At 41.7% G+C, this 288,358-nt stretch overlaps 7 protein-coding genes across 8 annotated transcripts; 5 read left to right on the top strand and 2 right to left on the bottom strand.

Moving 5' to 3' along the window:
* Positions 1-35,598: 35,598 nt before the first annotated feature.
* Positions 35,599-48,571, top strand: agtr1b (angiotensin II receptor, type 1b). Its single transcript, XM_080751944.1, has 2 exons — positions 35,599-35,735; positions 46,634-48,571. The coding sequence occupies exon 2, from the start codon at positions 46,740-46,742 to the stop codon at positions 47,823-47,825; it is 1,086 nt and encodes a 361-aa protein (XP_080608070.1). The 5' UTR covers positions 35,599-35,735; positions 46,634-46,739; the 3' UTR covers positions 47,826-48,571.
* A 634-nt stretch (positions 48,572-49,205) lies between these two features.
* cpb1 (carboxypeptidase B1 (tissue)) lies at positions 49,206-58,428 on the top strand (the record flags this gene model as incomplete). Its single annotated transcript, XM_080751520.1, has 11 exons — positions 49,206-49,270; positions 51,369-51,444; positions 52,023-52,147; positions 52,926-53,025; positions 53,123-53,224; positions 53,749-53,853; positions 54,225-54,335; positions 54,471-54,561; positions 55,007-55,209; positions 57,468-57,552; positions 58,056-58,428. The coding sequence occupies 11 exons, from the start codon at positions 49,206-49,208 to the stop codon at positions 58,244-58,246; spliced, it is 1,254 nt and encodes a 417-aa protein (XP_080607646.1). The 3' UTR covers positions 58,247-58,428.
* A 9,444-nt stretch (positions 58,429-67,872) lies between these two features.
* Positions 67,873-90,096, top strand: gyg1b (glycogenin 1b). Its single transcript, XM_080751513.1, has 7 exons — positions 67,873-67,942; positions 69,969-70,104; positions 70,561-70,735; positions 73,431-73,593; positions 83,093-83,219; positions 87,027-87,243; positions 89,138-90,096. Exons 1-7 carry the CDS (start codon positions 67,936-67,938, stop codon positions 89,282-89,284), a joined length of 972 nt encoding a protein of 323 aa, XP_080607639.1. The 5' UTR covers positions 67,873-67,935; the 3' UTR covers positions 89,285-90,096.
* A 2,728-nt stretch (positions 90,097-92,824) lies between these two features.
* Positions 92,825-100,435, top strand: bdh1 (3-hydroxybutyrate dehydrogenase, type 1). Its single transcript, XM_080752137.1, has 5 exons — positions 92,825-93,055; positions 93,902-94,012; positions 94,939-95,080; positions 95,565-95,717; positions 96,532-100,435. Exons 1-5 carry the CDS (start codon positions 92,843-92,845, stop codon positions 96,996-96,998), a joined length of 1,086 nt encoding a protein of 361 aa, XP_080608263.1. The 5' UTR covers positions 92,825-92,842; the 3' UTR covers positions 96,999-100,435.
* A 10,900-nt stretch (positions 100,436-111,335) lies between these two features.
* On the bottom strand, positions 111,336-180,620 carry nck1b (NCK adaptor protein 1b). 2 transcript variants are annotated; one of them, XM_080751883.1, is made up of 5 exons: positions 180,504-180,620; positions 147,669-147,722; positions 146,035-146,275; positions 112,767-113,524; positions 111,336-112,184 (listed from the first exon to the last, which is right to left on the bottom strand). In XM_080751883.1, exons 3-5 carry the CDS (start codon positions 146,258-146,260, stop codon positions 111,984-111,986), a joined length of 1,185 nt encoding a protein of 394 aa, XP_080608009.1. In that variant the 5' UTR covers positions 146,261-146,275; positions 147,669-147,722; positions 180,504-180,620; the 3' UTR covers positions 111,336-111,983. The 2 variants fall into 2 exon arrangements, with proteins under 2 accessions (XP_080608009.1, XP_080608010.1); XM_080751884.1 differs by lacking the exons at positions 146,035-146,275; positions 147,669-147,722; positions 180,504-180,620 and adding an exon at positions 131,609-131,693.
* An 8,706-nt stretch (positions 180,621-189,326) lies between these two features.
* slc35g2b (solute carrier family 35 member G2b) lies at positions 189,327-190,577 on the bottom strand (the record flags this gene model as incomplete). Its single annotated transcript, XM_080751947.1, has 1 exon — positions 189,327-190,577. The coding sequence occupies one exon, from the start codon at positions 190,575-190,577 to the stop codon at positions 189,327-189,329; it is 1,251 nt and encodes a 416-aa protein (XP_080608073.1).
* A 21,740-nt stretch (positions 190,578-212,317) lies between these two features.
* On the top strand, positions 212,318-214,323 carry LOC308306464 (tubulin alpha chain-like; the record flags this gene model as incomplete). Its single annotated transcript, XM_080751476.1, has 3 exons — positions 212,318-212,543; positions 212,982-213,130; positions 213,346-214,323. The coding sequence occupies 3 exons, from the start codon at positions 212,318-212,320 to the stop codon at positions 214,321-214,323; spliced, it is 1,353 nt and encodes a 450-aa protein (XP_080607602.1).
* Between the last annotated feature and the right edge of the window lie 74,035 nt (positions 214,324-288,358).

Genomic DNA, 288,358 nt, shown 5'->3' with positions numbered 1-288,358 from the left:
GTAAAAAACATGATCCTATCATGTGAATAAAAACAATCAGCCATCAAAACAGTCTGACGAGGCGGCCTCAAAGAGCCAAAAGTGCAAGATGCTCGCTGGAGGGGAGGGTCTCAATCTCAAACGGCTTCTGCTCTGCACCAGAGCAGGGAGAGGAGAGCCTAGAAAGGGAGGGGAGGAGCAGAGGATCTTCTTGTCTGTTTGACAAGTAAGGGTGCCTGTGAGGTCAAAACAGCGGGTTTGGTTGGTCTCAGGACGTTGTGTAAACACAATCCAATAAAAAAATACTAACTTTGAAGCTAAAGAAATAACCACACTATAATAAAGACTATCTACTCTGTTAGTTATGAGAGGGCCCGCGAAATCTAGCAACAGGGGCAGCCGAAATCTAGCAACAGGGGCAGCTATGAAAAAAATCGACTAAAGCAGGTATGAAGGGGTATGATAAAAGGCAGATTTAACCCTATATGTGTTTTGGTCTGAACGACTCCTTTAAGCTAGCACCACTCCCCCATTGAACTCAATGGACTTACTCTGTAATGGTGACGTCACCGAGAATGCTGCTTCCTGATTGGCTAAAAGTTTATCCAGAACCTTAAGAGGTAAGCTGGGCTAGAACTATAGTGTGTTGCCTACAGCAACCACACTAAAGAATCAAATAGAAAGATGCAATTGGAAATTGCAAGTGTGGTTGCCGTGACTATATTCTGCAGCAAGCTAACTGTAATGTGAAGCCAGACCAATCCTCGAGCCAGCACCACTCCCCCATTGAATTCCAAAGGGGGAAACATTCTAATAAATCTGGTTTCCAATGGCGGCGGAAAAGTTTATCCAGAATAAAGTTTCCCCAGAACTATAGTGTGTCGTGCAACCACACTAATTATCGATTTTAATGGTACTCTTTGCACACGGACGGACAGACATGCCACTAAAAGGAGGTTCAGTCTTGGCACCAAAACATACATTTATGTCAAATATATCTGTTACTGCATTGCCTAGGATGCTACTAAACAATATCCAGTGGTTGTGGAGATATCTAGTACAGTTTTTATTGCAATTCAGATTTCTTTACCTAGTCTAGCAGCAGAGGCCCTCAGATTTTTAGATACCCTCCCCGAGTTGTTATAGTCTGAGGCCTTAGGGTTTTTTCGTACTAATCAGTCTAAAATCGCCAAATTTTGCACAGCTGTAGCCCAGGGCATGCTCTAATGATTTAGCTTGGGCGCCCGAGTCGGCGACCTTCGGGTTCGCCACAGCGGCCAAATCAAGTTGGGCTCCCATCGACTTTCTATACAGGAGGAAAATACCCAGAAAAGAAATCTGCTTTAAGTAGGATGTGAGGGGGTCTAACTAGGGGTTTGTCATGATGCTGAATCCATTGCAAGCATTTGTTTTGCACAAAAAACATTCCTTGGGCTACAAATGGCCACAGAAAACCCCCACAAAACTGTGAAAAGTGATTACTCATCACTTTTCATCACTAAACCATCGTTTTCTGGGGCCATTTATAGCCCAAGGAATGTTTTTTGTGCAAAGCAAATGCTTGCAATGGATTCAGCATCATGACAAACCCTAAGTTAGACCCCTCAGATCCTATTTAAATACCCAGAAAAAAAAAAGTTTTTCCGGGTATTTTCCTCCTGTATAGAAAGTCGATGGGAGGCCAACTTGATTTAGCCGTTGTGGCGACCCCGAAGGTCGTCGGCTCGGGCACCCTAGCTAAATCGTTAGAGCATGCCCTGGGCTACATTTGTGCAACATTTGGCGCTTTTAGACTGATTAGCACGTAATTACCGTTCTATCTCCTATAAGGCCTCCGACTATTAGAAATCTTCATAACATTTGCTGAGGTATGAACCAGGTGTCTACCCTACATCACCAAAGAGTCAGAATGTAATTTACCTTAAGACATACATGATATGTAGTCCTTAAAGGAGCATGAAACCCCGCCTCTTAATTTGTTTTACTAGCCCTTACCCGTTCAAAGATATGAGCTCCAAAATGATGTGCAGTGTGTGGGTTATGGGATGTGCACTGTGCACACAGTATATGAGGGATGGAAAGTAACTTTAACTGGTGCTTGCATGATGTAGGAGCATCAATGTAAGAAACCCGTTTCGTTTAATGGCTACAGAGATACTGTCCCCCCCAGCCCGCCCGCCCGCCCACCCGCCTGCACACACACCCGCCTGCCTGCACACACACACACACACACACAGAGCTGGTTAAACATTTTGCCTCAAGCTAGATGCAGAATAGATGTGCCTCATGCTAGATGCAGAATAGATAGTAGATACACCATAAAAATGCTAATATACAGCATACGATTTGTGAAAGTGACAAACGGGCTTCACAGTTATGTCAGGTGTGTTCATATGCTGATGGTGATGCGATTTCAGATCAATTGCTCCAGCCACTGAGGAGAAACGCTGAGACAGACAGACAGACAGACACTCACTCACTCACTCACTCACTCAGACATTCGCAAAATTATAGTATAGATGGGATTTCAAAACATGAAAAGAAATCTGAAATGTAGGCGTGGTTATATGCTGCAGTGGGGGGGAGGGGGCGGAGTAATGCGCATATCATTGTGTTCTATCCAGAGTTGTAGAAGAGAGAGTTACGTCACTTACGTCGACTCCCATAGTAAGCGTGGAAAGCCTATTTACTCTATGGTGGGAAGCTAACTTAGCCTAGCTTACTGGAGCCTGTTCTCATTCTTAGCGAGCCTCTGTCCCGTCCGCCCCCATTCATTTTGTCACTCGCTGGTAAGTAGACTAAATTACGTCTTTTTCACTCTTTTAATAATGTTTTCTACCTTAGCGAGGCCCGTGAATGCGTTACAATGGTGAAAAAGACGTGATTTGGTCTACTTCCAGCGATTTTAAATGCCTCGGCTAGAATGGGGGCGGACGGGGCATTGGCTCGCTAGGAATGAGAACGGCTCCATGCGAAGCCACTTCCGGTCTGCGGCGAGTTCAAAGCGTGACGCCACTCTCTTATATATCGCTCTGGTTCTATCTAGAGATGGGATTTATGGTTCTTTGAAGTGAGCCAGATCTCTGGGATCCGTTCCTTTCAAAGAGCCGTTCAAAAGACTGTCTCATTCTAGTTACCATAGTTACTCTGTAGATTTTGATTATAATTACAAATTCACTTCAACCCTATACATGTCAGCCATATTATGTAGGCTACATTTCCGCCATTTGAAAATAGCCGATCTACAAGCTCATAATGTGTCGAGTTGCGACGCATTGTGAGCTTGTAGATCTGCTATTTTCAAATTATTTTTCTACATTTTCTACATTGGAAAAACTGTGAAATGGGGACATTCTGCATAATGACTATTTTCTAATATTGGTATTTTAAGTGCATTTTGATACAGATACTTTTGTACTTTTACTCAAGTAGGCTACATTTTAATTAATTTTAATTAATTTTAAAAGAGTATTTCCACGTTGCAGTATTGATACTTTTACATAAGTAAAGAAACTGAGTAGGTCTACTTGTCCCATAAACACTGTCTGTTCATTAGAAAGGAACGGCTCCCTACTGAGAACCGGATCCCATATCGTTCATTTCAAAGAGCCGTTCAAAAGACTCGATTTGTTCGCGAACGTCCCATCTCTAGTTCTGTCAAAGAGAAGCTGTCCGTCGTCCGCACTTGTTGCACATGCATTTGCATTTCGGAAACAAATTTAAAACCAGCCATTGGAGGTGTAAAAAGTATAAAGATTCGGCAACTCTATGTTCTATAACAAGGAAAAATGTGCTGTTATCCATGGTTTTTTAACGTTTTCCAGTCGTGCTCTGTGTTTGGAGTGGACGTATCCGTGGGGACAGCCGGAGGCTGATGCAACATTTGGATGCTATGCTGTCGGCTATTTTGTGTGTGTGTGTGTGTGTGTGTGTGTGTGTGTGTGTGTTGGGGGGGTGCGTGCGTGTGTGTGTGTGCGTGTGACACGTGTTTGTGTGTGGTGACAGTGCGCGCACGCACACACACTACACGCCATGTCCACATGCACGAAAAATAGCCGCGCCGCTTTCGCAACGCGCTGTGAGCTGTGAACTCGAGTCGAACAGCAACAGCCCTGCCCCACGGACCACGGTCGAGACAGCAGCCGCAGTCCCTGCTCTGCTCTCTGGCTCTAAGCAGCCTACAGTGAAACCACGCCCCCCATTGATACAAATCTATATAAAACAAACATTAATATTAATTAGATAAGCCATGTCACACTGTACTCTGTGGTACACAGTGAAATCATTATTTAATGAGCTGTGCCAAATATTTCTTTTCTACCTTATAACTAGAAGTACACAGAAATAGCTACAGAGACAGCAGAAAGCTCTGAATCCCTAAGCCCATGGGCAAATTGAACCATATCACTGCTCCCTATCACAAGTGACTCATTTATATAACTAGAAGCGTCTAGTCGGCGACCTGGCCAACTCGGAACAATGTAAATAGGGAATGAATGCCCCGCCCTTTAGGACCCGTTTTGACCATCTGTCTGCCTGTGTCCATTTATGCCCATATATGGAGATATCTGTATCTGTCTGTCTGTCTGTCGGCGTCCATTTTATGTCCATATATGGAGATCACTGCAGTTATAGTTCTGGGTCCATTTTATGCCCATGTAATGGGGTGAAAGAGGGTACTCCTATTTTTTTGCTTTTTTATTTTGTATTCTGGTTATACATGCGTGTGTTTATTTCTATTTATTTCCGTTGAGTACACACGCCTTGTATGTTTTGTTTTAATGATTTATTTGTGTTCTCTTTCTCCCATGCGTGTCCCTGTTTTTGTGAATGGACTGGACTGATGTTCCTCGGACATTGTGTGTAATGGTTCTGGGTTGGATAACTAGGAACAGAGACTCGACCAATGGGGGTGGGGTGACGTCACTGCGGGCCAATGGGGAGCCGGCATGGGGAGTGTCGCAGAGTATGAATGAGAGAGCAGACTCAGTTGACAGCAGAACTCCAGAGAGGGCAGACGTGTGTGCAGACGAGCAGCAGCAGAGCATGACAGGGGGCCTAGTGACATTGAAAGAAACGAACTGAGTATACCATATAACTATCCTGAGTGACTTGTGCACCAGTGCAGAACCAGCCTTGGAGAGACGGGTCGTGTCCAAACTACCTCCAGCCTTCCAGAGGGTGACGGACCTGGCCGGGCTGTGTGACGGCGATCACAGTGTGACGAGCCTTTTCAACTCAGGAGGCAAGCGTATGCTTGCCTTTGTGTGTGAGTACCGTCTTATGTCACACTGCCACGAATCCTGTTAGCCTTCACGTATAAAGCGCCTGGTGGTGTAGAACAAGTTATCTGGCACTCTCCCTCCTGTGCTTGCAGGTGTACCGAAGTAGACGAGAGAAGTGATGATGTCCGGCTATCCATATACGCTCCATTGAAGACACTGGGTCCCCTGGGTGGTTGCTCTGCTATAACGAACTGAGTAAAAGCACTGTAGCGCTCTGCGCTCGTATACTGACACGTAACAAACGAAGTAATTGAGTAAAAGCACTGTAGCGCTCTGCGCTTGTACACTGATACGTAACAAACGAAGTAATTGAGTAAAAGTACTGTAGCGCTCTGCGCTTGGCCTGAGTCTTGGCCTATAGTATGATAAGAGAAATAGAGTTAAGTGCTTGATTAAGGGACGTACGGTGCCCGTTGGAGTTTTATTAGTGTCCCCACTTTGGAGGATTTAGTATTTTAAATATTGGTTTTAGTATTCATTGTCCTATTAAAGTTTATACTATTTCGCTATTTTAAATATCCCTTTACAATTCCCGGCTTAGTGGCGCTCCTAGTTAGGGCTTTTTTCTTTCTTTTGTTTGGGTTTCTTTTTTTGTGTTATTGTTCTAATGGCGAAGATGCCCATGTATTAGGGACCAATACATTTGTACTTTTGTATCCCCCTGAGAACTTGTTTGGTCTCCCTCTCTCTCTTTGGGGTTTACATTCCCCAGGTTGCTCTCTCAGTGTATATTACGAACCTGTGTTGGCCTTTATTAACTCTTTCTCAGCCCCCTTAAATCTGGCTCTAAGTCTCTACTGCCGGATTTTTCACTCATTTTGGGGGACGATTACGCATCGTCTGTAGAGTGTATTGCACACCACACCCATATGACTGGAAAGGCCTGCTCGCGCTCTTTCCGATACATCAAACTAGAAAATCTGTATCTTGTTCTATAGTCTAGTAAATGGCAACTTTATAAAGATTGTTTTGCTATCAAAACAGCCTTTTTGCATAGACATTTTGAGATAAACGACTTTTTAGTATAATAAATAGAATATCTATTCATTCTACTGTGAATATACCAACTTCCATATACGTATGGAAAGATCAATTCGCCCTCTTTACAAATCCGCCAAGTAGTAAATTGCTATCATTTTCTATTGTTTAGAAATAGGGCTGTTTGTAGGCGATGTAATCACCAAAACAGCTTTCTGAATACATGTTTTCGAAAGGATGCTATCAAACATAACTCTTTTCAGCCTTCTATTTTTGGCTTCAATGATGCATCAGGCAGTATGTTTTCAAACAAATGGGTAAACAAATACGTGTTTTACAGACTTTTCAAGTATAAAGGCACATTTCAGCTCAATCCCTCAAGTTATGTGGACAATAGACCTATAAGGGCTCTGGTCCATACTGATAGCAGTGGATGCAGGCACGCCTGTCATCCACACGGCGGCGCTGTCTATCTCAGAATGCAGTCTGATGCATGTCTCTTACATCAATAAACACACGAGCACGCAACGTGCATGTGTTTACGTTGTGTCACTGTCTCTCTCTCTCTCTCTCTCTCTCTCTCTCTCTCTCTCTCTCTCTCTCTCTCTCCCCCCCCCCCCCCCTCTGCAACGTGCAACATGCATGTGCACGCGAACATGGGCATGCGCACGCACACGTGCACTCTTACTGTTTTCTTTTTTGTTTTTCTTTACATATCTACTGCATAGTACTGTGTTCTATTTGTCTGTCATTCAATGTTATATGAGATATATGGTTTACTATGGAAATAAGCCTAGTATTTTCATGGATCTCCTTTTAGTAGACCTTGTACCAGTGAATGAAACTGTACCTTTTCCTATGCAAACTTCTAATAAAGTCTTCAATCAATCAATCAATCAATCAATCAATCAATCAATCAATCAATCTCTCTCTCCCCAACTTTCTCAGAGAGAGAGAGAGAGAGAAATTAGAGCAAGAGAGAGAGAGCAGTGTAACAGAGCGAGTGGGTCGAGAGACATAGAGAGTCTGCTACACACTCTCTCTCCCTTTTTTTTCCGCGAGAGGTAGAGAGACATATAGACACGGTGAGAGATTGCCGTCCATCCAGCAAGTCCTCAGTAGTATAGTAAAGCACTAAACTAAACCCCCCCCACCATACACATGGCTGCTGCTACGTGAATGCCGTCCATCCAGCAATCCCAGGCCTGGGGAGGACGGTCATGTACCAAATCACCATGGTAACACAAGGTAACACAAGCTGATTGGCCACACAATGGTAACCATGGTGATTTTAGTCATTCCAGGGCCCAGGACGGCTGAATCCAAGCGTCAGTGATACATATGCTCCTAATCTTGTAAAGACATTCCAGCGTCAACCTTAGCTTTTTCTGAACTGACGCCGCTGAGCTAAACGCCCTGCTCGATCGGCGGTGGTCCGCGGACCACGGCCGATCGAGCAGGGCGTTTAGCTCAGCGAAAAAAAAAGGTATGGCAAAAAAAAGGTATGGCAAAAAAAAAAAAAAAAAAGCTGTCTTTCACGCGCGCGAGGCCCGGCGTGCAAGACACCAGTCATGTTGCCATACCTTTCCAACAGGCACGATTACAGTACATTTTATTATATTCCCCCTGTAGCCAAGGTATGTGAGCTGCCATAGCTTGCCATACCCAATTGACGCCTCTCTTTTAGCTTGGCTTGTGAGACCTGGCTCACACTACCAACAACAACACTGGATCTTACTTTTACTACTGTCTGTTACTACTACAAACTATGGATGGACTATACAAAAGGTAAATATAATTATGATGTGTTTTTCTGTGATCTGAGACAGTTTGTTGTGTTTGGGCTGGTGATTTGAGACTTTACTGTGATGATCACCTCAAACAATGTCAGCTGTTGGGGAAAAAAAAGAGAGAGAGAGAGAGAGAGAGAGAGTGGTCGAGAGACATAGAGACACGGGGAGTGAAAGATTGCTTACTGAGAGAGAGAGAGGGAAATTAGAGCAAGAGAGAGAGAGAGGTGTAGCAGAGCAAGTGGTCGAGAGACATAGAGACACGGGGAGTGAAAGACCGCTTACTAAGAAAGAGAGAGAGGGAAATTAGAGCAAGAGAGAGAGAGAGGTGTGGCAGAGCGAGTGGTCGAGAGACATAGAGAGTCTGCTACACTCTCTCTCTCGTCCTGGGCCCTGGAATGACTAAAATCACCATGGTTACCATTGTGTGGCCAATCAGCTTGTGTTACCTTGTGTTACCATGGTGATTTGGTACATGACCGTCCTCCCCAGGCCTGGGATTGCTGGATGTACGGCATTCACGGCAAGGATCAGCCATGTGTTTGGGGGGGGGGGTTTAGTTTAGTGCTTTAGTATACTACTGAGGACTATACTTCTACAGCCGTTACAAAAAGTTTTACTGGATCGTCATGGTTCTTACTTTTACTACTGTCTGTTACTACTACAAACTATGGATGGACTATACAAAAGGTAAATATAATTATGATGTGTTTTTCTGTGATCTGAGACAGTTTGTTGTGTTTGGGCTGGTGATTTGAGAAAAAAAAAAAATACTAGCTCTTTCTCTTTTTTCCTCTCCTCAAACACACACACACACACACACACACACACACACACACACACACACACACACACACACACACACACACACACACAGTGTCTCTCAGTGTCTCTCTCTCTCTCTCTCTCTCTCTTTTTATCAATCAGCCATCTCAATTGCTCTCACTCGGCTAGAATGCCAAGACGGTTCCCACAGCTCTTGTGTCTGGTGATTGTTGTGGTAATGTGATGTGATTTTCTCTGATCTGAGACAGCTGGTTTGTGTTTGGGCTGGTGATTTGAGGCTTTCCTTTGATGTGGTTCACTCCAAACAATGTCAGAAGTTGGGGAAGGCTTTGAAGTTTCAAAAAAAAAAAAAAAAAAAAAGTGCGTAAAAGTGCGTGTCGGCTGGGAGGCTCTTGCGCAAAATTGCGTAATAGTGCGTTCAGGCTGAGAAAGAGTTAAGAACCCTTTTTATGGGTCGTTGGTTAAACCAACTGGCGTTGTCCGGCAACAAATCTTGAACAATTTGGTATAAATTATTACACAGACAAATAATGGTAATAGAGTCAATTTATTAACATATTGAGAACTTGAACTTGAGAGTGAACTTGACCCAGTTTTGAACGCTGGTTGTTAATGTAAGACTTGGCCAGTTTACATAATTGACGTTGTGTCGGCAGGACGCGAGAGAGCAACACGAGAGAGACCAAACAATTGTAGCTACATTGCTATTCACTGTGACTGCTAACAATGATGATGATGCCTGTGTACCCGGGAGCCCCGTGGCTGCCCAAGTTTGCGGGAACAGAAGGGGAGGAAAAATATAAAGAATGGAGGGATCAAATTAAAGGGTTATTAGGCACACAGGATATGACAGAAGTAAAAAAAGTGGCTATTTTGTTTAAAACTTTAACGGATGAGGCTAAGCGGCAAATCGTTGTACTGGAAGAAGGCGAGCGAGACACGGTGGGAAAAATCTTGAAATATCTTGATAACTTGTATAGAGAAACTGTTCCAGTGTCTAAAGTACGGTCACAGTTCTATGGTTGCACTCAGCGGCCGAGCGAAAGCATTAGTGCATATATTCTAAGACTTAGGGGATTATGCTGTAGGCTGCGGCGACATGATCCAAACACGGCCCCCTCCGATATCGTCTTACGAGATCAATTGCTTATGGGGCTGTCCGAGGGTCCGCTGAGCCAAGCACTACGAGTATACGCCCGGAGAAATCCAGATGATGGTTTTGCTGAACTACGAGCAGAGGCCTTATTATTAGATACTGAGTATGGGGATATGAAAACGCCTGAAGTAATGTGCCATGCTGTTAATCCCACGCCTGCTTCTAACCCCTCACAGACGAGCGACTGGAAACAAACACTGAGACAGGAGATCATGGAAGACGTAAAAGTGCAAATGCAGGGACTGACGAATGAACTGATGAGGGAGCTCCGCCCGGTGCTACAGGCTGCTGCCGCTGCTGTACCACCCCCGCCGCCTGAGCGTTCACAGGAGGCTGCCACAGCCGCACCTCCGCCGTATAATCGCCCGTATGAACCGGCCCCCTATGCCCCGCCGCCAACACAGCGTTACGCACCAACGAGTAACCGGTATGTGCCCAACCGAGGAAATGAGTGGGATGCAGAGGGTAGACCCATATGCCGCCAGTGTAAAACTGCGGGCCATATAGCGCGGTTCTGTAGAGGGAACCAGCCGCCGTTAAACTAAAGAACCCGGTTGCTGGAGTCCGAGCAGCCGGTGTCAAACACCCGTTAAAAGGGGTTAGGGCTAATGAGGCTTTTGTGGGTGAGTGCCCACTTATTAAAGTTACCATGGAGGGAGTTCCATTACAGGGACTACTAGATACTGGGTCACAAGTCACGCTCATGCAACAGAGCCTATTCGATCAATATTTTCCCCCCGCTAACTTGGGACAAAATCCCTTGGTGTTTAAGTTAAGAGCGGCTAATGGCCTTGATATCCCGTACACCAGTTATGCGGTGTTGGACATGGAGTTGGAGGGAGTCACTGTGCCAGGGAGGGGGGTAGTAATCGTAAAAGATGAACATTGCACGCACCCTTTAATTATCGGCATGAATGTCGTTAGTGCATGTTGGGGCGTTCTATTTAAATGGCCAGGCCAAACTGCTTTTTCCCCTAAATATAAGAAAGCGGTGTGGAAAGACGCGTTCGCCGCTTGTAGGCAGATAGAAGCGGTCACTAACGAAGATGGATCCCTGGGCTACGTGTGGCCTGCCGGTCGCCGACAGATTTGGGTGCCTGCCCGCAGCGAGGTACTTGTGTGGGGCCGTGCGCGCCGGGGACCTGCCGGTGGTGACTACGAGGCCCTGCTGGAAAATACTACGAATAACCACCAACTGGGGGTGGCACGAGCCGTAGTGACTGTGAGGGGGGGGCGTGTTCCGGTGCGCCTTTGTAATCCCCATGCATTTAGTGTTCGGGTGGGCCGGTATCAAAAGTTAGGGAAACTGTACCCCGTAGATGCTGTGGATGTCCGTGGACAGCGAGACCTGAGCCTGTCAATGGGAGAAGATGGCGCGGTGGAAGTGGCGCTGGTGAGCGCCGAAGAAGACGAGCTGGAGCGCACCTTACCACGGGAGATGCAGGGTTTGGCGGACCGACCCGACCTACAAGAGGGACAACGAGATGAACTGCGGGAAATGCTGTCCACCTGGGAGAAGGTGTTCGCTACCCATGACGAGGATTTCGGCCGGACCGACACCGTGCAGCACCAGATTCCTACCGGAGACGCGGCGCCCATTCGTGAGCGACACCGGCCACTGCCTCCCTCGATGTATAAAGAGATGAAGACGCTGCTGAGCGGTATGTTGGAACAAGGAGTCATCGCAGAGAGTTGTAGCCCGTGGGCCGCACCAATCGTGCTTGTCAAGAAGAAAGATGGAAGTTGGCGTTTTTGCGTTGACTATCGTAAACTGAATGCTGTCACGCATAAGGACGCTTTCCCGCTGCCGCGCATTGAGGAGACCCTGACGAGCCTGACAAACGCTAAGTGGTTTTCAACATTGGATCTAGCAAGTGGGTATTGGCAAGTGGGCATGGACCCGCGTGACCAAGAGAAGACTGCTTTTACTACGCCTTTAGGGCTATTTGAATTTAAAAGAATGCCGTTTGGGTTATGTAATGCCCCAGCCACTTTCCAGCGGCTTATGCAACAGTGTCTTAGTGGCCTCGTAACGGAGTCCTTACTAGTTTATCTCGATGATATTATCATTTATTCACCTGACTTCTCCTCCCACCTACAGCATCTCGAGACCGTGTTCCAGCGACTGTGGAAACAAGGGCTGAAACTGCGGCTCGATAAATGCAAACTCTTGCAACGGGAGGTGAAATTCCTGGGGCACGTTGTGGATCACGAGGGAGTGCGACCCGATCCAGACAAGTTGGTGGCCGTAAGGGAGTGGGTCACTCCTACCACTGTCCGTGAGGTTCGTGCGTGGTTGGGGTTTGCTGGATATTATCGCCGGTTCGTGCCGTCCTTCGCCGCGGTAGCACGGCCTTTAACCAGCCTCTTAATTGGCATTCCAAATGATGTTAGATCACACCAACATAAAATAATGTGGACTCCTGAATGTCAGAGCGCGTTTGATGCGTTGAAAACAGCGCTAACCCAGGCCCCTATACTGGCGTACGCCGATTTTAACCAGCCATTTGTGGTTTATACGGACGCCAGTAGCCATGGCCTGGGTGCGGTGTTGTCACAGGTCCAAGAGGGTAAAGAGCGGGTTATTTCCTACGCAAGCCGGAGTTTGCATCCGACCGAACAGAATGATGCGAATTATAGTTCTTTTAAATTGGAACTCCTAGCCCTTAAATGGGCTGTGACTGAAAAGTTCAAAGATTATCTTACGGGGGCTCAATTTACCGTGTTTACGGATAATAATCCAGTGGCGCACCTCTCCACGGCACGGTTAGGTGCTGTCGAACAGCGTTGGGCAGCACAGTTAGCCTCCTTCACGTTTGACGTCAAGTATAGGCCGGGGAAGAACAATGCCAATGCGGACGCGCTGTCCAGATTCCCTGTGCGCACCGAGGCTGTGGGGGCGGTGGAGTTAGTACACGGAGAAGACGAGGCGGGCGGGCTGAAGAGGAGCGAATGGAGGGATGCACAGCAAGCGGACGATGATGTTGGGCGGGTGGCTCGGTGGGTGGAGAGAGGAGCCCATCCTGCGTTGAGCGAGAAGAGGAAGTGGACGAGGGGGGTACAACAACTATTACGGCAGTGGACGAAGTTTGAGTTACGAGAAGGCGTGTTATATCGCAGAGTGACTGACCCGTATACTCGTGAAGAGTACTGTCAACTTGTTTGTCCAGGTCCCCGACGGCACGAGGTGTGGAGAGGAATGCACGAAGCAGCTGCGCATGCGGGAACAGATCGGACACTGACGCAGCTACGACGGCGGTTCTATTGGCCAGGCATGGAGGGGGAGGTACGTCGGTTCCAACAGGGATGTGTCACCTGCAGCCTACAGAAGGTTAGAGTAGAACCCAGGGCCCCGTTACAGCCATTTAATGTGTCTTATCCCCTAGAGGTTGTTGCGATTGATTTCCTGACCCTGGGGAGACCAGCCGATCCATGGCAAAATGTTTTGGTAGCGACCGATCTATTTACCAGATATAGCTGGGCTATTCCAACTCGCGACCAGACAGCCCAGACCACTGTCCGTGCCCTGTGGGCTTATGTTATTCAGCCTTATGGGTGTCCTGTCCGTTTTCATTCGGACCGGGGCCAGAACTTCGAGTCGGCCTTGCTCCAAGAATTGTGTAACGTATATGGTATTACTAAGAGCCGTACGACTCCGTACAATCCGGCCGGTAACGGGGGGGTGGAACGGTGGAATCAAACGTTTTTGAATTTATTACGCTCTTTGGATGCCGATAAGCGGGACCGTTGGGCAGAACACCTACCCGAGTTAGTACATGCTTATAATAACACGCCACACAGCGCCACTGGCTACGCCCCGGCCTTCTTAATGTTTGGTCGTCATTTGCGGCGCCCAGTAGACGTAGAGTTGGGGGTGTTGCCATCCCAGCCTAGACAGAGGGTGGGGGACTGGGTACAGAGCCACCAGCGGTGTTTAAACATGGCTTACCGCACTGCAGAACAGAAGATGGGTGGGGTAGCGGACCAGCGGAAGCGTAGTTATGATCGTAGGGCAGGTATCCCTCCGCTGTTGCCAGGGGAACGGGTATGGGTACGTAATAGGAACAGACAGGGACAGGGAAAGCTGGCTCCCTGGTGGGACCCGGAGCCCTTTGTGGTGTTGGGTACGGTGGGCGATGCGGGGCTGGTGTACCGTATTCAACCGGAGAAGGGGGGGAGGGATCGCACTATGCACCGGAATGCTTTAAAAGTGTGCATAGCTCCTCCACGAGAAGCAGTGAGACCTGAACCAGAGCCCGAGGTGAGGAGCCCAGCAATTCCGCAGTGCTATGGGTTCTTTCCTGTGGGGCCCCGGCGTTCTGCTCGGGTTAATTTAGGACAGCCGCCAAATAGGTATAGTCCAACGTAGTGTCTTTCGCAAGGGACTGCTAACGTAAAAGTAGGGGAGAATGTAATGGGGTGAAAGAGGGTACTCCTATTTTTTTGCTTTTTTATTTTGTATTCTGGTTATACATGCGTGTGTTTATTTCTATTTATTTCCGTTGAGTACACACGCCTTGTATGTTTTGTTTTAATGATTTATTTGTGTTCTCTTTCTCCCATGCGTGTCCCTGTTTTTGTGAATGGACTGGACTGATGTTCCTCGGACATTGTGTGTAATGGTTCTGGGTTGGATAACTAGGAACAGAGACTCGACCAATGGGGGTGGGGTGACGTCACTGCGGGCCAATGGGGAGCCGGCATGGGGAGTGTCGCAGAGTATGAATGAGAGAGCAGACTCAGTTGACAGCAGAACTCCAGAGAGGGCAGACGTGTGTGCAGACGAGCAGCAGCAGAGCATGACAGGGGGCCTAGTGACATTGAAAGAAACGAACTGAGTATACCATATAACTATCCTGAGTGACTTGTGCACCAGTGCAGAACCAGCCTTGGAGAGACGGGTCGTGTCCAAACTACCTCCAGCCTTCCAGAGGGTGACGGACCTGGCCGGGCTGTGTGACGGCGATCACAGTGTGACGAGCCTTTTCAACTCAGGAGGCAAGCGTATGCTTGCCTTTGTGTGTGAGTACCGTCTTATGTCACACTGCCACGAATCCTGTTAGCCTTCACGTATAAAGCGCCTGGTGGTGTAGAACAAGTTATCTGGCACTCTCCCTCCTGTGCTTGCAGGTGTACCGAAGTAGACGAGAGAAGTGATGATGTCCGGCTATCCATATACGCTCCATTGAAGACACTGGGTCCCCTGGGTGGTTGCTCTGCTATAACGAACTGAGTAAAAGCACTGTAGCGCTCTGCGCTCGTATACTGACACGTAACAAACGAAGTAATTGAGTAAAAGCACTGTAGCGCTCTGCGCTTGTACACTGATACGTAACAAACGAAGTAATTGAGTAAAAGTACTGTAGCGCTCTGCGCTTGGCCTGAGTCTTGGCCTATAGTATGATAAGAGAAATAGAGTTAAGTGCTTGATTAAGGGACGTACGGTGCCCGTTGGAGTTTTATTAGTGTCCCCACTTTGGAGGATTTAGTATTTTAAATATTGGTTTTAGTATTCATTGTCCTATTAAAGTTTATACTATTTCGCTATTTTAAATATCCCTTTACAATTCCCGGCTTAGTGGCGCTCCTAGTTAGGGCTTTTTTCTTTCTTTTGTTTGGGTTTCTTTTTTTGTGTTATTGTTCTAATGGCGAAGATGCCCATGTATTAGGGACCAATAAATTTGTACTTTTGTATCCCCCTGAGAACTTGTTTGGTCTCCCTCTCTCTCTTTGGGGTTTACATTCCCCAGGTTGCTCTCTCAGTGTATATTACGAACCTGTGTTGGCCTTTATTAAGAACCCTTTTTATGGGTCGTTGGTTAAACCAACTGGCGTTGTCCGGCAACAAATCTTGAACAATTTGGTATAAATTATTACACAGACAAATAATGGTAATAGAGTCAATTTATTAACATATTGAGAACTTGAACTTGAGAGTGAACTTGACCCAGTTTTGAACGCTGGTTGTTAATGTAAGACTTGGCCAGTTTACACCCAGATATGGAGATATCTGTCTATCTGCGTCCATTTTATGCCCATATATGGAGTATCTGTCTGTGCCTCCAACTGTGTTGCAGACACAGTGCCGGTTCCCCCTTTAATGCAAACCTCACACCTGTTGTCATAGGACCCGTTTTGAACATCTGTTTGCCTGTGTCCATTTATGCCCATATATGGAGATATCTGTATCTGTTGCCCATATACTTGCCCATATACTCTGTATATATGTTGATCTCTGTATCAGTCTGTGTCCCTTTTATGCCCATATACGGAGATATCTGTCTATATATGCCCATATAGGGAGATCTCTGTATCTGCCCATATGCCCATATATGGAGATCTGTCTGTGTCCCTTTTATGCCCAGTGCTTGCGATATCTGTCAGGTCGAGGCAAGGCCCGGCACTGCAGTGATGTCACAATGAGTCAGCGCCGATTTCCTCCGGAACAGCCTGATGTCAACAATCAACCCCGCATAAGGAGATTCCGAACGTTTCGCGCCGGTTCGGGAAAACCGCGCGTCGGGTCGGTCGAGATATCTGTCGGGTCGAGGCAAGGCCCGGCACTGCAGTGATGTCAGCTAGATGTCTCCATATATGGAGTTATAGGTTGCCCATATACTTGCCCATATACTCTGTATATATGGAGATCTCTGTATCAGTCTGTGTCCCTTTTATGCCCATATACGGAGATTTCTGTCTATATATGCCCATATAGGGAGATCTCTGTATCTGCCCATATGCCCATATATGGAGATCTGTCTGTGTCCCTTTTATGCCCAGTGCTTGCGATATCTGTCAGGTCGAGGCAAGGCCCGGCACTGCAGTGATGTCACAATGAGTCAGCGCCGATTTCCTCCGGAACAGCCTGATGTCAACAATCAACCCCGCATAAGGAGATTCCGAACGTTTCGCGCCGGTTCGGGAAAACCGCGCGTCGGGTCGGGTCGAGACCCGGCACTGCACTCCGTGCCGCGGCGGGGAACGCGCGTGCCGAATCTGAAGCCGGTGGGACGAACGGTTCTCGAGATACGCGGATTACAGACACACAGACAGACAGACAGACAGACAGACACGCAGAGACTTCTCGCATTTATAGATAGATATATATTTATAGAAAAGGTGATTTTGTATTTCATGGCCATTTAAACATACCTTTAGTTTAGAGGCTATGTACTTTAAGCCTCTAAACAGTGTATATATAGGTCAAAGTTAATTTCCATGGAGAAATAAAACTTAATATATACCAAATAAAAAAGTTTTCTTTATCTCCTTCAACTCTTTCTTACTGTATTTGCCAACACTTAATATGTTTGTCTATGCAACTGACTTTGTTTTATTTGCCAGAATCAGACCAACAAATCCAATCGACAGTTATTCATATTATGATAGTTTGGTTATGTGGTACAGTATAGACACCTGGACTTTCCCTCCCCAAAAACTATGACCATCATTAACTGTACCTCCCATTCAGAATGACCTCATTTATCTTTTTCATGGGAGGGATATGTCAATAGAAATCGCATTTGAAATAAAACTGTACTAGATAGCTCCATAAAATCACTGGATATTGTGTAATAGCAAAACCCTAGGCAAAGAGATTGGGGACGGGGTAGGGGTAATGAATAGCCAAAAATACAGTTCCCCCCAAAATAAAAATTCGCAACAATCGGTTTCAGTAATGGGAGACCCTAAAGATAAGAAAAAACATGGTTGTGTTTAGTTCTAACTCGGGTGGGGTTATCACAAAATCTGAGTGCCTCTGCTGCTAGACTAAGTGTTACTGTAAATGTGCATGCAGCACAGATTTGGCCATAAATGAGTGTCTGTCATAAATCCTCATAAATCCTCATAGAACCTGTTAGTTATCTTAAATCCAGCTGCTGGGACACTGTAAAACGCATAGATCCCTCACAGCTTTGAACTTCTAACAGTTCTCTTTGGCTTGAACCCCCAAATTGCCGCTTTGTGGCTATATTTAGTTCTATTTTGTTTTGTTTGTTTGTCAGATTTCAGATGTCATTGTGCAATATTTTCATAGTCCAGCAACGCTCAGCTAGTCTATTAGTAATTGTTGTGTAACTTGAACTGCAAGAGCTATGTTACTCAGCAACTGATACAATACAATACAAACAATATCATTAATTTTACACAGAGAAAAAAGGGTTTAAACTTTCGACCATCATGATCCAAACAAGGATATAATAGGTAAAATTTCTTTGGTTTCTGGCTTCACCATTGCCTTTTTGACCAATACAGAGAGTAACATACGCCTACGCTGTTATGGCACAGTCAGGACTCAGGAAGACATCTTTTCCCTCATGCGGTGATCATCATAGAGAAAGCTTTCAAAAGAAAAGTTCACCACATTCAAGAGCATCACTGAACTGGAAAGGGATTCCTTGGTCTTCATATTGAAATAGTTACTGTCAGGACACCACTATTAAATCATGTTCTAAAAAAAGGTTAACTTTTGAATAAATGTTTTATATATAGATCCAGACACTGCTTTTCATTTAGTGTCTGTAAGAAACTGGCTTTGCAATTAATACTCCCACTGTTTGCTTATTGTGACGTGGTATATCAAAATGCCTCGAAATCTTATTCTACTCAGCATACAACAGACTCAGATTTGTCCTTGGTTATCCTTTTCTCACGCATCATTGCATAATGTATGACAGACTTCAATGGCCATCTTTAAATATATGAAGACACAATATATGAAGACACATGTACTGGCTTCAACTTCAAATGTATTTGTTTCAATTATCCTTCTTACCTTAAACGCTATTTAGCCCCCATACCTACAACCCATACCAGACATACTCAAGTTTACTTCACTGTTCCTTCGGTTAGTAAGGAAATTGGTAAACATGCCTTTATTTTTAAAGCTCCTTCAGACTGGAATAATTTACCTGTTAACATCAGATCCATTTCAACATTCCCAGTTTTTAAACAGGCACTGTCTCCTTCTTTAAAGTTGTATGTTCTTAACCTGCCATCATACTATATATTATGTCATTATTTAATTATTTCACTCACTGAATTGAACTGAACATAGTTTTACATTTTGTTCTTATACTGGATTTTATGCCATCCGAAGGCTCTGATGTTTTTTTTTTCCTTTTTATTTCAGTATATAATATATCTATATGATTTGTTTTGTCTACTCTATATACTCTTTTGTACTTTAGAGTAGTTTTCAGCAGATGTTATCTTATTTCTACCTCAGTAAAAATCAAGCCACGTAACATTACTTCTACGTGAGTAGCACATTTTAGTACTCCTTCCACCCCTGCGGTGTATGTGTGAGTGTGAGTGCAGACTGCAGAGTTGTGTAATGTGTTGATGTGCAACGAACAATAGTTTCCAACAACAAGTGTCCACTTCCTCCCGGCTTGCCCTCGCTTAACTCCTTCATGATTAATTAGGAGCATGAGTGGAATCAGTCTATCAGCAGCAGAGAGGGAGAAGATGAAAATATTTACAGAGCTCCCAGGAAGGGATTTCATTAGGAGTTACCCCTTGTGATGAGTCCCCTCCCCTTGTCATCGCACAGCCATGTAGGAGGGCACCGAAACTTGACCTTGAATGCCAATCCATGTAGTGACCGTGTTAGAGATACCGTGCGTACCGTTGCAGCTAGGACAATTAATCTGGATATAATGTGACGCAATGCAAAATATGTCTCTGTTCTCGTGGATCAACCAAAATGCCAGACATATGAACTTTAACTTATAAAAGTTAAAACAACATGTTTTTAAAACAACATGAACGTTGGTATGGTGATTTTTTTTTGTCAGATACATGAATGTGTCCTCATATTATCATCACTTTACCCAAGTGGTTTTTGTTAATGTGGAGATTGCTCCACATTTAGAGACGGATTTATATCGGTCGGTTTCGGAGAGTCACAAAATCTGGGCAGCACCAAACAGCTGAATCAATGACAGTACCCCCCCCCCCCCCCCCAATATTGATCCAGAATTGGATCAATATTTGTAAAACTCCACTGATTTATTAAAATATAATTAAAAGGTTGAAAAATGGAGAGTGCTGGTTTCTGCCAGAGAGCGACGATATACCGGTACTACATTCATTGCGGTGTTCATTTCCTAACAGGGCAGTCAAAACACAGTGCAAGTAAAGGACATCAAAGTACCTTTTAACACATCAAGGACCCATCGCAAAGCCCCACTGTGACAACCTGATAATGGATGACACGGCAACCATTCCCCAAGCGTATGAGAAAAGATGCCAGAGACATATCTTGGAGGTCAGTGTCACTTCTTCAGTTAACATCACACACTTCACTGCTTGTTGTTTGGCACAGGTGCCCCATTGTTTTGATATTTCCTCCGGCTCCTTTCCCTTGCTCTCATCGGTTACAGCATTCTCTGCGGGGGCCAACTGACCTCATGAACATACTGAATGAACACCCATGGGGCAGCTGAATCCCTCTCTTATTATGAGTACACTCATTTGAATTTATCTGGCCCCCTATTTTTCTATTCTTTACTTCCCTTTTACAACCCCCCTACCTTTAAAGGTAAGATTTCATTTAATTCAAGTAGCCTAATAACAAAATGGTTCTATGTTCTGATAATACTAGGTACTGTAGAGTAGAGGGTAGCACAGGTCTTCCAGGACCCGATTACCCGAGAACGAACCGAGAACCGAGCCAGTTCGGGTCTAACTGGCTCGGGGTCCTTGGCACGAAAAAAGCGTGAGAACTACTGATTTAGAAGACATTTGTAGAATCGTCCTCAGGTCTTAATGCAGGGGTCTTCAATGTTTTCAGGCCAAGGACCCCTTAGCTGAGAGAGAGATGAAGCAGGGACCCCCACAACCTTCATCATAGATTCCATATATTTTCATCTTATGACAGCACAATCATCAGTGTATTTTGGATTCATGTCAATTTGTGTTATCAGATATGTAACCACTTGAACTGTACCTTTCACTCTGTACTTAGTGAGCTCTTTTTTCCCCTCTACACCAAACCTCTTTGCCGAAAATAGCCGATTTACAAGCTCACAATGCCTCGCAGCGTGAGCCATTGTGAGTTTATAGATCTGCTATTTTTGGCAAAGGTTCTCTGAATATGGAAGTTATGGTTCAATTCAATTCTATTAGATTTTATTAGAGTGTCAAATCATAACAAGTTATCTCAAGACACTTTACAAAGGCTAAAGAGCCGTGAGAGAGAGAGAGAGGGGGGGGAGGCAGAAGGGGGGGAGAGAGGGAGAGACAAGGGAAGGGGGAGAGGGAGGGAGAGACAAGGGAGAGCGTAGGGAGGGGTGGGGGGGCAGGAGGGGGGGTAATAATACATTTTATTTGTAGCACACTTTATATTTGTGACAGATCTCAAAGTGCTACATTCAAAAGGTAAGAGAAACAAAGCTAAACACATTGAAACGGACTAAAGAAACCTGTATAAGGTAACCTTAGAACAGTACAAATCAGAAAAGCATTAAAAGCACATAGTGATCAACCATTATTACACAACTCAGAAAGAGTTAAAATGTAAGGCGTTCAAAGAGTCTCTCTAGGCCTTGGAGGGGGGGTGGAGGGGGAGACACGCACACAGGCGCCGCACATGCGGCGTGCGTGAGGGGTGGAGGGGGAGGACGCACACACACACCCACAATCTGTATGTGTGGTGCGTGCGTGCATGGGGAGGGCAGGGGGGGGGGGGATGCACACGCACACGCATACACACACTCACACGATCTGCATGTGTGGTTCAATCACTAAGCATGTGGCCTTGTTTTTCAATGAATATCTCTCTCTCTCTAGACCAGATGGAGCTCTGGCCTCTCTGGGACAAAATTCAGATTTCAAGACCTTGGTGCCATTCGCTAACTGCCTGCCTGGCACAGTTAAACTCCCCGTTCAGGCCAAGGTCACCAGTAGAGAATGATGGGAATAGGCGTGTGGATTGTTTGAAATAAAGCATCTGACACAAATAAACATCAGTACACTGGGGAGTTCCAAGATTCAGCCCAGAGATGGTGGTGAGTAAGTATACTGACTTACTGAAATTGAAGGACGTTGAAGGTTGGATTTGGCATTGATTTGCACATAATTGTCTTTTGCACATAGTTGTTTTTCTTGTAAATTTGCTATTGTCATATGTTTTGGTTTTATTGTCCTATGGCAGCAACCACTGGCAATGTTTTATGCATAGATTAATAGCCTACATAAATTGTGCATTCTCCTAATTTACAATCACTACACAATACAATCATTTCCTTGTAGACAGTGCATTCTATAATTGATAACCGATGCATTGTTCTTGTAAAGCAGTTTATACGTGGAATTAAAATTTGCAACACAAGGCAGTGGCCAGTTCACTATAGGTTTGCCTCTAAATGGAGTTAGCTAGATTATTATAAATCAGCAATGAGTGCAAAACTACCTCACTGTACTGTACTGTACTGTACTGTACTGTACTGTAGGTGTACCAAAGACGACATCCATTGACCATTCATCATGGTGGTCAGGTTAAACCATCATGATTAATTAATCACTTAACCAGCAGCAGTGCAGTCCAGATGTGATTGGCTCTTGAGGCACAAATGAAAGCATTTAGAACTAGAAATGTGATCCAGATCCTCACCAGGCCAGGTTGCCTATCCAGGTGCCGCAGAATGGAACCATGCATCTTGATCACATGACTGCAGAGATAATTGCACCGGTTTATGTGAGGTTTGGACAGAATTTCTTGGAGTAGTAGCAACAATGTGGGGTTGTGTCATGATCCAAGGGATCTGGGGAAAGAGACATTTTGATTTTACGACCTACAGTTCAAGGGTTATTGGACAAAACGTGAAGTGGCTGTTATTGCGCCACTATCTGTCTGATTTGAAAAGGTTGCGGCTCTTCCTTTAGTAAGGGAAAGTTAGCCTCATGCTGGACCAATCTGGGAACTAATCATTACCAATAGCTTTCTTCACAGATGTGTTCATAAAGTTGTCTACTATCACCTCTGAACTTTTTCAATCACAACTCCTTTGGGAAACTTTGTGGGAGCCAATCAAAGTTGGGGGTATTGGGATACCTGGGCCTGGGATTAAAGGGGATAAAATAAAATAAATGACCATATGAGCATATGAGGTGTGTAATTAGGGTATTGTTGGGCTGCTGAATCCATTCCAACCATTAGTTTTCAGTTAAAATGACTCCTTGGCCATAAAATAGGCCTAATTGGCTAAGGCTTAGCCAATCATGTCATTCGAGTTCACCTGTGTCTTGTTAGTCCCTATGTTTTAAACCCTGTGTTTGAGTGTTCGGTGTTCCTAGTCAGATTGTATCATGTTATCCTGTGTGTCATGATGTGCGCTTACCCGCCTGATCTTGAATTGTTTTCATGAATTGAAACCCTACTCCAACCATTTTTTGTATTGCCAATATTATGTCTCGTGGACACACAAAAGTAGGTGTGGCCTATTTTATGGCCAAGGAGTAATTTTTATTGATAACTAATGGTTGGAATGGATTCAGCAGCCCCAAAATATCCTAATTACACACCTCATACGCTCATATTGGCCATTCTTTTCCCCCTTAAATCCCAGGACCTCGGGATACCCCCAACTTTGATTGGCTCCCATAAAATTTCCCAAGGGAGTTGTGATTGAAAAAGTTTAGAGGTGATAGTAGACACCTTTATGAACACATTTGTGAAGAAAGCTATTGTTAATGATTTAGTTCCCAGATTGGTCCAGCACTCGGCTAACTTTCCCTTACTACTTGGCCTACTGCCAGTTTGTGTGCAAAATGTCATGGCAATCAGATGCTGCGTTCAAGATTTGTGACATTATGTGCAAAACGGGCTTGTCCATTTGATTAATTAAATCAAATGCAGTGTGGGTAATGCTTTAATTAACTTAGCACTTTTAAATCTATTGCACTTTTCACTTTCTGTTTTTCTCCTGTCTCTGTATGGATGGATTGTTCTGTCTATCTGTGACTTTGTGTTGGTGCTTTCCAAACCTGGCCTCAATTAGATTGCTTGTCTAAACAAAGGTTAAATAAATAAAAATGCACTTTCAAAATGAATATAAATTATTTTGCGCTTAACTGAGATCTATCAGTGGGATTACAGAGATTCATCCACATCCATAGAAAACTTTGGCCAATACAATGGCTCTTCTGACATCTGAGTAGGTGGATTCAATTATTCCATAACTCAATTATATATGCTTTATACCCTACAAACAGAACCTGCTGTGTCCAGAGACGACAACAAGGTCCCGCTTTTCACTTGTGTTTTATTTTTTAAAGATGCATAAAAGCTGGTTTCAATTACAAATCTTCTTTTTACATGTTTATTTACTATCCTTACAGGGCCCCCAAAGGAGCGAAACATCCCCTCCAAGCGCGTCTGTCAAAGACATACTAATGTGTTTGTTACTGGAGAGATGAGGACATGGCTAAACATCGCCAGCGTGGCGCGAGGCAAGCGTCTTTCCCCGAGCATCAGTGTGTTTATACGCTCTGGAGGCCCTCGGGGCTGTTGACTCAGCTGAGCACAGAATCCCCTGGTAGAACCCAGAGAGAGAAGGAGCTTGTCCGGAAGTGGAGAGCGGGGGGAAGTGGGTACGAGTTCAGGGACAGATACAGTATGTTCTCGTGGAGTAGTTTCCCAGACAGTTGCAATACGACCAGGATGATTAATTGAGCGGTTCAGAATGCGAGCTATGTTTGATGTATGTTTTTTTTTTACTGGGATGTCTTTATTCTGCAGCGTTTCCCTTTCTGGTCGCCGCACTACACGAAAACTCGCTTGAGGTCTTTAAAGGTAAGCGGGTCATGGGTAGGAAGGAAACGTCAATGTTCCTCTCATGCTGGATTTACGTAAGGAAAATATGGTCAAGGGGTAAAAACATGCTCCAGACCAGACCCCTCGTGCACTCTCTCTGATGTTCTCTCACGCAAGCATGCACGACATGCACGCACGCACGCACGCACGCACGCACACACACACGCGCACAAACACACACACACACACACACACACACACACACACACACACACACACACACACACACACACGTGTAAGTATGCACCAAAATCCACCAGCCGAAGGCTGAGGGGAGAGTATGTTTTCCCCTCCGTCCGTGCGTCCGTGCGTCCGTCCGTCCGTCCCCAAAGTTTGTCCATGACGTCACCATAGACGTCATAGTATGGTTGACGTCACGGACGCACGGACAGGGGCGAAAACATACTCTCCCCTCAGCCTTCGGCTGGTGGAGGCAATAAATTGTTGTCCATACTGTAAATACAACCATGCCCCCACACAAAACTCTCAACTCACAAAACTCTACTGCATGTATACCGATGTAGAGACTACTATCATAGTCTCATACTGTATGGATACACACACACACACACACGCGCACGCACGCACGCACGCGCACACGCACACGCACGCGCACGCACGCACACACAGTTACATAAGGGAAAATAGCTGTGACTTACTGGTCACGTTTATGAGTGAACTGGAAGCTACGTGTTTGTATCACAGAAGCGTATTTATTTTTATGTTTACCTCATCACACACACTTTTGTTTCTGAGAAGTCCGAGGGAGCAGTGGCCCATAATCAGTTTATAACTCCTCGTGAGTAAGCAAACTGCTCACTTCCTGGCTTGAAGGCAACATTACCTCCCCCTCCTCCTCCATTATGTTAGCTCTTACTGTGCTTTTCTGCACACAGAGTATAAGGCAAGCCGATAAAACAATGTCTGCATGGCAGCTTATTCTATGATCTAATAATCCAGACCAAAGCCTATAGCAGATTCAAGGACCCGCAGATGAATATGTATTATTTGGCCGCAAACCCCCAAAGTACTTTGTGCCAGGGACCCCATTTAGACTAAATATTCCAAATTGTTTCACATTTCTTCAAGATTAAAACAAAAACATAATTATCTACAATATCACATTGGCAAATTTTCAAATAGCCGATGCATATAAATGGTTATGGTTAAACTGATATGGATTTGTGCCTGGGTAGCTCAGTCGGTAGAGCTCTCGCGTTTGTACCGCAAGGTCATGGGTTCGATTCCGGGCACCGCCAACTCGGCGTATGAGTAGCATGGCTTGGCAAGTCGTGCGGCAAGTACTGGGAGCTGATGGTAGGTGTGGCGCTCGACCTCAGCAGTCCATCTCCCAGGGGTCTAGCTCATTGTAACGGGGACAGACTCCCGCGTGTTACCGGCTGATACCGACAATAAGCCACTCCCGACCTACTTGATATGGATGCTATATTAAATCATATTTCTGTGGGCCCCATGGAAACCGCTCAAACACCCCCCACTTTGAGAAACACTGGCCTACAGTATATAGAACCTCACTCTCACACCTCACAAAATATGAACTAAAGCTTTCAAATTGTAGTGGAGTGAAAAAAGTATTAAAAATATTTGTCTCTGAGATGTAGTGGAGTATATAAGTATAGAAAATTGGAAATACTCCAGGAAAGTAAAAATATATAGTACAGCAGTGTTGAATTAGTCCAGCATCGCGCGCCCCCGCTGCCCCATATCTTTTCTGAGCAGGGGTCACGCCTCTCACGCAAACGGACATGCATTGATGCCAAAACCCCCCAAGTTCACACCTCGCCAACGCTTTAGTGTCACAACAGGCTGTTTTAACAAAGAAACGAGTCTGTATGCATATCAATAGACCTGTATAGTAGGTGTTGAGCGATGTGCGCGTGACGTCTCTAGATAAGCGACCCCCCAAACATTGAATCACCAATGCACCACTGAGTACTTGAGTAAATAAACGTAGTTACTCTGCTGTGTGTCTGCCGCCATGCCCAGGAAGTTCACATTGTTTCCATCTTCCCGCCGATCTTATTTCCATAGCACAAATATGAAGATCTGGGGGGGGGGGGGGAATACAAAGAATCCCTGGAGGATGAATAGTAAACCTCCCTCCTCTGACACCCTTTCTGTTTTCCCATCCTTTCCTGCTCTCTCTCTGTGGAAGCAAAAGGCCAACCTTGGGGAGTGCAGAACTAAACAATGCGGCCGTCGGTGGCCTTCCCACCACTTTTCCACAATCTCTTGGACACTTCCTGTTTGTGCAATACATCTGTTGGTCTTTGACATATCTGCGTTATGTTACGATTAGCGCTACATGGATTTTGCGACCCTGCAGGGTCAACGATTTCCGTGATGCTGAGTAGGAATGCAAAACCGTAGGGGGAAAAGGTCATTCCAAAGTTACTGTGCTTTCAGGTTTGGGTTGTATGCGTCCTACTCCAATACGTGTTGCAGTTACAGTCATTCGCTGTAAACCCGAGTCTTATTCACACAAACACGCATTTTATGACTTTATGGTAACCTGAGTCCATTCTCGCATGCCTGTGACTCCCTGTCTCTCACACACACACACAAAAACATATCCACCCACGGGCGAACACAAATCACGCCTTTTGCCCTGACAGAGATGTCAGTGAAAGTCTGTCCCAGGCAACAGCAGCAAAGCTAACAAGGCATGTCCATTCGGCACGAGAGATGCAGTAAATATTTTTAGAGCCTTGACTACACCAGAGGGATGGTGCGGGAGCTGTCCTTGACACCTATGCTGCACACAGGGAAAATAAAAGCCTTGTTAAAGTCACTGTGGAAGGGTCCCTCATGGGCCATCAGGAGGTGATATATGGAGTGGTCGGTGTTTAAGACTGTCAAGAGTTAGGAAGTTTGCTAAAGATATGACTATATGGAACAATGGGTGTCCGCATGCTCTGGCTATATCCTTCACGCACTATTTCCATTCATGCAAGTTCCATTAAGACTGTGTTATTTATGAGATGATGTAGTGGATGACATGTATGTTGTGCTGGGTCGTCTCATCGGCTTAGTGGGATGCTTGCGTAGTAATGTTGTGTGCTGGGAAGCAAGTGCATTCGAGTCCGGCCCATATTCTCCTGTTGTGCGTGTCAGCCCTTATCTCTCCTCCATCCTTTCTGTAGTATTCCAGTGTGTGTTATTGAGCAGAGCAGGAACGTCATGTAAACATGGCTCATGGAATGATGGTCACGGCCGTTCATTCACTACTAAGTGTGTGTGTGTGTGTGTGTGTGTGTGTGTGTGTGTGTGTGTGTGTGCGCGTGTGCGTGTGCGTGTGTGTGCGTGTGTGTGTGTGTGCGCGCGCGCAAGAGATTTCACCCACACAATAACCCAGACAATGCCGGTAGTGGGTACCAAATGTGAACATTCAGATCAACGCATAATGTCACGGCACATTATCAGTGCAATAACCCCAGCAAGCTGAAGCACATGAAGCATATTTAGTGAGGTTTATTAAATCTTTTTTCACCTTGTCACACAGCTCAGTTTACAGTAAATGCAGAGGTCAACAGCGTATTGTCCTTCTTCACCAGGCAGCTCTGAGACGGTCTGGCATTTTAGGAATACAATATTTTCAAAAACCCAAACCGGGACCTGTAATCACTTAAACCCGATTTGATAAATAGAGAAAATAACACATAATGCTTGTTCTTGTGAGCATACATTACATACATTACATACACGGTCTGATTTTACGGATGTTGTAGTTTCACACTCTACAACATCCGTAAAATCAGACCGTTCCTCACCCAGGAGGCAGCGCAGCTCCTCATTCAGACATCTGTCATATCAAAACTTGACTATTGTAACTCTCTCCTCACTGGTCTCCCGGCATGTGCACTTAAACCTCTCCAACTGATCCAAAATGCCGCGGCACGACTGGTCTTCAACCAGCCTAAGTTCTCACATGTCTCTCCCCTTCTCCGCAGCCTCCACTGGCTCCCGGTTGCGGCCCGCATGGAATACAAAACACTGATGCTGACCTTCAAAGCAGCCAAAGGTATGGCTCCTCCATACCTCCAAAACCTGATCAACCCCTACACCCCCACTCGTTCACTTAGATCAGCCAACACAGGGATGCTGACCGAACCCTCGCTAAAAACTCCAGGGCAAAAATCCACTCGTCCGAGACGGTTTGCCCTCTTGGCTCCCAAGTTGTGGAATAAACTCCCTGTCGCACTTAGAACAACGGACTCACTCGCTACCTTTCGCCGTGGACTGAAGACTCACGTTTTCAGACTCCACCTAAACTCTTAGCACTACAGTAAAATCAATGGCCATACATGAAGCTAGTCAGCATTTGTTTTTGTTTTTTAGGTTTCTTTAGAACTTTGATTATATTGTGTTTTCTCTAGATAGATATCCATTTACATTGTTATATTGCTGTTAATGTACTGACCTATTATCTTGTTTATTATTGTGATGTTGTATCTGCTTATTGTAAGTCGCTTTGGATTAAAAGCGTCTGCTAAATGCCTAAACTGTAAACTGTAAACTGTACATACTACTATTTTCACTATACTATACTGAAAATTTATTTTGCCTCTTTTTTCCCACCCATCTGGCATTTTCATCAAGATGGAGGACAATTATTTCATCACTTTATAGCTAGTGACTGCACCTTTCAACAGAACATAAACACCTGTAAGCACTCAAAACTAGTGTTCATATTTTAACTGTGGTGACAACAGGGACAATGAGGTAGTGTAGGCAATACGGTGTGTGCGTTGCTGCTCGCTAGCAAGCCTGGCTCTTTAGTTGAGTGGTAGCGTACGTACACGCCATCGGATACATACCGGTAGGTGCAGGTTCGCCTCCTGGCTGAGGCTACATTGGTGGCAGGCTGGCAGCGGTACAAATAGGTACTGTCGGAGTACTCTATCAATTCCTCGAACGTTGTAGACCTAAAGCCTGGTAGTCGACAGCGCGTTACTTGCCTGGTTTGTGAAGGTCCCCCCACTCAGTCGAGCCCAGCTCCTGACTGGCGCGTGCGGATGCACTTCCAGGCGACTGTAGGCTATACGGTGTGTGTGTTGCTGCTCGCTAGCGAGCCTGGCTCTTTAGTCGAGTGGTAACGTACGCCACCGGATACATAGGTCCCGGGTTCACCTCCCGGCCGAGGCTACATTAGTGGATGTTGAAAACCGGGACATTTTAATTTAGTGTTATAGAGTATATTTGTCGGTAGGCCTACTCGAGACGCCCAGCTTGCTCAATCCTTGGCCAGCTAATTGGGATGGAGTTGTTGATTAGAAAGGGCTTTTGTCTATGATGCCTCCAAGGACTGTGTATAGCCAGTTGAAGCGATATCTAACCAGCTGTGTTGACTTAAAAAGTTGAGAAATACCCTACTATTCTTTGGAGATTTTATAGCTGTCAGGATCCAAAACATTGTGAAATGAGAATCTGTGATTAATGTGGGATGTTTTATGAGCCTCCACACAATTTCGTATAATCTAAGTCTTTCCAAAACATGGAATGTTATTTCGCAAAGTGAAACAAACACCACACAAATTGCTTTAAATGTCTAAAAGGTTTGTCCTTCAAAAAACTTTCCTTTTCTCATTTTTGGTTGTTTTCTGCTAGAGGCTCTCCAGCAAAATCCCTGTTTAGAATTAACCAATATGTTTCTGCTTGCTCTTCAAGAATGTCATTAAGTGTGCTAATATGGGATATTGTTGCAATAACATCCTGTCCCAGTTGTGAATTATTAGTTTTGAGGGGGAAAACAGTTTTGAGATTCAGAGCTCGATACACCTTGCCCCCGTCTTCGCTTCCTGTGGCTCAGATAGCCTATAGATCAGGGGTCTTCAATGTCTTCAGGCCAAGGACCCCTTAGTTGAGAGACAGATGAAGCAGGGACCCCCGCACAACCTTTTCACAGATTCCATATATTTTCATTGTTTGGCAGCACAATCATCAGTGTATTTTGGATTCATGTCAATTTCTGTTTTCAGATATTTAACCACATGAACCGTCAATACTTAATAAACTTGACCTTTCACTCTATACTTAGGCTACTCTTTTTCCCCATATCTACACTGAATCTCTTTGCCGAAAATAGCCGATATACAAGCTCAGCGAGGCGTTGTGAGCTTGTAGATCTGCTTTTTTTGGCCAAAGTTCTCAGAATATGGACACAAGGGTTCAAGTGGTTAATATAAAAAAGGAGACAAAGATTTGGAGGACCCCTGTAGTAACTCTGTGGACCCCCTAGGGGTCCCGGACCCCCTGTTGAAGACCCCTGCTATAGATTATGGATAATTCCTATTAGAGTGAACAGACAGACGGACGGACACCATAGTGATCATCTGAAACCATATGCCTCTTACAGTGACAGGATACACAGCTCACCAAAATGATAAGGCTTCCTAATGGATGACAATCCTTATCTGTCACCGTAATTGAAGACTTACTGTAATGGACCCTGACCTCACGCCCCTCCAGAGGTGTAAATGACGTTTATGTCGTGTGTCAGAGGTAACCAGTTTGGACAGTAACTATAAGTACATTTATTTGAGTACTGTACTTTACTTGAGTATTAGCATTTTTTTGATACTTTGGATAGTTTCACTACGCTACATTTAAGACAAATATTGTAATTGTTTGGGAAGGAAAAAAGTACATTAATTATTCAAATGTAGCGAACACATACTGTATCTACAAGCTCACAATGTGTTGCATCGCGATGCGTTGTGAGCTTGTGGATCTGCTATTTTCTCCATTATTGTACATTTTTCTTTCTAATGTCTAAATTTCAATGCAGCAATGCATTGATATAAAATAAAAAAAAATAAAAAAATAAGAAGAATGCTTACAGTTCAGGTCGGGCTTTTTTGGTCATTTTATTTTGTCTGAAACGGCGTCTCAACCAATCATAAGGTCCCGTTCCCTCAGGCTATGGGAACCTAAAACCTAAAATGTTTTCAGTTACATTATTTTAGTGGGACTCAAAACAGAGTAGTTCTGTAATTAAAAATCAGCTACTGTGTGGGAATCATGCCAACCCATTCTCACCCCCTCTGCTTCACCCTCCCGACGCGTTCCCGACTCGCTGTCTGCTTCACCCGTGCGACGCTTTGGGAACACCTACTGCGTCTACGGTCGGACGCGAACGGAGAGTTTTAGGACAAGAACGGAGAGTCTTAGTACGCATGCGCCGACATGTGTTTACTGGAATATATTGCGATGACGGCCGTTGCGGGGAATCAAACCCCGGGCTCTGGATATGCGTCACCATGCTCTACCGACTGAGCTAACCGGACGACTGGGAAATTCTCTCTTTTTTTGTGCTTTTATCTTTGACAACGTGGATGATAACGTAGTCCCTTCTTTGAGCCGTATTCGGACGCGGAAGCAGTCCCCTGGTCAAAATGTACTATTCTGTCCATAACGGCACATAATTCGGTAACGCCGCTGAGTCGGCTCATGCGCCGTTCACACCGTTCGCCGCGGCGACTCGTTCGCTACCGCTCCCTCTGCGGCGTCTCTCGGGGTTCATCGGCGCCTGAGACGGCATGGCTCCGTCGTTTATAGTGGCGTGAGCGGTAGCGACGGGTGGCTGGTAAACCAGTAAGCCCTTCAAAGCGGTATCGAATCCCGCTTCGGGAACTACTTTTTTTTTCTTTCTTCTTAGACCACCCAATGCGTCCAACCCGTGAAACAGTAGGCAATCCCAAAGCGTCTATCGTCCGACGCAGTACAGTACTTCACAACGCGTCGGTTGTATGATGCTTTAGGGGTGAGAATGTGTTGGAATCACACAGGTGAGTGAAATCAATTCCTTTGTGAAATTCCTACAGGCTGGGGTGGTGGAGGATTAGGACGAAGGCCCTACATCCTCCCGGTGGGGGCTCCTCACTGACGGGTGAGTCAGTAGGATACAACAGCAATGACAACCCACTAATGCATGTGGAGAGTAATCAATTTACATAATGAGGGCTTGCTTACATCATCACTCAGTACATTTTTGTTGACTGAGGAAGTAATTCAGATTGGCCTTTTTGGGACTTTTTATATACTGTAAGAATACACCAGGGGTCATCAATACAGTATGTCCATACACGGCCACTTGTGTCTGTGGCAACCACTTGGCCTTGTCTGTGGCAGATTATAGATGGTTTGCATAATATTATAATGTTATATTTTGATCATAACACCCAATTACTGCATGTCAAGTCTCTCAGAGTTGTATAACTATATTGTCCATTTGGACCACCTCCAAGGAACCCCGAAGGTCCCTCAACCCACTTTGAGGAAATTGAGGAACACAGCACTTAGTAGCTTATAATATACATTTAGGGCTATAGCTCTGTTTCCAGTAATAATTGTATGTCTGTGGCAAAAATAGAATTTTGACTAAAATGTCCACCACAAGCCGCCATGGCTGTTCTCGGCCAAAAAGATCTGACTAAAACGTGTGCCAAATACCTCCAAATCAGTGGTGGTGGTGGTGGAGGTGGAGGTGGAGGTGGAGAAGTGAAAAGGATTGTTAACTCCAAAGTACCTGTACCCGTTGACACTTTAAACTCTGGTGACCCTGGGAGTTCTTCTCAGCCCTTATAGACAGGACTTTGTGCATGCATGACCAGAAGAAAGTCACCAAACTGGAATCGCCCGCTTTAGCCCAGAGTGTTTGTTTTTCCTTTCTACCCTCGTTTGTCTTTGGGGTGTCAAGAGCCCAGGCGATGGGTTTCTACATCGTGGACACTGAAACTGTGTGCGTGTGTGCGTGTGTGCGTGTGTGCGTGTGTGCGTGTGTGTGTGTGTGCGTGCGTGCGTGCGTGCGTGCGTGCGTGCGTGCGTGCGCGTAGTGTGTGTAGGAGATGACAGCCCTGCTGCCTCATCTATCATTCTCCATCTCTGTGACAGCATCCATAGAGGTGACATGGGACTGCGGTGGCCAGGTGAGGATGTGACCTACTTATCGGCACCTGTCAGGCCGTGTGACAAAGAAGGGCTTAGCGAAAGACAAATGTCTTTTTTAGAATTCGCTATTTTGCTTTTTTTAGAAACTGCCCGAGACTGCCGTTGCTAATTATAGAAAAGGCCTTCTTATAATAACTTGATTCTGCTTCAACTTCAAGTTTGCATATTTTCACTTACACTATATATCTTTGACCAGATGCGAAATATTAAAAAGCATGCCGTTCTTTCAATTTTTTTTATCATTTTTTTTGTCATAATGCCAATGAATTTCTCCCCACACACATTTTGGGAGGTCTCACTGCTGTTGTATCCTACTGACTCATAACTGCAAGCGAGGAGCCCCACCGGGAGGATATAGCGCCTTCATCCTACTCCTCCTGCCCAACACTCCCTGCTGACAGGTGCCGCCTCAGCCCGTAGGAGTCTGTGAAGTGACAAATATCAGTCTCCCCGCCTGGCTTCCCTCTTCTGAACATGGGCCAATTGTGCTCAAATAGACACACAACAAAGCTGGATGCACCACAGTGGATTTGCACCCACAACCTCCACTGTGGTGGGCAGGCAATGCAATGTGTGGTGACCTTATCAGTATTGACGTACAACAAAGTACAAAGGGTTTAAGGCAGGGGTCTTCAACATTTTCAGGCCAAGGACCCCTTAGTTGAGAGAGAGATGAAGCAGGGACCCCCCACAACCTTCATAGATTCCATATAGTTTCATTGTTTGACAGCACAATCATCAGTGTATTTTGGATTCATGTCAATTTGTGTTTTCAGATATTTAACCACTTGAGCCGCTCACAACGCCTTGCAGCGCGAGGTCAGAATCATCTTATTGTCACATCACAGCTTTACAGGTGTAAAACAGTGGGTGAAATTAGTTTTTGCATGAGCTGAACTAAAACTAAAAGCTAACAAATCAGTGACAGCTTGAAATACAGGGGAAAAGTCCAATTCTGTCTGAAAGCCCAGCTGAAGGAACAGTAGTAACCCAACCCAACTCCCCTCTCCTGGCCCCTCAATACACGCTGATCCAAGCCAAGGCTATGCGTGTGGTAGCTATTAATACAGTGTGTGGACAGGTCCAATCATGATCAGAGACTATCCATTCCTCTCACACTATTGCAAGAAGGACAGGGAATTGACATGGGAGATGAAGGAGAGATGGACTAAGAGACAGACAATGATATGTTGTTGATATGCAATGAATGTTTCTGACAAAATCCAATAAACAAACGTTTTCAAAAAGTGGAAAAAAAGAAAGAAAAGAGACAGAGGGGTGGGGGTTTGTAGTAGTTTGGGAAGTATTAAATGAGGTTGTATTGTTTGGCTAATGTGTTTTTATCCGTGGTCGAGTTTATTAGTGGTTCATTTCACTGAAATGCTGAAATCGATACACACTAGAGCTTTGTATAGCATGCATAGAATAAACTGCTGGTTCTCAAAGTGGGTTCCAGGGAGCAGGCAACGGAACGCCACCAAAAATATGACATAAAATGAAAATGAATGAAGTTCATAACTGACAAAGTGAGAGAATACAAGGAGAGAGAAAGAGGAGACATGGGTGCAGAGGAGAAGAGGAGGAGAGACGGAACAGAGCTGATCTTGTGCAAGACTTGTTTGTATTTGTCTGTGCGTGTGTGCGTGCTTGAGTGCTGTGTGCATGTATGTGTGTGCGGACAACATGCAGCTCCCTGGCTCCAGTACCATTCATTCATCATTGGAGAGTGAGTGTACGTGCGTGCGTGCATGCGTGTGTGTGAGGGTGACTTAGTGAGGTTTGTGTGTCAGCCAGTGTTCCTGCTCATCTCGCTTGTCCAGTTAAGTTGAATCAGAAGCACTGAGTGGCACACACACTATGGTGGTCTCTCTCTCCCTCTCCCCCCCTCTCTCTCTGTCTCTGTCTCTCTCGCTCTCTCTCGCTCCCTCCAGCTCTGAAAGCATCAGCAGCCCTCTGGTTCAACACCACAGGTAAGAGCTTCTTCTCACTGCTTCATTCTCAAAAGAGCCTTTTATTTTTACAAACCTATTCCTTTTTAATGCTGAGAGGGGAAACTACATCCTCTCTCTTATTTTACTTGTTTTGTTTTGCATAATACCGCACTGAATCTCCCATTGTATACTATAAGATGGCAAAGGGGTTTTCAGCAAGGTAGCTTTTTCATGTTCTATGTTTTAATTTAGCCGTTTTTATCTTTGATTAAATGTTTTGCTTTGGAAAAAGCTGATATCTAATAATGAAACAAAAGCAAAGTGGGGGGCATTTTCCCCCTGTTTGACAGTGAAAGTTTCTTACACTTTTTGTCTTTTCATGCCAAATTTATTGTTTTAACTTGTTGGTATAGAGACAGGAATCCTGCTTACTGACTTATGGGGACCCCCAGGGGTCTGTAATTGGTCCATTTCCTTTTCCTTCTACCCTGACTTTCGTCTGTCTTTTACAACATGCCCAAAATAGAGAGGTGATTCGCGTGGTTAAGAACAACAACAACAACACTGTCCCGCTGTGTACGTGATGTACAGGGATGGGAAACATCCTACACAGTGTGGAATGCCAAACCTACGACTGGGAAAGAGGATGTTTTTAGCATACTGTGGTTGACACGCAGAGACCCCATGGCTCCCTATAGGCCAAGAGCGCCCACTTCCTTCCATAAATATTTGCTCTCCATTCTCTTAAATAATCCTGCACTTATGAAGGATTCGGTCTCTCTGGACGAACTGGGGAAGGAGGTAGGGAGAAATGAGATAATAGGCGAAGGGTTATTGAAGAAAGAGGAGAGAGAGGCAATCCATGAAGGGAAATGAATGTAATGAGACAGGAAGACCAATAACCAGTAAGAATCCCTAATCGGGAGATAAGCGACTGTCAGGTCGCATACACAAACTTTAGAAGGCAATCGTAGCCAATCAGGAGGGAATACGGGAAATGGGACACATCCATGTTGATGACATGACTTTAGAGATACTGTGTACCACTTTGCGTGATTTTAGGGCAAAATCTGTAGGAGCAGTGTTCAAAATTAACCCGTGAAGACATGAGGCCGATTCTACAAATGCCTTCTAAATCCAGTTTTTCAGTTTTATGAAAGATGTATGTTGCTATATCCAGTAGGACCCCCCAAATTGATATGTATTTGGTCGCGGACGCCTATCTGTAAAAATATTTTATTCCAGGGAGATGTAGATATATATATACAGTATATAAATCAAAGATTTGCACAAATGTTCACGAAAACAGCAGATCACGAAGTGACTTAATATAATATATGAGTGTGTATATCTGCTATCTTTGAATAGCCAAAGTATGAAATGCAATCAAACGATTGTGATGTAAAATGACACAAATAGAGGCTTTTTGATGAGTCACAAAGCAAGGACTCAATAGCGGTGCAGAGAGATACCGATGAAAGAGACGGCGAAAGAGCTGAAGCAACATAAGCAGGGGTGTCGCACCAAATTCTGGGCCCTGGGTACTACTTTAACTATTGAAAAATAGCAGATATACAAGCTCACAGCAAGGCACCGAGTGCCGCGCTGCGAGCTTGTAGATCTGCAATTTCTGAAAATCTTTGAAAATTTGTGCAAGTCATTGAATATTTCAAATCCTTCTAAGGTTTTTTTTAAAACCTATGTTTCTATGTCAGTGGTGCTCAAAACCCCCAAAATGATATGTATTTGGCCACGGACCCCCATCTCAAAATATTTAGTTCCAGGGACCCCCCAGGAGCAAAATTTGATATTATATTCAAAGATTTGCACATATTTTCATGACTTTTCAAAAATAGCAGATCTACAAGCTCACAGCACGGCACGAGTGCTGCGCTGTCAGCTTGTACATCTACTATTTTTCAATAGCTAAAGTACAAAATAGTAGTAACTCAGTCCCACTACCCCCCCCCCCCCCCCCCCCCCCCCCCCTTGTGACACCCCTGAACATCAGAATGGGATGAGAGGGGCTGCATGTCCCGCCTGAGGAGGAAGAGATTAAAGGAGGTGTAACTTGACAATGAGCGGTTGCTGACATAGAGAACGCGTGGCGTCCCTCCCTCTAGCTCAGGGATGGGCAACTTTGATGATGGCGAGGGCCGCTATATTTCCACCTTCACTCCAGAGGGCCACATTACATAATGCTATGTCCAACTTTGTCATTCTAGTATCTCATACAAAAGAAGCAAAAATAGCAGATCTACAGGCTCAAAACGCATCGCGCTGCGATACGTTTTGAGCTTGTAGATCATCTATTTTTGCTCCTTTTGAATTGGAATCCTAAATTATTTTTTGTTATTTTTTTTTATTGGAATCCTGAAATGTAACATTTTGATTTAATTTCAAACTCATTTAGTTATATACTCATGTTAACTTTATGAACTTAAATACAAATACATTGGACATTAAAAAAATACATTTTAATACTACTACAGTAGTCATTAAGCTACTAATATAGACTGACGGAATTAAAGCAGGTCATGTTTGGAATTGTAAGAGCTGAAATCAATAATATATCAATATTCCCGTATTAACCTGTGGGCCGCATTAAAGGTGATACACCATGAAATTTCACTTTTCCTATTTTAAAACCTTTTTTTGGGGTCCCACTAGCACCTTCTATCCTCACCAAGTCCCATTTCTGACCGTTGTGTCTTTCTCTGGTTTTGGGAAGGCGGAAGTTAAAAGCATCCCACAGGTTCTCAAAACAGACTGTCCAGATTTGCTGCCGTCGCTGATGTCATCGACGGCCGTTTTTGAAGATTTTTTATATTTCAAAAACTTTTTTTTTTTCAAAAACGTTTTTTTTTTTTTTCAAAAGGATTTTGGGGGGGTGGCGCAGTTCCGGCCAAAGGTGGTACTGCAGCTGAAAATGCTCTGAGAGCCATTCAAAATGAGAGAGGCTCTCTATTCAGGAGTGGTAATTTAGCCTCAAACCTTTTGAAAAACGTTTTTGAGACATAAACAATATGACATTAATACTTTTTAAATGCATGGTGTATCACCTTTAAATGAAGGTGGGGGCCGCATGTGGCCCCCGGGCCGCCAGTTGCCCAGCTCCTCTCTGTTTTTAGACAGAAGGCCATACGTACAGTTCTGTAAACCAAAGCTCACTTTTCATAGCTGTCCAGTTCTGGCTGCAACTGTTTGCAGGGTGAAAGCGAGCGTAAAGCGGTGGTTCCCAAACTTTGTAGCTCAAGACCCAATCTAGTGAAAATAACAGATCTACAACTGCGCTGTGCATTGCGTTGTTGTGAGCTTGTATTTTCTTTTCCATCTGTAGATCCACTATTTTCTCTATTTGTTTGGGGACGAAAAGAGAAAATGTTTGAAGAATTTTGCCTGTAATGACATTCCAAAAATTGGGATGCCAACTTGAAAGTGGTTAATAAATGAGTTGGGGACTAGATGCATAAAATAACTGAATTTGAGGTTAAATGTGAACACTAGGGGGTGGCAATTGCCTCAAATGATGTATTGTCCAAAACTGTTCATGCTACAGGAAATGGAAAAGAGAACCTGTGTTCCATTGGAACTAATAGTAGTTAATAGTAGTTATTTAGTCACAGGCTCTTGTTAATACCATTCATTAGTTAAATATTCATATTCATATATATATATATATATATATATATATATATATATATATGTTACAGGGTAAATGGGTAACTCAGGGAGACCTCGGTAAGAGCGCTCGTTTTGTAGTTCACCACACACTAATCACCACCAGATGGCGACGTCAGCCACTGGATAAGAGAGTTACGTCACGCTTTGAACTCGCCGCAGACCGGAAGTGTTTACTCTTTATTTACTAGCCTAGCCTAGCCTAGCCTAGCCTAGCCTAGCCTAGCCTAGCCTAGCCATTAGCTCCATTGTAGTCACTTGGACAGGGCGTTTAACGTGCGCTTGCCCAGGCCTTACGGCCTGGGCATAAATATAACGATTGCATTCACCACGGCTTCGTAACTCGCGCGGCGCTCCGCCGGCCGCGCGGCCCTGGACCAAGGTCCGCTGGCCTTCGCGCCGCTTGGGGCTTCGTGGACCCAGGGGGGCCTCGTAACTCGTTTGGGCTTCGTGGATACAGGGGGGCTTCGGTAGCCGCTCGCAGTGTCGTGGACAATAGAGCGGCGCACCGCCTGGAGTACGTTGTATTGGCGACCGCTTGCTCCGCCCCGTGCCGCACCACGAGTGCTCCGCGTCTCGAATGCCCTGGTTCTCTTTAAAACCGTGACATATATATATATATATATTCAATATTTATCTTTAGTTTTTGCATGTTGTAGACATAACAAAATATGTTCCGACATTTTCAAACATTTTAGAAATTCCTAACACTGATCTCCAATCTCACAATGGGTCACATCGCTGTGCGTTGTGAGCTTGTACATAAGTTATTTGTGCTACTTTTGTGATTTATTTTACTACTCGTATATGTGACAAAGTTTGAAATAAGGCAAGGTTTCCCAAACCTTTCAGACCGCGACTACCCCAATTATTTTTTGAGGCATTTTTGCCTCATTCTTATGTAGTATTTGACAATTTGGCCAATTTGGTATTAAAAAGGTCCTAACTGAAATGTGAAGAATGATACCCTGTATACACTTATACTGTTGGTTTGTTTACCGTTGAGTGAGTAGACAATGTTGCACGTTAAGCTAATCATTTGAGGGCCCCCTTTGGACCCGACTCCAAGTTTGGGAACCACTGAAATGGTGCATTCATAAAAAAACGTTGTCCTGTCAGGGACAAAATTATAGTCCTTACAAAACTCCACTGATGAGCTCAGTGTTGTCGCAGTGAGAGTGCATGCGTCGTGTTTCACAATAAACCCTCATAGCTCAGGAAATGATGGAGGAGAGTTGGTTGGTAGAAGGTACACAGCCAGAGGTTTGCTCTGCTTTTATTGTGACAAGTCACTTAGAAAGAACGGCTTTGGAAATAGAAGTTTGCAGACATGGCTTTCTAAGCCAATGTTTCCATTAGCTCCAATCCCCTAACCAGTCTCAATTTAACTCATGGATTTCTCTCTCTCTCTCTCTCTCTCTCTCTCTCTCTCTCTCTCTCTCTCTCTCCCCCTCCCTCCCTCCCATCTACTGTATACTATGTGCCATTTCAGAACTTCGCAGGCCCTGCCATTGGCAATTTATGGGCAAATCATTCGGAAATCCACTCCTTTTCTTGGAGAAAGTGGGACATTTGCAATGATGGCAGAGGTGAAATACTGTAGTGTAAATTCAAACAAAGGCAGGGGGGAACTGGCTTTTTAGGGGACTTTCGGGGAAAGATCAGGGAAGTGTGACGTTCTGAAATGGCGCATCTGTAGCAGGTTGTATGTATATTCAGCTAAATGTTGTGGCATTGGCCACTCATTTACAGTAAATTATAGTGGCCATAAATGTACACAGATCTGTGCATTTCTCATTAAGGACGACATAGGCTGCAGTAGCTATTTATGCTGCAGTAGCTATTTATAATATTTAACAAACGGTTCCTTTCAGAATGAGAAACGACTTGTTTGAACATGCCTTTGAGACACTGAAAAGTGCCCATCAGTGTTGCCAGACGTACGATAATTATCGTATTTGTACGATAATTTGACCCTCTGTACGATGTACGATCAATAATTCCAAAAATGCCCAAATGTACGATAATTTCGGCATATCACCAAAAAGAGCGTGAATTCACTATTTTCCCTGGCTGCTGAACTGGGATCTGGTTTGGCTTCTCAAAATAAGCCAGGAAATCAGTCAATCTGACCCTAGATCTGTACTTAGAGGCATTAAAATCACCGGTTGCATCTTTCCAGACCAGTTTCAGGCTTTTATTTGTGTAAGCTCCAGGAAGTTGCCTGCCTCCACGCAGCATATCTGATGCGTTTTTGTCACGCAGGAGTCTCAAACAAGGTTGTTTCTTACACTAAAGACGCATTTTTGGGTGAAATTATGTTTTTACGCGAGTGATTTCTCTTTTTTGGCTGTGTACGATAGTTTCATGTCAAATACGATAATTCTGAGCCTCCGGTACGATAATTCAACATTTCCCATCTGGTAACACTGGTGCCCATGTGCCTCAGTAAAATGTAGGTGGTAAGTGAGCTGTGGTACACAAACTGTTGACCTAAACAGTTAGTGTATGTGTACAGTAGTCGTCCATTTCGTACAGTACAGTTCAAATTAAAAAGGAATGATAAGAATCTATAGGAGAATATCTTATATGCCCAGCAAAATTAGAAAATATAGCGTCACAATCATTTTAACCACTTTAACCATGTTTGCTATTCAAAAATAGCAGATCTACAAGCTCCGTGGTCAAATACACATTGATTTTGGGGTCCATGACATGAAAATGTTTGAGAACCACTGGCTACTGTACTGGACTCTGTACGGATGGAAATACACTAAAATGATCTGGTGATCATTGTTTAATAGTCAGGGATACTGCTGACGTAGTGTGTGTTCCCAGTGTAAGAAAACATAGCTCATAAAAAAGTGATATAAATCATAAACTACATCAAGAAGATATTTTTTGTGTATGGGCGAGCAGATGGCGATACTCCAGTCAGTCAGAGTGGCCTGGTGTTCAAGGCCAAGGCGAGCCTCAGATAGCTCTGTTGATGGGAACCATGCTATTCACGGCAAATCCCCTCACAAACAAAGAGATGTTCAACCGCTTTGTGTTTAGCTTTAAGTAAATAATTCCCATGAGCCCCATGAATGAAGGGACTGGAGGCAAACCTTCTGGAATATGACATTTAACCACTTAATCCCTTGGCTTTATACTTATAGTTCAACTGGTGTCTCACAGTCTAGTGTCCCCCCCCCCCGACCCTAATTTGCTGAAATTATACGATCTTGCTGGCTCTTAGTGCGTCTGAGCTTGTATATATTTTCACAGAATGTTCGCCCCCAGAATAGGAATGCTAGAGAGATTAATGGAATGTTGCCACAGTAAAACATTGATTGATTGATTGATTTGATGGTGTAGGGCAGCTTCCGGCGCCGCAGCCGAAAGTGTGATCTACAAGCTCACAACAGTTGCATCTGCGACGCGACGCTTGTATGTCTGCTGTTCTCCGGAAGTGTCCCGCAGATAATGCTACAGTAAATTCTCGCGGAAACAGGTCGATACAGTTTGCAAAGATAAGTACAGGGAAGTATAGTACAAAATACCAGTAAGACTCCCTAATCGGGAGATAAGCGACCGTTGGTCGCTTATCTCCACAAATAGGCCAAAAGTTTGTTTTACCAATTATCAAGACATACGGGCAGTTGACAGTTTGCCATGGTTACTCATTGAAGTTGAATCTCCATATATGGAGATAACCTACGCATCACACTAAGTCTGACCTCACCAGCCCATATTTGGGCATGAGCAACTTATGTCTCCATATATGGAGATATGATGACATCACACAGTCCTCAGCCGATGATGTGGCGTGATGTCATACAATACACAAACGAGCCCTACAGTATAAAGGGGCAATTCTTGCCAGGAAAGAAGCATTTCTTCGACTCAGACCTTATCGCCAGGGTTGGCTTATAGCAGCTGTCGGTAGGACCATATATGGATTCTGTTAGTGTGGATCTCCTAACAGGGCATCATCTGGGATACAATCCCTTTTATGCCCATATATGGAGATCCCTAACAGAATCCCTTTCATGCCCATATATGGAGATCCCTAACAGAATCCCTTTTATGCCCATATATGGAGATCCCTAACAGCATCCCTTTTATGCCCATATATGGAGATCACTAACAGCTAACAGAATCCCTTTTATGCTCATATATGGAGATCCCTAACAGAATCCCTTTTATGCCCATATATGGAGATCCCTAACAGAATCCCTTTTATGCCCATATATGGAGATCCCTAACAGAATCCCTTTTATGCCCATATATGGAGATCCCTAACAGAATCCCTTTTATGCCCATATACGGAGATCCCTAACAGAATCCCTTGTATGCCCATATATGGAGATCCCTAACAGAATCCCTTTTATGCCCATATATGGAGATCCCTAACAGAATCCCTTTTATGCCCATATATTATGGAGAAATCCCTGCTCTGAGTATCTGACATCAGTGTGATGTCACCTGTTTATGCCCATATATGGAGATCCCTGCTCTGCGTATCTGGTTGCTATGGTAAACAGTTGGTTGCTAGGGTAAAAAAACATGGTTGCTATGGTAAACAGTTGGTTGCTAGGGTAAACAGTTGGTTGCTAGGGTAAAACTATGGTTGCTAAGGTGGTTGCTAACGTACACTAACAGACCAGCAACAACAGACTGTTGCCACAGCAACGTACACAAAGGTTTGTGTACACATGTGGTGTGATGTCATACTGATGCGGAGATATGAGCAGGGCAAAGGTGTGACGTGTGACGTGTGACCGACGGACGGACGGACGGACGGACGGACGGACGGACGGACGGCCGGTGGAGGTTTTCATAGTAAACTGCTCCCTGACGGTCGCAACAAGGTCTGCCAAAGGATTATTTCCAAGAAAGCCTATGGCTTGTTTCCATTGGGGTCCTGTGTAATCAGTTCATCAAAACATTTAATGACAGACAAATATAGCCTACAATACAACGCTAAAACATAAGCCATTGAGACTAAAAATTTCCCTTTATATGTGTCTCCCAGTCATCGGATTTGTCATCAAGCATTCCTTTTGTCTTTGTCCAAAGTGGAATGGGATGTCAATTTCCCGGATCCTGTGAAGTGATTGTTTACCTTCCTGTCTGTGGTCACCCTAGGCTTTATGGCTATGCATCTGCAATGTGCCATCCCTGCTTATACAGCCTGTGCTCACCGGGCCACAGCAACCCTTGTAAATCACCTGCCTCCTAGTTACCTTCTGTCAGCGCTACCTGACCTTTATTATGGGGCTCACTTACATAGGATAGCTGCTATATAGGCAGCAATAACTCTCTAAGCCATATGATCAGCCTTGTTTGGAGTCCACCTCCCCTCCCCAACCACCCCTTACATCTGACTTTGTGCATTTCCCCCATGGAAAAATACTGCGGGTTAAAATGCCACCCCTTCTAATAATGGCCATACGGTATGTGTGGTGTAGGATTTCTTTCGATATTTCCACGCCCGGGCCCGCTGCAGGAGAAGGAATTCAGAGATCTTCTCTTCTAAACAGTTTAAAAATCTCTGAAATGGAAAAGCGATACGTGTTTAGTCACTCGCAAGCCTTCTTAGGGCTTATAATTTACAGCCACCCACTGCTATACTCATTAATGAAAGAAAACACGTCTAAATCTCTAGCTATGACATCTGTGTTGGTGCTTGAGTCCACAACACCAGGTCTTTGGGGGAAAAGAGATATTTCATTATCCATGTTGCCCTTGGCATGCAGACATCTTCCATTCTGGACATTCTCCACATCTGCAATTGATATGGATGTCAGTTTAAACGCAATAAGGTTTTTTTTTCTCTTTTTGAAGAATGCATCCACCTGAAGAGGTCAAAAAATGTCTGGCTGGAAGATAAAGTATAGCTCTACTGTAGCTCGGTCCTCTCAGTGTTCATATGAATACCAAGCAGAGAGAATGTTCAGAATGTGGATGGTAAAAAACTTTGAAACAGTGCATTCAATGTAGAGTGCACCCAACAACCACTGCAACACATTTATCTCAACACGTTTTTCATACTGATATCACTGTGTATGTGATATCATCATTTGTGATCTGGAAATAGGGTTGGGGAAATGTTTTAAGCTAGAATGCCATCTTGTGGCTAGACACTTGCCAATTCCTTTCCTGGTCCCATCACCAATGTAGGTAATGATTAGCCTGTATGGAAAAGCATAATGCACTTCACATTCAGCTGTTCATAAGATCTTTGTTTCAAATTAGTGTTATTGTTGTTGTTCTTTCTCCAATATAATTTTTACAGCATTTCCCCCCCCATTATTATTATTATTTATTTTTATATTTACTGTAACCTCATTCAGGCTGTCATTTAAAATAATTAGTACAGTAAAAGAAACAGTGTGTTGTGTAGTAATAGCATTCCTGGGGCCCATGTTAATATTACTATATCAGCACTGGGCTAATGACGTACATTAAGCTATTCTATTAAACATTAAGACTCTCTCAAGCACATGGAGAGGACTATGTTTTTCCTTCCCATTTCACATTCTGCTCTTACAAATGAAGCAAAACCATAGCCCGAGGCGAAATGCTCTGCAGCATACAGGTTCGGTGTTCTCACAGAGCGAAGTTTCCACAGAGCCGATTCCCCGCTGTCCTGTTTGTTTAGGTGTGCGCTGATTAGAAGTTCCCATGCTGTGTATCTCGGCTCGCTGAGAGCTTGAAACGTGACATGTCTTTTACAGTGACTGGAGCCTTAGCTGCCCCCCCACCCCCCCCCCCCCCCCTACCCCCCCACCACCCCCAGTACCTAAGCGCTTAATGGCGTTGTTATCCAAGCACGCACATTGGCATGCAGTCTTCATTAACACAGGTCATAACACACAGCATAAATGTTCTCTTTCCGGGTGCTGACAGTCCACCCAGATGGACACAGCATTTGATAAACACTGTACAGTTTTACTGTTGCTATTCATTAGCACAGTGACGTTTTTAAAAGGAAGAGGCAGAATCTGGGCCGTCGGTTCAACAATGTTTCAAAGGGGCATTTTGGGGAATATTGAATAACATACAACATCTGTTTTTGATAGCCTCTTATTTTACAGAAATAACATAAAGCGTCAGGACGGTTTTAATGTGCAGGTCTTTAATGAGCTAGTGTAGGGTGAGCACTTTCATGGGCGCTCGTGTGGATTAGCGTTTATGGTCCGTGCCCGCGGTAATGATGGCTCTTCCCCTAGACTGTCTGTGACATTTTTGCTGTGTTTCTTTTATAGGACTCGCTGAGCCCCTCGCCCAAGGCCTGTATCAGTCACCACAGACGCACCCTGCCGACAGGGCCCCCGGTTTTAAAGTCCCAGGACCTGGCACTAAAAGGGGAAAATGAAGAATATGACGGAGGGAGCGACAGACGGGATAGATCTGAGTTGTGGCATGTCTGGGAGCCATGAATTCATCTTCACCATGGTTCCCGTGGTCTATGGTTTGAACTTTGTGATTGGCATTGTGGGCAACAGCATGGTGGTGGCGGTCATTTATCGCTACATGAAGCTGAAGACCGTGGCCAACATTTTCGTGCTCAATCTGGCCATTTCTGATATCACCTTCCTCATCACCTTGCCCATGTGGGCCATCTTCACTGCCACGGGCTACGAGTGGCCTTTCGGGAGCTTCCTGTGCAAGGCCAGCGCGGGGCTGGTCATTTTCAACCTCTACACCAGCGTCTTCTTCCTAATGGCACTCAGCATCGACCGCTACCTGGCCATCGTGCACCCGATGCGCTCGCGCCGGTCCCGCACGGTGGTGTACGCGCGCATCACCTGCGTGCTGGTGTGGATCTTCGCCTTCCTGCTCAGCCTGCCCACGGCGCTGACCCGGGACGTGCACAAGATCGCCAACTCCAACACCACGGTGTGCGGCATCTGGCACAAGAACGGCACCGGCGGCGACATGGGGGACATCCTGCTGGCCATCAACCTGATGAAGAGCCTCCTGGGCTTCCTGGTGCCCTTCCTCGTCATCATCACCTGCTACTGCCTCATCGGGCGGACTCTGCTGGTCGCGCAGCACATCAAGAAGAGCACCCGCTCGCGGGAGGACGAGGTGCTGCGCATGCTGGCGGCGGCCGTGCTGGCCTTCTTCCTGTGCTGGGGGCCCCACCAGGTCTTCCACTTCATGCAGGTCCTGCACCAGATGGACATTCTAAAGGAGTGCCACATCCTGGAGGTCATAGACACCGCCATGCCCTTCACCATCTGCATCGCCTGGTTCAACAGCTGCGTCAACCCCATCCTCTACGGCTTCGTGGGACACAACTTCCGCAAGAACCTGTTCCGCCTCCTGCGCTGCTCCCCGGGAGGAGTGATGGGGCCTCACCCCAGCATCAGCACCAAGATGAGTTCGCTCTCCTACCACGCCTCCGAGACGTTCGGCCTCACGAACAAAAACAAGTCCTCTGTTAATAAATGACAAAGGATTGGACAGTGAAAGCTCAGTCTCCATCGCTCCTTTAAGTTCTTGGGGCTTGGGTTGGAGACATTCCGTGATTTTAGAACCCCAACTGTATTACCAAGCACTGAACCATGCTGACATGGCTGTCCTGTTGAATGTTATATTTCCCATCCTGCTACGAGTTAGTCTGAGAGACGTTCGGTACCTTGCACAACACTGTTCATTCAGCAGCTGATGAGTACATGTCACAGCGCACACGCGATGCTTTCACTCTCAAAGTACCGTAGCATGAACAGTATACTGTCGCCAAAACAGCAATTGTTGTGCTCAGTAATCAACTATACCTTTCATAAGAACAGATCAGCATATGGACTGCCATGTTGATCGAAAATCTAGCTAGCTACAGTAGACATACACAACTTACACGTATACCAACTTGTGCTCCATCGCTAACCAATAACTCCAGATAAATGTCCAGAAATTGTGGAACAATGGCTGGACATGTCTAGCAAATGCTTGATGTAAAGTGTTTGTCAGCAGATATTCCTTAGCACTACAATAGATGGTGTCAGTATGCTATACTGTATATGATATTGTCGAATGATGTTCTATGTATATAGTATGTGTATTATAATAAGACAGATATGCAGTAATATGGTGCAAAGATGTGGGAGAAACATGTATGAATAAAAATAACTCCAGGTATAGGGTGATACTTGTCCGTAAACTGTGGTATTTGTCTTTGTGGTATTTAAACATGACGATGTTGAATTATGTGGATATCGTTTCTTTTTTTTTTCTTTTCTTTTCTATTCTTTAAGTGTATAGTTTGTGAATTTATGAAATGATATGAATAAAAGTTTTAAATAAAGCACACTACTGATCAGTTAGGCTAAGTTTTTGTTTGCAGCAAGCAGTTTTTACCACATAAAGATGTCCTTTTTACCACATAGGATGCCGTTTTTACCACATAATGATGTCATAATAACGACATACGGAAGCAGAAAAACAAATCTCACATGGCAGCAATGAGCCAACATTACTCAGGAAAATGTAACAGAATCCTAAACAATTGTGCATGCAGGAGTTTTTGAGAAACGTTTCAGCAACCTTGGCTCAAGGTTTCACCCAGAAGATTTTACATTTTGTATCCGTTAGTTATTGAGAGCATGCAGCCTGGAAGGACTCTTAATTCCACGTAACACACAAAAAAGGGGGGGGGGGGGGGGGGGGGGGGGGGGGGAGAAAAAAGAAACAGGTGCACACAGCCATCAGTACAGGTTGTGCTAGAGGGAAACATGGCAGGATTGCTACATCGCTGATTGGGATTGGTGGACACACGGAGGGTCACAGGGTATAAGTACTGCCCTGCGGTCAGCTCAGTCCTCACTGGCAATCATGAAGGTCCTTCTGCTCCTCGGATTGGTGGCAATCGCCCTGGCTGACCTCACCCGCTTCGAGGGGTAAAATCTTATTTTGAATCTTATTGTTTTATGAAGCAAAAAAGGTTTTGTGTGTGCTTTGTGTGTGTGTGTGTGTGTGTGTGTGTGTGTGTGTGTGTGTGTGTGTGTGTGTGTGTGTGTGTGTGTGTGTGTGTGTGTGTTCAGAAGGTGATTATGCATTCTTTTTTTAATTAATGAAAGTGAATGACACAACAATGCCAGGGAATTTCCTTTACATGAAATTGGCGGTGCAGGAGCCACTAGTCAGTGCATTAATGGTACTGGCTTGATGGCTTTAGCCCTCATACACGGAAAAAGAAAAACAGGAGAAGCAAATTATTCATCAGATGTTTCACAATGCATCATGTGTGAACATTTGTCCTTAGACCAAGATAAAAAGCACATTCACATGAAAGTTAAATTGCCTTACTCAGGGGCCTTTCTGAGGTATTGTGCAATGTTGCACAACTTGAATAGAGCAAAGATTATATTAAATATCAGGGGTATTATGCAATGTTGCATAATACTTGAATCGAGCAAAGATTAAATGAAATATGTGCAGACTTATAAAAGTATTATTACAACTGATACAAAAGTATATCAGCGTCATCAATCATTCCACGTGGCTTTATATGCCATGATTCTGTTCATCTGTTTCACATAGCTAAGATACATTGTTTAAGAAGAGGTGACTACAGACCCCAAGTTCACATTAACTACTGTCCAACAAAGTAATTATACCAAGATTAACATCCTGGGTTAACAGCAGAGATACATTTCTGCAACCTTATGTCACGTGTACCATGTGTTCAAGTATACATACAAGCCTTGAATTTGGTCTTGTCCGTTTTTAGGGTACAAATGCAAGGCCATAAATTGTACTTGAGGGTAAAAGGATGATTTTATTTGTGGTTTGAAATAAATAAATAAAAGCTGTGCACCCGCTGTGGGATAAACATTTCACAAAAAAATGCCAAACTGTGGGAGCACGATGGCCATGGAATTCCTGCCCTGGTACATGCTATCTCTATTTTTCACATATTGAAACAATGTACTGTTCACAGACCTGTCTCTGTCTGTACAAACCTCTAGGTTGCTTGTGTTCTTTCCAAACTGTTTTGTAATCATCCAGACAAACAAGAAAGGCTTGACTATTGTAGCTAAATCTTTGAGATTTATGGCATTGTTGGCACATAAGGATATTAAACCCCAGTATCCATTTTCAATGGGTAACATTAGCAGATCTACAAGCTTGTAGATCGGCCATTTTTGGTGGAGAGGTTTGGTATAGGCGGAAGAAAGGGGTCCAAGTACAGAGCACTTGTGGAAAAGGTACTCGCATACCTGAATGTAGAAATAGGGTACGGTCACACCAAAGTATGGTTGCAAGTGGATTCTGCCAATGCATTTCAATGAGAATGGAGCATTTTTTTGAGAAATCCACAAATGGCAGATTTCTCAGAAAATCTGCTCCATTCTCATTGAAATGCATTGGGGGAATCCGCTTATCAGCTGGCAACCATACTTACGTGTGACCGTAGGCCTACCCATACTCTGTTTCAAGTAGAAGTCCGGAATAAAAGAAATTACTTGAGTAAAATTACAAAAGTATTGGTATATCAAAATGTACTTAAAGTACCAAAAGTAGAAAGTACTCATTATGCAGAATGTCCCATTTCACAAGTTTTCAAATGTATAAAATATATAGGCCTATATAAAAATCTTTTGAAAATAGAGTAAATGTACTCAGTTAATTTATTCCACTACTCGTGTCCAGTTTAGGGTTTAGTGACAATTTAGTGACAGTCACAATGCGCCGATGCGGCTCATGGTGAGCTTATAGATCTGCTATTTTGTGAATTGGGACATTCTGCAATGACATTGACTACTTTCTACTTTTGGTAAGCTACTTAGTAGCTCACATTTTGATGCCAATACTTTTGTACTTTACTTTTGGAATTCTGTACTTTTACTTGTAACAGAGACAGAGTAGGCCTATTTAATACATAGTATACTTTTACTTAGCCTAAGTAAGAAATGTGAGAACTTTTTTCCCTGGGTATTTAATGTGAGGGCCAAATGTGTATGATTTGGTGTTCTTGGCTTTTCTGAACAACAGTGAGAAAGTCTTCCGTCTGAAGCCTACTCTGGACGACCATGTGACCCTCATTAAGGAGCTGAGTGACAGCATGGAGGTACAGTTCCGCACGCACGCACACTCGCACGCACGCACGCACGCACGCACGCACACACACACACACACACACACACACACACACACACACACACACACTCTACAGGGGTTACATTGGTTTGTTAAAGGTGATAGGCCTAGCAAAATTGGAAATTGGGGCTATTCCAGTCAGTTCAGTGTAGATTGTGCAGATTTAATTATTTGTATTCTTCTTTATTCTAAAAAAAAAATACTTTTTTATTATTTTGATTATTTTAAGAAATTAGGCAATAACCCATAATAAGCTGACAAAGAATTACATTCTGAATTCCCACTTGCCAATTGAGTGATTGAGAAACTCATTAATATTGTGCACACACTTGAGTGTGTGTGTGTGTGTGTGTGTGTGTGTGTGTGTGTGTGTGTGTGTGTGTGTGTGTGTGTGTGTGTGTGTGTGTGTGTGTGTGTGTGTGTGTGTGAGCGTGCGTGCGTGCGTGCCCATGCGTTTTTTTTTTAGAGAGAGCTCTGAAGAAAACCAACTAGGCCTATTGTACAGTGTATGTTCTGCACTGAAGTGTTTGTCTGTGGCGCCATCTGCAGGTTGACTTCTGGAGGCCCGACAGTGCTGAGCTGGTGACCATCGACATTGACGTGGACATCCATGTCGACTCCACCCACGCTGACATGGTGTTCACCATGCTGCAGCAGAGTGGCATGGAGCATGAGTAGGTCACACACAACACACAGCTGTTTTATCATTTCCTTTCACAATGAAAATTAATGTAATGCTTCTCTAACCATATTGTGCGTAGAGTAGACTGTATAGGCCTATTCTCAAGCTACATACAGTAGCAGTAGCATATATATATATATATATATATATATATATACATACATATATATATATATATATACATATATATATATATATATATATATATAGGCCTACATGTATATATATATATATACATGTATATATATATATATATATATATATATACATGTATATATATATATATATATACATATATATATATATATATATATATATATATATATATATATATATATATATATATATATATATATATAGACCTATAGCCTATAGCCTTTGTGTGTGTGTGTGTGTGTGTGTGTGTGTGTGTGTGTGTGTGTGTGTGTGTGTGTGTGTGTGTGTGTGTGTGTGTGTGTTATGTTATGTTATTTTTTATATAAAAACACATGAACCACATTCACCCCTGAGTAGTACGCCTGGCTACGTGAGGTTACATTCACCCTAGCATCCCTATTTTGGGCATGTGTTGCTGATAATCTTGCAGAGTGCATTATTGTTGCCGCAGCACAGGGGAATGCAAAACTCTTTGGCCAAAAGTGCTACAGTAGTACTGTGCCAGAGTTCTTTAATGAGGCTAATTTATACTTAATTGTATAAGACATACTTTTGATGAATACATCGAATTATGATCTAGGCTTTGCAGTTGACTGATGGACTCTGTTCCCCAGGGTCCTCATTGAGGATCTGCAGGCCTCCATTGAGTCTCAGATGGACATGAAGCCAGAGCCTAGATCTCACAGCTACACCAAGTACAACAGCTTGGACAAGGTCGGTCTCTTTAACAAATGGTTATCTCTATTTCTCTATGTCTCGTCCTCTGGTCTCACTCACTGATCTGATCTCCGGCTCTTTCTTTTGATTTCAGATCCAGAGCTGGATCGCCTCCATCTCCTCTTCCAACGATGAACTGGTCAGCAAGCAGGTGATTGGAAACAGCTACGAGGGACGCCCCATGACTGTCCTCAAGGTATTATACTTTTTACTTAAAGAAATAAGGTTTTAAATGAAATGTATTACCTATTTTAAATAGTTATGACTGGTCTGTTTATACTTTATATATGTCTCTTGATTTAAGATGGATTATAAATTAGGTTTAACTCATTAAAACTGGGAAAGCATCAGTAATTTTAGATTTTAGTGTTTGCGAGCTTGTACATCTGCTATTTTTGAAGATTTTTGAATATTTTTGAATTGCGAAAAAGAGAGCATGATCTATAAGGCATTTGTAGAATTGTCCTCAAGTCTTAATCAAACCTACCTACAGTATGTAGGTTTATAGCTGGTAGCAGGTAGCTATGTATGAAAACATACATGCTTATACACTTTTATGTATATATTATGTAAATATATACAATTCAGTACATCTCAGTTGAAGAAACATTGGATTTCATTTTTTGTTTTTTAAGTGTACAGTTCCTCATGGGATTTGTGATACTTGGTAGAGTAACAGAAGCCATAGCCCTTCTAATGCCTAAACTTTGACACCCTTAGATCGGCAAGCAGTCTGGTGCCACCAAGCCCGCTATCTTCCTGGACTGTGGCATCCACGCCAGAGAGTGGATCTCTACCGCTTACTGTCAGTGGTTTGTGAAGGAGGTAAGGAAGACACTCTTAACCACATGGCGATAACCACAATTTTACAATTTACAATTTAGGCATTTAGCAGACGCTCTTAATCCAGAGCGATTTACTGTAAGCAGGGAAAACTGAAACACAAGGTAATACAAATGCATATAACAGTAATCCAGGATCATAGGTAATCCAAGAACCTATCATCTGTCAAAACAGTGTGATTTAACAAAATCAATAATCTGTACATTGAAACTATACACACTATAGGATGCCAGGTCTACAAATGAACCTGACATCGTTCTACTTAACGTGATATCTAAATTTCAACCAGCCAGTTGGTGAGGTGGAGTTTTCCCAGGCTAAACTCACTTCACTTTCTGCCTCTACCTCCTCAGGCCCTGTCCACCTATGGTAGCGATGCTCAGATGACCAGCCTGCTCAACGAGATGGATGTCTTTGTCCTGCCTGTCTTCAACATTGACGGCTACGACTATACCCACAAGAGCGTATGACGGACATTCACTTCTACATCTATTCTTTCACACTGTAACCTAATGGAAGCCAGGCTGTATTAGCTGTGGTAAAATTATATAATATGTTGCATTTCAGTGTGTATGCTGTTTTGTCTTTTGGAAATGTAGAACAGAATGTGGAGGAAAACTCGTTCCAGGAAGTCTGGATCCGGCTGCATCGGTGCTGACCCCAACAGGAACTGGAATGCTGGCTGGTGCAGTAAGTATCACATACTGAAAAAGCTATTAGGCTACTGCATCAAAAGTAATCAACAAACTATACTATAAAAACTGGTCCAAAATGTTTAAAGAGGCAATTATTGTGGGGGGGAGGGGAGGGACATTTTCACAATATGTATCTGTGAAACAAATTGTAATGCCTCAACTCCTGCCATGTGGTTGTCATGGTGGGGGTCCCCAGTTCAAAAATCATTTTTGGGGGGGTTGCAGCCTGAAAAGGTTCAGAAACACTGACATAGATAGAGACTGCTACATCTTGAGGCGCTTACTTACAGTACAACTCACGAGAACAAACTGATGTCTCTCATCAAAGCTTTCATTGTTTCACACATTGTGAAGACTGGGATGAAATCCCATTGTTGTAATTTCTTCCGTCTGTTTGCCTAAAAAAAAAACTCTCCTCCATCATTGTGATTTCATCGCAGCTACCGGAGCCTCCAGCAACCCCTGCAGCGATACCTTCTGCGGCTACAAGCCCGAGTCTGAGATCGAGGTCAAGAATGTTGCCGACTTCATCCGCAGGAACAAGTCCATCATCAAGGGCTACATCACCATCCACTCCTACTCCCAGCTGCTGCTGTTCCCTTACTCCTACACCTTCGACCTGGCAGCCGACCACAGCGAGCTGGTTAGTATTATACACTAGTTCAGGGGCCTTCAACATTTTCAGGCCAAGGACCCCTTAGTTGAGAGAGAGATGAAGCAGGGACCCCCACAACCTGTTCATAGATTCCATATAGTTTCATCTTTTGACAGCACAATCATCAGTGTATTTTGGATTCGTGTCAATTTGTGTTTTCAGATATTTAACCACTTGAACCATCAATACTTATAAAACTTGACCTTTCCCTCTGTACTTAGTCTGCTCTTTTTCCCCTCTACACCAGAGCTCTTTGCCGAAAATAGCCGTTCTACAAGCTCACAACGCATTGCAGTGCGAGGCGTTGTGAGCTTGTAGATATGCTATCTTTGGCTAAAGTTCTCAGAATATTGACGCTCAAGTGGTTAATACAAAAAAGGAGAAAATAAAGTTTCTATCACACAAAGATTTGGAGGACCCCCTGTAGTAACTCTGAAGACCCCCCAGGGGTCCCGGACCCCCTGTTGAAGACCCCTGCACTAGTTATTTGACTGGTATATGAGATCATATATTACTCTCACAAAACATGGATAGACCACATGTGTTGGGGAAGTTACTTTAACATTTCCAAGTAGTGCATTACAACTCTCTGTGCCAAGTAACACATTATATTACTTTTGTGTTCAAGTGCTAAAGTTGTATTTCTTTGTTCCTCATGAGAGTAATATTATTACATTAACATTACATAACGTGTTACTTATGTAATGTGAACTGACATACAATATATTGTAGTTCATACAGTTAAGTGTTGACCGTAGCATCTTGGAGCACAATGCTCTTGATTCAAAGAACACAAACCAGAACAGCACAATCCACTTATAGTGGGCCTTCTGTTCTTTGAGAGGAATATCTTAGATCAGGAATAAATGTCTTCAGCAATAACTTTGATTGATTGGATACTTTATTTGAAGTTTGCATAGGAAAGGGTACAGGACAGTACAGTTCAATTCACTGATACAAGGTCAACTAAAAGGATAAAGACCACAAGAAAGCTGTTAGGCTTGTTTGCATTGGAGTCCCTTTGTACTCAATTCATACCCAGAATGATCCACCCATGCGCCATGCTTGTCAACTCCAGACAAAGTGGAATTAATTTATTCAATCATTGATTAATATATTGACAAACTGAAAGGGTGAAATTACTGAAATTAATTGCAAACATACTTCCTAATATTTTTCAAGGCTTCATCAAATGGAACATGGTGCCAAGCAGAGAACAGAAGAAAAAACGAAATACTGAGTGTATTGTCAAAAGGCTTGTGCCATAACACTTGTGCCATCAGGAAAGAAAATTATATAAATACAAATGATAGGGTCGGTCCAGGTACAGTGTGTACAGTAATGAACATTGTAAACCATCTACGGTATAAACATGTGAATCTTCCAGCATCAGTCAGTATCAGTGGATATCTTTCACGTTATATCTAAGTACATTTCTCAATTGCCATTAGCCATAAATTATAAATATATTCTGTGTAGAGCACACACGTCACAGGTGTTCCTTTGTCCCTAGTTATTTCCCTAATTATTTTCACGTCGTGTCCCTCGTGCAAGAGTGAGACCCAACCCACAGAACCATTATTATCACACTTATCTGACTCCATATTTAGCAAATCATCACGTCCCTGATCACCTCGTGGCTCATGTGGTTCTTTCTCAAAGGAAGCTCTTTTACCTGTAATCGACATCTCGCCGGGGCTTAACACTCACACCCTACAGCTCCATCTCTCACCCTGACTGCAGTGGATCACACATTTCTGTCTCTCCATTTACTCACTCCTACTCACTTCTCCTCCCTCCCTCTCCTCCCCTCCCAATGTTTTATAGAACAAAAGAGCTCCGGGAGTCCATCCTATCTGATCTCTCTGCACTACATCCTCAAATGTGCTCCCCTGCTTGTGCATTTCTCTCATTTCCTGTATGCCGCACTATTGATTTCAATACAGTATATCCAGCATCTTGGATGTTGCAATGCAATCCCAATTCCATACATGCACTGATAACATTTTCCAACTTACATTCATATAGTACACTCTATCTACAGCACACAACAGAGTAGGGTTAGGTTATGGTACAGGGTTCAGGGTGTTTGTATTGTATTGTACTGCTGTGTTTTTCATTTATACACTTTATTTTGTGTGTGTGTGTGTGTGTGTGTGTGTGTGTGTGTGTGTGTGTGTGTGTGTGTGTGTGTGTGTGTGTGTGTGTGTGTGTGTGTGTGTGTGTTTTCTATCTCTGAATTATAGATGAAGGTTGCTGTGGAGGCTTCTGAAGAGCTGCGCAGCCTGTACGGTACCAGATACACTAGTGGACCTGGTGCTGCTACCATCTGTAAGTATTACAATAAATGTCGCAGCCAAACTATTTTCCGTGCTAAAGAAGGGACATACTGTACTGTACTGTACTGTACTGTACTGTACTGTACTGCACTGTACTGTACGGTCGGAGGGTGTTGACAAGATGCTTGCTATAGGGCTCTTTTTACGTGATGACCTGCGTCTCGTGATGTTTTCACAATGTCTAAGCTCACGCAAAATTGTCAATGTTCATTTAACCCGCGACAGTGCAAAAACTGACCTCCATTTGGTTCCATTTTGACACTGCATAGACGTAGTGAACGACAAGTGTGTCAAACCTAGAATTAGTTTCAAAGCAAACTGTCCTTGGCTGTCCTGATTAATTATCACAATGCTATCTCTCTCCCTCTTTCTCCCTCTGTTACCCCCTCTCTTTATCTCTCCCCCTCTCTCCCTCTATCACTGCCCCCCCCCCTCTTCTTCTCTCTCTCTCTCTCTCTCCCTCCTTCTCTCTGTCTCTCTCTGCCTCCCCGCCAGACCCCGCCGCTGGAGGTTCAGACGACTGGGCCTACGACCTGGGAGTGAAATACTCCTACACCTTTGAGCTGCGCGACACCGGCCGCTACGGCTTCCTGCTGCCCGAGTCCCAGATCAAGCCCACGTGCGAGGAGACCATGCTGGCCGTCAAGTACATCATGACGTACGTGCAGAAGAACCGCGACTATTAGAGAGGAGGGGGGGCCGCCTGCCAAAAGAAGACCCCTGCCAACTCTACCCAACCCCCCAACCATCCCCCCTTCACCCTTCCAAACCTCTCAGCCGTCCTCATCCGGTAGCCATGGATACGGGGCAACCACCCGCCACGTCCTCTCACTGTGCTTGACAGAATGTCAAGATGAGTGCAAACAATAAAATCAATGATCCATCCCCACTACTCGCTGAATCGATTCGAGTCCAAGCGTGCGTGTGTGTGTGTGTGTGTGTGTGTGTGTGTGTGTGTGTGTGTGTGTGTGTGTGTGTGTGTGTGTGTGTGTGTGTGTGTGTGTGTGAGAGAGAGAGAGAGAACAATGCAATGTGTGCTGGACTAAACTTTTGTCATTTTGCTATCAAAATACATATGAAATGCTATGTACGGTATTTGTTTTAAAAATAATAATCATCATATCATTATACAGACGTGCATACTTAAAAAATCAATATCTACGGCAGAAAATGATTGGAACTTATTTGAACAATTACTAAGCCATGTTAGGGGGGAAAACACACACACACACACACACACACACACACACACACACACACACACACACACACACACACACACACACACACACACACACACACACACGAAGTCAGACGAAATCCTCATGAACCCATTCAGGGTTGAGCACTTTAACACCTACGTTATGCAATCCTTTTGAATCATGAATGAGGACAAGAAACAAAGAGACCCACAGACACTTTGTAGACTCCTCGCTGTAGCCTACAGTAAAATCCTGAGTGTTCCAAAGAGTGTAATAAATGTACCTGTATATAGGCCTTTGAGGCTGGGCAGTGGTGTAAAGTAACTAAGTACATTTACTCATGTAAGTATTTACGTTCCTGGAGTATTTTCAGTACTTTTCTTCTACTTCATTACATCTCAGAGGCAAATATTGTACTTTTACTCCACTACAATTACTTTAAAACGTTAGTTACTAGTTACTTTGTCGATTTTGATTATTATTACAAAACATACATTACATTTACCCACTTCAGCCCTATATAGGCTACTATACATTTCAGCCATTTGAAAATAGCCGATCTACAAGCTCACAATGCATTGTATATCTGCAATTTTCAAAATATTTTTTTACATTTTATACATTCTACAGTCTGCATAGTGAGTACTTTCTACATTTGGTAAGAACATTTTTATACCAATACTTTTGTATTTATCTCCACATTGTAGTACTATACTTTTAATTAAGTAACAAATGCGAGTACTCTTTCCACCACTGAGGCTGGGAGATCCCTCCTGTGAACTGGCACTGTTCCAGGGGTGGTTGTGGGGGGACCAGGGACGTGCTGGCCATTGGGAAAAGCGGGACAACTCCCGAACGGCCTGTTCATTCCCAGCCGGTCCAGGCCGACCATTAGGACAAAAAATAAAAAATAAAATGTCGGCCTTCGTTCCATTTTGGGGGCTGGGCGGCCAACAAAGTAAATCGTCACTGTCGGGCAGAAACCTCGTATCTCCAAGTTTCAAATTTGTAAATTTTTTCGCAAAGCAAAGCCCTGCTTCACCATACAAGGCCGCCGCACAAAAGTAGTGAAAACAGCAGATCTACAAGCACACAACGCCTCGCACCGCGAGGCGTTGTGTGCTTGTAGATCGGCTGTTTTCACTAGTTTAAATCGTTTTTAAAATGATAAATACAAAACAAACGGTTTTGGACATACAAGGTTTCCACCCGACAACAACGAAATATAACTCATGTAATTGGCCCACTGGCTTGTCACTTGTCATGATCTGAAATGGCAAATCTTTGAGTAGCGCGCAATGAGAGCCTCTCTTTTTCCCGGGCTGAATCAGGGGCCCAGCTCGTCCCTGGCTGGGAGATCCCTCCTGTGAACTGGCACTGTTCCAGGGGTGGTTGTGGGGGGACTGTGGTCTGTCTGGCTGTGCAATACGTGACAACCATACAGTATTGACTCCATGGCAGCGTCTGTGCTCTGCCAACCATGTGCCTGACTAGAGAATATAAATGGCCCAAAGAGCTGAATAATTGAATCTAACCCAAACCTTAAAAGCATAAGAGACAAATATTTATGACATAGGCTATTCGTGTGATTTATGTGATTTGTTATATCGTGCAAAGGGTTCATGTTTGTAGTTTGTGACTGGTGATGTGCTGTTTTCTCATATTTTGGAAAACCTTTTTGTTGTTGTTATTATTACATTAGATTGGTGTATTAAACAGAACATGGCTGGATTTCACTCTTACATAAACATTAAAAGCATGCCAGTCAAATTTTAAAGCTTTCAAGAAATACAAACTATGGCGACACAGTAGGCCTACACCTCTGCTCTCCCCTGGATGCTAATCCTACCCTCAAGTCTGCCCAGACAATAAATCATTGTTATGTAATGTGAATGAACAGAATGACCTCTAGCAGTAGTGGCCATTCTGCATGTGCTGCTGTTTGTTCTCCATTCCACTAGATGGTGACAACAGCAAATATAAAGCGTGGAACATTTTGTCCCTTTATAGTAGGCTACTTTTATATAACAACAACAACAACAACAACAACAATAATAGTTATTATACTAATATTTATTTATTTTAATTATAAATAAAATAAAAACTAAAACATTACGAGATAGACTGTAAAGTGAAGTTGAAAAAGTTGACACCATGGCACAGGATTAGGCCTACAGCAAGTGATGTAGACATACTAGGCCTACTAGGCTATTATTACAAATATAAACTAGAAGCAGTGCTCTTCCGAGCACAGGTCTCCACCAGGCTGTGCATCCTGGTGGTGCTACTGTATAATAGGCCAATGTATAAAGGGTGGCATATGTTCTTCACCTTATCTCTTTCATGGCAATCGGACGCTGCATGCATGATTTGAAGCATTGTGTTCCAAAAATGTGTTTTGCTAAAGTCTACCTGCTGGTGGCGCTATAACAGGCCAATGTGAAAAAGGTAGCATTTGTTCCTTGACCTAGTGGGAATATGTGTGGCAAATCTCACGGTAATCGCAAGCTGCGTTGATGATTTGAGGCATTTTGTTCAAAAACTGAGCAATCCTGCAAACTTTGGAAGCCAATATTAGCCAATCAGGATGGAATATGAAATATCAGACGGATCGTACTTGATCACATGACTATAGAGATACTGTGTACCGATTTGCATGATTTTTGGATAAAATCTCAAGGAATAATAGGAAAAATTGTGTTTTACATAAGTCGGCCTCCTGGTGGCGCTATAAAAGGCTGATGTGAAAAATGCAGGGAAAGGGTTTTTCCTTGGCCTCTAGGGAATGCGCTTACAAAGTTTGAAACTGATCCATGGAGTTATAGGTAAAACCTCAAATCGGCCTGTTATAGCGCCACCATGAGGCTGCTTTCAAAAATTTTAAGTGGCATTTCTTCTTCGACCTAGTGGGAACGTGTGTGCGCGATTTCATGATAATTGCACTTTGCGTTTGGGATTTGAGGCATTTTGTTCCAAACGGCTCAATCCTACAAACTTTGGAAGCCAAGCTTAGCCAATCAGGATGGAATATGAAAAATCGGACAGATCCGTGTCGATCACATGACTGTCGAGATACTGCCTACCGATTTGTAGGATTTTTGGACAAAATCTGTAAGAGTAGTGCACAGAAATGTGTCTTGCGAACATCGGCCACTAGGTGACGCTAGAAAAAGCCCATTTGAAAAATTTAGGGCAGAGGTTCTAGATTGGCATCCAGGGAATATGTGTGCTCACTTTGGCAGCGACCGGGCCAACGGCGACTGAGATTAGCTGCACACAAACTGCGAGGACACACGGACGGACACACGGACGGACGCACGGACACACGGACGGACGGAGGGGAAAACATACTCTCCCTCAGCCTTCGGCTGGTGGAGACAAATATGTTGTTGACACGTAACAGTCCACGTGTGTGTATAGTTACTAAAAGGAGTTTGAATACATGTTGCTCCTAGAATTGCACAAGTGGCAGAGGGAGAGAGAGAGAGAGAGAGAGAGAGAGAGAGAGAGAGCGAGAGAGAGAGAGAGAGAGAGAGAGAGAGAGAGAGAGAGAGAGAATTGGAATTATCCAGAAGAAAATAGGATTAGCCTATATGAGTGTTGTGCTATTTAATATAAGGACACTGGTGCTTTTCCATGCTTTTGAGCAATTGCATTTGACATGTATTTGTGTTAAACTCTGTTGAATAAAGGATAGGGCAGGCAGTAGACTACAAAGCTTCTACATTGGCATTTGGCAAGGGAGGAGTGGACCTGTCCTGTTCCAAACTAAGCTAGTTGTTGATAGTAGAGTCTTTCAGTGGTGTAAAGTAACACAAGTAGCCTACAATTTTGAGGTGTTTGTACTTTACTTAAGTATTTCCGCCAATTTCCAATACTTTTACTTCTACTCCACTATACATCTCAGAACCATAAATATTGTAATTTTACTTTATTTGTAGATTTAGATTATTACTAGAAGCTCGGCCGGCCGAGCGTCTAGTCGGCAACCTGCATTATGCAAACCCCATTATACCTGTTGTCATAGGACCCATATTTTGACCATCTGTTTGCCTGTCTCCATTTATGCCCATATATGGAGATATGTCTGTCTGCGTCCATTTTATACCCATATATGGAGATCTCTGTATCTGCCTGACGGGCGGCCGAGCGTCTAGTCGGCGACCTGGCCAACTCGGGAACGATGTAAATAGGGAATGAATGCCCCGCCCTTTAATGCAAATCCCATTATACCTGTTGTCATAGGACCCGTTTTGATGATCTGTTTGCCTGTGTCCATTTATGCCCATATATGGAGATACTGTATCTGTCTGTCTGCGTCTATTTTATGCCCATATATGGAGATCTCTGTATCTGCCTGACGGGCGGCCGATCGTCTAGTCGAGGACCGGCCTGCTCGGGAACGATGTAAATAGGGCATGCCCCACTCTTTAATGCAAACTCCATTATACCTGTTGTCATAGGACCTGTTTTGACCATCTGTTTGCCTGTGTCCATTTATGCCCATATATGGAGATATCTGTCTGTCTGCGTCCATATTATGCCCATATACGGAGATCTCTGTATCTGCCTGACGGGCGGCTGAGCGGGCGGCTGAGAGTCGAGGACCGCATATCGCGCCGGGTTGAGGCCGGGCACTGCACTCCCTGCTGCTGCGGTGGGGAACGCACGTGCCGAAGTCTGTGTAATGCAAACCCCATTATACCTGTTGTCATAGGCAGGGACGTGCTGGGCCCCTGATTCAGCCCGGGAAAAAGAGTTGTAGAGGCCCTCATTGCGCGAGAGAGATCTCTCTCTATAGCGCTGCTGCTACTCAAAGATTTGCCATTTTCAGGTCATGACAAGTGACAAGCCACTGGGCCAATTACATGAGTTATATTTCGTCATTGTCGGTGGAAACCTTGTATGTCTTTTAAAAATGATTTAAACTAGTGAAAACAGACGATCTGTGCTTGTAGATCTTTCACTAGTAGAAACAATTTACACATTTGAAACTTGGAGATACAAGGTTTCTTCCCGACAGTGACCATTTACTTTGTTGGCCGCCCTGCCCCCAAAATGGAACGAAGGCCGACATTTTATTTTTATTTTTTTCCTAATGACTGGCCTGGACCGGCCGGGAATGAACTGGCCGTTAGGGAGTTGTCCCGCTTTTCCCAATGGCCAGCACGTCCCTGGTCATAGGACCCGTTTTGACCATCAGTTTGCCTGTGTCCATTTATGCCCATATATGGAGATATCTGTATCTGTCTGTCTGCGTCCATTTTATGCCCATATATGGAGATCTCTGCAGACACAGTGCCGGTTACGGAAAACCCTGATGTCATACATCAGCTCCGCATACAGAGAATCCGAACCTTTTGCGCCGGTTCCAGAAAATCGCGTATCGGTTCGAGGCCGGGCACTGCACTACCTGCTGCGGCGGGGAACGTGCGTGCCGAATTTGAAGCCGGTGGGACGAACGGTTCTCGAGATACGTGGATTACAAACATATGTCCCCCACAGTTAGTACCAGCCATGAACCAGCGACAACAGCCCTGCTAATCGTAGCACGACTGGTTGTGCGTTGGTCAGGCGAGTGGGAGTCCCAGGCTCAATCCACGCTTCCGCGCATCACTACAATCTGGCGTAGTCGGCAGGACGAGGAGCGTGATATCCTCGCGTGAGGGACAGGTCCACGTCATGTGCGGCGGTGAAGTGTAAAGTGCGAGGGTGCGCTCCAAAGATCGGGGGGGGGGGGGGGAGGGGGGTGATTGTAGCCCCCACAGTTAGTACCAGCGATGAACCAGCAACAACAGCCCTGCTAATCGGGCTCATTCCTATTAGCACAACTGGTTGTGCGTTGGTCTGGCGAGCGGGAGTCCCAGGTTCAATCTCCGCCTACGCGCATCACTACACATCCATACATGCATACACACTAAGCATACACACTAACACAGTTAGTACCAGCGATGAACCAGCGACAACAGCCCTGCTAATCAGGCTCATTCCTATTAGCACAACTGGTTGTGCGTTGGTCTGGCGAGCGGGAGTCCCAGGTTCAATCTCCGCTTCCGCGCATCACTACACATACATACATACATAAACATACACACTAACAGAGATTTTTTGTTGACTCATGTGGCGTACGTGACGTCAGAGCCTTTTATTAACTCATTCCCTGCTAGGCCCGATAGTCCCGAGAATATTTTAATGTCTCTACCCAGCGCCGGCGGGCCATATGCAGACTACGCAGACTGCGTAGGGCCCCGCCGACCAAAAAGGCCTCCCACCGCGGCCGCCCCCTCCTCAGCAGAAAAGAACTAGTGCTGCATGGTTAATCGTTTTCAAACCGAAATCGCGATGTGACTTCCCAAGCAATATGGAGACGTTTTAATTTTTAAAATCCCTTCATAATTGACTAAGCAATGATCAAATCAAACTGTGGTGACTTTCTTTGCTTCTGTGCATCTCCACACCGCTGAAAGAGAAAGTGAATGTGATGTTTTGGCACAGTGGCACTGGCCACTGTGCAGGAGCGTTGGAACAGCATGGGAACTAGGGCTGCAGGTGTTCCAGCACCCCTATGGGGAAGATTTCATTTTTTATTTAAATATAAGAACAAATCAAACATAGCAAAAATACGTTGCCTGTTGTTGTCGTTTTTTATTTATTCATTTATATATTTTTTTAATATATATTTCCATTATAAAATGGATTAAAAAAACGATAAAAAATATTAGGCCCGATAGCAGAATCATGCTTAGGGCCCCCATGGGCCCAGAAATGGCTCTGTCTCTACCTGCCAGGCCCGATAGTCCCGAGAATTTCCCGTTTTTGAAAAAAAAAAAGAAAAATACCCCAAAAAATGTAGTAGGCATGATAGCAATCCCGAAATTGCATGTTTAACCCCCATAGCAACACCCCATCTTTCAAACATGGCAGCCATCTTTGTTTACATTTTAGGAAAACATAATGGCTGCTAGTTCATGAACGCCTGAACGGATTTCCATTCTGATTTTTTTGTTTGAAAGCTGTGAGCAATGTACACACACGGGGTGCATTATCTAGGCATGGACATGACATTATCAGTGCACTATGAATTACATGGAAGTCTATGGAGACAGAGGCATATGAGAGTACGAAGGTATTTAAAAATGGCGGGGAAGTGATGTCACAATGAGACAGGCGGGGAAGTGATGTCACAATGAGACAGCGCTTGCGCTGGTTTCCTCCGAAACAGCCTGATGTCAACAATCAGCTCCGCATCCGGTTCGGGAAAACCGTGCATCGTGTCGGGTCGAGGCCGGGCACAGCACTCCGCGCCGTGGCTGGGAACGCGTGTGCCGCACGCACGCAGAGACTTCTCGCATTTATTGTAAGATTACAAAACATACCAAATTAACCAATTTCGGCCATTTGAAAATAATTATTAAAGGAGTAGTTCACCCCCAAAATGACTTTTTTTTTTCTATTGATTAGTCATGACATGGAGAGTAGAGTTCAATAATATTTTTAGGTTTTTGTCACATTCCTAAGACAAAAATGTGATAACAATAAATTTACCCCCATTCGTTCCGGATGGGGACCCGTTTCGAAACGGGTCCCCATCCGGAATCAATGAGGGTAAATTTACTCGAATCAAATTTTTGTCTAAGGAATGTGACAAAAACCAAAAAATATTATTGAACTCTACTCTCCATGGCATCATGACTAATCAATAGAAAAAAAGTCATTTTGGGGGTGAACTACTCCTTTAACTTATAGCCAAGCTGACAATGTGTCACATTCAAAAGACAGGTACAGTTTCATGACAGTACAGTTCACTGGTACAAGGTTAACTAAAAGGAGATCCTAGCAAGTTTTTCGGCTTATTTACGCAGGAAACCTTTGAAAGCTTGGAAGTTGGACATGGTGGACATTCTACATCTTACTTTTACTTTTGGTTGTACATTTTGAATTACGGACTTTTACTTAATGGAGTAGGCTACTTCTACATTGCAGTAATTGATACTTTAGTCAAGTTCTCAAGTAAAAAACGTGCTCTCTCAACAAGCGTGGTTGTCAGCTTCTTTTACGACAAGCTCGACACCGTCGTACTGCCGAGTATAAAGTTGGGCAGGGACGTGCAGAGATGTTAGAGGCAGGGCCAGGGGTAGCTCTGGTCCATCGCGTCTCCTCCCGGAGACGCTCTGACAGACCCGTCGGGAAATGGCTAGACTCGAGATTGTCGGCCCCTCCGAGCGCTCAACATCAGTCAAAATAAACTAAACTACTTCACTACTCACCAAACCAAAGGTAGTTTTGCGTTGTTAAAAGTCTATTCTCCGCGGTGGTAAACCTCTCAGCACCCCACCTACTCTGTAAAATACATTATTTTTGTCATGAAATAAAACGCACACACCTCAGGCCACCTAGCGGCCACCGCAGATACAATGGTTCACAACCCGGAAATAAGCGGCGGTCGAGTTGGACGCACTTTATTTCATGCCAAAAATAATGTATTTTACAGAGTAGGTGGGGTGCTGAGGGGTTCACCACCGCGGAGAATAGACTTTCAACAACGCAAAACTACCTTTGGTTTGGTGAGTAGTGAAACAGTTTTGTTTATTTTGACTGATGTTGAGCGCTCGGAGGGGCCGACAATCTCGAGTCTAGCCATTTCCCGATGGGTCTGTCAGAGCGTCTCCGGGAGGAGACGCGATGGACCAGAGCTAGGCCAGGGGCTGAAATTTCTAAAAGGGACTTTTGGTGAAAAATTGAAAATAGCAGACCTCCAAGCTCACAACACGTCGCATCGCGACGCTGTGAGCTTGCCTTGGAGGTTGGCTATTTTCAATAATTCTTTCAACATAAGAAGCTGCATTCAAGTTCAGGAGAGTTTGCATTTCTTGAATGCTGCCTATATGGCATGGAAAGAGGGCATTTGCAATTCTTTCACCATAGTAAAAACTGCATGGTCTGGTGAGGGCACTTTTTACAGAAGGATAAAAGGACATGGGCTCAAGCCCCCTTTGATGACAATGTGTGCACGTGCCTGAAGGTGGGTGTGTCTAGACGGTCACGTGACGGCACATCTCGTACTGAATGTCATGCTGGTATAAATCCACCTCTATTCTGTTTAGCTTGTCCCTTCCTCCTCAGGTTGTTTGCCCTGTCCTGCTTTAAGTTCAGGACTATTAAACTCTGAAGTCATGGCAGGTACGTAGAAATGCACTTTATACATGATTAGCCTACTCTTCGATAAACGTAGGGTTTTAGCTTTGTTTGACACAAATTGGGGGAATGTGCTGTCTTGCATGCGCAAACTTTTTGATTTATTGTCGTCAGTCACCCACGATTGATTGATTACTTTATTAGAGGTTTGCAGTTACAAGATCGAGGCAGAAGTAATCGTAAAATTGCACTTACGTTGCCTGCCAGCCATCTTAATAGTCCTCCTGTCTTTTGTTTTAGTTGTAAAGCGTTCTATAGTGATGTATATTTAGCTTGGCAGTACACTTACTGAAAGTTAGTGGGTGCCATCATTCGTCCGACATCCCATTAGTAAGACACTGGTGAATGCTAACCTTGCGAACCATAACCCTAACCTAACCATAACTAATGTAGGACTAATGAGATGTCGGACTTATGGGCAGTCCCCAGGTAAGGCTGCATGAAAATGTGGCGTCGCTGCGACACAGAAAGTAGCCTAGCTTCTAGAACATAGTTCTTGAAGCTATGCTACTTTCTGTGTCGCTGTGTGTCAGTCAAGTCAGAGTTCAGTTAAAGTTTGTAATGCATCCTCCTCTCAGTCCTCTCTGCCTCTGGAGAAAACAGATTTTAGCACGTAGGCCTGTCCGTCCGTCTGTCTGTCTGTCTGCAATGGATGTGTGGGCCAAGCACTGTGTGTGACTGTGGAGTGGAGTGGACAGTCTGTTCCAAAACCTGCAATTATTGAAGCAAAGCAATCCTTGATGGCATGACACTGTCACAAGCACGACGCACGAGCCAAACGACTTAGATCTTTCGTTAAGACACTGTATTACTTTAACTTTACTAATAACTTGGCATTGTACACAGTACAGTATGTCCATCAGTCTAAAAACACCCGGTAGTTGAGAAGGAAGGGGGCGTGTGTGTGCATACAGCATGGTTCTTATGTAACTGGAAACAACTGGAGGAGTAGTTATAATCCAGTGATCCTCCTACAGAGATGTGACTGAAATTATTGCCTTCTGTTTGTTGCTATGTATATTTTATGATGTATAAATATCACCCATTGGCTGGTTTCCCAGCTATTTAGTGATACACATGAGCCAAGCATCAGCTCTAGCAACCAATCCAAATGGGGGGCGTTGAGGAGGAAATAAAGTGGGGTATTGTACACAGAATGGGGAGTAACTTGGCAACTGTCTGAGACACGCAGTCAGTGCCTCTGGGTTGTTCCTTTCTGAGTGGTGCACATCTACTATACAATTTAACATTATTTGGACAGCAGTTGCATGTTCTTGTACCCTCAAAGTTGCACAAGATTACCAGAACATGGTGCAACCCATCTAGACTGACAGTACAATATGTCCTAGCCCTAGAATGTCTGTGATCTTACATACTGTACATTTCATGTATTCCAAATACACAGCCATAGGTCGGTCCTATCCCTGCCCGGTTAGCAGACTAATCTGGGCGCTAGTGGGCTGTGTGTACTGTGGGTGGGTGGTCACCCAATAATGAATTCCTAAGACTTGGAGTCATGTATTGTCAATCTAGTTTCATTTTGTATCCATTTGAAAGTTCTGACAGAAATATCTCTACTTTTCCACGAGCTGCACACTGACGACTTTCCTTTCAGATGCACAAATGTATAGGGCACACAATTGGCAGGTGATGTGATTATACCATACCAATCGCAACGCACCTGTCAATTGTGTACCCCATATACGTTTGTGCTTCCCAAACATGGACTGTTCCCAAATAAAAGGACATTTTGATATGTTCAGTCTGGTACTCTTTTCTGGCCCCAAGATGGGGTACCGTACCGGTTAGGCTAACTAAAAGAGACAGAAAGGGGAGGGTATATGTCATGAGTATATGTACTTGGTGTGGTAATATGGTTGGTTAATGGTAAAGTGCAAGAGATACATGTCATGAGTATATGTACTTGGTGTGGTAATATGGTTGGTTAATGGTAAAGTGCAAGAGATGAATACATTGCAAGCCTAATGCTACATGTTTGCTCCCTACACAGCCCAAGCCTTTGTAACGTTGGCCACCAATGACAACTATGCCAAAGGAGCCATGGTCTTGGGCAAGTCCCTGCGCAACCACAAAACGTCAAAGAAGCTGGTGGCACTCATCGGACCACATGTGTCAGATCCTTGCCAGTAAGAAACCCTTCAATCAGGGTCAATTTGACAATGAATTTAGCCTCTTATTTTTTATTTTTTATTCAGCTATTAAAACTCATTACTGCCATTAAAAATAGCGACTCACAGGGTTCACTGCCACCATTTAGTTTTAATGTGCATGAAAATCTGCTTGGAAATCCGTTCTGGCATTCATAAGATGGCATCCACCATGTTTTCTTATGTAAACAAACATTGCTGCCATGTTTAAAAGATGGGGTTGGTCTGAGGGTCAAACATGCATTTTCGCAAACAAGATCATGCCTAGTAGATGGCAGAAAGTAAAAAAAATAAAAAATATATATTTTTTGGAATGCAAATTCGGCCCCAACTTGGGAAACTCGGGCCGTGGCGGCCTCTAACAACAGGAATAACTCAGGGAAACTCGGGATAGGGCAGTCAATGAGTTTATTCCTGAGCTGTGTGGTCCATTAGGTCTGTGCTGAAAAAGATCTTTGATGAGGTGAGGATCGTGGACGTGCTGGACAGTGGGGACACCGCCCACCTGGCCATGATGAAGAGACCTGATTTGGGCGTCACCTTCACCAAACTGCACTGCTGGACCCTCACAAAGTACTCAAAATGCGTCTTCATGGACGCAGACACACTGGTGAGAAATTGGGATGTTTTTGTCAGACCCTTTTTTCTTCCTTTCTTTTTTTTTTCTTTTTTTTGGATCAGGTGTGACCACCTGGATTTGAACCCAGGTGTCTCGTGGGGGGAAACCCAAACATCAACTGTTCATCCGAAGGGGTAGTTTTATGGGCTTCAGGCAGGGCTACTCAGTAGCTACATTCATCCCTGTATGACCCTGCCCCAGTGCCCTGCCCACCCTCCAAAAGTCCCATCCTGGACAAGCCCACAGTGTAACCACCTAGATTTGAACCCGGATCTCCCACATGGAGGGAATCCCCCCATGACCAAAGGAGATATTAAGTATTTTGGCCGGCTACATGAGCGTGCTGGGTTGTTCTTACAATAGCTGACTGAAAATGCTGTAAGCTCATTGCACAACAATGACTTCAAATGCATGCTTTACATAATAATCACCTAGGCTTCATGCGATGCGTATCGTTTGACTGTTTGGGGGTCTGTCTGTTTTTGGAGCTGTGTGAAGCACAGGCTCCCTATACGTGGCCATGTGGGTCTGTCTGTGTGTCTGTCTGTGTGTCTGTCTGTCTGTGTGTCTGTATGTAGCCTGAACTTCCTAAACTTCGGCACGCTACTAGTCCCACAGTTTTGCCACCACACACTCGCGCCATATGTCAAATCGACCGGCTTACTCGGGAATCGTGGGCTAGTAACTTGCTAAGAGAAAGGTTCAATAGTTTAATTGATATTAATTTATTAGTGAATTAATTTTCCCCATTGACTTATAATGGGAATCGCAAAAACTCACATTCAATTATTTGTCTCTCGCAAACCATAGGGGCTAGAGTTTCAAGACTTGGAGAGGAGGTTCATAATGATTTCAAGGATTAAATAAAAAATAATTGTGTCATTTGGCCGCATGGTGGCGCCATAACACCCCACTTTACGTTTTGGCCTGTAACTCTTGAACCGTAGGTCGGAAAATTAAAAATATTTTTTCCCTGGATTCCTTGGGTCATGACGCATCTCCCCATATAGGCCACGCCCATTTGCGCCATGATAGATTTTCCGCCATCTTGAATTTTCTCCAAAACACACTTTTTGCTCCTTTTCCTACATATTTTCTTCAAATGTCACAAAAATCGGTACACATGATCCACACACACACACACACACACACACACACACACACACACACACACACACACACACACACACACACACACACACACACACAGCTCCACTTCACACGGGTGTGATTTTTGGAGCTGTGTGAAGCACAGGCTCCCTATACGTGGCCGTGTGGGTCTGTGTGTCTGTCTGTCTGTGTGTGTGTGTGTCTGTATGTAGCCTGAACTTCCTAAACTTCGGCACGCTACTAGTCCCACAGTTTTGCCACCACACACTCGCGCCATATGTCAAATCGACCGGCTTACTCGGGAATGGTGGGCTAGTAACTTGCTAAGAGAAAGGTTCAATAGTTTAATTGATATTAATTTATTAGTGAATTAATTTTTCCCATTGACTTATAATGGGAATCGCAAAAACTCACATTCAATTATTTGTCTCTCGCAAACCATAGGGGCTACAGTTTCAAGACTTGGAGAGGAGGTTCATAATGATTTCAAGGATTAAATAAAAAATAATTGTGTCATTTGGCCACATGGTGGCGCCATAACACCCCACTTTACGTTTTGGCCTGTAACTCTTGAACCGTAGGTCGGAAAATTAAAAATATTTTTTCCCTGGATTCCTTGGGTCATGACGCATCTCCCCATATAGGCCACGCCCATTTGCGCCATGATAGATTTTCCGCCATCTTGAATTTTCTCCAAAACACACTTTTTGCTCCTTTTCCTACATATTTTCTTCAAATGTCACAAAAATCGGTACACATGATCCACACACACACACACACACACACACACACACACACACACACACAGCTCCACTTCACACGGGTGTGATTTTTGGAGCTGTGTGAAGCACAGGCTCCCTATACGTGGCCGTGTGGGTCTGTGTGTCTGTCTGTCTGTGTGTGTGTGTGTCTGTATGTAGCCTGAACTTCCTAAACTTCGGCACGCTACTAGTCCCACAGTTTTGCCACCACACACTCGCGCCATATGTCAAATCGACCGGCTTACTCGGGAATGGTGGGCTAGTAACTTGCTAAGAGAAAGGTTCAATAGTTTAATTGATATTAATTTATTAGTGAATTAATTTTTCCCATTGACTTATAATGGGAATCGCAAAAACTCACATTCAATTATTTGTCTCTCGCAAACCATAGGGGCTACAGTTTCAAGACTTGGAGAGGAGGTTCATAATGATTTCAAGGATTAAATACATTTGGCCACATGGTGGCGCCATAACACCCCACTTTACGTTTTGGCCTGTAACTCTTGAACCGTAGGTCGGAAAATTTAAAATATTTTTTCCCTGGATTCCTTGGGTCATGACGCATCTCCCCATATAGGCCACGCCCATTTGCGCCATGATAGATTTTCCGCCATCTTGAATTTTCTCCAAAACACACTTTTTGCTCCTTTTCCTACATATTTTCTTCAAATGTCACAAAAATCGGTACACATGATCCACACACACACACACACACACACACACACACACACACACACACACACACACACACACACACACGCACACAGCTCCACTTCACACGGGTGTGATTTTTGTTGTCTGTGTGGTCATCCCAGGTGGTCTCAAATATAGATGAGCTGTTTGACAGAGAAGAGTTGTCAGCTGCCCCTGATCCCGGCTGGCCCGACTGCTTCAATTCCGGTGTGTTTGTTTTCCGACCTTCTATGGAGACCTATGGCAAGCTTCTTCAGTACTGTACAGAACACGGCAGCTTTGACGGTAAGCCAGGAAGCGTCTCTTCTATTCTTATGTCCTTGCAGTTATGTTTGTTTAGTTGTTGTTCAATATAGTTTGTTCACACAACCTATATGGAACACCATTTTCTTTTCACGTTTGCCTAACGAGTGTGGCTTTAAGAACTAACAAGCTTCCAAAAATATTTGTGGTGTTTACCAGTTGGTAGCGTTTGGATGCTAGCAGCCCTTTTCAGTCCCTTTCAAACATTTGGGGTTTGACCAGGCTTTGAGGTCTTGGTAATATGATGTAAAACCATCTATGTTTATCATTCCTCTAAGTAAGCCCTTTATCAAGCCCAGTGACTGTACACAAGGCTCTCTCCTGTCACAGACAGACAGCCGAGTTATTCTTGGGGGATCTCAGGGGTGCGGTGGAGGTTAAATTTGAGAGGCCCCATTTTGCAGTGGGCTCTGGTTGACATTCAACAAACCCCGCCCCCTGAGACACCAGTGAATTGTGGTTGTCATTTCGCCTCTATATCACATTTAAGGGAACATCTCCCACTGAAAATGTGGGGTCATGAGTGGACCTTTTTTATTACATTTAGAACGTGTATCTGTCTGTCTGTCTGTCTGTCTGTCTGTCTGTCTGTCTGTGAGCTTAAAGTATATGTGTCACTTCAGTTGGATGTCAAACAGCTTTTGGAATAACAAGCTCACTGTTGAACAGTGTTGGGATTTGTACTAGGATGCAGTTGGCAGGGCGCAACTGGCAGCAAAGCAATAGAAATGAGATTAGCTCTGTAACAAATGCTGTTTATAATGTATCAAAAGCTATTCTATAATATGAAATGTCTGCATTGTTTACTGTCTATTTCTTACCATTTCTACACTGCCGGCATACATGTTTTGGGCTTGTTCTACTATGAAATTGCTTGTTTCTAAAGTGTAGTTGCTTATTTGGACTTGTTTCCTAATGTTGTTAAACCAGTGGTTCTTAAACATTTTCATGATGCCTGGCCGGGTTATTTTGATAGTCTTACGTCCCATTAGTCCGATGTGCGGTTAGGGTTAAGCACAGAGGGACTAATGACACGTCGGAACAATGCTACGCACCCTTTCATGGCAAGGACCCCCAAATTAATTTGACTTCGGCAGACCCTTATCTGAACATATTTTGTGCCAGGGAGTGGGACCCCTGTACCAGATTTGTGTTGTTAAAATGTTTGTTTCAAAAAGCATTTTTGAGCGGTGCCAGCCACTCCAACAACTGCGTGTATATGTCTGTCTGTCTTTAGTCTCGGGTGGCCAGACTGTTCTCTCCCACAATTTGCAAATGCTCCCGTCTGGGAGACGGAAGATCTAATCATGAGTATCCGGCATGAGAAGCAATAAAGCGGTTATGAAGCCTCCTCCCCATACCGTTTCGTTTTTACAGTTCCGCACATTTATCCTAATATAAATAAAAATCATCCAAGCTTACTCGTACATCGCTGCTTATCAGAATTATATTTTGAAATATATTGTCGTGAAGGGAAATGCCAGCTTCCGTTACTCGGATTTCAGGAGGTACAGTATAGTTCCAGATAGGGGTGTGCGATATGGCGATAATTATCGTCTCGACGATACAGCTTTGCCACGATAGGCCATTTCAGAATATCGTTTTGCTTGTGATACAAACAGTCATGTAGAAAAGGCTCTGGATATACAGCGAGTGCACGTTCCATGAGTCGCAGCTCGATTGCTTAATTTATACTTCTATAGTATGGTGGTGTAATTCGCCAAAAAGAACAGATCTACAAGCTAACAACGTGTCGCGGCTCAACATGTCAATAGCTTGAGGATCTGTCCCCTTGCGGCCCCTCCTCCCCTGGGTAGCACGCATGCACTACACACACACAAGAACAAGAAGCTGCACCGCTGGCCTGCGATTTTAGTTTCACTTTCACAGGACTTTGTAAAGCACAAAAGCAGTGATGCAGCTTGCCCTGCTTAGGCTGCTTCCAGTGAAGCATATTTTTAATAATGGATGCATTGAACTAACAGGACGCAAACAAACTACTTTATCCGTCATGTTATCAGTCATTTCAATCACTGCAAAGCTGAGCTGCTCAGCTGTGTGATGTGCTCACTGTGCTGGTGGTCGTCTCCACTCCACAGAGGTGATTTATATCGCCTTGTAAATCCATGCTTCTGTTTTTTATTAACTACAAACAAGTAGCTATTTGCCGCTATTTGTAAAGTCCTTTGTTTGTTGATGCATGCGTGTGTCGTCGCGAATCGCAGTGAAATCGTCGCGTCTATTTCATAATTGGCTTAATTATAAAACCATGATATTTTTGTTAAGCTAAAATATCGAATAGGATGATATCTGCATTGTAAAATACAGAGTATACTTCTGTAAAAAGAAAGCTTAAACTTGTATCATAACAAACTCCCTGACTGCTGTGGTCTTAAGGTAATTTGTTTTCCCCCAGTTTCTGTTGGTAAGGCATCACAAGATTTCTTTTCATATCTGATAAATAAAATAAATAGAGGTGAGGTGTCCTGAACCTTGTATAAGGACTTCTTGAAGACCTTTTTAATAGCCTACCTCAAGAAAGAAGAAAAAGCCCATTACTGCATCAAAATAATCATCAAACATTAGCCAAATTGTTTTGAAAATAGCCGATCTACAAGCTCACAACACTCAAAAACATTTTATGGGAACCCGTAAAACATTTCTGGGACCCATTTGAATGACCCGACCCATCACACCAACTAGTAAATATTTTGAGGTAAAAAAATGTAATTGTTTGATCAAAATATGCTATGAAAATCCTAGATTAGGCTATATCTATATTTCTATCTGCAGCATAAAAATTAATAGATTATCAATAGAATATCTGTGTGTGTTTGTATAATTGTTATTAATAATCATAATAAACCTAAAAACTAGCATAAAACAGTATCATGATAATATCGTGTATCGTGATACTGCATGAAGCGTATCGTGATAATGATTTTTTCCAGTATCGCCCACCCCTAGTTCCAGACTATATAGCATCCGGAGATTGTGAAATAGTTCTGGCTACACGAGACTAGTCTGTCCGTATCTGTAAGGCCTCAACAGCTGCAGTACCGCTGACTGACCAACTTCAAGTGTTGCCGTTGAGCAGCCTTGGAACAAGTGGTGGGTGCAGACCCATTTTTATGGTTCCCTTAATTTTTGGTTTGCTTTCACTATTATTTCAAAACATTTTCCAAAAAGCTAAGATTTTCATGGATAAGAGAAAAAGAATGCAAAGAGTTTTCTAATTAATTTCATTTATAAATAAAAAATCTAATATTCCATAAATTGGACAACAAATGTTTAAGAAGTAGTGAAATGGCCGATCGACAAGCTCACAGCGCGTGTAGATCTGCTGTTTTCACTAGTTTGGGTCCAGGTATATGGTATGGTATACGCTAAAGCACCGCTCACTCCCACTGGGAGGGCTTATCGCTTTTTTGTGTGAAAATGGCAGATCTGCAAGCTCAATGCGTTGTGAGCTTGTAGATTGTCTATTTTCAAATAGTCGGATATATGTTCTCTAAATCTGGCAACACCGTCAAAGTAGGGCTGTCACAATTATTACATAATCGTCTAATTGCAAATATTTGACGTAATCGCAATTATTTTGTGATAATCGTCATAATCGTTTACATGTTGAAAATGTTTATATATGTTCAAACATTTAAAAAATAGTGGAAATAGCAGATCTACAAGCTCACTAAATGCGACGCGTTGTGAGCTTGTAGATCGGATATTTCCGCTATCAATGTTCTTTTTAAATTGTTAATTTGCCAAATATATGTCCTTAATTTATTTTTATATTTAGGTATGTGTCATATCTGCCATGTGCAAATTCAAAGCCTACAGTACAAGCCAAACAGAAATGTAATTGTCAAACGACAAAAACACAATTAATCGTTAATCAGAAGTATTTGAGTGACAATTAATCGTCATGCAAAATGTCATAATCATGACAGCCCTGTCAAAAGCAGTCTTACTTTTACTCATGTTGCAGCCTAAAAACAACCTGACTCCCCAAATCTGTGGCTGAACCTTGTTGATACTGTTGAAACTACAATAGAATTGTTCTTCATTCTGATGGGGGCCGCTCTCCATTCTGATATGGCAAAATAGATTATGGCATGAGTTCATTGGAAAAACCAATTAGTTCGCATAATGGTGGCCCGTGCTTAGAAGTGTAAGCATTTTAATAACTAGTCTAGACCCCTGACAAAAGACGGTATTGTTTTTAAATATCTGTTTGTTTATATTAAGTCTTTGTAGAACGGAAAAGCACTTTTGGATTCTTGTTGCTCATTTACTCCTCAGCCCCATCAATTAAAGAGGTATGGTATGGTGTGAGGTATACCATTATATTATGCTTAGGTCACTTTGAAATTATATTTTTTACAGACGGTATTTCAGTGCGAGTCTAGCTTCCAAATCTCTCTAGAACCTGTGTAGTTGAATGACATATTGATGGTTCTGTGGTATGCTAATAGGTCTTAGCGGTCATATTTATAGCCGGGGCTGGTCTTTTCACACGCTGTAGACTGTGTGAGGTGACGCTCCTTTGACCTTTAGCATTTAGGCTCTGCTCCACTACAAGCAATACATGATGTACCCATCTCAACCATTATACTGTACACCTTGCTTACCCTGCAGATCACTTAGGATGATGATGATGATGATGACGACGACGACAGAATCGTTATTCACAGGCTGGTCATCACCAGCAGCATCTCGGTTCAATTTCCTTGCAATGGATTGACCCAGAGAGGCAGTATCTCAATAGCCTGGTTAATAAACCAGACTGCACAACACCACCCCCTGTTGGTAGTGGTGAAGTGTGTGATAGAGTCTGACGCTTGCAGTCAGGCTAGTATCTCAAAGCTTGTCGTTCCACTTATCAGTACTGCCAAAAGAAACTGGCAGGGAGAAGTGCATTCTTGCCGAGGCCTGCTCATCCCCTCGAAATGAAGATGCTTATTGAGTTTTGAAAGCCCCAGAGGAATGTTTGGTTTGGTTCGGAAAACAATGTCAGCTATGTGTTTATTATAAAAGGCAGCGGTCTGTGTCTTTACAACCAAAGTATATTATGTACGTCTGAAAGAAGTTCTTGAATAGATGACATTTATATTATCAAACTCATTCAAGTATTTTTGTACCGGTTTTGTACTTTCAACATTCTACAGCATAACTTTAACATTAGTTATGGACTAGCATGAACAGTGATTTGAACTGTGAGGAAGATGCAATGCATATCTCTCATATCTCAATTATTTTAGAGGGCGATTGGTATTTTATTTTATATATTTTTTATTGTAGATTAGGTATCACACAAGGTATAACTTGTAACGATTGTGGAATGAGCAACACAGCCAAACGTTTAGGTAGCGCCCCCAAAATATTTGTCTATATTAATCATAGCTATAGTAGAGTATTAGTTCAGTAACACAGCTCTCTGCTATCTTTCCAGCTATTAAAGGACCACTTCATCTTCAGATAATTGGTCCTCTAATGATCAAGCCTCATTATAAGATGGTACCATTTTTGTCTACTTGGTCAGGGCTGTGATTTGAACTGTGAGGAATTTATATAAACAAAGTATTTGAAGTCGGGTTGAAAATCGGTGAAGTGGTCCTTTAAGTGAACAGGGAAAACATTTTCAGGTAGGGATACCAATAGGCCCTATGCACAGCAGCCATTTTGGAGAGAAGTTGGATGGTCTTCTCACTTCCTTCAAAGGTGTTACCAATGATACTAATGAAGGCTCTGTTCCATTTCATGTTGCACAGTGGTTCTCAAACCTTTTACGGCTGCATTTGGTTCCATTTGAACACTCAGAGTAACACCTTTTAAGGGGTCATTTGAAACCCCCAAGGAAGCACGAGGGTCCCTGGGCCACACTTTGAGACCCCCTGGTGTAGCAGAGTGTTTCTAGTGAGCCAACATGCACAACATCAGCACCCTGACTCTGTTTGAGCAGAATGGAACAGAGCCTTCATTAGTATTATTGGTAACACCTCTGAAGGAAGTGAGAAGACCATCCAACTTTAGCCAAAATGGCTTCTGTGCATAGAGCCTATTTCATCCAATCAGGAGAGGGAAGTCATATCAAGGGAAATTGGAAATGATGAAACTGCAAAATGAGCTGGCTTGGAATTGAAACACTGACCCTGATAGGGCTCCATTTCATGATTAGTTTAATTTGTTATGTAAACTTGTTAATTTCTACGAAAAACATTTTAGACTATTTGCAGCACATTTTTCTCTAACCTAAATAGAATTAGAATTTTTTCAAATCAACCTCATGGTGGCGCTATAACAGGCCAATTTGTGTTTTTGACCTATAACTCCACCGATCAGTGTAAAACATATGCGCACTCCCTAGAGGCGAAGTTAAATCTGACTTTTAGAGTGCCACCAGGAGGCCGACTTATGTAGAACACATTTTGGGATATTACTCTTCCAGATTGTATCCAAAAATCATGCAAATCGGTACACAGTATCTCTATAATAGTCATCTGATAAAGACGGATCTGTCTGATATTTCATATTCCATCCTAATTGGCTAACATTGGCTTCCAAATTTAGCAGGATTGGTCCATTTTGAATAAAATGCCTCAAATCATGAACGCAGGGTGCAATTTCTGTGAACAATAATAAAACGGACTGAAAAGTTCATAATGTTGCAGTGCAGACTGTGCAAACCACTCCACGTCGGTGTAGCGGATCAATCTTTGTCTCCTTTTGAACACCCTAATGGATTAGCCACTAGTACAGACCTACTATTTATAACCCAAGGCCTTGTTAGAACAATACCCATCATTGATGTACTACTACAACCAGCTTATAATGAAAACTGTCTAGGCATGTTCAGTACATTGTGTCACCTTCACACTGCTCTGGCACTGAGTGCCAGAATGTTTTGCTACACTCCTTGGCTTGCATGCATGCTCTACATGCATGACCCCTGCTATATGTTGGAGCAAAGTTCACAGGGTAGTAAATCTGACCATGGATATCTCCAAGGGAAAGCTTCCTGTGCTTTGGGTCTCCATAAAGCCAATGGGTTAGCTTTGTTCTACGTATATATTGTGTCACCCTCAAGGCCTCAAACCAATCTGGGAACCCATTCTGTTGAAGTTGTAGTTCACACATCCAGTGGGGTTTAATTCTCATAAAAACAAATCTCTCATCAAGAAAACTAAATGCTAATAATTTCCCCCACCCCCAAAATATTCCTAAATGAACTTTATGAGATCGCAAACTTTGCCCTATCTGTACCCTCATTTAGAAATCGAGGATCTATTAATATGCCACACCTGTCGATTACGCCCTGATTAATATGCCAATATATGGCATAACCCCTACTCAATATGTCAAAATCTCCTCGCCTCTGTGTTTTCTTCTCCCTTTGTTTTTGTCTCGGCGAGCACCACCTCCTTGTTTTGGGTGTAAAACAGAAACTCAGTTGTAGGAAATAACTTCTGAAAGCCATAATTTTCAAGCTGGTGTCCGAGATAGCTGCTGGGAGCTTAAAATAGCTATATCTCATTCATTACTCAACCTAGAGTGTTTTTTTGTGTACAACCCTAGGATTTAGGGCTCAATGAATGTAACTGAATCACTAAAACTACCATCAGTTAATTATGTATCGTCAAATTCATGATGGGAGCTCCATAGGAAATATGTAAAAAATCCTAAAGATTGTGCACTTGGACACCATGATTTTTGGCATATTCCCTCACAGCTTAATCCCATTTTAAGTTCCCGGCAGCCATCGCAGCTGCCATCATGCAAATTATGCCTTTCCACAACTTGCAATTTCCAGTTGATCTTTCTAGTATTGGAGTTATAAACCAACCACTAGCGGGTGAGCCCAACTCCTTTGCAATGGTTTTTGAAAACCTTATGCCCATACCTAACACAATGCCAAAAAACAAAAACCTTCACATTTTATTTGACATATTTCCTCCCAGCTATAACAACATTACATGCACCAGTGGTTACGGTACATGCACGCTCTGAACTTTGCTCCAGGTGAACCTTCTGTTAGAGATGATGCTCCGATTGCGATTTTTGGGGCAGATACCGATCACCGATCAACTGGAACCAGTATCTGCCGATACCGATATTCCCGATCGATCGTCACATCCATAAATTCTTCTATTTATTGTGTTACTGTAGCAGCATTTTTATATTTAATGATTCTTCTTACAAAACATTGACATTGTATATTAAGTATAAACATTAGGAGATTGCAGACTGAGGTCCTTTAGTATCTAATTCAACTTGTAGGAGTTGAAGCTGAGGTTACATTCAGTCCCACAGATAAATATTGTGAAAATAGCTGATCTAGCTTGTAGATCGGCAAGGCCGATAGAGGCAAAGCCAATGGCGTGCCTGGTTTATTAAGAAAATAGAAACGACACTGTTCACAATCTGTATTGGCTTGTCTGGACAGGTTTTGCTGTTTTGGTTGTTGAATGCTCAACAGCGCATCAAGTACCAGTCATTGTTGGCATTGGCAATGAAATGCTTCAGCAGACTGATTTAATGTGGGAGAGTGTCAGCAGAGATAACCACTAATCTGGCTTCCACAGGTGTAGTGTGCTGACTCACTCAGTGAAGGTGCCCATCCATTCACTAAACCTGACAGAATTTATTATGAGCCAAGTGCTGTTTGCTGCATGGTGTTCCTTATTACTAAAGGCTTTGTCAGACAAAAACTCTCACATCTGATTTACTGTAACTAACGTAGACTTTCATCAGTACACTGGGTTTGGCAGGGAGTATGGTCCTCCCTATAGTTTGAAAAGAAAAATCTTCCATATAAATAAAATGGGGCTGTCAAGGTTAACGTGTTGTTGTGACTCGTGTTAACGCATTAATGCACAGCTTTGTTAATCGTAATAATTTTATCTACATTAATCGCTAAAAACAGAATATGTGAGCGTGCACAGTGGTATATTAACAGATTCAATAACTTGTGTAGATTTGTCCAAAAAAAGATGATTTTGACTTCAGATGCTCCTGCACCCCTAGATGCCCCGACTCTCCGAACTAGTTCAGAAAGCCTGTCCTCCTTTTTTTTTTTTGCCAACTTTTGAACACTCAAGCCACCACTGCATTAATTTGGTGCCAATGCTAATTATGTTTGTTATGATTGTACACATGCATGGATTAATATGGATAACAATGTAACATCCTACAAGTTAATTGTGGATGGATAATTTCATATGATTATCTGATTGTGGATCGATGGATAATTTCATATGATTATCTAATCTATGTAATGAAGTACCTGCAGCTGAACAAACAATAATGTATTATGGTTTTGAAACTACTTGATTTGCACATACAGTACTGTACACAAACTGTATATTTACAAAATTATATTAATTATTTTTTTATAAAGTCTGTAAATGAAATTCTCTCATTTGCAGGAGTGAGAAACCTTAGTCAAGCTGTGTGGATTGAATGTGTTTTTTCTCCTCTACAGGAGGGGACCAGGGCGTTTTGAATGGCTTCTTCAATGATTGGGCAACAGCTGACATATCGAAACACCTCCCTTTCATTTACAACCTCAGCAGCATTGCCATCTACACTTACCTTCCAGCATTTAAACAGTAAGTCAGTCCATACCATCTACACGTACCTTCCATTTTTCAAATAAGTCCATCCATACCATTTACTGTATATGTCATTAGAACTTTGCTTTTCAGAACCTTTTTTGATTTGGCTGATTTTTTTTTTATCCAGACAAACACAATTCTAATCTGTACATTGTATGTGATTTGGTCACAAGTATAAGGTGGGTGTGAGTTTTTTCCCCCCAAATGTTATTTGTCCGAAAACACTGTTCCAGTTGTCTCTGTTCAAGTTGTCTCTGAGGGTATCAGTCGCTCTCGCTCGTTTCATGGGAGTTTAGTGGTGTTGCGGGAACAGCGTGAAGGTTCTGAGCTTGTTTAGTGTTTAGCAACCTGAGCTTCATCTTTCTCTGCTGCTTAATGATATGAAGGGCAAAACTGCACTTCATCTTTTATAAACTACCGTTGAAAGATTTATGCACCTTTTAGTAGGTGCTTTTTTTTTCCTAGGTGCTTTTTTCCTTTCACCTACTCTCTTTGGTTAGAAATAATCCTTCTCGAATGCATCACTAGTGCTGAAAGATTAACGCTGAATCTAAACCATTGAGCCTGCATTACAACAAGCCAGTATTGCTGCAATGCCATATTGTTGAAAGGTAGTACATGTTGCGACTGTAGGTCGCAGTTAGTATGAAAAGATGCAGATTGTGTGCGTCACGCCTCAGCCCCATATTTGGACAATCATATTGTGTCAGTCTCATGTGGTCTATAACGTCAGACATCTTTGATGTCAACCGCGACGTGAGTCACACTTGAAAATAAATTCGGTCCTTGTCCCTTTTATGCTCATACAGTATATGGAGATCCCTGATGTCATCGATATTAAGCCCATATCTGGGAATGCCCATATATGGACATATTGTGTCAGTCTGTTGTTTCAGCCCGACCTCGCTTCTCGCCCTTAGGGCTAGGTGGCTTCTCGCCCTTAGGGTGTCTTACTGGTTTCATGAAAGATAAAGCGCTTCATTTTGTTGGTAGAATATAGAAATGAATCATTGTTCTTCGCATAATTTTGGACAATCCTATTCCCACCAACCACATTCCTTCAGGTGGTCCGCGGTGATGGGCTGAGTTTGAAGTTGACTGGTCAAACCGGTTCTCAGGATACGCAAAGGGCTTATATATATGTCACCGTTTTTTTGAGTTCCAGTGAAATTGAGAACGGGAGCGCTCGTCGTGAGGCGCGGGGCGGAACAAACGAGTGACGTCAGCGACTACACAAGTGAATGGCTGTTGTCGCCATGTCATGGTGAATACGCAGAATTACACAGGTGCGCTGATAAGAGACTATCAAAGTAAATTGATCCAGGTGGTGTTAGGGGTGTGTGGTGAACGACAAAACGAGCGCTCTTACCACGATCTAACTGAGTTACCCAATCTGACTGTAACATATACACATACTCGTATATGCAGAGATGAGCGTAATTTAGAAACTAGTGCCTGTCAGAACACTTGCCCCTTCAGTTATTACCCGATGACAAAGTACTTGGTGCAGTACCCATTATTGTAGTACTTGGGAGGTCAGTCTATCGGGGATCTCCACATTTGGGGATTTCTATAGATATTTTTGCAGATCCGTTGATATGAACAACTTAATGTGGGCACAGAACCCCCTCCGGTCCTCTGCACTGCAGCACAAGTGAGGGACTGATAAGAGACTCACAGATTTACTGTGTATACAGTGTAACATAGAAGACTTTTTGGTGATATCTCAGTTGCCATTACAGTCTGTCTATGGTCTAGAACGATTCCCAGAATTCAATTCCTGTGGCACCCAGGGGGCCCTAGGGGCGGCGATTGAGCAGTGTTTGTGCCAAGTTTGGTGCGGATGGATGATGGGAGCAACAGTGCACCTCGCAATTCCGGATGTTATGTTTGTGACGTCCACTGTCCGACCACTGACCCTCTAGGCAATTTCAATATAAGACAGACAAAGGTACGGTATGTACTCTGTACTGTACATCCTGAAAGATATTGGGTTTGTCTGGAAACCACAGTAGTCCCATGATGTTCATTTGCACGTACTTGCTGGTGGTGTTTGCGCTTTAAACAGTACAAATATGGATGAGGAGAATGATTTGCAAAAGTACCGTTCTATATGACAGCAAACTCTGCAAATATAAAGAGAGACACTTTGGCCACGTTTGGTACATCACCACACTGCGTTGCTCCTTATGGCATTCACACTGCCTCGCATGTCCCATATCTCCCGTTTCCATAACACAATGGTAACCCCCCTACCGCCCCCTTATCTTTAACGTCTTGCCCGGTACTTTGTAAATACTAGATGGCAGACATGAAGAGAAGTCTGCACTAGAGCTCCCAGCCGGTATTTATTTTTTATTGAGTGGCCAAAATAACTAATAATAACCGACTGATCCGATTTGTCTGCCATTTTCGATGCAAATAAACAAAAATAAATGTAAATGTAACATTTAATTAAATTACCAATTTCACCGGCTATAATCCTTTGTTTTAGACTTTCATCATTGACTTGTCACTGTAGTAATGGTGGTCATACTGTCACTGTTGCTCAGAACAGGCAGACAGGGGATGCACATCTGAGGAGTAAGCGGATACATCTGTCACATGAAAGTTTACTCATGCCATGACATGATATCAGGTTACCACTGAAGAGAGCCGTAAAGGCGACCAGTAGCTCAAACAGAGCCCTACCAGTCCCCACACTGCGTTCCTAACTGCTGATGCCAAATGCCTAAAATAGAGCACTTTATTTTAAGACCTTTTTTTTCCCTGTATGCTTGTCACCAAGGCCTTTTGACTCGGGGTCATTATTCTGTGCCTTTCTAGCAAAACCTCCTCCCCACACGCCTACAAAAGTACACCTCTCACCAACAAGCTTGTGGCTTGGAGGGGTAGAATGGGTTGATGGCATTTCCTGGCCATCATTTCATGAAACTTGTACCAAGTTTGGTTGTTGTCAGCATGGGTAGAAGTCTTGCGTTCTGGTGCAACACAGCCCCAGAGTGCCAGCAGCCAGACACAGGCTTTTTGGCTGGTAATGTGCCGGTGCTAAGAAATGCCTTTCCTCAGCGAGGCTGAGTGACCTAACGGTGTAATTCTAAGTCTAATGACTGCAATGTAAAGCATTGTGTTAAAATCTGTTTTGATGTCATCAACCCCATTGCTGTCCAATATCATAGTTGTAACCTGTGATAAATTTACATGAATAAGGTGCCAAGTCCTTAAAAAGCATTTCTGAGTGGAGGGTCGCTTTGGATATCATGATAGAATTACATGAATAAGGTATATCATGTCCAGAGAACTTAAGTGTTTGTCGCCTGCAATGCTCGGACATACCGACCGTTGCTGTGCAACATCTGTGTTGTTGGGACAAATGGCATCACAAATATAACAGCAAATATGTCTGTAGTGGCGATTCAATGTTGGGTTGTAAATGACCGGGTTGTCAGACACAGCCAGTAGGCTCAAATGTGACATTGATGAGCAACGCTCCCCTCCAAAAGTTGAACTATTTTCTGCTTATAATGCTGAACGCCAAGAGCGGTAAACCAAACGTGATGCTTGACACTGGGAGGAGGAGCTCTCCAGGGAGTCTTTACCTTAGAATAACATGACAGAAAGGCTCTGGCAGCTCAAAAAGAATGTATTTATGTACATGCCCCCTAATGCATATACTATGTGATTTATTATGTGAAAAACTGACAATTACACAATCACCTTACATTATTCACATCCATCTTGTTCCTCACATACAGTAACATTGCTTGAATACTGCCTTAATGTTCCTCTTGCTCATTACAGGTACGGTAAAGATGCCAAGGTGGTGCATTTCTTGGGGAAGACGAAGCCGTGGAGCTACACATATGACCCCAAAGCCAAACAGATCAAGGGAGATGTGCAGGAGGCAGCCACGCATCCCACCTACCTCCTGGACTGGTGGAACCTGTACTCAAGCGCTGTGGTGCCCATGCTCCATGAGCATTATGGAGAGCAGCCTTTCCATTCTGGATGTGTGGAGGTAAATATATTACATTACATTAATAACATACATTAAATTAACTTTGATGGTATGAAAATTGACCCATAAGGGTGTTTTATTTTTGTAATTTTTGTTTAGCTTTTTAGTTCAAAGCTCTATATACCAATTCAAATTTTTGGAGCGGTGAAAGCGCTCCCAATAGACAGGTATGTCTGTGGGTGGCTGGCTATGTGGCTGGCTGGCTGGCTATGTGGCTGGCTGGCTGGCTATGTCTGTAGCCTGGCAATACCTTGAGTGGCCACACACAACACACAAGTTAAAGGAGGGGCGCTGTTGTGCAGGCACACACACACACACACACACACACACACACACACACACACACACGGTATAGCTGCTCAGATTCACCGCTCCACTTCGAACCGAGGTTTGATTTTTTATACAATTCAATAGTTATCATTTCTTTAAAAAAAAAATCACGTTTATGCTCTGTGGTGTGACGGCTCAGCTAACAAAGCTGTAGAGCCCAAGACCATGATGCTAGATAGGAGAGTGTGGAGGGCAACGAAATAAGGGGTGGGGGGGGGCGTGTGGCAGGGCAGCGTTATCTCGTCCACAGACGAGTTAACTGTATTTTCTGTCTACCAAATGACTTTCTTTCTTTTCATTTTCCTTTATTTATTCAGGGGAGCCCATTGAGAGCAAGCTCTTTTTCAAGGGCACCCTGATCACCGCATAAAGACAATACAGCAATGAAAAAAACAACAAATAATTGAGTCATAATACAACATCATACAACATCAGAGATGCAAATAAACAGTTTTTACATAAAGCAGGTACACTCACTATGTAGAGTGTCCTCAAGCAGCACTTTAAATGCCTCTATTGAGACCAATCGAGATAGTTTGAGTGAGTCCTGAAGTTTTTCCTATTTGTGTGGAGCATAATGAATAAAGGCAGTCTTTCCTTGCTCACTGTTCATACGAGGACTATTTCTATCGTTTATTTACCCTTTGATGTCTTCAATACAAGTAAACTTTTCGTTTGTATAACATTACTGTACGGTGAATAAAGAAAACAACAAAATGAGAAAATACTTGATGAATTGAACTAAAACCGAGGCCAAGATTAACAGCAAAACTATATCAAATAGGATTATATAACTCTAAAATTGCTCTCTTAATCTAAGCTCGCAGTATTTACTTTTCCAAAATGTTGCCATAGAAGATGATAAACTTTTGAAACTCCTTCTATTCCGTCTCATGCACAAACGCTGCACATGCATCTGGTCGTCGACGCTCAAATGTGTTTGAATGAGCGCCGGTTGAACCACACAGGCACGCCCATGTGCGTTCTTCGCTTTCATGAGGATATTGGAGTTTATAACCGTACTATTTGGATAATTAACCCCTATCAGTTGAATCCCTTTTAAATGAACACAAAAATGTACTGTGCATCTTGAGTTGAATACGTACTGGATTTGTTTTGTTTGATGCGGTAGGAATAGGATACTTTGTGTTCTTTTGTCACTCCCTTTGTCCCTAACGTATCAAAATGTGAGAGATTTTCTTTTCCATAAGGTTTGGTCTTATTCTTTTGAATGTCGATGTCTCATCTGTTTTCTCATTCATCCGATAGTTGAGTTCTTTGCCGTTCTTTGACCCGTTGAATGACACGATCATTGTTGAGAATGGACAAATCATTGTTAAAACTGGACAGGTACTGTATGGAGACTAGGTTGTCATGGCTTAACTGTAATAACATTTTGTCCGCGTGCTATTGCTGCTCTAGAGGTCATTTCATAAACGGCTTCTATCTATAGTTCTGTTTTTGCTCGTGATGAGTAGCTTGCAATGTCTGTGTCTTCTTTGTGTTCATTGAATTGTGTGTTTTTGCCGTTCTTTGACTGTTGTGCATCATCTGTTCTGTCCAGGCAAGCGGCCAGCCCCTGGCATCAGCTGAATCCCAAAAGTCTTCGGCGGAAAGGAAGCAGCAATGGGAGCAGGGACAGGCGGACTACATGGGAATGGACTCATTTGACCACATCCAGAAAAAGCTTGATGCTTTCCTCAACATGTAATAATAAAGTGGGGACATTCACAAAAAGGGCACTTGTGTTTTAACAAAATAGGTGTTTATTTTGTTTTTTTAAATCCTGCTGTAATGCAACCTTAGGCTTTACCCTTCACCCATTTCTCCTGTTGGTTTATTCAATCCTCTAAATGAGCACTCCCTATTAACTCGAAAGACAATCCAATGCAGAAATGTACTAGAAATGTAGCTATGGAATGATGAGCAGCTTGAATCGTATCCGCCATCATGCACTTTTGTTGAGCCTGTCATAATGCACACTTGAGTGAACAAGATCAGGCCAAACGGCAATTATATTTTATTATCTAATTGCAATTAGATTTTCTATGTTGCCACCTCCCTCACAAAATGTGAATTATAAATGAGTGCAATCAGATGAGCTCTGACTCTGTATATAAAGGGAGTTTTTACATGAAGTCAAGACACTTTGCTAAACGTATTATTTCTTTGCACTTCAATCGGAATGGCTATATCAAGTTCTCCAGACATAATGGTGCGAGTAGCTTTGCAAAACATTTACATGTATATTCTTTTTTTTTATACTATTCATTCAGTAAAGTACTGTAAGCACCTTTAGCAAGCCTCTGAACACCTGTAACTGTAACACCTGCCTTGTTTTTTATAATGTAGAAAGCCTCATCTACAGCACTCTGTTAAAACTGAAGGCCTCAGGATAGGTTTTCAGATGGCCTTATCGTACTCTAAAGACTCAAGTGCCTGTTACACTCCAGCCTCTTGTTCTGTTCTTCAACACGGTGTTAAGTTGGGTTTGTATTTTGTAGCTCACCACTGTTTTACTTCACCTGGATATTGGCTGTATCACAGACCCTTTCACCTGCAGAATTAAAATAGTTCTAAGTATTGCCTGAGTTGTTTTTCTTTAGAGCACTGGTGAATTGCTAGAGGTAACGCCATAGGGTAGCCGTAAGCAACTCTTCCAAACAGGTGTTAAAGTTTGGAAGCACTCGCTTTCAATAACCCAGCGTCCTGCTGCCTCCTGCTTTATGTGCAATTTCGAAACTGGTGGTACCCAGGATCGTTGAGTAATTTCCAACTAGCGCTTCCAAACTCTCCGCGTAGAAGAAAAATCACCTGCACAGAATGTATTGACAGAAAGTAGCTGATAACATGTCTAAGGTGGATCTTTATGAAACAAAAACGTAATGGATACTTGATGGATGTAGCTTTCTGTACAGTTGCAATGTTGGTGAGTTCAACATATCTGATTGTATTGTTAAATACAATCTGGAGTTTTTTGTGTGGATTAATGGGCTGTCAATGGTTTGTATTGCAACTCTAAATACCAGATGGCATTATTATGGCATCTTCGAGTTGTTTGCGGCTAGCTATAGGGGTCGTTATGTGGGACATAAGATGTGAAATGGCATCAAAGTGATACAAAGGAAGCCTACTGTCTGTACATGTTAGACTGTGGCAGTGTGCTGTCTGTCACTGCCATCCAGTGGCCATGGCTCTTTTAGTCACCTGGCTTTAATGGTTGTGGGCTAAAAACTGCATCCTAGTTCCTGCATATTGGGTGACGGGTCACAAGCAGAACAACCTTTTCCTTCATTGCATAATAACCATAAGGTTACTTCATTCCAGTTCATTGCATAATAAGCATAGGGTGACTTCATTCCAGTATTGTAATTCACTTCTATTTCACTGCAATCTTTTACATGAAGGTTTTTTTTTTTATTGATCATTTCTTTACAGCAGTGGTACTCAAAGTGCGGTCCGGGGACACCTAAGGGTCCTTGAAGGTGTTGGTCTCAAGCAAACCTACTGTAGTTTATCTATTCTAACCACACTAACCCTATATACTGTACATCGGCTATTTGAAAATTTACAGAGCTTGTATATCTTGTAGGCTATATCTTCTGTTTTCAAATCCGTTGTGGTATTTCTGGAATATGTTTGAAATTACACCCCTGACACCACATATTTTCAAATGGGTGTCCAAAGTGAGAACCACAGAGTAGACATACAGGATGGGTATGTGAGTGAAATGCATAGACATGCTACAAAGGCGGTGGGTTGAGTTTAACAGGAAGGAAATGCAGTGATAAATTGTAATATACAGTAATCTGTCTTTAATAATTGTAATTCTATGGGAAGATGGGTTGCTTGTGTTGTGATATTTGGTGTTGGATATTTGACAAAGAAATGTCAGACTCGACTGCCATCCAGGGGCCATGGCTTTTTCCTGCTTTAATGGTTGTAGGCTAAACCTGCATTCTGATCTCTGCACGTTGGCTCACAGGGCCATGTTAGTAATAATACTCATTCCAATAATCTAATTCACTGCAATATAATAATTATATAATTTAATTGTTTCCATTACACACCGGCATACATAGTGTTGGCGACTGCAGAGAACTAAACTAATAAGGGGTTTTATTAAAGAAACAAAGGGAACTTAAATGGTACTTAAAGCAAAATAACTAAAGCAAATAAGGGAAATAAAGTGGTCAACAAAAAGTGGCTTCCCATTTTCTCTCTCTCTCTCTGAATAGGTGGTACTTTTGAGGTAACCAGGTCCGCCCCTATGCCCATCACTCAATCTCACACACACACACACACACACACACACACACACACACACACACACACACACACACACACCCTAGTGCATTCATTGAATGATCAACCAAACATACAATAAACATAAATGAATTCATTAAACCAATGTATGGCTCCTGCACATAGCACATGACATATCCTACTTTTAAGTTTTACTGAAAGTGTTGATGGTAAAAGCTGACAAACCTTTTACCTTCTCAACGAGTCAGAATATTCACAAAATAGTAGTCTAACTCTCATCCTGGAATGCAAGTCAAAACTGCTGGATAAATGATCTACAGTAGGCTCCCAAACTGAGAAAAACCCAAAAGAGAAATTTGATGTAGGCCTATCACCAGGTCCCAAACGGTGTAGTGGTCTCATCAGGGACGGGCGAGGACCCCTGTCCTGGCCGATAATTTTTTAGGGCCCCCCCACCCCCCGCCATAACTCCGCCTCCCTCCCAAGTCCCGACACTCACTGCACTACCCAACTCGGATTTTAAGCCATGATGATCATCTGTGCCAAGAAAGCACCTGTAGACAACAGAGGAGGGGGCCCACACATTTGATATTTGATTAACGTATAGGCCTACATTTAATTTTGGTAAATTGTCAATGACCATGCAGCCCAGTTCCCCCAAGGGCCCCTGAGAGCCAAGGGCCCCTAGCAACAGCCCCAATGGTCAATCCAGCCATGGGTCTAATGATCATCCAGTCACTGCCACCTTTTTCAAGAGAAAATATAGATATAGATATAGATACTCAAAGAAGACGAAAATCTATGTAATATAAGTTAACTAAGTAGCGCAGCAGAATATTTTACTTTAATACCATAAAAATCGGTCTGCGACCTGTCGGCGACCCACAAGTGGGTCCCGGCCGACAGTTTGAGAAGCTGTTCAGAAACACGCCTCCTTCTCCAGCGCAACAGCATGCAGGCAAGGCATGCAGGCAGGAAAGGAAAGTAAACACAACGCTCCAAGATGGCTCCACTTCCACCCCTCCGAGTTGCTGTTCTAGTGTCATTTTCAATCGTTATGACGGTTCTCCTGGGGTTCGGCTTGCCAGGGATGCTGAATATAGTGTCGAGACTCTGTGGTTTCCCCGAGACAAACGTAACGGAGTGCATAGTCAGTGTATATTTGGTTTTTGTGGTGTATGTTGCAATGCCTCGAATTCCCAGAGGATTGGTCGAGGTAGGTTCAAGTTGTAACGGACCATTGATATCTGTCTATATGCAGGGCTGTCTTGCTAATGATCTACATATTAATCTATTTCAAATGAGAACGTATGCGTTTTACAGTGGTGGAGAAAGTACTCAAATGTTTTGTAAAAGTATCAATACTGCAATCTAGAAAACTAGAAAAGTCATGTATTCAAAATGTACTTGAATAAAATTACAAAAGTATTGGTATCAAAATGTACTTAAAGTAGCCTACTACCAAAAGTAGAAAGTAAACCTACTCATCATGCAGAAGGTCCCATTTCACATGTATAAAATAATGTATTAAAATCATTTGAAAATAGAAGATCTATAAGCTCACAATGTTGTGAGCTTGTAGATCAGCTATTTTGAAATGGCTGAAATATATATAGGTCTGAAGTGAGTAATGTATGTTTTTAGCCTAATAATGGGCCTAATCAAAATCTACAAAGTAACAATAGTTTATTGTAACTATATTTGGCACTTGGCAAATAATTGTAAAGGAGTATAAAGTACAATATTTTTCTCTGAGATGTAGTGGAGCAAAAGTAAAAGTAGCCTACTGAAAATTGAAAATACAAATTCCTCAAAATTGTACTTAAGTAAAGTACTATTGTACTAAGTAAATGTATTTAGTTACTTTAAACCACTGCATATGTGTTTTATGATATGTATAGTATAGCCATCTAAGCCATCCTTCTGCTACATATATATGTCGTGTTGCCCTAAAAGTTATAAATTCTACAAAACCTGTATAACTTTTATTCTAAAAAGATGTAATTGTAGGATTGTGACCGTCTGTATTCTCTCTCTCTCACTCACACACTCTCTTTCAAAGGTTAAGGGAAAAGCTGTATTTATTACAGGTTGTGACAGCGGCTTTGGACATGCACTTGCCAAACACTTGCATAAGCTGGGTTTCACAGTTTTTGCTGGATGTCTTTTTAAGGTAGGCTATGGGGTATATATCTATTCATTGAAGTTACAGAATGTAATAAAGATTAGGGCTGCACGATATGGAACAAATTTAATTTCTCTATATTTATGCCAAATATTTTGATATCGATACAATATACTAAATTACCGTACACATTTCATATTCAACATTTCAAGTGAAAACTAAACATTATTTAAAAAACAGCATAATATTAAGTCAATATCACTCTTGATTTTAAGTGTTATTGGGTTCCCACACTTGTTATTTTGATATTCTAAGTGTAGCAAAAGGCAACGATATAGGCCATATGGCTGATATGGGCAATAATATAGACGATATATTGCCCAGTGCGATATATCACAATATAGTTGCCTTTCGCGATACTGATATTGTGCATGGTAATACCTCGATAACGATACGATATATTTGTGCAGCCCTAATGAAGATACATTTTTATAGTTGATAGATTGGGTCAAGGAATGCTGTGATACTTCCATAATCCTATTTAGTCTATTGTGCAACTGTGATCATCGGTTCCAAATCGAAGTTCCATTCATTAACTACTCAAGAATGTTGAATTGCTTTCTCATTTTATTTCTTGAAATGCAAGCTTAAAGTCAAAAAGACAAAGCAATTACATCTCATGTCTGGCTGGATAACCACACACACACACACACACACACACACACACACACACACACACACACACACACACACACACACACAGACACACACACATATACCGGTACATCTCTCTCTCTCTCTCTCTCTCTCTCTCTCTCTCTCTCTTTCTCTCAACTTTCTATGGTTTGGCCTGCCTTTGAATGATCTTCAAAGTATGCCCAACAAACCATAGAAAGAGCTACAGTATATGGGTGTAACCGATACAGCACACTACATACAGTTTCACTGCAAAGCTGATATTGTCATCCTTGCAGGATAAGGGTGGAGAGGGTGCTAAGGAGTTGGAGGAGCTTCACTCGGACCGTATGAATGTTGTCCAGCTAGATGTCTGCAGTGAGGAGCAAGTAAACCAGGCTGTACAATATGTCCACAACAACCTGGAGGACACAGAGAAAGGTACAAAAATAAATAATAATAAAATAAATACTGTCAACCCCACCTTTGTTCATTAAAATGGCAAAAAAACAAACGTTTGATTAATAATGTCTCAATTACAATTAAAAGTATTTAATTCTAGGCTAAACGTCTTATGTGAACACAATCTTTGGGTACCTCATTTTTTACATTAATCTGACAATCACTTTGATTTAAGTAATTTGTGGGGATCAAACTTTTACGGATTACTCTGCTACACGCGCTATAGATACAAATGATACAATGAAGAGTGTCAGGAAACAGGGCGAGATAGATAGGGAGTGACACCCAGCAAAGTCTGTCGTGCTCGGGAATCGATCCCGCAGCTCGCTGCAGGGCTGCATTAGAGCCTATCTGTGGCATATGTGGCATGCGCCCTAACCACTAGGCCTTCAGCAGCCCTATAGACACCAATTTAATGAGAGACACCATTGCTTCCTGCATGACATCCTTGCTGTTCTCCCAGGTCTGTGGGCTGTTGTGAACAATGCTGGCGTATCAACGTTTGGAGAAGTAGAGTTCACTACCATGGACACCTACAAGCAGGTGTCAGAGGTCAATCTTTGGGGCACCATCCGGGTCACTAAAGCACTCCTGCCCCTCATCCGCAGGGCAAAAGGTCAGCGTCAACTGAAAGTGACAACTGAAACAATCATGAAATAAAACATGAATATTTATTTACATTTAAAATGTTATTGCACCACCCTTTTTTGTTGTTCCAAATTGAACAAAAATGTTCTCATTCTTTAGTGCTTTATGTGCTTTCATTATTTGTGTCATGAGACTCATGAACAAAAATCCTGCACACTTCTGGTGGACCAACAACTTACCAAGTTCATGTTGGTTTTTCCTTTAATTTGATATTTTCCAATGCAGAGAAGAGAACACATGCTTAGCTGTTTCAACCGTGCACAAATCATTAGTAAGATATGCATATATTCAAGGATGGCTCCTCTGAGTGTAGAGGTCAGTGCTTTTTGGCTGTCGAGGATAAAGCTGCAGGTCAATAATTGTCAAATGCATTCAAGTTCAAGTTACCTTTATTGCCACACAACCAGGTTGGTGGTATTTAGTTTCAGTACAGAAATGTTTTTCAGCCCTGACAAAAACAAGGAACAAGACATCAATACATGAAGACATTTACACCATATGCTTCTCATATGGGTGTTTTTTCTTGAAAAATGTCCCATTCAGTGGTGCATATGATGCATGAATGCTGAAAGATTATAGAAAGAAAGAAAAAAGATTATAAAAGAATGATAACAACAATGGAGCTAATCATTTCTACAGCTTAGTAAAGCGCCTGGCAATGGATTGAAGAATGCCTCAAGTCAGTTAAACTATGGACCTGACTGGCATTTCAAAATTGTAATCAGGGACAGCCCTCTATGAAGTCGTTTACCCTTTCCTGATGAAACATGTCTGAATTGCAGGCCGTGTGGTGAACCTGGCCAGCATGTACGGAAGGATGGGAAACGCCTTGCGTTCGCCTTACTGCGTCTCTAAATACGGCGTGGAAGCTTTCTCCGACTGCCTCCGCTACGAGATGAAGGCCTGGGGAGTCAAAGTGTCCATCATCGAGCCGGGGAACTTCATCGTGGCCACGGGCATTCTGACGCGGGACATTGTGGAAAACACGGCCACCAAGCTGTGGAACGAGGCGCCCCTTACCGTGAAGGAGGACTACGGGAAGACCCACTTTGACCAGCACATGGCCCTGATGCGGTCCTACTGCAACAGCGGAGAGAAGGACATGATGCCCGTCTTGGAGGACATCACTGACGCCATCGTGTCCAAGCGCCCGTACACGCGCTACGCTCCCCAAGAGCCCCACTGGTGGATTAGAGTGCAGGCAATGACTCACCTTCCAGCCGCCATATCCGACCGCCTCTACTTCTGAACATCGTTGTTGGCGGCGTCCCCAGCCATTCGCAACCCGTTGAATGAGAGGGATCCCATGGAGTGTAGTAGAATTAAATACATTTTTGATCAAAGGCGAAAGGTCCTTTCTGTGTGGAGTTTGTACTCCCTGTGTCCCCTAGTGTAGGTACCGTCACAAAAACATGCAGTAATCCTGGTCTCTACACTGCCTCCCCCTGGCCAGCTGGGGCGCCTGATGGAGGGGAAAGGAACTGCTTGGAATAAGTGTTCCTTCCATGTGCTATGTCCAACAGGGGAAACTCCCCCCTGTCAGGTGAAAAAAAGTGTCTTGGACTCCTTTCGGAACCTCTCCCTCCACTATGCAGCTCCGAGATGAAGTTCCTCACTGTCGTCAACCAGAATCATCCGACTGGGTGGAAGCTTCGCCGTTCGCGAACACTTCTTACCTTTTGTGAACATTTTATCCAAAAAGTGAAGGTCCTATGCCGGTCTCTCATCGTTTTACTTCTCAAGCGTGGAAGAAAATCGAAGCAACGTGTTGAAATAAAGAGTTTATATCGCTCATTTTCTCAGCCGGTCCCATGTTTTTAAGACATTCCGGAAGTTGCAGCCGAATAGGAAACATTACTACCTCCCCTGGTCACGTGGTATATACACAACGAATAAGAGTGGGGAAAACAGAACCGGCTGACAAAATGAGCGACATAAACTCTTTATTTCAACACGTTGCTTCGATTTTCTTCCACGAGTGAGAAGTAAAACGATGAGAGACCGGCATAGGACCTTCAGTTTTTGGATAGAATGTTCACAAAATAAGTGTTCGCGAACGGCGAAGCTTCCACCCTGTCGGACGATTCTGGTTGACGACAGTGAGGAACCTCATCTCGGAGCTGCATAGCGGAGGGAGAGGTTTCCGTAAGGAGATACTTGGACTCATGCATAGAAGAAAACATGAGGTCAGTCCGTTGCTCTCCCCAGTTTGGCAGAGGGAGTGTAGCACCCAGGATTACATTAGACAATTGATCAAATGACCAATGCGGACCAATGTGCTCTGTACATAACTGTACTTCCAGTTTTCCAGACGGTGGTATATGTGTTTCCTGTTCCAGTTAATTTCCTCATAGCTTTGTTTGATTGGCTCAGCAGCAAATATGAACCAGAAACACATGTCCTTCACTGCTGAGCCTTTCAAATGAAGCTATGGGAAAATGTACTGGACTAGGAAATGGGTATGCATCGCCACCTTCTGGAAACCTGTGACTACAGTGTTGCACAGAGCCTATATTATTACAATTTTACCACTACAAGTCCTCAATACTTGAAATTATTCACTGATTAGAGCCTTAAATTGTTTTTCTTTTAAACAAAGTATGGAAATAATTGCACTTCTGCCACTTATATTTGATAAGCATCTTTGTGTTGTATGTCAGTGGTTCTCAACCTTTTCAGGCAGTATTGTGAAAATAGTAGATCTACAAGGCGTTGTGAGCTTGTAGATCAGCTATTTTCAGCATTTTCCCCCCATCCTTATTATATTATTTAACAAATGACAGTTTGGCCAATGTTTGACCAGTTCTTATGATATAGTTTGTTGATTACTTTAGATGCAGTAGGCTTCACTGTCATCTGGGGACCCCCACCCCCGTCGCGAGCTTATGAGAAACAACTAAAATAAGACCTTAAAACCTGGTGAAAACACTTGTGTGCATTAGCGCAAGATGAGGATAAACAAAATCATTAAATGGAAAACATTCAATTAACTTCTGAAAAGCCTACTAGTTCTTAAAACCTGGCGAATTAGCGCAAGATTAGATGAGGATAAAGGAAATGGAAAACATTAAATTAACTTCTGAAAAGGCTTCTAAGCCTACACTAACCTACTAGTAAAACTAGAACCGCGATCTTGCCACACGTGAATAATTGTGGTTGTAAACAATAACACAGACAATATAAATCCTTAGTCTAGTAGTGGGAAGACGAGGTTATCATCATGGCCACAAATTACTTTTAAATATCTTGCAACTGGCGATGAGTCTCTTACGAAATCAGCAAGAGTGCATCTCAATACATAAAGCATATTTAACATATAACCTCTCCATCATCGCTGTGTTCCCCACACTCCCGCGCCCCCACCGTTGCCTTAAGCCCGTATCAGAGTCTGCGGTGGAGACCTATCCACCGCAAATTTGAGGTGGAAAGCTTTCCACCTCAAGTCAGAAAATAAGTGCAGGCCATCATAGTACGCCACGGTGGAGTCCTATTCACCGTGACTGACTAGTCTAGATTGACCAATCAGTGAACGGGGTGTAGAGCCTGTCTGTCTGATAGTAAAAACAGAGAGATGTGTTGGGACTCGCGGTGGAAAGCTCTCCACCGTGAGGAATGATGTAACGTTGTGGTTTCATGACTCAAAAAGACTCGAAAAGACTACACCGCGGTGGAAGGCCCGACTATGATACGGGCTTAAGGTTCACCGGGAAAACTGCGGTTGCGGGGTTCCAACCCACAGGTTGAGAACCACTGTTGTATGTTATCAGGCCTTCAATATGCTCACTGATACAAACAATACAAATGGAGCAACTAATGTGCAATGTGAGAAAAATAATGACGTCCCTGAACCTTCTAGCATTTTGATGAGAGCTTTCCCCTCATGATGACAGCTTTCCCCTCATGAGAGCTTTCCCTGCCTTCTGTATGTTATATATTCAACTGTGGAACAGGGACCAAAGCAGAGAGAAGCCCCCTGCTGTTCTGCTGTCTCTCATACCGGAACAAACCAAGGACAAACCCGAGGAACAGCTACTGTAAGAACATGGTGAGCCTTGGCAAGATGCTCTCCAGGGTTACGTAATGAAAAACACTAGCCTGCTTTGTCTTATACATGCACCATGAGATCTTAAGAACTACTTTTGTTGATTTGTGGTTTCACTATGATTCATGGGGCATGCTTGAACACATGCCCTTGATATAAATACTCTTTTATTGAATCAAGAGTCATTCCGATGCCGATTACCAGCACCAGAAATGCCTTTGATAATGCCTAAAACCATGGATGTGGTTGGTATGGTGAAGAGTATTGGTGAAGAGTCTGTGTGATATCAATCTGGCTAGCCGTCGTCAAAGATAAGGTCAATCCTTTTCACTTAACTGGAGCTCAGTTGTAACTCGAGCTCAGTTAGTCTGTTCTTGAGAGACTAGTGTGATATTTGTCAGAGCTAGCAAAATGTCATTGTCAAAATGACATTCATTATCTTATGTATTTCTTCATGTTTTACTAAGGGTTTAACCGATAGCAATCATATCAATCCCCCACTCCCCCTCCTCTCTACTGTATATAGAGGGAGAGAAGGATAAAAAAAAATTGTGCACTGGTAATCAGTAACAGAAAGGCCAAGTGGTAATCAATGGCCTGTTGCTTTTTGGGAGTTTTTGTTGATACATTTCAAATAAAGTGGAATAATTGTGATTATTGTGATTTGTGAGTGTACAAGGGCTTATTTGAGCAAGACTCTCTTCCTTTTGCACTACTACAGCCAGCCACCAGATGGTGTAAAAGAATCATCAAATATTCTTCAGAGGTCACTCATTAGCAAAGTAATTGTGTGCAGTTTACCAGTTAGTTGACTGTCCCTATTTAAGCAACATTAACCCCACGTGTTCCAGGAAAAGAATTTCAGTAGTTGGGAAATTGCTTACTGCAAACACTGTTATCTATTCCAGCAGATCTACAAGCTCAATATGCGTCTCGTTTTGAACTTGTAGATCAGCTATTTACACTATTAACGATAAAAACACAATTAAGACGTTAATCGCAAATATTTGAGCGATAATTAGTAAAATGTCACAATATTGACAGCCCTAGGGAAAAAGAGGAAAACCATGGAAAATTCAAACATTGTTCAGAAATAGGAATGTGTTTTATGTTCCCTCTGACAGTAGACAAACAGCAGTGTTATTTATTCATGTGGTTCATTTGGTCCTTTGAACGAACCAACATACTGTAATCACATGAACCTCATTCCCCATCCATAAAACTGTATTAAGAGCATTACATTAATTTGATGCATTAATTTGCACAGCAGCCGCTATAGGCCCGCTATCAACCCGCTGCATGCATCCGCTCTCTCTCTCTCTCTCATGAAAGCTGTAAGCCTCCACTGTCATGAAATTATAAAAAAGGTGCTAGTTTACAATAATATGGCCAATGTCAGTCAAATGCATGCCATGCAAATGGAAATGTCTTGTGTACTACTGGCCTACTGTATATGGGCCAAAAACATTTCCTTCCCCGTGAAGCAATACAATTTCTGTCACATTCACATAATCACATTATAGCCAGTGTTGTAAAGTAAACATTTACTCAAGCACTGTAATGTACTGTACAATTTTGAGGTATCTTTTACTTTCCAGGAGTATTTCACATTTTCGGTACTTTTACTTCTACTCCACTACATCTCAGAGGCAAATATTGTACTTTTACTCCGCTACAATTATTTGAAAACTTTAGCTACTAGTTACTTAACCACTTCAGGCCTATTTCGTCCATTTGAAAATAGCCGATCTACAAGCCCACTATCCGTCACATTGTGAGCTATAAATCTGCTATTTTCAAAAGATTTTTATACATTAGAAAACGTTCTACTTTTGGTACTTTAAATACATTTCTTTAAATACATTTTGATGCCAATACTATACTTGTATATGTATTGCAGCGGCGGCTCCAGAGAATTGGGACTGGGGGGATATGGGGGGGGGCTGACTTTTAGAGCAGGGGCCAATGAAATTTGTCAATAAACAATGATAAATAATACTAATACGACAAACGCTTAGGGTATGCATAACTGAACATACCAGATCATTGCCAGATGCCAGGTCCAAATCTGTGGACTGTAGGTGATCGGATAGGGTTTTTGTGAGGCTGAAGATACTTTCCATCATAAAAAGTATGATTTTATAGTATGGTTTACATAGAAGGCAGTCAATTGTCTTTCACATATTCATATATATTTGAAGTATTTATTCCTTAAATATTTTTCATCACAATTGGGTTTGTGGGGAGGAGGAGCTTAAACTTGCAAGGTAACCAGACAGCAACCAGACTACAGTCTACAGTCTAGGGAGGTAGGGGCTTGAAAGTGAGTGACAGAGGCAGAAGTGCATCAGTGGTTGCCTGGCAACGTCAAGACAAGGTGATGCGGGATACGGGGAGGGTCCTGTGTGAGTGACAGGTGAGTCACTGTTTGTTGGGACAGAATGCGCTACTGCGTTTTTGGAGCGGTGTGAAGCACAGCTCCGCTATGAGCAGCAATGTGTGTCCAGTGTCCCACAAGTGTGTCCAGTGTCCCACAACTATCTGGTTGAGTTTGAACTGTTTTCGCCACCTAGTGGCGGAAGAAATTACCTCTGGGAACTCAGATTGAGTTGACTTTTTTCAAATTGATTACTCATGCCATGGACACTTGAGTTCAATTATATATATATATATATTTACCTGGAACTGCTCAAATTCACCGCTCCACTTCGAACCGAGGTTTGATTTTTAGAATCCGCTGGCTGCAAAAAAACAGTCACAGCTCACAACCTGAGTTTATCAGTCAGCAGCCATAGTTTGGTGTGACCGTGTCCTAACAGAGTGTTTCTACATTGTGGTATTGATACCTTCACTTGAGTAAAACAAATCTTTGAGTACTTCTTCCAACACTGGCCCTGTCACACTTGAACATCTAATGAGCATTTTAAGACTTTCACAACAATTTTACAACAACATTTACAAAGACGCAATAAATCAATAGGCCCACTTGATAAGGGGATTAAATAATATGAGGATGTTTTTAGAACCTGAGGTGTGAGGACAATACATCACCCTCTAATCACACTCAGGTGAGCTCAGGTGACGCACATGCAAAGCATGAACCAGATAACAAAGTGCAGTGACAACATTAGTACAGGATCACACAAAGGAGAATGAATAACTTTGGTTGGCAGCAGTGGTGGAAAAGGTATGCATTTTTTACTCAATTAAAAATATCAATACTGTAGATATACTCTGTTCCAAGTAAAATAATTCGAAACTGACTTGAGTAAAACTACTATTATTTTAGTAACTAAAGTTTTCAAATAATTATAGCAGCGTAAAACATACAATATTTGCCACAGATGTAGTGGAGTAGATGTATAAAGAACAGAACATTGGACATACTTCAGTAAAGTAAAAGTATGCCTCAAAAATTGTACTTGTATAGGCTACGCTACAGTACTTAAGTAAATGTACTTAGGTACGTTCGACCACTGGTGACAACACTAGTACAGGTATGAGGATCCCACAAGGCAGAATGGAATCTTTGGTTGGCAGTATACGCAGTTCAATGGTGTCACTTGGTGAAAGGTTTCCGTTCCGTTGGAGTATACATTTACGTTTACATTTGGAAGATGTGATTTTTCACATTATAAATGATCCTGGTTTTGATTGATTGATTGATTGATTGATTGCATACTTTATTAACCGTTTATAAACAGTATAGTTGTACGATTTTACAATGACTGTTAAAAGGATAACACAAAAATTCCTTTTGGTAAAATCCTTTAATACAGTGGTGCTGATAGTGCTGCTGCAATATACAGTATAACAGTGGTTCTCAGTTTGGTTTGGATTAGGTCATGGACACCATAACTCCAGTGAGTTACACACCTGTTACAGTCCATTTGGTCCCCAGACCCCACTTTGAGATCCACTGCTATAGACCTATAATAATTGCTATAGTCGAAGAAGATAATCAGTTGATTTATAACTGTGTAGTAAACTGCTGTTGATCCATCCGATTTCCCTCACAGACAGGTATTGCCAAAACGTTTGACTTAGTTAAAAGACAAGCGTTTATACAAAAGTAACAGCCATGTTGACTTGAACCACAATTATACGCCATTCCTGTTTATATCCTAACTGGCAATTAAAATATCAGGTATCTTATGATTATAATGTCAGGCATGGTTACATATTTATGAAATAGCAAAAGCCGAGAAACATGACCCATATTGAATTGCACAAGACAGGACTGCTTGGTTCCGTTTAGGCAATTAGAATGGAATTTGTAATAATTTATTTACAAGATTGCCGGAACTGAGTGTAGCCTACTACACATGGAATGTGGATTATTCAAGTATTCAGGAACGTTTGAAGGGAAAGGGCATTTTGTCATTTCGAAATTAGAATTGGGATTAACCAAGTTGTGAGAACTAAATCATTACAATGTAATTACTTTTATACAGTGGGCAGTGCAGTGCACTGTAGTGTCATGCTCTAGATCTTTTTTTTGGGGCTTGTATGTCTTTATTGATAGGACCATAGACTGACAGGAAATGGGGAGAGAGATGGGGAGTGACACGCAGCAAAGGTCGTCGGGATCGGGACTCAAACCCATGAGACGCTGTCAGGCATCAGAGCCGTGACACACGCGCGCACACACACGCACGCACACGCACACACACACACACACACACACACACACACACACACACACACACACACGCACACACACACAGGGCTGGATTAACCATTGTGCCAGGGGGGCCTTTGCCAGGGGCCCTTGGCTCTCAGGGGCCCTTGGGGGAACTGGGACGCGTGGTCATTGACTATTAAATGTATACGTTAATTAAAAATCATCTGTTGTCTACAATCTTGGCCCACAGATGATCATCATGGCTTAAAATCCAAGCTTGGTAGCGTGCGTCGGGAGGGGTCAAGAGCTTTCCCAATAGAGCTACCATAACTCAGGGTGTATGTGTGCCCAATGCATTTATAAAGACATGTGTAGTCACCCATGTATGTTTGCATAGAAAATCCCAAAGTAGTGCATCATTGAACAATGGGAAGAACAAATCATTAGACCACTATGCCACCTCTCAGGCTCTCTTGGCACATGTCTCTTATTTAACACTTACTTTAAAAACTAAAAGATTATCGGCCAGGGGCTGATGGGTCATGACATACAAAAAGTCATGACATAGACTACAAGACAATACAAAACAGACAATACAGTACAGAACAACACAAAAGACAAGTTATCAATACATCAATACAGAAAAAAGTCCATCCATTCCTCCTCTGTGGAAATTCCACCAAGGAGGAATGGAGGAAAGGAAGCGGCCAATCAGCGTTGATGTTAGGGCCTACTGACAGCACGTTCTTTCTTCTCATCTACTTGGATACAAGCTAAAACAAGGCTTTAAAATGTGTTTTATGCTAGTTGCTAGCTGTCAATACATCACCCTTGAGTCCCTATACTTCATCATTTGATTTTGGGACTCACTTTTTTCCAGGTGTTGCGCCTACGGCGTCCGTCCGTTGGCATGGCAACGGTTGTTTTTTGTGTGTGAAAAGGTGATAGAGGTCTGACTTCGACCTCATTTGCATGACGAATGGATGGCGTCGGTCGCCACCTGGTGGGCAGAGGACAGAGGTATGTGTAGGTCTATATGTCTGTAAGATGTCATATTAACAACGTCTTTATATTGAAATTATGGATAGGCTAATTCATGAAAACCTTTCATGTATTCTCTATGTGATACAAAAAAATAGTAATCAATAACCATGACACCTGGGATTTGATCATGGAATCTCTGCTCTGAGAGTCTGATGAATTATGATAATGAATTTTATTTGTATAGCACATTTCAACATTTCATTTAGACTAAGCCCCCATGCCCCCCCCCCCTTTTTTTTGCCTTTGTATTTGATGTTATGCTTTTGAAACTGATATTATCCTAGATAAAGTACTATGTTCTATCCGTCTGTCTTGTTATGTTATATGAGATACTTAAAGTGTGGTTCCTGTGGAAATAAGCCTTGGCTTTCTAGGATCTCCTTTTAGTTGACCTTGTACCAGTGATTTGTACTGTCATGAAACTGTACTTTTTTCTATTGCAAACTTCTAATAAATTCTTCAATCAATCAATCAAAACAAAGTGTGCTAGAACAAAACAAAACAAATATGTTTAGTTTGAAGTTTAATAGTTCAAATAAACTATGATACAAATAGTTAGTTCAAATGAGATTTGAACCAGGCGGTGGTGACTGAATTGGAAACAGCACACTCCTTCACAATATTTTATGAATATCATGTAGCCTAATCTATCCATGGTCCCAATTTACCAGGACGATTCTCTCTGCTTTCTGTTATTTTTTTAAAGAAGTTATTCTGAACAGTTAGAAGGATTATACCTGTTCAGACTTGGATTCTGACAGTCCAATGTTGGCAACCCTGGAGCCTATGTGGTATGCGCCTGGACCAGTAGGCCAGTGAGCGCCCATGCTCTATACTAGATGTGGGATGTGTTAAATGGAAACACTAACTATAAGATTTGCTTTTGGCTTTTCTGGCTTAACAATAGATTTTTAAGTGAAGACTGACAGGAAAGAGGGAGAGAGAGAGATGGCAAGAGACGCAGCAAAGGTCATCAGGACCGGGATTCGAACCCGTGACACGCTGCTAGGCTACACTGTGCCTAGGTGCCTGGACCGCAACACCAGCTATCCGGACTATATACAGGTAAATGTATCTGTATTACTCAGAAATCCAATTGGTTTCTTTTTATTTAGTTCACTCAGGTAATAATATGAGACAAATTACATGCTTTAAGTAGCATTTCCAACCCTGGTTACAACTTGACCAAACTCTACTTTCAAATCCCAAATCTCTCCCTTTCCTCGTACCACATTTTGTGGTATATAGCCTACTGTACATATATTCAGAGTTTCCCTGAAAGCTCTGTTTTATTCTTTACAATGGATCAGCACGTTGGCCACCATCATGTCCTCCACCCTGATGATTAGGATTGGTATTCCAGATACAGCTGCCAGCAGGAGACATTGTCCAAGGCCCCTCCTTGGATCCCAATTCTCAGGCTTTTGTTTTTTAGGGTCATTTTTCCATTCCTCCTCTCCGAAAATCCCTCTCTCTCTCTCCCTCATTCTGAGCTTGGGGTCCAACTCGGCACAGCTGTAGAACTCATCATGCATCACAGCATTGTGATCCACCTCCTAAAGCCCACTGGATCAGCTCGCTGCCTGCCACTGCCGCGGGAAGCTTTCCTGTAGGGTCGTGGGTAAATATCCTCCTTTTTTTCCGTTTCCTACATTTCAAAATATATATATATATTATATTTCAAAAGATTGAAAAAGATCACACCCAGTATGAAGTGAGGGGTGCTATTATGAGTTAATTTCATTAAGCAAGCTTGGGCAATGTGGGCTGGGCCGGGACATACTGTACATACAGTACAGAGGCGGAACATACGTATAAGATCTACAATCTGCTGCTCACTGCTGCTGCATGTGTGTTTGCTACACCCTCTCTCTGAAGACCTTTGGAAAGACGGCCCCCAAAATGCCTCAATCATAGTCTATGAATAATAGACTGACATAATATACACTGGTACCAACATGTGTCCAACAAACAACATAAACTTTCTACATAATGAGGACAGGCAGAAATAGACAACGATCATAGGCACAAACAATCACACACACCTCTCTGTCCCTGGCACTAGTCAGTAACATCTGTAGTAGTGCAGTGGTTCCCAAACTGTGGGTCGAGACCAGGGGGTCCCCAGATGATTCGCTTAAAATGCAACATCACAAACGCGTCACAAACCAACATAGAGTTGGTAAGTATAAAAGTTTACAGGGAATCTATATCGCAGGGTGATGCGTTGTGAGCTTGCAGTTCAGCTTTTCCCCACAATATTTATCTGTGGAGCCGAGTCAAACAAAATGTCAGGGTTGACATACCCTAGGGTGCTGTGACACAGGTCCAGGGATGCCACAGAAAAGCTTGTTGATCAGGTATTTTTGGTGAATTCCCCCCCCCCCCCCCCCCTAGAAGAGTGATGATGGGTTTCAAGTTGGTTAAACGTGAAGTATAAAGTTATTTTCAATCTGTTCTATTACATGGAAACTGATATTCTCTCAAGCTTTCCTCGTTGACATACTGGATCATACATGAATGTATCAATGTAATTCAGGGGTGCCGTGGTGAAAAAGTTATTCACAGGGGTGACCCGAGCCATAAAGGTTTGAAAACCTCTGCTTTATTTGCCTGCGAGAGGAAGCAGGCCGTTCATACAAACAACCCTGGGGCTATCCTGACTTTTCCCCCAAGACTCCCCCTACTCCTCCCGGCCCTCCTATCATGATGACTACTTGAGCAGCAGTGACATCATCTTTGGATTGTCTGGGCAGGCCCTTTTTCTTTCTTACTTCTATGGCTTAGTTGTGGAGCTGTAATATTGGTGTGTGTTCCTCTTCTCATCCCAGTGTGTTGTCCTTTTAACAATTAAAGCAGAACAACAAAACAAATGTCACACTAAATCATAGTCACCACCACCTTTCTGTCCCCGGCAATAGTCGGAAACATCTGTAGTACTGCAGTGGTACTTATGATGACTATGGTACTAACTATGGATGACTATAGATGATTATGGTACTTACTATAGATGACTTTGGTACATTACTGACTATAGATGACTGCATGGCATGACCTTTTGTTGTTGGACAATGTTTAATTTTTTTTATTTTAGGACATCTTTTAACATTTTGCATGATACGTTTTTGACATGTTTTATTTTTTCTAGCATTTCCGTTTATTTCTTTGACGATAGTAGTCTAATAGTATGGCTTTTATTAGCCATTGTATTTATTTGACATAGTTTAGAATGAAGCAGTATATTTCCGAAGACACAGCACATGCAAAATAATAAAGTCAGACAAGTACTAGTCTGCCACTACACTAACTAAACTACAGTATTGTACTGTATGTATGTCAGTAAAACAAAACGTAATTGTTGTGTCGGAAATATGCTGAGAATCAGCTCCGATTGTTGATGTCAGCGTGCTCTGATACCAGTAAATTTATGAAGTCAGAGTAGATATTCATTAACTAATCTTGACAGGTTCATCTTTCAATTGAACATTAATTCATCCCATGCATAAAACATTATAAACCGTTACCCAGATGTGTGCAGAATACTGTAGTACAGCAAGGGTTCACAAACGTTTCAGTCCGCAACCCCCCAAAATAATCATATTTTAACGAACCCCCCGAAGAGGGGTGTAAGCCAGTCGTTTTCAACCTTCAGTCAGCGTCCCCCCAAAATAATGTGTGAACTGGGTCCCCCACCTTACCCTACCCTAACAGCACTTGAAATTGTAGTTGAGGCATTACATTTAGTTTGACTCGTTTCCACAGATATTGTGAAAATAGCAGATCTACAAGCTCATGCCTCACACAGAGAGGTTGTGAGCTTGTAGATCTGCTATTTTTTTTTTTTTTTTATATATTTTTATTGCTTTTTTTCCCATTTTAAAATACAGGACATACAGGGGTACTGTACTGTACATAAAATCACAAAACAAACCAAGAGACAAAATAAAACATATAACAAAGTACAAAAGGACAAAACAAAATACAGGAAGACAAAACAAACCCTAACGTATACCCACCCACCCTATGGCCCTGGGGGGAGACGATTGAAAATGTAATGAATAAGATAATAATAGTAAAACAGTAAAAAAAAAGGCGAAAATAAGCATGTATACACCTATACGGACACACAGACAGATACATACACATGCGCATACGTACATACCCACATACGTACACATACACATACACACACACACACATACCCATATATGTATATATATATATATATATATATATATATATATATATATATATATATATATATACACATACATACATACATACTCATATATATATATATATATATATATACACATACATACATACACATACGCATACATGCCCATACACGCATACATACATATACAGCATATACATACACACACACATACATATGCATGCATACATACATACGCATATACACACATGCATATACACATACATACACATATACTGTACATATACACATGCATTGCCTAATGTTTGTGTAAGTGGTTTTAGTGCATTCCAAGGCAAGGAGAGAAAATAATGAGAAAATAATAGAGGGGAGATTGTTAAATTTCAGTTAGTGAATTGATATGTAGTAGGAAAGGGTCCCAGGTTCTAAAGAAGTTGTTTAGGCAGTCTCTAGTTGTGAATTTAATTTTTTCTAGATGAATGAAAGTTGACAGGTCTTTTAGCCAGGAGGTTGTGGACGGGGGGGGTAGGACTGAAGCAGAATACGGCGCCTCGCTATGAGAGAGGAGAATTCAGTTACATGTGCCTGGTATCGACTGAGTCTGCCCACCTCAGGAGGCACACCAAAGATAGCAACTAGGGGACACAGAGACACCACAAAGCCAAAAACTGCAGAGAGGGTATCAAAGAAATGTTTCCAAAAGGAGTCAAGTTTAGGGCAGGAGTAGAAAGTGTGTGTATGGTCTGCAGGCGAGTGGAGACACCTGTAGCAGGAGTCGTTAGTGTCTGGGAACATTCCCTGAACGGCATGAACAGTGTATGGCATGAACAGTGTATGGAACTCTAGCCTCCCCCGCCAAATCAAACTTAGCTTCTTCTTTGCAACAGTGGAGTCTGTTCTCCTCTATGGCAGTGAATGCTGGACCCTGAAGCCAACCCTGCAGAAGTCTCTAGATGGGTGCTACACTAGAATGTTGCGTGCAGTACTCAACATCAACAGGAGTGCACGTTACCAACAGGAGCCTGTATGAGGGAATACCAAGGGTAAGCGAGAAAATTGCCACCAGAAGAATGAGACTAGCAGGACACTGCCAAAGACACCAGGAGCTTCCAGCCAGCAAATTGGTACTGTGGGAGCCAACACATGGGCACCGGTCGCGAGGACGTCCCACAAAAACATACGTGGACGTACTCAAGGAAGACGTAGGGACACCAGACACAGAACACCAATGAGCTGGCCAGATGTATGGAGAACCGAGATGACTGGAAACAACGATGGAGGGCTCGTCTGAGGACGACCTAGAGAGACATTCTACTCAACTTGGCCTTGGTGTAGTGTGTCCTATGGACCACTTTGAATTGGATGAGACACATGCGGGCGCATACACAAGAAAAGTTTATCCTGGTTAGCGCTGTATTCCACCAGTCCTCATCTAGCTCTGTGCCGAGTTCCCTCTCCCATGTATGTCTCAGCTCGGGGAGTGTGGATATTTTTGTAGATCTGCTATTTTCAGCTAAATGGAAAAACAAGAAATGCTTTCAACGTATAGGTTTTATCATAACACATATATTCCTCACCTGTAATCACTGGATCCTCGTCAAAAGCAAACCCTCCAACGTCCGTAAAACCACAATCTGACAAAAGAAATCCTTCCAATAAATATACTTTGGTCACTTATTTTTATTCATGATTAGCAGTTAGCAAAAGCTGTGGATTATTGTGTCCACATCCATAGCATTTTTATGAAGAATGAGTTAAGACAGACAAACACAAAAATGAGTTGAAATGTAAAGAACTTCAGGCTAAACTCTGGATTTCGCAAACGTCCGTCATCTGAAGACGCATCATTCTGTTGTTGTTGGGAGTACGGGATAGAGTTAAAAATCATCACATTTTTTAAAAAGAAACTGTTAAAAAGAATATATATATTATCAACAACAACAACAAAAAAAAAAGAAAACTAAATGTAGATCTAATAGGTGTCAAGGTGGAAATACATGGCATTGCCTATGACCTAAACACATCTGGATATTTTAGAACGGTCGACCAAGAGGTCTGTACGTAGTCCACACTCTCGGGAGTCCAAAGTCTTTTATCTCTCTCCCGTCCGTCCGTTTCTTTCTCGCTCGCTTTACTTTCTCCCCAGTCTCCTCTTGGAATGCTCACAATTTCCAGCACATACGTCCTGATATTTAAGTCTTCAGGTTTTTTTTTTTGAGTTTTGAATGTTAGTGTGTCCTTGTGTACATGTAGTTGTGTGTGCACAAGTTAATGTGTGTGCGCGCGTGTGTGTGTGTGTGTGTGTGTGTGTGTGTGTGTATGTCTTTATGTCTGTAAGTGAGAGAGATCAGGAGGAGGCCAGTGCCTTGATCAGGTACAGTTTGTCCCCCTGCTCGCTGGTGAAGATGGGGGCCTTTTTGTAGTGTTCCACCAGCTCCTCCATAGAGTTGAACTTGCGCTGTCCGATGCAGTAGAGGCTTTCCTTCAGCTGCACCTTGAAATGCTTGTTCTTGCCCTGCGCCTTCAGGGAGATGGAGAAGTCGTTTGGCTACAAGACAGCGAGGGAAAGAGACGGGAAGAAGTTGATTATTAGCCTTTATCAATTCATTAATCAATTAGTTAATAATTAAAGCAATTGTTAGAGGAATAAAATAACGCAGATGGAACATATTGTACGCAGCATGAGTGTTGATTTTACTCCAATCTTGAATCAATAAATCAATGACCAGGTGTGACATTGCGTTGGCTACTGGTTAGTAGTAGTTAGTAGTAGTTCCACTACCTTTTTTCACTGACGAAAACTAAATAAAAACTAAACTAAAACTAAACTATGATGACTAACAAATAAAAACTAGGCTAAATTGTTAGGGAGGGACGAAGTGGAGAAAAGATCCAGTAGCACTAAAAGACAAGTCGTTTTATGTTTGGTTGTGCTCAGGTATTGTGCTCTGAAAATAGTAGATTTTCAGCATGCAACCAAATGTAAAATCTGCCATTAAAATACAAATTAGTCAACAAAACCAACTGTAGATTTAGTCTTATGATGTTTAGTCGACTAAAACTGGACTAAAACATTTCAGATGACTAAAATGTAATTTTATTCAAAATCCCCACTGCTACCGGTACTGACCGATGACTCGCTGTCGCGGATGAGGAAGTCTCCCTCGGAGCCCCGCTGGTTGAGCGCCACCTCCGCCTGGTGGCGCGTCACCTTGCCGTAGTACCACTCCTTCCCGGCGAAGCGCCCCACGCCCGAGGGTGAGATGTAGTCGCAGTCGGGCGTGGGCGGCCCCGCGGGCGCCGCCAGCGGGTTGTTGGCCGTGGAGGTGGAGTCCATCACCGTGACGTAGTTCTTGGGCACCAGGCCCAGCTGCCCGTCCGCCTTGCGGCACTTCCACCACTCGGGGTCGTTCTCGGGCTTCTCCACCACGTCCATCACCTCGCCCTTCTCAAAGTTCAGCTCCTCGTCGTTGCCCGAGTTGAACGGGTAGAGCGCCTGCACCGTGTGCAGCACGCGGTTGCCGTTGGCGGCGCTGTTGGCCACCGTGAACAGCTTCTCCGTCAGCGACCCGGCGGGGTCTCCCATGCCGCCCACGCCGCCACCCGCCGTGCCGTCCATGTCCTCCGTGACGTAGTTGGAGGGGAACCAGCCGCAGCGGCCGCTGTAGCTGCCGCGCCACCAGCCGTCGCTGCACTTCTCCATCACCACCACGCGCGTTCCCTTCACCAGCGACAGCTCGTCCTCGCGCTCCGCTGTGTAGCTGAACTTGACCAGCGCCGGCAGGTTGAGGTCGTAGAGCCGCTCGCCGTTGTCCGCATACATGTCCGCATCGGCGTTGGAGGCCGTCTCCCGCATCCCCGCCTTCCTGCTCTTCACCTTTCCGATTCCTGGATAGAGAGAGAACAAACCGGGACACATACAGTGCGTTGGTCATGGTGCTTTTTACAGGCAAGAGAATGAAATGAACCACAGTGAATTAGGTCAGGAGCTTTAGCAAAGGAAATTTAATTTAAGGCTGTGACCCGACTGACCCCCCAAAATAACCATATTTGAACTGACAAGCACTTGGAACGTAGGAGTTGAGGCAGTACATTATTGTTTGATAAATATGGAGAAAATAGCCGATCTACAAGCTCCCAACACCTTGCAACGCAAGCGTCGTGAGCTTGTAGATCGACTATTTTCAAAATGTTTGATGCAGTAATGGTCTTTTTTCTTTTTAGGTATTAAAAAGGTCTTAAAGGAGTAGTTCACCCCCAAAATGACTTTTTTTCTATTGATTAGTCATGCCATGGAGACTAGAGTTCAATAATTTTTTTTGTTTTTTGTCGCATTCCTAAGACAAAAATGTGATAACAATAAATGTACCCCCATTCATTCCGGATGGTGACCCGTTTCGAAACGGGTCACCATCCGGAATCAATGGGGGTAAATTTACTCGAATCAAATTTTTGTCTTAGGAATGTGACAAAAACCAAAAAATATTATTGAACTCTACTCTCCATGGCATGACTAATCAATAGAAAAAAGTCACCTGGGGATCCAGGTGACAGTAAAGAAATCCACCTGGGGTCCGGGTGACGAAAGAAAAAAAATGATGTGAGGACGGGGCCCTGAACCAGGTTGAGAACCACTGCACTAGACCCCTAGGAGATGGTTTGAGGAGGTGGAGCACATCTTACACTACCCAAGCCGTGCTGCTCATAAGCAGAGTGCCCAGCATTGAACCCAGGTCATTGTGGTCCAAAGACCAATGCTCTAACAACTGAGCTACCCCCAGACGCTAGAAAGGGTTAGCTAAATTCTCTGTAAGTTGAATTCTCTGCTCATTGAGGCATGAACGTTTATGTAATCAAGGGGATCTACACTGCAAGTAGGTCCATCTGATGAGTTTGTTATAAAAAGAAGAAACAAGCCCCAATGGTGCTGTACGCAAAGGTTTTGTACCTGCACTATGGACACGTTTATGGCAAGAATCATACATACAGCATAGTAAGGATGGACGGATATCAGTTACAGTAGCACAAAGTCACAGTAGGACAAATGTAAAAATGCCTGACACTGAACGTTGTATTGAGTATGTACGTGCCAACAACACTAGCACACTGTTGGAAAAGATGGCTGCCGATTCTTATTCAGGGAATACGAACACTTTGAAACGGTAGGTACAAATAATGTTTTCTGACATCTGCAACACTAATCGATATCAAAGTTACAGTAAAGTTGTAGGTACACATGGTGATATTTATCTGAGGAAAGTGTGAAGAAAATCTCAGCCAATACCATTTCTAATCACACATTTCAGCATTTGCTGCTCGACTTGTGTCATCTGTTCACTGTTGTGAAACAACAAGTCTCATCATCACACTGTACCACACACACAAAGAAGACCTTTGAAAATAGCAGGCCGGCAGCGATAATAAGCATTAGAGGTTGTGTTGAAATACAGGGAGGGTTGAGTAGGCGAGTAGAGTCCACCTTACAGTATGTATTATCACTCCCTCGCCACATTACAGTACCCAGAGGCCTTAGCCCCCACGCCTTCCCAAAGCATTCCTGAGGATTAGGACCAGCGTCTAAAGAAATGAGATGGCAATAGGCCATATTCACACACGTTGGCCATTTGGCTCTTACATCATGCATCAGTATAGGGGTGGGCGATAAGGAAAAATACAATCTCACAATATTTTCCCAAGCTGTTTCACGATATACGATTTTATCACGATTCTTTTTCACGTTGGTTTTTATGGTTATTTTTCAAGTTACTTGACAAAAACTAGACTCTCTGGGTTCCTTTTGGGAGGTCGAAATTGAACTTTACAAGTATGTAACTCTTACAGTATACAAATGAAACCAAATGGACCCGTAAGGGTCCATTTGGTTTCATTTGTATACTGTCAGAGTTAAGTGGAGACCTTGACATTTTAAAGTTTGAGAGCTACTGATTTAGACCAAAATGCAGGTTTAAATTGAATTCTGTGTGAATCTCTGTATTAATGATTAAACAGGATTTTTTTTTGTATCACGATACGTACGATATCTCTGAAAAGGCATATCGTGGACCCATCGTATCGTCTCAACGATAATTATCACGATATCGCCCACCCCTACATCAGTACCTGTTACACTGTGTGACAGCCGAAGGAACGATTTACCTAAAAAACGTAATAAAAAAAAAACTAAAAGGAGGACAATTTGGAATGCTCTTGACTTGGCAGGAGAGGACATCATAGGTAGATTTATGTTGTCTGTTATGTTTCACAAAACTGATTCTGTGACTGAAAGTGACTGATTCACTGATTCGACGCATGAAATGGGTAAAGTCTCAATAATTGGTATGGTAATTTGCAGTTGACAACAAAATTCCCCACATATTTTAAAACGTTGGTAGCAGTTTATATAATAGTCTCACGTTGTCAATCGTATCAACAGCCTAACATGGCCCAAAATGTCTGACATACATACTGTATCTGTGTCTTACATAGCCTAGTCATAGCAGCCTACAACAGCAAGGATCGGCTGGATCAACTGCTATCCTTTACCCTTTGTGTTATACAGTTCGATCCAAGACTTTTACAACAAAAAGATTTCGCCTCATTTATGCGCCAAATCATGTGGCAATTTCGTCTGGGATGGCACCGAGGTGGCCAGCATCACACAGTGTGTGGTCACCTTTAGGGAAATAATTAATGAAAACAGGAATCAGCAGCAAAGATGGAGAAGTAACATTTTCACAAAAACACAGATTCATATCAATTCTTTGCCGACATAACTTCTGTTTAGGTAGGCTCAGTGAACTATTACGCCAAATGGTGCGAGTTGTTTTCGCAGAAAGGGGGGAAAAAGTGTGTTTAGAAATATTACTAAAGTACTGGAACATTCACTCAACCGTATCGCAAAAAAGACCAAAAAGAACCTACTGACAGAGAGCTCGTACTGTAATTACATATCCCTTCTTCTTGTTGTTTGCTAACATTCTAGCAAGCTCCTCTGCACTCCAGACCTGCGGTGAGTACAACTAGCTGCCTCACCTCTGACTAGGCAGGCAAAAAAGGGGCCAGTCACATTTCTGCGGCACTAATCACATTGTGTTAATCACCTCGGTTGCCCTGACATCTCCAGCCTGAGCCGGTCTGGCCCGCACCGCAGCTCTCCTCTCTCGTTCTGCCAACACTCTCCCCTTGCCCTCTCCTTCCTTTGCTCTGTCCTCCCGTCTCACTTTCTCCTGTCCCTTAATCTCGCTCCTTTTTCGTTCCCTCTTTATTTCTCACATGTTTTACTTAAGTGTGAGTGTCAATACTGCAATGTAGATATACTCTGTTACAAGTCCTCTATTCAAAATGTACTTGGGTAAGAGTAAAAAACTATCTGCATCAAAATATATTTAAAGTAACAAAAGTAGGGCGCCCGCTGGCCTACGTGCATACCACATAGGCATTGCCACATAATGCATTGATGCCAGGCGGCGGCGCCGGTTCGATTCTCGATCCGGATGACCTTTGGCGCATGTCACTCCCTATCTCTCCCCACATTTCCTGTCAGTCTACTGTCCTATCCAATAAAGGCATAAAAGCCCAAAAACAATCTTAAAAGTAAAGTAAAAGTAGTCATGTTCAAAATGAATAAAATAAAAAATAGGCGATCGACAAGCTCACATTGCGACGCATTGTGTGCTTGCAGATCGTCTATTTTCAAATGGCCAAAATATATAGAGAGCTGAAGTGGTTAGTGTGTTTTGTAATAAAAATCTACAAAGTAACTAGTAACAAACGTTTTCAAATAATTGTAAAGGAGTAAAATAAAATATTTTCCTTATTTCTTTCTGAGGTGTAGTGGGGTTAGGTAGAAGTAAAAGTATTGAAAACTGTCAGAATTGTACTTAAGTACAGTACTTGAGTACTGTTACCTTACACCAGTGCTCTTTACCCTCCTAGCTCCTCGTTAATGACAACGAGTTGATAAGTTGTCCACGATGTGGTGATTATGCAAAGGGCATATTTATCAACACTGCATCAACAGCGGTTTAGCAAAAGGACTAGTTTGTCTTTGTGCCCTTTGTCCAAATGTCAGCCAACGAAAGAGGTGAAATAAACATAAATGTCGGCTGGTTTTCTTGAGCAGGGCCAGCTTGCTATAGGCCCAGCTTACACAACACACAAACACAACACACGTAAGCTATATCCTTGCCTGCACCACAAAGAAAAAGACACTTCAGTGACAGTGACCAAAGGTTTGTGATTTAGCATGGGTCCTGTTGCAACAGCCCTACACTACGCAAGATTGTGCCTAGTCACACTCGCTCTGTGACCAGCCTAGATAGAAAGGGGATTACCGAGGCCCGCTGGCCTCTCCTTGAGCTACAGAGCCCTGAAGCCTAGCTTTTTAGCATGCTTGTGGTCATACTCTTTACTGGACAGGAATTTCCCTCTTGGCAGCCTGGCAGCAGATTAACCAGCATGTGAAACACATGCATACTGCAGATAGGACAGTGACAACACCAGTGCTGCCACTTTCCAAGAGGAGACTCAGCAAAACCCAGAGGGCCCATTTTTGAAACACTTTCCAAGTTGAATTAACTACATGAACTAGAGAGGTGTACCGATACCGATACCCATGACTTGCGTATCAGTCGATACAAAGTACCTATCCAATACCAGGGTGTAATTTAAACAAATCTAAGACAGTGGTTCTCAAAAGTGGGGTCCAGGGACTCTGAGTTCCTTGAGGGAGTTCCATATGGACCCTTACAGGCCTGTTAACTCTGAGAGTTATGGTGTTCCTTGAAATGAAAAGTTTTGAGAACCTTTGAGTTCTAGGAATAAATCAGAATTCCATTAATAATTGTTAATGTGCAGCTACAAGTTAGTAAAATTATGATAGCACAGTAAGAGTATAAAACAGTCGTGCAACATCAACTGAAGCATTACAAATAAAAGACTGTAAATGAAATATCATCATGTGATACATTACGTGGTATCGGAATGGCATACAAGACTGGCAGTCTCACCGATACCAGCATATTAAGCAGTATCAGCAGCTTTTCAGACACTGGTATCGGTATCAGAACAACTCTAACATGAACCCTAGCATCACTACACTGGGGTGGTGACACGTTGTTTAACATCAGGTATTTTCAGCACAGAGATTTGGTGTAGAGGATCTAGTATAGAACCCCTGAGGCCAGGGAACTCCAGTCAACTGTGTATAAAGGGTTTTAAGTGGTTTAACGCTCTGGGTTGTGCTGTGCAGTGACCAGCTCTAGCAACCACAGTCACAGGCCGTCACAAAACATACCATCATAAGGCTACTTTCGGATAATTTGTCCAGTAAAACAATAAAAGCAATGGACCAATCCCCAATCACATACACACCCATTGTAACAGTTACAATGGGTGTGTATGTGATTGGGGATTGGTCCATTAAAGGATTACTTCACCACTTTTCAACCTATCTTCATATAATAGGTTGTCACTAATGTTCATAATAAAATTGCAAAATAAAAGAAATCGACTCTGTCCAAGTCTCTTAGGAGAGCTGTGGGAAGTTCAGAAATCCACAGTCTTGTGACATCATCAATGGGGAATCCAAGAAGAAAATGCAGGCTTTATATTCCTGAAAAGTTGCAATGTTAAAGTGGAAGCTATTGTTCTTGCGATAATAAAAATCAAAAATATTATTTAAAAAATATTGTTAAAAGAATTATCTGTCAAACGATGATGTCACAAGACTATGGATTTCTGAACTTCCCACAGCTCTCCTAAGAGAGCTGTTTTGCAATTTTATTATGAACATTAGTGAGGACCTATTATATGAAGATAGGTTAGTGGCAAAGTCCTCCTTTAAGAGTTGTTCCGATAACAGTATCGGAAAAACTGCTGCCGATACTGCCTAAAATGCTGTATCGGCGAGTATGCCAGGGTATGCCATTCCAATACCACCAAAAGAGTCCATTTGAATCCATTTGTACACTCTCAGAGTTACAGACCTGTAAGGGTCAATTTGGAACCCCCTCAACTGTTACACGCTGAGGAAGGCCTATTGGGACGAAACGTTCATTTGTTTGCTGCTGATGGGGGAGGAAACCTTCAATAAAAAAGGACAAAAATCCACTCGTCAGTCGTCCTAGACAATTTGCCCTCCTGGCCCCCAAACTGTGGAATAAACTCCCTGTCGCACTTAGAACTACAGACTCGCTTCCTGGCTTCCGCCGTGGACTGAAGACTCACCTCTTCAGACTCCACCTAAACCCATAGCACTACTGTAACACTCCCCTTCCCTCAATGACCATACATGAAGCTAGATAGAATTTTTTAGGTTTTTAGGTTTTAGAAGTTTTTTACTGATTAGGTACGTGGTCTATGTTATTGTTTTTTCTAGATTGATATTCCTATGCATTGGTTATATTGTTGTTAATGTACTGACATATTATCTTGCTTATTATAGTGATGTGTATTATCTGCTTATTGTAAGTCGCTTTGGATTAAAAGGATCAGCTAAATGCCTAAACAGTAAACTGTAATAAACATGAAGAATTTGTTCTAAAGTGAGAGCTGGTGTCCTTGTTCTAAACCCCCTCAAGGAACCCACAGTCCCTGAACCCCACTTTGAGAGCCACTGTCCTGGATTCTTTTTTAAATTAAACACTGGTCTCGGCCGATATGCGAGCTTGGTACTGACCGGCACCCAATTTAGGGGAAACTAAATCGGTATTGTGAAGGAAAGAAAATCTCTAAAAGTGATACCTTGCACTTCTCATTATGCATCGATCACATTTCTGTCAGCACGAGCCTGTGGGGCTGCCTGTCACCAAACAACTATTTGACGTAACATAGGCCAACAGCAGCAGACCAGACACAGTTAAGACTAGAGGCAGACTTCGATTGCAGACACAGAGAGCAGATGAAAAGCGGTGACTCTTTATTTCTGATTACGTTCGCAGGGCTGCTGCTTGCATAATCAAAAATCAACTCGGTGAAATTATACAGGAAGGCAGGGTGTAGTCCCCAGGGACAGTCCTGAGAGAATGATGTGTGCATATACAGTGTGTGCGCGCGCGTGTGTGTGTTTGTTTTCTGAGCAGCAAGAAACATGACTAATGTAATGACGCCACACAACTAAACCTTCTTCACCGCAGATAAATTGTCGCCGAAAGGTTGCCTCCTGTGACTCAACAAGAGTCGAGGGGGTAAATTTCATGGTAGAGCTGCAAGTTCAGAGTCAAAGTGCTTCCAGGTAGACCCTATCATTAGTCACTCACAGCTCCACATAACTACAGCCTGCAGACACACAGTTAGGTCTGCTGTCTATGGCTACGTCTAGTTATGCCATCATCCCTGCTTAGCAGAAGGCCAACGTCAAATCAGACAAAGAAACAAAAAACTAGACGAAACAACAGGTATGAAAAAAACAGGGTGATAGGACTGTCACGATGATGACATTTTACTTGACGACTAAATGTCACTCGTTAACGATGTAATTGTGTTTCTGTCGTTGATCATTGGAACATTATGAATAGAAATACAATTTCTGTTTGGCTTTTAGGCTTCGTAAAAAATAGTTGCAAAGTTACAAAGGGCAAATAATATAACAAATATTTAATAACATTATGCTTTAATAGTGGATCTATAGGATATTTTTAACATGGAAATGATTATGGCGATTATAACAAATTATTGTGCAAAGAATTATTGTGATTATGTGTTTAATTGTAATAATTGTGACAGGCCTCGGGGGAGAAATCAATCCACACAGCTTCAAATGAAACAGTGTGATTGATAGGAGGAAAGCTACAAAAGTCATTTCTTTGGTAAAAGCTGATGTCTGCCAACACAACTCGCCATCATTTCAGCCATCCTTCAATGTCAGATGAGGATAAGAAAGGATAACAATTCCAAAATGAGTTTGATAGAACGACCTGAAGTATAACAAATGCAAGTGGGGAAGGGAAAAAAAGGAAAGTAAGAAGGTGCAGGTGCAAGCTCCAGGATACGGAGCACAGTTGGAAATTGAATGACCTAGTTACTGTAGCTCCAAACAAAAGGCCAGAGAGGTGAGCTCCACATGAAAACAGCCTCTTTTTAGCTTAAATCGAGTACATCTAAACTTGGGCTTCCTGGCCAGGTGACATCTCGTTATCGCACGTGTTATCACTGGAATTGTCTTGGCGGATGCTTCCTGATGTAGTCAAATGAACGCTTTGCATTAAGCAAGCATGGAACTACAAAACTAGCTACGTTGGCTCGGCTGCTAAGCCGAAGCCAATGTTACAGAAGGGAAGGAAGGAGGATTTGCATTGCCTATCTCGGTGGTTCCCAAAGGTTTTTTTTTGCTTGTGACCCAAAACGGAAATGAGACGTTTGCCTGTACATCGGCTATTTTCACCATTTCATCAAGATTTGTTTTCTAATTTATGGAATTTCTTACATTTTTATTTTATTTATTCATGAAATGTCATAGAAAGAAACGTAGGAAACAAAACATAAAGAGACCCATAAGAATTTGTCTGCGACCCACAAATGGGTCCTGATCAACTGTTAGGGAAACAGAGCACTATCTTATGTATATCGGCCATAAAGCTCTTACTTAATATTTGGACAGGGTGGGGAACCTCTACCCCGTTGGGATAGGGTTACACCAGGGTTGTTAGGGTTACTTTTAAAAAGGAATCCCCTACAGTTACAAGTTACTTGCAAAGATAATGTAGTCAGTAACGTAATCTGATTATCACAATTTAAAAAGTAACTACTAGTTACTTTCAGTTACTTTTGGATTACTGTTTTAGCAAAACTCTTTAATTAAATAAAACAAGTTTTACCATTGATAACTAGACAAGAATATTGAGCCAATGAAATTAGGAAAAGGACAACAGAATTTTACTTAAGCGAAGTGGCAGTACTTTACGCTGATTCGACTTGATTATTTTATTGCTTGGCGTTATAACTTATTTGTAAAATTGATGAGGGCAAGGGGAGAATGTAATCCAGCATGTAACCCCCATCATTCAGATCCGTTACTGTAATCCAGATTACACATTTTAAAATGTAACCTGAGACTTTACAAGTTACCTGTTTTTTGTAATCTGATTACGTAATCCCGTTACATGTAATCCGTTACTTAACAACCCTAACTTACACACTAAGAAGTACAGTATGAAGAAAGAGCACAAGTTTCTCTGGGGGTCCCCCAGTCAACAGATGTTTTGGATCCAGTGTCACAACTCATAAGTGACAACTTTAAGCAATCTTAGATAGGCCTATGTGTTATGTTAATTTAATGCATATTCTCTGTGCACGAGAATGCTACGCAGTACGCACACCAACGTCCTTATAGTGGTGCCGGCCCACGAGAGAATAAAGTGAATAGTGAATAGAGACAAGGACTTGGCCGCACACACTGGTAGCCACAGTGCCAATATTTTATCATAGGGAGCAGAGTAAATAAACCAACGTTTCAGCAGGTAAGTGTCTTCATACCCTGAAGAATAAACGTACTGTAACTGCCAAACCGTTGGTTTATTTACTTTGCGTCCTATAATAGAATATTGGTACTTTGGCTATGAATGTGTGTGGCCACCTTCTTGTCTCTTGAAGACCACTATTAAATGTATATTCTATTAAATGTATATACTATTAAATGTATATTCTCCCCATTGACTTAAACTGCATTGTGACACCGGTCTCACTACTGACTTAAGGCCTGTCCATACTGTGACCGAAACCAAAGATTTCGGTCAAAAGGTTTTTGACCATAAAATTATGTCCCTCGCGACTTCTGAAAAGCATTAGACCGAATTAGAGTTTGGAAATTTGCACGTCGGAAAGTCCAACTCACCGAACATTTCGGTGATACTATGGACAGGCCTTTAGGGCACTGCCAAGAACATTACATATCATAGGGTTAGTAAAAAAAAAAGTAAAACAACACCCAAGGCCAAACAGTCACAGCATCTGTCAAACTGCTAAATCTGTGCAATTCACTCCCTCCAAATGACTACATTTCCACAGTACAAGAGTGGATGCAAAGTAAAAGTCAGCGCCGAGTTAGCAGTTTGTAAATACAAATATGACGATGGCAGGAATACTCAACCTGTAGCTTCAGAGTGACAAGTGTCTGGGTTCCGCTAACTGTAGTAGAGGCAGAGGAAGGACAATTCTGTCTTTCTCTGTCGCCACACTTCCCTCCACCTACGGCCTAAACACCACCTACAACATCGTGTGTATGAGTGTTTCTGTGTGTGTGCGTCTGTGTGTGTGTGTGTGTGTGTGTGTGTGTGTGTGTGTGTGTGTGTGTGTGTGTGTGTGTGTGTGTGTGTGTGTGTGTGCATTTGCGCACGCCATGTGCAAGCCATAAGCTACTTGGAGAAGCCTTTCAAAATGGGGAAGGAAAATGAACTCATTGTGCACTGGAAATTCTTCTCTCTCTCCACGTCAAACGCTCTTTCCTGCGAGGTTCCTGCGAAGAGGATGCTGAGACGGGAAGCGCTGTCACATCAAATGCCAGTAAATCAGAGAAAGAAGAGAAAAGAAAACAACCAAACAAAACAAAACAACTACCAAGACCAAGACCACCAACAAGTTCACTTTTTCTTTAAAAAAAGATGAGGTAAGCTGGCGGGGAGCAGACGAAAGTACTGGGGGGAGTTTATTCGACTAACAGCGAGAGACAGGAACTGGGGTTCTCGTTTTCAACGCTGGCCTCCCTGTCCTGGCTGGCTGTCCATTGTCTGCCAGGGCCCTCTCTCGACCCCTCCGCTTCCCTCCTTTCCAAAGCTCTTCCTCTGTGGGCGACAACACCCCGCGTCAGCCTGTCTGACAGTGCCTGAACATCCCCCTCATCTAACGGACCACTTGGACCAGCTTCAAAATGGGAACGCTTTAGTATTTTTGAGGGGAAATGTTATATATTTTTTCTGGTTTTAACCTTGATTCTAATTATGAAATCTAGATTGTCCCACTTAACAGTTGACTGACAATGTGTAATATCCTGAAACTAGTCAACTTGGTCATATTCTAGCATTACCTGAGCCAATTGTTACTTAGCAACAGTCAGCAAAAATTGATTATCTACAAGCACACTGCTATTTTCGCATAATGTTCGCCTATTATGAAATGCCTCAGATGGGGACTCAATAGAGAGTCCATGGGGTTAATGTATGCCTCTAAAAGTGCCTTCAGGCCACTGAGAACTCAGTGTCACATGTTCCTCACATACTACAACCAGATGGCAGTCAATATGGCAACGCGCGTTGGGTTGAGCGCAGAGCATATGCACAGAATGCCACTAACCACATGGGAAAGACAAAGGACGTGAACAGAATGTGTGCAGGGTTTGGAGTGTTCCACAAATCGTTGTTGTCAGGAGGAAACCTTGTATGTCCAAAACTGTTTGTTTTGTATTTATCATTTTAAAAATGATTTAAAATTGTGAAAATAGCCGATCTACAAGCACACACCGCCTCGCACCGCGAGGCGTTGTGTGCTTCTAGATCTGCTATTTTCACTATTTGTATGAAGAAGTAGGGCTTTAATTTACAAAAAAAAACATTTTTCAGGTTTCTGTCCGACCTTTTTTCACCGATCCAGTAGAAATAAAAGACAAGCCATTTTATGCCCAGGCTACACCAGGCTTTTCAAAGCGCGCGTATGTTGCATGCGTACAGTGCGTTTGGAAAGATACAAATATGATATCAATGATACCATATACCAGGCGCGCAGACTACACGAGCCCCGCATGCGCAGGCAATAAAAGTAGGATTGGCGGGAATGCACTGAAAATAGCAGATCTACAAGCTTGTTTCTGTCAACAAAATTTGCTGTCAAAATTAACAGCAGTGGAGGTTGCCCTCTTCTAAAACAGTGGTTCTAAACCTGTGGGTCGGGGTGGGGTCCCCAAATTATTAGCTTAATGTGCAACATTGTTTTCTCACTCAACAGTAAACAAACCAACTTAAAGTTTAAGTGTATAGTATAGAGCAGGGGTGGGCAATTATTGTTTTCCATGGGGCCACATGAACAACATAAAATATTGTGGAGGGCCAGGCCAAAAGGCAGTGAATAAACAGTCCAAATGTTGTTGAAAACCCGGCATTCGGCATCGACTTCTCTTTTTTTAGCCACTTTAGCAATATTTTTGATGGGTAAGGTAAGGCAGGTCGTCTTGACTTGTGACCAGTCTGACCACCTGCTTGTTATTGAGACAACATCCAATGATCACACACACGTGCTGATGTACGCATTGCGTCCATATGTATGTACGTGAATACAAAAATAAAACAAATGCGGCTTTAGTCCATGCATGAGGTACAATTTGAAAATTAGTTTATTTTGTAATTTGCCATTAACCCTACAAGGGCCGGTCAGAGTGAACCAAAGGGCCGCCTACGGCCCCCGGGCCGCACAATGCCCAGGTCTGGTATAGAGGGTATCTGCACATTTCTAAAGTGTCAATTTAAGGACTTTTTAATACCTGTAAAATGACAAATCTAACATTGGCCAAATTGTCAAATATTAGAGGCAGAAATTGTGAAAATAGCCGATCTACACGCTCACAACTAGGGTTGGAGGCGGTAACCGCCGTACCGCCGTACCGCGGTATACCGAGGTCTACCGCGGTGTCATTGTGCTTACCGCGGTAAAAAGACAAAAAAAAAGGTCTATTTTTTATTGGAAAACAAGCGAGTTTTAAAACGGGGGAGAAGCGAGGACCGCATGCGCTCCATGCCGCTCTGCTCTGGGCCGTGTACCACACGTTGGAAGCCACATACGTCACTCAGACACAGACCTGCACACGCGTGATTCCTAAACCCACCAGGCTTGAGTTAAGACCCGCCTCGTGGAAACGCGAGGTCTTCCAGGAGTGAGGCGGGTCTTAACTCAATCCTGGTGGGTTTAGGAATCACGCCCTGCACACAGTGCACAGAGCAGGGTACGGAGCACAACTCTATGACGGAGCAGCATACACTTTCTCTGTAATCCACTCGACACAAGGATGTTAATACATACCTTGTGTTGTGGCATATCTTTTTTTATTCATACGGATTACTGGCGGAGCGCGGGCCGCGTGGAGTAAAACCGAAAATGAAACTATTTTACTTTCTCCACCGCGTCCCACGTTGTGCCCCGTACGGCGCGTCGGCGATTTTATAACCTTTTCTGTCAAGTCTTGTAACTAAAACCTGTATATAGCAGCACTCAATCACTGCGATTTGAGAGTTGAGACGTGACGTGAGTTTACAGAATCACTGTACATGATCTGACTACCCTTCCTCTTCTGGTTTGTTCACACAGCTGTTTGTGTCTGAAAAGCCCAAGTAGCTAGCCTACGTTACTATGGTAACCCGACAGTGCAGATCTAAAAGCTCAGAACGCGTCGCGGATGCGATGTGTTGTGAGCTTGTAGATCTGCTCCTTTGAAAGCCAGACCCGCTGTGCTGTACAGAGAAGTATAACTCGGGCAGTCAGGCTGTCTCCTCTCCACTGTGGAGAGGCGACTTTTGGGAAGATGATTGCAATATTTTGGCTTATCGCCGAACCTTAATTAATAGATACGGGGGTGCGGTAATTACCGCAGTACCGGCGGTAAATGGGAAGACGGTAATCGCGGTAACAAAATGTCCATACCGCCCCAGGCCTACTCACAACGCCTCGCGTTGGGGTCGTTGTGAGCGTGTAGATCTGCTATTTTCACAATAGAACCGTGTCATACAAAATGTAATGCCTCAACACTTAGTGCTCGTCAGGGTGGAGGGGTCCCCAGTTAAAATATGATTATTTTGGGGGTCACGGCCTGAAAAGGTTGAGAACCACTGCTCTAAAACCCTGCAGGTTCAATCAAGGCCTGTTGTGCCAACATGGCTGACTGATGGCCACGCAGGAAATGCACAGGCCTCTTTCAACTTCAGCCGTCTGAGACATCAAAAGCACTCAAACATCAGTCTCTCTGTGATGAAGGCAAGGCAGAGGGGAGAGGGGAGAGGCGCAGCACACTGCAGATGTTTTCACTGCTCTGGACTCTGCTTTGTTGATGTACTTATAGCTTCAGATGCTGTGCTTAGCACAATCCTCTTGAAGGAGCAAAACAAAGAAATGGTCTTATTATTAATTGGCTGCTTGCGCAGTGCATGGTGGGTAATATCATGTTAACCGATCCATTCATAATTCATAATCAAAAAGGGAAAAGGAATATCTTTCAAATTGAGGTTATTGTAGCTTGGAAATCACATACAGGGAATTGTATCTGACAAGTAAATGACAAAATATTTGTTTTAAATTGCAGCTGCACACTTTTGTGAAACATCTGCTGGAGAATATTGACTGCACTTTAGTCTATTCACAGTAATAAGCAAATAGGCTTATACTGTAAGTGACTTTAGCCAAATGCTGGCTTTGATAATGCTACATGTATTACTTTTAGCCGGGGACCCAGTCACCAAAATGGGAGAGGACCTATGATGTTCTGCCGTACTTTTTGTTTCCGTTTTATCTATTAGTTTGGTAATTAAGGTCCACAGAATTAGCCCTATTCACGGCCCGCCCACTCAGCATCCCCCGGGTGCTGAAGTCACGTTTTGAAGGGGGAAATCCTACTATAGCCTATTAGTTAACACAGAAATCGCAGATTTAATGCAATTTCCGAATAGTAAAGTATAAAATACGGCTAGCATGATCAAGAACACAAGATAGTGAAAGGCACAAAGCATTATAATTTACTTTACCGTTCAAAATAATGATTTGTTGGCTTTAAGTCCAGCTATTTCTGTTATAGTTTCCCCTTCTAAATTGATGTCAGCACCTGGGGGATACTGAGAAATTTGCTGAGTGGGCGGGTCGTGAATAGGGCTAATGAGAGGCCTGCTCTGCCAGAGACATCGCGCAAAAAGTTATGGCCACTTGTATATTCCCTGTCCCATCGACTCCAAAAAAAGAAAAAAAATCACACTCGTGTGAACTGAGCAGTGGAGGCTGCGCGCGTGTGTGTGTGTGTGTGTGTGTGTGTGTGTGTGTGTGTGTGTGTGTGTGTGTGTGTGTGTGTGCGTGCGTGCGAACAACAGCGCCCCTCCCTTAACATGTGTGGTCAGAAAAGGTACTGCAGGCTACATACAGACACGGCCGGACACATACATACACACACACACACACACACATACCCACATACACGGCCACGTATAGGAGCGTTGTGACCACCGCTCAGAAATCTGCTTTAAGTAGCATGTGAGGGGTCAAACTAGGGGTTCTTTATGATTCTGAATCCATTGCAATTTGTTTTGCATGAAAAACATTCCTTGGGCTAAATTTTGGCCCCCCAAAACTGTGAAAAGTGATGACTTTTCACACAGTTTTGAAATGACCAAACTAATTGATAAAACAGAAATAAAAAGTGCGGCCGAAAATCACAGGTTCAACCCTATTCCTTGAGCTTTTGGGCTTGTGGGTCCCCGACTATTTGTATCTAGTGCAAACCCGCTCAACTCAAACTATTCTCACTGGTCACAACTGAGGAGCGAAGACAAAATGATCACGTCAATGGCAGGCTATCCACGTCCCATCAGACAAATGGAGCAGTCCTGTCGATGTTTTCCATACTTTGTCCCCATCTCTGAGCACATTTATGATGTTGGCTACTCTTCAACGAGGCCTGCCATATGCATCACTTCCTCTTATGCAATGCTTAATGGCAGAAGACACAGGAAAACAAAGAAGGGCGGTTGGCTTTATGGGGGGAAAACACCCTAGTACAGGGGTCTTCAACAGGGGGTCTGGGACCCCTAGGAGGTCCCCAGAGTTACTACAGGGGGTCCTCCAAATCTTTGAGTGATAGAAACCTTTTTTCTCCTTTTTTATATTAACCACTTGAACCCTAGCGTCCATGTTCTGAGAACTTTAGCCCAAAATAGCAGATCTACAAGCTCACAACGCCTCGAGGCGATGTGAGCTTGTAGATCGGCTATGTTCGGCAAAGAGCTTTGGTGTAGAGGGGGAAAAGAACAGACTAAGTACAGTGTGAAAGGTCAAGTATATTAAGTAATGATGGTTCAAGTGGTTAAATATTTGAAAACACAAATTGACATGAATCCAAAATACATTGATTGTGCTGTCAAACAATGAAATGGATATGGAATCTATGAAAAGGTTGTGTGGGCTTCATCTCTCTCTCAACTAAGGGGTCCTTGGACTGAAAACGTTGAAGACCCCTGCCCTACTACATTTGATATTACTCTTTGGCCAAATTGTCATGCCAATTGTCAGCATGACAGCATCGTATCTCCTTGCTCAGGAAAACTTTGAAGAAACAGAGAGGAGAGGCATGACAGACCAAGTGTCAGAAAGCCAAACAACAACAGACAGACGATCAGCAATGATTCAACATCCTTTCAGCGTCTCCACTTCCTCTCCGCTCCGCACTCCTCCACAGCACACTGGGAGAAATGTGGCTCAAATTAGTGCTTCCGCTCGCTGGGGAGGCCAAGAGACAGGAAAACGCAGGGAGGAGGGCGGGAGGGAGAACGCTAGCTAGCTCTGAAGTTTACACAAGCTGAACAGGGTTGTTAGCTCATCGCTATGGTTTTTACTGGCATGTTTTAATTCATCGTCCTATCACTCTCGATGACTAGTACAGACAGCACTCAGGCCAGTCAGAGTATGGAGACACACGCACGCACGCACACACGCACGCGCACACACACACACACACACACACAGGTGGTGAGGGCAGAGAGACAGATACACACAGACGGACAGAAGAGACCACTCAACAGTTACAAGGTACGATTACAACCCAGAACGCACACGGCCCTTTGAAAAAGTGTGTCAGCGTGGCTGTAAAGTATCCACGGCCTCCTTGGAGCTGCCTGTGTAATGACATTCCTCTGATAACTGAGTGAGGTGCGGGAGATGGGAGCCCCGGCCCCCCCCCTCAATCAGCACAGACCCCCCCCCACCCAACCCCGGCCCTCGTCCTTCACAACACAATGACTACAGTGTTCTACACACGAACACCCCGCGTCCCCGTCTACTGTAGCTCATTACTGGGGTGAGGGAAGGGAGGCGAGCCAGAGGGAGCCTCCCTGAGTTGAACTAGCCTGGCCCCCCGAGTGTTAGCATAACAGAAAACAGGCTTTGGCTATGTGTCTTGAGATATCTCTTCTAAAACGGGTGGGTGGGGTGGGCTCTCTCCTCCTAGCATGATAATGTAATCCAAATGAAAAAAAAAAGCAAAAACCCACTCACTAAACAAGACAAAACGGGAGGGGAATCGTCGTTGTCGGGTGGAAACCTTGTATGTCCAAAACCGTCCCTTTTTTTAAAGTGAAAGTGAACATAGCCGATCTACAAGTGCACAACGCCTCATGGTGTAGATCTGCTATTTTCTCTACTTTTGTGCAACACTCTTGTATGATGAAGCAGTGCTTTAAGTTACGAAAGAACATACTATTTTGAAACTTGGAGATACAAGGTTTCTGCCTGACAGTGACGACATGTATGTCTAGATTTTTAAAGACAGCAAGAGAAGAAGAGAGAGAGAGAAGGAGCGTGCTGGAGCAATTACAGGCTTCGACTCAGCAGAAGGTTTTTCAAAAGCATATCCGCCCCGTCTGTGTAGCGGCTCAGACAGGCAGACAGGGGCTCAGCACCCCTCACGCCGTCGGCAGCACAAAAACACTAGCACCAAGAATCACTGTTCACATAAACTACATATGACATTAGCATGCTGCCAACCCCAAATTGTCTCAAGAATCACAGAGAAAGTCATGAGGAGGAGGCAGGGTAAAAGAAAGAAAAAGAAAAGCGTCAGGCCTTCCTACAAAGCCGGAGAGAGAGAGAACATAAAAGAAAAGACAGCTCAAACTTGAGAAAACAAAGGAACTTCACAGACGCCCCCCCCCCCCCACCAGAAACAACAGCCTATTCACAAAAAGGCTTTCAAGACGAGCCCATGGAGATAGGAAAAGAACTAGGAAAAGTTGAAAAACTCACGAAAGAAATGTTTGAATAGGTTAGCCATGTCCATTTTGGGCTCGCTCCCTCTCCCTCTCTCTCTCTCCTTCCCGGCCCCTGCTCTCTTCCCACTGCAGCTGTAGAGCTATTCCATGTGAACACGCAGAGAGAGCAGGCAGGGCGGATAGCGGAGCAGGACGGCCCACTCCACCAGCGGCCATGTGACCTGACCGGAGCCAATGGGAGCATGCTAGGGAAGAGAGAGAGAGGCCAACAACTCTGGAAGGCTGGAGCACACAGAGGCCTCATGGAGAGACGAGGGGAAAGGGTAGGGTGTGTGTGTGTGTGTGTGTGGGGGGGGGGGGGGGGGGGGGGGGGGGGCAGGCCGGGAAAGACAGAGGAGAAATAGAGAAAGAAAGATATGCCAAGACTAGAGCACTGGGGAGGTAAACAAGCGGCCAAGAAAGAAGCATTTCATCACTATTCAGAGCCAAAAATGAGAAGTGAAAGAGAGTGCCGTCCACAACATACACATACATCCTATGGAATGGGACAGGACTGCAGCAGACGGCTGAGTCAACGGTTATTGCGTGTCACATGATTCCAGTTGCCTATAGAGACACGCTCATAACATATAACAAACCCAGGAAACATGAATCCTCATGCACACGCGTGCTTACACACGCACGCCCGCGCGCACGCACCGGACATACTTCATACTCTGCCACATTCCCTAAAAGGATGACACTATTCCACACCCAGCTATGAGCTAATGATTTGAACTAATACAATGTAAAATAATATGAATACGTGGTCAATAATCCACTTCTCACCATGATCTTATTCCACACGCTTTGTAAAAGGAAAACAAAATAAATCATTGTTCTTCTATTTATTAGTCGCAAATGTAACTATAGCTACAGTATGCAAAAAATAAAAGAGTATTTACTAATAGGTACTTTTTGGTGTATTAGAACTTGTTATGGGCTGGGTTTCATTATAGTGGAGCGGCGTAGCTCTTGAAACATGACAAATCGTTCAATTTTGCGATAAAAGTGCCAAACTTGGTAGATATGTTCATTGATATATTAGAAACAAATCTGGATATCGGGCCATCAAAAATTTTGATTTTTCAAAATGGCCACTAGCGGTTTGTTAAACCTTCCTAAATCACCCTCTAGAAGCGACAGTTTTAGTGATAGGAAGCTGACATGTTGCATGCTGTGTGTGCATGTTCATGTCAATTGGTTAAAAGGGGGTGTGGCAATGGGAGTGGCCTATCATAAAAAGGTGCATAACTTTGATATAGATGCACAGATTTGCACAAAATGTTGTGGAAAGGTTGGTCACGACCCAAATAACAGCTGAGTAACTGTTCACACCATCTTCCAAAAAAGGGGTTTGTCATTAGGACCAGTGTAATACCAGTGTAGTACCAGTACAAAACCAGAAGCTCCCTGCAGTCCAAACACCCAGAGGTCGTAGCGGCACGGGGCAGGGTGGAGGAAGCATGGCTTGGCTTTGCATGTGAGATTACGGTGGAGAGACGTGGGATACTGAACGAGGCCAAACAGCTTCTCTTCAAATATGATAACATCAAGGGGGAGGAACTGATGGAGAGGGTGCAGAGAGTCCAGGCAGCGCATGGTGAGAGGCAGTATGGAGAAGCCTGGACGAGGACGAGGACCAAGGAAGAGGACCAAGGAGGGACAGGTAGAGGGACACACCAGTGAGGAGAGGGTAGCGACCTGGTTCAACCACTTCCGAGGGCTGCTGGGCACAACATCAGATGGAGAGGAGGAAGATATACCATCATTCCTCCAGGACCTCAACATCAAGGATGATCCCTTCACGGTCACTGAGTTTGCCATGGTGAAAAACACTCTGAGAGAGGGTAAGAGTGCTGTGCCGGACGGCATACCCCCAGAGGTCGTAAAGAACTGATGTCTTGACCACATCATCCTACAGTTCTGTAACCTTGCCCTGCTAGGCAACTACCGAGGCATCAGCCTGACCTGTATTGCAGCAAAGGTCTAAACGGATGATACTAAACCGGATTCGGCATGCCATCGACCCTCACCCGAGGAAAACCAAAATGCCTTTCGAGAGGAGAGAACGAAAGTTACGTATGTAACTACGGTTCTATGAATCCCGAATGACCGCCAGAGGCGGTGCTTTAAGCACTGAATGATTCCCTTCGCGCATGCGCAGTCGAGCATTTATATCAACAACGTCACAACGTGACCCCGGGATGAACCGGAAGAAGTTATATCTTCCGTCGGTCACCGCGGGTTCAGTCCCTACAGAACTTTCTCGCGAGAACGCGAGGATTCCGAGTGACTGAGCGCTCTGGCGGTCATTCGGGATTCATAGAACCGTAGTTACATACGTAACTTTCGTTCTATTTCATCCCTCCTGACCGCCAGAGGCGGTGCTTTAAGCACTGAATGACTTGTACCAACAAAGTCACGAGGAATCCTGATTACAAACCTTAAACGGTCGAATCAGAGGTTTCCGGGAGGAGGACCACACCCAATGGGTGGGGAGTGGCAACATTCACTCTGTAGAACCTCGAGAAGGTGCCTGCTGAGGTCCAAGAGGCGGCGGCACATATCTCCTCGAGGGGCACACCCCTCAGGGCAGCCCAGGAGGTGGAGACACTCCTGGTCTCGTGACAGTGCACACCTGGTGGTCTGGGGCGATTGCTTATGTGATAGGCATGGGTGATGGTGTCGACTACCCAGTGCGACAGGCGCTGTTTGGAGAGGGCATGGCCCTTATTAGCGCCACCATGGCAGAGGAACAACTGCTCCGATTGCCGGATGCGTGTGGTAGCCCCTAAATAGGACCTCAGGGCCCGCACAGGACACAGCTTCAGCTGGTCCGTCTGCTCACCTGGAGGAGGGTTAAACTGGGCCAGCCTAATAGGCTGGTTGAGGTGGGCTGTTGCCAACACCTTGGGAAGGAAGGCTGTGTTGGGCCACAGGGTGACACCTGACCCGTCCGGATTCCACCTGAGACATGTGTCGCTGGTTGATAGTGCGTGCAGCTCGCTGACACGCTTGGCAGATGTAATAGCCAGCAGGAAGGCTGTCTTGTATGACAGCCACTTGAGCTCTGCTTGTGCCAAGGGCTCAAACGGAGGCCCGCAAAGGGCACTCAGCACTACATTAAGGTCCCATGACGGGGATCTAGGAGCTCTCTGAGGACGGTCCCTCTGAGCTCCCTTTAGGAACTGGGACACCAGGTAATGGCTCCCCACTGTGCTGTTGTCCACCCTGACGTGATGACAGGAAATAGCTGCCATGTATACCTTTAGGGTAGATGGGGTCAGGCCTTTGTCCAGGAGGTATTCGAGGAAGTCCAGGATTATGGGCACCGAACAGTGCACCGGATCCTCCCTCTTCCCCCTGCACCACCTGGAGAACAGTGTCCACCTGTTCTTGTACTGCAACCTGGTGGATGGTGCTCTTGCGTTCAAGATTGTGTTTTGAACCGCTTGTGAACAGCTGCTCAGCAGCGGGTCGGGCCCGCCAACGGCCAGACGCACAGTTGGAGGCGTTGCGGGTCGGGGTGCCAAATCCTGCCCCCTAACTGCGAGAGCAGGTCTTTCCTGCCGGGGAGGCGCCATGGCGACCCGTGGCAGAGCTGGTGAAGGAGAGGAAACCATACTCTCCCCGGCCAGAAGGGAGCCACCAGTAGAACTGTGTGACTCCCCTGAGCTACTCTGTGAAGGACTTGCTGAATCAGAGGTAGAGGAGGAAAAGCATACAGAAGGGCCCCCGGCCAGGGGTGGGCCAGTGCGTCCTGGCCTAGAGGACTGTCCTTCTCTGTCAAGGAGAACCAGAGGGGGCAGTGGGTTGACGCTCCTGAGGCGAACAGGTCCACCTCCGCCCTGCCGAAGCGCCCCCAGATGGCTTGCACCACGTCTGGGTGAAGGCGCCACTCTCCTGGTGGAGGACTCTGGCGGGAGAGGAAGTCCGCTACCTGGTTCCTCTCCCCCGGGATGAAGGTAGCCCGTATGCTGGCTAGAAGGGGGGCTGCCCACTGCAGGAGGTCCGTGGAGACCTGCAGCAATTGAGCGGACTTGGTCCCACCCTGGTGGTTCACGTGGTATACGGTCGATGTATTGTCCGACCGAATGAGGACGTGCTTGCCCCTGAGGTACGGCATAAAGTACCTCAGGGCAAGGTGCACCGCTTTCAACTCCAGCACGTTGATGTGCTTTGTGCAGTCGGCCTCGGACCATTGTCCACGAGCCGTCCTGCCCTGCCACACTGCGCCCCAGCCCAACAGGCAGGCGTCGGTGGTAACGATCTCCCTGCGAGACGGGATGGAACCCATAGGGACACCCCCTGAGATGTAGGCCCTGTCTCTCCATAAAGATAGGGCGAGGAGGCACTGTCTTGCCACCGTGATTTCTACACGTCGGTCTCGCACTGGGTCGAGACGGAAGCTGTTGAGCCACCTCTGCAGGGGCCGCAGGGAGAGCAGGCCTAGCGGCACAACAGCCGCAGCAGAAGTTAGCCTGCCCAAGAGGCGGAGATAAGCCAGAAACGGCAGTCGCCTGCCTCTTTTGAAGCGTGTAAGTGTCCTTATGATGTCGTTCACCCGACGGGGGGACACACAGGCCGTCATGCTCATTGTATCCAGGGACAGACCGATAAAAACTGTACGTTGGCATGGAGTAAGGCAACTTTTTTCTAAATTTACCTTCAGTCCTAGGCAGGCTGCGTGGGACAGGAGGCGTGCTGTATCCTCTGCCACTTGTGCCCGGGATGCCGCACAAATCAACCAGTCGTCCAGGTAGGGAAGAACTTTCATGCCTCGGGACTGCAGGGGCTGAAGAGCTGCTGCCACCACCCTGGTGAATACCCTCGGGGAGAGGGAGAGCCCGAAGGGGAGCACCCTGAACTGCCAGTGGCGACCTCTGTACGCGAAACGCAGGAACTGCCGATGTTGCCTGGCGATGGGGACATGAAAATACGCGTCTTTCAAGTCTACTGAAGTAAACCATTCGTCGCGTACGACGGTCCGCACTACGTCTGCCGCAGTCAACATGTGGAAAGGCAAGACCTTCAAGTACCTGTTCAGTCCCCTCAGGTCTAGGACGGGACGGAATCCGCCGGTCTTTTTCGTCACGAGAAAGTAGGTTGAGTAGAACCCGTTGGGGTCCTGCAGAGGGTCTACTTCCTCGATGGCGCCCTTGGCCAGGAGGGCGGATAGCTCCTGGTCGAGTGCGAGCGCCTTTGCCGGGTCGCCTATGATGGTCATTTTGACCCGGCTGGCTGTGGGGGGCCGGCGTCGGAACTGAAGCTTGTACCCGTGGGTTAAGGTGGCAATCACCCACGGGTCCGAAGCTTGAGCAGCCCATAGACTGAGCTGCTGATGGGAGAAGTATCCGACGGCCGGCCCCCCGGTCTCAGTGCTTGCCCCCCCGGCCCCCCCGGCCCCTAGGGGCCCTGGGAGGGGGTCTACCAGGGTCCGGGGCACGAAATTGCCTAGGGGGCAAGTAGCTGGTCTCCCGAGAGCCATGGTTCTGCCTGTGCTGAGGCCCCTGGTCCCTATAGTAGTTTGGTGGCAGGCGGGTTCCTGGAGAAGCCGAGGAGTTCCTGCCCCTACCGGATGAAGACCTGTTGGAAGGCCTATAGCTTTGCTGCAGACTCTGCAGCTGCTGTCTGGTCTGCCCTGCCTGGATGGTCTGGTCTATCGCCTGTTGCGCACCCGGGCCGAAGACGGTTCCCGGTTCTACTGGGAGACCACGGAGAGTTCTTCTGGACCTCTCCCCCAGCCTAGCCTGGGAGAGCCAGACCTGGCGACGGGCTTGGACGATGGTGGACATCATCCTCCCAAGCTCCCGTGTTAGTAAACCAAAAGCCTCCAGGGACGCATCACAGAACGTAATGGGGTCTGTGGTAGTGCCCGCCTCAGTGGCTGTGGCTGTGGCTGTATTGGCCTCCTGCAGCGAGGTAGAGAGGGCAATTAGTAGGTGCGACAGGGAGTTGCCGATCCTGGCGGCACGGGCTCCTGAATTGTAGCCCCTGATAAGCAAGTCATCCGTCTGTCTGCACTGTGGCCGGGGACATCTCATGTCCCTACGCACCACCTCGTCAGGGGGAATGACAAGGGCTGCAATATTTGGTTCGATCCCCGGCATGCGATCCAGGCCAAGACGCTCTGTGTCATGCATGGCTTCCAGAGCACGGCCGTCGGCAGAAAGGCGGGAGCAGGCCTTGGTGTCTCTCCAGCAGGCCTGCAGTTCCCTAATATAATCTCCTGCATGCGGCACAGCAAATGCTGTGGAGGTTGGCCTCCGTGGGAAAAACCGGCTTGCAGGGGCTGACTCCGCCTGCTGCGGTATGGCCAGGTTTTGACGCTCCAGAGCCAAGCGTAAAATGGCTCGCATGGAACTATCCTCTGTCTCCAACAGTGAAGACTGGGCAGAGGAGCGGGAGTCCAGATCCGAGGTCTGGGAGGCGCTGTCCCCGCCCTGATCATCATCGTACCCCCGAAAGTCATTGGCAGATGCAGCTATTGACAGCGTATCCTCCTCTGGGAGCAGGTGTGGCATCTGCTGCGCAGGCACCCGGGCCTGCTCTGAGGAGGACTCCGACTGGCGTGTGAGCATTTCTCTCATGCGCTCCAACTCAGAGGAGAGTTCATCGACCTTTGATGCCAGTCGGCGGTCTGATTTATTTTTCTTTTTTTTTGTGGGAGGGCCAGCAGTGGCAGTAGCGGCTGCATTGGCCCGGCGCTTTGAGCGTTCAGCTCTAGAAGAGGCCCCTTGGCCCAAAGGGAGGGGATGTTCCACCTCTGCCAGCCTGGCCTCCCTGACTGACCTTGGCATGTAGCTGCAGTTCATGCAAGGGTTTCCCTCAAGTGCCTCCCTCAGGTGGTCGGGGCCGAGGCACGTTGGGCAAAGATCATGGCCATCCTCCGGGTGGAGGGAGGCCTGACACTCGGTACAGTTGTGGGAATTATGCATGCTGGAGGATGCTACCACACAAACTAGCAGTACAGCTCAGGGCGCGGACGCAGCTGGCTGATGAACGGGTGCCGTGGGCTGGGGGGAGGGGGCGCGAACGCCGCCTGTACCAGCAAACACAAGCACAAACACAAAGCCCCGCTAACAAACAAAAAAGTTCAGCAGTACAAAATAAACAGGCAGCGCTAACGCTTGCCGTCGCTATAAATCCAGCTATAAACACAAGCAGCGCTAACGCTTACCACCGTCAATAGTATAGCTTTAGCTACTTTAGCTTACCAAACAAACGTAAACGAAAAAACAGGCAGCAAAAACGCCTGCCGTTATTAGCACTATGGCTACTTAGCCTTACGAAGCTATTATAAACAAAAAACAGGCAGCGCTGACGCCTGCCGCTTCCAATTAATAGCGTTAGCTCACAAAAACAGTAAAGTAAACAAATCGCCAAATGAAAAAAACTCTAGCTTGTCGGAACGTCACGCCAGAGGCTACGTTCGCGGCATCAACATCAACCGTATGCCCGAGGGAAGCGGCGCGAACGCGGCTTTTGCAGACACAGGTTGTCACACTGGGGCTTACCTTGGCTTCGATAGAAGGAAAAACATAGCGTAACAAGTCGCAGCTCCTGGAGGGCGAATCCGCTGCTCCGACCTTAGCGGTCGCGGAACTACCGGCAACTTGTAGAAGAATAATAATATATGGCTCGTCGCAGATTCACAACCTGCGCGCGCGAGAAAGAAAAAGGGACTGAACCCGCGGTGACCGACGGAAGATATAACTTCTTCCGGTTCATCCCGGGGTCACGTTGTGACGTTGTTGATATAAATGCTCGACTGCGCATGCGCGAAGGGAATCATTCAGTGCTTAAAGCACCGCCTCTGGCGGTCAGGAGGGATGAAATAGAACCACATTATCCCAGATCTTGGCCCTGAGGAGTTGAATTGAGGAGGTGAAGAAGAACAAACTGATGGGAGGGAGCTTCTGGTATTGTACTGGTACTACACTGGTATTACACTGGTCCTAATGACAAACCCCTTTTTTTAGAAGATGGTGTGAACAGTTACTCAGATGTTATTTAGGTCGTGACCAACCTTTCCACAACATTTTGTGCAAATCTGTGCATCTATATCAAAGTTATGCACCTTTTTATGATAGGCCACTCCCATTGCCACACCCCCTTTTAACCAATTGACATGAACATGCACACACAGCATGCAACATTTCAGCTTCCTATCACTAAAACTGTCGCTCCTAGAGGGTGATTTAGGAAGGTTTAACAAACCGCTAGTGGCCATTTTGAAAAATCAAAATTTTTGATGGCCCGACATCCAGATTTGTTTCTAATATATCAATCAACATATCTACCAAGTTTGGCGCTTTTATCGCAAAATTGAACGATTTTATAGCCACGCCGCCCTACTATTAGAACAAATGTGGGTGTCACTTCACGTGTTGCACTGGATCATATTTGTGTGTGTTTGTGTGTGTGTGTGTGTGTGTGTGTGTGTGTGTGTGTGTGTGTGTGTGTGTGTGTGTGTGTCATCTGTACAGCTGCTCACCTGGGGATGTGTGTGTGCTCTACAGAGACACTGAGGATCACTGTAGAGCAGCTGGCTATCACACCCTCCAAAGTGTGTGTGCGTGTGTGTGTGCGTGCGTGCATGTGTGTGTGTGAGAGTGTCATCTGTACAGCTGCTCACCTGGGGATGTGTGTGTGCTCTACAGAGACAGTGACATGTCAAGTGTTGGTTGGAATAGACACTCACACAGCTGTTGCCCGTAACACACACACACACACACACACACACACACACACACACACACACACACACACACACACACACACACACACACACACACACACACACACACACACACACACAGATTTATCCATACATTAACATCAACCTTTTGGCCACCAGCCGTACATACTGGTACACATCCCAGTGCTCATCATCCAAGATTAGAACCCATGGAGGACGGTTAGAAACTTGCCGAAGTGGGTTCCGGAGTAGACCAAATATACAAACATGTGACTTAAGTCCTGACTCGACTCCTGACCCGATTTAATGTGTAGGAGTTCGAAACTAGGCTTGAAATATTAGGAGTAAGGGAAGAACTGTAGACTATTGTTATTGTTGTGTCAGGGAGGTAACCGATGAATCAAATAGCAGGATACACAATATGACCTGAATGGCTGATATTCCATACACTGCAGACTGCATGTTTCCAATTACACATCCATCAAACACTCCTTGCATTTTCATGCAGGGACCGCATTCTAATTTGTAGTGCTCCATGTGTACTCCCCCAATAATGGATTGCTGTGACCTGTGGTGTTTAGGTCTTGTCATCTAGTTTCATATCCATTTGAAAGATGTGGCAGAAAACACATTCCTGTATTTAGTCAAATATCTCCACGTTTCCACAAGATTCACAGAGACAACATTCTCTGTCTGTATGTGATGGAAGCGGCATTCACAGCAGCACTAAAGAAATCGACTTCCTTCAATGAATTAATTCCTATGGAACATAGAAATTGACAGGCGTGTTGTGGGCTGGCACAGGGTACTTAATCAGGGGAAATCTCTCTCTTTAGATGTGTCATTCTTTCGACAACCAGTGTCGGCAGGTTAGCTACTCAGTACTCACCCGCTGTCCGTCAAACCACCTAAACTGTCTCCAACTCAATGTACAACGTGATGAGACATTGTTTTAAAAACATGTTTCTTTTTTCCCCATTTCCTAATAAGTTAATATTTTGGACATAGTTGGTTTCTGTTAGACAGCAGAGTTAAGTTATGCCTTGACATGAAGGCGGGCACGTCATGTACAGAGAGCTTTGCTCATCTGAATCTTGTGGAAAAGGGGAGATATTTTCCTATATACTGTACACGTTTTCTGCCACAACTTCCTGCCATAAATGGATATTAAACTACATGAAAAGATCTGGCCCCCGGTTGCAGCAATTAATTATTGGATTACACACAGATTGCTACAAATTAGAATGCAGCTGAGATGATCCCTCCACAAAAATGCTTGGCGTGTTCTATGGCTGCGTAATGGAATACATTGTATGCAGTGTATGGAATATCAGCCATTCTAGGGCTAGAATCTAACATTCTCAACTACAGTCAGAGAAGATTAATGTGTCAGTAGAAAAAAGACAATCCTGGTAAACAACAAAATTGAGCTATCATCGGTTGTATGTGCAGCCTTCCTGTTATAGGTTTTTGTTTTTAATCATCCGAGCATTGTGACCCCAAGGTCTGGCCTCACCTCACCTGTCACCCCTCACCACAGAATGCGAACACGCACGAGTGTACACAATACAGGAAAGCCCTATTCACGTGTGGTAGATATAGCATTTTGAGATTTCGGCAGTGTATTTCAATTCTGACATACAGTAACAGCCACTTCTTCCCATGCAAATACACACAGAGAAGTACCTGTGAGCAGTGTTGCCAGATTTTGTGAGAGAAATAAGCAGCCAGCAAGTCTAAGAAAACAACAACATAATTGACTATAGGCCACATGAGCACTTTAAAGTTTAAACCTATATAAAAGCTCACTTGTAGATCACCCATTTTCAAACAAATCTTGGGGGGGAAAAACTAAAAATAATTAATACTTTTCGAAACATTGAACAACACAAATGGGGGGGTTCTGTGGACAGATACATATTCATTTGGGGGCACTTGACATGAAAAAGTTTGAGAACCAATGGTTTAAACAACATTTGGAAATAAGCCCAAATAAGCAACTACACTTTAGCAACAAGGCCATAAAACCGCAACCTACCAATATTTACAAGCGACTTTATAGGAAAACAAGCCAATAGTCGCTTATAATAAGCAGACATGGCAACAGAGGATGCGAGGCCAGGGTTTCACCTCATGGGCCAACCCTATGCAGGAAAGCGTCGCCTCAACATCAAAGCCAGGCGAGTGGGAAGAAAAGGCTCGCTCATCTCTCTTCCTCGCTCTGACAAGTACATTGAAAGGCCCCGGTAAGCAGCTGGCACCGTCTGAAGCACTGTAGAAGTGCATTGAATACAGAGGCCCAGGGGTGTCGCAGCAAATTCTGGGCCCTGGGTACGAGGATTCACTGCGGGCTTTAGTGCTTTAACCCATTTAGGCCTACAATTATTGAATGCTTTAACCAGTGAAAAATAGCAGATATACAAGCTCACAGCGCGGCACCGAGTGCAGCGCTGCGAGCTTGTAGATCTGCTATTTTTGAAAAAGTCGTGAAAATGTGTGCAAATCTTTGAATATATGTATTTTCAAAGCGAACGGTATAGTAACTCAAATTTACTTCTGGGGGGTCCCTGGAACTAAATATTTTGAGATGGGGGTCCGTGGCCAAATATATATCATTCACATGAAAAGGTTTGAGAACCACTGACATGGTAGTCTCTAAAGAACAGACTGACTGAGCTCCAGTTGAGTGAAAAGGACCTTTTCTTTGACGATAGCTGGCCAGATTGCTGACATAGAAACATAGTTTTTTTCCAAAGATCTTAGAAGGATTCAAAAGACACTTATAGAATCGGGTCAAAATTCTAATTTTCACGATTTTTCAAAAATAGCAGATCTACAAGCTCGCAGCGCGGCACTCGGTGCCGCGCTGTGAGCTTGTATATCTGCTATTTTTTAATATTTAAAGCATAACATATTGCGTCATAATGTGTTCAGGCCTAAATGGGTTAACTATTGAAAAATAGCAGATATACGAGCTCACAGCGCGCTGCGAGCTTATAGATTTGCTATTTTTGAAAAATCGTGAACATTTGTGCAAGTCTTTGAATATTTCAAATCCTTCTAAGGTTTTTTTGAAAAACCTATTTTTCTATGTCAGCGGTGCTCAAACCTTTTCATGTGAAGGACCCCCAAAATGATATGTATTTGGACACAGACCCCTATCTCAAAATATTTAGTTCCAGGGACCCCCCAGAAACAACATTTGAGTTACAAACGTTCGCTTAAAAATTCAAAGATTTGCACACATTTTCACGACTTTTCAAAAATAGCAGTGAGCTTTTATATCTGCTATTTTTCAATAGCTAAAGTATAAAATAATTAAGGGCCCTCAACCTGGGGCCCTAGTAACTCAGTACCCACTTTTCCCTCCCTTGTATGACGCCCCTGGTATGAAGCACTGTCTTGAATACAGAGGCTTGTATTGGCCCATTACCTCACTGCTCTAATAGCATCTGGGCTAACTAAGCCGCGGCGGCAGATGTCTGCCGACCTACAGCACACCGGCTCATTACAGTCTTTGATGAGAAAGATTCGCAAAACGTCCAGGGAGTGCTGTCAGAGTTGCCAGATTCTGAGAGAGAAATAAGCAACCAGGTCTATGAAAACAACGGCTATTTGAAAATAGACGATCTACAAGCTCGCGACACATTGTGAGCTTTTAGATCTGATATTTTTAGAGCACAACACCAAAGCTCAACCAAACACAAATGACTTGTTTCTTTGTTCAACTGGATCTCTTCTTCACTAATCCCTCTCTAACATTTTAGTCTGTTTTTTTTATTTGTGGATGAAATTGTCAACATATTTAGTCTTAGTTTGAATCATCATAGCTTAGAAACTAGTATATTTATAGCAACTACACTTTAGAAACAAGCCCCCAAAAAACGCAGCCTGCAGCTACCAACATTAAGCAGCTTCACAGAAAAACAAGCCCAGAGACGCTTACAATAAGCAGACATGGCCAACTTAACAAACACACTGCACAAACCTGATGAAATCCATAAGGGAAACAGAATGGGGAGAGAAAAAAAATCTAATCAGGCAATCTGGCCGCTCTTGGGACTGAATGCACTCAGCCAATAAGTCAAAGTTTGCAGCTTTTTGCACCGCAAACGATCATGAAATGTCTGTCATCTAAATTAATTAAGCCAAGAGAAATGGTAACCTTGGTTCAAACATGCATCAACACTTGGCTCCGAGATCATCTAGCAGCATAGAACCTTTTGGCAAAAAAGCAGCACCTAGAAATATTACTGTTGTATTGACAGGACCACACCTGTGGCTAGGCTTTGAGACTAATTAGAGGGGATATACTCAAGTGTGATCATTCATGCAAAAGACCGCCGACTGACAAGACTAAAATGTGGTCATTAAGATGAATACAGTTCTCTCTTACACAATCAAAACTTAGCTTGCATCTCCTGCTTAAGCCCTAAATCCAAATCTACATCTGAAATCACAGAACTTAAATGGCCTACCTGAATGCTTCTAAACCTTGCATTGGTCACATTGCACTGAACAGAACACTTAACAGCTTCACAATGTATCGAGGCTGCATGAAAAAGCAGCTGCTTGAGGCTTCGACCAAAGCTAACAGCTACTGGAGATAACCAGACTGGGGTACAGTAGTATCTTTTCCTATCTTTTCCTGTGGTGCAGTGCTGTGGTCATGGGACAATGAGCTGGCCCAGATAAAGGAAGCTCTTCGACGCTTGAGGTCGGACGCCATCATACTGTACAGCAGCAGTTTGAAAAGCACAGAAGGGTTGGCCTGTAGTCAACTCCGTGTTATGAATGACTGTGAGAACAAACATAAATGTTTACAGAGGAGATATCCATGCAGGTTGTGTGGAAACTTCATGAGCTCCAACAATAAAATAAACAGACTACCAGTAAGACTCCCCAAATCGGGAGATAAGCGACTGTCAGGTCGCATGTAAAAATCGGCCTGATGGTGGCGCTAAATGTGACAGATCCATGTTGATGACATGACTCTAGACATTCTGTGTACCGATTTGCATGATTTTAGGGCAAAATCTGTAGGAGCAGTGTCCAAAAATGTGTTTTGCAAGAATCGGCCTCATGGTGGCGCTAGAAGACGGCCATGTGAGAAATGAGGGATGGAGGTTGTGGTTTGGCAGCCAAGGAGTGTGTGTGCAAAGTTTGGCATGGATAGGGGCAACGGTGACGGAGATATGAGAAGGGGAAAAGTGTGACGTGATGTGACAGAACGACTGACTGACAGCCGGTGGAGGTTTTGATAGTAACTGCGACCTGACGGTCGCAATAAACCTCTACATGGGTTTTGGCCATATCCCTTCGAATGTACTCCCAAATGCTCACATGTATTCCTCAGTTATCAAATCCCTACACCCACACTTTTCTCACAAGGACATTTTCCTGCACCTATGGGTGCTTGGAGTCCAAGCACCCATAGGTGCAGGAAAATCCAAAAAAAAGTCCAAGCCTTGGACTGACATGCACTAGGACACCTTTGGGTGCGTAGACCTAAGTGCAATTACACATACACGTCACATCATGCAACACAACAGCTTTTGGACATGAAAGGACCACAATGGAAATAAGCCGCTGGCTTTTTTCCGTCTATCCTTTTGATAATGGTGTGACAATGTATGTCATTTTACGTATGTTTTATTATCAATAAAGATGTCAAAGGGGGAAAACATGAAAAACTAAAAAACATAGCTGATATTTACCGAGTGTATCTTTGAGGTTCTTGACAATAGAGGCTTTTCTGGCACTGTTTTTCCTCTCCACGTAGTTTGAAGGCACAAAGCCAGTTTTGTTGGTGGCATTCCGAACTCTCCACCACGACTTGGAGTCGTCGAGGAGCCAGAGGCGCTCGTTCTTCTTGATGTCCAGCTCCTGGTCCTGCTGGGCCATGTAATCAAACTTGGCGATGACAATCACCTCTTCCGTCATCTTGGACTAAGTGCACTGAGGGAAAGAAGGAGGGAGTGATAGAGAGAGAGAGAGAGAGAGAGAGAGAGAGAGAGAGAGAGAGAGAGAGAGAGAGAGAGAGAGAGAAAGAGAGGAGAGAGAGAAATGGAAAGGATGCATAACAGATGTCAACAAATAAGTGAGCTAACCAAGCAGTATTATACTTCAGACGACAGTATAGACGTCTGTCGTCTGAAGTTGGGAATAAAGCTTAGCTTGGAATAAACACGGCATTCATAACTCTGTCTTCTAACACAGCACTTCCACACACACTCAGACTCTCTCCTCAGATGTGACATTTCTAGTCCAGAGGAAACACATCTGAGGTACAACGGTCCTGACCAACTTGTACACAGAGAGCTGAAAGGTTCAAGGGTATTAGCTTCAACAGCCGAGCCAATGGGGTCATCAGGCCATCATCCCCATGCCCACAACTAGAGTGTTTATGGGATAGTGGGTAGTCTGGGTACCTGGCCAAACACCAAGCCTCTAAAGTTCACGCCATCACAGACGGATGCAAGAAGAGTGGGCACTAAGGAAGAGTGGGCACCTCGGTGTAAAATGTGTCATTTTGTCCAAAATGTAAAAAAATTAGGGCTGGGACTTTAACTGATTAATTGTGATTAATTAATTACAGAAAATTGACACGATTAAAAAAATCATGCACTTTAATCCCACTTAGTTTTTGCACCACAGAAACTTTGGTTTCGGGCATACCAATCATAGCAATGCACCAACCAAGAAGAGACAACAAACACAAAGGGAGAAGTAGCCGATCAGAGCGCTTTGCTTGGCCCAGTGGATGCGAAGTTTAGATTTAAAAAACTCACTTGTTGATTCACTCGTACAACAAAATGTGTAAAAGTATACATGATTTGAAACCCTAACCCTAACATTCACACACAGTACATTATCATTACTTTAAATGTATCCTTCAACTTCTTGTTTGTACCCAAAATGATTGGATGACAATATCTGGATTAAGTATGCACTAAAGCAGGGCTTCATGTCTTTAACATATTATAGTATGCATTTACTATTTTCTCAAATCATCCATGTTTTACACACACATATACAGTATTAACTGAAATCCCATTTCTGAATAACAGCGATAACAGCTGAAGAAATAGATAAATAGAGAGATAAACAAATTATTTCCTCTTACACTGTTGAAAAATACTATTACTTCTTCACTACTTCCCCGCTGTACTACACTGTATGCACCGGCAGCATCAATTGCTTCGGTCTGCCTGCCATCACACATAATCTTTATCCACCATAGTCCATAGAGTATATGTACATGGAGTTTGCCTCAGCGTAACAGAGGTGGAATCTCAAGTCAAAGAGGACACAGTTATTGAAAACAAAAAGGAATAAATAATGATTGTACCTGTACTGCATCCAAGCTGACAACTTCAAAGATGCAGATACTTCTCAGTTGCACCTGAAAAAAGAAAATTGAAACGCATTTAAAAAGATGTTTACCCACTTAAAACCCTCTATACTTAGTAAACCTGACCCGAGTTTGCTACGTACTTGGCCGTCTTTCTTTTCCTCTACACCAAATCGCTTTGCCCCAAAATAGCCGATCTACAAAGTCACATCGCGTCGCGATGCGACACGTTGTGAGCTTGCATATTGGCTATTTTTGGCACAGGCTTGTGTTTGACATCAGCCCTTTGTCAAACCACTACTTAACCCTGTAGGACTACAGCTGGGTCTGACTTCCAAACACAATCCAACGTCATAGTTTATTTCTTCAGACATAACTTCTCCAAATGAATTGTATTCTTAATTCAAAATAACCAAAGGGCCATTGTTTTCCGTCTCCCAAAGCTGATAACAGACTAAACCATTATACACTCAATTCTTCAATATATCCACACACACACACACACACACACACACACACTGAATTCTTCAATATATCCACACACACACACACACACACACACACACACACACACACACACACACACACACACACACACACACACACACACACACACACACACACACACACACACACACACACACACACACACAATACAATACATTTATAAGAAGGATGGCTGATTTCCGCTCTGGTAACGTCCAACGATTGTCTATTGTGTTACTCATCAAACATGAACCACGGAGCCAGGAAGATGGCAAAGACAAAGTTTACTGTAAGAGAGAGGAGGTAAGGGAAGAGAGGCACTTTGGGTCGACAATGCCCCAACGCGATTCATGTGAGCGCTCATTGAATGCAAATGAAGTATGATATCGTCTACGATCTACAACGGGCCTGCAGCAGTGTCATGCAGTACGTAACCGTGTGTGTGTAGGCCTTGCAAATCATGCATTTGTAAACAACTTCATGTGCCTGTGTGAAATGGGATCACGAGCCCTTTCGGAGGGCGCCCTAGGGCCAATTCAAACAAGGCTACGGGAGTTTATCACAGCGATCCCGCTCATCTTCAACAATGAGTACATTCACACACGGAGGGTCTTGTGATTTATCTTGCTATCAGCACACATCTATGGCTGCAAGAAGGGGCTATGTTTAGGTTTATAAAGATAGTTGGCCTAATATTGCATATTGCATATAAAGGTCAGAGGGGAACTGATGATGCAACTGTCAGCCTGGTTAACACCTTGACTAAGCATGTCCAGGTCCCCACTTGCTTTTCCAGGGTCCTTTTTATTGATTTCACTTCGGCTTATAACAGCATGCAGATACACACTCTCCTGCAGAGACTCATTGATCTGGGGGTAAATGGGGATATACATCTGGTCAGAGATTTTCTCTCTAACCGCCCTCAACAGATCCGTGTCAATGAGACTCGGTCCGACATCACAGGTGCTCCGCAGGGGACAATTTTATCACCTTTACTTTTCTCCTTGTACACCACCGAATTCCAATTAGATCAGGAGAAGTTTAGTCTCTTTAAGTACGCTGATGATATGGCCTTGGTTGCCTTACTAAAGAAGGAGGATACCGGTGGGGAATAAGCATACAGAGAACAAGTATCTTCTCTCCATAACTGGTGTGATGTAAGCTCCTTAGAGATCAATATATCAAAAACAAAGGAACTGGTCATTTATGAAAATAACCCTGTGCAGCCCCTTACAATTAAGGGACACGATGTAGAGATAGTAAACAACTTTAAATATCTATGCACTATAATTGACAGCAACCTTAACTTCAGTGACAACACTGACTATATTTTCAAATCCTGTAACCAACGTCTCCACCTTTTACGCAAGCTGAACTCCTTCAGGGTGAGCAAGCACATTATGGAAACGGTTTATAAGAACCTCATAGAGGGAATCTTAACCTTCAACATGGCAATGTGGTACGGTAATCTTAACACACAATGTAGAGGCAAGCTGCAGAGAATAGTAAATCTGGCATCAAAAATCACAGGGAAAAAACAAAAACAATTAAGTTGTATCTACAATGAAGTGCTTAGGAAAAAAAGCTGTCAAGATAATAAATGATCTCTCTCACCCACTCCATAGGGAGTTCGATTTACTTCCCTCTGGTAGACGCTATAGAACAGCTTGGGCACACCATAGCCGTAATATTTTTTTAAAATTCATTCATTCCAAATGCCATTAAGGCATTGAATGATGTCATGTCTCATTGATCTGGCTGTTTCTTCACCTTTTGGGTGTTTAAGTGTTTGTTGCTGTTTAACTGTCATTTTAATGTTGTCTAAATGTATATGAGACAAAAGACAAATTTCCACACTGTGGACAATAAACAAACAAACTAACTAACTAACATTGCAAAGAGGGGTCGAACACGGTAGATCCAATGCAGCCACACGGTAGGTGGCTGCACGACTTGCCGTACCCAAGACGTGCTACTCATGCGTAGAGTTGGTGGTAATTGTGACAGGCCTGTGTTTAGGTTTATAAAGATAGTTGGTTTAGTATTGGAAAGAAGGGTCAAACACTGTAGAGGTGGCTACATATGACTCCAGTGTCTGGGTACTGGTTGTAGCCCCCCCATGCCCCCACCCACTAACACATTTTGGGTAGACGCTGATGTCAAGGAATTGAGCTCCCACTTTTTTTTCTGAAGCAGTGGTATCGGTGGCTCAGCAGCAGCTGGTGTTGAGATTGGCCTAGAACCTGATCTTAGGCAAACAAGGGGAGCAAAGTGGAGCCGGGCTTTGTTTTAGCATGATTAGCCAAAAGGGACAGAGCACAGAGCCTCATTCTGTCTTCTGTTTCTGGAGAGAAGTTCAATAACCTTGAGACATTTTATACTCATGGAAAAGGTAAATGAGGATAAGGGTGCCACATCTCCTTAGCCTTGCTACAGTACTTTGGGTCAAGAAGACTTGGCAGGGCTTATGTTAGTGTCTGAGAGGACAAGTAGAGGTACGAGGACAGGTCAGGTAAGTTTCCCCAAAACACTACAGTGCAGAGCCTGAAAGATGCCAGATTTTGGGGTCCCATGCAATTCAGTTTTTTGAGTCCTAGACCACCGACTTTTGAGAGCTTGTAGATCTGCTATTTTCAAAACTTTTGAAGATGGTCCAAAATAGGCGGCACTGCGGCAGGTTGTTACAAATCAGAACACATCGGCTGCATTAACACAATAACTTGTACAATAATGGTCGATATCTCAGGCAAACAGATATTGACTCGGTTTGCCCCAAATAAGGATAACCTGCTCTCTGATATAGATAATTTTTTATGTGTATTTACTAAAGTGAGGCTTTGTTTGTTTGTTTTCCCAACGAGCACGAGAATGTTATTACACTCCTCGATTCCATCTCTAATTAAATTAATGAACACTGGGAAGTAACACTGGGAGCGGCACGCAAAAACAAAGACCTGATTTACTCCCGACGCTACGCCGACATTCTCTCGCCGACACAAAAGCAACCAGTGGTGTAAAGTAATGTACTCGAGTACTGTAATTAAAGTGATAGTTCACCTATTTTTGACATGAAGCTGTGTGAAATACTTGCCATTAAAGCAGTGGTTAAAAATTTATTAATTGATTACCAGAGTCCCGTGGTCAGAGTTCTGGTCAGTTTCTAATGAATATTAAGTAGTTCCAATGGGGTGGGGGCCATTTGGCGTGGCCCAATCATTGAAAATAGATGAATCCACAAAACTAGCGTCATTTGTATTGTTAGCCTATTTCTACCATATAGAGCGAGGTTTCGTTCTGATCAACTGCCTGCAAAGCACCTTGTTTTGGGGAAATACGTTGCAGCGGCGTAGTGATACTGGACACAAAAAATACTACCATGTGACAGAGGGGTCAAAGTTGAACGAAAGTTGGTCTATTTGGTAGAAATAGGTCAAAAATACAAATGAAGCTAGTTTTGTGGATTCATCTATTTTTAATGATTGGGCCATGAGCCCCTGCCAAATCACCGGAACTACTTTATATTCATCTAAAACTGACCAGAACTCTGACCACGGGACTCTGGTAATCAATTAATATATTTGTAACCACTATTTTAATGGCAAGTATTTCACACAGCTTCATGTCAAAAATAGGTGAACTATCACTTTAAGCATAATTTTGAGGTATTCTTTTACAATTTTCAATACTTTTACTTCTATCCCTATACATCTCAGAGGTCTTTTACTATTATTTACAAAACATACTAACCACTTCAGCCCTACCGGTATATACATGCATTGACACTAAAGCTTGCCCACCTGCCCCCGGCAGGTAACTAACACTTTAGGGCAGGTGAAGTTTCCTTTCAGGTTGCCCGACCGGGCAAGTGCTCATTTGAGAGGGGACGCAATCGTCTATAAACACAACACCAGATATTTGTGTAAACACCTGAACGTTGGGAGCACGCTCTGTCTTCTGGTCTGTGGAATGTAACAACTGTGAAACCATAGAGATATTTAATCATAGCACAAACAAACTCACAATGCGTCACGATGAGACACATTGTGAGCTTGTAGATCGGCAATTTTTTAAAGATTCTTATACATTTTGCACTTGTGAAATGAGACATTCAGTGCAATGAATGAGTACTTTTACTTTTGGTACTTCAAGTATATTTTTGATTCTGATACTTTTGTAGTAATAGTCAGTAATACCTGACTTTCACTTTCAGAGTATTTCAGAGTTATTTCTACATTGCAGTATTGATACTTTTACTTGCAGACATGTCAATTTGAGTATTTTTTTCCGCCACTGAAGGCAACAGGCTCTCTCCACTCCCTGCTGTGGGCCTATAACCTGGTCTGCCACAGACAGAGGCTTGAGCAGAGTCTGGAATCTCTTCACCGTTTTATTATCGCCATTTTCCATTGACACCTCGTTGTTGAACTCATATCTACACCTTGCTTTTCCAATAACAATCTTCACTACACTTCCTCCACGCCGCTATGTTAAAGGTCACAGCACATCAGGACTCTCACTCACAATGATACTATGGCTTTTAATATAGGGTTAATCATATTATTAAATTATTGCAAAAGTAATCGATAGCATAATCCTTAAAAAAAGAATCAATGGTTGCAGCTCTACTCCACACTTTTTCAAGCCTCGCTCAGATATGTATCACCATTCAGACAGCAGACTGCATTCTGACCCCTCCCCACACACACACACACACACACACACACACACACACACACACACACACACACACACACACACACACACACACACACACACACACACACACACACACACACACACACACACACACACACACACAGAGTGGCTGAGAGCACTAAGTGCACATTAACAGCACTGTGATTTAAGACGCAGTGCAGATGTTATGGGTAGGGATGGAACAATATGAAAATTTCATATCACGATTATTGTGACAAAAGACATTGCGATTTACGATATTATCACGATAATCAAAATCCATTATCTTGAGGCGGAACATTTGCCAAAAAATAGCAGATCTACAATCGGCAATTTTTTGGCAAAGACATTTGATATTGAGTGAAAAAAAGACTGTATCAAGTGTGTATATAAGTACCTTTTACCAATTATAGAGGGTTTAAATGGTACCGGATATGCAGCTCTGCAAATAAAAGTTGAATTGATCCCAGTGCATGACGGAGGACGATATCAATATAAATTAAATCTCCACGATACGATTATCGTGAGTGTTTTTTTATCATGATAAACGATAATATCGCGTATCGTCCCATCCCTAGTCATGGGATGGGATGGGGGAGATCAAAAAGTTAAGCAACAGATGCTCCTGGCTAATCGTGCAGCTGCAGACGCAGTAAGGGCAGTGGAACACTCTGATGATGCATTAGCATCAAGGTCAGACGGGTCAAACTGCTCAGCTGGTGTCACATTCATCCCAGAGATCTCTGTTTACCCTGCCGGCCTGCCAGAATGGACACACAGGACAGGAGGGACCACCGTTAATCTGCCAGATTGGATGGTAAAATGGTAATCTCGTTTCTAGGGCTGTCACGATTATGACATTTTACATGATGATTAATTGTCACTCAAATAATTGCGATTAACGATTTAATTGTGTATTTGTCGTTGACAATTACATTTCTGTTTGGCTTGTAGGCTTTGAAGTTGCACATGGCAGATATGACATGTAACCTAAATATACAAAGAAATTACTGTCATATTTGACAACTTTATACTTTATACTTAACTCATTGAATGCCCTTTTCAAGATGGCCGCCAAGTACCAGGATGCCACGTTCCTAAATTTCTAGTGCACGGATCAATTTTTAGTGCACGGATCGTGCACGCCCATGCACCATATATGCACCATATGTGTAGTACTTTTTAACAGCTTTCAAACAAAAAAATCCGCTTGGAAATCCGTTCAGGCATTCATGAGATAGAAGCCTTCAAAGTCAGACAAAACAAACACTGCCACCTTCCTAAATTTCTAGTGCACGGATCACTTTTTAGTGCACGGATCGTGCACGCCCATGCCTAGACATGCACCATATGTGTAGTACTTTTTAACAGCTTTCAAACAAAAAAATCCGCTTGGAAATCCGTTCAGGCATTCATGAGATACAAGCCTTCAAAGTCAGACAAAACAGCCATTTTTGACATTTTGAAAGATGTGTTTGTTATGGGGCTAAACATGCAATTTCGCAATTGCGATCATGCCTAATACATTTGAGGCATTTTTAGAATTTTTTTTATAAAAATAAATTTGAAAAAAAAAAAAAAATATATATATATATTTTTTTTTTTTTCAAAATGGCTTCCAACTCGGGAAACTCGGGCTGTGGCAGCCTGGGAGTACTGTAATAACTCGTGAAACTCGTGCCTTGGCAGTCAATGAGTTAAAAAGAACATTAATAGTGGAAATAGCCGATCTACAAGCTCACAACACGTCACATGGCGACGCGTTGTGAGCTTGTAGATCTGCTATTTCCACTATCTAACATATAATTTTCCGAATGTCTGTCTGTCTGTCTGAGTGAGTGTCTGTCTGAGTGAGTGTCTGTCTGTCTGTCTGTCACAGCGTTTCTCCTCAGTGGCTGGAGCAATTGATCTGAAATCGCATCACCATTAGCATATGAACACACCTGACATAACTGTGAAGCCTGTTTGTCACTTTCACAAATCATATGCTGTATATTAGCATTTTGATGGTGTATCTATATCTATTCTGCATCTAGCATGAGGCAGATCTATTCTGCATCTAGCATGAGGCAACATGTTTAACCAGCTCTGTGTGTGTGTGTGTGTGTGTGTGTGTGTGTGTGTGTGTGTGTGTGTGTGTGTGTGTGTGTGTGTGTGTGTGTGTGTGTGTGTGTGTGTGTGCAGGCGGGTGGGCGGGCGGGGGAGGTTGTCTGGCCCTGTTACAGATGTTGTCCAAAAATCATGCAGATCGGTACACAGTATCTCTATAGCCATTAAACAAAACGGGTATTTCTTACATTGATGCTCCTACATATTATCATGCAAGCACCAGTTAAAGTTACTTTCCATCCTCATATACTGTGTGCACAGTGCACATCCCATAACCCACACACTGCACATCATTTCGGAGCTCATATCTTTGAACGGGTAAGGGCTAGTTTTTTTAAATGTTTGAAAATATATGATAATTTTTCAACATGGAAATGATTATAACGATTATGACGAAATAACTGCGATTATGTTAAATAATTGCGATTAGACGATTATGAGCATTGTTTCCCCTATATGCCAGGGTTCTTCAACATTTTCAGGCCAAGGACCCCTTAGTTGAGACTGAGAGAGACATGAAGCAGGGACCAGGGACATAATTGTATAAATGTGGGATACAGATTTTCATTGATTTCATAGATGGATTCATGAACTTGTTTGATCAGTCTGTTAGATTTGTGTTTGTGTTTTTTTAACCACTTAAATCGTTGTTACTTACTGCTCTTTTTTTTACCTCTACACACGAAACCTATTTGCCCAAAATAGCCGATTTACAAGCTCTCAACACGCGAGGCGTTGAGAGCTTATAGATCTGCTATTTTGGGCAAATAGCTATTTTCTCCTCAGAATTGGGATGCGAGGGTTCAAGTTGTTAATCTAAAAGAATTATCCAATCACACAAAGATTTGGTGGACCCCCTGTAGTAACTCTGAAGACCCCCTAGGGGTCCCGGACCCCCTGTTGAAGACCCCTGCTCTATATGCATTTTACCGTGGCGGCCCGCCGCTCCTTGGATTTTGGCCGCCACGGCCTGATTTTGAGGGACAAAGTATAAAAGTATAATTGGGCCACCCGTGTTTTCATGCTCTCCTTGGGCTATGGGTCTCCAGTAAAACGGCTCCCCCTATGGTAACAGCTTTCTATGGGTCACAAAGGTGTGTCATTAACGTAGACAGACCACTGTAGGTCTTATTAGCGAGGCTGCAGCGCCTGCTCGTTAGAATGTGTTTTGCTTTGTAACATGCACAGTGAATTCCATGCTGTAGGAATATCTGATTCTCCGTCCTAATCATCGGTTGCCTACAATGAGGAGCTATGGAGATGGAGTGGGTGGGGTGGGTGGGGGGGGGTGTAACCAGGGGGGGTGTAACCAGACTAACCACACTGGCTGTAGAAAGTTTAGAAACCGACCAAGTGTCACTGACTTCATTTGGGAGAAAAAGAAAGTGACCGATGGTGTTGCATCACTGAAACAATGACTGATACAGACAAAAACAAGGACTTCAGCTGTTGTTAATAATTACGCATACATATTTAAATAGGTTATTTCAATAGGCGATCGCTCACGTACGCGAGAGCACACCACTGGTTCTGACGTTATGTTATGTTATGGTTTAGAAGGTAGTTTGATTTGTCTCCACAGCGTGTGGAGGGAAAGTGAAGGTGTCGTTATTGTTACCTTTAAGTAAAAGAAGAAACTAGAGATGCACCGATCAGGTTTTTTGGGGCCGATACCGATCACCGATCAGCTGGAATCAATATCTGCCGATACCGATATTACCGATCGATCACAGCGTGGAAACAATATCTGCCAATCCCGATATTACCGATCGATCACAGCGTGAAATCCATAAATTCTGCTATTGTGTCACTGTCAGAGCATTTATATATTTAATGATTCCTCTTACACAACATTGACATTGTATATATTAATTCAATTCAACTTTATATTCTAAGGTCATGATTTGATTCGATTCTCAATATGATATATTATCGTATCGTAAATCATTTGTCTTAGGAAAATTCCTCCTCAAGAAAAAACAAACAAAAAGGTTTTCTTATAAAGACAGTGGCAATATTGTCTATCCTTCATTATTTTCAAGGTTATTTGGCTATAATGGTTAATAGCAACAATAATAGGCCAAATAGGCCCTTAAGATTTTCTGTACACTATATACATATTTGGGGTCCTTGCTCTTGGCATGAAAATGTTTGAGAACCACTGTTCTTAAACAATATCAGACAACAACATTTCTGTTTGACTGACCTTCCCCAGTTTTTTATTTTTATAGACCTGTTTGCTGGAAAAAACAGGATATGGCAACACTTTTTATAGACCTGTTTGCTTGTTTCTGTCGCAGAAACTAAATGGCAACGCTTCATCCTCCTTACATCTAGTGCTAACGGTTAGCACCTGTGGAAATGACTGTTTTAAACTATATAAGGGAACTACAAACGTTATCCTTAGATCGACAACAACTGTTGTCCTCCAATGACTTTGGAATTATGTCTTTTGGAAAGTTTAACAGCAACGTTACAGCCGTACTCTCTCTCTCTCTTCTCTCACGTCGCAGAGAGAGAGAGAGAGAGAGAGAGAGAGAGAGAGAGAGAGAGAGAGAGACGAGCGGAGCCTCGTTAACCCAACAACACAGCTGAAAACGCATTCATCTGATCACTTCTCTGTATTCTAATCCAAGCAATTTGGAGAATGAAATCGTGGATTTTACTTTGAGAAGTCAACACCTACAAAGGTAGAAGTAGGCTACTATTCCTCACAGACAGAAGTGAACATGGAGCCGCACGCACGCACACGCACACGCACACACACACACACACACACACACACACACACACACACACACACACACACACACACACACACAGAGAGAAGAGAGGAGAACAGAGCTCTCCTTCGTCAGAAGCATGCATGCACAACGCGCACGTGAATCGAACGTCAACGTCCCTTTTGCTTCAATCCCTTGATCGGCTCGCTTTGATCCAATTATGGAAACACCGATCAAAACCGATATGGCCTTGATCGGCCGATCTGATATCTGCGCCGATCAATCGGTTCACCTCTAGAAGAAACCATAGAAACCTGGGTAAAAAACAGGACAAAACCGTGCACGTGCATGAGGAGCCCAGCCTGCCACAGTTACAACTCCATCCAAGGGGAAACACTGAAGAGAATGAAAAAGGTGTCACAAAGTGACAAAAGGCACGCACATCCTGTCCTGCTGGATCAAAAATTCAACATGAAAAAACAATCAAATCTGCACACCATATGCTGCTACTATCGTGGGTTTTTTCTTCATTGGTAATGTTTTGAGCCGTGAGGCTCTTCCTCAGACCTTACTCTCAGTGGTGAATTCTATAGTTTTTCATGCAGAATAAGAACCTTTTAATCAAACAACACTGCAACATATAGAGTTAAAGATATGTAGTGTGTTGATCTAAAGCCTGCAACACACTAACCAGACCTGAGACTAAGCGGCAATAGGTGATGGAAAGTGACTGTGGCCGAAAATCTGTTGTTGAATAGACCAGTGGTTCTCAACTTGTGGGTCAGTCGAGATGATTAACTTAATGTGATGTTTTCTCTCTCGAAAGTAAACAAACCATCATTAAGTTTAAGTGTATAAAGTGACAATTTGAGGACTTTTGAATACCTCTAAAATGACAAATTAAGGCAGAAGTTGTGAAAATAGCCATGTTATACACAATATAATTCCTCAACGATTAGTGCTTGTCAGGGTCCGTCCCCTGTTAAAATATGATTTATTTTGGGGGTCGTGGCCTGAACCACTGGAACCACTGGAATAGACGGTGTGTACACCCGTCGTGTCGGATCGTTAGTTGTACAGAGGTGTCGACCGTCAGACTGCAGCGGGGTGGCAGAGGGGTGGCAGAGAGGGGGCAGAGAAGCAGGTAAAGGCTCCGTATTAATATTTTCCCTCGTCTGGTAGTGATGCAGGAACAGCAAGCCCGTCGTCGCAAATTTAAACTAGAAGATAAGATACCATTCTCAATTCCTATTCCGATCACTACCAACACCAAAGTACTACTAGCGCAAAAAATGCTCTGCCTTGTTGTTTTTGTTTTGGTTGATGCTGCTTCAGTAGCTTCCGGTTCTCTTAAAGACTGCTACTGGACACTACGGCCACCTCCTGGCATAGAGAATTATTTATTTTCCTCTGATGCATGTGCACAACAAAGCGATCGACCAATGCGGGCGCTATTGGTCGATCGTTTTTGCGGTTTGAAGAAACAAACTTTTCAACACCTTTCATCCGACGTTGGAGCCGACTGCCAGTCTGGAGAAGTGTGTAGCCCGCTTAATGACCATGCAATTAAACATCACTGCTTATGGACAGATAACGCAGAAACACCAAGTTTACACATGTATTCCTAGTGAAATACTTTGAAAGAAAATGTTACAATTATTACTCATTTAAGTATGTGGTCTATCCTACTTTAACTTGGTGCATAAGAGGAATAGAGCTATAGTACTTTCAAACAGCAACATTCTGTGCCCCTAAACAAAGACCTAATGTTGTAACAAGTACAGCAGGGACGTGCTGGCCATTGGGAAAAGCGGGACAACTCCCGAAAGGCCGGTTCATTCCCGGGCCGGTCCAGGCCGGCCATTAGGAAAAGAAATCTAATAAAATGTCGTCCTTTGTTCCATTTTGGGGGCTGGGCGTCCAACAAAGTAAATCGTCACTGTCGGGCAGAAACCTTGTATCTCCAAGTTTCAAATTTGTAAATTTATTCGCAAAGCAAAGCACTGCTTCATCATACAAGGCCAAAAGTAGTGAAAACAGCCGATCTACAAGCACACAACGCCTCGCACAAATACAAAACCAACGGTTTCCACCCGACAGCAACGAAATATAACTCATGTAATTGGCCTACTGGCTTGTCACTTTGTCACAAATCTTTGAGTTGCAGCAGCGCTTTCAAGCTTGATTGCCGAACTTAAAACAACATATTCTCGTGTAATACGCTTCCTACAATATTGCGATGATGCACTAACCATTACTGCCTTCAAGCCTGCCTTGAGATTAATTGCTTGCAGAATGTGTGTGGTGTGTGTGTGTGTGTGTGTGTGTGTGTGTGTGTGTGTGTGTGTGCGTGTGCGTGTGCGTGTGCGTGTGCGTGCAGACTGGGGAGGTGGGGCTGCATCACAATAAATTGATACAATCAGCTGCATAAAAGGGAAAAAAGGAACCTACATTAACTGTTTGGTTATCACCTGCACATTACTAATGATTATTTGTTTCTCAAAAATGTGCCGTGTAAACGCCATTGCACACAGGGTCCGATTTTCCGCATGTAAAAAACTGACAATGAATGAACACATGGTGTCTCTATGACCTTGTGCACACCGAGTCCCAGTTTGTCCAGATTCTGGCAATATTGTCAGTTTTTCCCACGCAGAAAATCAGACCCTGTGTGCAAAGGCCTTAAAGGTCCTCTGAAAACAGCAATAGTCATCCTCAAGATATTGTTGCATAATTGACTTGACATTAAGGAATTCGGTCAAAGATATATTTGATTTTGTCAATATCACACAGCCCTACCCTAAGCCACAACGAGGCATTGGACCATCAACTTCTGTATGTTAAATTCATCCTTAGCCTCATGCCAATGCAGACGGGAAAGCATCAGTGTCATTTTCTATTTTAGCACATTAGTTCCCTAAAAGGACCAGGGGTCCTTGGGGGTTCCAGGGGGTCCCCAGCAAAAGTAGTTAACATAGCATCACAGCAATTTTAGTATCTCTGTAGCCATTAAACGAAACGGGTTTCTTACATTGATGCTCCTACATCATGCAAGCACCAGTTAAAGTTACTTTCCATCCCTCATATACTGTATGCACAGTACACATCCCATAACCCACACACTGCACATCATTTTGGAGCTCATATCTTTGAACGGGTAAGGGCTAGTTATTTTATATTTTGGCTATTCAAAATAGCAGATATAAGCTCATAAAGCTTATCACTTTGTGCCACGCTATGAGCCTGTAGATCTGCTATTTTTGAAAAATCTTTAAAACATTTGCAAATCTTTGAATATATATCTTTCAAAGCAAACATTTTTAATAAAGTCTTTGGTTTTGGGGGTCCAATTAACATGAAGAAGCTAGAGCACCACTGATATAGCAAAACAAGGTTTTTACTTTTTTACAATTGGCCTCAGGTCTTAATGGGTTAAAGGACAACTTTAGTTTTTTTTTTACAACAAGGGTTCATATTTTAGATTGTAATTAAAAAATATAAAAGATGAGTTAAAATAATTGAATTTACTTCTTTCTATTGTTTTAGAGATTCTTATTTCAGTGGTTGGGGGCATGCGTACAAGTAGCTAAATATGTCCAAATAACCACTTGTACGCATGCCCCCATGCGTACGCATGCCCCACAATAGAACAAAGCAAATGAAAACATTTTAACACTCACTTTTTCTTTTCTCTAATTACAATCTAAAATATGAACCCTTGTTGTAAAAAAAACAAAGTTGTCCTTTAAAGACAATGACAAGCAAAACTGTGTGATAACATTACAGTATGTGTTATACATTTTGCCATACAATCTTTGCCAAATTTGCCATATCCGACAAACCTTAATTCATTTCCAAGACGACCTCCTGTCCTCACTCCTCATAAGCGCAGGCAAGCAGTAGTTACGGGTCCAGGACAGGTCATGAAGTGTCATTATCAGTAAGTCACTCATGCTGTCATGAGTGGGCCAACACTGGTCTGTAACCCAGCCCTGGCACAGAGACACTGTCACCATATCAACTGAGAGGGTGGTGAATGTCTCTGATCTACATATAGGTTACAAGATAACAAAGCAAACCCACTCCTCCTTGATAGTAAAAGGCTTAACGGTGTTGCTGCAACCCTAACCGCAGCAAGTGCAAACGACAGTGCTAAAACAATTGCCGTTTCCTCCCTGCCTGTAAGTATGAGATGTTATCTTTAAAGAGTGACGACAGTAGTGATATACGTTCACCACATCCTTTTTCACGTCTATACACCTGTTCTCACATGGTATGATGTCTCTAGCGAAGCCAAGTCAAATGTATTTTATTTATATTTATATAACAAAATCACAACAGAAGTCGCACAAACCTTGTTTGAGAGTTCAGGTGAACAAGTACATCCAGTGGCCGGTGAGGCAATGTGTTTCAACACCACTGTTGTCAGATTTTGAAAATAGATGATCTACAAGCTCACAGCTTGTATTTCGTCTATTTTCAAAAGAAAATATTGATTTTTTTTTTTTTTTTACAAATCTGGTCCCTGGCACAAAATATTTTTAGATGGGTTGTCGGTGGACAAATACATATCAATTTGGGGGTCCTTGACATGAAAATGTTTGAGAACCACTGGTTTAGACGACTTTAGGAAACAAACTCAAATAAGCAAAGCAACTACACCAAAAAACTACAACCTGCTACTACCAATATTTACCAGCTTTAGGGATGGACATCGGTATCGGCCAATATCAGAAATCGGCAGGTATCATATCAAACCGGCCAAATCGGTGATCGGCAGGTCACTGACATAAATATGCCAAAATCGGCCAATTGTATCTCTTGCACTGCACAGCATGATGCTCGGTCCTGTGACGTAAACATTAGCAAGTAGCAGCCAGTCTACTTGGAGGCAGCCTACAGAATACAGATGGTGCTGATTACCTTTGCAATGTAAGGATATATTCCATAATCCTGTGTCAATGTCGTCTCCAAAAAGAAGGGGGGGAAAAAAGCATGCGTCACCTGCTTTCCTCCTGCCTAGTCCAGACGGTCATATTAGACTGGATATTGTCTGTGATTTTGGATATTGTACTATTGTGATTGATTTGGCATTAGTGTTCTTCTAGCTTATTGGTACTCAAATTGAAGTATGTCTTGTAGGCCTACTTGGCCTGAAACAAAAGGGTATTGGAGCAACCCTATTTCCTAGTTCTTAGCTAAAGAAATCGGTATCGGAAAAATCGGTTTTGGCAGGTCAGACCTTCATAAAACCGGTGGATCGGTATCGGCCAAGAATTTTGCAATCGGTCCATCTCTAACCAGCTTCTTCACAGAAAAACAAGCCCAAAGTTGCTTTATAATAAGCAGAAAAGGCAATGCTATTCAGCACACAGTACTCTCAAGAGTAAAATAAAACATTTGTTTTAGTTTACAATAGGGCTGACCTTCGATTACATTTTTCATAATCGAAGCTTAATCGAAGCTTTCTTTCGAACTTCGAAGCTTCGATGACGGCGACCGGGGGGGGGGGGGGGGGTGGGGGGGGGGGGGGTGGTAGGGAGCAAAAGTTTATCGGTTACATAAGTGATAACCGTTAAGGAAATGTGTTTAGAAATGCGCGATTTACACAATTTTAAAAGGGAAAACACACCAGTTTTTTCCTCATAATAATGCTCCTTATTTTCATTAAATAGTACAACAATACAACGAGGAAGAAGAAGATACGAATGTTTTCTACATTAAAGAAAGGTGTTTTTGCAGGACAAGTAGGATTGACATAATCACATCACGTCAGTAATGTAACAAAGCGCGGCTGCAACAGCAAACACTGCAGCGCGACTCGAGCCCTATATAACAAACAGATTAACTCCCAAGTCCCAAGGTGTTGTACACGCTAATGTAATAGTAGATTTTATAGTAAATAATTGCACTGCACTGTGTCTGAATTAAAGTTCCACTTCCACACTCATCAACCGAAAGCTGATGGTCAGGCTCAGACAACGTAGCCTACTCTATGCGGGCGCGACTATTGAGCTTGCAGCAGATCCGATATAAACTTCATCAACACCACGACAACGTAACCCTAGCAAGTTGGGTTTTAAGCTATTTTTTCCTCTTTAAAACGGGATCGACGCTGACGGGGTCCGTTTTGTAAAATCCAATTTTCGCTGTTTGTTTCCTTGCGTTGAGTTGTGTGTCTGTCAGCGAGTGGAAGACAGCAAACGCATGCATGGATCATGTTACACCGACAATGGTTTGATAACGAAATGTGTGACCGCATCGCATAGTTGCATTGGGTGATGTTACTCAGACATTGGTTTCACACATTTCGGTGCCAAACGAGAGGAGGAGGGGGTGACGCTATCACGCTAGAGTGGAGCGAGGCGCATGCAAGCTAAGGCACGCGGCCCCCCCAAAGGACAAACGGCCGCGGCCGATTATTCGAATTTATTTTTCAAATTCGAATACCGTGCCTTCGAACGAAGCTTCGAATATTCGAATTTTTTGGGTCAGCCCTAGTTTACAACAATGTCATTGCCTTTAGATATATTCCAAAGCCCAGCATCTTGAGAAGAAATAATGCATCATTCATGACACACCCTCTCACACGTGTAGGGCTGTCACAATTATTACATAATCGTCTAATCGTGATTATTTGACATAATCGTATAGTGGAAATAGCAGATCTACAAGCTCCCAACGTGTCGCATCGCAACGCGTTGTGAGCTTGTAGATCGGCTATTTCCACTATCAATGTTCTTTTTTAAGTTGTCAAATATGTCAGTAATTTCTTTGTATATTTAGGTTATGTGTCATATCTGCCATGTGCAACTTAAAAGCCTAAAAGCCAAACAGAAATGTAATTGTCAATGACAAAAACACAATTAAATCGTTAATCGCAATTATGTCATAATCGTGACAGCCCTATTCTCAATATCTAAAAGCACTTAATTGAGCTACATGAAAGGTACCGTGCTGTACAAAGTTAACCGTTATCACAAGAAGTGGAGCGCAGGCATGCATTCCAGTGCATCGGGCACAGGCAAAAAAAACGGGGCCCGAGAGTCACTAGAGGTCCTCGTCTCTAATATTTGTAGTGGCAGGTGATTGCGGAGCCACAGTACCAGCGTTCTGCAGGAGTATTGAGGGCTCTGAGGCGGCAGCAGCAGCAGCAGCAGCAGCAGCATGATCTCACATGGGAGGCAGACAGTAACCTAATCCCTGTGACAGGCTGCTAAAATCACAGGGCTCTGGTGCCTTCTGGAATGTGCTCTGTGTGCTCACTGCTCACTCAGCCCCCTCTGGCACTGCTGTACTTCCTCTTAACTTTACCTAAACACACACACATGCATGCGTTTTAGCCATAGGCCAGAGAAATCTGGACCACGAGTGGACAGTAGCACACACAGCGGCAGTATAGGACCAGAGAGGAAAGATGGCTCGGGATTAAACAATCTGAGAGACACTGGGGTTTATGTGGCTAGAAAGCCAGGCTGATGAAAAAGCCCAGGAGAAGGAAATGTCGTCCCAACTGAACTGTCCTAAATCCTCTCCAAACAACACTGTGGCAGAGCAGCAGAGGGGTCATGGGAGACTAGACCGTCCAGCTGGGAGACAGGAAGTGGGGGAACGGGAGCGAGCAGAGGGTGGGAAAGTGATGCAATCTGACACAAGAGTGCAGGCTTGACCCGTGAGGTCACAAAGTCATGATATCTTATCTTTGTCCTTGCAGTTGCACCGACGCATGTAATTCGCAAGTATCTGCCTAACAATGTATGTTACTGGTTGCAGATTATTATATATTTCAATTATTAACAACAATGAAACTGTCACTGTCAGTTTAATATGGACTTCAGAAGGTCTAAAATATGGAATTATCTGCCATTACATCTATGGGAGTTGTCCTCTCACCAATTCAAGAAGATTCTAGAAATGGCTTCTCTTAACCACCAAATACTTTCCATATGGTCTGCCTAATGAACCTGCGTTCATTCAATGTTTTCCCAAGAGGTTTACTATATAGTGCCTTTGACTTTTATTGTTGCGATATGCTTTTGCTGTTTCTTTTCTTTGTTAAATTGACCATATTGTTTTTGTTTTCACGTTTCTTTTCTTTGTTAAATTGACCATGATATTGTTTTTGTTTTCACCTGTATGCCATGTAAATTAATGTTATACTTGTAATAGGTGTGTGTATATATTCCACAATGATTCATAATAATTCTATCCAATGTACAAATATTCCCGGGGAATGACACTTCTCAAGCCCCTGGAGGGTTTTCACGCATTCTCCTTCACATTTTTTTTTTTAAACTTTGTTTATTTGATTTTCAAATGAAGCATTAAGGCAACTAGCCCTTACCCGTTCAAAGATATGAGCTCCAAAATGATGTGCAGTGTGTGGGTTATGGGATGTGCACTGTGCATACAGTATATGAGGGATGGAAAGTAACTTTAACTGGTGCTTGCATGATAATATGTAGGAGCATCAATGTAAGAAATACCCGTTTCGTTTAATGGCTACCCCCCCCCCCCCCCCCCCCCCCAGCCCGCCCGCCCACCCGCCTGCGCACACACCCGCCTGCCTGCACACACACACACACACACACACACACACACACACACACACACACACACACACACACACACACACACACACACACACACACACACACACACACACACACACACACAGAGCTGGTTAAACATGCTGCCTCATGCTAGATGCAGAATAGATGTGCCTCATGCTAGATGCAGAATAGATAGTAGATACACCATAAAAATGCTAATATACAGTATATGATTTGTGAAAGTGACAAACGGGCTTCACAGTTATGTTAGGTGTGTTCATATGCTAATGGTGATGCGATTTCAGATCAATTGCTCCAGCCACTGAGGAGAAACGCTGTTTCAGACAGACAGACACTCACTCACTCAGACAGACAGACATTCGCAAAATTATAGTATAGATGAAGTGGTACAATAATAGGAGTAGCAGCTTCTTTTGTACAAACATCAAATATAAAACAGTGATATAAGGATTACAATTTTCACCCAAAACAATAATAAAAAAAAAAAAGATATAGGATAAAGAAAATATGTTGTTACAGACAAGCAAACACAAACAAGAAAGACAACAACCAAAAAACAAACAAAAAACCACCAGTCAAACAACACATATCCACATCTATGAAATCCATTTAATCCGCTTAGCAGGACAACACACCCGACACAGCAAACCCATCTTATCCAAACTCCAATGGACCTCATGCCTCCTCATAGTATATCCTCAATCAGAGATGGATTCAGGTTTTTTACAAAATAAAGGAAAGGACCCCATACCTAGGCCTGGGGCGGTATGGACATTTTGTTACCGCGATTACCGTCTTCCCATTTACCGCCGGTACTGCGGTAATTACCGCACCCCCGTATCTATTAATTAAGGTTCGGCGATAAGCCAAAATATTGCAATCATCTTCCCAAAAGTCGCCTCTCCACAGTGGAGAGGAGACACAGCCTGACTGCCCGAGTTATACTTCTCTGTACTGCACAGCGGGTCTGGCTTTCAAAGGAGCAGATCTACAAGCTCACAACACATCGCATCCGCGACGCGTTCTGAGCTTTTAGATCTGCACTGTCGGGTTACCATAGTAACGTAGGCTAGCTACTTGGGCTTTTCAGACACAAACAGCTGTGTGAACAAACCAGAAGAGGAAGGGTAGTCAGATCGTGTACAGTGATTCTGTAAACTCACGTCACGTCTCAACTCTCAAATCGCAGTGATTGAGTGCTGCTATATACAGGTTTTTTAGTTACAAGACTTGACAGAAAAGGTTATAAAATCGCCGACGCGCCGTACGGGGCACAATGCGCGACGCGGTGGAGAAAGTAAAATTGTTTCATTTTCGGTTTTACTCCACACGGCCCGCGCTCCGCCAGTAATCCGTATGAATAAAAAAAGATATGCCACAACACAAGGTATGTATTAACATCCTTGTGTCGAGTGGATTACAGAGACAGTGTATGCTGCTCCGTCATAGAGTTGTGCTCCGTACCCTGCTCTGTGCACTGTGTGCAGGGCGTGATTCCTAAACCCACCAGGATTGAGTTAAGACCCGCCTCACTCCTGGAAGTCCTCGCGTTTCCACGAGGCGGGTCTTAACTCAAGCCTGGTGGGTTTAGGAATCACGCGTGTGCAGGTCTGTGTCTGAGTGACGTATGTGGCTTCCAACGTGTGGTACACGGCCCAGAGCAGAGCGGCATGGAGCGCATGCGGTCCTCGCTTCTCCCCCGTTTTAAAACTCGCTTGTTTTCCAATAAAAAATAGACCTTTTTTTTTGTCTTTTTACCGCGGTAAGCACAATGACACCGCGGTAGACCTCGGTATACCGCGGTACGGCGGTACGGCGGTTACCGCCTCCAACCCTACCCATACCTTCCCAAATTTCTCCGTGGAGCCATTTAGTGTGAATCTAATTTTCTCCAGTTTGAGACAGTGTAAAGTATCTCTCAACCAGTGAGTGTATGAAGGAGGGGTTCTCCTTCACATATTTACAGAATGTTTGTGTATCATTTTTAAATTCACTTGTTAGTGATAATAAACAATTCAACAAACAATTGTTCATTTATCCAAAGTTTGCGTTACAAATGAATATTTGATTAAAAACAGAGGGTACTCTAGTAGTTTTGGGCACTGTGACAGCGCCTAGGCTAGATAGATCCCAGCACAAGTGTGTGAAAGCAGTTGGTGGAGCCTCCCCCAGGGGGCTCACCCTTTGCCGTTTGGAATGGCCTTAAATAGAGCAACATCTGGCTCATACCCTTTGAGAATAGCCAGAGATTGGAGTCTCACATTTTAAACTCCCACAGCAATAGATGGAAGAAATTCAATCCACCAACACCCCAACTTTACAGAATTGTTTAGTAAAAGAAGAAAATAAAACAACAAGTTTTATTTTCTTCTTTTACTTAATTCACTAAGTATAGCAGACAGTGTGTTGTGCCAAGACATTAAATGCAGGTTAGAGACCCAATAGGTTTGCTCCACACTAACACTTGCCTCAGAAAGATGCACCAATCTTCATTCCATTTCACTTGGTCTGCGACAACCCATCAGAACCTAATACCCCTAATTAGCAAAGCATCCAGCCCCCTCCCACCATCAGCAGAGATGCCTGCACATCCATGCACAGATTGCACACACCCTACTATGGCCTGGGTGGTCTGCTACCTCATCAATCCCACATCCAAGTCATCTGGGATCAAGGTGTAATAGAAATAAACTGCATCACACAATCTTACCTGGCATCGGACACCACAGGGGGTTCCCCAATCACTAATGTGATTTTACAAAGCAACGGGATTTGCGATATCAAGTGTTGAAGTGCTATAAATCTGCCTGTGGTTGGAGTCCAAGTGATATCGGGCTACTCGGTGACACTTGCTGTTTACTAATACAGAACTCTGTGATGAAGAGAGATGATCCATTCAAAGCACGAAGTGTACTGAAGCTGTATACTTGACATGGCAATATCACACTCCCAAGACAGAAAAAAGGCCTCCATTGTTGCAGTCAAAATAGCAGCTCATTTGTACACCGCAACGAGATAATGATCCCGGACAGCTTGTATATGAACAAGATGAAATGGATACACTGGTTTCATCTTGGTCTACTTCATACAAGCTGACAGGTACAGGCCCTAGGCTGCTGTCACAATATAGGGCCAAACAAGCCACTTGGGACCCAACTCTGGGTGAGGCACGTGTTGGAACTTGTGTACTGTGCGAGTGTCTTGCAAGGGAAACACATTCCAGAATGCATGGTTAGCGATGCCACATAAATCTGGGGACCTAAATAAATAAAAACCAATGAGATGTGTCTGATAGGTGGGGGAAGGAGGAAGCATTTCATACAGAGCCTGAAACCTGGTCTTGATTTGAGATTCACTTAGTGCATTTTGATACACACACACACACACACACACACACACACACACACACACACACACACACAGCAAGAAAGCCACATCCAGTATAATGCTAGACGCTAAGCTAACATGTTTTCATGTTTTTTGTACCTCTGTGCAGTTTACATTTTGCGACTAATAAAGTATTCAATCAATCAATCATAATTGTTCTGATCTGAACCCCTTACAAACCCCTTTTAGACCTGGACAGTTACAATACCTTTCAATCCAGGAACCCCTTTTGGTGTACATAGTTCTAGTGCTGTATACAGTATATAACAGCCCTACATTTTTGTAATTTATTTGAATAAAAAATTAAATGTATGTTTTTCAGGTGCTGATATTAAGCATGTTTGCTCACTGGAAAAACTCTGCTAGACCAGTGGGTCTTAAAGTGTGGTCCAAATGGCACCTTACAGGTGTGATGGTTTGGTCCATTTGGTTCCATCTGTACACTCTCAGAGTTATGGGGGTCCTTGAAATTAAAGTGTTTGAGAATCACTGTGCTACACTAAATTATTAGTGCCTTATTTTAATAGTATAATTGGTAAGACCTGTGAGGGAACAAGTAAGTAAGGAAGCGGCCCAAATTATTTCCAATATGGCTGCTGTGCATAGCACCAACTCATTATTTTACACCTCAGTAGGCCTGTCCTCTAAAAATCGACGAATTGACGCGTCGTTTTAAGCCCCGGGAATCGACGCCAATTGTTTGAGTCGAGGAGTCGAAAATATATATATATTTTTTTATATCACCAGTTAACCTACTATACTGCGGTGCACTGCTGCTAGACTGGTGTCATGTACTTCCAATTGAGAGATGTAGCAATTGGCGAACAGTTTTTTATTGTCTCGCACCGTAGGGGTGAAAGTGAGACGGAACGGCCAGAACCGCCGCTTCGTTAAAACATTAGGAGCCGGGACGGTGTTACCTACTTAAGAGGAGAAGCACGCTGTCAAAATCCCATATTAAATAACCTGCCACAGCACACACGCACGTCCACGAAGTAATTAAACAATCTACTAAAGTCAAATTAACATACACAAGTGTAGGCTACTAGTTACATTTTCTAATTAAAGTGCTTCTGAATTGTTCCAGTGTTGTAATAATCCATGATGATGTTTGTAGTTTGTTTCGCTGTGTTTGCGTCCATGACATGTCCACACTGAGGGCTCTAGCTGGGAGCTGTGCCTCCAGCTATTTATGATCCGTTTCTGAAATGAATCCGTTCTCGACACCGACTCATTACTCTCTGTCAGTGCTCTGTGTCCCGCGACTGCGGACTGGATCCCATCGTTCATTTAAAAGAGCCGTTCAAGAGAGCGGAATCATTCGCGAATGTCTCATCTCTACTGCACGGCAGTGGATGCTGCCGAGACGGGGCAGAGTTGATCAGCGGAGATGTTTTATTTGTTTTAACGGTGTGTTGTACATTGCTATGCAGATAATGTTTGTGCTCGCGCACCGATATCACCGAAAACACCGTGCATTCAATTCATCTTAATGTATTATTGTGTTGTGTTGATGTGGACGTTTAAAGCAAAACTTTTTTTTTTCTTTTTTTTTTTTATACACAAAGTAGACTATAAAACGATTCGTCGACGCGTCGGAATGAACCCCTCGATTCGAATCGATTCCAAAAATCCCGAGTCGAGGACAGCCCTACACCTCAGACCAGTAAACTTGTGATAATGAACTTGAGGTTTAAGCTGAAGTTGACTTGTCGTCTCCCCAAAGCAGTAATATACTCTACTCTTGTTGCCCGTCTGTGTGAGGAATGAGGAAAGAGACCTCGGAAACAAAGTAACTTGTGCCCGCTGACCGCAACCAAACCGCCTATGAAGGACTGATTGATTGAATACTTTATTTCATTTATTTTCAAAGGTATACAGGCAGTACACAGTAGTAGTACACAAGTTATGAACGCACCTAGCTCTGGTCCATAGCGTTAGTGGAGTTCTCCCTAACGCTATGTTCCTCTACCTCCGTATTACTTGGCAAAACCGGAAAACCCCGCCGTCTGGTCCGAAAATAACAAAAACTGTTTTGCCCCTCATCAAACCAAAGGTATCATTGGACAGTTGAAAGCTTACTCTACTTAGTGGACGCGGGCTGAGCCCCCCACCACACGATTAAAATACATTTCTAGGGCAAAATGAAAAATATTCTACCGGATGGAGACTCCATTTCTTCTTGTTTTTCACTATTTGTCGTCGCCATCAAGGTGCCAACTCACTACTGCCGCGCAGGTCAGAGGACCGAATTACACTGAGCATTCGTCTCACTGGGTGTTATTCAACTCTGCGACGTTGGAAGCGCTGTTTCGTAAAAACCTGGAAGAGCGTCTCCATCCGGTGGAATATTTTTCATTTTGCCCTAGAAATGTATTTTAATCGTGTGGTGGGGGGCTCAGACCTCGTCCACTAAGTAGAGTAAGCTTTCAACTGTCCACTGATACCTTTGGTTTGGTGAGGGGCGAAACAGTTTTTGTTATTTTTGGACCAGACGGCGGGGTGTTCCGGTTTTGCCAAGGAATACGGAGGTAGAGGAACATAGCGTTAGGGAGAACTCCACTAACGCTATGGACCAGAGCTAGAACGCACCAAATGGATGATACAAAAAACCAAAGGCTTGTTTCCATTGTGGACACTCAAAATAACTGCAACTGCAACAAAAGCAACCAACACTGAGTCTGGTGCTGCCCATATACACGTGTAAAAAATGCTCCCAACTTGCTCGTCAATCGTCAAGTGGAGTTGTCCCGATACCAGTATCGGAAAATCTGCCCATACTGCCTAAAATGCTGGTATCGGTGAGCGTGCCAGTCTATGCCATTCTGATACCACATAATGTGTTAAATGATGATTTTTCATTTGACTATAAATGAAAAATCATCATATTTCGATTGCTTCAGTTGATGTTGCATGACTTTTGTATACGCTTACTGCACTATTTACATAATTTTACTAAAGTGTTGCAGCTGCACATTAACAATTATTAATGGATTTTGTATTTATTCCTAGATCAGTGGTTCTCAAACCTTATAATTTCAAGGACCCCCATAACTGTCCATTTGTTCCATGTGTACTCTAAGGGGTCCATTTGGAACCCACTCAAGAAACCTGGATGGACTGGAACACACTTTGAGAACCACTGTCCTAGATTTATTTTAATTAATCACCGGCAACGGATCGGTACTCTGGAAGGAGAAGTCTGTAGATCTCTATCGTCAAGCTCTGTTATTGCTGAGTGTGCAATTTCACTTCTCCTAAATAATAAAAACGGCTTCACAACAACAAAATGCTGATGCAAATAGCACGTTTTACATGTATGGATTACACAGACATTCAAGACGTTCCCCATCCTCTCCAGTCTCTACTATGCATTTCCTGATTGTTGAGGTGCATTCGCCTCAGGCAACACATGACATGCATGACATTATTTTGAGTGACATGATCCAACATTAATGTGACGGGAGATACATGGTCTCGATGCATCAGAAATGCATCAGAAATCATGTCTTGTTTCCATTCGCCTGTTTTGCCAGAGAAGCTTGCAACTTGCAAAAATAAACCCAAGATACACAGGAAAGACATCCTCGCATTTTCATACTCCATGGATTTAATGAAAAACTGAAAAAGTACCAAAATTATGGCACTGCGTCTTGAGCACAAATCACATAATATGTGTTAGAGAACATGACATATGCCCTTTTATCTCTTGATTCTCTCTGTGTTTTCTGTATCGTAGAAACCATAAGGCTCCTTTCACATTATAGTGGCAGAAATGCTGGCGTGCAAGTTTGGGCGCCAGGAGTATGCCTTGATAAGTGAAGCTGCAACCATAATAAATTAAACAGCGCTATTAAATCCTGGGCTGGCAGCAAATTTAAATAATGTTATATCTAATCCTAGCACCAAATTGAGCTGTGAGATTGTCCTCAGCTCATCGTGAGGTTGGACGTACTGCCTTCTGCAGTCTAAACTGTAATTAAGCCAACAAACGAGCGTGGTCTGCACGAGGGGGAAGGAGGGGGTAATCAGGTAATCGGGAGTCTTCAGGTAATATGGCAATCAGTGATTTCCTTTTTGGGCCACAAATCACAACGTGAAAAATCAGAAAATAGAAAAGCTTGCCCAAGCACATTTCTACAGCAAAATAATTAATTAAAATAATAATAATAATATTTAGTACAGTTTACATTCACTTTGGGACGATTCAAATTGGATTTGGGATGGTTCTAGGACGAAGGTGAAAAAAGACAGAGCGAGCCCTGAATGATATGGTCAGTAGGTTGAAAACAATCTTTTCCAGAGTGGTGCATGAATGTGACAAGTGTGTGGCATGAATGTGAAGGTTCTGGGAGATCACTTCATCACATGACATTAATTTAACACTTTTATAACAGAATGTTGACCACTTGGCCTAAATAAAGGCACTTAAGTATAGGTTCAAATGAAAAAAGAGAAAACCAAGGCACTCTTCTAAATATTAAAAAGCCTTTAATAAGTATTGGCTAAATCATAATTGAAAAAAAAAAGGTTAAAAATGGGATCACCCACGTGTTTCGGCTCTTTGAGCTTTCCTCAGGGTACTTAAGTACAGGTGTTGGTACCGCAAGCAGCGGTGTTGACCCACTTAGACACACGCAGGTGAAAAGTTCTCTCAACAGCGAGAGCCCTACATTATGTTACGTTAGTTTATGTGCTAAAAGTGAGATTTGGACACCTGTTTCGCCATACAATAAGAGATAACAGAGCACAAAAGCAACAGACTGACGGCCTACTGCAACAAAAATGTCAACCAAAATCTAAATTCTACAAAAGTTCCACGTTGCTTTAACAAAGATCCAACTACAGTAAGTTCAAAATAATCAAATAAAATATTATTTCCACCCAAAACAAATAATGCATACAAGTTCATAGTGGACGCAGCTTAAACGCATGATAAATGAGTCAGACTATCAGTAGGCACTGAGGCATATTAGTGGAATGTAATAGCCTAGCTAGTGAGGAGGGTGAAATTAAGCCATAAAGGGGCCAGAGTCAGCCCACAGGTCATCAGTTCCACAACAACTGCTCTTTGATGTCATTTAGTACATTGGTTCTCAAAGTGGGGTCCGGGGACCCCCAGGGGTCTTTGAGGGAGTTCCAGGGGGTCCCCAGGAAAATGATAGTTAGGAACCAAATGGTCCCTTATGGGTCTGTACAAATGGGACCACAAATTGTCTAAACTTGTTTTAATTCAGTTGAACGTCCTACTACAATGAATTGAATTGCCTCACATGCGCATTTGCCATTTGACTTGGTCAGGTCAAGTACTAGATTCAGGATGGCTGAACGTGCAAAGTGGTCAATGCTTGGCTATGTTTCACTAAAGCAAAAGCTAAGGAAGCTAAGGAATATAAGCTAAGGAAAGGAATATAAGCTAAACGCACTTTATCCGGGTAGCTCAGTCGGTAGAGCTCTTGCCTTTGTACCGCAAGGTCATGGGTTTGATTCCGGGCACCGCCAACTCAGCGTATGAGTAGCACGGCTTGGCAAGTCGTGCGGCAAGTACTGGGAGCTGATGGTAGGTGTGGCGCTCCACCTCAGCAGTCCATCTCCCAGGGGTCTAGCGCATTGTAACGGGGACAGACTCCCGCGTGTTACCGGCTGATACCGACAATAAGCCACTCCCGACCTACTTGTTGTTGTTTTGCACTTTATGATTTTAAAGGCGAAAACACAAAGCACTAAAGCACCTCACGTTGTGCATCAGGTACAGTATGACAGTGTCACGTGCCAAAAAGAACTGCTCTTCAAGTTAAATAACATATGTACAAGCTAACAACATTGTCTAGCAATGATATCATTGAATCTGCAACCTCTCCACAAGTACAGAAGTTACAATATGGATATTACCCAACACCAGTGTGAAAACAAAATAATTCCTCAATATTTAGTAACTATATTTTATATTGTTATAATTATTATTATATTTTATAACTGATTAAAGAAAAATGTGTCACTAGCGTTATGTCTGATAGAAGAATATTTGGCACAGTAGTACATTTGCATAACGCACATATTTCACACATGTGAAATTTGTCCTCAGCATTTAACCCATCTTAACTATTAGGAGTGGTGTGTGTGCTATTAATACAGCACTCCGGGAGCAGTTAGGGGTTAAGTGTCCTGCTCAGGGACACTTTGACACAGCAGGGCCAGGGGGCGACCGCGAACCAGGGACCTTCTGATTCCCTCTAACCATTCAGCTGGGGCTAGCAATGAGTTGTAATGATAAGCCAAAATATGTGTAACTTAAGTCAGAGGTCTTCAATGTTTTCTGGCCAAGGACCCCTTAGTTGAGAGAGAAATGAAGCAGGGACCCCCACAACCTTTTCATAGATTCCATATAGTTTCATCGTTTGACAGCACAATGCCACAATCATCAGTGTATTTTGGATTCATGTCCATTTGTTTTTTCAGATATTTAACCATTTGAACCGTCAATACTTAATAAACTTGACCTTTCATTCTGTTCTCTTTTTCCTCTCTACACCAAACCTCTTTGCCGATGCGAGGCGTTTTGAGCTTGTAGATCTGCTATTTTTGCCAAAAGTTCTCAAATGTGGACACTAGGGTTCTAGTGGTTAATATAAAAATCAAACCTCGGTTCGAAGTGAAGCGGTGAATCTTAGTATAGAATTGTCTGGAGAGCCGGTATGATAGCCGGTATAATGAGACCTATTGCATGTACAAGACAGATAAAACCTGAAGGCCAAATTATCATGTGAAGCTTGACCAATCCTCAAAGTATCCATTCATCTGACCGGGAGGGACACCGCACACATATTCTGGACGTACAGGACAGATAAAGCCTATTCATTCTGAACTGAAATGACCATATATATGGACATGGGACACACATTTTGCTTTTTGAAAAAGCCTATTTATTCTGGACTGATATTTTGCACGTACGGGACAGGAAAAACCTGTTCATTCTGGCCTGGAGTGACCATATATGGACATGAGGTGACATACATTGTGTTTATGAAAAACCCTGTTCATTCTGGACTGAGATCACCATATATGGTAATTAAACGGACATTCTGTTTTTGAAAAAGCCTGTTCATTCTGGACTAAAATGACCATATATGGGCGTGATACACACAAAGCCACTCATTGGAAGCGGTTTTCACCGCTTCAAAAAAGGAGAAAAAAGGTTTCTATCACACAAAGATTTGGAGGATCCCCTATAGTAACTCTGAGAACCCCCTAGGGGTCCCGGACCCCATGTTGAAGACCCTTGACTTAATTAATTAATAAAAAGCAATAACATACATTTTTATCGTTGTCTCTTCTTTCCACCAAATAATAGAAAAGTACCAATATAGACTCTAAAATGTAATGACTATCAAATGATGTCAGTATCAATAGCAATTTATGATCCTCATCCCTAGTTAAGACTGTTGACAGGGAAGATAAAGAGAAATGCAAAGAATGGAAGAATTCTGATCCCAAAATAACTGAGACTAAAATAATAACTTCAGGCCTACCCTGAATGAATCGTACAGCCCTAATTCCTGCCATATTACGTGCTATAAAGGTACATTTAAAAAGGTGCGCGACTGCTCACATATGATTGATATTGTACAGTATATCTTAGCTTGAGAAAGGTGAACTTGAACGAATTCAAAGTGGAAAAAACTGCTTATGGTCGTTAGTATCAAATCGGGTGTTTGTGTAATAGGATCCCAAATTTAGCAACTTGTCTTCATCATGATGGCAGCATTGGTCAGATAGGCTACCCAATAAAACAGAACCCCATACCATGACGCACTATAGGCTAAGGGCCGATGCATACTCCACTTTTAGAGACAAATTTATTTCGGTTCGGCTCTGTCTAAACTACAATATGACGTCATTCAGAATTTCAGAGGTTCGGGTCCCGTCATTAATTCAGCTGGTCGGTGTTGCTGAGATTTTGTGTCGTGACAGTAAAAGTGTAGTATGCATCGGCCCTAAAAAGGGGACCTCCTAGAATAAGGAACTAAGATGAAGATCACATCGCTCATGCGACATCGCAACGAGTATCTCAACCACATAGCAGGCCGAGACTAATTATAGGACATGAACAAATGTTGACAACCCAAACATCATTAAGTGCGCAGTATCTAATGATATGGCCTACCCATGAATCAGCAGTGAGTGCTAATGACAGACTATTGGAATGATTTGGAGGTGCAGTCTGCACTGGTCTCCTATTCAAGAGGATTTTGTCTGTGTGACATTTTTGCTAAAGCCGTTAGCTGAAATGGTAGAAATGTACATCAATCACCACATCTATCTACCACAGTATAAGTCTGGGCTACTTCGCTGTGCATTAGCCAAGTTACTGACAACTGACCTTGGTTTAGGGTCCCAGTCGATCTCTGTTATTGACTGCTCAAACATGCCTTCATGCTTGCATGATCATAGTAAAACCATGCAAGCAGGAAAGACATGGCATAAAAGAACCAAAAGAAGAAATGAAAGAGAGCTTATGCAATAAAGAAACAAAGATATGAACTGCAGGGAAATACCTTTTCCCCTATTTCTCAATATCAATGAAAACCCTAAAGCCACAATACAAGCCTAAAGCCAAGTCAAGCCTAGGCTAGACAGCAGAATTTTCTATTTGACCAGGGAGGTTTTCAGCCGCATTAGTTCTATAGCTATCATGAAAACTGCACAGCTGGTATTTTCCTTTAGGTTGTAGGGCCAGATTTGGTTGCTGGAGGCCACTGGTAAACCACCGCCTGGAGTTCAGGATAAGGCAAGGACATGTTCTTACCAAAAGAGCTAACCCTGTCTGTGCCCTTGAAATCCTAGCCATTAGGATAGTTGTAGCAAAATATGTAAAACGATTAAAGCTACTGCTAGGACATATTTTGAGCACAGTAGCTCTCTGAGCAGATCGGAGCAATATGAAGGAGAGACAGATGAAGTAAACAAGGCCACGTCACTGCAATGTCAACATTATGCACCCAGCTGGGTGGTGAGGAGACCAAACTAAAGCAGGAAGGCCGTTCTGAAAGGCAGTTCTGTACCGAAGAGGAATGAGAGGACATGGCAAAGGGGAAGACAAAAGGGTAAAATGTTCCTTCTCCGAAAGAGAGAAGAGAATAGCTAATTTCACGAGTCTTATAAACGTTCCTGCATGGAGTGCGGTAATTCAGTGTTAGCCTTTAAAGAATTACCACTTATGATGACTCTCTCAACCCTCTTCCTTCTATGACTATTTTCCTCCCTGCCGCACACGGTGCAGACAAAATACAGACCCCCTCCTTCCCTTTAACCTTAATGAGAGACTGTGAAGAGGCCTGTCAGTGTGACAATAATTACAGAAACATTATTCACCAGCTGCAACTGCCCCCTGCTTTCCAAAGTGTACACTACTACTACTACACCCAGTGCTGAGCTGCTGACTCAATGACACATGGTCTAAAACCCAACAGATCAGTAAATTAATGATCCCTCTTTCTGGTGAAATACTTCTGAAAGGATATGAATCTGTTTTGGTTTTGTAACATAATGGCAAAGGAAAGGTTTTGTAGGCCTAAGTACCAAGAGACAGAAAATGGACTGCACACGTTATCGCTTATCATCACATAATAAATACACTAATAACACATGCCATTTATAGTCTGGCTTTGGTTCTGTAAAGTCAACAACCAGCCTGAAATCAAAACAATGACAGGAGAATGAGATACCGGCAGGTAATTTTGAATGTATGAGGCTCATGTGACCATGAAGTTATATTCTGTGAGGAACTTACTGGTCACCAACTCTGGTTACCATGACTACGAGATCATGTAAATGCACTAGACACTAGATACACCAAATATAACTGAGAGACATATTTGCATATTTCTCTACTCATAAGTTATTGACCTCATCGTGATGATGGTTTTACAAGAAAAATGTGAGTTCCTTCCTACTAGTGTGAGTAGGCCCATTCCGATGCATCATGCATCAACACAACACACTGCCAGTAACCAAGCAAGCAGCAGCCAGCAGGTGATGATCACAATAACCTGTTGTGTGTGATGACTACATACAATAGGCTCAGCCACAAAGATCCTGTGCAGAATGAATGCAGTACTCTTCACGACAAACTTACAATGCAGATAAGAGATAACATTAGGTAGGTCATCGTGTATACATCTGATATCATAATCTGGCACACACAGACACAACCCCTTAACACCTCCCAAATCAAAAATCCAATAATCAGTGTTAAAATCCAGGGGGATGGATGGAGAGAGGGGTGAGCGCTGCGATTGATTCCCTGGCTCTTATACAGCTGCAAGGCGTTTTCCCCAGTTTATCATCTAACCCAGTTATGTTACCCGAGAGGATTTCAAGTAACGTGTTTAAAACTGTGTGAAATCGAATGGATAATGGACCCCAACATTTCAGGGGGTCCGTCGTGCATTAAAGCAGCGGTGCTGATCTTGCCTTCAGTTAGTAAAACTACAATAACATAAGCTTGCTTGACAGCATCGCTTGCCGGGGCTAACTCAAGATTAAAACTGGGTGGAAAAATGCATTTAGGATAACCAACCAGCGCTACAGCCCTTCCATCCGACCGATACAGAATCCATTGTCACTGTGACAATGACACTGTGGTGGTGCTGGTGACTAAACCACAATCTCGACATGTGTGTTCTGTTAGCAGTAGCACATCTAACCAGCTGTTTGGATGAATGCTGGCCATGTTGGCATTGGCTACACAGGAGACTATGGTTATGCTATGTGTGTTAGCACGGTTAGCCTACGTTAGCACTAGACAGATCCATCCCATTATACCCAGGCTGCTCCCACTACTCAGTCTCTCTTCTTACCTGATCGCTGTTGTCTGCTGGTAGGTTGCAGCCACCTTTTCTTACGGTCGGTACCATATGTGGCGTGGCGCACAATGAAATGTGTAAATAAACAGACAAAGGCCGAGGAAGTCGCTGTTGTGTCTGTCTGTGTGTAACTTGTGGTGGCTGACTGGCCTAGCTGGATCATACAGTCACAGTATGCCCTGCTGGAATAGCAGCAGCAATCCAAAATCAAAGCATGACATGGCCTGGAGCTCGGCTAGGGAGAGGGGAACCGACATCGGACATCCTCCCATAGCCCGGATAGACGACGACTGCTGTGATTCGCTAGTTGGTTGCCAGGTAACCGACCGTTTGACACGAGGGGACATTTTTTATGCGTAGGCTACACCAAGGGGTCTTCAACAGGGGGTCCGGGACCCCTAGGGGGTCGTCAGAGTTACTGCAGGGGGCCCTCCAAATCTTTTTGTGATTGAAACTTTTTTTTTCTCCTTTTTTATATTAACCATTTGAACCCTAGTGCCCATATTCTGAGAACTTTAGCCAAAAATAGCAGATCTACAAGCTCTCAACGCCGCCTCGCGCTGCAAGGCGTTGTGAGCTTGTTGATCGGTTATTTTTTATGGCAAAGGTTTGGTGTAGAGGGGGAAAAGAACAGACTAAATAGTAAGAGTGAAAGGTCAAGTTTATTAAGTATTGACGTTGCTGTCAAACAATGAAACGCTATGGAATCTATGAAAGGGTTGTGGGGGGTCCCTGCTTCATCCGGCTTCATCTCTCTCTCTCGACTAGTAAGGGGTCCTTGGGCTGAAAACGTTGGAGGCCCCTGGTGTAGCCTACCCAGTATTAGGCCTACAGAGGCGTAATTTCAGATGGAAATAAGGGGCGGCAAAAAAGGCTTTACCACTTTAGCATCGATCATTTCTAAAATAGCGAAAATAGTGGATCTAGCCTACTACAGGCTCCCAACGGTCACCAAGCCAAGTGTTGAGAGCCTGTAGATCTACTGTTTTCACTATTTGTTTGGGGGCGAAAAAATAAAATGTTTGTGGAGATATGTTCGCCTATATGACATTCCCAAAATTGGGATACCACGTTGAAAGTGGTTAATAAATGAGTTGGGGACAATATGCATTAATTAACTGAATTTGAGGTATCCCCTGATGCCCCAAAAGACGCCCCGGCCTCACTTATTATTGGAGCTGTGTGGAACAGAGCTCCCCATAGGCAGCAATGTGTGTCCAGTCTCACAAGTGAGAACTGTCCCGTTGAGTTTGGAACTGTCCCGTTGAGTTTGAACAGGATCTGCGCATGCGCGACACACGCACGCACACGCACGCACGCACACACACACACACACACACACACACACACACACACACACACTGCTGCATGGTTAATCGTTTTCAAACCGAAATCGCGATGCGAAATCCCGCGATTAGCGAATCGCAAAGGCCACGGTTTCTCTGCGAAGTAGACTTCACAAGCAATATGGAGACGTTTTAATTTTTGAAATCCCTTCATAATTGACTAACTAAGGAATGATCAAATCAAACTGTGGTGACTTTCTTTGCTTCCGAGCATCCACACCGCTGAAAGTGAAAGTGAATTTGGCACAGTGGCCACTGTGCAGGACTCTGCCAGTGCGTGGGGAAGTTTTCATTTTTTTATTTAAATAAGAAAAGAACAAATCAAACATAGCAAAAATACGTTGCCTGTTGTTGTCGTTTTTAATTTATTCATTTATATATATATTTGTATTTATATATATATATTTCCATTATAAAATGGATTAAAAAATTATAAAAAATATTAGGCCTATTATTTTTCAAACATAGCAAAAATACGTTGCCTGTTGTTGTCGTTTTTTATTTATTCATTTATATATATATATTTTATATATATATATATATATTTCCATTATAAAATGGATTAAAAAATGGTAAAAAATATTAGGCCTATTATTTTTTCGCGGGCGCGAGCGGGCCCCCATGGGCCCAGAAACGGCTCTGCACACACACACACACACACACACACACACACACACAGCTCCACTTCGAACGGAGGTTTGATTTTTATTATGCATGCAGCTGCTACATTGATAAAGGTTTACGTTTGTTTTGACAAGATGAACCTTTCTTTATGTGGGGTATTTATTTAAATGTATTTGTCCAGCTCTCATAGCTCTACTTCAACTACTTGTACTTCCCCGGACTCCCCGCCCAAACAACGTGTATGTAAATTAATGATGAAACCCCAGCGGTTTGACTGACGACTTCGCGTCCCTCCGGTCAATGGGATCTAGACGCTACCCTCGCTAGTTGATTGCTGCCGCCCAGGTCTCTTTCGATTGGATGCAGAAGAAATACGTGTCTTTTCCCATTGGATGGTGGTTTTGTCAGTCAGTCACATCGCTAATTGCTCCCTAATCAGAACATGTATGATATTGATGTATTGACTTGTTATTGTCTCCACCAGCCGAAGGCTGAGGGAGAGTATGTTTTCCCCTCCGTCCGTCCGTCCGTCCGTCCGTGCGTCCGTGCGTCCTCGCAGTTTGTGAACAGCTAATCTCAGTCACGTTGGCCCGATCGCTGCCAAACTGAGCACACACACTCCCTGGATGCCAATCTAGAACCTCTGCCCCACATTTTTTAAATCAGCCTCATGGTGGCGCTATAACAGGCCGATTTGTGTGGCCTGGTTGTTACCAGCTAATCTCCGGCGCCGTTGGCCCGATCGCTGCCAAACTGAGCACACACACTCCCTGGATGCTAATTCAGAACCTCTGCCCCACATTTTCTAAATCAGCCTCATGGTGGCGCTATAACAGGCCGATTTGTGTGGCCTGGTGGAGACCTGTGCTCGGAAGAGCACTGCTTCTAGTATTTTATTGTGCAGTATAGGCTATTATTTTTGTGCTGCTGATATACAAAATAAAAATAAAAATAGAAATCTCCCAAAAACATGCTCCCTAGCAAGGCCTGCCTTATCAGACCATCATCACAGGAAATAGCGAGATTTCCCCATCACAGAATAAAGACCTGTGTGTGTGTGTGTGTGTGTGTGTGTGTGTGTGTGTGTGTGTGTGTGTGTGTGTGTGTGTGTGTGTGCGCGTGTGTGCGTGCGTGCGTGCGTGCGTGCGTGCGTGCACATGTGCATGTGTACTTACCTCTGCTTACAGCTCCTCATCCAGCAGTCATATCAAAACTTGACTTATCTGAGTAGTTCTTAAAACTTGACAGACTCTGTCCTCACTGGCATCCTGGCCTCTAACTGTTCCAAAATGCCATGGCACGATTGGTCTTCAACCAGCCAAAATTCTCACTTGTACCCCCTTCTCCGCTCCCTCCACTGTCTCTTGGTTGCTGCCCGCACAGAGTACAAAACACTGATGCTGGCCCTCAAAGCAGCCAAAGGTATGGCACCTCCATACCTACAAAGCCTGATCAACCCCTACAACCCCACCCGTTCACTCAGATCAGCTTACACAGGGATGCTGACAGAACCCTCGCTAAAAACCCCGGGACAAAAATCCACTCGTCCTGGACAGTTCTCCGTCCTGGCCCCAAACTGTCGAACTCCCTGTCGCAGTTAGAACAGCAGTGGTCTGACTCTGAAGACTCACCTCTTCAGACTCCACCTTAGCCCATAGCACTTATCGTAGCACTTGCCTACTCTCAATGACCATACATGTAAGTTAGATAGCATTTTTTAGGTTTTAAATAAAGTTTTTACTGAATAGGTACCTGCAGATTACTATTTCTATGCATTTTGATGTATTGATGTATTACCTTGCTTATTGTAAGTCGCTCTGTATTAAGAGCGTCTGCTAATTGCCTAAATTGTTAATTGTAATTGTAAAGTCACAAGCCGAGCGTGCTCCAGTGTAGATCATTTGCATTGTTCCACACCCCACTTAACACCATAAAAGACAACCCGGAAATGACCCACATGGAAAAACAGATCTGCAAGATTGAGGGAAGAGAACAAATGGTGGATGGAACGCTGTCCTTGTCCATCCCTGTGAACTGTGGGGTTCCCCAAGGAAGCATAGTAGGGCCGTCACTGTTCCTTCTAACGACATGAAAGCAGCCTGTAACTGCAATTTGTTCTTGTTCGCTGATGACTCAGCACTCCTGGTTTGGATGAGGACAAAATGCAATGTGGAATGCCTCAGTTCTGGACAAAATCATGGCTAATTGGCTATGAAAAAGTACACAGATTCTGTCCAAACAAATTGCCATTACACCTTGGTACTGCAAAACAGAATCCATTATTTTTGGGTCCAAATATAATATACCCTTAGTATTGCAAATAATTTCAATGTCAGAGTTGACAATATAGTAATCTCAAGCAAAGAAGAGGTTACCTATTTGGGCTGAATATTCTTGACACAAACTGACAGGTAAAAAAATTGCATCAAAAGTGATAAAGAAAGTCAACCAAAGAACTATAGCTTTTATAGGCAAGACTCTTGCTGGAGGCCTCATTGAATGCCATTTTGATTACAGCACATAACCCAAACTCTGCACAATGGAAACAAGTCCCTAGGACTTTTTTGGGGATCATCCTTTTAGCCTTAATGTCTTACTGTACCTTGTACTGTTTACATTTCTGACAATTAAAGTCAATCAATCAAATTACAATGCGTCGAATCACACATCAATCTGTCTGGAAGAGAGTCCCTTGATCACACGATGGATCAACTGAACGTTAATAAAGTAATGTGTGGAGAATAAGAAGTTATAGTTTAAACCCATCACCAAATAATAGGCTAATAAAACGTGGAAAGATATTATATAAGCCTTTTCTACTACAGAATGCTCACATTTGACAGGTAACAATGGCGATACATACTATGGACCAGATTGTGTTTTATTGATCACTGAGGAGAATTCCGTTCTTTGGATTCAAAACATATCCTTACGTTGGAATGGGGAATGCTGCCACACTGTATCCTCATCAGATGGTAAGACATAATACATGTGGGGCGCCCGCTGGCCTACTGGTCCAGGTGCATACCACTTCGGCTTTGCCACATAGGCATGGAAGCCTAGCGGCGTCGCCGTTTCGATTCCCAATCCGGACGACCTTTGCCGCGTGTCACTCCCCATCTCTCCCCCATTTCCTGTCAGTCTACTGTCCTATCAATAAAGGCCCAAAAACAAATCTTAAAAAAAGACAGAGTGGCCTAATAATTCAGCTCTAAACGCATCAACTGAAAAAAAGGTTGAATTTGCATCATGTCTATAATATGCAACCAAGCAATAGATAGTGTTGTGTTGGATAAAAAAGCACAATATACGGTAAAGGCACCATTTACCATTTATGAGCGAACCCGAGCTTGGTGAATGACGAGGCCCATTGGTCAGATCGGTGGTGCGACATAGGTGTGAGAGAGCTGTAGCATAGCCCTCATTAATAAATAAAAAAATCATGGGGTCAAGGGTCGCCTATGTGTGTGTGTGTGTGTGTGTGTGTGTGTGTGTGTGTGTGTGTGTGTGTGTGTGTGTGTGTGACTCAACAGCGTCACTTGGTCACCCAGGCCTGCCACTGGTCACCCAGCGGCATTGCAGCTCAGTCTACATACCGGTACAAACATACATAGTTACATAGTTACCTACAGTACACACGATGTCACGCATTGGAGACGGTGTGACCACTGCTCAAAAACACATATACGCGATACCTGTTTTGTCTTCAAATCCTTTATGACGCTATAAATACGGATCTTTCTGTCCATACAGTATAGACTATAGAGTCTATACTGTTTGTTTTTAATGGACCTTGAAGTCTGTAAATAAAAGTTGATTGATTGATTGATTGATTGATTGATTGATATAGTATAGTCTATACCAAGGGTCTTCAACGTTTTACAGGCCAAGGACCCCTTAGCTAAGAGTGAGATGAAGCAGGGACCCCCACTACATACATACTGTAATAAAATTGTGTTGCAGATTAACCTTTTCATAGATTTCATAGATAGCTTTGTAGACTTGTTTGACAGCACTATCATCAGTGTTATAATCTGTAGTTAATGTATTTATGTTCATGTATATTTTCAGACACCTCAATAGTAAACTTGACCTTTGACTTGACCTGCTCTTTACACCAAACCTATTTGCAGAAGCTAGACGATCTACTAGCTCACAGCGGTGTGGGTGCTTGTAGATCTGCTACAAGATTTTGGCTAATGTTTCCCTCAGAATGGGGATGCCATAGGGCTCCAAGTGCTTAATGTAAAAAAAAAAAAATCCTATCATACAAAGATTTGACCCCCCTAGTAACTCTGAGGACCACCCTGTTGAAGACCCCTGTTCTATAGTCTACTGTACAGATGCACTCTCACACCTACCGACCCACACACACATACACAATGCAATAACTCGTCTTCAAATTCCACACTGGCCCCTACTGGGAATTGACGCTAGCGCTAATAAACAAGTACAGTATGCGGTGAAGGGAGGATTCTCATGGTAATGATGACGAAGGCTGTACAGAACACTGCAGGATGCAGTCTAACAGATGGGCCTACTCTACATGTAGTCCATCCATAGTGCATCCATTTCCTAATCAAGAAAGGTCACATTACCAGAACTAGGCTTCCATCCCATAATGCCATCTCAACTTTGAATACTGGAGGGTAAACCTAAAACTGAACTGTTTGCCTAGATTTTCAAGCCAATATTCAAGACCAAAATCCAAATAAGCCATGCAATCTTTTCCAGAATGAGAATATATCAATGTGTTTAAAACAAGTAACTTTAAATGTATTCTGGCTATATTAGTCCTTCACCTGGTGGAAGAAAATAAAAGTATGTGTAACATGCAGAAAATGTTGTATTACAGATCATTTAGAGCATCATTGAACTGAACTATAATAAATGATGTGTTAATTTATCCAATAGGCAGTACTACACAAATTATGGCAACAGAGGACAACTGAACTCAATCTAAAAGTAGCCTACTTTAATAACATAAACCTCACTGCTGGAACTTGAAGCCTGGAAACACAAGCCAAATTCACAACCCAACCCAACGTGCGGTTTTGGAACTCCACCTGGTGGACTTGCAGTGAAGCTACACTATTCCGCTCTCTCCTTTCAACCATCCTGAGAAGAAGAACCGTCATTATAATCCTTATTCATTCCATCACGGCTGTGTGTTGCCTTAGGCAGAGTGCAGACTGATTGGCTCAGCTGGGTTCTCTGTTCTCTCTCTCCACGGAGAAACAAAGCCTTCTCAGCTAGCCTAGATCTGAGTATCTCTCCAGCAGAAAAGGGGAAGGAAGATGAAGTTATGTTATTTAAGGGAACTAGAATTCAATTCTGCGCACACGTCTCAGGGCATTATGCGATGGCCATCTGAAAGCAAACTGGAGCCGAGCACAGAGATTTAATTGCTACACATCAACCAAATGCTGAGAGTAGAGTGTATACACAAGATACAATATAATAACATACTGTAGCAAGGGAGGGTGGGCCAGGGTGGGCCTATCTGTTTTTTTTTCATCCACGCCTTCCGTGATTTAATTACATCCCCAGCATGGCAATAGCCTCTGTGTGGAGGAAAGAATCCAGTATTCTATTAATAGTGCTATATGCCTGACTGATATGCATACAAATAACAGTACCTCTTAAATCTATTACACCTCAAATTATTATAATAGACCCAGCTACAAGTTGACGAAAGCAGGAATTCCCTCCACTATTCAAGCTGCTGTCTTGCCTCTGGTTCCAGATCCCATTTAGCAGCATCTTAACCAATGGGTAATATAGGACCACAATGGAAACAAGTCCCGGTGTGTTATCCTTTTAGCCTAAATGACTAAATGACGTACCTCATGCTGTTTACATTTCTGACTAATATAGTATTCAATCAATACACACTATGGATAGGCTACATGTTTGTTTGTTTGATTGATTGATTTGCAGACAATAAGCTATTTCTTTAGTTACTCTGTATAAATATAAACGGTTATTTTATTCAGTGTCATGGTGGTCCGCTGACAACTTCATAGTGAAACTGGTGTGGTTGTGACTTGTGAGGTAGTGAGACAATACAAGAAAACGCCACACCTTGTCAATGTTGCAACAATAAAGGACAGATGTTATTAAAACTATCTTGTCACTCTGTAAACACACAAGACCAGATGCAATATTGTTTCATATTCAACAACAAAACACATCACAATGAGGAGTTAATGCTGCAATCCACAACTTATTTGAATGAATAAAATGTTATTTGAATCAATCTGTATGGTCACCAAACCACCTAATGGTGGACAACTAGTAACGCCGGACCAAGTAAGGGTGTCTTATTGGCAGAGAGGTACGAATTAATTCTCTCATGCAGAAAATTTACCCTGGTATGACATGTAGTAAAGGGCTGTCCATAAAGATTTGACCGAAGATTTCGGTCAAAAGGTCCTTTTCAACCATAAAATTATGTCCCTGGGGACTTCTGAAAAGCATTAGACCGAATGAGAGTTCGGAAATTTGCACGTCGGAAAACACAACTCACCGAACATTTCGGTCGAAGTATGGAGAGGCCTTTAGTTATGGATTCCAGCTTTAAATGATTGTTTTCCGCTGAAAAGTTGCTACGAGAGACCATTCGACTATTAAAGCAACACTACTAAAGCTATAAAATCACCACGGCACATGTCTCCTTTATTTCACGCACACACACACACACACAGATATTAAGACATTATTATTACACACTGGCACTCTTCCAACAACACACAACAATACCAAATCAAAAGATCCAGACATTCTTGAGATTGCACATGAACCGATCAACACTGTAAACATAGACAAGAGAGAAACAGCCACAGAGTCATTTGATGGGCGAGTCCAGGATCTCCTGATAATCCTGTCGCATGGCCCTGCTCACCCGGTACAGCTTCAACCCGGTCAGGGTGAACACGCTGACCATGATGACCAGAGCGCCCATGATGTCGTAGCGGGACGGGATCATCCTCAGGACGATGAGCTGGAGAATCATGGCCACCACGATTTCCAGGTGTTGAACGGTGCTGACTAAGGCCGGGTGGAATTTGTTCAGAGCGTAGTAGACCCCCAGGAACGCCACGGTGGAGCAGATACAGATCCCAATCAGGTAGCCCCAGGTCTCCACGTCAAGGGGGACGATGGGCTCCTGCATGACAAACATAGTGGACGCTCCCCACACCGTGCCGGTCCACCCGAAGGTGAAGAGTGCCGTCCACATGCTGACGCGGTCCTTGATGGACCGGTAGATGATCATGGAGAGGGCGGCCATCAGGCCGGCCATCACCGTCATGCTGTAGCCGAACGCCTCCTTCCAGAAGCTCAGCCGGGTCTTCTCCTCGTCCGCGATGTTGGGGACCACGACGAGGCACAGGCCGAACACGCTGCCCACCACCGCCACCACGTCGCTGTAGGCCAGCCTCTCGTCCAGCAGCAGGAAGGCCAGCACGCCGCTGAAGACGGTGGTGCAAGCGCGCCACATGATGGTGCCGTTGCTGGGCGGCACGATGGCAAAGGAGGTGTAGGCGCAGGTGATGGAGATTACATTGCAGACCCCGTAGAAGAACAGTCGTAGCCGGTAGCCCTTGGGGCCGAAGGGGGCCTCCTTTCTGTAAAAGACCACCAGTATGGACAGCACTTGGATCACGGAGCGGATGAACAGCAGCTCCAGCGAGGGCACTTTAGAGCGGTCCGCCGCTAGCCGGGTGATCAGCGCCACGCACCCGTGAGCCGCGGCCGCCCCGAACAAGGCCATCCACGTCACCCTAGAGGCCAAAACGTTTGCCTCGCCGAAGCTGGCCAGCTGGCTCTCCACCCCCTTGTCCCTCTGCGGCTGGCCCGGCTGCTTGGGCTGGGTTTCCATGGTACCAAAGAATGTCCTGCCACCTTTACTGTCCGACACCAGTCTCTTCTCCACGTTTGCCTCTGCGTAAGCACCAAAGTCCTCAAAGGAAGGGGCGTCATCGTACCCCTCGTCGCCAGGCTGGGGGAAGTGGGTGGCATATTTGACTGTAACCGTGTTGGGGTGGATCTTGACCCGCTTTTTGGATCCGTGCAGCTGGGATGGAGATGGATCCATGCTTGCTTGTCTCAGGGTTTGTTTGTTGCTTTGCAGTCAGAGGAAAATCTGTAAAATAAAACGTGTTGTTAGCCATTATTGTGATATATGGTATACAATTCAAAGACCATTGCTCTGTGGTGTTTTTATTTTTTGCTTACGTAGTCAAAATAGAGCGTGCGGGGGGAGGGGGTGTTCAGTCAGAGAGATGAAAAAAGCATTCATCATTCAAACTCCCCACATACAGATGCACGCACACAAATGCACACACACACACACACACACACACACACACACACACACACACACACACACACACACACACACACACACACACACACACACACACACACACACACACACACACACACACACACACTTAGTGACACACTTACCCTTTTACCCTGTCTCCCCTTATGCTCAATTTATGCCACATCGTACGACAGTGTTGGTCACCAAAATGCGCAGATCAACAAGCTCACAATGAGTCGCAGAGGCCATGCTTTATGAGCTTGCAGATCGGCTATTTACGGCACATGACACTGTCATACAATCAAGTATAAACCAGGCTTTACTTGTGTGTTGTGCTACTTCTATATATATCCAGCAGCGACTCAGTGTGAGCTAAGCACTGAGCATTGTGAGACTGATGCAGGCTGATGGGATGAAATTACATAACTGGAAACCACAGAAGTGGAGGTATAGAGGGGCATGCTCCATTTATACTATAAGAGCACCATGAAATCAGCCAGTTCTGCAAAAGGGGTTGCATTAAGGAGGAAAATGGCACTTTAGTGCTTCATTTGGCATCCTTCCATCGTAAAGAACAGTTTTCTATACTTTTAGCCTGTAAGTGTGAATAGTGAAGGATTGAAAAATCCATGTATTCAAGAAGAATTTATAATGACAATAATAGTAGCCTATAATAATGTTGTGTTGTTTATTCACAATAATAAAGAACTGTATTCTGTCTTGCATACATAGATATAGGCTATACATTTATATAGTATATAGATATAGGCTATACACTTATATAGTATACACATGTGTATGTGTATGGAAGCGAATGGCTGACAGAAATAGTAGGCATATGTCTTAATAATTAAACATATTTAATTAAATATAACAATAACAATAATTATTATTACAACTATTTTAATTTGTCTAATTAGCTATGTCTGAGCATCTTGCTGTAACAAATTATAGTCAATAATAACTACAAATTAGTCAATAATGCACCCATGGAATGCACCCTGCCGAACACTCAATAAAACCCATGCATGGATTATATAAAATGACCACAAGAGGGCAGTAACGTGTTCCTGTATTTGCCCTCCCCCCAATCCGAGATGAGCTGCCTCCATCCCTCATGCTTTCTCTGGAAACTCGCTCGTTCATGCGATTTCACATCATTTCCGTATATATTACATAATTTAACAACAATAGTAAAAGGCTTGGGGAAATATATGAAATTAAGGATCACTTCAACTTAAGATGAAAAATAATATACAAAAAGAATAGATATAGGCTACAATCCATATAGGCAATTACCGGTATGAATTCAGACAGAAAGCCACATTATTTCAAACATTTTCGCATAAATCAGATGCGGGTCTGACAGAAAAACAACGTTTCTATACCTCTAAAAAATATATGCCCAGATGTAGGCTAATAAATACAGTTAATTGTGTCAAATACATTCAAATCAATTTCAGCTTACTGACCGAATTAATGCCTAGGCTATAGCCTATAAATGCGTTTGAACTGAGTCAACATTGCTGGGTATTATAACTAGCACGAGCAGTTTTTCTCCTTTCAAAGTCAAAATTACCAAAACATTTATATTGTATTAACCTTTTTCTTGTAAAATAACGGTCCGAGATCATGCAAGTAAAGTAGGCTATTCTATGATAAAAATGGCAAATATCTTACCGTAGTGTTTTAATTAGGTGCTATCGCAAGGGTTGGTGTCATAAATAAAGATATCCTTTGATTTCTTGGCCGTTACATTTGGAAAACTGCGATTGCCATTTCCCCATCTTCTCCTTCGTGTGGAGCGCGTCTTGGAGATGCACAAGGTGTGTGCGTGTGCCAGTGTGCGTGTACGTGCATGCGTGTGTGCACACAAGAGAGATGTTGTCCACGCCTTCGATGGCTGATGATTCTGCTGGCTGGTTGGCTGGCTGCCAAGAGAAATGGAAAGAAAGACGAACTGAACTTAAGTCACAGCGGTCTCTCCTCCCTCCTCCTCCAAACGATTTGGTCCACGTTCCACCTATTGTTTTTGCGTCATCTGTCAACTGGGGAAAGGATGTGCATTGGTTCTGGTTCATCAGCATCATCATCCTCCTCCTCATCATTGTCATCATCGCATTTGTCGTCAGCATGACATAAATCAAGCCCACTTTCACAATTATAACAGCAGTAGCCTGGCTCTTTGCTCATGCAGCACTGTAGTGCATATGGATTATTTGTTTGTTTTGGATTATTTTTTAATTACTGCCAGGAATTCTCTCTCAGGAATTCTCAATCAATCGATCAATCAATCAATCAATCAATCAATCAATCAATCAAACAAACAAACAAACAAACAAACAAACAAACAAACAAACTAACAACTAACCTACCTAACTACCTATACCTCCCTCCCTCTCAGAATAAAAGAATGCTAGCCCCAAAACATGCTCAGCCCGACCCGGTTAACCTCAGTAAAACTATGCCTAAAGCCCTAAACCTAACTTTTCCTAATCTTTTTTTTATTTTTAAGATTTGTTTTTTGGGCTTTTATGCCTTTATTGGATAGGACAGTAGACTGACAGGAAATTGGGGGAGAGACGGGGAGTGACATGCGGGAAAGTTTGTACGGACCGGGAATCGAACCAGCGACGCCGTCAGGCATCAATGCCTATGTGGCATGCACCTGGACCAGTAGACCGGCGGGTGCCCCCTCCTTATTCCTAATCTTAACCAGTAAAACTATGCCTTAAAAAAATTATACCTTATTCTTAACCTTATCCTCAGTAATACAAGAAGAAAAAATAGGGGCGAGTGTGTTTTTGGACGAGCCTTCCTGTTACCCCCTCTCAGAGTAATAAGAGATCTGGTCACCACTAAACAGTATAGCCTACATCACAGCTGCCTGCCTTAGGCCTGTTAGCACTCCAAGCCTTTATATGGTAAGACCAGTGGTCCTCTGGTTTGTCCATAGGGGAGCAGTCTGTTCCTTACCAGGCTCTTTCCAAATAACAGCATTGTTAGAGTAGCCTACTGCACTGATCTTGATCATAATTTGAATGGCACCAAAACAAAGATAGGCTATACAACGATCCCTGTTCAATTATAAGGATCTCTGTGAAGAGAAGAGAAGATTTGTTTAAAAAAAATATATATATATATATATATATATATATATATATATATATATATATTATATATATATATATATATATATATATAAAAACCTTGTATGTCTGCTATTTTCGAGAACCACTGTTCTAAATACTTAGAGTTTTCTGGAAAACGTACGGTATGTAATGTTGCTATATATAAAGGTCTAGCTAAAAATCTAAAATGACACAGACGTTCTCCATGTTTTAAATGGGTTAAAACATGACATCCAGGTATAAAAGTAAAAATAAAAAGCCATAAGCAGGCTCATGAACGCCAGAGAGAGAGAGGGGAATTCATATTCATGGAAGGCATGGGGAAGCTGAAAGCACTGAAATTCAATTCCCTGTTGGTGTGTTTATCCCTGAGGCAGGGGGGAAGAAAACACAAAGCATGGCTGATGATATTGACCAGACTGATACAAACCAACATACCTCTGATATTAACCACAATGATGACAGTGATCAGGTGCAACATCCCTCCCATATAACCCATAATAGAGCACCAAAGAGAGTGTAATCTATTCATGATGGTATGGCCAGGGTCTACACAACAGCTCTTTGGTTATTTAAATACTCTTTCAATGAATGGCAGCCTGGCTTCATCCGGTTATTGATTAAGGTATGATCAGGGTAAAGGTTATGCATAGTCAAGCATGAGGGTATTGAAAAGCAATAAAACACATTTTTGTGTTATACCATGTTACCTTGTACAAAATGATCAAAACATAAAAGTCCACATTTAGGCTACTTGATTTCAATATATTGTAAGTAGCTATACATTGTATAAGTGAAATACAGGTAAAAGTGATATTATTTGGTAGATATTTTATTATCCTTTTCCAATTTAGATGAGATAGATGTCATTATTGAGTTCTATATAATAAGAAAATTGACAGTTCAAACTGCTTTAAAAAACAACAGCGCAATTAAAAACAACACAGGGGACAGAAGATGAAACAATACAAACACAATTATCATAACTAAAAAACATCACATGGATGCACCTGGGACGTATCATCAGTGATGTAGCCTGAACTCATCTAGGTTTCGGGTCTCACAACATCATACCCCTCATCCAGGTGACCCAGCCGGGGTTGATCAAGTCCCGACTTATGTCCCAGTAGCTACCCAGTACCCACAGTCAAACCTATTAGGGAAAGACAGGGCCATACAATCCTTCGCTCCAGAACTATACTCTGCCGAGACTAGGAGGGTCAATCTGGCGCGTGGAAGTACTAGACTCTGTGGATTGACCCCTGTCCGGGCCCCTCCTACGTCTCACCAGGTCCTCTCCTGCTCTCACAAGGTCCAGGACCTGTGCGTTGCACCAGACTCCCGGTACCAAACATTTCATTCAGGAGCGGTGGATTCTTTAGCCACAATGGTACTGCAGGCTCCACCTGGCCAAAGGTGGAGCCTAAAAACATCAGGGGAGAAAATACACCAACTATTCAAGAATCCATGATTCATGTTTTCCTATACAAGAAGGTTTTAAGAAGGGATTTAAAAGTCACTAATGGTGTGTAGTTTGTCCGATGGACACCAGAGTTCCACAGTCTGGGGGCTCTGAGAGCAAAAGTCATCCAATCACAGCCACAGGATCTAGGAATCAGGTCCTGTGTAGGGGATTCAGTGAATCCTTTGTCATTTGGAGCAAGGCCATATAAAGCTAGGTGGTCAATACAAGTTTTACAGGTAGTGTAATCAGGCAGTGTTTCTGTACTAGCTGGAGTCTATAAAACATGACTGAAAAGCAGGCACATGCAGACATAGACAGACACCAAAGGGGGCTTGAGCCCCTGCCCTTTTACCCGTCTGTAAAAAGTGCCCTCTCCAGACCATGAATGCAGTTTTTAATATGGTGAAAGAAATGCAAATGCCCTCTTTCCATGCCATACCTGAAGGCAGCATTCAAGAGAATTGCCTTGTTCAAACTCTCCTGAACTCTCCTGAAAGTGCAGCATCTTATGTTGAAAGAATTGCCCTCACTGTGTACAAATCCATGTTGTACGCATCCTCTCCGGTATTTACTTTTTATGGTTAGTTTAGTGTGGTATATCAAGTACCGAAAATAGCCGACCTCCAAGCTCTGTGACGCATTGTGAGCTTGGAGGTCTGCTATTTTCAATATTTTTAGCAAAAGTGCCCTTTTAGAAATGTCAGCCCCTGCCTCTTTAACATTCTCTGCACGTCCATGCTCAAAAGTGAATCAAACATGACACAAGTGTATCTCTATCCGTGACATCAGCTGTGGCGATTTCGGTGCGTATTTTCTATGACATAAGTCTTGTATGACTAGGGACATAGGGACTTACACAAAAAGCCAGACATAGGAGCGGTTAGTACCGCTCAAAACAAAAGGTCATTTAGAAATTGAAATAAAACTATTGGAGAAGGTGTCAAATTACAAACATCAATTACAGTAAATGCTTTAAGTGTCTTGTAAAGTAATATCTATAAAATGTACTGTTGATTAATTTGGGCCGATAAACCTATTTGGCTACACAACGTTAATGTAATATTAATATGCTACGGATGAAGGCTTAGTCCAAAGGTGCCAAGTAGATCATTACAGAGATGTCTTTTGCAAGACTTTGATTAATGACAATGCTTGCCTGGCAGAACGGTTGGGCAGAACACATCCATTTTCAAAAGAGGGTGGACAGCATGCTTGTGTGGTCGTAATAATATTTAAAGATCTTTGCCAAAGGACCAAGGCAAGGAATCACATTTTAAACCTATATCTTATCTCTCAGCTCTCAGCTCATTGAACCATACTGTAACCGTGGAGAAACAACACTGTGCTTATTTGTTCCATTCAGGTCGAACAACTTAACAGCCGCATGGGCAACCAAAGAAGGATTTAAGTACCATCTCCATCTCTCTGGAAGAAAACGGAGCATCCTCAAACAGATTAACTGAACATCTTACATTTTTATTAATAATTCAGCAGGGGAGCAAACGCATTTATTTTATTTAACAATAATCTAAATGACAAAACAGTGCAAGCAGCAGACAATGTGTTAGTGAATGTTGAGAATGTTCCGTTTCTCCAAGGCAGTAGCTTCACTCACAGTCAGCGCGCAGAACTGCTCTTATCAGGATATCACACTTCTCCGCGTCGACAGATGGCAGAAACTAAATATAGTGGATTTCATAATGGTAAAAAGCTGGTTAAAAAAAGCTTCTCTCCCTAGGATAATTTAATTCACCGTATACCAATTATGATGACAGCCTACTGTAGGGACCTCTCTCATTCTGGCCTCCTTTCCACATGTCATCCACATCTAACTAGCACCCGAGATTCATAATGTAATATCTTTGGGGCGTGTTGTGCTACTGCTGTGTGATGATTAGTCTATTAAAAGGAATGGATGTCAAGCAACAATTGGCATGCACACAGTCAAGGAGATGTGAGCTTACATGATATCGTCAGATCATTAATGGAGACAGAGATCATGTACTCCATGATCCATGAAGTCCTGCTTCTCTGCGTTTAACACCACCGGCCCAGCTCACTTCACCAACACCTCTGTGGTTCTGGTTCTGTTTCATGCAGGCACGTGCACACATAGACATCAAAGGGGGCTTGAGTCCCTGCCCTTTTATCTGTCTGTAAAAAGTGCCCTCTCCAGACCATGAATGCAGTTTTTACTAAGGTGAAAGAAATGCAAATTCCTCCTTTCCATGACATACCTGAAATCCATGCCGTTAACTTAAGCCTAATCTCCAGTATTGACTTGATTATGCTTAGTTCAGTCAGTGTGGTATGTGCTGTGAGCTTGGACTCGGAGGTCGGCTATTTTCGATATTTTCACCATAAGGCCCTTTTAGAAATGTCACCCCCTGCCTCTCTAACATTCTCTGCACGTCCCTGGTTTCATGGGCTGAGTTTTCAATGGATTCTCCACAAGGTTGAAGCATCTGTAGTCAAGGAAGTTAGTAATGAAATGTAAATGCTTATTGTGAATGGTCTAGCTTTGAATAAACACGAACAAACATCAGGCTTTAAAGCTGCACTTTCCTCTTCTACCCGGATTTGAAACTTTGAGCTAATAGAGCTTGCCTGCTTGCTCAGGGAATAAATGTAATCTTGACCAGGAGAGTGTTTTTCTGCAGGTCGTTCAGTCCGAGTGTATCAAAAAGGCTACTGGGTTAAGGCAGACCGAAGCTTGTGATTGGCTGCGCGGAGGTGCCGAAAGTCCGGGGGACGGAGATACACCTAAACCTAATTAACCTTAACCCTAACCCTAAGCTCAGTAAAACTATCGCTGGTGAATGCTAACCTGCGGACGCTGGTGAAATGCTAACCTGGTGAAATGCTAACCTGCCGACGCTGGTGAATGTTAAAATGGTTGGACCAACGGTGCTTAACCCAGTTGATTTTTTGATACACTCGGACTGAAAATACTCTCCCAATCTTGACCATCCGGTGTCAAAAATGGTCCGTTCCTGTCTGGGTGAGACTGCTGAGACATGACCTTTGACACAATCTAAATGTCTCAAGAGCAGGGAGACAAAATACAACCACCCCAATTGTAGTTGAATTGTATTAACATACACTACATTACATATCGGACAGAATTACACTTTATTCATTAAAGAAAAGTGACATAAAGCCGCTTTAAACAATTCACGAGAGAAATTCACTGTTTTTCAACAACACTCAAGCATTATCTAGTAATCCAACATGAAAATGCAGCTAGGAGTCAAACATGGCTGCTTTGTGCTTTTGATGGGCCAACCACATTTGTTTGCAGAACGTGCACTGCCCGAGCATCGGGTGACACGCTGACCTCATGACAACAAAGGAACAGAACATGGCATCCATGAATAGTACTTGATTCTGTAAGCAGCCTGTCTTTCCTCATTTCTGTCATGGCTGTAATGTAGCTAGCATCATACTGCTGTGTAAAGCTCATATAATATATATAAAGTTCCCAAACAGTGGGTCGGACCCATCTTTTGGGTGCGGAACAATTTTTATGGGTCGCAAGTAAATATATTCTTTCCGCCTCCTACATTATGTATATTATCTCAAAATATAAAAAAAAAATGTGTAAACAAAAAAATCACATGTTTTCATCAATTAAAAACAATTCCAACATTTTTGAAAAGTATTTCCTAAATAAAATGAAAACAATCGAACGATTTTATTTTTTCCTTAGTTTAAGGAGTAAAGAAAATTGCAGATCTATAAGCTCACAACGCGACGTGTTGTGCGCTTGTAGATCTGCTATTTTGTGTCTCGGGCAAACATCAAATTTCTCTTTTGGGTCTTGACCTAAAATATTTGGGAACCACTGGCGTGAAATGGTAAATGGTAAATGGTGCATTTATATAGCGCTTTTTATCCAAAGCGCTTTACAGAGATTGTGCATTACATTCACCCATTCACGCACACATTCATACACCGGTGGCGGAGGAAACCATGCAAGGCACCAACCTGCTCACCGGGAGCAATGTGGGGTTCAGAGTCTTGCCCAAGGACCCTTCGACATTAACTCAGGGGGAGCCCGGATTCGAACTGGGAACCCTTCGGGAACTGGGAACCCTTCGGGAACCCTTCGTGCTCTAATAACGGTTTCTCTACCCCTGAGCTATGCCGCCCCTATGAAGAAATAGAAAGCTGCAAAATCTCATTTGTATCTGATGACTTTTGTCTACTAATAGTTTTCTGTAGGCAAAAAAGGCCTTGTGTTATCTTTCCTTCGAGGTAGATAACGAAAAGAGTTGTGAGGTGTCTCTTTTTCATTCAAAACCTGTGTTGTTTGACGCGTACACCTGTCAGACCCCCTTAATGGGTTTTCACAAAGGACAAACGGCTCATTCATCTTCTTTTGTCTGGGGTTAAGGCATCTGTCATGGTCATTCAGCAGCTGTATCTCCCTTTCACTGGCTGAATTGTGGAAAGAGAGAACCAGCTATAACCTCTACTGGAGACATGATGACTGACAGGCTTATAGAACCATGTTCTAATGCGTAAAAAGGGAGAAATGTAGGGAATGTTGAGAATGAGTCAGTCAACTGCTGACAATGGAACAAATAATGTCCCAAAGGGGAGTCTTGGCCTGTCATCGGTGTCATGCTGGTAGGTCGGTGGGTGGGTGGGTGGGTGAGTTGGGTGGACATGTGTGAAGAAGACAGCTGTTTTGTCCACATTCAAAGGGCAGATACAGTAAGTAAATACATCATGGTTACACTAATTGCATCCCCACGCACACAGCGGCCTACATCATTTATATCATTTGTGAATCCATTTCTGTAATTGAGAGAAACCAGAAGATGACGTGCTGGTCACGGAATGTGATCATCATCATCATCTGAGTTTACATACGGAGACTCCTGTCAGACGTGGCTCCTGTTTAGACAGATCTGAACTGAATGTGTGTGTTCTGCTTTAGAAATATATTTTTATACATTTTAAAACGAACAAACAAACACATCTAAGCAATGCCATGAAAAAAAAAAAAAAGAAGAAGCAATGAAAATAGCAAATCTACAAGCTCCCACCCGATTGCTGAACCAAATTCAAAAACAGACACATTTTGTCCATGAATTAGTGTTAACTTAGCAGTCAACATGCCCTAAACTGGCTCTTTCCAATTATGTGTGATCAACAAAAGAAGCAAAGAAGACTCCTGATCAAAGATGAGGCATGATTTGTATTTCACCTCAGGGTACTATAGCCTATACTGTCACAGAGATCAAACATGAACAAGTAGGATCATCACAGATGCACTCGGCTGTAACAGTGCATAACTGTTATGTGTCAATAGATTCGATTAACTGTTGTTCCCCACAGGCAGAAATCATTTCACACTGCAAGGAAGGAAGTAGACATAACGAAGCCAATTATAGGGAAACAAACGCCATATTACTCGGTCTCATAAGATATGATTATGAATGATGCAGTCAGTCCATGTTGGAATGGAAGCCATGTCGAAAATGTAAAATATAATTTCATATTATTATGCAGCAGTTACGACGCTTTCCTTTGGCTATGGGTCTTTCCGTTTGGAAATCACATTTGGTCGAAACCCACAGTACATCTGTGGCTTTGTGCTCAGCTGCTGTCGGAATATATATCTGCAATTAATAATTATAGTCACTGAGCCAGAGGCACGCTTGTAAGAGAATGGGCATCCTGTTTCAGTGGTGTAAAACAGTGGTTCTCAACCTGTGGTTCGCCCAAAATATTTTAGGGGGTCCCCAGATGATTAACTTATTGTGCAACATTGTTTTCTCACTCAACAGTAAACAAACAACATAAAGATTAAGTGTATAGAGGGTATCTGCACATTTCTAAAGTGACAATTTAAGGACCTTTTAATACCTCTAAAATGACAAATTAAACATTGGCCAAATTGTCAAATATTAGAGGCAGAAATTGTGAAAATAGCAGATCTTCATGCTAGAGCTGCTATTGATCTGCTATTTTCACAATAGAACCGTGTTATACAAAATGTAATGCCTCAACTCTTAGTGCTCGTCAGGGTGGAGGGGTCCCCAGTTAAAATATAATTGTTGGGGGTCGCAGCCAGAGAAGGTTGAGAACCACGTGGTGTAAAATAACTACTGTATTTACTCAAGTATTGTACTTAAGTACAATTTTGATTTACTTTACTTGAGTATTTCCAATTTTCAATACTCTTCTCCACTACTTCACAGAGGTGATATATTGTACGTTTTACTCCACCACATTTATTTGAAAACCATAATTACTAGTTACTTTGTAGATTTGTATTATTATTACAAAATATACATTAACCTCTTGAGCCCTAATAGTATATATGTTGCAGTATGTTTGAAGAACCAGTACAATTGAAAAAGGAGCGCTCGTTTTCTATCTATGACCATGACGGAGGCGTGCCGTCTCAGGCGACCTTGATCCACGTGAGACACCGCCGAGCGACCGGTAGCGAGCGAGTCGCCCTGTCGAGCGTTGCGAAGGTTGCATGAGCGCCGTTAGAAGTTGTAAACCAGGGGGCCAGAATAGTAATTAATGTTGTGGGGACTGGTTTTGAGACCGACTACTACTCAAAGGGACAAGTGGATGGGGCTGCACTAGAAAGTACTGGTTCTTCAAACATACTGTACATATACATGCTTGAAAATAGCAGATCTACAGGCTCACAACTCGCTGCGATGCTACGCATTGTGAGCTTGTAGGTCTGCTATTTTTCAAGAGATTTTTATACATTTGAAAACTTGTGAAATGGGACATTATGCATAATGAGTACTTTTGAACTTTTTAAGTATATTTTTCATGCCAATACTCTTGTACTTTTACTCAAGTACATTTTTAATACCGAACTTTTACTTGTAACAGACTATTCTACATGGCGGTATTGATACTGTGAGTATGTCTATAAGCTACCACCACTGCCTTTTTGTAACAGCACAAAGCTAGCCTATTCCTCTGCCTAGTCTCAATCAAACTTACATCCACCTTGTATTTTCAATTAATTCACAACTCTCTCTGTATCTCTCTCTCCTCTCTCTCTCTCTCTCTCTCTCTCTCTCTCTCTCTCTCTCTCTCTCTCTCTCTCTCTCTCTCTCTCTCTGTGTATCTCTCTCTCTGTCTGTGTCTCTTTCTCTGCACATAATTGGATCCCCAAGCCCCAGCTGTAGTTGCGAAAGGCCATATCTGATGGTACGCTGTGAAATCATGCATTTGTTGGGCTAATTCTGGAGCGTGCTACATGGACACTTGCCATGCTTTACCATATAGGAGGTGCAAAGCTGGCTGTAATATGATATTATGATTTGCCTCGTTGGTTCTCTTTTATTAACGGATTAATGTGTGTGCACACGTTTTATATGTTAGAATGCATACTGTAGAACAAGACGCCAGCACTCACTTTAGAATGAATTCTTCTTGTTTATTAAAAGGTATCACCCCCAGCAGCCATCAGAACATACGGACGTTTCGGCCAGCAGGCCTTCCTCAGCGTGTTAACGCACTGAGGAAGGCCTTCTTAATAAACAAGAAGAATTCATTCTAAAGTGAGTGCTGGCGTCCTTATTCTACGTTCAATGTTTGCCTGAGCCGTGCACCCTAGACGAATGTTTATATGAACCACGTTGCTGACGAGTGCTCCTCTTCTCTCTTCCTGAAGAATGCATACTGTACAACGTAAGCCATATACTGGCCGTAACATGACTGTATTCTGATGTAAGACAATTTCTCATGTATCAGATAACTCTAGTGTGCCAAATGGATCAGGTAGATGTGGTCTAAAAAAACTATATCACATCACATACTGTAATCATATATCAAACATCAGTTGAGCTCACACTCAAGTTCTCAATACATACATTATTTTGCTTAGTAAGAAAGATTACATCTACAATAGAGCATAGTGAAAGGAATATCCGCACTCTCTTGAGTAGTTTCTTATGAAATTTTGAGCGATGCTCCTGGATTCGGAGCTAAGCTCCAACATCTGGTCTTGTCCGGGCTCTGAAGTGTGGCCTACATCTTTTCTCTGAACAAAGCAAACAAAGTTTGTTGTACTCGCAGGGTCACATTGGCCGAGCTTTGCGAGGCGCTTAATGAAATTAAATAGCACCGCTCACTTCACCCTAGGTGTGATTTTTTTAATAGGTGAACACAGCAGCCGTAGTCTATCAAGAGAAACTCCTCCCAGGCTGGAATCCAGCCTTCAACCGCCCACCAGCGGGGGTCGTAATCCACCGACCACCATAGCGATATTTATCATTTCAACAAATAAGCCAAACTAACTGCTTGACATGAACAATGTTGCTAAAACTAAGATATCTGTCTCTGAGAGGTTATATATATTTTTATATGCACAGATTTAGTAATAAAAGACATAAAAGACTTCCTGGTTTTCACAGTGTGGACAAGGGGAGACGGACATACATACAGTACATACAGTGAAGTACAGTAGAGGCGCGCCGTGACGTCAACAACAATATTAGCCAAGAGATAGCCTGATTTATCTTTTTTTTTTGCGTGTCATCACAGCTGATGACACGGTTTGAGTAAAACCTTCTCAAACGTAAACTTTAATGAGTAAAACCTTCTTAAACGTAAACTTTAATGAAATCAAAGTTTAACAAATTAATTCCAAGTTTTAGCTGCTTTTCTTTTAACATATTGAAAGTGTTTGTAAAATATTGAACACAAATCTTCTCTTCTGTGGGTCCCTGGCACAAAAAAATCTCAGATGGTGGGTCCGTGGGGCCAATACATATCATTTGGGGGGTCCTCGACATGCAAAGGTGTGACAGCATCGCTCCCCGAAAATAACACATTTTCAACAAGATCCACTCGGGCTTGAGCCTGTTTCAGCGGTAACCGGTATAGAGTCGCCGGAATGAAGGTCAATTCCAAAACACATGGGCGACACTTGTTGGCGGGAATTCCGGGCGACCTTCATTCCGGCAACTCTACTGGTATTCGTTTCAGCGGTTGTTAGCTCAATGACATCTTGAGGGCCCCACAGGGCTGACAGTAAGCTACAGTACTGTATGTTCTCTGCTGCTGCACTTCACAGGTGGATCAGGAGCCTTCATTCCCGTCACAATCGTCCGATAATACGGTCGGATGACGAGACCCCTTTAGGGAATGGATCAGAGTTAGCCTACATCTACGCCTTTTGAACACAGCTACCATTTCTGTTTTTTTAAAGTGGGTGCCTTCCCGGTTTTGTTGGGTTAAAGACCTCAATGCCCCACAGGCTGTAAAACAAGATAACTAGGACACATCACACTTTATTATACCATTCAAAAACGCAATATAAAATGTACGAATCAAAGATGCTGCACCGCACTGCCTCTCGTAACTTTAACATATTTTTGTATTTCCTTACGAACCATCTGACAGAGTAATAACATCTACAGTAGTTTCCCCTTCAAGTGATTATTAAGCTATATGGCCGACACTGGTTTTGATTACAGATGGAACCGAGTTATGGGGGTCCTTGTAAATAAAACGTTTGAGAACCACTACTATAGTGGACTCATAATATGCCATAGTGTCTTATCAAACCATACTTATTCTGAAGAAAACCTGGAGACTTGACATTCAGTAATTGGTTATAATGATCAAAATAAAAAACATTATAATGGTGTGTAATAAAAATAGAACATCTAAAATGTGCCACAGACAAGACCGGTAGCATGTCATTGGTTCAACCTCCCTTTGGTTAGACCACCTAAACCTAACCTTAACCCTAACCTTAACCTCAGTAAAACTATGCCTAAACCTAACCCTAACCCTAACCTCAGTAAAACTATGCCTAAACCTAACCCTAACCCTAAACAGGTGGTCTAACCAAAGTCAAAGACACATTTGTCCGTGTACAGATTTCTTTTATGCCCCCTCCAACTAGCTGTAGACATCATACTGTACTTCTCGAAATAACATAATGTTGCATCTGTGGATGACAGACTTCAGTCAGATTTTTAACATCAGAAAAAGGTTCACTGTTAATGAGATTCAACATTAGCCTGGTATTGGCTCAAGAACCAATATTATTACCACTGGTGCATACATACAGTAGTGAAACCACAGTATATAGGCCTATATACTACTAGAGCATGTGGCAGCTGGCATAAAGGTCTCTAACAGCGCTATTAATGTCCTATTTCTCAAACTACAGCCTGTAATGGTCAAGTAGAACAGGAATGATTTATGCTCTACAGGCTTGTGTACATCACACGCTGCATCTCAGTCTATTGCAGCATGTCATCATTCTCGCCATAAATGCATGATGGATGAGTGAGCACAAAATAAAATAGTGCTGCAATTCATTCTCACTTGTAGAGTATAATGGTAACTGCTGCACCATAATAGCAATAAACACCTCTTCATGTCTCTAGTGTATGTCTGTTTCCTTTGATGTTTCTCTCTCTCTCTCCTTATACCTATAAATATAGGGGGAAAAATATGACACGAATCCAACATCTATACAGCACATTATTGGAACAACATAATGATGGCCACAGCTCTGGCCTTGAGATACATGGTAAGAATAAATTGCTGTTTGGGTAAAGCAGAGAATGTGACCACGTATTATGTATCAGCCGCACGCTCGCACGCACGCACGCACGCACGCACGCACGCACGCACGCACGCACGCACGCACGCACGCACGCACGCACGCACGCACGCACGCACACACACACACACACACACACACACACACACACACACACACACACACACACACACACACACACACACACACACACACACACACACACACACACACACACACACACACACACACACACACACACACACACACACACACTGCATTGTGAGGCATTGTGAGCTTGTAGATTGGCTATTTTAGCTTCTTATCTATTTTTGCTTCTTATCTTTTTCTTTTTTTTTCAAAGAAAGACAACTATGCCTAAAATAGAGATGCTGGGTTCAAAGTGGTTTAAATAATTACTTTAGCGTAGAGAATTTGCATCTGTATCGGGCAATGAGTGTAGATATAAAGGACTTTTTGGATCATTGTATACAGTATATTGCAATAATAAATGATGTGTGCAGATCTGGATAAGTGTTTCTGCTAAACGCCTAAAGTGTAAATTGTAAACTGTGGATCAGCAATTACTTAAAACCTTAAGCTTGGACTCATCAGTTGTACAGCAATATACTGTATGTAGCTGAAACTGATCAATGGGAGAGTCAGCCTGAGCTGAGCTCACAGCAGTGAATCCGCAGGGGTGAAGAACGGCGCCACAAAATCAATGTCAACCGACGGAAAATGTAAATCCGAGTGGCTCAAAGAAGCCTGCTCCCCTCCGAGCCCTTTTGTGGAGTCACCGGTGTGTGACAATAGGCTACGAACTGTCGAGGTATCGAATGAATTCATCATTTCTAAAGCCTCACTCACACAATAAATTCACTCCTCTGACAGATGCAGGACCCAGAAGCCCGATGGACCCATCCATCCATCCATGACCATGCCGATCCCTTCACAGTAGAACCTGTGACAGTGCCGTGATAGACACCATGGTGATTACAGTACCAAATCAAATGAGGCCAGGTTATTAGAGAAAGAGTATCCATAATTTGATGGAGAGGATATATCATCATCTGCATGGGAGCAAGCAGAGTGTTGTTCAATTCCAAGCATGGCACCGGCGCCACTTAAGAAAGGTCATGGTGATTTATTAGATGAAGGTAATGGATTCCACTATGGCAAGGCCTCATGTCAAGCACTGGCCTAAATCAAAGCCCTTCAACACTTCATAATCACATTACATTGGCTGATATTAAGCCTGATTTATGCTTAGTTATTATGAGCATCTGTGTCTTGCACCACAAAACAGGGGATCTGCGAGCTCACAATGCAGGTAGATCGTCTGTTTTCGGTGCAAGACACCAGCTGTGCAACAAAGCATAAGTAGGCCTACTCACATGTTTTAGGTAAACGTATATCAATACTGCAATGTAGATATAGGCCTACTCTGTTACAAGTATGTCCCTACATACAAAATGTACTTGAGTAAAATGATGAATTGTGAGATTGTAGATCTGTTATTTCCAAATGGCCGACATATATACATACAGCTGAAGTGGTTAGTGTGTTTTGTAATAATAATCAAAATCTACAAAGTAACTAGTAACTAAAGTTTTCATAAAATTGTACTGGAATAAAAGTACAATATTTTGCTCTGAGAGGTAGTGGGGTAGAAATAAAAGTATTTATATTTTTAAATACTGAAGAAATAAAAATACCTAAAAATTGCATTACTGTTCCACAGGATCAGAATGCTGATGTTGGCATGTTTACACTTTTGTCACGCTGTTTTCACGGTTTGAATGAAAACCAAGGCCAATATTTGCCTAGCAAGCCATTCTGCTATAGTGGAAAGGGTGACTTTAGCAAATGTGCAGTTTCTTGATTCATTCATTCAGGCATGGCTGTCTGCTTTAGTCAGAACAAATCCACTCCATCAGAACAAGCTCCTTAAGATTTGATAAAATCCCAGTTTAATTTCCTCTCTCTGACACTATACCAGAAGGGTAACATGCACTGATTTGCACACCAGTATTCCACAGACATGTGGGTACTTTAAGAATAGTTTCATTATGATCCTTGACCCTCAAAACATAGGTCTAGAACAGTGGCTCTCAAAGCTCAAGGCCCAAAAGAGGAATTAGACGTTTCTCCCGGATCCAAACTAGTGAAAATAGCAGATCTACAAGCTCACGACGTGGCGCAAAGCACTGTGTTGTGAGCTTGTAGATAGGTCATTTTCACTACTTCTTATTATTTAAAAAAAAGGTTTTGAAATATATCTTTTTTGAATGTAGGAAAAGAAAACATAGCTTATCATTTTCAGCACATTCAGAAAACACTAATTATAGAAGTATATTTCCGGCGGGTGCATGAGGACCCCTCGCCCCACTAGACTATTTATTTCCAGTTGCTGGCCATGTCCCTGCAGGCATTCAAGTTTTTCTTTTTATTCAATAAGATTGCCTGAATTCGTCATTATGCTTGTAGAGAGGTCGTCTGCTGCACTCCGTGAAACAGAAAATGCCATTTTCTCCCATGGCGAATTTGATCATAGTAGTAATCTATTGTTGTCTGAGATTCACTGTCTATAAGACTCACTGTCACCAGAGATTGCAGGAAATTGACTTGAAGCGGCCGGGGTGTTTTATCTCTGCAAACATACAAAGGCCAGGATATGAAACAAGCTGCTCTGCTAATTATGAGCATGTCATTCAAAAGGTTAACAGATGGCAGCGAATTAGGTGTGACAGCGTGTGACAAGACGGATAAAAGGGACAAGTTAGATACTGACATTTCAATCAGACCTGATGTCCCTTTAATTGGAGACAACTGTAATGCTTCTGTGTGGATAGCTTTCAAAGCACAGCTCAAGACCTATTTCTTTTGGATAGCTTTAAAGCACAGCTCAATACCTATTTCTTTACTCTTGCTTTTAGCTGAATGTTTAAATCCCTGTGCTGCTAATTGACGTCCGCACTGTTCTGAAATTGTTCTTCAATGTTTTGTTTCTATTTTTCTGCTTTATTGTGTTAGGAACGTTTCGTTGCCAAGCTCAACGTCGGGCATTTAGGCCTATACATGGAGATATGGAGCGAACCCGCTTGGCCTAACATGGAGAAGTGGAGAACACTATATATGGAGATAGTCCATTCCATCATGTCATATGGGACTACCGTCATAGACAGTAGCCATTTGTTAGAGGAGTCAATGGCAACCAGGATTGAACGGCATACAGGTCAGAGTGACGTCATCAATATGACGTCACCAGAACGCATATAAACCAGCTTCTCAGTTAGATCTGGGCCAGTTGTCACAGCTATTCCAGTTGAACACTGAAGAAGTCCTGAGCCAGGCATAGCAATAACTAAGTTAAGCACATAAGCACAGCACCCCAGATAGAGGATTAGGTATTGTAGAGTCTTATAAGAAGTCCTTTCAGAGGTTTTGCCGGAGAGAAACGAACTTGCGTCAGAGCCAAGGCAGAGCTCTACTTTAATTGTAATCATTGTAATTAGTTATTTTTTTATTTTTATTTTTTTTCTCTGTTTAGCACTTGTGCTCCATCTTCTGCTCTGTAAAGCGTTTTGAGCTGCATTTCATTTCATGAAAGGTGCTATACAAATAACGTTTTATTATTTGTATTTATTATTAATGCTTATGCTAACGTACTGTAAATACAGCTATTACCTCCATACTAATACTGACCCTGTCAATAATTCTGACTCAAACTCACCATGATACAGTACATTCTGCATGGACATAATCTTAATAATCCATGTAAAACATTGTATAATGATAGATACAATTTACAATTTAGGCATTTTAGCAGATGCTTTTAATCCAAAGCGATTTACAATAAGCAGGTAATACATCAATACAACAAGCAAGATAATATGTCAGTACATCAACAGCAATACAACAAATGCATAGGAATATCAATCTAGAAAAACAAAAACATAGGTAGACCACGCACCTAAGCAGTAAAAATACTTTACTAAAACCTAAGAAATTCTTCATGTGTGGTCATCGAGGGAAGGGAAGTAGTGCTATGGGTTTAGGTGGAGTCTGAAGAGGTGAGTTTATAGTCCACAGTGGAAGCTATGGAGTGAGTCTGTAGTTCTAAGTGCGACAGGGAGTTTATTCCATAGTGGAGGGAAATTGTCTAGGACAAGTGGATTTTTGTCCACAAGCTCCATGCTCAGCTCTGCACCAATCAAAGTTACTGGATTGGTTTAAAGATGGGGACTGAGGGGAGTTATAAGCTGTCTCCCTCCCTAGTCCCTACCACATTTTGTTTTTCTTTTTGTTTTTGATTGTATTTTTTGTTTGTCACTATGTTCACTGTATTGACTGTGTCTAGGTATAGGTACCCGTTTTTATTTGTTATCTTGCGTCATTCTGTGTCAGCCCTTTGGGCAAAAAAGTGTAAAGAATCCCAAAAACTAATCACAAAAAAAGATTGCAGCTTCAAATGAATGAGACAAAATAGAAGCAATTCTCATCAGCACTCTTACCCCACGTTGAGTGTGAATAATGGTTGTGTGGAGAAAAGTTTGTGGAAACGCTTGAGGTGTGACTTTTATATGTGGCGTAAGCAGAAAGTAATGATAGCCCACTGGCCCCACTGTGATGCTGGAGAGTCAGCAGTTGGTTTAAGGTAGTGATATCTTTTGTTAAAATAAGTGTTAAATAGCTTTGCGACATGTGAACTTGTAGATCTGCTATTTTCTAAATATTTATATACATTTTGAACAGCTTGTGAAATAGGGCATTCTGCATAATGAGTAATTTTACTTTTGGTACTTTATAGGTACATTTTGATACCTTTGTAATTTTACTCAAGTATATAAATATTTCTGCATTGCCGCATTGATATTTTTACTTGAGTAAAAAATGTGAATACTTTTCCCACACTGAAAGAATAATCTAAACATTCACTTTGAAGATGATGTGTCACAAGAAAGAAACCATCATGATACCACTGAGATGAGGTTTTATACCCACATTAATTGATTTCACCAACCACCCTAGTCAGTCTACACTCTCAACCAATGGCTGATGACTACAGAGCAGCTCCCCAGCCAATCAGTGTCATATAAATAGAGGGCCATTAATTAGCAATCAATGAGTGGCTGTCTGTGGGAAGGAGACAAATTACAGCTCAACAACAGTCATTTTCAGTTATCCTCATAAGGGCAAAGAGACAAAATGGTGAGTAACTCTCTGTTGACTGTCGTTATTGATGTCCAAAACTAATGTTGCCTAGGCCGTGCATCTATAGCCTATAGATAAAACAATGCTGGTTTGTGTGTCTGTCTACCCATGTGAACAAATGGAACCATAATGCAGTAGTGCTTCTTCTGCTGTAGCCAGGGGGGTTTGCGTGACCACATTTTCAATTCATACCCCCAAACCAAGACAAGACTCTTAAAATGAACTGCATGTTCATTATGCATTTTCATAGGGGACATGCAGCCATTGACATGGTTAAATAATTGTCTAATGTTACTTACTTTTGACATGTTTTGTGTTGAGGTCAAATGAAGTCGGATGGGGTGTTAAGTGCATTGGTTCACTGAAGGCTCAGCTACACTACATGGAATGGAACACAACCTTAATTTGTATCATTGCCAACACCTGTGAAGGTGTTTGTGTTGCCAACCAGTGTTGGAAAGTAACAGAGTACATTTACTCAAGTACTGTACTTAAGTACACATTTTGAGGTACTTTTACAAAAAAAAAATTCAATGCTTTTACGTCTACACCTCAGAGGCAAATATTGTACTTTTACTCGATCCACTATTATTTGACAGCTCTGTGGATCCAATCCTTCAGTCCATTCTACTTTCTAATTCAAATTGTAATCTCAAAATGATGCTAACATTTTCTTGTTTAAAATGCCTTATACTGGGTTTTTATGGTGTTTTACACATTAGCTCAAAATGGGGAGACCAGGGTTAATGCGGTTAATATATTTAATTTTTAATTTCCCTAAAAGACTGGAAGTAAATGTATAGTTCAGTCTGACTGGAAGCGGGGATAAAACACATGCCCACTGTCCAAAAAAATTAATGACCAGAGGGGTGGGATGCCAAAAGCGGAGGCATGGATCACCAAATCCAACCCTAGGCCTACCTGTGCATGACAAGGTTGGGCCTCTGTAAAATGAGTTCCACTGCTTTCCAAAGGCATATGAAGCTGCTGCTGGGAATGGCAGGCTGGCTTTCCACAACTGCTTTTCTTCCCCAATAATCATGTAGCCTGCCCTGGCCACCTGTAGACTACATTTTGTCTTGTATTCTCATTCTCTTGCAGTGCACTAAACATTGCCCTCACCCCACCCCACCCCTCTCTTCCTATGCAGCGTGAGTGTCTGTCCATACACGTTGGCCAAGCTGGAGTCCAGATCGGCAATTCCTGCTGGGAGCTGTACTGCCTGGAGCATGGCATCCAGCCTGACGGCCGGATGCCCAGTGATAAGACCGTCATAGATGGTGACTCGTACAGCACCTTCTTCAGCGAGACTGGAGCAGGACAGCATGTCCCCAGAGCCATCTTCGTTGACCTGGATCCCACCGTCATCGGTCAGTTAAACTAGTTTCCCAAGCAGTGGGTGCAGGACCCATTTGTGGGTCACCGACCAGTATTTATGGGTCCCTTCATTTTTGGTTTCCTACATATAGTTTGGAGTTATTTAAATACAGTTTCAAAAACCGTTCCCCAAAAATTAATTAAAAAATGCAATCATTTTATTGCATTAAGTAATTTCATTAAATGTTATAAATCTAAGAATTCCCATGAATTGGAAAACGAATGTTGTGAAAATGGCCGATCTACAAGCTTGTAGATCTGCTATTTTCACTAACTTGGGTCCCAGGCAAACGTCTCATTTCTCTTTGGGTCTCAAGCTAAAAAGTTTGGGAATCAGTGACCACGAGTTAAACCACTTGCCAATCCTTGCAACTTGAATCAGAACTTTACTCCCAATTGTCAACCGTTTCCTCTAAACCTTCTATTCACAGATGAGGTGCGTTCAGGAATATACCGCCAGCTGTTCCACCCCGAACAGCTGATCAAAGGAAAGGAGGATGCAGCCAACAACTATGCCTGTGGCCACTACACCATCGGCAAGGAAGTCATTGACCTGGTCATGGAGAGAATCCGCAAGCTGGTGAGGGCCTTTAACTTTTCTTGACAAACTGGTTAAAGGACAACAAGAGTTCTTTATTAGTTTTTAATGCCAATAATTAGTTTTCGAATGTATTCAAATTAATGCCAATAATTAGTTTTCGAATGTATTCAAATTAATACAACACCTATCTTAATATCATTACAAACTAATACAAGAACCATTCAGCTTAACTGACTTTTGTTCCCTTTTTTCAGGCTGACCAGTGCACTGGCCTCCAAGGGTTTCTCATCTTCCACAGCTTTGGTGGTGGCACGGGCTCTGGTTTTGCTTCCCTGCTAATGGAGCGGCTCTCTATTGACTATGGGAAGAAGTCCAAACTTGAGTTTGCTGTCTACCCGGCTCCCCAGGTGTCCACAGCCGTGGTGGAGCCCTACAACTCCGTCCTGACCACCCACACCACGCTGGAGCACTCAGATTGCGCCTTCATGGTGGACAATGAGGCCATCTTTGACATCTGCCAGAGGAACCTGGACGTCGAGAGGCCGTCCTACACCAACCTCAACAGGCTTGTCAGTCAAGTTGTGTCTTCGATCACCGCCTCCCTCCGCTTTGACGGGGCCCTGAATGTCGACCTGACGGAGTTCCAGACCAACTTGGTGCCTTACCCTCGTATCCACTTCCCTCTGACCACCTACGCCCCGGTCATCTCCGCAGAGAAGGCGTACCACGAGCAGCTGTCGGTCGCCCAGATCACCAACTCCTGCTTCGAGACGGGCAACCAGATGGTGAAGTGTGATCCCCGTCATGGTAAATACATGGCCTGCTGTCTGCTGTACCGTGGAGACGTGGTGCCCAAGGATGTAAACTCTGCCATCGCCGTGATCAAGAACAAAAGCAGCATCCGGTTTGTGGACTGGTGCCCAACAGGTTTCAAGGTGGGCATCAACTACCAGCCTCCCACGGTGGTTCCTGGAGGAGACCTGGCCAAGGTCCAGAGGGCTGTGTGCATGCTCAGCAACACCACCGCCATAGCTGAGGCCTGGGCACGCCTTAACCACAAGTTTGACCTGATGTACGCCAAAAGGGCCTTCGTTCACTGGTATGTCGGTGAGGGGATGGAGGAGGGTGAGTTCTCTGAGGCTAGGGAGGACATGGCTGCCCTAGAGAAGGATTACGAAGAGGTGGGCGCTGACAGTGCTGAGGCAGAGGACGAGGAGGGTGAAGAATATTAAGATGCATTTTGTAGGCCATTCTTTCTTCCGGTTTTCCGTTTGCCGGAAGTAATGGCATGGGGGGAGGGGCCATGTAAGCTCTTTTCATTCCTGTGATTGTGTTCTTTCAATAACTTATTAAATGCTTAATATTAACAGTTTGTCTTGTTTATCTTTCATTTGACTTGTTTATAAGTTTTGTGTTTTCCCTTTTTGGGAAATTAAATTAAAGGTCTGGATTCTTAAAAACATTATTGGGTTTGGATGTGGATATTATTAATTTTAATTGATGTGGTGGTTTAGATTTCTACATCTAATTTTGATTTTTTTTTGTTGAAAAATGATGTTTGGTGCTGAGGTTTACAGCACTTTAACTTTAGGACAACTTTTATTTATTTTTGTTACAACAAGGGTTTATATTTTAGATTATAATTAGAGAAAATAAAAGATGAGTGTTTTCATTCACTGCTTGTTTCAGCGATTTTGATTTCAGTGGGTGGGGGCATGTGGCTAAATGTCTTTAGACACAATAAGCAGACGATTTCTTTATACTATTTACAGTAACACTAGCTCCCATAAGTCACGTCTATCCATGAAAGATTGTGGTGCATCTTGGGAATGGTCTTGTGTCTAAAAATACATATTTAGCCACTTGTCTGCATGCCCCACCCACTGAAATTAAAATTTCAAACTATAGAAAGCCGTAAATGATAACATTTGAACACTTCTCTAATTGCAATCTAAAATGTAAACCCTTGTTGTGAAATACTAAGTTGTCCTTAAAGGAGTAGTTCACCCCCAAAATGACTTTTTTTCTATTGATTACTCAGGCCATGGAGAGTAGAGTTCAATAATATGTTTTGGTTTTTGTTACATTCCTAAGACAAAAATGTGATGACAATAAATTTACCCCCATTGATTCCGGATGGTGACCCGTTTCGAAACGGGTCACCATCCGGAATCAATGGGGGTAAATTTACTTAGGAATGTAAATTTGTCTTAAATTTGTCTTAGGAATGTAACAAAAACCAAAAAATATTATTGAACTCTACTCTCCATGGCCTGAGTAATCAATAGAAAAAAAGTCATTTTGGGGGGTGAACTACTCCTTTAAAGGGGAAGACCACCCATTTTCAATATTGAAATATATCATTAATATACCTTAGAGGAGTTGTGTGGAAATAGAAAAAAGTTCCCCCCTTCTGTGTTGCCTACAACTGGAGGATTGATTTTGGGGTTTGTATTGTAAATTACAACTTGATGACATCACACATTGTACTTACAAAGATCTATCCTCCAGTTCTAGGCAACACAGAAGGGGGGGAACTTTTTTTCGATTTCCACACATCTCTAAGGTATATTAATGACATATTTCGATATTGAAAATGGGTGGTCTTCCCCTTTAAGACTAGGCTGCTGATTCTACAAATGCTTCGAAATCAGTTCTCAAGATTTTTCAGAAATGGTTAAATGGCAGATGAGCTTGCTTGCAGTGAGCTTTTAATCTGCTTTTTGAATGGTCAATGCTAAAATGACAGATCCTTGCCCGGTTTTAAAGGGAATTTCACTTAACTTCTGGGGACATTTACTCAGGCTTTGTGTGCATGATGTGCATGAAATCCATGACGTCAATGCATGAAATGACTAATCGAAAAAGTATTCTCATTCATCAGGATATCTGTAACCAGGGACGTGTTTTCAATTAGTTTATCATGGACACTCTTGCCAAGTTTGTAGAGAACTCAAGTGTGGTGTGGCTGAAAAGCCCCTCTGTTCCAGATGCAAAGTGTAAAATAAGCGGCAGAGTATAAATGCAAAGAGTAGGCTAAAATAAGGGCATGCAGACAGAGTGTGAAATATAATACAGCATGTAATAAGGATGACCCAATGTAGGCCAAAGGCTCTTATGTAGGCTATCAGAATTATACAGGGTTATGTCCTTTTTGTGCTTTAATGAAACCGGTCGATAGGACGCTGTGAACTGGAGACGGGTCACAGCAGAGCCTTGTATTAGAGAGTTCTGCCAACGCGGGGTCAGAAACGGCTTCGGTCACGTGGTTCATGTAACTCGAAATGTCACCTTTCCCTCAAAGACACCAAAGCATTCTGTAAACCTCCGGTAGGCGTTTGTGCAACTCTCCAATAGAGGGCTCTGGGTCACAGGTGCAGGCGAGGCCTCTGATCCTGAAAAATGACCATAGGTTTGGGAAAAGTTTCAGCTGGTCCAAACCCCACTGACTATCAATTATGAAATTAAATCATCTAAAACATGAAGGAGTAGAGATTAACAGGTAGGTACTTCAGTGGCCTACTGAGTGCAAAATAAATTTGTCACTGATCAGTTATTTGCAAGATTAGCCCAGAGACACTTTCACTGCTATCAGTGCAAATCTAAGAAAGCACAAAATTAAATTGATAGAAGTGGCACTTCAGTTGCTAGGAGATGTATTGAAATAGCATGGAAGTCTGACTACGCCTCTCCTCATTGTGAGATGGTTCACTTCTCAGAAATGAATAGTTGTGTTCCTCTTGGAGATTTCTTTGCCTTTGTTATGATAGTACAATGTGGAGTGACACGTACGCAGCAAGGGTCACCGGGCTTGCGAATCGAACCTGCGGCTCATCGGTCAGGCTGCGTTAAAGCCTATGTGTGGTAAGCGCTTTAACCGCTAGGCCTAGTTGTATTCCTCTTGAGAAGATGTGTCCACCTTATTTGGATTCTATGGAAACGTCCATACCTGTATCAGAGATGTTATAGGTTGGTATCTACAGTTATCTCAGCCTAGATCTAGTATTTCTTTCTTGGGGCTACTTAATATCTACACAGATTTGTCTCTTCTTGTTCTGTACCTTTTTATTTCTGATTGTTATGGTTTATCTGTGTCCTTCTAGTCTGTATGTGGGGAGGAATTTGTGGGGGGTTGTACAGTACTGTACTGTGTTTTGTGAAATAAAGTAAATTAAAATATTCCAGAGACACAGACACACACACACACACATTGTAGACGGCTTGCCTCCTGTAGAACTACGACATAACAAACACCTAATACCATACAATAAATACCAGTAATGATGGGAGGCATTCTCCAGTGTGGGAGCTGAGCATTAAAATGACACCAATTGGAGACTTTCATATACATTCTGAGCCTTATCACTACAGTACTTCAACCAGTTTTTCCAAGGTTCTCCGTTTCCTTTAGAATGAGTGGAAAACACCATCGACCAAGCTGACACTCAAAAGTCTTTATTGATCGTCTAGCTCCCTTGGCAGCCATTATCTTATTTTACCAGATGGAGGGAAACATAGATGACAAATATCATCTGTGAACTCCTGCTTATTGCTCCGAAACTAATCTCTCGAGAGAACAGACTCTCTGATGAGAAAGGAAAAGGAACTTTTTTTGACGATGGCAAGCCAGATTGCTCCGAAAAAATGGACCATGAAGTGAAGGGTGGTGTCTCCCATAGAGCAGTGGTTCTCGACATGATTTTGACTGAATAGACACTGGGGTAATCATCTGTTGAAGAATGTTACTGGTATGATGATCATGATCAGGTCACATTGTTGTGAGCAGGTATGCTGTACACAAGCTAAAGCAGTGGTTCTTGTCAAGGACCCCCAAATTGATATGTATTATTTGGCCGCGGAAAATATTTTGTGGCAGCTAGGGACCCCCAGAAGCAAAGTTTGGAGTTAGAAATGTTCGATTTTTAAAAACAAATAGGCCCGTTCACAGATTTGAGCAAAATGTCTAGATTTGTCAAATATAGCAGATCTGCAAGCTTGCAGCGCGGCACGAAGTGACGTGCTGTGAGCTTGTATATCTGCTATTTTTGAATAACCGACACATACTGTATAAAAACTTAAAGCCAACCAGGGGGTTAAAATGATTGTGATGCTGTAACACATTTGGGCTAAAGAAAATAACCCCATTTTGTCAGTAAAGCGATGCTGCCGGCTTGCCATAAAATCCCTCCCAGTAGTAAACACGCACAACAAACCAAGCTCCCCTCTGTGCCACTGTCTGTTGCTTCCTATACCGCCTTCCTCTGCAGTGTCTTAGCTCCTAGCAGTCTGATGATGCAGAGACAGTCACAGCAGGGAAGGTCTGAAGCTCTCCGGTGAGCAGGTGAGTTCAGTTCCCAACACCAGGCACGTGCTCACATAGACATCGGGGGGCTTGAGCCCCTGCCCTTTCATCTGTCTTTAAAAGGTGCCCTCTCCAGACCATGAATGCCGTTTTTACTATGGTGAAAGAAATGCAAATGCCCTCTTTCCATGTAGTCAGGGAATTTTAATAAAACCCTGGGAATAAATTCCTCACCAAACAATTTCTTCACCAATGTGTTCATAAAGGTGTCTAGTAACATATCTAACAAAGATTGAAATTCAACATCCCTAGCAAAATATTTGACAGCTAGGGTAATTCTGGGTCTCATTCACTTACTATACACTGTAATATAAGGGAAAAAAATCACTGCCAAAAATATGCTTTAAGTAGCATGTTAGGGGTCTAACTAGGTGTTTTTAATTATTCTGAATCCATTGCAAGCATTTGTTTTGCACGAAAAACATTCATTGGGCCAAAATCAGACGCTAAAAAGCAATGGTTTAGTGATGAGTAATCACTTTTCACAAGGTGTATGGGGTCCATTTTTGGCCCAAATTCTTGCAATGGATTCAGAATAATTAAAAACACCTAGTTAGACCCCTCACATCCCACTTAAAGCATATTTTTGGGTGTGATTTTTTCCCTTATAGTACAGTGTATAGTAAGTGAATGAGACCCAGAATTACCCTAGCTGTCAAACATTTTGCTAGGGATGTTGAATTTCAATCTTTGTTAGATATGTTACTAGACGCCTTTACGAACACATTGGTGAAGAAATTGTTTGGTAAGGAATTTATTCCCAGATTTGACAGGTATTCTGCTAGTTTTCCCTGACTAATGCCATTCCTGAAGGCAGCAGTCAAGAAAATTGCCTTGTCCAAACTCTCCTGAACTTGAATGCAGCATCTTATGTTGAAAGAATTGCCCTCTCTGTGTAGTAATCCATGCCATTATGCCACATCTCCGGTATTGACTTGATTATGCTTAGTTTAGTGTGGTATCAAGTACCGAAAATAGCCTATTAGTAGGCTATTTTCAATATTTTCACCCTTTTAGAAAATGAAACGAAACGTCCCTGACCAACACGTTGTTGCAACACACACCCAAAATGCATATTGTGGGCCCTATTTTTGCCGATGCCTTTGTTTTGTTATTTTGAAAAGCATTTTTAAATAGTTCAAATAGTCGATCTGCAAGCTCACAACGTGTTGTAGATCGGCTATTTGAAGTATTTAAAATGTTTTTCAAAATATAAAAAAAAAAAAAGTTTAGGGATATGTACCGAATACCTAGGGCACACGTGACTTCTTGGAACAAATGTTGCCAAACGTCAAACACTTACTTGACTGGAAGTTAAACGGTGCCTTACTGCCTTCACAGGCACTTACGCCCCAAAAAAACCTGTTAAACGACGGAGGCCTGTCGCCTAAAGCGGACTTGAGTCACAAGAGGCACCAGGAATGGTGTCTTCCAGTCCCAAGAAGACACCATTCATGCCCTGCAAAGTATTTCTGATGCTTGGTCAGACTCAGACAACCTCTTGCATTCCACTTGGATGCTGAAGTAATGCGGCCTGTGTCATGTATCGACATACAGTACAGTACTAACCGTAACCCGTAACCTGATACTAAACCCTAAACCCAAGCAGAGGGACTCGACATCGTCTGCGTTCCTTTTGCATGGTAAGCAAAAGGTTTAAGGTTACCCTGTCCCTGACCAAGTCCAGAATGAGAATGTGGAGAGCTTTTGGAGAGAGGTCCTCACATTTCCGTCAGGCTGCATTTGCTTTCTTGAAACTGTGAACTAACATTATGTATATTGTCACGTTGCCACTCCATCTGTTCCTCCACTCACTCTCTCTCACGCACACACAGGATTTTTCTATTGTTACGTCACATGTACAGAGTACGCACAAGAGCAAAATTATTTCTCTTTGTTGTTCCTCGACATTGGAGCAGGAATAACAATAACAAATAAATAATAAAGAATAGCACCAATAGCAAGGAAAATAGCAAAGCCGTTATGGACGTATGCATAGTTACTACTTCTAAATATTATCCATAGTTTAAGCCCATTCTACAATGTCTTCTAAATGCCAGCAGTTTTCTGAAAAACCTATGTTGCCATATGAGTGCTGGTCAAATATTTTCACGTCAAATCCCCATCTCAAAATATTTAGTTCCGGGGACTCCCAGAAGCAAAGACTTGAGTTCTCTTGAGTCCCGACGATCTTTACCGCATGTCTCTCCCTGTTTCCTGCCCATCTCCACTTTTATCATTAAAGACAGAAAATGCCTCCAAAAATATATTAACGTTCGCTGTGTGCATAAATTATGTTTTGTTTGAGCATTCTTGATATGCACAGTGTCATGTACCATGTGTTTAAATATCCGGGTAGGGGGCTGTATATATATGTAGCTGCCATATCAGTATATTATCTCTGTCACAATGTAGTGGAGTGGTGAAGACCCAAATGCGGGACAGCAAGACAGGCAGAGTTCCATAGCCAACATTGGGTGATTTATTAAAATATCAGGGAAAACGTCACAATCACAAACTAACACTAAACATGACGTGACACCAAACAATGACTTGACAAGGACTGACAGGGGAACAGGACTAATATAAACATGACATGAGGACTGATGATTACACACAAGATACATACAGCATGGGGGAGACATGAACATAGAACCAAGAAAACTAAAGAACACAACACATAGAAATACAAGACCTAGACAATACCTTTGTGAAAGTTTGTGACTGACAATCTCTCTCTCTGTGTGTGTGTGTGTGTGTGTGTGTGTGTGTGTGTGTGTGTGTGTGTGTGTGTGTGTGTGTGTGTGTGTGTATGTTTCTATCTCTCTCTCTCTCCCAGCCTCTGTGGGATTGACCTGGAGGATCCTGTTCATAATATGACCACACAGGCCAGCTGCCATCAGAGCACCTTGGCTGACTGCAGTGCAGCCAAGCATGTGTAAACGCTATTTCTGGCACAGAACAGAATACAGTATGAGCCTGTGTGTGACACACAGCTTGCTCCTGTTGAAACCAAACCAGCTTTTTTCCTCCAACTACAGTTGATCATGTTCTGCTCTACTCGGCTCGAGCATAAGATAATGAGAGAGCAGCAGGCAGTGGAGAAAATAAAAAGGTGTGTGTGTGTGTGTGTGTGTGTGTGTGTGTGTGTGTGTGTGTGTGTGTGTGTGTGTGTGTGTGTGACTGTGTGTGTGTGTGTGTGTGTGTGTGTGTGTAACACATCCCCATGCATAGATGTACTCTACTAGAAGGTCGGCCGGCTATGCCGGCCTCCCCTCTAGGTCGCCGCGTTGCATCTATCGGTGTTTTTTTGAGAAAAAAAAAATTTTTTGAGAAAAAAATTTTTTTTTGAGAAAAATAAATTTTTTGAGAAAAAAAAATTTGAGAAAAAAAAAATTTTGAGAAAGAGAAAAAAAAAATTGAGAAAAAAAATGTTTGAGAAAAAAAAATTTGAGAAAAAAAAATTAGCATATAAAAAAAGTTTTGAAAAAAATAAAAAATAAAACGTATTGGTGATGCGATGACGTGGTGTATACGGATGTTACTGCGATTGAGGTGAAAGAGAAAAGTGGAAAGTTGTGAGCTAACTATTAGCTATTTGTGTGTGTGTGTGTGTGTGTGTGTGTGTGTGTGTGTGTGTTCTGGCTACGCCCCCCTCGGTTGAAATTGGATCCGCCGGTCCCATAGCTGGGAATACGAGCCAATCACCGGTCACCATGGCAACGTGGGGCCAATGATAGAGTTATGGGCGGTTTTATTTATTCCCTACGCCCTACCTATGAGTTGGAGTGGATGTAAAGGGGGCGTGAACGGGCTTGGAAGTGGGATGCGGCAATAGGAGGAATGTAATAATAGATGTGCTGGCAGAGGCGAGACAGTGAACAGTGAGAGGGGAGGAACATAACAAGCTAGTAGATCAGATCAGAATGAGGCATGAGTCATGTGGGAGGCTGACAGACGCATGACGTCTATCCATGCTGACGTCTGTCAGTGAGCCACGGAAACTAGAGCAGTGGATTTCAACACTTTTCATATCAACGTCCATTATTTATTCGCCTTTTGAGCCGCGGACCTCCATTTGATTTAGATTTAGCCTCTCAGACCCATTAAGAATATTTTGTTGTCGTTTGATAAGATTTTGTCCACAATTCCATGCTGCAGTGATGTTGGTACCATAGGAGAGATAACAGTTCAATCAAAATAACCAATTCTTCTACATTCTCTAATGGTGTAGACCTCTTGTAAATTGTGTTTAACAATAATGTAACTCTTCAGAGTGTAAAATGAAACCAAATGGACCCGTACAGGTCCATTTGGTTTCATTTTATGCTCTCAAGAGTTACAGATCTTTAAGGGCCCATTTGGTTACCAACTCTCCATCATTTAGCTGGGTACTTCCTGGAACCCCCTCAAGGACCACTGGTGGTTCCCAGACCACCGGCTGAAAACCACTGCACTAGAGCCTCATTTATACTTTGTCTTTACAACCGTGGTTTAGTTAGGATGGCCTTGTTGGGAACGGAGACTTTCCCGAGCCATGTGGCCCATAACTCAGAGTTGATTGAAGTTTGCATAGGACAATGTACAGTTTCATGACAGTAGTTCACTGGTACAAGGTCAACTAAAAGGATGCGCTCAGGAAAGCACAAGGCTTATTTACATTGAGATCCTTTTTTTAAACTCATAACATTGAATGACAGACAGATAGAACACAGTACTATGCAGAAAAGAAAAAAAAACATGATGCAAAAATAAAAGGTATTACCATTTACTATAGAAAGGTCAGGGGGAGGTTAGGTTAGGCTAAGTTTGGCTTTTCAGAGCGGTTTTAAAGGAAGTTAGGGGTTTACACTCCTTTAAGGCCTTCGGTAGGGCGTTCCACATTTTAGCGGTATAGCAGGAGAACAAATTTGACCCGTTTGAACCGAATCTGGGTTGAACATGATCTGTGGAGCTGCGTCTGGTATTGTAATTGTGGACATCCTTGATGTTTTGGAAGTATTTTGTCAGGTACATGGGTATCTTAGTGGTGTAGTGTATATTGTACACCAGATGCAAGATGCAAGTGCACCCCCAGGACATGATGCTAGTATGTCGAAGGGACTTACCGCCAATCCAAGCCTTGATGCTGTCTGAGTGGCAAGCAGGGAGGTATTAGGTACCATTTTTATAGTATTTTTTGTATGACTCAGACAGGCATTGAATCACGACCTCCCATTCTCTGGGGAGACACTCTAGCCACAAGGCCACTGAGCTGGTATGGCTCTTATGGGGCGGCATAGCTCAGTGGTAGAGAAACCGTTATTAGAGCACGAAGGGTTCCCGTAGGGTTCCCAGTTCGAATCCGGGCTCCCCCTGAGTTAATGTCGAAGGGTCCTTGGGCAAGACTCTGAACCCCACATTACTCCCGGTGAGCAGGTTGGTGCCTTGCATGGTTTCCTCCGCCACCGGTGTATGAATGTGTGCGTGAATGGGTGAATGTAATGCACAATCTCTGTAAAGCGCTTTGGATAAAAGCGCTATATAAATGCACCATTTACCATTTATTTTACCATTTATGGACCTTCCTGACCCGTCTTTCCAACCCAGACAGAAAGGTGATGTTTCACGCAGGCAGAGCTTATCTAAGAAGAAAGTATGAATAACATTTCCATAACACTGCACTGTTGGCGTATATTGTGCACTAAGCCTTTTCTCTGCAGTTCCTGTACACCAGGGATGTCAAAGTCAAATACATTGATGGAGAAATGACTTTCTTCTCATTGAACTGTACAGCGTTGCTTGTGTTGCTTTGCCTCGATGTGACAATGTGGAGGACGGCACGAGTCACGGCCGCATACACAACACATGAAAGCGCTGTTTTACATCCTCCATTCTAAATCCAAATTTCCCTTTTTGGTTTGTGATTGGTTGGCTTCAGCTGTCTGTCTAAGGAAAGCATGAAATGTGGTGTGGTTGGCTGGCCTTATCTGTACATTTAACATGTTGTGTTACGCTGTTTTGCGTGCGGCTGCGGCCTGCGGGCCGGTTCCAATAGTAATTAAATATCATCCCGGGGGCCATAGATAATTCATTCGCCGGCTGGATCTGGCCCCCGGGCCTTGACTTTGACATATGTGCTGTACACCCTGTACGACTAGGACTAAATATATCCAATAGGCCTACTCTATGTTTTATACTGAAAGGTGTTTCAAAGTGGGGTTGTGTATTGGCCAGACAGGTAGTTTAATAGGTAAATCTTACAAACACATTGTTGATGTCAGGTAGAAACCTTGCTTCTCCATATTTCTACTTAGTGTTGTTTTCTTTTATTTTTTGTAAATGAATGCTGTACTTTGTCATACTACAGTGCACAATATTTTTTATTAAGAAACAGGAATACAAGCTCACAATGTGCCACATACGTTTTGGCCTTAAACCACATATTTTCAATAACTAATCTAAAATCAACATTGATGACATCCCCATAAGTAATGTGTGCTCCACACGATTCCATGACATTATATGCTCGATGAATCTTTATCCTGGAAACCACATATTGTGGCTATATAGACTAAAATCGCAAAGAGACACATAAAACCTGTCACTTGTTCAGCACTGAGGTCACTATAAGTTATATTATTCACTATATGTTATATTATTCTGTGGTTTATCTGTATATGAATTATTGTAACATACTTTGTTGTGCACTGGTGTTGGACACCGAATAGCAGATCTACTGTACAAGCTTACATTGCATTTCTTTTAGGTCCATATTCTCAGAGCTCACAACGCCTCGCAGCGCGAGGCGTTGTGAGATCGTTGTGAGATCTGCTATTTTTGGCAAAGAGCTCTGGTGTAGAGGGTGAAAAAGAGCAGACTAAGTACAGAGTGAAAGGTCAAGTTTATTAAGTATTGACGGTTCAAGTGGTTAAACATCTGAAAACACAAATTGACATGCATCCAAAATACACTGATGATGATCGTGCCGTCAAACGATGAAACTATATGGAATCTCTGAAAAGGTTGTGGGGGTCCCTGCTTCATCTCTCTCTCAAATAAGGGGTCCTTGGCCTGAAAACGTTGAAGACCCCTGGTCTATGACATACATGTATATCTGACAGTGACAACTCAGAACCCACCAGAAACAGCCTTCCCTTTATAGCTCAGTGGCTGTCAAGATAACAATGGCAATCCTGGAGGCAATCTCTCCATTTTGCCTCCTCTGCTAAAAGAGTATGTAAAAATGTGAAGGTTCAGAATTTCTTCGTCATCGTTTCGTTTCAGACAGAAAAGCATGTCAACCGCCTTTCATTTAAACGTATCATCCCACATCCCTGATATGTTGTCATTATCACGAAGAGGAATGGATGAGGCATGCTGATATTGCTGACCCTGTGTAATAATATCAACAAGCTATAGTGCATAGCAGCGGATGTGGTTTTCTGGTGCCAAAAATAAAATTCATTTTATTCATTTTTCCCATAGAGATATACAAAAATATTTATATAAATGATTTTAAGCCTAGAATCAAGCCATCCAGGATGTAAAAAAAAAAGAAAAAAGAAAACGCTTGAAAAACCGCTAAACAAATGGTATTTATTAAATGTAGTCTATCATATATATATATATATATATATATATATATATATATATATATATATATATATCGCAGTTCAAGTGTTGCAGTCCCTTCTGATGAAGGTCTCCTATATACTTTTATAGTTTACATGTCTGCTGATTAGACTGCACCTTCGATACGGGCCTTTTGGATGTGCAGGAGCCACTTCTCTTTGTCATATATATATATTAGGGGTGCAACGATACACAAAATTCACGGTTCGGTTCGGTACGATATTTTGGTGTCACGGTTCGATACTTTTTCGATACAAAAAATAACAGAAATGTCCTTGATTTATGAATGTATTTTTATAACTATGTATTTTTTTGTTTTAACTTTGAACAATACGGTACCCAACGTATAGGGTAGTGGTTCTCTAAGTGGGTACTGCGGACTCCTAGAGGGTCCTTGACGTTTCAGGGGAATGTGGATGTGGATTGGTATTGTGTATTGTATTGTTCGGTACAGGGTCATTCGGTTCGATATTTCTCGGTTCGATTCGATTTTCGATATTCGGTTCGATATGTTGCACCCCTAATATATATATATATATATATATATATATATATATATATATATATATTAGGGCTGGGATGCGATTAAAAATTTTAATCTAATTAATTACAGGCTCTGTGATGAATTAATCGCATTTTAATCGCACATCGATATTTGACCTGAGAAGCATTTTTTTTCAAGTAAAACACATTTTGTTGTATGATTGAATCAACGAGTGAGTTTTTTAAATCTAAATTTCGCATCCACTGGGCCAAACAAAGTGCTCTGATCAGCTAATTCTCGCTTTGCGTTTGTTGTCTCTTCTTGGTTGGTGCATCGCTATGATCAGTATGCCCGAAACTGAAGGTTCTGTGGTGCAAAAACTAAGTGCGATTAAAATGCGTTATTTTTTTTAATCACGTTAATTTTCTGTAATTAATTAATCGCAATTAATCAGTTAAAGTCCCAGCCTTAATATATATATATATATATATATATATATATATATACACACACACATATATATATATATATATACACACAGTATATATACACAGTATATATATATATATATATATATATATATATACACACACACACACAGTATATATATATATATACATATATACAGTATATATATATATATATATATATATATATATATATATATATATATGTATCTTTGCACAAATCTAGGCTGTGTGTAGCCTACAAAAGCCTCGGACAGCAGTCTGAGACCAATTTGCAGAGAAAGCCCAGGACAAATGCAATCATAAAAACCATTCACCGTGAAGGAATTATTTTATCGATCATAACCTAATGTCACTGTGTAGTTGAGTGTGGAAATGACATTCCTGTTATGCATTGCCTGCCATTATTACAAATTCCAACATGATTTCCCTGGTTTCTCATTAATTCCCTGTTAATTGTTTTATAAGCAGAACACATAAGAACACATTAGTGAAAAAGAACCATGTATCCGACCATCACAAAACGTTTTCCGAACAGTTTTTCTTTCTACGCTGTGTATACTGTGTACATGTGCACATGTCTGTGCATTTGTGGGTTATTTTGATTGTGATGGGGAGTAGTGTTTCTGTTTCAATAATCAATAGTGTGCATCATCTTTGGTGTAATCCATTTTTGAAGGCACCGTCCGGATGGGTAACGCCTGACACTGTGGTTCCCCTGACACATCACTGTGAAATCACAGGTGGCATCACAGTGATGTCAGATACTTAGAGCAGGGCTCTCCATATATGGGCATGAAAGGGATTCTGTTAGGGATCTCCATATATGGGCATAAAAGGGATTGTATCGCAGATGATGCCCTGTTAGGAGAACCACACTTACTTACTTTAAATTTTTAAGTGTAGCAACAGTAAAAACAGGTATAGGTAAACTGTGCTCTTATTGCGATGGCCACGTTTAGACATATCTTGTGTTGTGTGTTTATAGACGGTTGTGTCCCCTCTCAAATGAGAACTTGCCCAGTCGGCCAACCGGAATGCAAACTTCATCTGCCTGAAAGTTTTATTTAACTGCCAGGGGCAGGTGGACAAGCCTTAGTGTCAATGCCTGCATAAAGTGTGCTTGTAGATTGTAGACAACCAAAAGTAAGCCATTTATCATGGGAGGGAGTGCATGAGAGGGAGTGGGTTGTTGGCTGATTTACCACTGTTTCAGGGCCAAACAACCCTGAAACAGTGGTAAATCAGCCAACAACCCACGACCCTCAAATGGTAAATTGCTTTTCTACCATTTCTACCATATACATGAAAGAAAACACAGTTGTAACTTACTGCAACACAACAGTGGGTCCATGAGCCAACTCAAGGTTGTTGACTGATTTACCACTGTTTTAAGCCAATCAGAATCCAGTATTTGAACATGTGACCACAAAAAGTGGTAGAATATCGTTTTATTCTCTCTCTCTCAGGTGGTGTGATGTGTCTGCTTGTCATTTCGGACGTGGTGCCAGTCGTTGAGAGGATGAGAGGAGCAACACCTCTGTGATGACCAAGCTTTTAAGACCCTGGTAGGCTTTACAAGAGTAGAAGTAATGGACAGTATAAGGTGCACTCACACTCACACAGTATTGTTATGTTCCTCTGAGGTATGTCATTGAAAGTTTATGTTTTGTTGTCTCCACCAGCCGAAGGCTTGGGGGAGAGTATGTTTTCCCCTTCGTCCGTCCGTGTGTCCGTCCGTCCGTCCGTCCGTGCGTGCGTCCGTCCGTCCGTCCGTCCGTGTGTCCTCGCAGTTTGTGTGCAGCTAATCTCAGTCGCCGTTGGCCCGGTCGCTGCCAAAGTGAGCACACACATTCCCTGGATGCCAATCTAGAACCTCTGCCCTAAATCTTTCAAATGGGCCTTTTCTAGCGCCACCTAGTGGCCGATGTTTGCAAAACACATTTCTGTGCACTACAGATTTTGTCCAAAAATCCTACAAATCGGTAGGCAGTATCTCGACAGTCATGTGATCGACACAGATCTGTCCGATTTTGCATATTCCATCCTGGTTGGCTAAGATTGGCTTCCAAAGTTTGTAGGATTGAGCCGTTTTGAACAAAATGCCTCAAATCCCAAACGCAAAGTGCAATTATCATGAAATCGCGCACACACGTTCCCACTAGGCCGAGGAAGAAATGCCACATATTTTTTTTTAAATCAGCCTCATGGTGGCGCTATAACAGGCCGATTTGTCGTTTTACCTATAACTCCACCGATCAGTTTCAAACTTTGTAAGCGCACTCCCTAGAGGCTAAGGATAAACCTTTGCCCTGCATTTTTCACATCAGCCTTTTATAGCGCCACATTTGGGCCGACTTATGTAAAACACATTTTTGGATATTACTCCTTGAGATTTTATCCAAAAATCACGCAAATCGTTACACAGTATCTCTATAGTCATGTGATCAAGTCCGATCCGTCTGATATTTCATATTCCATCCTGATTGGCTAATATTAGCTTCCAAAGTTTGCAGGATTGCTCAGTTTTTGAACAAAATGCTTCAAATCATCAACGCAGCTTGCGATTACCGTGAAATTTGCCATACATGTTCCCACTAGGTCAAGGAACAAATGCTACCTTTTTTCACATTGGCCTGTTATAGCGCCACCAGCAGGTAGACTTTAGCAAAACACATTTTTGGAACACAATGCTTCAAATCATGCATGCAGCGTCCGATTTCCATGAAAGATCTATGGTGAAGAACATATGCCACCCTTTTTACATTGGCCTATTATACAGTAGCACCACCAGGACACACGGCCTGGTGGAGACCTGTGCTCAGAAGAGCACTGCTTCTAGTTTTTATTCAGGTGCTGCAACTTTCCCACATTGGAGGGAAGAACATTAATGATTGTCCACAAAGTTCTTAACGGGTATGTTTGGGTGCGCTGTGGTTTTCAATGTCTGTACAATTATTTGTTTATTATTTCTTCTAGGTGTGGGCCTGACTGCATGTTTTCATTCATTTGCCTTTTTTTTTTAGCTTAACCACTTGAACCCTATTGTTTGAGGCCAAATTGGCCACATACCACACTAACAGAATCCATATATGGCATGTGGGCATGCATGTGCCTTTAGGGCAGCAACCTGAGGCGTCTTACTAGTAGGGCTGTCCTCGACGCAGGATTTATCAAGTCGATTCGAGTCGCGGGGGTTAATCCGACGCGTCGACGAATCGTTTATGTAAAAAAAAAAGGGGAAAAAAAGAAAAAAAAAGTGGTGCTTTAAGCTTTTAAACCACGTCAACGTAATACAATAAAACAGCAATATGTTTTAAGCCTTTAAAGTGAATTAGATCCATGAACTACCGTGCATATTGAGACATGATAGCGGTGGACACTGGACATTAATGACGATAAGATTGCGTCCAGCCGTGCGTAATTTGCCGTGCGTAATTGTGAATTGTGGAGCAGAGTAGAACAACGGAGGAGAGAATAATGCATCTCTTTGACAGCATGTCGTGTATTATTTCCACAAGTTGTATTTTCTCAGAGCACCGCTGCTGTATCAAAAGAGCTATGTTGCCGATCTGGTGCGAGATAATAAAAAGAAAACAGTTCGCCCGTCGCTATTCCTCAGCCTGAGTCCAACCACCACACACCCACGGCAGTGAAAGTGAAAGCGCATCGCGCTGGCTCTGCTGCTTTGGCCAGCTCTCAAGTAGAATAACAACTCGTCGACGCATTTCCTTTCCAAGCGGTTAACTTCAAAATAAGAGCTCCCTGTTATATGATCAAGGCAACTTTCAAGTCACGTGAACTGATTTTATTTTTAAGTCTAGTAGTAGGAAGTATGGACTCAATAACAATTACATGACAGTCACAGTCCAGCGCTCTCATACCGCACCACAGTATACTGGTGTGATAAAAAAAATTATATATTTTTGACGGCTCGACTCAAACAATTGGCGTCGATTCCGGGGGCTTAAAACGACGCGTCGATTCGTCGATTTTTAGAGGACAGGCCTACTTACTAGTATTATATATTGTGCATGACAACAGTGACAACAGTCTGTGAAGCATGAACAAAAGCTTCACTTTTCTGTTGTGCAAAGGTTAACAAATAGCAGGTTCACTTTAATTTCTGGCAAAAAAAAAAAAAAAAAAAACTCTGATTAACACTAATTAACTCTAGTTAATTAGTGTGTTGCCTATAGCAACCACACTAATTAACCACTTAAGTCCTATTACTTTGCACTAAGTTGTACAGCAAATAGTGAAAATAGACGACCATGAAGGTGAAGGAAAAGAGGGACGGCTGGGTAAATGTCAGGTTTCGGAATGTGGCTGTGTGTATGTGTGTGTGTGTGTGTGAGAGAGAGAGAGAGAGAGAGAGAGAGTGTGTGTGAGTGAGTGAGTGTGAGAGAGAGAGAGAGAGAGAGAGAGAGAGAGAGAGAGAGAGTCAGGATGAGAGAGGGAGAGAGAGAGAGAGATAGAGAGAGAGAGAGAGAGAGAGTGAGTGAGTGAGTGAGTGAGTGTGAGAGAAAGAGAGTCAGGATGAGAGAGAGAGAGAGTGTGAGTGAGTGAGTGAGTGTGAGAGAGAGAGAGAGTGCGTCAGGATGAGAGAGAGAGAGTGCGTCAGGATGATCATCATTACCAGAGTGAGATAATCGGCGACACGTGGGCCCTGTTGTTTGGGCCCTCCGAAGGGCATCTCGTCTGCATTATTCGAACTCTCTTGTGTACACAATGTGTGTGCTCGCATGTGCACGTGGCCCCGCCTCTCTTCCTCTTTCTCTATCTCTCATTACCTTTCCCACCCAAGCCAGGCGCCGGGTGGGAAAGCCTTAGGAGCTACATTTTTCACAGTTGTCACTTGTCAGTCAAAGTCATACTATACAAAATGGTAACAATAAAACTGTCATTTCTTACAGTTCTCACATGACAGAGAAACAGACAGACAGGCAGCCCCCACCCAGACACACAGGGAGAGAGAGAGCAAACAGACGGGGAGAGACACAAACTTGCAATGCTCAACGCATGCCAACCATAGACTGTAAAAAATATGGACGGTGGGAACCCATTGGTTTATTTGCTGCGAAAATGAAGCTTTTTTTCTAGTCCTGTTGAATCCCAGTTTCCGCGTCATACTGTATTAACTGGGTTTGAACAGCAGTTGGTGCTGCATGGGATCACAGCACCTGCCCGGCGTGATTTCACTTCTGCTCCTATACTACTGTTCTGTAGCCTACTAGTCCATCCAAGACATCCATGATCCACCATGTAGCAACTCATGATGTAATAACGGCTCATAATGTAATAAGGGCTCATAATGTAATAAGAAAAATGTAATAAAAACTCATAATGTAATAATCAGCTCATAATGTAATAAAAAAATCAAACCTCGGTTCGAAGTGGAGCGGTGAATCTGAGCGTGCGTGCGTGCACGTATCTGTTTTTGATTCTATGTGTTCTATATCTATGTTTTGGATTCTATATGTTCTATATCTATGTTTTTGATTCTGTGTTATAGATCTATGTTTTTGATTCTGTGTTCTAGATCTATGTTTTTGATTCTATATGTTCTAGATCTATGTTTTTGATTATATGTGTTCTAGAGCTATGTTTTTGATTCTATGTGTTCTATATCTATGTTTTTGATTCTATGTGTTCTATATCTATGTTTTTGATTCTGTGTTCTAGATCTATGTTTTTGATTCTATGTGTTCTAGATCTATGTTTTTGATTCTATATGGTGTTTTGATTCTATATGTTCTAGATCTATGTTTGCCAGACCCATGAAATGGGTAGGCCTACATAAGCAAATGTCGGTCCGGGTTTTCTATATAAAGGGTATATATGATGATGACATGATGATGACATGCCTACAAAAGGCATGATGTCATAAATGATGATGACAGACAGGGGGTCTGGCACAACCAGGTTGACCTGGTCTAGTTTTAATTCTATATGTTCTAGATCTATGTTTTTGATTCTGTGTTCTAGGTCTATATTTTTACAGTCTATGTGTTCTAGATCTATGTTTGTGATTCTATATGTTCTAGATCTATGTTTGTGATTCTGTGTTCTAGGTCTATGTTTTTACATTCTATGTGTTCTAGATCTATGTTTTTGATTCTATATGTTCTAGATCTATGTTTTTGATTCTGTGTTCTAGATCTATGTTTTTGATTCTGTGTTCTAGATCTATGTTTTTGATTCTGTGTTCTAGATCTATGTTTTTGATTCTGTGTTCTAGATCTATGTTTTTGATTCTGTGTTCTAGATCTATGTTTTTGATTCTATATGTTCTAGATCTATGTTTTTGATTCTGTGTTCTAGATCTATGTTTTTGATTCTATATGTTCTAGATCTATGTTTTTGATTCTGTGTTCTAGGTGCGTGTGTGTGCGTGCGTGTGCGTGTGTGTGTGTGTGTGTGTGTGATGAATGCGCGTGTGAGTGAGTGGTGAGTGTGCCTGGCCTGCACAAAACAGCGCCCCTCCTTTAACTAGTGTGTTGTGTGTGGCCACTCAAGGTATTGCCAGGCTACAGACGGACACGGCCAGCCAGCCACCCAGCCACCCACATACCCACGGACATACCTGTCTATTGGGAGCGCTTTCACCGCTCCAAAAACGAGCGCATAACGTAATAATGGATTTTTCAATAATGTAATAATGTAATAATGTGTTACATTAAGAACCTCCACATAGGAGGCTCATAATGTAATAAAACTTCATAATGTAATAATGTATTTTTTATTACATTATGAGCTGATTATTACATTATGAGCTTTTATTACATTTTAATTATTACATTATGCGCTTGTTTTTTATTACATTATGAGCTGATTATTACATTATGAGTTTTTATTACATGTTTTATTACATTATAAGCCCTTATTACATTATGAGTTGCTACACACCCTGCCAACTTTGTTGATGAAGAATGGAACAACTATCTGCTAAACATGCAGCAAATGAATACATGTGGGGATCATTTAGCTGTACAAAGAGCATCCACAATGTTCAACATACAGTTTGTGATTGTATGGACACTGGGTGTTGATGCAACATCGATAATATCCCCATGTGGTCAGTATGACGACAGTCTGCCATTGCTAGTTCTGGGCCACTTTGCCGAACAGGCATTGACACTAAGGCTTGCCCACCTGCCCCCGGCAGGTAAATAAAACTTTGGGGCAGGTGAAGTTTGCTTTCAGGTTGCCCGACTGGACAAGTGCTCATTTGAGAGGGGACACGACCGTCTATAAACAACACAAGATATCTGTCTAAACACCTGAATGTGGCCATAAAAAATATATATATAAAATGACAAAGTGTGAAACCATAGCAATCATAACTACCTATATAGGTATTTGGATTTGGAAATTGGAGGTATTGAGGTATGATTACAAATTGTTATTGGGTTAAATTGAGTGGTAATTAAAATCTTACCTATCATTTTATAATGGACGATTTAATTTTTGGGCAAGTGTACATGACCTTTGGGCAAGTAGAACATGACCTGTACTTGCCCGACGGGCAAGTGCCTCTTAGACCTTAGTGTCAATCCCTGCTGAAGGTCATGGGGACCATTATGTAAGCCTTGATGTACCAGTCACACACTTGATTCAAAGAGCGCACCACTTCGATCTGTCCAGACTTAGGGCCAGAGTGAGTTACCGGGTCAGGGCCAGAGTGAGGGCCTTACAGCGAGAGTGAGGGCCAGATTTAGGGCCAGCCAGAGTGAGGGAACGAGTCAGGGCCAGAGTGAGGTACTGAGTCAGGGACTCAGGGCCAGAGAGAGGGCTGGACTTAGGGCCAGAGTGAGGGACAGATCGAAGTCGTGCGCTCTCTTCTGCTTCCTGGACTCTTTGAATCAAGTGTGTGACTGGTCCATCAAGGCTTACATAATGATCCCCATGACCTTCGGCAAAGTGGCCCAGAACTAGCAATGGCAGACTGTCATACTGACCACATGGGGATATTATCGATGTTGCATCAACACCCAGTGTCCATACAATCACGAACTGTATGTTGAACACTGTGGATGCTCTTTGTACAGCTAAACGATCCCCATATGTGTTCATTTGCTGCATGTTTAGCAGATAGTTGCTCCATTCTTCATCAACAAAGTTGGCAGGGTGTGTAGCAACTCATAATGTAATAAGGGCTCATAATGTAATAAAAACATGTAATAAAAACTCATAATGTAATAATCAGCTCATAATGTAATAAAAACAAGCGCATAATGTAATAATTAAAATGTAATAAAAGCTCATAATGTAATAATCAGCTCATAATGTAATAAAAAATACATTATTACATTATGAAGTTGTATTACATTATGAGCCTCCTATGTGGAGGTTCTTAAAGTAACACATTATTACATTATTACATTATTGAAAAATCCATCAACAAAAAAAATTGGGAGGAGTAGCGCGCCAAACTTTTGGTCACTCTTGAATAATAAAGTCGGACAAGTAGGCTACTATAGTGTGTTGCCCTGTTAGGGCAACCACACTAATTATCTGCAGTGAAATGAATACATTATGGTATTTGCAATCTGATCCATGCTCAGCCCAGCACCAATCCAAGTCACTGGATTGGTTTAAAGACACTGGCACTTACCAGGGTTCATCGCCTAGCTTGTGGTGGACATTTTTGTCAAAATTCCATTTTTGCCACGGACATACAAAAATACAAAATATTACCAGAAACACATAAAGAGCCCTGAATGGCCAAATTGGCCATAACATGTCTGTAACTCTGAGAGTGTACAAATGGAACCAAATAGACCCTTTAGGTCCATTTGGTTCCATTTGTACACTCTCAGAGTTAAGTGGGTCCTTGCAAATAAAACATTTGATAACCTCTTGTACTAGTCAGACTCCTAATATGCCATAGTGTCATAGTAATAAGTGTCATACATATTTTGAAGGAAATCTGGAGACTGACATTCGGTAATTGGGTCTTGTAATAAAAATAAGAACATTATAATGATGTGTAAATTTGCCACAGACAAGACCAAGTCTTAGCCATGGACACATTTGTCCGTGTACGGACATATTGATGACCCCTGGTGCCTAGCCGCCTACATATTGACCAGAAAGAGACAGAAAGTGGTACAGTCAGCTGGGGCATTAAGGCCACTGTGGCCTCAGGGCATGCATTAATAATGAATGAATACTGAACCCCCTCATTATTTAATGATTTAACTATTGAAAAATAGCAGATCTACAATTAAGCTCACAGTGCGCCACTGCAAGCTTGTAGATCGCTGTGAGCTTGTATATCTGCTATGTGTTAACAGTTAAAGCATAAAATAATGGTTAAAGTGAGTAAATTCAGGCCTTATTGTTTATCTACTACTCCATGCGAGCAACATATTGTAGAGGGTTTAAATCGCATTGTTATGAAAGCATTAGTGACCTGACCTCTCTAGAACAGCAGTGTTCAAGGCAAGCTGTGACGAGGGCCCACTTGAAAATCTCAAAAGCATCTGACCACTTAACACGGCTGGCTATCGAGGCTGTTGAGTGGCCAGAATCAGATGCGTGGCTGTGGGCCGTGTGCATTTTGAGAGCATGTTATGATCAATGAATCGATCGTGTTCTGGCTTAGATAAACAGAGGTAATGTAGTATACTATCATTTCCTTTTTTATCTTTCAAGCTTTTAAAGAAAAATCACACCCGTGGAGCTCCCTTTACACTAGAAAATACTGTTCCTGAGGAAACAGTGAGGGAGCGAGAAGCACACTAAGTACAGTATGATGATGTATAGACCCACATGATGACACATCATTATATTATATTTCGCTTAATTAATCTCTCTCTCTCTCTCTCTCTCTCTCTCTCTATTGATTGAATACTTCATTAGTCAGAAATGTAAACGGCACAAGGTACAATCAGACATTAAGGCTAAAAGGATGAAAATTCCTGGGGACCTATTCCCATTGTGGTCCTCTGTGTTCAATTCATAATAACACAATAATACATGTCATCAACAAACACCAAACACTATATATTTACAAGAAGAAAAGAGAAAAACATCAGCAGTGAATGACACTGCCTTTCTATGCTATTCACTGCACTAATAAAGATCCAGCAAGATTAATTCTGGTCACTTAAGGTTGTCCATTAGCATATGGCCATACACTAGAACGTGTCTGTACATATAAGAGCACTAGAACCAGCATGAAGCCATGATTTAGATTCAAATGGATCATGTTAGGCCCTTTCCATCTGACTGACTCATTTAGCCTGGAGCACAGTAAGAGAGGTCAGGAGGTTATGCCGAGGTCAGTGCAGAACGGACGAAATGGTGGTGAAACAGCTAATCGATTCAATAGATTATCTAAAATACAATAAAATTACCGGTACATTTTATTGCATTCTTCTGACGTCTGATCACTGCCTACGCACCTGTCTCTCAGCTGAACAGCTTAAGTTGTGCATAAGACCTTGCTTTTTCAATAGATTTAAAAACCAAAGTCAAAACCATAGAAATTACCTATTTTTGTTTATAAAAGAATTGTGAAAATAGCCGATCTACAAGCTCACAACGTGTTGTGAGCTTGTAGTGCAACTATTTTCTGGGGGCAGACCTCCATTCAGAAACACCCCCACTTAGAAACATCCCCATTCAGAAATACCCCCACTGAGGTTAGGGTTAAGGTTAGGTTTAGGTGACACCTCCATTTAGAATAATGGAAGTCAATCTTCTGAATGGCAATGTTTCTGAAGAATGTCTCCATTAATTTAAAAAGTAATCGATAAAATAATCAATCAATCAATCAATCAATCAATGAACATTATTCATGGTTGCAGCCCTGATGGCTTATCCTGAAGAAGAGTACTGAAAAATTATTCATGCATAAATATTCAACATGCATAGTGAGGACAACTGCACAGATCATTGTTTTGAAATCTGAGCTCAACAGGAATGCCTTCTTGACACTTTTCCCTGTTAGAAATGTGTTGCTTTCACAAGAATTTGAAAAGAGCGTTGTCGAGAATCGAATGTGAAAGATGTTTTTTTTTTTTTACCTTGATGCCTGAATTTTCATGTGAGATGGAAACCAGAATGAGGCATATCTATTTGGGGCATGACATTATACTAAAGTGTAGGGCATAATTTTTGGAGCGGTGAAAGCGCTCCCAATGAACAGGTATATCCGTGGGTATGTGGCTGGGTGGCTGGCTGGGTGGCTGGCTGGCTGGCTGGCCGTGTCCGTAGCCTGGGCAATACCTTGAGTGGCCACACACAACACACTAGTTAAAGGAGGGGCGCTGTTTTGTGCAGGCCAGGCACACTCACCACTCACTCACAGGCACAGTTTACACTCACTCACTCACTCACATAGGGTACAGCTGCTCAAATTCACCGCTCCACTTCGAACCGAGGTTTGATTTTTCTAAAACATTTTGAAAATAGCACATGTACAACTTAACAATGCATCACATCATGACACATTGCGGGCTTGCAGATTGGCTAATTTCAAAAACAATTTTCACAAGTTGTTTTGAAGATCTTACAAAAATGTTTTGGAAAAGGAATCTCACTTCTTTGCGAGCCACCACACATTAGACAAAGGAAGCCAGACTTTTCCTAATCTATGCCATCACCCTGTGTACCAATGGGTGCATTATTCGCTCGACAGTCGTGTGAGATTAAACTGTTTATCTGTGTCTGCAGTATACGCACATGTACGTGTGTAGGTGCCATTTCACATCAGCCACCCAAAAATAACAGGATAGCTGACAGCTTTGAAGACAGTTCTAATGAGTTGGCATTTTTAAATCTATGGCTAAGTAAGTAGGTGGAAAATGCAAAATCTAAAGGATGAGGAGATGCAATATGAGGCAGCTGGTTAACTTCAGGGCACCACTTCTGCGATTATGGATAATAATGTTAATCTAGAGCTCTCAGATTAGTCGTGCTGTGAAGCGGGCGTGTTCAGACTTCAAGGCACATCACAGCGACGAGCAAATCCAGCGTTGGACTTTTTGCTGAGACGACTTTTGACTCCTTTCCTACAGCTGCAGGAGGAGATAACCTGCATATTATCTCTCCCTGAAACTGCAGCAAAACAACCACATTCAACGTTACGTACCACAAGTCAATCGTGAGAAGGCTGAAATACAGCAAGGCAACACCAATAAATAACCGACTTGATCTTTCTAATGTAGTTAGTGTCACGTAACCCAGTATACTTCATTGTACAATGGCGGCGAACAAAAATAACCAATCTACAAGCTAAAACATCTCAACTTCGTGCCGCCCTGCGAGCTTGTACATCTGCAATATAAAATAAAATAACAATCTTGCACATGTTTGAAAAAGTTTGAATATTTTCTTTAACACAAATCTTCTCTTTCGGGGGGTGCCATGGCACAAAACATTTTCATATGGGGTGGGGGTCTACAGCCAAATACATATCAATTCCTCCTTCGTCCTTGGCACGAAAAGGTTTGAGAAGTGAGAACTACCAGCTACTGATTTAGAAGGGATTTGTAAAGAATCGGCCTCCGGTCTTAACGGGTTAGTCAATTTGAATAGAAATGGGTAGAGAACAAGAGACAGCAGGTGGACAAACAGAGGGAATAAAAGACTGTGACATGTACAGTAGCAGCACCCTGTAATTACATCCTACACAGTGGTCCTGGGTTGCCATAGAGACAGAAGATAAGCAATCAAAAGCATGCCATCCGGACTAATCCAACAATAACGTTGTACGCAGTATTTGCAGCTAAATCTCGGAAGACAAGTTCATTAGGTCGTTTATAGCTGTGAGTTTATAGCAGTTTATAGCAGTGGGTCGGGAGTCGGGACCCCCAGGGTCCAGAATTATTTGCAGGACTACTGTTGTTTTCTGTAGACTGGGTCTCCATAGAATATATACTCTTCTACTTTTAATGAACTACAGTATGTTATGTAGCTTAACTGTTCCTGTGTGTTTTATTGCATGATGTACTGTTAATTTAGAGCGGTGCTAACCGCTCCTACGTCTGGCTTTGTGTGTAGGAGCACGGAATGAGCACAGATCTCCATGTATGGAGATAACAAACGTCACGGACAGAACGGCCCATACAAGGAGATATGCACATATGTGTGTCTTGTTTGACACCATATTATTGTAAAGCCAGATCTCGCCTTGAAGGGATTTCCAGGTTAAATAAAGGAAATGAACTAGCCTACTTAGTCAGAAGTGTTTTGCGACAGTTTGAGGGTGTACTAGAGGGAGCGCTTGGAGCAGGCTGAGATCAGAAGCACAGATGGAGATTAACCGAAAAGATCTTTGAGTGAACACACACACACACACACACACACACACACACACACACACACACACACACACACACACACACACACACACACACACACACACACACACACACACACACACACAGTCTGGAGACTCATCTGCCTGCCAAGAGAGCACTGACATCTAGATTCTCTTTTGGCAGATTTGTCTGAGGCTTAGAAAACAAGACCCTGGGGCAGGGGTCTTCAATGTTTTCAGGCCAAGGACCCCTTAGTTGGGAGAGATATGAAGCAGGGACCCCCCACAACCTGTTCATAGATTCCATATAGTTTTCATTGTCTGACAGCACAATCATCAGTGTATTTTGGATTCATGTCAATTTGTGTTTTCGGATATTTAACCACTTGAACCGTCAATACTTAAGAAACTTGGCCTTTTACTCTGTACTTAGTCTGCTCTGTTTTCCCCTCTACACCAAACCTCTTTGCCGAAAATACAACGCCTCGCAGCGGTGTGAGCTTGTAGATCTGCTATTTTTTGGCTAAAGTTCTCAGAATATGGATGCTAGGGTTCAAATGCATGGTTAATATAAAAAAGGAGAAAAAGGTTTCTATCACACAAAGATTTGGAGGACCCCCTGTAGTAACTCTGAGGACCCCCTAGGTGTCCCGGACTCCCTGTTGAAGACCCTTGCCCTATGGGGAACCTTTTGGGTTGCAGTCCTGAGGACAATAAGCCCCCCCCCCCCGATCCCTAATCCCCACACCCCACCCCATGCCACCCTCTACATAAAGGCAACCACATGCATACACAGGTGCACAGACTCCCCCCCCCGCCACCTACTCTTTCCAACACACAAACACACTAACGCATGCACTCGCACACAGATGCTGCTCCCAGGCGCAAACATGCGCATACACATTACCCTGCCATCCGCTCTCTCTCTAACGTCTGAAAGGCTATAGTGTTGACGTGTTTCTGGAGATAGCTATCATCAGCCAGGTCTCTCTCTCTATGAGTCACCTTGATGTTTTGTTCCTCATCAGTCACACTAATCATACGCAAGCAGGTGCCGGCGGCCATCAGGGACCCACCTGGCGATCTCCGTTTACGTGTCACAAAGATAAATAAGCTCTCCCTTTCACGTCACGGTCCAACGGGCTCTCGCAATAAAAACACTGACCACTCCCACACACGCGCCCTTATGCCAGTGGTTCTCAACCTGTGGGTCGGAACCCCCATGGGGGAACCCATGTGATTTTTTGGGGGGATCCCCAGATGATAGTGAAGTAACAATTTAAGGACTTCTTAAAGGAGTAGTTCACCCCCAAAATGACTTTTTTTCTATTGATTAGTCACGCCATGGAGACTAGAGTTCAATAATATGTTTTAGTTTTTGTCACATTCCTAACACAAATTTTATTCGAGTAAATTTACCCCCATTGATTCCGGATGGGGACCCGTTTCGAAACGGGTCCCCATACGCAACAAATGGGGGTAAATTTATTGTTATCACATTTTTGTCTTAGGAATGCGTCAAAAAACTAAAAATATTATTGAACTCTAGTCTCCATGGCGTGACTAATCAATAGAAAAAAAGTCATTTTGGGGGTGAACTACTCCTTTAAGATCTTTTTAGTACCTCAAAAAAGAAGGAAAAAAAAGGAAAAAATACCATTACTGCATCAAACATAATAAACAAACAATACTATAAAAACTGGTCAAACATTGGGCAAATTGTCAAACATAAACAAAATCTTACATTCCAAGTGCTGCAGGGTGGGGGGTCCCCAGTTAAAATTTGATTATTTTGGGGGTTTGCGGCCTGAAAAGGTTGAGAACCACTGCTCGATGCCATGCCTGCCACGCTCATGCAGACTGAGCCGCGCGCGTGTGTGACTACAAATGAAGTCCGTTCAAACAACCAGCCCCCTAATTAAGATAGATCATTAACGCTGTCGACTTGATTGCCATTCGTGTACACTAATAGAGATTGAATGACTCTGGTGACAAATGGCTGCTGACGTTACATTGCGACGTTAGTCATGTGGACGTGGAAAGGGCCGGGTCTTGGCAGAGAACAGGTAAGTTAGAGCAGTTCTACTTCTAGGGAGGAACGGGCGAGTATCTTTTTCCCCCAGGTGGATGGTAATTACAAAGAGGTTTCTACTGCAGAGGCTTAATATTAGCAGTCAGCTGTTGCTGTTTAATGTGGCTCTGGCTTAAAGTGATAACAGTCAGAACGCACGCACGCATGCACGCACACACACACACACACACACACACACACACACACACACACACACACAGTTCCAGCTGCTCTGCATCCATAGTTTTCTCATTCTCTCTGTGCTAATCATCCCCCCCTCCTCTCTAATGTCTGTTTGCTCGACAACAGAGGCTGTCTCTTTCCCCATCGGGAGTTTACAAGATGCAAAATAGCAACAAACAAACCAACCAACCAAAATAATAATAGCTCAAACTAAATGTGGATTCGTGAACATTTGAAAATGTATGAAACTAGTATTACAGTGTAGGTAGTAGTACAACTAGCTACACTGTACACCAAATGTAGCCAACAATGGTGTAAATAACTAGGCCTAATGCAGGCCTACTTAAGTACAATGTTGAGGTATGTACTTTACTTGAGTATTTCCAATTTTCAAAACCTTTACTTCTACTCCACTACATCTCAGAGGCAAATATTGTACTTTTACTCCACTACAATTATTTGAAAACTTTAGTTACTAATTACTTTGCAGATATAAATTATTATATTATAAAACATACATGAAATACGTTAGCCTAATTTTCTACATAGGCTATTTGAAAATAGATCTACAAGCTCACAACACGTCGCATCACGACACGTTGTAACAGGGTATTTCTACCCTGTAACAGACTGGAGTGAAGCCATCCGACTTTGCAAAACGGGAGGTGAAGTGAGCCGACGATCAAAGTTCGCTGCGCATCATGTAGTGTAATTACCGTAGGAGCTCGCTGGGGCTGTGACGAAAGCAGGCAATGGTCCTGAAAGATACATAACGTATCTTTTGAGTGTTTTATCAACACAAAGCAGCTCTACGGTTTACCCTATAACTCTATGGATTTACCCAGAGGAAAGTAACTAATTATTTACTCAAGTACTTTTAATTTACCAGAGTAATTTTTTTTCTCAGCTTGTAGATCTGCTATTTTCAAACATTAGTAGGCCTATTTTTACTTTTTCTACTTTTACTTTTATTCCAATACTTTTGTACTTTTACTCAAGTACATTTTGATTTTTTACTTGTAACAGAGTATTTCTATATTGCAGTATTTATACTTTTACTCAAGTAATGAATGTGAGTACCACTGGTTTTGCCTCATACTATAATCCAACAATAATAGTAGGCCTAATAATAATAATAATAATAATTAATTGGCTAATCATTGACAGCAACTTAAAAAAGAAAAGAAAAAAAGAAAATCAGTGACCTCATTTTGATTGAATAGTCATGATATTTGAATATTCATGATATTTGACATCTATCTATCTATCTATCTATCTATCTATCTATCTATCTATCTATCTATCTATCTAACCATTACGGCCAAGACCCTTGAAAATGAATGCTGTCCTTTGCCGCAGCGTGATTCACACTTGCAAGGGAATTCCGTCCTTGTCCCTTTTATGCACATATATGAAGTACCCTGGTGTCATAAATATTAAGCCCAAATCTGGGAATGCCCATATATAGACTTATTGTGTCAATCTCATGTGGTCTATGACATCAGACATCTATGATGTGAGACATCAGTCATCTCCATATTTAGGAAAATATGGCCAGATTTTGGCCAACTTAAACAACCAACCAGGCATTGTCTGTCTGTCTGTCTGTCTGTCTGTCTGTCTGTCTGTCATATATTACTTAGACAATTTCTCTGAAAATAAAATAAAAAAAGACTCCACAATAGGTTTGTTCACAATTCCAATTGGAATCAACTCACATTATCCAACTGTACATGTGATAACAATTTTTTAAGGTTTTATTGTAGAAAGTGCCTACAGGTAATATAGTAATAATATAGTAATATAGACTTTCTATGGAAAACTTCCTTCATAGGTTTGTTCACCATTCCAATGGGAATCAACTAACAATGTCCCAATATACCTCTGATAATAGTTTTGTAAGGTTTTACAGTGGAAATGTGGAGTAATATAGCTGCAAAGTGGCCTACAAGTACATATTTTAGACGATTTCTCTAGACTTTGAGCATTAACCAAAAAACGTCCTTCATAGGTTTGTTCACCATTCCAATTGGTAGCAACTAACAATGTCCCACTCTACCTCTGATAATAGTTTTGTAAGGTTTTACAGTAGAAAAGTGGAGAAATATAGCTTCAAAGTGGCCTACAACGCACATATTTTAGACACTTTCTCTGGATTTGTGCATTAACCAAAAAACTTCCTTCATAGGTTTGTTCACCATTCCAATTGGTATCAACTAACAATGTCCCACTCTACCTCTGATAATAGTTTTGTAAGGTTTTACAGTGGAAATATGGAGTAATATAGCTCCAAAGTGGCCTACAACTACTATACAGTAATATAGACTTTCTATGGACTTTGAGCTTTAACCAAAACACTTCCTTCATAGGTTTGTTCACCATTCCAATTGGAATCAACTAACAAGGTCCCACTGTACCTCTGATAATAGTTTTGAATGGTTTTACAGTGGAAATGTGGAGTAATATAGCTCCAAAGTTGCCTACAACGCACATATTTTAGACACTTTCTCTAGACTTTGAGCAATAACCAAAAAACCTCCTTCATAGGTTTGTTCACCATTCCAATTGGTATCAACTAACAATGTCCCACTCTACCTCTGATAATAGTTTTGTAAGGTTTTACAGTAGAAAAGTGGAGAAATATAGCTTCAAAGTGGCCTACAACGCACATATTTTAGACACTTTCTCTGGACTTTGTGCATTAACCAAAAAACCTCCTTCATAGGTTTGTTCACCAATCAAATGGGACTCAACTAACAATGTCCCAATGTACCACTGATAATAGTTTTGTAAGGTTTTACAGTAGAAAAGTGGAGAAATATAGCTTCAAAGTTGCCTACAACGCACATATTTTAGACACTTTCTCTGGACTTTGTGCATTAACCAAAAAACCTCCTTCATAGGTTTGTTCACCAATCCAATTGGACTCAACTAACAATGTCCCGATGTACCACTGATAATAGTTTTGTAAGGTTTTACAGTAGAAAAGTGGAGAAATATAGCTTCAAAGTTGCCTACAACGCACATATTTTAGACACTTTCTCTGGACTTTGTGCATTAACCAAAACACTTCCTTCATAGGTTTGTTCACCATTCCAATTGGAATCAAGTAACAATGTCTCACTGTACCTCTGATAATAGTTTTGTAAGGTTTTACAGTGGAAATGTGGAGTAATATAGCTCCAAAGTGGCCTACAACTACTATAGTAATAATACAGTAATATAGACTTTCTATGGACTTTGAGCTTTAACCAAAACACTTCCTTCATAGGTTTGTTCACCATTCCAATTGGAATCAACTAACAAGGTCCCACTGTACATCTGATAATAGTTTTGAATGGTTTTACAGTGGAAATGTGGAGTAATATAGCTCCAAAGTTGCCTACAACGCACATATTTTAGACACTTTCTCTAGACTTTGAGCAATAACCAAAAAACTTCCTTCACAGGTTTGTTCACCATTCCAATTGGAATCAACTAACAAGGTCCCACTGTACCTCTGATAATAGTTTTGAATGGTTTTACAGTGGAAATGTGGAGTAATATAGCTCCAAAGTTGCCTACAACGCACATATTTTAGACACTTTCTCTAGACTTTGAGCAATAACCAAAAAACCTCCTTCATAGGTTTGTTCACCATTCCAATTGGTATCAACTAACAATGTCCCACTCTACCTCTGATAATAGTTTTGTAAGGTTTTACAGTAGAAAAGTGGAGAAATATAGCTTCAAAGTGGCCTACAACGCACATATTTTAGACACTTTCTCTGGACTTTGTGCATTAACCAAAAAACCTCCTTCATAGGTTTGTTCACCAATCAAATGGGACTCAACTAACAATGTCCCAATGTACCACTGATAATAGTTTTGTAAGGTTTTACAGTAGAAAAGTGGAGAAATATAGCTTCAAAGTTGCCTACAACGCACATATTTTAGACACTTTCTCTGGACTTTGTGCATTAACCAAAAAACCTCCTTCATAGGTTTGTTCACCAATCCAATTGGACTCAACTAACAATGTCCCGATGTACCACTGATAATAGTTTTGTAAGGTTTTACAGTAGAAAAGTGGAGAAATATAGCTTCAAAGTTGCCTACAACGCACATATTTTAGACACTTTCTCTGGACTTTGTGCATTAACCAAAACACTTCCTTCATAGGTTTGTTCACCATTCCAATTGGAATCAAGTAACAATGTCTCACTGTACCTCTGATAATAGTTTTGTAAGGTTTTACAGTGGAAATGTGGAGTAATATAGCTCCAAAGTGGCCTACAACTACTATAGTAATAATACAGTAATATAGACTTTCTATGGACTTTGAGCTTTAACCAAAACACTTCCTTCATAGGTTTGTTCACCATTCCAATTGGAATCAACTAACAAGGTCCCACTGTACATCTGATAATAGTTTTGAATGGTTTTACAGTGGAAATGTGGAGTAATATAGCTCCAAAGTTGCCTACAACGCACATATTTTAGACACTTTCTCTAGACTTTGAGCAATAACCAAAAAACTTCCTTCACAGGTTTGTTCACCATTCCAATTGGAATCAACTAACAATGTCCCACTGTACCTCTGATAATAGTTTTGCAAGGTTTTACAGTGGAAATGTGGAGTAATATAGCTCCAAAGTTGCCTACAACGCACATATTTTAGACACTTTATCTGGACTTTGTGCATTAACCAAAAAACCTCCTTCATAGGTTTGTTCACCATTCACATTGGAATCAACTAACAATGTCCCACTGTACCTCTGATAATAGTTTTGTAAGGTTTTACAGTAGAAAAGTGGAAAAATATAGCTTCAAAGTTGCCTACAACGCACATATTTTAGAGACTTTCTCTGGACTTTGTGCATTAACCAAAAAACTTCCTTCATAGGTTTGTTTACCATTCCAATTGGAATCAACCAACAATGTCCCACTGTACCTCTGATAATAGTTTTGTAAGGTTTTACAGTAGAAAAGTGGAGAAATATAGCTTCAAAGTTGCCTACAACGCACATATTTTAGACACTTTCTCTGGACTTTGTGCATTAACCAAACAACTTCCTTCATAGGTTTGTTCACCATTCCAATTGGAATCAACTAACAATGTCCCACTGTACCTCTGATAATATTTTTGTAAGGTTTTACAGTGGAAATGTGGAGTAATATAGCTCCAAAGTGGCCTACAACTACTATAGTAATAATACAGTAATATAGACTTTCTATGGACTTTGAGCTTTAACCAAAACACTTCCTTCATAGGTTTGTTCACCATTCCAATTGGAATCAACTAACAAGGTCCCACTGTACCTCTGATAATAGTTTTGAATGGTTTTACAGTGGAAATGTGGAGTAATATAGCTCCAAAGTTGCCTACAACGCACATATTTTAGACACTTTCTCTAGACTTTGAGCAATAACCAAAAAACTTCCTTCATAGGTTTGTTCACCATTCCAATTGGAATCAACTAACAATGTCCCACTGTACCTCTGATAATAGTTTTGTAAGGTTTTACAGTGGAAATGTGGAGTAATATAGCTCCAAAGTTGCCTACAACGCACATATTTTAGACACTTTATCTGGACTTTGTGCATTAACCAAAAAACCTCCTTCATAGGTTTGTTCACCATTCCAATTGGAATCAACTAACAATGTCCCACTGTACCTCTGATAATAGTTTTGTAAGGTTTTACAGTAGAAAAGTGGAGAAATATAGCTTCAAAGTTGCCTACAACGCACATATTTTAGAGACTTTCTCTGGACTTTGTGCATTAACCAAAAAACTTCCTTCATAGGTTTGTTCACCATTCCAATTGGAATCAACCAACAATGTCCCACTGTACCTCTGATAATAGTTTTGTAAGGTTTTACAGTAGAAAAGTGGAGAAATATAGCTTCAAAGTTGCCTACAACGCACATATTTTAGACACTTTCTCTGGACTTTGTGCATTAACCAAACAACTTCCTTCATAGGTTTGTTCACCATTCCAATTGGAATCAACTAACAATGTCCCACTGTACCTCTGATAATATTTTTGTAAGGTTTTACAGTGGAAATGTGGAGAAATATAGCTTCAAAGTTGCCTACAACGCACATATTTTAGACACTTTCTCTGGACTTTGTGCATTAACCAAAAAACTTCCTTCATAGGTTTGTTCACCATTCCAATTGGAATCAACTAACAATGTCCCACTGTACCTCTGATAATAGTTTTGTAAGGTTTTACAGTAGAAAAGTGGAGAAATATAGCTTCAAAGTTGCCTACAACGCACATATTTTAGACACTTTCTCTGGACTTTGTGCATTAACCAAACAACTTCCTTCATAGGTTTGTTCACCATTCCAATTGGAATCAACTAACAATGTCCCACTGTACCTCTGATAATATTTTTGTAAGGTTTTACAGTGGAAATGTGGAGAAATATAGCTTCAAAGTTGCCTACAACGCACATATTTTAGACACTTTCTCTGGACTTTGTGCATTAACCAAAAAACCTCCTTCATAGGTTTGTTCACCATTCCAATTTGAATCAACTAACAATGTCCCACTGTACCTCTGATAATAGTTTTGTAAGGTTTTACAGTAGAAAAGTGGAGAAATATAGCTTCAAAGTTGCCTACAACGCACATATTTTAGAGACTTTCTCTGGACTTTGTGCATTAACCAAAAAACTTCCTTCATAGGTTTGTTCAACATTCCAATTGGAATCAACCAACAATGTCCCACTGTACCTCTGATAATAGTTTTGTAAGGTTTTACAGTAGAAAAGTGGAGAAATATAGCTTCAAAGTTGCCTACAACGCACATATTTTAGACACTTTCTCTGGACTTTGTGCATTAACCAAACAACTTCCTTCATAGGTTTGTTCACCATTCCAATTGGAATCAACTAACAATGTCCCACTGTACCTCTGATAATAGTTTTGTAAGGTTTTACAGTGGAAATGTGGAGAAATATAGCTTCAAAGTTGCCTACAACGCACATATTTTAGACACTTTCTCTGGACTTTGTGCATTAACCAAAAAACTTCCTTCATAGGTTTGTTCACCATTCCAATTGGAATCAACTAACAATGTCCCACTGTACCTCTGATAATAGTTTTGTAAGGTTTTACAGTAGAAAAGTGGAGAAATATAGCTTCAAAGTTGCCTACAACGCACATATTTTAGACACTTTCTCTGGACTTTGTGCATTAACCAAACAACTTCCTTCATAGGTTTGTTCACCATTCCAATTGGAATCAACTAACAATGTCCCACTGTACCTCTGATAATATTTTTGTAAGGTTTTACAGTAGAAAAGTGGAGAAATATAGCTTCAAAGTTGCCTACAACGCACATATTTTAGACACTTTCTCTGGACTTTGTGCATTAACCAAAAAACTTCCTTCATAGGTTTGTTCACCATTCCAATTGGAATCAACTAACAATGTCCCACTGTACCTCTGATAATAGTTTTGTAAGGTTTTACAGTAGAAAAGTGGAGAAATATAGCTTCAAAGTTGCCTACAACGCACATATTTTAGACACTTTCTCTGGACTTTGTGCATTAACCAAACAACTTCCTTCATAGGTTTGTTCACCATTCCAATTGGAATCAACTAACAATGTCCCACTGTACCTCTGATAATATTTTTGTAAGGTTTTACAGTGGAAATGTGGAGAAATATAGCTTCAAAGTTGCCTACAACGCACATATTTTAGACACTTTCTCTGGACTTTGTGCATTAACCAAAAAACTTCCTTCATAGGTTTGTTCACCATTCCAATTGGAATCAACTAACAATGTCCCAATGTACCTCTGATAATGTAAGGTTTCGCTGTAGAAATGTGGAGTAATATAGCTTTAAAGTCACTACAAAAACATTACTTTTTGAGAAAATCTCTGGACTTTGAGCTTTAACTGAAAAAAACACCACAATAGTTCCGTTCAATATTACAATGGGAATCCCTTAAGAATATCTTACTGTAACCCTGATAACATTTTGGTAAGATTTTACTGTAGAAATGTGGAGTAATATAGCTTTAAAGTCACTACAAAAACATTACTTTTTGAGAAAATCTCTGGACTTTGAGCTTTAACTGAAAAAACACCACAATAGTTCTGTTCAATATTACAATGGGAATCCCTTAAGAATATCTTACTGTACCTCTGATAACATTTTGGTAAGATTTTACTGTAGAAATGTGGAGTAATATAGCTTTAAAGTCACTACAAAAACATTAATTTTTGAGAAAATCTCTGGACTTTGAGCTTTAACTGAAAAAACACCACAATAGTTCTGTTCAATATTACAATGGGAATCCCTTAAGAATATCTTACTGTAACCCTGATAACATTTTGGTAAGATTTTACTGTAGAAATGTGGAGTAATATAGCTTTAAAGTCACTACAAAAACATTACTTTTTGAGAAAATCTCTGGACTTTGAGCTTTAACAAAAACACCACAATAGTTCTGTTCAATATTACAATGGGAATCCCTTAAGAATATCTTACTGTAACCCTGATAACATTTTGGTAAGATTTCACTGTAGAAATGTGGAGTAATATAGCTTTAAAGTCACTACAAAAACATTACTTTTTGAGAAAATCTCTGGACTTTGAGCTTTAACTGAAAAAAACACCACAATAGTTCTGTTCAATATTACAATGGGAATCCCTTAAGAATATCTTACTGTAACCCTGATAACATTTTGGTAAGATTTTACAGTAGAAATGTGGAGTAATATAGCTTTAAAGTCACTACAAAAACATTACTTTTTGAGAAAATCTCTGGACTTTGAGCTTTAACTGAAAAAACACCACAATAGTTCTGTTCAATATTACAATGGGAATCCCTTAAGAATATCTTACTGTAACTCTGATAACATTTTGGTAAGATTTTACTGTAGAAATATGGAGTAATATAGCTTTAAAGTCACTACAAAAACATTAATTTTTGAGAAAATCTCTGGACTTTGAGCTTTAACTGAAAAAACACCATAATAGTTCTGTTCAATATTACAATGGGAATCACTTAACAACATTATATTGTATCTCTGATAACATTTTGGTAAGATTTTACTGTAGAAATGTGGAGTAATATAGCTTTAAAGTCACTACAAAAACATTACTTTTTGAGAAGATCTCTGGACTTTGAGCTTTAACTGAAAAAACACCACAATAGTTCTGTTCAATATTACAATGGGAATCCCTTAAGAATATCTTACTGTACCTCTGATAACATTTTGGTAAGAATTTACTGTAGAAATGTGGAGTAATATAGCTTTAAAGTCACTAAAAAAACATTACTTTTTGAGAAAATCTCTGGACTTTGAGCTTTAACTGAAAAAACACCACAATAGTTCTGTTCAATATTACAATGGGAATCCCTTAAGAATATCTTACTGTACCTCTGATAACATTTTGGTAAGATTTTACTGTAGAAATGTGGAGTAATATAGCTTTAAAGTCACTACAAAAACATTACTTTTTGAGAAAATCTCTGGACTTTGAGCTTTAACAAAAACACCACAATAGTTCTGTTCAATATTACAATGGGAATCCCTTAAGAATATCTTACTGTAACCCTGATAACATTTTGGTAAGATTTCACTGTAGAAATGTGGAGTAATATAGCTTTAAAGTCACTACAAAAACATTACTTTTTGAGAAAATCTCTGGACTTTGAGCTTTAACTGAAAAAAACACCACAATAGTTCTGTTCAATATTACAATGGGAATCCCTTAAGAATATCTTACTGTAACCCTGATAACATTTTGGTAAGATTTTACTGTAGAAATGTGGAGTAATATAGCTTTAAAGTCACTACAAAAACATTACTTTTTGAGAAAATCTCTGGACTTTGAGCTTTAACTGAAAAAACACCATAATAGTTCTGTTCAATATTACAATGGGAATCACTTAACAACATTATATTGTATCTCTGATAACATTTTGGTAAGATTTTACTGTAGAAATGTGGAGTAATATAGCTTTAAAGTCACTACAAAAACATTACTTTTTGAGAAGATCTCTGGACTTTGAGCTTTAACTGAAAAAACACCACAATAGTTCTGTTCAATATTACAATGGGAATCCCTTAAGAATATCTTACTGTACCTCTGATAACATTTTGGTAAGAATTTACTGTAGAAATGTGGAGTAATATAGCTTTAAAGTCACTAAAAAAACATTACTTTTTGAGAAAATCTCTGGACTTTGAGCTTTAACTGAAAAAACACCACAATAGTTCTGTTCAATATTACAATGGGAATCCCTTAAGAATATCTTACTGTACCTCTGATAACATTTTGGTAAGATTTTACTGTAGAAATGTGGAGTAATATAGCTTTAAAGTCACTACAAAAACATTACTTTTTGAGAAAATCTCTGGACTTTGAGCTTTAACAAAAACACCACAATAGTTCTGTTCAATATTACAATGGGAATCCCTTAAGAATATCTTACTGTAACCCTGATAACATTTTGGTAAGATTTCACTGTAGAAATGTGGAGTAATATAGCTTTAAAGTCACTACAAAAACATTACTTTTTGAGAAAATCTCTGGACTTTGAGCTTTAACTGAAAAAAACACCACAATAGTTCTGTTCAATATTACAATGGGAATCCCTTAAGAATATCTTACTGTAACCCTGATAACATTTTGGTAAGATTTTACTGTAGAAATGTGGAGTAATATAGCTTTAAAGTCACTACAAAAACATTACTTTTTGAGAAAATCTCTGGACTTTGAGCTTTAACTGAAAAAACACCACACTAGTTCTGTTCAATATTACAATGGGAATCCCTTAAGAATATCTTACTGTAACCCTGATAACATTTTGGTAAGATTTTACTGTAGAAATGTGGAGTAATATAGCTTTAAAGTCACTACAAAAACATTAATTTTTGAGAAAATCTCTGGACTTTGAGCTTTAACTGAAAAAACACCACAATAGTTCTGTTCAATATTACAATGGGAATCACTTAACAACATTATATTGTATCTCTGATAACATTTTGGCAAGATTTTACTGTAGAAATGTGGAGTAATATAGCTTTAAAGTCACTCCACTTGTGTACAGTAAAATCTTACCAAAATGTTATCAGGGTTACAGTAAGATATTCTTAAGGGATTCCCATTGTAATATTTAACAGAACTATTATGGTGTTTTTTCAGTTAAAGCTCAAAGTCCAGAGATTTTCTCAAAAAATAATGTTTTTGTAGTGACTTTAAAGCTATATTACTCCACATTTCTACAGTAAAATCTTACCAAAATGTTATCAGGGTTACAGTAAGATATTCTTAAGGGATTCCCATTGTAATATTGAACAGAACTATTGTGGTGTTTTTTCAGTTAAAGCTCAGTCCAGAGATTTTCTCAAAAAGTAATGTTTTTGTAGTGACTTTAAAGCTATATTACTCCACATTTCTAGAGTAAAATCTTACCAAAATGTTATCAGAGATACAATATAATGTTGTTAATTGATTCCCATTGTAATATTGAACAGAACTATTATGGTGTTTTTTCAGTTAAAGCTCAAAGTCCAGAGATTTTCTCAAAAAGTAATGTTTTTGTAGTGACTTTAAAGCTATATTACTCCACATTTCTACAGTAAAATCTTACCAAAATGTTATCAGAGGTACAGTAAGATATTCTTAAGGGATTCCTATTGTAATATTGAACAGAACTATTGTGGTGTTTTTTCAGTTAAAGCTCAAAGTCCAGAGATTTTCTCAAAAAGTCATGTTTTTGTAGTGACTTTAAAGCTATATTACTCCACATTGTATCTCTAAAATCTTACCAAAATGTTATCAGAGGTACAGTAAGATATTCTTAAGGGATTCCCATTGTAATATTGAACAGAACTATTGTGGTGTTTTTTCAGTTAAAGCTCAAAGTCCAGAGATTTTCTCAAAAAGTAATGTTTTTTAGTGACTTTAAAGCTATATTACTCCACATTTCTACAGTAAAATCTTACCAAAATGTTATCAGAGGTACAGTAAGATATTCTTAAGGGATTTCTATTGTAATATTGAACAGAACTATTGTGGTGTTTTTTCAGTTAAAGCTCAAAGTCCAGAGATTTTCTCAAAAAGTCATGTTTTTGTAGTGACTTTAAAGCTATATTACTCCACATTTCTACAGTAAAATCTTACCAAAATGTTATCAGGGTTACAGTAAGATATTCTTAAGGGATTCCCATTGTAATATTGAACAGAACTATTGTGTTGTTTTTTCAGTTAAAGCTCAAAGTCCAGAGATTTTCTCAAAAAGTAATGTTTTTGTAGTGACTTTAAAGCTATATTACTCCACATTTCTACAGTAAAATCTTGTTTTTGTAGTGACTTTAAAGCTATTTTTGTAGTGACTTTTTGTAGTGACTTTTTTTCTATTTTTGTAGTGACTTTAAAGCTATATTACTCCACATTTCTACAGTAAAATCTTACCAAAATGTTATCAGGGTTACAGTAAGATATTCTTAAGGGATTCCCATTGTAATATTGAACAGAACTATTGTGGTGTTTTTTCAGTTAAAGCTCAAAGTCCAGAGATTTTCTCAAAAAGTAATGTTTTTGTAGTGACTTTGAAGCTATATTACTCCACATTTCTACAGTAAAACCTTACAAAAATATTATCAGAGGTACATTTGGGACATTGTTAGTTGATTCCAATTGGAATGGTGAACAAACCTATGAAGGAAGTTTTTTTATTATTGCTCAAAGTCTAGAGAAAGTGTCTAAAATATGTGCGTTGTAGGCAACTTTGGAGCTATATTACTCCACATTTCCACTGTAAAACCATTCAAAACTATTATCAGAGGTACAGTGGGACCTTGTTAGTTGATTCCAATTGGAATGGTGAACAAACCTATGAAGAAAGTGTTTTGGTTAAAGCTCAAAGTCCATAGAATGTCTATATTACTGTATTATTACTATAGTATTTGTAGGCCACTTTGGAGCTATATTACTCCACATTTCCACTGTAAAACCTTACAAAACTATTATCAGAGGTACAGTGAGACATTGTTACTTGATTCCAATTGGAATGGTGAACAAACCTATGAAGGAAGTGTTTTGGTTAATGCACAAAGTCCAGAGAAAGTGTCTAAAATATGTGCGTTGTAGGCCACTTTGAAGCTATATTTCTCCACTTTTCTACTGTAAAACCTTACAAAACTATTATCAGAGGTAGGGTGGGACGTTGTTAGTTGATTCCAATTGGAATGGTGAACAAACCTATGAAGGAAGTTTTTAGGTTAATGCACAAAGTCCAGAGATTTTCTCAAAAAGTAATGTTTTTGTAGTGACTTTGAAGCTATATTACTCCACATTTCCACTGTAAAACCTTACAAAACTATTATCAGAGGTACAGTGGGACATTGTTAGTTGATTCCAATTGGATTCCCATTGTAATATTGAACAGAACTATTGTGGTGTTTTTTCAGTTAAAGCTCAGTCCAGAGATTTTCTCAAAAAGTAATGTTTTTGTAGTGACTTTAAAGCTATATTACTCCACATTTCTAGAGTAAAATCTTACCAAAATGTTATCAGAGATACAATATAATGTTGTTAATTGATTCCCATTGTAATATTGAACAGAACTATTATGGTGTTTTTTCAGTTAAAGCTCAAAGTCCAGAGATTTTCTCAAAAAGTAATGTTTTTGTAGTGACTTTAAAGCTATATTACTCCACATTTCTACAGTAAAATCTTACCAAAATGTTATCAGAGGTACAGTAAGATATTCTTAAGGGATTCCTATTGTAATATTGAACAGAACTATTGTGGTGTTTTTTCAGTTAAAGCTCAAAGTCCAGAGATTTTCTCAAAAAGTCATGTTTTTGTAGTGACTTTAAAGCTATATTACTCCACATTGTATCTCTAAAATCTTACCAAAATGTTATCAGAGGTACAGTAAGATATTCTTAAGGGATTCCCATTGTAATATTGAACAGAACTATTGTGGTGTTTTTTCAGTTAAAGCTCAAAGTCCAGAGATTTTCTCAAAAAGTAATGTTTTTTAGTGACTTTAAAGCTATATTACTCCACATTTCTACAGTAAAATCTTACCAAAATGTTATCAGAGGTACAGTAAGATATTCTTAAGGGATTTCTATTGTAATATTGAACAGAACTATTGTGGTGTTTTTTCAGTTAAAGCTCAAAGTCCAGAGATTTTCTCAAAAAGTCATGTTTTTGTAGTGACTTTAAAGCTATATTACTCCACATTTCTACAGTAAAATCTTACCAAAATGTTATCAGGGTTACAGTAAGATATTCTTAAGGGATTCCCATTGTAATATTGAACAGAACTATTGTGTTGTTTTTTCAGTTAAAGCTCAAAGTCCAGAGATTTTCTCAAAAAGTAATGTTTTTGTAGTGACTTTAAAGCTATATTACTCCACATTTCTACAGTAAAATCTTGTTTTTGTAGTGACTTTAAAGCTATTTTTGTAGTGACTTTTTGTAGTGACTTTTTTTCTATTTTTGTAGTGACTTTAAAGCTATATTACTCCACATTTCTACAGTAAAATCTTACCAAAATGTTATCAGGGTTACAGTAAGATATTCTTAAGGGATTCCCATTGTAATATTGAACAGAACTATTGTGGTGTTTTTTCAGTTAAAGCTCAAAGTCCAGAGATTTTCTCAAAAAGTAATGTTTTTGTAGTGACTTTGAAGCTATATTACTCCACATTTCTACAGTAAAACCTTACAAAAATATTATCAGAGGTACATTTGGGACATTGTTAGTTGATTCCAATTGGAATGGTGAACAAACCTATGAAGGAAGTTTTTTTATTATTGCTCAAAGTCTAGAGAAAGTGTCTAAAATATGTGCGTTGTAGGCAACTTTGGAGCTATATTACTCCACATTTCCACTGTAAAACCATTCAAAACTATTATCAGAGGTACAGTGGGACCTTGTTAGTTGATTCCAATTGGAATGGTGAACAAACCTATGAAGAAAGTGTTTTGGTTAAAGCTCAAAGTCCATAGAATGTCTATATTACTGTATTATTACTATAGTATTTGTAGGCCACTTTGGAGCTATATTACTCCACATTTCCACTGTAAAACCTTACAAAACTATTATCAGAGGTACAGTGAGACATTGTTACTTGATTCCAATTGGAATGGTGAACAAACCTATGAAGGAAGTGTTTTGGTTAATGCACAAAGTCCAGAGAAAGTGTCTAAAATATGTGCGTTGTAGGCCACTTTGAAGCTATATTTCTCCACTTTTCTACTGTAAAACCTTACAAAACTATTATCAGAGGTAGGGTGGGACGTTGTTAGTTGATTCCAATTGGAATGGTGAACAAACCTATGAAGGAAGTTTTTAGGTTAATGCACAAAGTCCAGAGATTTTCTCAAAAAGTAATGTTTTTGTAGTGACTTTGAAGCTATATTACTCCACATTTCCACTGTAAAACCTTACAAAACTATTATCAGAGGTACAGTGGGACATTGTTAGTTGATTCCAATTGGAATGGTGAACAAACCTATGAAGGAAGTTTTTTGGTTATTGCTCAAAGTCTAGAGAAATCGTCTAAAATATGTACTTGTAGGCCACTTTGGAGCTATATTACTCCACATTTCTACTGTAAAACCTTACAAAACTATTATCAGAGGTAGTGTGGGACATTGTTAGTTGATACCAATTGGAATGGTGAACAAACCTATGAAGGAGGTTTTTTGGTTAATGCACAAAGTCCAGAGAAAGTGTCTAAAATATGTGCGTTGTAGGCAACTTTGGAGCTATATTAATCCACATTTCCACTGTAAAACCTTACAAAACTATTATCAGAGGTACAGTGGGACATTGTTAGTTGATTCCAATTGGAATGGTGAACAAACCTATGAAGGAAGTTTTTTTGTTATTGCTCAAAGTCTAGAGAAAGTGTCTAAAATATGTGCGTTGTAGGCAACTTTGGAGCTATATTACTCCACATTTCCACTGTAAAACCATTCAAAACTATTATCAGAGGTACAGTGGGACCTTGTTAGTTGATTCCAATTGGAATGGTGAACAAACCTATGAAGAAAGTGTTTTGGTTAAAGCTCAAAGTCCATAGAATGTCTATATTACTGTATTATTACTATAGTATGTGTAGGCCACTTTGGAGCTATATTACTCCACATTTCCACTGTAAAACCTTACAAAACTATTATCAGAGGTACAGTGAGACATTGTTACTTGATTCCAATTGGAATGGTGAACAAACCTATGAAGGAAGTGTTTTGGTTAATGCACAAAGTCCAGAGAAAGTGTCTAAAATATGTGCGTTGTAGGCCACTTTGAAGCTATATTTCTCCACTTTTCTACTGTAAAACCTTACAAAACTATTATCAGAGGTAGGGTGGGACGTTGTTAGTTGATTCCAATTGGAATGGTGAACAAACCTATGAAGGAAGTTTTTAGGTTAATGCACAAAGTCCAGAGAAAGTGTCCAAAATATGTGCGTTGTAGGCCACTTTGAAGCTATATTTCTCCACTTTTCAACTGTAAAACCTTACAAAACTATTATCAGGGGTAGAGTGGGACATTGTTAGTTGATACCAATTGGAATGGTGAACAAACCTATGAAGGAAGTTTTTTGGTTAATGCACAAAGTCCAGAGAAAGTGTCTAAAATATGTGCGTTGTAGGCCACTTTGGAGCTATATTACTCCACATTTCTACTGTAAAACCTTACAAAACTATTATCAGAGGTAGAGTGGGACATTGTTAGTTGATACCAATTGGAATGGTGAACAAACCTATGAAGGAAGTTTTTTGTTTATTGCTCAAAGTCTAGAGAAATCGTCTAAAATATGTACTTGTAGGCCACTTTGGAGCTATATTACTCCACATTTCTACTGTAAAACCTTACAAAACTATTATCAGAGGTAGAGTGGGACATTGTTAGTTGATACCAATTGGAATGGTGAACAAACCTATGAAGGAAGTTTTTTGTTTATTGCTCAAATTCTAGAGAAATCGTCTAAAATATGTACTTGTAGGCCACTTTGGAGCTATATTATATTACTCCACATTTCCACTGTAAAACCTTACAAAACTATTATCAGAGGTACAGTAGGACCTTGTTAGTTGATTCCAATTGGAATGGTGAACAAACCTATGAAGAAAGTGTTTTGGTTAAAGCTCAAAGTCCATAGAATGTCTATATTACTGTATTATTACTATAGTATTTGTAGGCCACTTTGGAGCTATATTACTCCACATTTCCACTGTAAAACCTTACAAAACTATTATCAGAGGTACAGTGAGACATTGTTACTTGATTCCAATTGGAATGGTGAACAAACCTATGAAGGAAGTTTTTAGGTTAATGCACAAAGTCCAGAGAAAGTGTCCAAAATATGTGCGTTGTAGGCCACTTTGAAGCTATATTTCTCCACTTTTCAACTGTAAAACCTTACAAAACTATTATCAGAGGTAGAGTGGGACATTGTTAGTTGATACCAATTGGAATGGTGAACAAACCTATGAAGGAAGTTTTTTGGTTAATGCACAAAGTCCAGAGAAAGTGTCTAAAATATGTGCGTTGTAGGCCACTTTGGAGCTATATTACTCCACATTTCTACTGTAAAACCTTACAAAACTATTATCAGAGGTAGAGTGGGACATTGTTAGTTGATACCAATTGGAATGGTGAACAAACCTATGAAGGAAGTTTTTTGTTTATTGCTCAAAGTCTAGAGAAATCGTCTAAAATATGTACTTGTAGGCCACTTTGGAGCTATATTACTCCACATTTCTACTGTAAAACCTTACAAAACTATTATCAGAGGTAGAGTGGGACATTGTTAGTTGATACCAATTGGAATGGTGAACAAACCTATGAAGGAAGTTTTTTGTTTATTGCTCAAATTCTAGAGAAATCGTCTAAAATATGTACTTGTAGGCCACTTTGGAGCTATATTATATTACTCCACATTTCCACTGTAAAACCTTACAAAACTATTATCAGAGGTACAGTGGGACCTTGTTAGTTGATTCCAATTGGAATGGTGAACAAACCTATGAAGAAAGTGTTTTGGTTAAAGCTCAAAGTCCATAGAATGTCTATATTACTGTATTATTACTATAGTATTTGTAGGCCACTTTGGAGCTATATTTCTCCACTTTTCAACTGTAAAACCTTACAAAACTATTATCAGAGGTAGAGTGGGACATTGTTAGTTGATACCAATTGGAATGGTGAACAAACCTATGAAGGAAGTTTTTTGGTTAATGCACAAAGTCCAGAGAAAGTGTCTAAAATATGTGCGTTGTAGGCCACTTTGGAGCTATATTACTCCACATTTCTACTGTAAAACCTTACAAAACTATTATCAGAGGTAGAGTGGGACATTGTTAGTTGATACCAATTGGAATGGTGAACAAACCTATGAAGGAAGTTTTTTGTTTATTGCTCAAAGTCTAGAGAAATCGTCTAAAATATGTACTTGTAGGCCACTTTGGAGCTATATTACTCCACATTTCTACTGTAAAACCTTACAAAACTATTATCAGAGGTAGAGTGGGACATTGTTAGTTGATACCAATTGGAATGGTGAACAAACCTATGAAGGAAGTTTTTTGTTTATTGCTCAAATTCTAGAGAAATCGTCTAAAATATGTACTTGTAGGCCACTTTGGAGCTATATTATATTACTCCACATTTCCACTGTAAAACCTTACAAAACTATTATCAGAGGTACAGTGGGACCTTGTTAGTTGATTCCAATTGGAATGGTGAACAAACCTATGAAGAAAGTGTTTTGGTTAAAGCTCAAAGTCCATAGAATGTCTATATTACTGTATTATTACTATAGTATTTGTAGGCCACTTTGAAGCTATATTACTCCACATTTCCACTGTAAAACCTTACAAAACTATTATCAGAGGTACAGTGGGACATTGTTAGTTGATTCCAATTGGAATGGTGAACAAACCTATGAAGGAAGTTTTTTGGTTATTGCTCAAAGTCTAGAGAAATCGTCTAAAATATGTACTTGTAGGCCACTTTGGAGCTATATTATATTACTCCACATTTCCACTGTAAAACCTTACAAAACTATTATCAGAGGTAGAGTGGGACATTGTTAGTTGATACCAATTGGAATGGTGAACAAACCTATGAAGGAGGTTTTTTGGTTAATGCACAAAGTCCAGAGAAAGTGTCTAAAATATGTGCGTTGTAGGCAACTTTGGAGCTATATTACTCCACATTTCCACTGTAAAACCTTACAAAACTATTATCAGAGGTAGAGTGGGACATTGTTAGTTGATACCAATTGGAATGGTGAACAAACCTATGAAGGAAGTTTTTTGTTTATTGCTCAAATTCTAGAGAAATCGTCTAAAATATGTACTTGTAGGCCACTTTGGAGCTATATTATATTACTCCACATTTCCACTGTAAAACCTTACAAAACTATTATCAGAGGTACAGTGGGACCTTGTTAGTTGATTCCAATTGGAATGGTGAACAAACCTATGAAGAAAGTGTTTTGGTTAAAGCTCAAAGTCCATAGAATGTCTATATTACTGTATTATTACTATAGTATTTGTAGGCCACTTTGGAGCTATATTACTCCACATTTCCACTGTAAAACCTTACAAAACTATTATCAGAGGTACAGTGAGACATTGTTACTTGATTCCAATTGGAATGGTGAACAAACCTATGAAGGAAGTGTTTTGGTTAATGCACAAAGTCCAGAGAAAGTGTCTAAAATATGTGCGTTGTAGGCCACTTTGAAGCTATATTTCTCCACTTTTCTACTGTAAAACCTTACAAAACTATTATCAGAGGTAGGGTGGGACGTTGTTAGTTGATTCCAATTGGAATGGTGAACAAACCTATGAAGGAAGTTTTTAGGTTAATGCACAAAGTCCAGAGATTTTCTCAAAAAGTAATGTTTTTGTAGTGACTTTGAAGCTATATTACTCCACATTTCCACTGTAAAACCTTACAAAACTATTATCAGAGGTACAGTGGGACATTGTTAGTTGATTCCAATTGGAATGGTGAACAAACCTATGAAGGAAGTTTTTTGGTTATTGCTCAAAGTCTAGAGAAATCGTCTAAAATATGTACTTGTAGGCCACTTTGGAGCTATATTACTCCACATTTCTACTGTAAAACCTTACAAAACTATTATCAGAGGTAGTGTGGGACATTGTTAGTTGATACCAATTGGAATGGTGAACAAACCTATGAAGGAGGTTTTTTGGTTAATGCACAAAGTCCAGAGAAAGTGTCTAAAATATGTGCGTTGTAGGCAACTTTGGAGCTATATTAATCCACATTTCCACTGTAAAACCTTACAAAACTATTATCAGAGGTACAGTGGGACATTGTTAGTTGATTCCAATTGGAATGGTGAACAAACCTATGAAGGAAGTTTTTTTGTTATTGCTCAAAGTCTAGAGAAAGTGTCTAAAATATGTGCGTTGTAGGCAACTTTGGAGCTATATTACTCCACATTTCCACTGTAAAACCATTCAAAACTATTATCAGAGGTACAGTGGGACCTTGTTAGTTGATTCCAATTGGAATGGTGAACAAACCTATGAAGAAAGTGTTTTGGTTAAAGCTCAAAGTCCATAGAATGTCTATATTACTGTATTATTACTATAGTATGTGTAGGCCACTTTGGAGCTATATTACTCCACATTTCCACTGTAAAACCTTACAAAACTATTATCAGAGGTACAGTGAGACATTGTTACTTGATTCCAATTGGAATGGTGAACAAACCTATGAAGGAAGTGTTTTGGTTAATGCACAAAGTCCAGAGAAAGTGTCTAAAATATGTGCGTTGTAGGCCACTTTGAAGCTATATTTCTCCACTTTTCTACTGTAAAACCTTACAAAACTATTATCAGAGGTAGGGTGGGACGTTGTTAGTTGATTCCAATTGGAATGGTGAACAAACCTATGAAGGAAGTTTTTAGGTTAATGCACAAAGTCCAGAGAAAGTGTCCAAAATATGTGCGTTGTAGGCCACTTTGAAGCTATATTTCTCCACTTTTCAACTGTAAAACCTTACAAAACTATTATCAGGGGTAGAGTGGGACATTGTTAGTTGATACCAATTGGAATGGTGAACAAACCTATGAAGGAAGTTTTTTGGTTAATGCACAAAGTCCAGAGAAAGTGTCTAAAATATGTGCGTTGTAGGCCACTTTGGAGCTATATTACTCCACATTTCTACTGTAAAACCTTACAAAACTATTATCAGAGGTAGAGTGGGACATTGTTAGTTGATACCAATTGGAATGGTGAACAAACCTATGAAGGAAGTTTTTTGTTTATTGCTCAAAGTCTAGAGAAATCGTCTAAAATATGTACTTGTAGGCCACTTTGGAGCTATATTACTCCACATTTCTACTGTAAAACCTTACAAAACTATTATCAGAGGTAGAGTGGGACATTGTTAGTTGATACCAATTGGAATGGTGAACAAACCTATGAAGGAAGTTTTTTGTTTATTGCTCAAATTCTAGAGAAATCGTCTAAAATATGTACTTGTAGGCCACTTTGGAGCTATATTATATTACTCCACATTTCCACTGTAAAACCTTACAAAACTATTATCAGAGGTACAGTAGGACCTTGTTAGTTGATTCCAATTGGAATGGTGAACAAACCTATGAAGAAAGTGTTTTGGTTAAAGCTCAAAGTCCATAGAATGTCTATATTACTGTATTATTACTATAGTATTTGTAGGCCACTTTGGAGCTATATTACTCCACATTTCCACTGTAAAACCTTACAAAACTATTATCAGAGGTACAGTGAGACATTGTTACTTGATTCCAATTGGAATGGTGAACAAACCTATGAAGGAAGTTTTTAGGTTAATGCACAAAGTCCAGAGAAAGTGTCCAAAATATGTGCGTTGTAGGCCACTTTGAAGCTATATTTCTCCACTTTTCAACTGTAAAACCTTACAAAACTATTATCAGAGGTAGAGTGGGACATTGTTAGTTGATACCAATTGGAATGGTGAACAAACCTATGAAGGAAGTTTTTTGGTTAATGCACAAAGTCCAGAGAAAGTGTCTAAAATATGTGCGTTGTAGGCCACTTTGGAGCTATATTACTCCACATTTCTACTGTAAAACCTTACAAAACTATTATCAGAGGTAGAGTGGGACATTGTTAGTTGATACCAATTGGAATGGTGAACAAACCTATGAAGGAAGTTTTTTGTTTATTGCTCAAAGTCTAGAGAAATCGTCTAAAATATGTACTTGTAGGCCACTTTGGAGCTATATTACTCCACATTTCTACTGTAAAACCTTACAAAACTATTATCAGAGGTAGAGTGGGACATTGTTAGTTGATACCAATTGGAATGGTGAACAAACCTATGAAGAAAGTGTTTTGGTTAAAGCTCAAAGTCCATAGAATGTCTATATTACTGTATTATTACTATAGTATTTGTAGGCCACTTTGGAGCTATATTTCTCCACTTTTCAACTGTAAAACCTTACAAAACTATTATCAGAGGTAGAGTGGGACATTGTTAGTTGATACCAATTGGAATGGTGAACAAACCTATGAAGGAAGTTTTTTGGTTAATGCACAAAGTCCAGAGAAAGTGTCTAAAATATGTGCGTTGTAGGCCACTTTGGAGCTATATTACTCCACATTTCTACTGTAAAACCTTACAAAACTATTATCAGAGGTAGAGTGGGACATTGTTAGTTGATACCAATTGGAATGGTGAACAAACCTATGAAGGAAGTTTTTTGTTTATTGCTCAAAGTCTAGAGAAATCGTCTAAAATATGTACTTGTAGGCCACTTTGGAGCTATATTACTCCACATTTCTACTGTAAAACCTTACAAAACTATTATCAGAGGTAGAGTGGGACATTGTTAGTTGATACCAATTGGAATGGTGAACAAACCTATGAAGGAAGTTTTTTGTTTATTGCTCAAATTCTAGAGAAATCGTCTAAAATATGTACTTGTAGGCCACTTTGGAGCTATATTATATTACTCCACATTTCCACTGTAAAACCTTACAAAACTATTATCAGAGGTACAGTGGGACCTTGTTAGTTGATTCCAATTGGAATGGTGAACAAACCTATGAAGAAAGTGTTTTGGTTAAAGCTCAAAGTCCATAGAATGTCTATATTACTGTATTATTACTATAGTATTTGTAGGCCACTTTGAAGCTATATTACTCCACATTTCCACTGTAAAACCTTACAAAACTATTATCAGAGGTACAGTGGGACATTGTTAGTTGATTCCAATTGGAATGGTGAACAAACCTATGAAGGAAGTTTTTTGGTTATTGCTCAAAGTCTAGAGAAATCGTCTAAAATATGTACTTGTAGGCCACTTTGGAGCTATATTATATTACTCCACATTTCCACTGTAAAACCTTACAAAACTATTATCAGAGGTAGAGTGGGACATTGTTAGTTGATACCAATTGGAATGGTGAACAAACCTATGAAGGAGGTTTTTTGGTTAATGCACAAAGTCCAGAGAAAGTGTCTAAAATATGTGCGTTGTAGGCAACTTTGGAGCTATATTACTCCACATTTCCACTGTAAAACCTTACAAAACTATTATCAGAGGTAGAGTGGGACATTGTTAGTTGATACCAATTGGAATGGTGAACAAACCTATGAAGGAAGTTTTTTGTTTATTGCTCAAATTCTAGAGAAATCGTCTAAAATATGTACTTGTAGGCCACTTTGGAGCTATATTATATTACTCCACATTTCCACTGTAAAACCTTACAAAACTATTATCAGAGGTACAGTGGGACCTTGTTAGTTGATTCCAATTGGAATGGTGAACAAACCTATGAAGAAAGTGTTTTGGTTAAAGCTCAAAGTCCATAGAATGTCTATATTACTGTATTATTACTATAGTATTTGTAGGCCACTTTGGAGCTATATTACTCCACATTTCCACTGTAAAACCTTACAAAACTATTATCAGAGGTACAGTGAGACATTGTTACTTGATTCCAATTGGAATGGTGAACAAACCTATGAAGGAAGTTTTTAGGTTAATGCACAAAGTCCAGAGAAAGTGTCCAAAATATGTGCGTTGTAGGCCACTTTGAAGCTATATTTCTCCACTTTTCAACTGTAAAACCTTACAAAACTATTATCAGAGGTAGAGTGGGACATTGTTAGTTGATACCAATTGGAATGGTGAACAAACCTATGAAGGAAGTTTTTTGGTTAATGCACAAAGTCCAGAGAAAGTGTCTAAAATATGTGCGTTGTAGGCCACTTTGGAGCTATATTACTCCACATTTCTACTGTAAAACCTTACAAAACTATTATCAGAGGTAGAGTGGGACATTGTTAGTTGATACCAATTGGAATGGTGAACAAACCTATGAAGGAAGTTTTTTGTTTATTGCTCAAAGTCTAGAGAAATCGTCTAAAATATGTACTTGTAGGCCACTTTGGAGCTATATTACTCCACATTTCTACTGTAAAACCTTACAAAACTATTATCAGAGGTAGAGTGGGACATTGTTAGTTGATACCAATTGGAATGGTGAACAAACCTATGAAGAAAGTGTTTTGGTTATTGCTCAAATTCTAGAGAAATCGTCTAAAATATGTACTTGTAGGCCACTTTGGAGCTATATTATATTACTCCACATTTCCACTGTAAAACCTTACAAAACTATTATCAGAGGTACAGTGGGACCTTGTTAGTTGATTCCAATTGGAATGGTGAACAAACCTATGAAGAAAGTGTTTTGGTTAAAGCTCAAAGTCCATAGAATGTCTATATTACTGTATTATTACTATAGTATTTGTAGGCCACTTTGAAGCTATATTACTCCACATTTCCACTGTAAAACCTTACAAAACTATTATCAGAGGTACAGTGGGACATTGTTAGTTGATTCCAATTGGAATGGTGAACAAACCTATGAAGGAAGTTTTTTGGTTATTGCTCAAAGTCTAGAGAAATCGTCTAAAATATGTACTTGTAGGCCACTTTGGAGCTATATTACTCCACATTTCTACTGTAAAACCTTACAAAACTATTATCAGAGGTACAGTGGGACATTGTTAGTTGATTCCAATTGGAATGGTGAACAAACCTATGAAGGAAGTTTTTTGGTTATTGCTCAAAGTCTAGAGAAATCGTCTAAAATATGTACTTGTAGGCCACTTTGGAGCTATATTATATTACTCCACATTTCCACTGTAAAACCTTACAAAACTATTATCAGAGGTAGAGTGGGACATTGTTAGTTGATACCAATTGGAATGGTGAACAAACCTATGAAGGAGGTTTTTTGGTTAATGCACAAAGTCCAGAGAAAGTGTCTAAAATATGTGCGTTGTAGGCAACTTTGGAGCTATATTACTCCACATTTCCACTGTAAAACCTTACAAAACTATTATCAGAGGTAGAGTGGGACATTGTTAGTTGATACCAATTGGAATGGTGAACAAACCTATGAAGGAAGTTTTTTGTTTATTGCTCAAATTCTAGAGAAATCGTCTAAAATATGTACTTGTAGGCCACTTTGGAGCTATATTATATTACTCCACATTTCCACTGTAAAACCTTACAAAACTATTATCAGAGGTACAGTGGGACCTTGTTAGTTGATTCCAATTGGAATGGTGAACAAACCTATGAAGAAAGTGTTTTGGTTAAAGCTCAAAGTCCATAGAATGTCTATATTACTGTATTATTACTATAGTATTTGTAGGCCACTTTGAAGCTATATTACTCCACATTTCCACTGTAAAACCTTACAAAACTATTATCAGAGGTACAGTGGGACATTGTTAGTTGATTCCAATTGGAATGGTGAACAAACCTATGAAGGAAGTTTTTTGGTTATTGCTCAAAGTCTAGAGAAATCGTCTAAAATATGTACTTGTAGGCCACTTTGGAGCTATATTACTCCACATTTCTACTGTAAAACCTTACAAAACTATTATCAGAGGTACAGTGGGACATTGTTAGTTGATTCCAATTGGAATGGTGAACAAACCTATGAAGGAAGTTTTTTGGTTATTGCTCAAAGTCTAGAGAAATCGTCTAAAATATGTACTTGTAGGCCACTTTGGAGCTATATTATATTACTCCACATTTCCACTGTAAAACCTTACAAAACTATTATCAGAGGTAGAGTGGGACATTGTTAGTTGATACCAATTGGAATGGTGAACAAACCTATGAAGGAGGTTTTTTGGTTAATGCACAAAGTCCAGAGAAAGTGTCTAAAATATGTGCGTTGTAGGCAACTTTGGAGCTATATTACTCCACATTTCCACTGTAAAACCTTACAAAACTATTATCAGAGGTAGAGTGGGACATTGTTAGTTGATACCAATTGGAATGGTGAACAAACCTATGAAGGAAGTTTTTTGTTTATTGCTCAAATTCTAGAGAAATCGTCTAAAATATGTACTTGTAGGCCACTTTGGAGCTATATTATATTACTCCACATTTCCACTGTAAAACCTTACAAAACTATTATCAGAGGTACAGTGGGACCTTGTTAGTTGATTCCAATTGGAATGGTGAACAAACCTATGAAGAAAGTGTTTTGGTTAAAGCTCAAAGTCCATAGAATGTCTATATTACTGTATTATTACTATAGTATTTGTAGGCCACTTTGGAGCTATATTACTCCACATTTCCACTGTAAAACCTTACAAAACTATTATCAGAGGTACAGTGAGACATTGTTACTTGATTCCAATTGGAATGGTGAACAAACCTATGAAGGAAGTTTTTAGGTTAATGCACAAAGTCCAGAGAAAGTGTCCAAAATATGTGCGTTGTAGGCCACTTTGAAGCTATATTTCTCCACTTTTCAACTGTAAAACCTTACAAAACTATTATCAGAGGTAGAGTGGGACATTGTTAGTTGATACCAATTGGAATGGTGAACAAACCTATGAAGGAAGTTTTTTGGTTAATGCACAAAGTCCAGAGAAAGTGTCTAAAATATGTGCGTTGTAGGCCACTTTGGAGCTATATTACTCCACATTTCTACTGTAAAACCTTACAAAACTATTATCAGAGGTAGAGTGGGACATTGTTAGTTGATACCAATTGGAATGGTGAACAAACCTATGAAGGAAGTTTTTTGTTTATTGCTCAAAGTCTAGAGAAATCGTCTAAAATATGTACTTGTAGGCCACTTTGGAGCTATATTACTCCACATTTCTACTGTAAAACCTTACAAAACTATTATCAGAGGTAGAGTGGGACATTGTTAGTTGATACCAATTGGAATGGTGAACAAACCTATGAAGGAAGTTTTTTGTTTATTGCTCAAATTCTAGAGAAATCGTCTAAAATATGTACTTGTAGGCCACTTTGGAGCTATATTATATTACTCCACATTTCCACTGTAAAACCTTACAAAACTATTATCAGAGGTACAGTGGGACCTTGTTAGTTGATTCCAATTGGAATGGTGAACAAACCTATGAAGAAAGTGTTTTGGTTAAAGCTCAAAGTCCATAGAATGTCTATATTACTGTATTATTACTATAGTATTTGTAGGCCACTTTGAAGCTATATTACTCCACATTTCCACTGTAAAACCTTACAAAACTATTATCAGAGGTACAGTGGGACATTGTTAGTTGATTCCAATTGGAATGGTGAACAAACCTATGAAGGAAGTTTTTTGGTTATTGCTCAAAGTCTAGAGAAATCGTCTAAAATATGTACTTGTAGGCCACTTTGGAGCTATATTACTCCACATTTCTACTGTAAAACCTTACAAAACTATTATCAGAGGTAGAGTGGGACATTGTTAGTTGATACCAATTGGAATGGTGAACAAACCTATGAAGGAGGTTTTTTGGTTAATGCACAAAGTCCAGAGAAAGTGTCTAAAATATGTGCGTTGTAGGCAACTTTGGAGCTATATTACTCCACATTTCCACTGTAAAACCTTACAAAACTATTATCAGAGGTACAGTGGGACATTGTTAGTTGATTCCAATTGGAATGGTGAACAAACCTATGAAGGAAGTTTTTTTGTTATTGCTCAAAGTCTAGAGAAAGTGTCTAAAATATGTGCGTTGTAGGCAACTTTGGAGCTATATTACTCCACATTTCCACTGTAAAACCATTCAAAACTATTATCAGAGGTACAGTGGGACCTTGTTAGTTGATTCCAATTGGAATGGTGAACAAACCTATGAAGAAAGTGTTTTGGTTAAAGCTCAAAGTCCATAGAATGTCTATATTACTGTATTATTACTATAGTATTTGTAGGCCACTTTGGAGCTATATTACTCCACATTTCCACTGTAAAACCTTACAAAACTATTATCAGAGGTACAGTGAGACATTGTTACTTGATTCCAATTGGAATGGTGAACAAACCTATGAAGGAAGTGTTTTGGTTAATGCACAAAGTCCAGAGAAAGTGTCTAAAATATGTGCGTTGTAGGCCACTTTGAAGCTATATTTCTCCACTTTTCTACTGTAAAACCTTACAAAACTATTATCAGAGGTAGGGTGGGACGTTGTTAGTTGATTCCAATTGGAATGGTGAACAAACCTATGAAGGAAGTTTTTAGGTTAATGCACAAAGTCCAGAGATTTTCTCAAAAAGTAATGTTTTTGTAGTGACTTTGAAGCTATATTACTCCACATTTCCACTGTAAAACCTTACAAAACTATTATCAGAGGTACAGTGGGACATTGTTAGTTGATTCCAATTGGAATGGTGAACAAACCTATGAAGGAAGTTTTTTGGTTATTGCTCAAAGTCTAGAGAAATCGTCTAAAATATGTACTTGTAGGCCACTTTGGAGCTATATTACTCCACATTTCTACTGTAAAACCTTACAAAACTATTATCAGAGGTAGAGTGGGACATTGTTAGTTGATACCAATTGGAATGGTGAACAAACCTATGAAGGAGGTTTTTTGGTTAATGCACAAAGTCCAGAGAAAGTGTCTAAAATATGTGCGTTGTAGGCAACTTTGGAGCTATATTACTCCACATTTCCACTGTAAAACCTTACAAAACTATTATCAGAGGTACAGTGGGACATTGTTAGTTGATTCCAATTGGAATGGTGAACAAACCTATGAAGGAAGTTTTTTTGTTATTGCTCAAAGTCTAGAGAAAGTGTCTAAAATATGTGCGTTGTAGGCAACTTTGGAGCTATATTACTCCACATTTCCACTGTAAAACCATTCAAAACTATTATCAGAGGTACAGTGGGACCTTGTTAGTTGATTCCAATTGGAATGGTGAACAAACCTATGAAGAAAGTGTTTTGGTTAAAGCTCAAAGTCCATAGAATGTCTATATTACTGTATTATTACTATAGTATTTGTAGGCCACTTTGGAGCTATATTACTCCACATTTCCACTGTAAAACCTTACAAAACTATTATCAGAGGTACAGTGAGACATTGTTACTTGATTCCAATTGGAATGGTGAACAAACCTATGAAGGAAGTGTTTTGGTTAATGCACAAAGTCCAGAGAAAGTGTCTAAAATATGTGCGTTGTAGGCCACTTTGAAGCTATATTTCTCCACTTTTCTACTGTAAAACCTTACAAAACTATTATCAGAGGTAGGGTGGGACGTTGTTAGTTGATTCCAATTGGAATGGTGAACAAACCTATGAAGGAAGTTTTTAGGTTAATGCACAAAGTCCAGAGATTTTCTCAAAAAGTAATGTTTTTGTAGTGACTTTGAAGCTATATTACTCCACATTTCCACTGTAAAACCTTACAAAACTATTATCAGAGGTACAGTGGGACATTGTTAGTTGATTCCAATTGGAATGGTGAACAAACCTATGAAGGAAGTTTTTTGGTTATTGCTCAAAGTCTAGAGAAATCGTCTAAAATATGTACTTGTAGGCCACTTTGGAGCTATATTACTCCACATTTCTACTGTAAAACCTTACAAAACTATTATCAGAGGTAGAGTGGGACATTGTTAGTTGATACCAATTGGAATGGTGAACAAACCTATGAAGGAGGTTTTTTGGTTAATGCACAAAGTCCAGAGAAAGTGTCTAAAATATGTGCGTTGTAGGCAACTTTGGAGCTATATTACTCCACATTTCCACTGTAAAACCTTACAAAACTATTATCAGAGGTACAGTGGGACATTGTTAGTTGATTCCAATTGGAATGGTGAACAAACCTATGAAGGAAGTTTTTTTGTTATTGCTCAAAGTCTAGAGAAAGTGTCTAAAATATGTGCGTTGTAGGCAACTTTGGAGCTATATTACTCCACATTTCCACTGTAAAACCATTCAAAACTATTATCAGAGGTACAGTGGGACCTTGTTAGTTGATTCCAATTGGAATGGTGAACAAACCTATGAAGAAAGTGTTTTGGTTAAAGCTCAAAGTCCATAGAATGTCTATATTACTGTATTATTACTATAGTATTTGTAGGCCACTTTGGAGCTATATTACTCCACATTTCCACTGTAAAACCTTACAAAACTATTATCAGAGGTACAGTGAGACATTGTTACTTGATTCCAATTGGAATGGTGAACAAACCTATGAAGGAAGTGTTTTGGTTAATGCACAAAGTCCAGAGAAAGTGTCTAAAATATGTGCGTTGTAGGCCACTTTGAAGCTATATTTCTCCACTTTTCTACTGTAAAACCTTACAAAACTATTATCAGAGGTAGGGTGGGACGTTGTTAGTTGATTCCAATTGGAATGGTGAACAAACCTATGAAGGAAGTTTTTAGGTTAATGCACAAAGTCCAGAGATTTTCTCAAAAAGTAATGTTTTTGTAGTGACTTTGAAGCTATATTACTCCACATTTCCACTGTAAAACCTTACAAAACTATTATCAGAGGTACAGTGGGACATTGTTAGTTGATTCCAATTGGAATGGTGAACAAACCTATGAAGGAAGTTTTTTGGTTATTGCTCAAAGTCTAGAGAAATCGTCTAAAATATGTACTTGTAGGCCACTTTGGAGCTATATTACTCCACATTTCTACTGTAAAACCTTACAAAACTATTATCAGAGGTAGAGTGGGACATTGTTAGTTGATACCAATTGGAATGGTGAACAAACCTATGAAGGAGGTTTTTTGGTTAATGCACAAAGTCCAGAGAAAGTGTCTAAAATATGTGCGTTGTAGGCAACTTTGGAGCTATATTACTCCACATTTCCACTGTAAAACCTTACAAAACTATTATCAGAGGTACAGTGGGACATTGTTAGTTGATTCCAATTGGAATGGTGAACAAACCTATGAAGGAAGTTTTTTTGTTATTGCTCAAAGTCTAGAGAAAGTGTCTAAAATATGTGCGTTGTAGGCAACTTTGGAGCTATATTACTCCACATTTCCACTGTAAAACCATTCAAAACTATTATCAGAGGTACAGTGGGACCTTGTTAGTTGATTCCAATTGGAATGGTGAACAAACCTATGAAGAAAGTGTTTTGGTTAAAGCTCAAAGTCCATAGAATGTCTATATTACTGTATTATTACTATAGTATTTGTAGGCCACTTTGGAGCTATATTACTCCACATTTCCACTGTAAAACCTTACAAAACTATTATCAGAGGTACAGTGAGACATTGTTACTTGATTCCAATTGGAATGGTGAACAAACCTATGAAGGAAGTGTTTTGGTTAATGCACAAAGTCCAGAGAAAGTGTCTAAAATATGTGCGTTGTAGGCCACTTTGAAGCTATATTTCTCCACTTTTCTACTGTAAAACCTTACAAAACTATTATCAGAGGTAGGGTGGGACGTTGTTAGTTGATTCCAATTGGAATGGTGAACAAACCTATGAAGGAAGTTTTTAGGTTAATGCACAAAGTCCAGAGATTTTCTCAAAAAGTAATGTTTTTGTAGTGACTTTGAAGCTATATTACTCCACATTTCCACTGTAAAACCTTACAAAACTATTATCAGAGGTACAGTGGGACATTGTTAGTTGATTCCAATTGGAATGGTGAACAAACCTATGAAGGAAGTTTTTTGGTTATTGCTCAAAGTCTAGAGAAATCGTCTAAAATATGTACTTGTAGGCCACTTTGGAGCTATATTACTCCACATTTCTACTGTAAAACCTTACAAAACTATTATCAGAGGTAGAGTGGGACATTGTTAGTTGATACCACTTGGAATGGTGAACAAACCTATGAAGGAGGTTTTTTGGTTAATGCACAAAGTCCAGAGAAAGTGTCTAAAATATGTGCGTTGTAGGCAACTTTGGAGCTATATTACTCCACATTTCCACTGTAAAACCTTACAAAACTATTATCAGAGGTACAGTGGGACATTGTTAGTTGATTCCAATTGGAATGGTGAACAAACCTATGAAGGAAGTTTTTTTGTTATTGCTCAAAGTCTAGAGAAAGTGTCTAAAATATGTGCGTTGTAGGCAACTTTGGAGCTATATTACTCCACATTTCCACTGTAAAACCATTCAAAACTATTATCAGAGGTACAGTGGGACCTTGTTAGTTGATTCCAATTGGAATGGTGAACAAACCTATGAAGAAAGTGTTTTGGTTAAAGCTCAAAGTCCATAGAATGTCTATATTACTGTATTATTACTATAGTATTTGTAGGCCACTTTGGAGCTATATTACTCCACATTTCCACTGTAAAACCTTACAAAACTATTATCAGAGGTACAGTGAGACATTGTTACTTGATTCCAATTGGAATGGTGAACAAACCTATGAAGGAAGTGTTTTGGTTAATGCACAAAGTCCAGAGAAAGTGTCTAAAATATGTGCGTTGTAGGCCACTTTGAAGCTATATTTCTCCACTTTTCTACTGTAAAACCTTACAAAACTATTATCAGAGGTAGGGTGGGACGTTGTTAGTTGATTCCAATTGGAATGGTGAACAAACCTATGAAGGAAGTTTTTAGGTTAATGCACAAAGTCCAGAGATTTTCTCAAAAAGTAATGTTTTTGTAGTGACTTTGAAGCTATATTACTCCACATTTCCACTGTAAAACCTTACAAAACTATTATCAGAGGTACAGTGGGACATTGTTAGTTGATTCCAATTGGAATGGTGAACAAACCTATGAAGGAAGTTTTTTGGTTATTGCTCAAAGTCTAGAGAAATCGTCTAAAATATGTACTTGTAGGCCACTTTGGAGCTATATTACTCCACATTTCTACTGTAAAACCTTACAAAACTATTATCAGAGGTAGAGTGGGACATTGTTAGTTGATACCAATTGGAATGGTGAACAAACCTATGAAGGAGGTTTTTTGGTTAATGCACAAAGTCCAGAGAAAGTGTCTAAAATATGTGCGTTGTAGGCAACTTTGGAGCTATATTACTCCACATTTCCACTGTAAAACCTTACAAAACTATTATCAGAGGTACAGTGGGACATTGTTAGTTGATTCCAATTGGAATGGTGAACAAACCTATGAAGGAAGTTTTTTTGTTATTGCTCAAAGTCTAGAGAAAGTGTCTAAAATATGTGCGTTGTAGGCAACTTTGGAGCTATATTACTCCACATTTCCACTGTAAAACCATTCAAAACTATTATCAGAGGTACAGTGGGACCTTGTTAGTTGATTCCAATTGGAATGGTGAACAAACCTATGAAGAAAGTGTTTTGGTTAAAGCTCAAAGTCCATAGAATGTCTATATTACTGTATTATTACTATAGTATTTGTAGGCCACTTTGGAGCTATATTACTCCACATTTCCACTGTAAAACCTTACAAAACTATTATCAGAGGTACAGTGAGACATTGTTACTTGATTCCAATTGGAATGGTGAACAAACCTATGAAGGAAGTGTTTTGGTTAATGCACAAAGTCCAGAGAAAGTGTCTAAAATATGTGCGTTGTAGGCCACTTTGAAGCTATATTTCTCCACTTTTCTACTGTAAAACCTTACAAAACTATTATCAGAGGTAGGGTGGGACGTTGTTAGTTGATTCCAATTGGAATGGTGAACAAACCTATGAAGGAAGTTTTTAGGTTAATGCACAAAGTCCAGAGAAAGTGTCCAAAATATGTGCGTTGTAGGCCACTTTGAAGCTATATTTCTCCACTTTTCAACTGTAAAACCTTACAAAACTATTATCAGGGGTAGAGTGGGACATTGTTAGTTGATACCAATTGGAATGGTGAACAAACCTATGAAGGAAGTTTTTTGGTTAATGCACAAAGTCCAGAGAAAGTGTCTAAAATATGTGCGTTGTAGGCCACTTTGGAGCTATATTACTCCACATTTCTACTGTAAAACCTTACAAAACTATTATCAGAGGTAGAATGGGACATTGTTAGTTGATACCAATTGGAATGGTGAACAAACCTATGAAGGAAGTTTTTTGTTTATTGCTCAAAGTCTAGAGAAATCGTCTAAAATATGTACTTGTAGGCCACTTTGGAGCTATATTACTCCACATTTCTACTGTAAAACCTTACAAAACTATTATCAGAGGTAGAGTGGGACATTGTTAGTTGATACCAATTGGAATGGTGAACAAACCTATGAAGGAAGTTTTTTGTTTATTGCTCAAATTCTAGAGAAATCGTCTAAAATATGTACTTGCAGGCCACTTTGGAGCTATATTATATTACTCCACATTTCCACTGTAAAACCTTACAAAACTATTATCAGAGGTACAGTGGGACCTTGTTAGTTGATTCCAATTGGAATGGTGAACAAACCTATGAAGAAAGTGTTTTGGTTAAAGCTCAAAGTCCATAGAATGTCTATATTACTGTATTATTACTATAGTATTTGTAGGCCACTTTGGAGCTATATTACTCCACATTTCCACTGTAAAACCTTACAAAACTATTATCAGAGGTACAGTGAGACATTGTTACTTGATTCCAATTGGAATGGTGAACAAACCTATGAAGGAAGTTTTTAGGTTAATGCACAAAGTCCAGAGAAAGTGTCCAAAATATGTGCGTTGTAGGCCACTTTGATGCTATATTTCTCCACTTTTCAACTGTAAAACCTTACAAAACTATTATCAGAGGTAGAGTGGGACATTGTTAGTTGATACCAATTGGAATGGTGAACAAACCTATGAAGGAAGTTTTTTGGTTAATGCACAAAGTCCAGAGAAAGTGTCTAAAATATGTGCGTTGTAGGCCACTTTGGAGCTATATTACTCCACATTTCTACTGTAAAACCTTACAAAACTATTATCAGAGGTAGAGTGGGACATTGTTAGTTGATACCAATTGGAATGGTGAACAAACCTATGAAGGAAGTTTTTTGTTTATTGCTCAAAGTCTAGAGAAATCGTCTAAAATATGTACTTGTAGGCCACTTTGGAGCTATATTACTCCACATTTCTACTGTAAAACCTTACAAAACTATTATCAGAGGTAGAGTGGGACATTGTTAGTTGATACCAATTGGAATGGTGAACAAACCTATGAAGGAAGTTTTTTGTTTATTGCTCAAATTCTAGAGAAATCGTCTAAAATATGTACTTGTAGGCCACTTTGGAGCTATATTATATTACTCCACATTTCCACTGTAAAACCTTACAAAACTATTATCAGAGGTAGAGTGGGACATTGTTAGTTGATTCCAATTGGAATGGTGAACAAACCTATGAAGGAAGTTTTTTGGTTAATGCACAAAGTCCAGAGAAAGTGTCTAAAATATGTGCGTTGTAGGCAACTTTGGAGCTATATTACTCCACATTTCCACTGTAAAACCTTACAAAACTATTATCAGAGGTAGAGTGGGACATTGTTAGTTGATACCAATTGGAATGGTGAACAAACCTATGAAGGAAGTTTTTTGGTTAATGCAAAGTCCAGAGAAAGTGTCTAAAATATGTGCGTTGTAGGCAACTTTGGAGCTATATTACTCCACATTTCCACTGTAAAACCTTACAAAACTATTATCAGAGGTAGAGTGGGACATTGTTAGTTGATACCAATTGGAATGGTGAACAAACCTATGAAGGAAGTTTTTTGGTTAATGCACAAAGTCCAGAGAAAGTGTCTAAAATATGTGCGTTGTAGGCAACTTTGGAGCTATATTACTCCACATTTCCACTGTAAAACCTTACAAAACTATTATCAGAGGTAGAGTGGGACATTGTTAGTTGATACCAATTGGAATGGTGAACAAACCTATGAAGGAAGTTTTTTGGTTAATGCACAAAGTCCAGAGAAAGTGTCTAAAATATGTGCGTTGTAGGCCACTTTGAAGCTATATTTCTCCACTTTTTCTACTGTAAAACCTTACAAAACTATTATCAGAGGTAGAGTGGGACATTGTTAGTTGATACCAATTGGAATGGTGAACAAACCTATGAAGGAAGTTTTTTGGTTAATGCACAAAGTCCCGAGTCTAAAATATGTGCGTTGTAGGCCATTTTGAAGCTATATTTCTCCACTTTTCTACTGTAAAACCTTACAAAACTATTATCAGAGGTAGAGTGGGACATTGTTAGTTGATTCCAATTGGAATGGTGAACAAACCTATGAAGGAAGTTTTTTGGTTAATGCACAAAGTCCAGAGAAAGTGTCTAAAATATGTGCGTTGTAGGCAACTTTGGAGCTATATTACTCCACATTTCCACTGTAAAACCTTACAAAACTATTATCAGAGGTAGAGTGGGACATTGTTAGTTGATACCAATTGGAATGGTGAACAAACCTATGAAGGAAGTTTTTTGGTTAATGCAAAGTCCAGAGAAAGTGTCTAAAATATGTGCGTTGTAGGCAACTTTGGAGCTATATTACTCCACATTTCCACTGTAAAACCTTACAAAACTATTATCAGAGGTAGAGTGGGACATTGTTAGTTGATACCAATTGGAATGGTGAACAAACCTATGAAGGAAGTTTTTTGGTTAATGCACAAAGTCCAGAGAAAGTGTCTAAAATATGTGCGTTGTAGGCAACTTTGGAGCTATATTACTCCACATTTCCACTGTAAAACCTTACAAAACTATTATCAGAGGTAGAGTGGGACATTGTTAGTTGATACCAATTGGAATGGTGAACAAACCTATGAAGGAAGTTTTTTGGTTAATGCACAAAGTCCAGAGAAAGTGTCTAAAATATGTGCGTTGTAGGCCACTTTGAAGCTATATTTCTCCACTTTTTCTACTGTAAAACCTTACAAAACTATTATCAGAGGTAGAGTGGGACATTGTTAGTTGATACCAATTGGAATGGTGAACAAACCTATGAAGGAAGTTTTTTGGTTAATGCACAAAGTCCAGAGTCTAAAATATGTGCGTTGTAGGCCATTTTGAAGCTATATTTCTCCACTTTTCTACTGTAAAACCTTACAAAACTATTATCAGAGGTAGAGTGGGACATTGTTAGTTGATACCAATTGGAATGGTGAACAAACCTATGAAGGAAGTTTTTTGGTTAATGCACAAAGTCCAGAGAAAGTGTCTAAAATATGTGCGTTGTAGGCAACTTTGGAGCTATATTACTCCACATTTCCACTGTAAAACCTTACAAAACTATTATCAGAGGTAGAGTGGGACATTGTTAGTTGATACCAATTGGGATGGTGAACAAACCTATGTAGGAAGTTTTTTGGTTAATGCACAAAGTCTAGAGAAATCGTCTAAAATATGTACTTGTAGGCCACTTTGGAGCTATATTACTCCACATTTCCACTGTAAAACCTTACAAAACTATTATCAGAGGTAGAGTGGGACATTGTTAGTTGATTCCAATTGGAATGGTGAACAAACCTATGAAGGAAGTTTTTAGGTTAATGCACAAAGTCCAGAGAAAGTGTCCAAAATATGTGCGTTGTAGGCCACTTTGAAGCTATATTTCTCCACTTTTCTACTGTAAAACCTTACAAAACTATTATCAGAGGTAGAGTGGGACATTGTTATTTGATACCAATTGGAATGGTGAACAAACCTATGAAGGACGTTTTTTGGTTAATGCACAAAGTCCAGAGAAAGTGTCTAAAATATGTGCGTTGTAGGCCACTTTGGAGCTATATTACTCCACATTTCTACTGTAAAACCTTACAAAACTATTATCAGAGGTAGAGTGGGACATTGTTAGTTGATACCAATTGGAATGGTGAACAAACCTATGAAGGAAGTTTTTTGGTTAAAGCTCAAAGTCCAGAGAAATAGCCAAAGTAATATATGCGTTGTAGGCCACTTTGAAGCTATATTTCTCCACTTTTCTACTGTAAAACCTTACAAAACTATTGTCAGAGGTAGAGTGGGACATTGTTAGTTGATACCAATTGGAATGGTGAACAAACCTATGAAGGAAGTTTTCCATAGAAAGTCTATATTACTATATTATTACTATATTACCTGTAGGCACTTTCTACAATAAAACCTTAAAAAATTGTTATCACATGTACAGTTGGATAATGTGAATTGATTCCAATTGGAATTGTGAACAAACCTATTGTGGAGTCTTTTTTTATTTTATTTTCAGAGAAATTGTCTAAGTAATATATGACAGACAGACAGACAGACATACAGACAGACAGACAGACAGACAGACAGCCAATGCCTGGTTGGTTGTTTAAGTTGGCCAAAATCTGGCCATATTTTCCTAAATATGGAGATGACTGATGTCTCACATCATAGATGTCTGATGTCATAGACCACATGAGATTGACACAATAAGTCCATATGGGCATTCCCAGATTTGGGCTTAATATTTATGACACCAGGGTACTTCATATATGTGCATAAAAGGGACAAGGACGGAATTCCCTTGCAAGTGTGAATCACGCTGCGGCAAAGGACAGCATTCATTTTCAAGGGTCTTGGCCGTAATGGTTAGATAGATAGATAGATAGATAGATAGATAGATAGATAGATATATCATGAATATTCAAATATCATGACTATTCAATCAAAATGAGGTCACTGATTTTCTTTTTTTTCTTTTTCTTTTTTTTAAGTTGCTGTCAATGATTAGCCAATTAATTATTATTATTATTATTATTAGGCCTACTATTATTGTTGGATTATAGTATGAGGTAAAACCAGTGGTACTCACATTCATTACTTGAGTAAAAGTATAAATACTGCAATATAGAAATACTCTGTTACAAGTAAAAAATCAAAATGTACTTGAGTAAAAGTACAAAAGTATTGGAATAAAAGTAAAAGTAGAAAAAGTAAAAATAGGCCTACTAATGTTTGAAAATAGCAGATCTACAAGCTGAGAAAAAAAAATACTCTGGTAAATTAAAAGTACTTGAGTAAATAATTAGTTACTTTCCTCTGGGTAAACCCATAGAGTTATAGGGTAAACCGTAGAGCTGCTTTGTGTTGATAAAACACTCAAAAGATACGTTATGTATCTTTCAGGACCATTGCCTGCTTTCGTCACAGCCCCAGCGAGCTCCTACGGTAATTACACTACATGATGCGCAGCGAACTTTGATCGTCGACTCACTTCACCTCCCGTTTTGCAAAGTCGGATGGCTTCACTCCAGTCTGTAACAGGGTATTTCTACATTGCAGTATTGATACTTCCCACAATTACATCATAAAAATATTATCTCATATTTTAAGATGACTTTAAAGTGACAGTACCCCTTTAAGTAAAGAATGTGAGTACTTTTTCCACCACTAAACCCCATGTCTTCTTGATATTTAAAATATCTACAGTACCATACAAAATATACTTTGTCCTGGGAGTAAGATCACTTTAATTTTATCTTTTTTGCCATGATTAGCAAAAATGAAAAACATTTAACATCAAGCACCTGCTCTTCGACACACAGCATGACGCCCCGGAAAGCACTGTAAAGTTTAATTCCTCTACATTTTATCTGTCTCACCAGTGCTCTCTCCCTGTCGCCATCAGGCTGTTTGCTTCCACTCCGCTGAGAAAACCCATTCCCCCGCCGTACCCTTTCTGCCAACCTACGTAAACACACCTTTTAGCCATCAGATAAACCAGTGGCTTTTAGCATTAGCACAAGGAGAGCCCCATCAAAGCTGACTGGAGGGCTTTTTGGGATGTATTTTCTCCCCCAGTTCTGCCATGTCTCAAATGTTATCATAGGAGCCACTGACACATATGGTCACAGTGTGTGTGTGTGTGTGTGTGTGTGTGTGTGCGCGCGCGCGCGCGCGTGCGTGCGTGTTTGTGTTAACTTGTGACGATAATTCAGTGGAGAGCAAACATATACAATATTCTTGTTTATTTATTATCACATGAGCCAAAATATGTCTGAAATCATTTTTCAAACATGTCAGGATGTCACCTCCCGTCCACCACCCACCATAAAGATATGACTGAAATGAGTTGTTAAATGAATTGTTGGACTGATCATGAAATGTGTTTCAGCACAATACTGGTTGTCTCTCCGCTGCTGGGACCGCAGTTATCTTCCTTTAATGCAACATATACGTTTCACATGATGATGTAACATTAAGTGCTGACATTTTCCAAATGACAAAAACATTACGCTGGTCGTGGTGACGTCCAGGTTAAGCCTACAACACCTAATTGTTCAGCTGTGTTCAACATTAGTGCATTTTCACACAGACATCCATCAGTTAGTTTAGTGCATAGCACTGTGGCATTCCACCTCGCTTTGTGTGCATGTTCATTGTGTGCAGCACCAGGCTGACCATCAGCCATCCATTGTATTGGGCCAATATTTGCCTGGTTTATATAACATTGTTATAAGATGTTAAGTTCTTTACACTGAGTCTACAGGGGTCTGCAACCTTTTTGACATGAAGTGCCATGTTTGTCTTTTCTTTATAGTCAGCGTGCCATATAAACATCATTATCATCATTAACAGATTTTGATTTCCCATATAGGCTAACCTTCTTTTCATTTGAAATATCTTCTACACACTACACTACAATACGGTCTACACTAAAGTAACTAATGTTGAATTAATTATTTTCATACTTTATTCTTTGTATTGCTCTCTACTGAATGTCATTTAGCTGTTTATGTTTATTTGTATTCTTTGCTTGCTCAGAGTTGGTTGACAACACATTTGCATAGTCACATCGGGGGGAAATAAGTGCACAACCTCACAGAGAAAAGGTCTAAAAAATGTCATATCGGTGAGACTCTAGCGAGTACTGTATGTGTGTACTCTGTACGTTCCTAGATGAGGAGTGAGGAGGCGGCATTGTCGTGTGGGCGGCGATGCCCTGTGGGCTGGAAGTGAAGTGAAAATGAACATAACTCCATGAGATGAGTCCCTAACCAGTCATAGTGGCTATGCCTGGATGATGGAGGTGTCACAACAAATATGTCTCAACCACGAGCCATGCTGAGTTGCAAAACCTCCTTCCACTCAACCTCTGAGGGGCCAAATCAAATTTTTATTTTGCAGGACTGTTTGCCATTCCTGCCTCGACCAAAAAGAAGTTCTCGATCACATGTCGTCGTTGTCGGGTGGAAACCTTGTATGTCCAAAACCTTCCTTTTTTGTTATTATAAAAACGATATAAAATAGTGAAAATAGCCGATCTACAAGCACACAACGCCTCGGCGTTGTGTGCTTGAGGATCTGCTATTTTAACTACTTTAGTGCGACACTTTTGTATGATGTAGGTCTTTAATCTCCATTTGAAACTATACAAGGTTTCTGTCTGACAGTGACGATATACACTGGCAAAACGTAAAGAAAAATCAATACTAAACAGAGAGGGAAAAGATTATGCCTGTTCATTTGCTGTGTTTTTTTCCTCTGATGTGGAATGACATCTAATATAATAACGGGTGGCTTCTCTGTGGAACATCACATTGATGACATCAGTCTTGCTCTTGACTGAGATGTGTGTGTGCGTGTGTGTGCTCTCATGCTTGCATTTTTACAACAAGGGTTCATATTTTATATACTTAGAGAAAAGTGATAAAATGTTTTCATTTACTGCTTTCTAACATTTATGATTTTAATTTCAGTGGGTGGGGGCATGCGTACAAGTGTCTAAATATGTCTTTTTAGACACAATAAGCCCATTCCCAAGATGCAATCTTTCATAGGCCTTGTGTTACTATGAATAGTAATAAAGAAATCGCCAGCTTATTGTGTCTAAAAATACATTTTTGCCACTTGCACGCATGCCCCCACCCACATATCAAAATCACTAAAACAATAGAAAGTAGTAAATGAAACATTTAACACTCATCTTTTCTTTTCTCTAATTACAAACTAAAATATGAACCCTTGTTGTAAAACAGCGAAGTTGTCCTTTAAAGTGAAAATGTGCCCTCTGACGGTAATCCCTTTCGTCCAGTCACATTATACAGCAACAGCTGACCAGAGGGGCAGCCAGAGCTGAATGGGTAGAGAGCCCGCCTGGAAGGTACCAGGTTCGATTCCAATTCTTAGCAATGTGTCGAAGAATCCCTGAGCAAGACAATTAACCCCTAACTGCTCCCTCCTCTGTGGGCAGCACACAAAACTGATATGAAGTTCCTCCATGGGATGGAATTATATATTAATATATAGAGGGAGAGTGACAGCACTCACAGCAGGCATGATGGATCTGAGATTATGAATTCCCCAAATGTGAAGAATATTCAAATAATAGTTGCAATGTGTGACAAATATTGGGGAATATACTTCCTTGTCTACTGGCACACACCCAAGCATGCACGCATGCACAGGCAGACCCTTTTCTAGATGGTTTGCCATATAGCACCCTCGCTCTAACACTATGCAAAACATTCTAACATGAAAGTTGTCTTTGCTTTGTTTTGTTGCATAATAGCACTGCGCTGAAAAGTTAAACTTGAATACACAGAAACGGGCAGGATTTGTTTTCAAGTTGACCTACTTCATTAACTTGTGCTTTTCAGTTTTTCTGTATTTTCTGTGCTGTAAAAACAAGGGCAGGCACAGGTTTCTAATGAGGCAATAAATCAAAGCTTGGCAACAAGAGTGTAATATCTTCATTGGTTCAAATAACCTCTGAAGATGTGATACACAAAAACATTTGTGTTTCCAAATAATATAAGTTCATCATGACATGGCCGACAGCCACTACCAATTTAATGATACTAGAAGTGAAGGGCGGCCGAGCGTCTAGTTGGCGACCTGGCCAACTCGGGAACAATGTAAATAGGGAATGAATGCCCCGCCCTTTAATGCAAACCCCATTATACCTGTTGTCATAGGATCCGTTTTGACCATCTGTTTGCGGGTGTACATTTATGCCCATATATGGAGATATCTGTCTGTCTACGTCCATTTTATGCCCATATATGGAGATCTCTGTAGGACCAGTTTTGACCATCTGTTTGCCTGTGTCCATTTATGGAGTTATCTGTCTCTATGCGTCCATTTTATGCCCATATATGGAGATCTCTGTAGGACCCGTATTGACCATCTGTTTGCCTGTGTCCATTTATGCTCATATATGGAGATATCTGTATCTGTCTGTCTGCATCCATTTTATGCCCATATACATACAGACACACACGCAGACAGAGATTTGTCGCATTTATAGATAGATAGATGACATGGGGTGCATCTCTCCACTCCGACATGTCTCCTTTCCGACATGTCTCCATTCCGACACTAACCCTATCTCTAACCCTAACCCTAAACCTTAGGCCTATGGGAGTGTCGCCACTCCGACAATAAGAAGTCAATTTCGGAGTGGCGACATGTCGGAATGGAGAGAGAGCCTCGATGACATGACATGCAGAATTATTGCGACCATAGGTCGCAGTTAACTATGAAAACCGGCACAACTTATGTGAGTAACGCATCCATTTCTATAGCTGCTGACATGTTTGTTCACATTGTGACATCACATTGTTGTGACATCACCTCATCAAAGATCAAAACCCTGGATACCCATACATGGAGACGACTGGATTATCACCTAGATCTCCATACATGGAGCTGACCTCTACATCTGATTCCCAGATGATGCCCTGTTAGGGCAACCACACTAATAGAATCCCCTTTATGCCCATTAATATTAAGCCCATATCTAGGCTCATATTGTGTCAGTTTAACCAGTCCAACTTAAAAAACCTACCGCAATTCGAATCACACTTGCAAATGAATTTGGTCCTGTGCGAATTCTGTCCTGCGCGACATCGCCCTTCAGGGCGAGGTCGCTTTTTCGCCCTTAGGTGTCTCACTGGTATTAAAACTATAAAAAGTGCTCCTTGGAGTACTGTAGGTTATTGTGGGCCAGCAATGTTCAGTACTCACCAATTAGAATGGAATATGAACAATCTGATGGATCCGTCTTGATTACAGACAGAGGTATTGACTATAGAGATAATCTGTACCGATATGTTTGGACAAAATCTGTAATACAGTCAAAAATGTGTTTTGCAAAAGGCGGCCTCCTGGTGGAGCTATAACAGGCCTATGTGAAAGATTGGGGCCAGAGGTCCTGCTCTGGTTCTGCTTTGGTATCCACAGACGGAACCACAGACGGACGGACGGAGTGCAAAACATAGTCTCTGCCATGCCTTTTGGCCTGGTGGAGACAAAATGAATAATAAGACATTCATTAAAACAGTAGAAGGTAATGAAGTAGGATTGCATGATGATGAAATAATCCGGTATTGTATAGCAGGGAGAAATGATCATTAACCCATTTAGAATGGGTACACATTTTGTGTATCATTATTTTATGCTTTAACTATTGAAAAATAGCAGATATACAAGCTCACAGCGCGGCACAGAGTGCCGCGCTGCGAGCTTGTAGATCTGCTATTTTTGAAAAGTCGTGAACATTAGAATTTTGACCCGATTCTATAAGTGTCTTTTGAATCCTTCTAATTCTAGGCCTAAATGGGTTAAAAGGGACAATTGCAAGGAGCTTGTTCTGTTCATTGGTGTGTGTGATTGAGGGTCTCAGTGAGAGAAAAGGCAGCTTTTGGCAGATGGACGAAGGAAGGTTGGACGTCATCAGGGACAAACTGACAGCAGCCCAATATGTTCTGGACAATGTGGTCAGAATGTTAATCCAATTTCCTCACCCCGGCAGAAAATAGCAGATCTACAAGCTCGCAGCGCGGCACTCGGTGCCGCGCTGTGAGCTTGTATATCTGCTATTTTTCAATAGTTAAAGCATAAAATAATGATACACAATATAGAACAGGATATATTCTCACTTACCCTCTTTACTGGTTTGTGTGCCTTCCATTTACCCTTAGCTTTAACTTTCTGTTGAGAAACCTGCTCAAAATAAACACAATGCTTTGACAGTTGACACATTAACAGCGTCATTAACAGTTCAGGACCACAATGGAAACAAGCCCCTAGGGCCTTTTGTGTTATCCTTTTAACAATCATTGTAAAATCTTATCTCTGTATTATTTGCAAACTGTTAATAAAGTATTTAATCAATCAATCAACCAATCATCACTCATTATCTTACAGCATGGAACAGGGCGAGTAGTCTGAGTACATGTACAGTACTTCAACATTACACTCCATGCGATTAACAAAAAGGTGATTTCAAAAGTGTAAGATTGAAGTAAGCTGCACAAACCTTAATAAGTCAACCAACCAGAGTGATAAGAAAATAAGCAAGGCTTATTATTCCACTGGCCTACTGGTCTGGGCGCATACCACTTGGACATTGATGCCTGATAGCGTCGCCGGTTCGATTCCCGATCGGGACGACCGTGGCTGCATGTCACTCCCCATCTCTCCCCCCATTTCCTGTATGTCCTATCGAATAAAAGCCCAAAAACTAATCTTAAAAAAAAGAAAAAGAAAATAAGCAAGTGTTACAAAGAATACTCGGATAGCATACTTTGTGAATAACATACATCGGGATAAAATAACTAGCATCTATCTAAATAGGCAACAATTACTGATGCAAAGAAATAAGAGGGTGAAGATGAGCCTGAAGAGGCGATGCCGAGAATTGTCCCGCATGCCAATTTTAT

Source organism: Nannobrachium achirus (genome assembly GCF_963921795.1).
Source record: "Nannobrachium achirus genome assembly, chromosome: 21".
Taxonomy (NCBI): domain Eukaryota; kingdom Metazoa; phylum Chordata; class Actinopteri; order Myctophiformes; family Myctophidae; genus Nannobrachium; species Nannobrachium achirus.
The sequence above is the reverse complement of the archived record's forward strand: the minus strand, read 5'-3'. Positions and strand labels throughout refer to the sequence as shown.

Coding starts and splice junctions, on each gene's coding strand:
- nck1b (XM_080751883.1), bottom strand. CDS start 146,260: ATGACGGAAGAGGTGATTGTCATCGCCAAGTTTGATTACATGGCCCAG. Junction 113,525..146,034: donor GAACCTCAAAGATACACTCG/GTAAATATCAGC, acceptor CTCTCTATCCAG/GAATCGGAAAGGTGAAGAGC. Junction 112,185..112,766: donor TCCGCGACAGCGAGTCATCG/GTCAGTACCGGT, acceptor GCTGTCTTGTAG/CCAAACGACTTCTCCATCTC.
- agtr1b (XM_080751944.1), top strand. CDS start 46,740: ATGAAGAATATGACGGAGGGAGCGACAGACGGGATAGATCTGAGTTGT.
- bdh1 (XM_080752137.1), top strand. CDS start 92,843: ATGGCTCCACTTCCACCCCTCCGAGTTGCTGTTCTAGTGTCATTTTCA. Junction 94,013..94,938: donor TTGCTGGATGTCTTTTTAAG/GTAGGCTATGGG, acceptor TCATCCTTGCAG/GATAAGGGTGGAGAGGGTGC. Junction 95,081..95,564: donor CCTGGAGGACACAGAGAAAG/GTACAAAAATAA, acceptor CTGTTCTCCCAG/GTCTGTGGGCTGTTGTGAAC.
- gyg1b (XM_080751513.1), top strand. Junction 83,220..87,026: donor TACCTTCCAGCATTTAAACA/GTAAGTCAGTCC, acceptor TGCTCATTACAG/GTACGGTAAAGATGCCAAGG. Junction 87,244..89,137: donor TCCATTCTGGATGTGTGGAG/GTAAATATATTA, acceptor TGTTCTGTCCAG/GCAAGCGGCCAGCCCCTGGC.